The sequence below is a fragment of the Prionailurus viverrinus genome, chromosome C1 (assembly GCF_022837055.1).
Source record: "Prionailurus viverrinus isolate Anna chromosome C1, UM_Priviv_1.0, whole genome shotgun sequence".
Classification (NCBI taxonomy): Eukaryota; Metazoa; Chordata; class Mammalia; order Carnivora; family Felidae; genus Prionailurus; species Prionailurus viverrinus.
In genome coordinates, this window is record NC_062568.1 from 39,305,252 (window position 1) to 39,542,367 (window position 237,116).

The 237,116-nt window shown below is 40.0% G+C and overlaps 2 protein-coding genes and 1 pseudogene across 19 annotated transcripts; 2 read left to right on the forward strand and 1 right to left on the reverse strand.

Annotated features, from left to right (window-relative positions):
* Positions 1 to 30,514: 30,514 nt before the first annotated feature.
* LOC125174306 (uncharacterized) lies at positions 30,515 to 30,624 on the forward strand (annotated as a pseudogene).
* Positions 30,625 to 89,228: 58,604 nt separating this feature from the next.
* NEMP2 (nuclear envelope integral membrane protein 2) lies at positions 89,229 to 236,476 on the forward strand. Of its 16 annotated transcripts, none has more exons than XR_007154469.1 (16): positions 89,229 to 89,589; positions 98,964 to 99,079; positions 104,188 to 104,419; positions 104,556 to 104,628; positions 106,309 to 106,402; positions 107,491 to 107,605; positions 109,441 to 109,666; positions 113,244 to 113,420; positions 154,320 to 154,455; positions 161,057 to 161,289; positions 162,469 to 162,583; positions 191,926 to 192,104; positions 201,749 to 201,978; positions 202,616 to 202,809; positions 203,856 to 204,019; positions 211,600 to 212,137. XR_007154469.1 is itself a non-coding variant. In XM_047869091.1 (10 exons), exons 1-9 carry the CDS (start codon positions 89,481 to 89,483, stop codon positions 139,773 to 139,775), a joined length of 1,179 nt encoding a protein of 392 aa, XP_047725047.1. In that variant the 5' UTR covers positions 89,229 to 89,480; the 3' UTR covers positions 139,776 to 139,784; positions 144,854 to 146,459. The 16 variants fall into 16 exon arrangements, 2 of the variants coding, with proteins under 2 accessions (XP_047725047.1, XP_047725046.1); XR_007154468.1 differs by having other exon boundaries at positions 201,749 to 201,969; XR_007154465.1 differs by lacking the exons at positions 202,616 to 202,809; positions 203,856 to 204,019 and adding an exon at positions 236,405 to 236,476 and having other exon boundaries at positions 201,749 to 201,969; positions 211,600 to 211,774.
* On the reverse strand, positions 121,502 to 199,633 carry MFSD6 (major facilitator superfamily domain containing 6). Of its 3 annotated transcripts, none has more exons than XM_047869088.1 (7): positions 199,513 to 199,633; positions 171,586 to 173,194; positions 147,606 to 147,703; positions 128,254 to 128,415; positions 127,245 to 127,343; positions 125,581 to 125,861; positions 121,502 to 123,425 (listed from the first exon to the last, which is right to left on the reverse strand). In XM_047869088.1, the coding sequence occupies exons 2-7, from the start codon at positions 173,130 to 173,132 to the stop codon at positions 123,225 to 123,227; spliced, it is 2,388 nt and encodes a 795-aa protein (XP_047725044.1). In that variant the 5' UTR covers positions 173,133 to 173,194; positions 199,513 to 199,633; the 3' UTR covers positions 121,502 to 123,224. The 3 variants fall into 3 exon arrangements, with proteins under 3 accessions (XP_047725044.1, XP_047725043.1, XP_047725045.1); XM_047869087.1 differs by lacking the exon at positions 199,513 to 199,633 and adding an exon at positions 198,923 to 199,046; XM_047869089.1 differs by lacking the exon at positions 199,513 to 199,633 and adding an exon at positions 179,262 to 179,303.
* Positions 236,477 to 237,116: the final 640 nt, after the last annotated feature.

Genomic DNA, 237,116 nt, shown 5'->3' on the forward strand with positions numbered 1-237,116 from the left:
CAAGTATGTGTCTGCTTGTGTCTTTTTCTCGTGGCTTCCCCCTACTCCAGAGACTTCTGCAGCCCCAGGCTTTTGTACAGTGATTCAAAGAGTGGTGTTCCTTTCTTTCATATTGGTTTCCACATCTCAAGAGTGACACACTTGGTGTCTGAGCTGCCTCTGTTGTCACTGTTTCTCACTGTCCCTGTTTTGCTGCAGAAAGCTGGCCAGAAAGGGGACCAGGTCCAGTGCTGGTCCCCTGCTGCCTGAGACCCTTCTGTAGGTCACTGTGGTTGTTTAGGGGAGGACGGAGGAGCCCACTCTCTCCAAGACTTCAGTTTGCAGGTCTCTGGTCTTACTTCCTTTCACAGATGCAGCCGTGTCCCAAGAATGCCAGTTCTGTGCTGGCCCTTGCTCACCTCCAAACCTAAAGCCACCCCTTCCCCCCATCCCAGGGATCAAACCATGGCAATGACTCTTTCTCAGATGACTTTTTGATAGATTTAAATTTTATTTTACTGTATCTTTTCTGGATTATATCAGTTTTGAGTCATTCTTCTCATTCCTGTTCTTCGGACCTCTTAGTGTGCCTAACAGTGGAGGTTCATTTGTGTAAGGACTATTTACATTGCTGCGAAGGTTCCTGTGGCAGGCTGCCCAGATGCTTAGGATCCAGATCCTCGGAGCACCAGGGCAGTTACACAAGGCCCTTCTGTGTGTCCCGTTTTCGCCCTGCACTCCCACTCACACATACTATGGATGGGTAGGAGTTTTGAAGAACTGAACGCTCTACCTTCCTTGTATGCCAAGGTCAAGAAAAAGGCAGGTTACTTACGAGGTGGCACTTGGCAAGCAAGAACAGACACTCAGAAACAGGTAGATAGTCTGGGGACAATTAGAGGCAGGAAAAGGTATTGTAAAGAAGTCTGGGCAGTCTGGACTTCCCACACGGCACAAGGGCACAACGCTCTAACAACCAGAAGTCCTGCCTGAGAAAAAAGGGGGGACTCAGGCCAGGTGGGATCACGCCCTGCCCCCACCCCAGCTGCCTGGAGTGGTGGGACTACTCCTCTCTCCCCAGGGCTCCACAGAGATCTAGGCAAAGTCTGGCTCCCCACCTCTCCCTTTGCATTTCACCCTACTGCTTCCATTTGCTTTCCCCTGCCTCTCTGGCACCCAGTACTCTCCTGACATCTGAGTTTGTTTCCTGACAAGGAAGGACATGATCTAATTCAGATATACCTGGAGGTGTTAGTGTGTAGAGGCACAGATGTTCATGCCTGGAAATTATTTATTTGTTCAACAATTAAGCACCTACCAAAGCACACACACGAAGCCTACATGCTCAAGAGAATTAAAAAAGAAAATTCTCAGGGCGCCTGGGTGGCTCAGTCGGTTGAGCATCCGACTTCAGCTTAGGTCATGACCTCACGGCTTGTGAGTTCAAGCCCCTTGTTGGGCTCTGTGCTGACAGCTCAGAGCCTGGAGCCTGTTTCATACTCTGGGTCTCCCTCTCTCTCTGCCCCTCCCCCGCTCATGCTGTCTCTCTGTCTCTCAAAAATAAAAAAACATCAAAAAATTTAAAAAAGAGGGCGTCTGGGTGGCTCAGTCGGTTAAGCGACCAACTTCAGCTCAGGTCATGATCTCACGGTCCATGAGTTCGAGCCCACGTCAGGCTCTGTGCTGACAGCTCAGAGCCTGGAGCCTGCTTCGGATTCTGTGTCTCCCTCTCTCTCTGCCCCTCCCACATTCATGCTCTACCAAAAATTAATAAACGTTAAAAAATTTTTTTTCTAATTTTTTAAAAAGAAAAAAAAAGAAAATTCTTGGGGCGCCTAGGTGGCTCAGTCAGTTGAGCATCTGACCTCCTCTTGGGTCATGATCCCAGGGTCTCTGAGTTTGAGCCCCGCATCAGGCTCTGCACTGACAGAACAGAGCCTGCTTGGGATTCTCTCTCTCCCTCTCTCTCTCTGCCCCTCCCCTGCTCTCTCTCTCTCTCTCTCTCTCTCTCCCTCTCTCAAAATAAATACACATTTAAAAAAAATCCTTTGCCCTAATTCCTGGTCTAGGAAGGGGAACAGACATGCAAAAGAATAGTTAATCCACATATAAGATGTTCCTAGTCACACAATGGAAAATATGATGGTTCTGCTCTGGATGGGGCAGAGGGACAAACATCAGGAGGCTTATAAGAAAGTGACAATTGGACAGGTCTTGAAGGATCGATTTAATAGTAGGACTTGGGAAATACAGGCACTCCCCAGCAAGTACAGAGGCGGTGAAACAACATGAAGCAGAAGCAGTGAATTAGGGCAGTAATTGTAAAATGAAACATAACTGGCTCGAAAGGACTTGAGAATGACTTGTGAAGAGGGCAGAGGCAGAAGTCACAGTTGCAAGACCAAACCAGTGTGGATTTTAGTCTGTCACTGTAGTTCTAGGCTTCAGAGAGTACCGGAGTCAAGTAGTGCTAGACATTAGGTGAGTAGTTGGAACTGGGAAGAGGGAGGTGATTGGAAGGGGAACAAGGGGGGGTGGGGGGATGGGAGGATGATTCTGAAGCACTGGCAGGGCACTTCCATGGGTGTTTACTTTGTAATGATTTATTGGGGTGCCTGGGTGGCTCAGTTGGTTGAGCTTCTGACTTCAGCTCAGGTCATGATCTCAGTTTGTGGGTTCGGGCCCCGCGTTGGGCTCTGTGCTGACAACTTGGAGCCTGAAGCCTGCTTCGGATTCTGTGTCTCCCTCTCTCTCTGCCCTTCCCCTGCTCATGCTCTGTCTCTCTCTCTCTCTCTCTCTCATAAATAAATAAACATTAAAAAATTAAAAAAAATAATTTGTTGAGCTGCATATTTCTGTTTTTGGTTCTTAATGTGTGTTCTATTTCTCAGTTGCAAAAAAGAAAAAAAAAATCAAGCTGGGTAGTTTGTAGAAAATGAAATTCCAGGGCTCAGACATTCTGATTGAGTAGGCCTGGGCTGGGATTTAGGAATCTGCATTTTTAAAACAATTATGTTAGAGGATCTAAAGCCAAAAGGGACCCCTAAACCACATTTGAGAATGCTAGGGCTGTCAGGGAGTGATCCAAAAGTTTAAGCAAGAAATGAAGAACAAAGATTTGCCTGTCTGAATGTGCTAGATTAGGAAAAGAAAGATGCTGAGGATGACTTTCATCTTAGACCCAATAGAACTTATAAGTCCTATGTCTCATCCATCTGTGCTATTGAAAGATATGTGACAAATAAGGCATAGCGATTTCTAAGTACTGAATGTATTTTTTTGAGATGTCGTTTCTTTGGGAGGTTTCTTAAATATGAAATTTTTTGACCCCCAGGACATTAATTTATAATAGTCTAATTTAAGGCATGGAAGAAGCCCCTGCAATAGATATTGTGGGACAAGGAGGAGCTTTCAAGAATTTTTTGAATGAATGCATTCCCAGCCTGTGAGTAATAGTTGTTGAGTTACTGACCCACCATCATTGTGGCATGTGCTTAGGGATAGCCGATTTGCAGGGATACAGCTAAATTCTTTTTCTTGTGCTCTTTATAACCAGAGGGATATTTTTGTGACATAAAGCAACCAACATAGTATTCCTCCAAACCCTAATCCCTACAGAGAAAAAAAAAATGGCAACTTTTGTTTGAAAGCTGTTTTTTTCTTTGGTGTTCACAGAGTTGGAAAGAGGAAGGGGAAACTTTACTTGGGACAGTTCAAAAAGCTGAGACAAAATTTGCACATATTTTTCCCTCATAATTGAAGTACTGAGGAAATACCGTAAAGGTTTTTAATTGCCACAGTTATTATTTCTTTGTAACCAAAGTGCACCCATTCATCAGATTAGCAAAAATGTCAAAGTCTGACAACACAAAATGTTGGCTAGGATTAAGAACATAGGAACTCATATATTTCTGGTAAGAGTATAAATTGAAACAATCACTTTACAGAGCCATTTAGCAATATTTAGTCTAGTTAAAGATATGTATGCTCTTTGACCCAGAAATTTGTACTCTTGGGTATATTCTGAGATCAACCTCAGGAGTTACGTGCCTAAGCAGATATGTACAAGAATATTCACAGCAGCCTTGGTCTCCATAGTAAAAAGTTGTAAACAATCTACATTAGATGAACAGAAGAATTCATGAACAGATCATGATGTATTTATATAGTGGATATAGTGTGAAAATAAATGAAATAGATCTACATATCTCTCTGGAAGATTCTCACAAATATGATATTGAGTAAAAAATCTAGTTGCAGATGAATATGTACATTGTGATGCCATTTATATCCAGGTTAAAATTTGTAAATACAAATGTGTGGGAAATTACCTTTGCACTACGGAAGTCTTTAAGTACAGTAACAGGCAAGCTATCCAAGACATCGCCGAACAGAAAGGCTTCCAGACCAAAAGGAGATGATTAAATCTCATGGTTTATTAAATCAATTGAAAACATACAGCAAGATGCAAGGTGAAAGAGATAGGTTAGGTCAACACATTTAAAACATGATGTAGGCAGGGTGGAAAAATGGCACTCCCCGGTCTTCAGTCCTTTCTGTCTTCCTTGTTAAGGGTATGCTTGCAAGGACCAGAACTGAGATTTGAACCAAGTGGACACTACACTCAGAAGGTGTTTGGAGTCAAAACACACACTTCCTCTATAGGTTTGGAATCAAGTGCATCTGCTTGATGGCTGTAGCTCACATGTAAGCCTGATGAGCAGCTATGGATTTTATTTTGCATTCCTTGTGCAGCGGATGTGAGGAGCTAGTGGTTGCCTGAATTAAGACCTTGTTAATAGCAAGTGCCTCATATTCCTCATGTTATCTTCAGTGTGTCATGAATATTTGATGATTCACGATCTCATATATGTTTACTGTGTCATGACTACTAGGAATCTCTTCCTCTTTCCATCCCTTTGTAATTATGTTCGTTACACAAATGCTCTACTTACTTTACCTAACGTATCTAATAGGTTACTAACTTACTTATTGAACATATATCAATATTTTGCTCGCCCCTTTAGCTATTTGCTTCAATTTTTAGTTTCATTCTTCTTCCTATGTATTCACTTCTCTTATTTTCTATATCAGAATCCGATACTTTTTTTTTTTTAATATTTATTTTTGACTGAGAGCACAAGTGGGAGAGGGGCAGAGAGAGAGGGGAACAGAGGATCCAAAGCAGGCTCTGTGCTGACAGCAGTGAGTCCAATGTGGGGCTCAAATTCACAAACCATGAGGTCATGACCTGAGCCGAAATCGTTCACTCAACCAACTGAGCCACCCAGGTGCCCCTATCAGAATCTAGTATTCTTAAATAATTCAGCAAACACAGATTATAAATACATGTGTAATATGGTTAAAACAAATGACTGGAAAGAATAACCCCAGTGTTCTTTCTTAATATGGGTGGTGGGTATATGAGTATTATGTTATTCTTCATAATTTTTCACATCTACGCTTTTTCCAAGTAAATTTAAGAGAAGTTTGAAATAATAAATACCTGGTGTCTTACACGTAGTAGGCACTTGATACTTATCATTTTGATTTTAATGAAGTTAAAGAATTTGGGCTAACTAAATTGGTATGTCATCTTTCTATAGCTTGTGCATACATATATTTTCCAATAAATGTCAAGTATGCAGTATTTGCAAGGAAGACATTGCCACAATTGACATGGAGGATGAAAATTTGAGTAAAACAAAATTCTTACTTGAGAGCAAAAATAAGAATACAAGGGCATAAAATAAGTGCCTCCAGAGAGGTACAGATTGGGGGGTTAGAATATTCAGAGCCTCCACCAGAGGATGAGATCAGAGTGAAGTGACATTCAATCTGGGCCTTGAAAGAAGTATGTATCAATGGGGGAAACAGTAAGGAAAGCATTCCAGGAAAAGGAAATACAGTGGACAGAGAAAGTAGAGAGCATTCAAAGAGCCAGCGACCTGTCCAAATTGTGTCAAGGATAGATATGGAAGAGCAGTACAATAGGGAGTTGGGAAGGTAAGTTAGGACAAGAATCTTTTTACACAACAGTGGTTATCTATGGTTGGAATTATGGATAATTTTGATGTTTTTCGTTGTAATATTCTATATAGTCAACTTATTTTATGGTGGCCACCTATTGGCACACATTACGGTGACCTTAATAAAACTGATTTCTGATGAAATAGCAGGACAGTTTGAGTATGGAGCTTTGACCATCTGGGAAGGCAGGGACAAATGCTTATTCCTGCTCTTTTTGAGATTTACCAAATCTGGTTAAAGCTCATTATCATATAAGAATAATGAAGCCCTGAAATAAAATTATCTCTAGAAATTATCAGACCTAAGTTGGTCTTCTGGCTTAAACATAAGGGCCTATGCCTTACTGGAGGAAGCTTAGCACACAGCTGAGCTGGAAGTTCCTTAGGACACAGCCACCCTGGCCCAATGTGTGAGTATGTGACTCTAAGAAAGCTCTAAGTATGGGACTCTAAGAAAGCTGTAACTGCAGAGCCCCAGGTCAGGTCCCACCACGTCTGGACAATGGCCAGAACCATCATGGGCATTGCCACAGCATGGACTGTGCAACAGTGAAAGGGTCTAGACCAATTCCCTCTAGGCCTGGCATTGGAACTATAACTCAGCCTTATCTACATTTGGACTAAGCCCCTGGAGTCTTTAGACAATTTGGGGAGAGTCTGTATTAGATTTTGTGCTGATAGAGCAAGTAAAGATCTAAACAACATAAAGATAAAAATTATGACTATAGCAATAAAATGGTTTTGTGGATTAAGTCGTACAATATTAGTCTATTTAAATATTCTGCAATAAATATTTGTTAATTCATAATCAGGTAAAAGTTACTTTTATAAGTCCTACTCTGAATACCACTGATCTTTGGTGTATAATTAGTATAAAAATAGTAAAATATTAATATGAAGAGTTACATTACATTGATCTAATAAAATCAGTTGATGTTATAAGTGATCTTTGACAGTGTCTAAGTAAGGTTTGTTTCCTTCACATTAAGGACTTTGCTATACTGTAATCATAGAGAACCTGATAAAATATCCAACATGATCCTATCAAAGTTGGAAGTGTACCATATGCCCCATTCCTTACAACCAGCAGAGGGAAGTTAAATTGTGTGTAATCTGCTTCATCAGGTTGGATACATAAGCATCTTGAAAGATACTGTTTCTTCCTTGTCTAGAACCCTGCAGCATCCGTCCAAAATCTTCTAAAGAATTTAAGCTAGTCATACCTTCAAAATTCTTGAGATTTTTGTAGCTAATGCTCATGCTTGTCCTCTTGAAATATGAAAATAAAATCTGCAAAGTATTATTATTATTTCTTAATCAACACTGAAGTTTTCATTGAGAGCGACGTTAGAGAAGACTGAATTCTCTCACCAGTGTGCATTGGGGAAATATGGCGCACTCTGCTTATCCAACTTCTTCATTAGATTGAAAGCTCCTAGGAGACAGGGGCTGTGCCGTGATGGCTTTCAGACCTTCAGCATTTGACCTGATATAGAACATGTAGCAGCTGCCCGATAGATATTTGGTGAATTACTGTGTTTTGAGGAGGGGATAGCTGGAAGTGTTGGGCACAGCTAGGAGTGATACTCTTCACCATTCTGGACCGAAAGCACAGCTTTCTGCTATTTGGATATGTGTTGTGATTACTTTTGGGTTCTTGTAGTTCAAATTCTTGCGAGTTTGGATAATTGAACTTGGTAAAAGGATTATGATTGTGCTTTGTTGTCAAAACACTTGCAAAGTCAATGTTTTAGGAAAGACTTTTTGTTGCATATTAGAGAGGTGAACTTCAGGCCAAATGTTGGAGGCAGCCCAGTATCCTGAGGGACTAGCCCCAAGAGCCAGCAAGCCCGTAGGAAGCCAGGAAGCATGTTCTCTCTCTTGTTCTCCTCTCTGTTTTTCTCTCTGTAGATTTGTTTTTCTTTTCCTCTCTCCCCTGCAGATGTTTTCACTGCCTTCGGGTGCATAGCCCCAAACACTGCTAATCCACACCTCCCCAGTGCACAGGCAGATGAGCATTTCTGTCTCGATTCCAAACTCCAGTGAGAGTGACTGATCTGCCCAGCTCAGGCCAGGGGACACTCTTTACTCAGTGTTTTGTGTGATAACAGTCTGGGGCAAAAATCATTACAAACCTGATTTTACATTTTCTAAGGAAAAATGTGTACTGCTTACATTGCTACTTAAAACCATGTTACACTGTTGGGCTCTATACTCTCAGGAGTCTCCAGGATTTCCTTCCTTGCAGGGTGAAGAGTAGTAACAGACAGGCCTTCTCCATCAACTCCATCTCTCCAGGCACCTAGAACCTTCTCTTGACCTCTGCTTTAAGAAGAGGAGGCTAACTGCAAGATATTGCAGCAGTTTGCTGATCCCAGTACCTTCTCTGAGCCCTTTTGGATGATGAAATGTGAAGTCTAAAATAAAGGCAATAATCAGCAAATGTTCAGTGGTGTAAAAGAAGCCAGTCCGAAGTCACTGAGCTCTGACACGCTGTGATGCTGTGATTTCCAGGACACCCAGCAACACCAAGCGGCATGACAGGACAGCCGGAGAGGCTGGAGTGCAGCCGGCAGGGGAGCAGCTGGTGGGGCTGCGGGCAGCTGGGGGGTGGGGGCCCAGGGAGTAGGACAAGCATGAGGGGGGTGGGAGCCTCCTCCCTGCAGTCTGTTTCCCTCCGCTTACTAGGTTGGCACACGGATTGAAAAATGTACGTCTAAATCTATTTCTGGCTTCTAAATGTGTGAAGGAAACACAGAACTTTATTATTTTATTTCTGTCAAGTTAGAGACAGATGCCCCTAAAGCGTATGCATTCTGTAAGAAGTTCTTATTCTTTAGGGGCACATCTTTGGAAGCAAAAATCTCTAAGTTTTCTGCATGAATACTGGCAGTCAAAAGAATAGAGTCAGCACTGGTAACTAATGGAGAGGAGGGGAATAAAACCAGGGCAGATTGTTAAAAAAAGTTTTTTAAAGAACTTTTAAAGGAAAAACAATGAAGTGTTGATGGAATGTAAATATGTTATTATTTGTTAAATACCAAAAATACTGCAGGTATAAATAAACTTCAAGGTTAGTGAGAAACACTTGGACACTCGTAGAAATTCCCTCACCAGAGGTATTTGGAAACCTTCAAAGCTTAATATATCCTTTTGTGAATGGCCAGTCAGTAACTTAGGAATGGAAGAAATCTGGAAAAATAAAAACACATTGCCAATACAACAGATATATTCCTGGGAAGGGTTTTCATGTTAATTTTAACTTCAACTGTAGTGCCTCACAGCCAAAGAAAATCTTTTAAAACAGAATACGGTAGATATTTATTCAAAAAATATTTTTGGATAAAAATACTATGTGCCAGATCCTGTGCTAAGCATGGGGAACATACTGGTTAATAAGATGGAGACTGTCCCTACATGCATGTCCCTGCCCACCCTTTGAGATGACCCAGGGAAATATAATCACCAAAACAAATCGCTGCATAGAATCTAAGAGCTCAGTTAGTCCAAAGTTTTATTTTACAGTTGAGGAAACTGAGGCCCAAAATGTTAAGTAAAACTGTCCATGCTCTTGGCTTCTCAATTTTTGCTTTCCAAAAAGCATTTCTTGTTTTATAGATCCTTCTAAAATTCTCAGATTGTATGACATATAACAAATGTAGATGCTAATCCATTTCAAAATACTATTTATAGGTTTTGAATACTCTTGTGCTTTTCTGGAAATAAAACAGGAAATCAACACCCCCCCCCCCCGCCAAAAAAACCCTAGAAAACCCTGAGGTCCATTTTTCAATATCTAGTCCCGTTTTTTTTAAGGAAGTGTTAGCCATGTGATTCTTATTAACATCAAAAACACTCATATTGTGACTTCACTCATTTGAGGACTTTAAGATACAAAACAGATGAACATAAGGGAAGGGAAGCAAAAATAATATATAAAAACAGGGAGGGGGACAAAACATAAGAGACTCTTAAATATGGAGAACAAACAGAGGGTTATTGGAGGGATTGTGGGAGGGGGAATGGGCTAAATGGGTAAGGGGCACTAAGGAATCTAATCCTGAAATCATTGTTGTACCATATGCTAACTAATTTGGATGTAAATATTAAAAAATAAAAAATAAAATTAAAAAAAAATAGAACTACCCTGCAACCCAGCAATTGCACTACTAGGTATTTAACCAAGGGTACAGGTGTGCTGTTTTGAAGGGGCACATGCACCTGATGTTTATAACAGTGGTATCGACAATAGCCAAAGTATGGAAAGAGCCCAGATGTCCATCAATGGATGAATGGATAAAGAAGATGTGGTATGTATACACAATGGAGTATTACTCAGCAATCAAAAAGAATGAAATCTTGCCATTTGCAACTACGTGGATGAAACGATGCTAAACGAAATTAGAGAAAGACAAACATACGACATCACTCATATGAGGAATTTAAGATACAAAGCCGATGAACATAAGGGAAGGGAAGCAAAAATAATATAAAAACAGGGAGGGAGACAAAACATAAGAGACTCTTAATTATAGAGAACAAACAGAGTTGCTCGAGGGGTTTGGGAGGGGAGTTGGGCTAAATGGGTAAGGGGCATTAAGGAATCTACTCCTGAAATCATTGTTGCACTATATGCTAACTAACTTGGATGTAAATTTAAAAAAGAAAGTAAAAAAAAAAAAGAAAAGAAAGGAAAACAAAAAAAACCCCACAAAAAAACAGTCATATTGTGTGATAGTGACCATCTGTTTAGGATATGACTGACACATTTGGAATATCCAGAGTAATGGGAACTCAAAGTCATCATTGGTTAGAAAGGTTATCAGTCCAAGGAGATACCACTTTGGTCAGATGTACAAGAGGCATTATTAGATGCACCTCCTGGATTTCATGCCTACTTGTACTCTAGACCTCATGCGATAACTCTGTGTCCTTTGGCTATCTGACCTGCAGTTGTATTGCACTGGTTAGCACAGCACTTGCCACCCACAAGGGTGTTGTGACAATTGTCAAAGTAAACGCTATAAAGCATTCTGAGCACTTGAAAAGAAGGGTGCTGCATAACTACCTAAAATCATTATACACCCACAAGTACAGCTCTTTTTTAATATACTCTTAATATGATAATATAAAAGGGCATTCCTCAGGGTACATTTGAATGTGTGTTTCATTCCATTTGTTATTCATTCTAACTTTTAAATTGATTGTTATTTTCAGATATTAACCTGGCACTAAAAGGAACCTATCATTAATTTAATAATTCTATATCACCATATTTGGAAAAGAAACATTTCGGTCTCTAGAGTCCCCCTGTCAATCTGTGACTAAAATGAATTTGGTCAGGGGCTCTTGGGTGGCTCAGTCAGTTGAGTATCTGACCCTTGATTTGGGCTCAGGTCATGATCCCAGGGTCATCAGATTGAGTTCCATATTGGGCTCCACACTGAGCATGGAGCTTTCTTGGGATTCTCTCTCTCCTTCTCTCTCTGCCCCTCCCCCACTCATGCTCTCTCACTCTTTAAAAAATAAATGAATGAATGAATGAATTTGGTCATACTTTTCTCCCTGAATCTGGATTACTTGGCCATGGACTCAGATATGTTACAAACACATGTTTGAGAATACATTTGGCTGGATGACTTGGATTGAAGCCTCAAAATGTAAAAAGAAAAGAAAAGGAAAAAAAGAAGGAAGGAAGGCAGGCACAACTAAACACAAGCTAACAAATGCAAATACTTGACAGCATTGAAGTTGTTAGGGCTGATGGTGACCTAAATAGACTATCACAGATTACTTTATGTACGGCTCACTTTTTCTTCCTTCCTTCCTTCCTTTCCTCCCTCCCTCTTTTTCTTTCTTTCTTTTTTTCTTTCTTTTTTTCTTTCACAACAGGTTTAATGAGATGTAATTCACATGCCAAAAAATCTACCCTTTCAAGTGTGCAATTCAGTGTTTTTGGTGTATTCACAAAGTTGCCCCATGATCAGCACAGATTCCACAACATTTTCATCACCCCAAAAAGAAACCCTGATTCCATTAGCAATTACTCCCCAATCCCCTCCCCCAAACCCTGGCAACTACCAATCTACTTTCTGTGTGTCTCTGTGGATTCTGGACATTTTATAAAAAAGAAATCATACGGGGTGCCTGGGTGGCGCAGTCGGTTAAGCGTCCGACTTCAGCCAGGTTACGATCTCGCGGTCCGTGAGTTCGAGCCCCGCGTCGGGCTCTGGGCTGATGGCTCAGAGCCTGGAGCCTGTTTCCGATTCTGTGTCTCCCTCTCTCTCTGTCCCTCGCCTGTTCATGTTCTGTCTCTCTCTGTCCCAAAAAAAAAAAAAAATTAAAAAAGAAATCATACAATATGTGGCCTTTAGTTTCTGCCTTCTTGCATTCAGAATGATGTTTCAAGTTTCATCCATGTTTATTCCTTTTTATGGCCAAATAATATTTCATCGTATGAATACTGCATTTTGTTTACTTATTCATCAGCTGATGGACATTTGAGTTGTTGCCACTTTTTACCTACTATGAATAATGCTGTTACGAATCTTAGTGTACAAGTTTTTGTGTGGACATATGTTTTCAGTTCTCTTGGACGTATACCTAGAACTAGAATTGCTAGGTCAATGGTAGCTCTGTATTTAACTTTTTGAGGAACAGAAACTGTCTTTCAAATTGACTGTGCCATCTTACATTCCCACCAACAAAGGATAAAGGTTCAAATTTCTCCTTATACTTGCCAACACTTGTTATCGTCCAATTTGTTTATGATGGCCATCCTAGTAGGTGTGAAGCAGTATCTCATTATGGTTTTGATTTGCATTTCCCTAATGACTAATGATGTTGAGCATTTCTTCCATGTGATTGTTGCTCATTTGTATATCTACTTTGAAGGAATATCTATTCAAATCTGTTGCCTATTTTTAATATGGGTTATTTCCCTTTTTATTGTTGAATTTTAAGAATTCTTTATATATTCTGGTACAAGTCCCTTATCAGATGTTTGATTTTCAAGTATTTTGTGCCATTCTATGGGTTGTCTTTTTATTTTCTTAAAGTGCAGCACAAAAGTTTTTAATTTTGATGATGTCCAATTTATCTTCTCTTGTTGCTTGTGCTTTTGGTGTCATATCTGAGAAACCTAAGTCAAGGTCACAAAAATTTATTCCTATGTTTCTTCTAAGACTTTTGTAATTCTATTGATTCATTTTGAGGTATCATTCTAAATGGTGCAAGGTCAACATCCAACTTCATTCTTTTGCATGCAGATACCTAGTTGTCCCCTTGAATTGTCTGGCTGGCTTCCTTGTAGAAAATCAATGGTCATATATATGAGAGTTTATTTCTGGACTTTCAATTCTACTTCATTGATCTATAGGTTTACCTGTATGCCACTACTACATTGTCTCGTTTGCTGAAGATTTGTAGTAAATTTTGAAATAGGGAAGTGTCAGGCAATTTCTGCAAAAAGAGCCAGCCAGAATTCTAATATGTATTATATTGAATATGCAGACCAATTTGCAGAGTATCACCATTTTAACAATATTAAGTCTTCCAATGTATGAACCTGAAGTGTCTTCCCATTTAGTTAGGCCTTTATTTCTTTCAGTATTGTTTTAGAGTTTTCAGTGTACAAATGTTACACTTATTTTGTTAAACTTATTCCTATTTTATTCTTTTAGATGCTACTTTAAGTGAAATTGTTTTCTTAGTTTCACATTGTTAATTGCTAGTATACTGAAATATATTGAGATTTGTATATTGATCTTGTATCCTGCAACTTTTAATATTGTTTATTAGTTCTAATATTGTTTTTAATAGAGTCCTTAGGATTTTCTATATACATGATCATGTCATCTACAAATAGAGATAGTTTTACTTTTTTCTTTCCAATATTATGACTTCTGTTTTTTTTTTTTTCCCCTGCCTAATTGCCTTGTCTAGGTTCTCCAGCACAGTGTTGAACAGAAGTAGCAAGAGTGGATATCCTTTTCTTTGTCCTAATCCGAGGGCGAAAGTATCCAGTCTTTCACCATCATGTATGTATCGGAGTTTTTTGTAGATGACCTTTATCGGGTTCATGAAGTTCCCAGTATAGCTCTCTTTAAATTCCATTGATGGGCACGGCTGAATTGCTAACACTAATGAGATCTACAAGTTCTTTTGGGACTTCTTGTCCTTTTCAATATTGTAATAAGATGTGGAAACAATGCCCACTACAGGTTACATATTTTCTCTGGAAAAGGCTGAGTATTGCAAAAGGAAATTTTCTGTGTCTCTCTTTTCCTGTCTTCCAAGCATTCTTTTTTATCTCCCACCACCTGAGAGCAAACAACTGGTTGTGGTAAGTAACTACAATAGCTTCTTTCCATACTCTTCTGATGCTTGTAAGGATACAGTACCTTTGTGCACAAATTTTAATAGCACATATGCCACAGATGTTTATAAAATAAGCTGCAGGAAGTCAGTAAAGGTGTCAACTTCGGAAAACCTTCTCAAAAACCTTCTGAGAAGAAAAGATGCTATCATATCCGACTAAGAGTTTAGTTCTCAGGGGATCTGGCAAATCAACACTTGCTCTGCATCCTGGGAAAATAAGCACTGATTTGATGATGATAGTGATGCCAGGTGCCAGGTAGTACCTTTAAGAAGCTGAGGCCCAAGAGCCAATGCAGGACTGGCCACCCAGGCAAAAGCAGTCCCAACCAGGGAAGATACAGAATGACAGAATTAATTGAATGGCTTTGGTTCTATTTTCTAACTTTTAATCTCTGTTTTCCAACTGCCTATTGCCTAATAGCTTGCCCTTTTTCCCAGTGGCCATTATTCATCTCTCACTGTCAGCTTTTAGTACTTTGCTCTTAGTTCTATGCCATGCCTAGGGAACAGTAAGTATTGCCCTTGGCTGTCTCCTGAACCTCTCCCTTAGATTGTAGAAACCTGTCTTTTGTTTCTGGAACTGACCCTGCACACACCCCAGGTTTGATTCTGCTCAGCCATGCATTATTTGTGTATGACAATTACGATCTGAAAAGCAAACCATTAAAAAAAAATTTTTTTAAGTCCACCTCTTGTGCTTTAAGAGCCAAGCAACAAATGGGTTACTATTAGTCTTAATAGCAAAACCAGTCCTGCTCTTTGAATTGAGAATCAGCTTTGCTACATCTGATAGAAGAGAGATTATTCTTTGCTAACTTTCATTCTACCAACTCCCAACATTTTAGACATTGTGGGGATAATAAGAACTTTAAAAGAATAAAGAATCTTCTATTTTCAGATAACACTATAACCCAGTCATAGATTAAGTTAGAAGTTAATAACTGGGAAGGGTTGGGGGTTGGGTGGCTTAGTCGGTTAGGCTTCTGACTCTTGATTTCAGCTGAGGTCATGATCTCCTGCTTCATGGGATTGAGACCCACATTGGACTCTGCCTGACAGTACAGAGCCTGCTTGGGATTCTCTCTCTCCTTCTCTCTCAGCTCCTCCCCGTTCAGGCTCACTTTCTCTCTTGCTCTCTCTCTCTCTCTCTCTCTCTCTCTCTCTCAAAGTAATAAATAAACTTAAAAAAAAAAAGAAGTTAGTAATTGGGAATTATCTCCTTTGTTGAAGATGACATCATTTATTCCTATCTAATAACTTCTGCTTGGTGGAAGGGACGAAAGGAATGATGGTGGGAGAAGGAATTAAGATACATAAAATCTCACAGCAGTACTATACCTTTGAAGGGTCTCAATGGGAGAAGGTTGGGTGTTTCTCATGAACTGCTAATGATCTCTAAGAGATATACTTGTAGTGCTCCATCCTGGCCTGGAGAGTCTAAGAACTACTTGCTAGAAACTGATGATAAGGACAAAGGAACTGCCTGGAACACTTGGGAAAAGGTGAAGAACTGGTAGACAAAAGGAGAGAAGACTAAAAAGAGATTTGTAGTTTGGCCACACTAAGCCAACAGTGGGGCAAAGCCACGGAAAGGCAGGATGATAGTGCTTAAGCCTTGATGAGTTATGCTGATAAAGTTGTTAGCAGAGTGGAGAACCTGCTCAGATTTTGGGCTTCTGATCTAGTTCTATGATCTTGAGCTTGTAACCTATGATGAGATAGCGTATCCTTGGAGGCTTCTCATGTGACCTTCCTAAGAATCCCAGGAGAGGGATTTTCCATTTAGCTACTGGATACTAAAATTTAAATCCTGATTTTTGGGCAGTTTAAAAAAAGGACAATAGCTAATGTCATTGTAAAAGCCTGAAAAATGGAAACGAGGAAATGATCACAAAACTCTAAAAACCATTTCCAAGATTGAATCATAAAAATGTAGGCTAAAAACTTAATAGCGTTAATCATGGTGATGAGGATACAGAAAACTAATGCAAGTGAAGAAATCCTTCAATTCCCCCATGGCTGTCCTAAGAGAAATGAGGCTCTAGTATGAAGGAAATATCAAAACTTGTTTTTAAAGAGTGTATAATCTCGTTATTTTCCAGAGAATTTGCATTTGGAGGTCTATTCAGAGTAAATTTCCTCAGAGAAATGTTATTTTTTCTTAGTCTGAAGATATAGACTACAGTAGAAATAGGGTCAGAGAAGGTATTGGAAATGACACTCAAAAATGAAACAGAGGTCAAATAGAAATTCTGTGCAGGTGAAATGTTTTCAATCAGTATATATATTACTTGCCTCTCTTATAGGGATAATTTAGTTTGGGGCGAGAGTGGGGGTGGGATGCAGTAGGGTGAGAGTGGGGGGAAATTCTGGTATCTTGGAGCCATACAACTAGGAAAGGAAGAGAAGAATATAAAATCTACATTTTTTTTCTCCATCTAGATTGCCCTAAACCATTTCCAAATAGATAATACTTTTTCAAGAATACTTCTTAGAAAAAAAGATTACTGAACTTCCAAATGAAGTCTGACTTTAGATGACATAAAGGCCTTGGGTAGTGGACTTTCATTAAAACCAAAGAGGAGTAGGTTACCTAAGGTCTAGGAATTGAAATGTTCATAAATCCAATTATTCAAATATTCTAAAACTTATTTTTAGGGAAAAGTCACAAAACATAGTTACACTACACAGATAAGATGACCAAGGGGAAATTTGTATGAGAAGCAAATCTTAGAGTTTAGGATTAGGAACTCAGTACAATAGGTTCTGTATCTGTGAGAGCCAAGGGGCCATGGGAAGGATCCAAAAGTACCCTTTTCTTCAATCTAAAAGAGGATGCACTGTAGTGAACATTCCCTCTGGTGTTTTGGGTTTGTGAGCAGATCTCCATGCTATGTGAACCACAATTTATGAAGCCCCATATTTGTATGTAAGAGTTTACAGTTCTAATCAAATACAACTAGAAATAAAGTATTAACACATTTAAGTTTGAACACATTTTATTATATACTGAATTATTGTGCTGGATAGCGATTAGACATAAATATTAACTTTGCATTTTTTTCTCATTTTGCCATTTTTTCAACATCTAAAACTAAGGTGAATGTTTATTATGTCCCTAACGTCAAGTACTATTTAACTGTCATCGTTTTTCTTCTTAATGTTCTCATCATGTACTTGCTTATTTGATTCAATATCCTCTCCCTCAGTACCTCAGCTCCTGGTATGGGATACTCTGTGCATAAGTACTTTATCCCAACATTTCTCTGCTGTTCTCTCATGCCGTCCACCCATACTCCAGGATTTAAGCAACCACATTCTGCTCCCGTTCCTGCTCATCATGTCTTGAGCAATAAAAGGCTTGAGGTGGAAGAATGCTGGGCCATGACCAACAGGAGGGCAACAGTAATGTTACTATGTTGTAGGTGGGGAAGAGAGAGACCAGGGATTGAAAAATGAAGAGTGAAGAAGAGAAGGGAGAGAGTGGGCCAGCAATAGGCTGGGGATTCCTGATGACCTTAGATACTTCCCTAAATTATAGTAAAGTTCCAGTGGGCCAGGAGCATCAAAGCAAGCAAGAGGACACCTCTTTGGGACTGTAGTGGATGGTGATTTGTCACCCAGCTCCCCTTCACCAAGAGGGGACCAGAACAAGCACCAGGAGACTAAAGCAAGCAAGAGGAGACTTCTTTGGGAATGTAGTGGATGATATGATATGTCACCCAGATTTCCTTCCAATAATGAAGACCAGATGCAAGGAGTGCACGTGGCCAACAGTTTTCAGCTGTCAGCCTTCTTTGGCATTGCCTGGCCTGAAAAGAGCTGCTTTACTCTTGGTCATAGCCCCTTCTGGTAGTACCCCCTATCCAATGACGGGTCAAATATAAAGGCTGTCCCTTTCACCCAAATGAAGGACATCTCTGAAGGTTCTTCTCAGCTTCAGAATTCATTGTGATGATCAGTTGAGTCTTTCCTTGAGCCTTCATCACAGCCCAATTTCTCCTGCTGCCCATGCTCCTTTCCCTTCCCTTCCACAGGTGGTGATACCAAGAGCACTGCCTAAAATACCGTATATACCAGCCTCCATCTCAGTCTTCTCTATGGGGAGCCCAACCTGTGGTACTTTGTGCACACATTTGCAAAACACAGGGGTGATGACATTAAAAGTACAGGCAGCAAAAGAAAAAAATAGATGAAATGAACTTCATCAAAATTAAATACTTTTGTGCATCAAAGGATACTATCGACAGAGTGAAAAGACAATGAAATGGAAGTCAGCTATGCTCACCACTATACCACTAATGCACACGACAACTAGTGAAATGGGAGAAAATATTTGCAAATCACATATCTGACAAAGGATTAATAACCATAATATATCAAGAACTTATATAAAAAACCAACAACCCAATTTTAAAAATGGAAAAATTACTTAGACATTTTTCCAGAGAAGAAATACAGGTGGCTAATAAGTACATAAAAAATGTTCATCATCACTGATCATTAGAGAATGCAAATCAAAACCACAATGAGATACTATTTCACACCCATTGGGATAGCTATTATAAACACACACACACACACACACACACACACTAAACAGAAAATAACAAGTATTAGTAAAGAAGTGGAATAATTGTGGGGGGGTGCCTGAGTGGCTCAGTCAGTTGAACATTTGACTTCGGTTCAGGTCATGATCTCACAGTTCCTGGGTTCAAGCCCCATGTTGGGCTTTGTGCTGACGGTGTAGAGACTGCTTCATATTCTCTGTTTCCCTCTCTCTGCCCCTCCCCTGCTCGCATTTGCTCTCTGTCTCAAAATTAAATAGACATTAAAACAAAACAAAACAAAACAAAAAACTTGTGCACTGCTGGCGGGAATGGAAAATAGTGCAGCTGCTGTAGAAAACAGTATTAAAGTTCCTCAAAAAAATTAAAATAGAATTACCATATAACCTAGGAATTCCACTTCTGGAACAGGGACTTAAATCAATATTAGTACACCCATTTATACACCCTTATATGGGTGTAAGTTTCTGCTGGTGGATGAATGGATCAGATGTGGTATATACATGCAGTGGAATATTATTCAACCTTAAAAAGAAAGGAAATTATGACACAAGCTACCATATGGGTAAATCTTGAGGATATTATGCTAAATGAAATAAGCTAGTCACAGAAGGACATGTACTATATGGTGTCACTTACATGAGGTACCTAGAGTAGTCAAATTTAGAGACAGAAAGTAGAATGGCTGAGGGAGGGAGGAATGGGGAATTAGTGTTTAGTGGGCACAGAGTTTCATTTTGGAATAATGAAAAATAATGAAAAGTGATGGTTGGGCAACAATGTGAGTGTACTTAATGCCACTGAACAACATACTTGAAAATGGTGAAAATGATCAATTTCATGCTATGTATATTTTTCCACAATAAGAAATTAATTAATTTGAAAAACACAGCTCCCACTTCCCCCATTCTGAAGGTCAATGATTATCACATCGTTACCTTCATAGCTGAATTTGGATTGATATGATTTTGAGGACTAGATTATATAGGAGCTCTCAAATTCAGCTACATATTAGAATCATTTGGGGAGCTTTAAAAAAAAATGAAGCTTCAGTTCCACCCATAGTGGTTTATATGTAATTGTCTAGGGGCCTAGGCTTTGGTATTTTTAAAAGCTCCCAGTTATTCCAGCATGCAAACATAGCCGTGATTTCCCCCAGGCTAGAAGAACCCCAGCCCACATCTTTCCCACCTACTTGCTATTGCCCCTGAGGATTTGGCCACCCGCTTACCTTTTCTAGCCTCATCTTTCTGACTCCCCTGCCCCAGCCTGCATGCACCCAAGCTACAGCTGAACCAAATGACTTGTCATTCGTCCTCTCCTGTCAAACCCTGTCTGACTTCTGTCCCCTTTGTTCATGTTTCCTCTAACAGGACTGCCCTCCTCTGACTGATTTCAGCCCTCTTGGAACCCTTCTTTGGGAAACTTGCCCTCAGCACACCTCACTATATCACAAAGGTGGGAAATTCCACTCCCCAGTGCTAGGATCCAGTCTTTTTCCTGTGTTCTCAGGTGTGAAGCAAGACACCAGGGAAGCTTCAATAGATACTAGTTGAACAAATAGGTTTCTTTAATAAGAGATCATGCATTCCATAATTAAATAGCAATTTTTAAAGTAAATACATTGGAAAGAATTAGCATATTGGTATTAATAAGGCAGTCTTCTTTTAACATTAATTGGGCCATTTTTTGTAATGTTAATTTATTTTTGAGAGAGAGAGAGAGAGAGAGAGAGAGAGAGAGAGAGTGGGGGAGGGGCAGAGAGAGAGGGAGACAGAATCCGAAGCAGGCTCCGGGCTCTGAGCTGTCAGCACAGAGCCTGACATGGGGCTCGACCCCAAGAGCTGTGAGATCATGACCTGAGCTGAAGTTGGATGCACAACCGGCAGAGCCACCCAGGTGCCCCTTAATCGGGCCATTATTATGTGCTTAGGATAGTGCTAATGCTTTATGCACAGTTGTTTGTTTGTTTTTTTAAACTGAATCTTCATGGCAACTCTAGGAGGCAGGTATTTTCATATCTGTATTATAAATGAAGAAACAATTTCAGACAGGTTAAGAACTTGCCCACAATCCCAGCTAGTGTGCAATAGAGCTGAGAGTTTCAGTTGTGATACAAGTGATGATTCTAGATTCTTCCTGATTTGGGGAAAGGGACAGAGGAAATGTAGATGGTCACTGGGGATCTAAAAGGAGAGGGGCTGTTACTGATATGAAAAAGGGACTAAAACAGAAGAGGTCACACACATAAAAGACAAACTTTGAAAATCACCTATTTTGCTCAGGCCTCAGCTTAATCATAAGGAGGTATCTAAATCTCAAATATAAGCACTATGAGACCGTTCTTCCTCTGATGCACTCCAATTAAAACCAGCCCAGCGGTATTGATGGAGGATCTACCATGTGCTAGAAACAATGCAAGATGCCTTGAGTTCCAAGCACAGACAATATAAGACCTTTGCCCCTATATAGAGTTCTGTCTCCGGTGGGGGCGAGATGCACTCTATCAACAGACACTCCAAGAACAGTGGTGTATGTTCTTATAATCACGGCATGTATCGACAGTGGTGGAAGGTGCAGAGGGACCGAGTTTTCCAGAGAAGTCAAGGAGGGTTTTATAGCACCACATGTGTATTTGTATGTATATGTGGGAGAAAGAATCTATAGGACTTAGTGGCCAATTTTTTAAAAAGAGAATGACAGAAAGGGGAAAATCAGGAGTCCCAGGTTTCTAGTGTAAGTAGCTGACTTGATTGAATTAAAGGCTAGGAACATAGGAACAGTGTTGCATTCGGTTTTGATCACGTGGAATGTGAAGTTCCCAAGAGACATTTAGGTGGAGGCAGAAATAATATAGGGGGCATGAGGCTATAATCCAAGATTTCAGGTTAGGGAAGCAGCACAATTAAATTGTCAATTTTTAAACAAATAAATGCCAGACTGCCAGACAACATTAAAAATCCATCTGGGAGTAGACATGGGCTTTATTGCTGAAGACACCCAAGCTTCCTGACTTGGCCACTTAATGTTATGAGCTTGAGGATGTCCCTAGCCTCCCTGAATCACACAGGTGAAATGGAAACAATGTTAGCCTGTCTTGCTGGGATGTTGATGCCTTCTCCACATCTCTTCCTTAACACAACAACCTCTGCCCCCATTCTCGGCCCCAGCCAGGGAATTGCATTCCCTTAGCCACAGTTTGTTCACTGGGGCATGGACTAGAAGAAGATGGGTCAATGAAAGCCTTCACCAAGGAAGCTGGAGAGGGGCGATTTTAGATTTCTGATGATTTGGGGGCACTCTCTGGATTCCGCACTGCTTGTGGTGGTTAATACAGTCTTCCAGGACTGTTTTCAGATTAGCAATATTTGCAGACTCCTAGCAATGCACAGAGTTGGCACATGGTAATTTAAAAAAAAAATTTTTTTTTAATGCTTATTCATTTTTGAGAGAGAGAGAGAGAGAGAGAGAGGGAGAGAGAGAGACACAGAATCTCAAGTAGGTTCCAGGCCTGGAGCTGTCAGCACAGAGCCTGACGCAGGGCTCAAACTCACAAGCCATGAAATCAGATGCTTAACCAACTGAGCCACCCAGGCCCTTCCGGCATGTGGTAGTTTTTGTTAAAGCCCGTGGATGACAAGAGTTGAGTTAAAGTTGGGGGAGGGGACTGGCCTGTGTTCAAAAGAAAGAAAGGAGATTATTTGCCTAAAGTGGTTGGGGTAGGGCAAAGTGGACTTACGATCCATAGAGAAATGGATCTCCAAGATCCATAGCTCTATTCAGGTCCTGGAAATAGATGTTTGGTATATGAAAAAGTGCATGACCATCTTTTTTATTGGACGCCTTCTAGTCACCCTCAATGGCTTAAAGTCATTGTACTGTAAGGGGTGCTCTTTAGGGTGCCCCTGTCTATGCCTCTTTCCCACGTACTCCCCAAGAAGGAAGCAGAAATGGAAGAAAGGAGGCACCCACAGATGAGCAGAAAGACCATCCCCATCTGCTTATTCATACCTGGCTTTCCTTTTAGAGTGTAACACATTTTTTCATTTTATAATCAAGAAAAGTCAAATGAGGGGCGCCTGGGTGGCGCAGTCGGTTAAGCGTCCGACTTCAGCCAGGTCACGATCTCGCGGTCCGTGAGTTCGAGCCCCGCGTCAGGCTCTGGGCTGATGGCTCAGAGCCTGGAGCCTGTTTCCGATTCTGTGTCTCCCTCTCTCTCTGCCCCTCCCCCGTTCATGCTCTGTCTCTCTCTGTCCCAAAAATAAATAAACGTTGAAAAAAAAAATTTTTTTTTTTAAAAAAAGTCAAATGAAATTCATTAATTCCAAATTATAATCAGTTGACTAACTTACAAGTAAAAATGATTAAAATGAGGTTCTTTCCTATTTTGATAAAAGGAAGGAATGGAAAGGGTAGGGGAGATCTGAACATGAAAAAGAGAAATATTAAAAAAGGGAAATTTAAAAGAGGTGAATAGTGGGTGGGGGGAGCTGGGCGGCTCAGTCGGTTAAGTGTCCAACTCTTGATTTTGGCTCAGGTCATGATCTCATGGCTTGTGAGTTCGAGCCCCGCATCCCTGCTTGGGATCCTCTCTCTCCTTTTCTCTCTGCCCCTCCCCTGCTTTCTCTCTCTCTCTCGAAATAAATAGATTTTTTTTTTAAGGTGAATAGTGGGGATATAGGAAACATACTTCAGATTTTGCCTAGAGTTGGTTTCCAATATTTGGCAGACATTAGCGCACGTAAGATTTTTGGTGTAAGCAGCTGCCAGTAATGACAGCTGTGCATTTAGAAATCTGTAAGGCTGTTGTTATAACATTGTTGACTTTGTTCTAAAGGAACTTTGTTTGCTGAGAAGTTACAGAACTATCATAGCATTCTCTATCTTCCTAAATGGCCAGGATCCCCAGATATCAATGTTCAGTTCAGCTCAACACACACGGGTGCACTGTGCTACATGTCAGAGACCACACCGGGGAGTAAGATAAATCAAAGGTAGTCTCTATCCTTATGGAGTGTGTGAGACAAGTGGGGGTAGCACCCTTGGGGATGGAAGCAGGAGATGAGAGTAGGTGAGGCAGATGAACAATGGCCATATAAACAAATACATTTCTTCATTCCCTGATATGACTGGGGCCTTGACCCATTCGTAGCCATTATGTAATCATTGAAATAAATCCAGCTAAATTATTCAAAAAAATCTCCAAATGCCAATTCCATTTAATTTTAAATAACAAGCATCCCTGAGAGGGATGATTTTTGTAACGATGACTAAGGGAAAATATTTTTCTAGCAGGGTTTCTGCACAGGAAAGAATTCATTGCTTCCATCCCCACATCCCACACCCCACATTCCACACCCGTTGGTGTAAAAATATTTGTATTTAAATAATTTTAAATGTCATGCATTTATAATTAAAAGCAATTCTGTGTTCAGAGGAACAGAAATTACTGACTTCAAATCAATGAGAAAAAGTAAATTTTCCTCAAAGAAAAATTTCATGAGATTCAAAGGTAGTTTAACTCAAGCTAATGTGATACATGCCCATCAGTTGCATTTGATATCTGATGTGACCACTGGAAAAACTGCCCACCTCTAGCTGCAGGAGCATATAGGACATTCCAGCAAGAGCCCTTCTTTTCTCCCAAAGGGTCTCTCCTCTCTCCCTTCTGTTTCCCACCTTTTAAGTACTCAAGGTCTAGATATGCACAAAATGTTTTCTTTTCCTTCCCAAAATGACACTCCCCTGTCCCTTACTTCTGGTGGGTGGGATCCCTCTAATTGAACAGCTCCTGATACCCTCTCAACATCCCTTCTGTAACACAGCAACCTCTCCCCCCATTCTCAGCCCTAGCCAGGGAACTGCATTCCCTTAGCCACAGTGTTTGTTCATGGGGCATGACTGGAAGATGGGTCAGTGGAGGCCTTCACCAAGGAAGCTGGGGAGGGGTGGATTTTGATGATTTGGGGGCACTCTCTGGATTCCACACTGCTTGTGGTGTTTAACTTTATGTGTCAGTTTGCCTAGGCTGTGGTGCCCAGTCTTTTGGTCAAACACTAATCTAGATGTTTATGTACAGGTTTTGTTTTTTGTTTTTTGTTTTTTGTTTTTTTTTGTTTGTTTTGCTTTTAATGTGATTAACTTTTAAATCAGAGTTTGGGTAAAGCAGTTATCCTCCATAATGTGGGTGGCCTCATGGAATCATTTGAAGACCTTAAGAGCAAAGACAGATTTCCCAAGAAGGAATACTTCTCAAGACTACAATATAGAGACACTGCCCGAGTTTCCAGCCCTCTGCCCTGCAGAATTCAGACTCAAGACTGCAACATCAACTTGTGCCCAAATTTCTAGCCTGCCAGTCTGCCCTACAAATTGCCTCACAATTATGTGAGCAAATTCCTTAAAATAAGTACATCTCTTTTCTCTCTTGTCTGTCTCCCTTTCTCTCTGTATCTTTGGTTTTTTTCTCCTCCCTTCCTCCCTCTGTCCCCTACCTTCTGTCCTTCCTTCTGTCTCTCCTATGGATTCTGTTTCCCTGGAGAACCTTGACTAATACACTACCTAAGTCCTGCTTGCACCCTTGAATTGCCCAGGGTTTTATTTGTGTGTTTGTGGCGGGAGGGCAGGAATGCTGGCTGCGTTGCAGAGCTAGGGACACGTTGCTATGGTCCCTACCACTTGGGTCCATGACTGCTGCCATACAATCCTACAGTAAGCAAGTAATTTCTATTCCAGCAGCCCCAGTCTTGCTCTAAAATGAGTGCTGATAACCCTCCCCGTGAGCCCTCCACTAGCAAGTCTCTTTCCCTTCTCCAGTATCTTCTGGTTGCTTTTTAACCTCTCTCTTCTCCCTCTGTGAAAAGAATAACCAAGAAACAAGAATTCGAAACAACATAAAAAGAAAAGAATGAGCAGAAGAACAAGAGAAAGTGTTTTTAAAAGAACAGCTTTTGGGGTGCCTGAGCAGCTCAGTCAGTTAACCTTCTGACTTCCGCTCAGGTCATGATCTCCCAGCTCGTGGGTTCGAGCCCTGCATTGGGTTCCATGCTGATGGCTCAGAGCCTGGAGCCTGCTTCGGATTCTGTGTCTCCCTCTCTCTCTCTTCCCCTCCCCCACTCAGTCTCTGTCTCTCAAAAATGAATAAATGTTAAAATAATCGTTTTTGTTAAAGATAGCGAATGTATTGTTTTCTGTGCTATCTGCAGCTGGGGTTAGAGCCTCCGAAAAGTAACTTTCTGAGGCTCTAGTTGCTTTGTACCATTCAGACCAGCTAGGGGTGTAGGATGTAGAGGTGTGAAGATGACACTCAGCCATGGGAGAGGGCGGGGGCCGCTGTGCTGCTGCAAACTCTCCATGTTGGTCAGGAAGGCACCATAGAGCTGACTGTTGCCAAAGACATTTCTCCCAAGTGATTGGGGAGTGGGTCTGGGATTCGGGAGGCAGGAGACCTTGGAGGAGGTCAGTGAGCTTGAGGGGACGGCTTGCCTAAGGGACACTGCAAATAGGCCCATGTGCCATCTTTGTCATACTTGCTATATAGGTCACAGACACCTACTCTTGGAAAGCTTCCAGTGTAGTCCCTGATGCATAAAGAGCTGTGAACACCTGGCTTATATCAGTTGGATAATTTTACATAACTCCCACACAGCCAAGTAAATCAACACAAAATTGGAGACCAGGCACCTAACATAAAAGATGCAGAATCTAAAAGCAAGTAAGAATTAAAGTTAAAATCCTTAAATGTAATAGTAATATTCACACTGTTCCTATTTACTGGTATTTAACATATTATAATAAAACAGTAGCAAATATGGAAAAACATGATGGACAACTTATAGGCCAGAAAGTGTATATTTTTACCAGAACTCACTCATCTGAAATTATAGGCATTTCAAGAGTTTAACCTGTGATATTCTGGGCCTGCCATCTATCCAGAAGAAAATAAAAAGTTAGCCTGAGAGTGTCTGCTTTTTTGTCCACTTAATGCCAAATAGCGAAGTGATAAGAAACAGAATTCTCACCACCTATTTTAATCTTATAATATTATATGTCTGGCTTTTTAAAAACCCAGTCTCCCTTTCGTAGATTCCCTCTCTTCTAGTCTTTTTTAGTCCTGCATTTATAGATGGAGAAAACATTACTTTTGTGGTAGTTAATCTTCACTAATATCAAAATAATAGAGAAAAGATTCATCACAGCACAATTTTAAAAGAAATACATCTGATTTTACTGCAAAAACAAAATCTGCTAAAAACTGGCATAAATCCTTGCTCACAGTCAGTGTTCAATAAATGATGTTGAAATAAATTCTGGAAGGAAAGTCCTGGAGTGCTACCACCAGGAAACAAACACACACACAAAACCCCTCATCCTTTGTACTGTTTTCCTCTCCTTTGGAAGTAAAATACAAGTCAAGATAAGATATAAACACTGAATAAGGGCGTATTCCTTAAGCTTCAGATTAAGGTATATTAATTCTGGTCACATTTACTTAAGATATTAGGTTCGGTCATAAGGTTACTTGGTAAGGTCAGTGTTGTATCAAAATATAATTTTGCTACTTGCAAAATATTTTAAGACTGTGTGGCAAAATGTCAAAGTGGATCTAGGTAACTATGCCTCAATTACATTCATATTAAAAATAATTTCTCTCCTAGCAAGTAGACAAAGTGGGTTCTTTGAGAAGTGCAGTTAAAAAAAAAAAGTTAGTTTGCTAAAATGTATCTTCAGCAATGTATCAAAGTGGTTGCAAAGTTTGGGGGAAAAACCAGAACACTACTTGATGTTATTACAAGGGGAAGGCCAGCGGTGACACAAGTTGTGAAAACAACAAATGAATCAACAGCATTCTTCAAGGCAAATGCTTGAATCCATGAAGACATGTTGTAGAAAGCAGTTATGAGTTACAGTTTAAAATAATATTTGCAATATTTGGCTTGTTTGGAATGACAGCAGCTTCCTAAAAACACTAATAAGCATCTTCGAATAATTTCCATAAATAGAGTAACCCTGAGAGTAAGTATCTGAATCCTAGAGAAAAGCCTCATGTTACTCACTCTCTGTCTTCCTTTGCTCTCTCTAAAGATCCTTATCTCAGCCCGGAGTTTTCAACCAAGGGAGATTTTTGTCCCCCAGGAGACATTTGGCAACGTTCAGAAATAGTTTTGGATGTCAGGGGAGATGGGGGTGCAGGTAAAGAGAAGGGGGAGATAGCACTGGCTGCTGGTAGGTGAACCGAGGCATGCTCACAAACATCCTACAATACGCAGGACAGCCCCAGAATAAACAATTAACTGACCAGGGGCACCCGGGTGCCTCAATTGGTTAAGCTTCCGACTTCGGCTCATGTCATGATCTCGAAGTTCCTGATTTCCAGCCCTCCGTTGGGCTGCCTGTTGTCAGCACAGAGCTTCTGTCTCCCTCTCTTTCTGCTCCTCCTCCTCCCCTCTCTCTCTCTGTCTCTCAAAAATAAACACTAAAAAAAAAAAAAAAAAGACTTAACTGACCCCAAATATCAGTAGTTCAGAGATTGAGAAACACTGGCCTGGAGATATAAACGGGGCGGGTGTGTGTGTGTATGTGCACAGTACTGGCACACAAACAGAACACATCCATACTTGAACTCTAAGAGCCCTTTGAAACCCACATAAACTGGTGGCCTTACAGATCAGCAGTTCCAGTAAAGAAATTCTACTTTCAAACTAGATGTAAGGCAAGCTCAGAAAGGATTTTCTTATTCTTCGCTCCACCCCAACTCCTCAAGTAAAATGTCTAAAGAAAGCATTGTGATAAACAATTAGAGGGATTGTTGATTTTATTCTAAGGTTTTAGAACTGTGGCTGAGCCTTAGCCTGGGATTCTCGACCGCTGTATGGGGCACCTCTACGAGGGTTTTCCTTCTGTCATAAAGTTTTAACTGTCTATTTCAGCAGTGACTGACACATGAGCATTCTTTGTGTTATTCCTTTCGGTTGATGTCCATTTTTCCTTCTTACCCTCCAAGCCCTTATTCAAGGCAGCAGGAAATTTTCAGGCAGTGTGTTTCCTTTCTCAAGAGTTGTTCTGTGGATGATGATGAAGTCTTTAGTATTCACAAGATTTACAGGACTTCAGCATCATTTTATTTTCACAAACCACTGATCACTTATGGCAAGTCCTTTTTCTCTCTTGAAAACCATACTGCACACTGCCATTTCCTCATCCAGTCCCCTGTCTCTCTGGCCAAAGCTCTGAAGTGACTGTATTCTTCAGTATGGTCTCCCTGAGACAAGTCACCAACCACCCCTTTTATGAACAGTACCATCCACAGTAAACCCACTTGAGAAGGGTTTTGGCCTAAGTCAAACTTCAACCAGCATCAGAGGCTTGCACACGCAACTGACAGATAACTGGAAACGTCAGTCATGTTGGTAGATACCACACAAGAAATTTCAAGCAGGTAAAGAAAGCCCCATTTAGCAAAACCACCTACCAGCATCCTTCAAACAAACAAAACGACAAAAGAAAAAAATTAGCAGTAACCCATATAATTAATCTGTGCAAAATAACATGATTAATGTATTCATAGTAACAATCATAGAATGCTAGGCTGGAGGGGACATTCTGTACTGCTTAGGGGAGCTACGTGATGTACTAATGCCAACATCTCTCTCTCTCTCTCTCTCTCTCTCTCTCTCTCTCTCTCTCTCTCTCTCGTTTTATTTTGGTGATGAAGAAACAAAGGCTTAAGGAAGGAAAGTGACTTGACCAAACTCATACCAGTTGCTGGGCAAAGTCAGAACCGGAAACACAAGGTACGTCGTCTTCTGTGTATGTAAAAGGCTGAAAACACAAAAGACTGTGGTATTTATATGCATTTGTGTCCAATTTGTTTCTAGTACTTTTCTTCCCCCACTCTTATCTTTTCACCCAAATTTCCCAACTCCTCACATAGACTATTGTGGAAATTAGAAAACATTTTTAATGCAAATAATGCCTTTTTTAAAAAAGTTGTAAACACCCACAACATCTTTATGCTTAGTGACTTGATGCCAACTATATATACTTATGGGTGGATGGGTATATCTGGATCTATAAATGGCATTTGTATATTCATATACATTTGTATACCAGATTTCCAAATCTAGTTGTTTTCCCCCACCTTCCGGAAAGAAAGCATCCCTGACATTTTGATAGCATAGCCATATCTGTACAGTTCCATCATGGCAGTTTGCATTACATACTTGTTTGTGGTAAAGGCAAAAATAAATCTTGATAGTTTTCTTCCGTTGATATTTTACCATCTTTTGCTAGGGAAGATGAAAGCACAAGCAATCAGTGCTCTTCTGTGGAAGGGAAGAAGAGTTAGTTAGATCTAAATAAAAATAAGCAGCATCTCAGGCTTGACAAACTTTTCTAGAGAATTCTTTTTTCCCATACTCTGCAGAGAGCCCCTAGCATGGAGCATGTGTCTGCCAGCTAATAAATGTGTCATGCAAAACTTATTCTGTGCTTTCTCTAATCACCACCTGAAACACAGAACTAAAGCACACAATCTAATTTATTTTAATGTTTGCCCTCATACTTTAAAATAAGCATTATTTTGGAACTTTGATTGGGTCGTCATGCTCTTGTGTGACATGAGGCTCTCTTAAACTTTGGTACTACCTCAGCATATTACTCGTCTGACATAAAATTAATTAATCAATCAAGCAATTAATCAAACATTCCTTGTGACTATACTTGGCAAGTTTTCTATTTAAACTGCACATAGAGACAAAACAAAACAAAAAACCTAGATTATTAAATGCAAAGAACAAATTAGTGGTTACCAGAGGGGAGGTGGGTAAGGGGATGGGTGAAATAGATAAAGGGGATTAAGAGTACACTTACCTTGATGAGCACATGATGAGAAATGTGTAGACTTGTTGAATCATTACATTGTACACCTGACACTAATATAACACTGTATGTTAATTATACTGGAATAAAAAAATAAAAATAAATACATCTCATACCTAAAAAATAAATAAGTAAATAAGCTGCATATAGGCATACATGTGAGTTTGGTTCCAGATCACTTCAATGAAGCAAATATTGCAATAAAGCAAGTCAAATGAATTTTTTGGTTTCCCAGCGTATATACAAGTTACGTTTACACTATACTGTGGTCTCTGTGCAATAGCAGCATCTCTTAAAAAACATTGTATACAAAGCTATCTACACATTCAATGCAATCCCAATCAAAATTGCACCAGCATTCTTCTCGAAACTAGAACAAGCAATCCTAAAATTCATATGGAACCACAAAAGGCCCCGAATAGCCAAAGGAATTTTGAAGAAGAAGACCAAAGCAGGAGGCATCACAATCCCAGACTTTAGCCTCTACTACAAAGCTGTCATCATCAAGACAGCATGGTATTGGCACAAAAACAGACACATAGACCAATGGAATAGAATAGAAAGCCCAGAACTAGACCCACACACGTATGGCCAACTAATCTTTGACGAAGCAGGAAAGAACATCCAATGGAAAAAAGACAGTCTCTTTAACAAATGGTGCTGGGAGAACTGGACAGCAACATGCAGAGGTTGAAACTAGACCACTTTCTCACACCATTCACAAAAATAAACTCAAAATGGATAAAGGACCTGAATGTGAGACAGGAAACCATCAAAACCCTAGAGAAGAAAGCAGGAAAAGACCTCTCTGACCTCAGCCGTAGCAATCTCTTACTCGACACATCCCCAAAGGCAAGGGAATTAAAAGCAAAAATGAATTACTGGGACCTTATGAAGATAAAAAGTTTCTGCACAGCCAAGGAAACAACCAACAAAACTAAAAGGCAACCAACGGAACGGGAAAAGATATTTGCAAATGACATATCGGACAAAGGGCTAGTATCCAAAATCTATAAAGAGCTCACCCAACTCCACACCCGAAAAACAAATAACCCAGTGAAGAAATGGGCAGAAAACATGAATAGACACTTCTCTAAAGAAGACATCCGGATGGCCAACAGGCACATGAAAAGATGCTCAACGTCGCTCCTTATCAGGGAAATACAAATCAAAACCACACTCAGATATCACCTCACGCCAGTCAGAGTGGCCAAAATGAACAAATCAGGAGACTATAGATGCTGGAGAGGATGTGGAGAAATGGGAACCCTCTTGCACTGTTGGTGGGAATGCAAATTGGTGCAGCTGCTCTGGAAAACAGTGTGGAGGTTCCTCAGAAAATTAAAAATAGACCTACCCTATGACCCAGCAATAGCACTGCAAGGAATTTATCCAAGGGATACAGGAGTACTGATGCATAGGGGCACTTGTACCCCCATGTTTATAGCAGCACTCTCAACAATAGCCAAATTATGGAAAGAGCCTAAATGTCCATCAACTGATGAATGGATAAAGAAATTGTGGTTTATATACACAATGGAATACTACGTGGCAATGAGAAAAAATGAAATATGGCCTTTTGTAGCAACGTGAATGGAACTGGAGAGTGTGATGCTAAGTGAAATAAGCCATACAGAGAAAGACAGATACCATATGGTTTCACTCTTATGTGGATCCTGAGAAACTTAACAGAAACCCATGGGGGAGGGGAAGGGAAAAAAAAAAAAGAGGTTAGAGTGGGAGAGAGCCAAAGCATAAGAGACTGTTAAAAACTGAGAACAAACTGAGGGTTGATGGGGGGTGGGAGGGAGGGGAGGGTGGGTGATGGGTATTGAGGAGGGCACCTTTTGGGATGAGCACTGGGTGTTGTATGGAAACCAATTTGACAATAAATTTCATATATTAAAAAAAAAACAAGATAGTGGTTGCTGAAGGTTGGGGTAACTGTGGAAATCTTTTAAAGTAAGACAACAGTGAAGTTTGATGCATTGATTGACTCTTCCTTTCATGAACAATTTCTCTGTAGCATGTGATGCCATAGCATTTTACCCACAGAACTTCCTTCCAGATTGGAGTTATTCCTCTCAAACTCTACTACTGCTTTATCAAGTAAGTTTATGGAGTATTCTAAATCTTTTATTGCCATTTCAACTATCTTTATAGCATCCTCATCAGGAGTCTATTTCATCTCAAGAAACTACTTTCTTTGCTCATCCATAAGAAGCAATTCCTCATCCATTAAAGTTTCATCATGAGATTGGTAGCAATTCAGTAACGTCTTCAGGCTCCACTTCTAATTGTAGTTCTCTTGCTATTTCCACCACATCTGCAGTTACTTCCTCAACTGATGTCTTGAATCCTTCAAGGTCATCCATGTGGGTTGGAATCAACTTCTTCCAAACTCCTGTGAATGTTGATATTTTGACTTCTCCCATGAATCATGAATGTTCTTACTGGCATCTAGAATGGTGAATCCTTTCCAGAAAGTTTTCAATTTACTCTGCCCAGATCCATCAGAGGAATTACTATCTAAGGCACCTATAACCTTATGAAACGTATTTCTTAAATAATAAGACTTGAAAGTCAAAATTACTCCTTGACCCATGGGCTGCAGAATGGATGTTGTGTTTTAGTGGGCATGAAAACATTAATCTCACTGTACATCTCCATCAGGGCTCTTGGCTTAGCAGGTACATTGTCAATGAGCAGAATTATTTGGAAAGGAATCTTTTTTTCTGAACTGTATGTCTCAGTAGTAGGCTTAAAATATTCAGTATATTATGTTGTAAATAAATGTGCTGTCCAGGCTCTGTTGTTCCATTTATAGAGTACAGATAGAGTAGATTTAGCATAATTCTTAAGGGCCCTAGGATCTTCAGAATGGTCAATGAGGATTGACTTCAACTTAAAGTCACCAGCTGCATTAGCCCCTAAAAGAGAGTCAGCCTATCTTCTGAAGCTTTGAACACAGACATTGACTTCTCCTCTCTAGCTGTTAAAGTCCTAGATGGCATCTTCTTCCAGTATAAGGCTGTTTCATTTACACAGAAAATCTATCACTTAGTGTAACCACCTTCACCAATTTCCTCAGCAAGATCTTCTGGAGAACTTGCTGCAGCTTCTAAAATCAGTGCTTACTGCTTCACCCTGCACTTTTATGTTATGGAGGCAGCTTCTTTCCTTAAACCACATGAACCAATCTCTGCTAGTTTCAAACTTTTCTTCTGTAACCTCCTCACCTCTCTCAACCTTCACAGAATTGAAAAGAGTTAGGGTCTTATTCTGGATTAGGTTTTGATTAAGGGAATGTTGTGGCTGGTTTGATCTTCTTTCTATCCAGACCGCTAAAACTTTCTCCATACGAACAATAAAACTGTTTCACTTTCTTATCATCTGTGTGCTCACTGGAGTAGCACTTTTAATTTCCTTCTAGATCTTTTCCTTTGCATTCACAACTTGGGGAGCTGACAGAAGAGGCCTGGCTCTCAGCCTGTCTCAGCTTTTGCTGTGACTTCCTCACTAAGGTTAATCATTTCTAGATTTTGATTTAAAGTGAAAGACTTACAACTCTTCTTTTCAACTGAACATTTAGAGGCCATTGTAGGGTTATTCATTGGTCTAATTTCAATATTGTTGTGTCTCAGGGAGTGGGGGTGGGGCGCCTGAGGAGAAGGAGAGAGACAGGGGAACAGCAGGTCATTGGAACAGTCAAATACACACAGCAGTCATCAATCAAGTTCATCATTATATGGGCACGGTTTGTGGTGCCCAAAAACAACTATAATAGTAACATCAAAGATCACTGATCACAGATCACCATATTTGTTATATTTAATGAAAAAGTGTGAAATATTGCAAGAGTTACCAAGATGTGACACAGACACGAAGTGAACAAATGCTATTGGAAAAGTGGTACCAATAGATTTGCCCAGTGCAGGGTTGCCTCAAACCTTCAATTTGTGAAAAATGTAATATCTGTGGAGGGGAGTCTGGGTGGCTCAGTCGGTTAAGCGTCCGACTTCAGCTCAGGTCATGATCTCACAGCTTGTGAGTTTGAGCTCCGCGCCGGGCCCTGTGCTGGCAGCTCAGAGCCTGGAGCCTGCTTCGGATTCTGTGTCTCCCTCTCCGTCTGCTCCTCCCCCACTTGTGCTGTGTGTGTGTGTCTCTCTCTCTCAAAAATGAATAAACATTTAAAAAAAAATTTTTTTAAACACAAAAATGTAGTATCTGAGAAGTGCAGTAGAGCAAAAAACAAGGTATGCCTGTATATGGTATAATACCAATTTTTACAATTGTATGAGTGTGAGCATATAGGAAGAAAGTCTAGGTGAGTATTTACCAAAATGTTAGCAATGATTTGCTTTCAGTGGTAAGACTTTTCTTTATACTTGCCTATATATTTTACAACGCTTATTGAATTCTTTAATGTTTAGGAAAGTATTAACTAAAAACAAAATACTTATGTAAAAGCCTTTTCAAACGGCACTCCTTATCTCTCTGAAGCACTGGATTTGTAGCCAGTTCTATTCATTTAATAAAAATTTACTGAATACCTACACTGTTCAAGGACCTGTACTAATAGCTATGAGATAAATCGTTTTACTGTTTTACAAAGGTCAAGCCTGTCAGCTAACAGATAATTACAGACCGCCTGCTATATGTTCATAGGGCCATGGTGCCTGCTAAGAGCTGTTCACGGTGGTGAACAGTATCCTATCTCCAAAAGCTTATATACTATAAACATGTAATTAAATAATAAAATGATAGTGGTGGTGATGCAGGTGATGAAGGAAATATTTTGGGTTATGTCACTGATGGTGACTGAGAGGTGAGGGAGCTTTGGCTGGAATGTTCGTGGAAGACCTCACTAAAGTGGTCACCTTGGGGTTGAAGCCCGAATATTAGAAAGAGACAACTTTGTAAAGATCTGGTCTCTTGAGCAGAAGGAATAGCATAAGGGAAAGAACCAAGATGAGGACAAGTTTAGTATATTCAAGGAAGAACAACAACCAAAAGACAGTGGCAGAGTACAGAGAAGGAAAAGGAACAAGCAGAAGACAGGAGGGCAACATTCCAGGCCACAGTCCAGAACTTAGATTTGATTGTCATTGTGAGGAGAGGTTTGTGGTGAGTTCTAAGTAGAGAAGTGATGTTGTCTAGTTTGCAGCTGTTAGAGATTCTGCTGACTTGAGTTAATGGTGGATTTGCAGGCGAGGGGAGAGACAGGGAGGCCAATCAGGGTGCTTACTGTAGAGGATGCAGCTAGGAGATGCCACAGAGGGATGATAGTGGGAGAGACATACTAAACACTTTAAAATGGATGAATGCTTCCTGACTGGGGACTTCCCCCGAAAAAGGGGGGACGGGGGGAGGTTCTGCTCTTCTATTACCTATCTACTCATCTCTTCCAACTTTTCTCTTATGGAGTGTGCATGAGATGGTTTCTCAGTATCCTTTCTCCTCTGTTTTGTAATAGAGCTCCTTGATTTCTAGCTAGGCTCATGGCCATTAGTTTATAAACTACATTTCTCAGCTTTCCTTGGTATTAGGGGTGACCTTGTGATTAAATTCAGGCCATTGAGAAATGAACTAATGTATGCCCTGTCTAAATTATCTCCTTAAGGACACAGCCACTTGGTAAGACTTTCTTACTCTTCTCTCTGGCTGAAACTCAGACATGAATCAACCAGCTTTAAGCCCAGGGCATGAGAATATAACCCCAGGGCATGGTAGAGCAACAAGATGGAGAGACAGACTTCCCTGAATGACCTCATGGAACAGCCCTCTGGCTGGTCCCAGTGGTCTGCTTTAGTCTATATCACATGAGAAAAATAAACTTTCTTTTTAGAACTATGCTGTATTTTAGAGTCTTTGGTTAGAACTACTTATTTCATACCCTCAGTAATATGAGGAGCTTTGGGAAAGCCAACAGAAGCATTGATAACAGAGAAGCTAGGGCAAGGCACATGTCTTGGGGCTGATCAGAAGTTTTAAAAAGATAAGCTAATGTCTTCTCTTCAGTGCCCTCTTGTCTGATGTAGGAAGAAAGCATAGCTGACTGGGAGAAAAATTATTTTGATATGGTAAATCTACACCAAAGCCCTAGAGCCATACCCAACCCTTGGGGAGAGCTCTGACTTCCAGCTAAGATTCAGGGTGAGAGATAAAGGAACATTCCAATCATGAACTCTGTATAACTTTAAGGCTGTAGTATGTTGATAAAAAAGAAACCAAAAAATAATATAAATTTGTTTTCTTTACCCATTGTTTAAAAGAACCTTTAGAGGCACCTGGGTGGCTCAGCCAGTTAAGCATCTGACTCCTGATTTTGGCCCAGGTCATGATTTCACGGTTCGTGAGTTCAAGCCCTGTGTCTGACTCCACGGTGACAGTGCAGAGCTTCCTTGGGATTCTCTCTCTCCCTCTCTCTCTGTCCCATCCCACTCTCAAAATAAATAAATAAACTTAAAAAAAACATAAAGAAACTTTACATTTACTCTTAATGAGGAATTATGTGTATACTATATGTATATGGAAAATATACCAAGCTCTCAGTTAATTGAGCACATGTATACACGAGGCCTTCTTCCATCAGTACTGGATGGCAGTAGCCAACTATTCTCATCTGTTTGAAGTGTACCTGAATTTGGGACCCTTACTAATTAAAAATAACAACAACAACAACAAAAAACCACACCTATCTCAAGGTTATGAAGGGTAATACACACACAAAACAAAATGAATTAAGTAATACTAAATATTATACTAGGTAATAAAATTGTCTCCAATATGGGGAAAACACGACCTCCCTTACAGGGTTTTTTGAAGATTAAAAAAGAGAATTATGTAAAATAACCAGCAAAAAGCATTTTTGTTGTTTCCCCTCTTCTTATACTCAATTATTTGGCTTTCAAACTGCAAAATACTCTGGACTCTGCCACAAATCCCTGAAAGAATGACCAAATGATGACTCCCAGTAAGCTGGTAATTTAGCTTTTCTACATCACTTAGTACAGGAATAGGAGGTGAATGGTAAGAGGGAAGAGGGACTAACATGTATGGAGCGCTTACTATGTGTACGCATTAGATTGGTCATTTCCTTTCTTTAAAGAACATTTGTTTATTTTTGAGACAGAGAAAGACACGGAGTGTGAGCAGGTGAGGGGCAGAGAGAGAGGGAGACCCAGAATCCAAAGCAGGCTCCAGGCTCTGAACTGTCAGCACAGAGCCCGGCGCGGGGCTCAAACCTACGGACTGTGGAGATCATGACCTGAGCCAAAGTCGGACGCTTAACTGACTGAGCCACCCAGACACATTCCTGAGATCTCATGATCCTGAGATCAAGACCTGAGCTGAGATCAAGAGTTAGACACTTAACCCGACTGAGCCACCCAGATGTTCCTAGATTGGTTATTTCCTCCGATCCTCATAATTCAGTATAGTGATATAAGCATTCCTACTTTAACAATAAAGATACCAGATTTGACAGAAGTTAATTTCCTAGTCACAGAACTAATAAGTGGTTGTTAATAGTTGAGCTGAAATTCAAACCCAGGGTTGTGTGACTCCAGAGCTCACCTTCCTGCCTGCACCTCTGAGGAGGTCTAAGCCTCATGGTGCACAGAATACAAAGTTAAATGTAACACTCCCGAACACAGTACTGGACCTCAAAACCACTTTACACTCTCAATTTTCTCGCTTAATCCCAGGCAGAGTTAATCATTTCCACCTCTTTATTCCCATTTAGTATCTTGTATGCACATTCACATGTAAGAATGGTTATTGGTTTACAGGCCATTTAATGGTGCCTCCACTAGATGGACAGCCTTTCATGGGCAAATGTTTTAGCATCTGTGTTTTCTTAGTGTCTCCTACAATACCTGCAGATAGTAGGGTTCAAGAATTCAAACATTCAGTAAGTGTTTATTGAATCATCCACAAACTCCCCAACAGCACTAATGTACCCTTGTCCAGTTGCCCATGACCATTTCCAGGGATATCGCTGAGCCATCTTCAGTCTCCAGGGCCCTCAAGCTTCATGAGGTTTCCATGAGCGTCAGCAATCACACACACGTGTGAAAACATGTGAAGCACTGTGTGTCAGAACTGTTACGCACTGACTGATATAAACAAAGGCCTTCTGAGGTTGTGCTTTATGATAACCGCAGAAGCCTTTCTTAGCAAGTGAGAAAAAAGCTCCTTCACTTCTCCTGGGTTTGAGGAATTAATATGTTCTGAAGGGCAGCCTATGGGCACATGCACGCACGCGCACACACACGCTCACACGGTGCGAGCTAGCATTATCCCTACTGTATCAGGAACCTCCTGAACTGTAATCTCACAGCATGGAGGCTGAATCATACTAGTAAACATACGAGGAGCTTTCACAACAAGTTCTTTAAACATATTCATGGCTATCAGCAGTGATATTAAAATTTCAGTTAGGCAACCCTGATTTGAGCTGCATACCATCTTTACTGTAATGAGAGTCTTTGTTGTACACACTGTCACCGCGGAGGAAAGGTCATTAAGAAGCACACTCTCATGTAGATAATCACACCCTGGACCCTGTAAGTGTGATGGCAACTGGCAAAGAAAATCCACAGGTTCTTGTTCTGCATGGTAATACAAAGGAAACAAATAGTGCCTGGATCCTACTCATTTCCAGTTTTTTGTCAAAACGTTCTTAGCATAATCTTGCTGAGTCCGTAAGAACATGTAACAGAGTCATCACCCTCAGTTTGACAACACTAGGCAGAAAGGCAAAAAGCAAGCATCATTTCTTTAGAACTGTTTGCTGTGAGTGTTTTACAATCCAGACTGCTGTTCAGTGTAGGATAGTGTCAAGGACTATGAAAAGTCTGATGTTGTACCCTACTTGCAAGCTAACAAGTTAGCCTCGTATAATTTCGTTTATTCTAGCAGAAGAAATAAGAAAATAAGAAATCAGAGACAGAAGACGGTTTATTATTTACAGCAATAGTAGGTGAACCAACCAGGCTAGCCTGAGGTTGCCATGAGGAGAAAAGTAAAAGTATCTTAACTGGGAACGGCAAGAGTAGAGTCTTGAGTTTTCTAGTTAGGACTATATAACTTCCTACCCCTTTCATGCTAATCATTACCCAGGAAGCAGCTGAGAAAAATGATCCCCTTCTGGGGAGATTGCATTCAGTGATCAGATTGTCTTACTAATGTGTGTGGACCAGGAGGAGATGAGGGAGATAGAGATGGAGGTAATATTGAGCCAGTTACTGAGGAGGCCATTCCAGTGCTCAGGATGCAGGATGGCTTTCAGATGCAGAAAGGCAGGGAGCATGGAAGGTCCATCAAATGCCTTGACTGTCAGCTCATTGTTGAATGGCTTGTGATAGAAGACACACCATTGTCAGACTGCAAATGGTCCAGACAGCCAAAAACTTGACATGGATTAGTTTCAAGGGTAACAGCAGTGTGGCTAGAATTGGTTGACCGGACTAGAACAAAAACACCATCACCTGAAAAAGTATCAATAGAAGTGAGGTCCTGTGGGTAATGCTGAGAGGGAATGAAAGGCCAAAAGCAGTCAGTCTACTAGGAGTGGGTGGAGTCGATGCCCCGGGTGATGTGTCCTCCCTCATTACAAGACAAATGAGTCAACTTTGGCAGGAGCTCCAAGTCTGGCATGCAGCTGTAGCCTCTGCATCAGAAACATAGAGGCCTTTACTTTATGCCCAGTCTGTGATGGTAGATGTGTTTCCATGTCTACTATGGGGATGGATCCAGGCATGGATGGTAGAAATCTGGGCAGTGCAGGCTTAGCTTAGTCAGTGACTTGAGTCCAGTCAGTCTCAGCAGAGAACAGATTCTTAGCCTGGGCTTAATCCAGACAGTTCTATCAGCAGCCACAGTTTATTCACACAGTTTATAGCCCCAAAGAGGGGTGTCTTTAATCTGTCAGTCTTTAGTTTCTAAGAGGCAGATCAAATAGCTAGACCATTGACAATGGCCCAAGAGTCAGTAAAAAAATATGTATATCAAAGTTCTTCAAGGACAGTATTGTCCATTGCTATGAGAACAGCCTTGATTTCAGCCCAATGACTAGAGCAACTTCCTTTATTTTGGGCTTGCATCATTGGCACTGAACTTGAACAACCATAGCAGCCCTATGAATTACACCAAGTTTCAGCCTATTGGAATAGTCAGGCCCAGGCTTTAGGGAAACTGCTGTGAATTAAGGGCCCTAGAGAGCCAGTGACTTTGCCTTAGTTGGCATAGTGGGGAACAGTTTTCCCCCAAAGAATAGGTACCATTGTTATATGTAAAGTCTAGAAGCTGCTGAGGCCAAGCTGGCTATGTTCTTGAATATACCATTTTCACTTGACAAGTGAAGCTTGTTGGGCCTGAATCTGAGGTGACTCACCCAAAAATAGGAATATCACATCAGAGAGTTGTAAGGCTTCCGTGGGTCAGGCGTTCAGTTTTAGCAAGCTAATAGGTATTTGTCAAAGGAATTTTCCTGATCGTTGTATCATGAAGGTAATGAATCTAAAATCCCAAAGGGGCATCTCTGGGTGGAGGCTGCCTCCCTGTGCTAGAGGTTCTAATCAACAAAATCATCAGGCACAGAGACTTCTAGCTCAGAGGTGTCTTTAAAGTTATGGGTTAAAGTTATAACACTTTATGTTGTAACTTTCTGGATAGCTTCCAATGCAGTCTAGTCATTTGGGCTCCACTCAAAGGATGTTGATTTGCAAGTGAACCCATATGAAGAACCAAACAGAATCCCCAAATGAGGCATTCACTGTCTCCAGTACTCGAAGTATCCAACATGGGCATCCTTTTGGTGGCAGGTTGTCAAAGAGATGGCAGTTTTTCCTTGACTGACAGAAAAATTGAATGTTGTGAATCCACCCACATAGCTTCAAGAAACTACTTGGTCAGCAGGCCCCTGAATTTTTTCAGGGTTTATCAGCCACCTCTAAGAGACATATGATAATACTGTAGTCACAGCGGTTGAACTGAGGCTTCTGATTTGCCAATTGACGGGACATCACGTAAGGAAAGCTTTGGATGTTAGAGGGTAGAGGTGCTCACTAAATACATACATCCTGGCAACTGAATTCAGTTGTTGCCCCCATTACACCACCTGTGCCAAACATTGTGACTGCCACTGGATCCATTTTACAGACTAATGGCACATCTTACCACTGGCACTTGTAGGTCAGTCTCATTTGCACAGCAAGACCTCCAATATGTTTTTAGTGCCCCTCTGGGAGTACCTAAATCCCCTAGGCATCACTATAAAGGCTTGTGTGTCATCTTAACATTCTCTACATGCACCTCTTCTCAACTGAGGAGAATCCTCTCTGATACTTATGGAACAGAGAAGTATAAGCATCAATTCTCATTGACATTAAGATGTAGAAGCAGTGGGGCGCCTGGGTGGCTCAGTCGGCTGAGCGTCCAACTTCGGCTCAGGTCATGATCTCACACTCCATGAGTTCGAGCCCCGTGTCGGGCTCTGTGCTGACAGCTCAGAGCCTGGAGCCTGCTTCGGATTCTGTGTCTCCCTCTCTCTCTGCCCCTCCCCTACTCATGCCATGTCTCTCTCTCTCAAAAAGAAATAAACATTAACAACAACAACAACAAAAAGATGTAGAAGCAGCAACAACAGTACATTGAATTGGCTAAAAAGGCAGCACCCACAAAGTCAGGCTAGCTTCCTTTCCCCACTATAAACCCTGCCCAACTCCATTAGGTGAATCTGCATGCCTTTTCCTTCCACTCATGCAGGTAGGATAGTGAATTGGGCTTCTGTACCAATAGAGTCATAAAAGTTTTACTTCACTCCAGGACTCCCCAGCTTACCGAAATGGATGTGTATGGCCTTTAATCCTCCTTGGGGATAGGAAGGGAAACGTCAGCCCCTACCTCTAATGGTTTCTCCTTAATGTGGTTGAGGTCAGAGAGGGTAGAGAGAGATCATGTTCTCTTTCTCATTTATTAACATTATAAACCCAATCCAGAGAAGTGAGAGCCTGGACCCTATTCAGTGCCTCATAAATGGTTTTTCAAACCATTTCAAAACAAGAGTTTTTCTGTCTCAGAAAAAATCTCCCAAAGAAGGCCAGTATTCCCTTATAGTAGCCAGGATTCACTGCAAAAAAAAATTCTGAGACCTTTTACTGTCATCTCCAAATGGATCTAAAATTAGCATTATAGATTACAGGAGGCTTTGGGGTATCAGAAAGCACAGTTGTTGCATTCTTCCTTGATAACTGTTATAAACCCCACCCCCTCATCCCCATGTGACCAGTGGAAGCTCTAATGACCCATCTGGTTTTTGCCCGTGGTGGTAGCAAATATCCTTCCTTTCATGCTCTTTGTGGATACGTGTCTGTGTAACTTGTCTGGATGGGGGTGGAAACTTCTGCCCACCCAGGATAAATCTTAGCACTGGCTGTTACACATTCAGTGTTGACCCCTCGGTTGGTAAGGAAGTTCCCCCATCCAGGGGAAAGGTAGCAACAATCAAGGCACTTAGGCAACTGTCTCTGAAACTACTTCCTGATATTCAGCCTGCAACCACCTTTCTAATTCCTTGTCATTATCAGGCAACAAAGTAAAACAAACAAACATCTATTTCCTAGTTGGCCACAGAATTTAGTCCATTCACTAGTGATTCCCCTGGACTTCCCTCAAATCCTGTTAATTGGCCTGTGAGGCACTCATCCGTTCCCTTCCAGAAGGCCGTGTCTTTTATATCAGCACCCACTGTCATTGCCAAAACTGTCAAGAACTGTGAAGGGTCTGACATTTACCCGACTTGCAGACCAGTAAGTTAACATGCCATAGTTTCATGGATGCTAGGAAAAACAACAACAACAACAACAAGATTCCTAGGTCAGAGATGAAGGAGTTTATTACAGCAATAGCGACGGCCAGAGCATTGGCATTTTAACATCAGCTCCTCAGTCCCAGTTCCCACAGGGTGAGGGGAATATGCCAGATGACATCACCCTGTGCAGTGCTGAGTTACAGGAGATGAACCCTGAGCCCAGAATCTTTCTGTAATGGTCAATGAGTATTCCTGCTACCTCTCACTTTGAAGGCTTTTTGCCACATAAACATCCTTTAAAACAACAAAGGGCAAATCAGTGCTTTGCTCACAGAAATACGATTGACAAGTATCCAGTAACAAACAATATGAGAATGGCACTCAAACAGCCTGTGATTAGGAAGTCCATAGCCTATGTCATTCTGTGGATAATACAGGTGGATATGTTGGGAACTTATGATTACTTAAATAAATTTTCAACCTGCCACAAGAGGTTAAAATAAAAATCCCCACAAGAGGAAGAAGAACATGATAATTTCAGGAGTAGAAGGGACAATAGATGTCAAGGCATGTTAAAAACAAACTAACAAACCACGGTTAAGTTCAAGAGCAGCTAAAAACTGTTGAAGCAGGAACATGTGTATATGTTGGGGTTCCTTTTACTAGTGACTCTATGTGTTTAAATTTTTTTACATTAATCTTTAAATTTTTTAATTAAATAATTTGAAAATAGCAGAATTCTCCATTGAAAAGTGCTTATGATAAAAACCTTTATTAGTTGAGGTTTGTATAGAACTTTTCTCCCCCAGAAAACCCCTTCTATGGTAGAATTAGGGAAAATATGTAAGCGTTTTATCTAAAGGTAAAATTGAAATGGAACTGTTAGTTTTAGAAATACTTGATATATTTTTTTAGTGTTTATTTACTTTTGAGAGAGAGAGAGAGGAGAATGTGAATGGGGGATGGGCAGAGAGAGAGGGAGAGAAAATCCCAAGTAGACTCTGCACTGTCAGCACAGAGCCTGATGCAGGTCTCGAACTCACAAACTGTGAGATCATGACCTGAGCCGAAATTAAGATTCGGATGCTTAACCAACCGAGCCACCCAGGCGCCCCAATATATTTTAAATATGGGAACAAAGACCTGGATGAAAAGAAAGCTGAACAATTAAATTTCACTGGATGACTGGGTGCAGTATCCAACCTTCTAGAAGGATCTAATTACATAACCCATGCATCACTACAGTCCCAATGTTCACTGAGCAGAACAAGGAGAATGAGGGCCTTGCAAATGTGTACAACAGAGGCTGCTTGTATACAACAACAAATGAAACCAAAACAAAACTGACTTTAAGGGGAATCTAGTCATTTATTCTCTCACTGAGTAACAACCAAGTGTCAGGCCCTGGGGTAGATGAGCGGAGGACAGGCTTAAAGCCTTTTTTTTTTTTTTTAAAGGAAAGGGGAAATAAACTCATGATCTTCAGTATTTGTTTGTAAGTGGTGTTATCCTTATTGCTAGTCCCTGTATTACTTAGGATTCGAATATGTTTTTGGAAAGGAAATAGAGAATGAAATCTGAAGAGTGACAGGTACAGGTGGTACAGTTCTGCACTGATGAAGATAAAATGAAGAGAGACCTCATCAAGCTCGGGAAATGGATAGAAAAGTATCCGGGAGTTCTCGGTGTGGGCAACAAGCAGACGGTAAGTCTGGGACAAATGAATCTAAACTATGACTATAAGATGATCATCTCTGAATTATCCACTTGAAACCCTGGAAATAGAATTTATTATTGACTTGTTGCTCTGGCCTCTGTTTTGTGGCTGCTCTAAAGCCCAGCAGCCTGCTGACGGTCACTGGATCCTGAGGGTCCCAGGAAGAAGGCAGAAAGTGTCTGGGGCTGCTCCTCAGCCTGAACCCCACATCCCAAGAAAGGCAGAGAAGGCTCAATAGCTCTAAATTGGGAACAAACGGGAAGACTAAGATATCTCAGGAAGGCAAAACCGGAGAGAGTTTATTATCAAAATCTGTAAAGTCTTTAAAGGAACTATGCGGTAAGGTTCAAGGCTGCTGCATGCCATTGTACCAGTTGGATGCTGCAAGGGCACCTGGCCAAGGGCATAGTGAGGAATGGGGGACGGAGCGGGGGCCACACTGGGTCTGAAATCTAGCCGTGTTCTGCTCACTGAACCATGCCCCTGGAACAAGGCACGTCGGCCTGGAAGGCGGAGCACCCATTCCTAAACTGAATGCCAGAGGGTGCTTTTTCCTCCTCTGCATAAAGCCCTGTCTGTGCTAGCTGGGGCCCCAGAGTGAGAACATCCTCAAATCCTGGAATGCTAAAACTCAAGGGCACCCATTGAAATTCTATGAAAGTAGTTTAAAGATAAATAAAAGATGGCATTACTTTATACAGTGGGTAGTAAACATATGGAACTCATTATCCTCAAGATGTTGCGTAGTCCACAAATATAAATAGGATAAAGAAAGATTTAGATAAATTCATGCTTGTTAGATTCATATGAGCTGTTAGAGCATTGTTAGAAACACACAGGGAACGTCTCCAAATGCTTTCAGGGAAAATACCGAGATGTCCTATAATGCCAGTGCCGTGAATTGGATGAGCAAAATAACTGTCCAGGTTTTTCAGGGAAAAATAGCCAAGGTTTCCAGATATCTGAGAGTGAAGCTATTATGTCGTAAGTACATTCTTTATACTAACAAATTGCGTAAAAATCTGTCTCAATGGCAGTATGTACTTTGATGTGATCTTAAACTGAGTTTGTCCAACTCAACTTTTTCTTAAGAACTTGGAGTTTTCATGACAAATGCACAATATTGTACTGGGCTGTAAAAGAGTGCATGTCACTGTTTGACTATAACCTGGTCCCATGGAACTATTGCATTAATTTTTTTTTCATTGCTTTGAGTATTTCTGCTTACTTTAGATAAAAGTTTTGATCTTCTTCCCTGTACTTCAAGCTTCTGTTCTCAGATTGTGATTGGCTTCCAGGAAGAAACCTTTCCTTCCTAATATGCTGCCCTCACCTCTTTGACTCCAGAGGAAAGCGCTCACTCTGTTCTGTGTCATTTCATCTCAGCTGTGAAACAGATCTTCCCTTCATTCACTAGAGCCCCCGGAGACCAGGCTGCGCTACTAACAAGCTTAACTGAAGGTTGGGGAATAACAGAAGAGGAGCACATTGTCTAACTGCTGCTAGGTTTGGCTGCCAGATGTGCTTACCCCTGAACTCAGGGAGGCTCAGACCCATTCTGAGTTTATGCCTATTTGGTTCCCACCCCAGTGCAGCTCACTCCAACCGCAGAAGCAGATCTAACAACCGCACAACTCCAAACACAAGCCCAAGCCAAGCTCCAGAGATGGAAAGGAGATGTTTCCTCCTTCCAGTTCAAGGCCAACCTTTCCAATCATCACTCATTGGTACCAGTATCTTACTTGTCCCATGGTTCCCAGTAGGATAATGCATCAAAACACAACAGCCCAACATCAACACACTCTAGACAACTCAACCTTATATTGCCTACAGGCGCTGATAGTCCTGGCCTGGTTGAGTCCTTTCTGCTCCTTTGTGTGGTCTGTCCACTCATAGGAGGCCCTGCCTGCTCATTATTCATGCAGTCTCCAGATTTTGCTTCTGGACAACAATGCGCACAAATCTCTAAGTAAATAAGTGATACTTTTCAGGCACAATATAGTCTAAGTTCATATGCTAAAGAAAATAAATATTTGTCTAAGGGAGATACAATGCTCAGAGATGCAACTCTGCAGATTGCAAAACGGGCATTTGTTGTTGAGTTATAACACAGGGATGTTTAGCAACACAGAGTCACCAATGTAAGACAAGGCCTTTGCTTACGTATGAACACCTAAATGACTCATTCTGATTATTTTTCCAAAATACGAAAACATTCTGTCCTGCAGGTGAATTCCAGCTTCCATCTCTTGAGAGGAAAACAACGTATAGCTTTGAAATCACTGTGCTTTTCTTCTTCTTTCTGCTCATCATGTTTTTAAAAAATCTTTAAGGCTAAGGTTTAGTCATCGCTCTTAATTAAGTATGATATTTAATAGGGTCTAAAATACATTTGATCTTGGGGCGCCTGGGTGGCGCAGTCGGTTAAGCGTCCGACTTCAGCCAGGTCACGATCTCGTGGTCCCTGAGTTCGAGCCCCGCGTCAGGCTCTGGGCTGATGGCTCAGAGCCTGGAGCCTGCTTCCGATTCTGTGTCTCCCTCTCTCTCTGCCCCTCCCCCATTCATGCTCTGTCTCTCTCTGTCCCCAAAATAAATAAACATTGAAAAAAAATTTTTAAATACATTTAATCTATTTATTTTGTATATTCAACATCTCTATAATCAACGTATCTTACAACCTATGGCTTCTCAAATCACACTCAGCCAAGCAGGATTCGTGACACAGTTGCCTCTATCTGTGAGATATTAGTCCATTATAAAACCGAGCTCACTGAAAGGATAGTGACTTGGTTTTTCCTGTCAGGGTCTAACTGGACAACTGCAAAGCTCCAGACAATGTCATTTGAGGATACTTGAGGTGGGAGTATAAACGTGTGGTCTGAAAAACTTCCATGAATAGCTTCCAGTAGGACCTATAAAGCTCCAGAATTAAAACTTTTATAATGGGTGCCAGTGGTTTGGAAAAAAGTATTAGAGACAGTAATGGAGCCCTCTTAGGAAATGCCACCTCGCTCATGTTCTTGGTGGCACAGTGTCTGATACGCTGTAGAGATACCAGTTAACTCTGCATCCAAAAGTGATTCAGAGGAACCAGCTTCTACACGTGAAGAAATTTTAGGGAATAGTTAAACCAATTTGTTTTGACTAATTTACCCTTTGGTATGCATGATAAATGATTTTCTTAAATCTTTGTCCAGGGGCACATTGGTGGCTCAGTTGAGAGTCCTGCTTTTGATTTCGGCTCAGGTCATGATCCCAGGGTTGTGGGATGGAGCCCTGTGTCAGGCTCAGTGCTGAGCGTGGAGGCTGCTTCAGATTCTCCCTCTCTCTCCCTCTCCCTCTGTCTCCTGTGTGTGTGCTCTTTTTCTCAAACAAACAAATAAACAAACAAAAACCCCAAAAAACTATATATCCAAATAACTCATTCTATGTTATAATAAAAGCCTTAAGTCATAGTTTAATTGGTATTTTTTTTTCCCTCAGAGACACATAATGTAATGGTGTGTGTGACTGGACCAGTGGTGCTTACCTAATCTGTTCCCTATGCTTCCCAGGGCTCTTTTAAGTAGGTTGTGCCACATGACTAGTTCTGGCCAGAGGGATATGGGTAGAAAGTGACTTGTGTTATTTCTGGATCAAAGTGTATAAAAACTAGGTCTTGACTTTCAAATGACTTTTCTGTCAGCACAGTAAACCCTGAAGCCTCTTATAGAGGTGATGGAGACTTTATCAGCATATGGCTCCTGAGTGACCCAGTAGAGGAGAAGCCCCAAGTGACCTCATTGTAGCATGAAATAAGCTTTCATTGTGTAAACCAATGATGTTTGGGGATTATTTTTACTATGACATACTATAATCCGCCCAACAACCAATGGTATCTTACATCTGGTGAAATACTGTATAGGCATACTCAGTGGTAACTCAACTGGTAAATGCTTAGCAACCAGCTCTCATGGGGGTGGGAGGAGTCCCTGATTTGTATCATTTGCCTACTTTTGTGGTATAAATACTCCCACCATGGCCAATTTCAAATTACCAATGTGATATCAGCCAGCTTGCTAAATTACTGAAAATTTAGCCATTGGTTCTTGCAAACTACTATAAGTAGGCTCCAGCATACCACTAGACATATGCCACAAACGTCTCCCCAGTGAACATTTTTCTCATAGAATTTCCTCTTGGTTTTGACACCCAACTTCATATATATATATATATATATATATATATATATATATATATTCTATGTTCTATTGAGTTTTCAGTATGTAAATACACGTTTTTCCCATAAATCTTCGGATAAGTGTATATTTACATACTCAACACTCAATAGAACACTTTTAAAAAGCAGTAAGTGGGAAAAGAAACACAACTGATAGAAAGTCAGAATCTTTAAAATGTGTACACATTTTAAAAAGTATATATTGTCAACAAAGGTAATTTTCTCTGTCACGGGTACTAAGAGAGACATCACAGCATACAAAGCAGCTGTTAAAAACCGTCTCAGTTCTTGGATGATCAACAAGCATTGTTTAGTCATTTTACATCATAACATGTACTATACACATTTTACCATGTTTTCATTCCCTTTTAAGTAATTTGCTGGTGGTTTAGGGCTGATGTGCAACACATTATAATTTTTCCCATTTGAAATAATGAGAAATAGGCTTCCAGTCAGCTTTGTTTACATGGAACATGTTATTGTCACTAATGGATTACTGACATTAAGTGGGAGATACTGATTATATGAATACCAACACCTTTAGCTCTCATGAGCTTTCACATAGGAATTTAATGGCATCCGTTTTGCTGGTTCAGGGAACTTTTTGCATAATTCTTCATTTGTATTGTGTCCTGGATGGACAATATTACTGGAGAGCTAAGCTGTGAATGGATGAAGCCAGTAATTTTTACATTTCTGGTATAGTTAAAAGTATACGGTATGACATTAGTTGCTCTCTATTCTGAGGTGAGAAACAGGGTCGAATCTAATTATTTCCGATTCATTGATGCAAAATAAATAAGTAACCATTCAGAGAATGGTTAACAATGACTCTTCCCAATACCTACTGCTCCCCACTCCTTTTATCCTGAGTCAGGTCAGCCTGTGGAAGAAGTAAAAGGCTATTTAAGTAAGCCCTCCTATCAAAATATACTTTTATACCTGTCATAGTTCTGACATATGCTGATAGAGCTTTATCGTTTTGTGTCTAGAGTTCCCTGGGAAGGGTCACACCTTAAATTATTTACCATCTGAGTCCTTAGAGGAAATGAAGAAAATTAGTTGAGGTCAAAGTCCTCAGGGAAAAGTTCAATGTTCCCTCTTATAGAAAGGTGTGTTCTAAGAAGGAAGAGACAAAGGGTAAGAAGGGACTAAAAAAAAACAAAGTTTATCTACTTGACAGAGTAGTCTGGAATTCCCCAAGAAATCCCTGACATTTATCCTAATAGATCATATTATCACCACCGTAAGGAGACCCCTGTCTAGCCCACACAGATCTGATACTCCCTCACATAATAAATTTTTGGCCAGTGAAAATAACCAAATTATGTTTTTTAGATGGCTTTGCAAGGCTTTTCTCCTTTTGTACTACTAATTTTGTGATTCTATGGATGGGGTAGAATTGAATTTTACCCTTCTGATGCACTGTGTGCGCTTGCCCAGGAAAATATGGGAGTACTTGTAATTTCCTGACAGCCTTCATCCATAGCCTTGCTTCTTTGATGAACATCATCAGCATCTCTTAGAAATAGGATCTTGGGGCACCTGGGTGGCTAAGTGGGTTAAGTGTCTGACTTTGGCTTAGGTCATGACATCGCGGTTCATGAGTTCAAGCCCTGCATCAAGTCCCGTATCAGGCTTCACACTGTCAGTGTGAATCCCTGCTTGGGATTCTCTCTCCCTACCCATCCCCCCCCCCCCCCGTGCCTCCCCCACTTGCTCTCTCTCTCAAAAAAAAAAAATTAAAAATTTTGAAGAAGAAAGAAACAGAATCTTAGGCCTTACCTCATACCTGCTGATTTAGAGTCTACATTTTAGTAGGTCCCCATGATTAAAATGCACATTAATGTTTGAGAAAACTTATCAACAGTTTTTGGAAGCTAAGGAAGTTCTAAAGACTTCTGTACCAGCTCTCAAGCAAGCACCTAGTACGTGTCTGAACTGGGTGGTCAGCAAACATCTGAAAGTTTTAATCACTGAAGAGGAAACTTCTAGCATTCTTTCAGTACTACATAAAGTTGGACTGGATCGCTCTTAGAAACAAACTATTCAGGAATGACTGACGAGAGTTCTAGCCTGTTTTTATTGAATACTTCTCCTTGGTGTATAGCATAGCCTTCTTCTCTGTGTTTAGTTTGTTTAAGGGCTACAGTGAAAAACTTGGACCTCAGGTTCTCTCTACCTTTATGCTGTACATAGAGCCTATCCAATAACCGTGCTAAACACAGAGACAGTCTTTGTTAGTTGATCATTTAATGCTTTGGTTATTCCATATCCAGGGCATCTTAATATTTGAAATAATTCTGTATTGCTTAAAGTACTGTGTAATTCTAGAATTATGGGGCACCTGGGTGGCTCAGTCAGTTAAGCACCCGACTCTTGATTTCGGCTCAGGTCATGATCTCATGGCTTGTGAGATAGAGCCCCATGTCGGGCTCTGTCCTCACAGCACAAAGTCTGCTTGGGATTCTCTCTCTTCCTTTCTCTCTATCTCTCTCTGTCTCTCCTTCGAAATAAATAAATAACCAAACAAACAAATAAACTTTAAAAATAATAATAATAATTCTAGCATTATAACATCTCAGAGTTTTTGCATAACTCTTTGGGTACCTTAAGTATCTTAAGTACATCTTTTATTTGCTTCGGGAATTCCCCCTAAATACCTAACAGCTGCTCATCTTCTGTCCGGATACTTCTAATGACATGATGCATACTTTCTCCTACATCAATTTCTCCTAGGTTTGAACACTTCTAGGTGTACAAGTTCTCTCTCATACTGGATTAAAATTTGTCACCCATCGGTCCTTATAATTATTTCGTCATTGCAGTTATTAATTCTACACCACACTTTCCTCAGCTGGTTGATATACTCTTCCTTGTTACTAGGAAAATTTAGAATCAAGCACAGAAATATTATGGTAGGGTTCCAAAGGCCATCAAAAAGCACACAATGAAATCAAGACTAGAAAGTATTTCTTTCTGATTTACTGTTCTATTCACTAGACTGTCTGCCAAGAAAGGCTGCTCTGTGACCAACGCTGTGATAATACCCAAGCAAAAACATCAGTCCCTGGGAAAGATCATGGATCAGGGTGTGGTAAAAACCCAGAAACTGTGTTCCTCCCTTCATGGGTCAAACATCTGGCAAGATTCCTGGGGTAGGATCTGTGGCCAAAATCCACTGTGGGGAGCTGATCCGTTCCCATAAAGGAGATTTGACTCTCTGGCAGCTGGCAGTTTTCCTCTGTGGAATGGGTGTTCCTGGTACTCCATACAAGTCCTCCCTTGCTCCTCACTCTTTTCTCTCCACCCCCACACTCCACACCCTACTGCACACACCCTCCCACTCCTACCTCAATGAAACCCCTCCCTACCGTGCACTGTGCACACACACACATGCCCCCACAGCTTCCTCTGCAAACACACCCACATCTCTCTCAGACACACGCCCAGGCAACACAAGACTTTGTCTGGGGCCCTTGTCCTGTCTTCCACACAGCCTTTTCCCACACCCGAGCACCATATCTACCAGCCTACTTCCTCTTCATCTCATGATCTCCTCTGCTTTCCTTTCTTTTAGGATTTTCCTTCACCTCATCCCAGCTCACCCCACTTTGCTGCCGTGGCCTGGGAATGCTGGTGTTGTAATCTGGTTCTGCACATTTGTAATCTGGAGCTGTCACAAGCAGGAAAGTCAGCCTGCGTGTGCCTGCCTGTTCTTCTCCCACAGCCAGGCTAAGACAGAGTACGGAAAGAAGCTGGCAATACGTCCTATTTCTGGAAACTACAAACACTCTTGGTTTCCCTCTTCAGATCCCCAGAGGAGCCAGTGCAGACTCTACAGGGGTCATCACCTTTCGTTCCACCCTCCCTCTAACTGCTGCATGGTTTTCCAGTCCTTTCTTGAATTGCTCTCGTACAGCACAGTGCCTGTGGTGGTGTCCCTCACATCCTGTTCATTACAGCAAGTTGCCTGGGGCTAGGGGACCCTACAAACCCACAGATGATATAGGGGACAAGAAAAGAGGGGAATTAAGGTTGATTCTGTTTAACCAGAATCTTAGATAATTTAAATATATGTTAATCACCTAGAATCTACCTACAGACAAGACACTGAAAAAAATGCTGAATCAATGGAATACAAAACATTCGAATTTATACTGTTTCCATGCTGGGTAGTACTTGATAGCTTCACTAGGATTTAAAAGTGCTCTTCCTGGGCAAATGATTTGCCATGTTGCCTAGGTTTCTTATTTTTCCTTGGTGAGGTGAATTTTCCTCTAGTTTAACTGAATGAATGTTAAGAACAATGGGGGTCCTTTATTCCTTCCATTCTAAGAACACATGAATTTTTCATAACAGCTGCTGTTTACATGGCGTGAGTATTAAGCATAGCCTATCACACTGCATTGAACATTAAACAAGCAAGTAAGATAGATACTGTTTTTGTCCACTGAAAATTTACCATCTAAGGAAAGATTGTTTCAACAGGACAAAAAATATGTGACTAAATAGCCAGAAACAGCTCTGATTGCTTTTTTTCCACATTAAAAACAAAACAAAAAACTCGGTGAGTCCCTTCTTTCCAAAGAATAAAGTCCTAACGTATAACTTTGGTGTTCAGGAAGCGACCAATTTGAGTCCTCCTTTCCAGCTCTGTCTTCCATTCTCCCCACCAGTGTAGTAGTCTATAGGCTGAACTCGCTGACTCCCAGGCGCAGTGTGCTTTCCCTCGCCATCTCGAGGCCAGGACTCCGGTCATTTCTATATTGTATCCCTCACAGTTCCTAGCCCAGTGAGTTATGCATAATTTTGTGGTTGCTGAATAAACATTTGCTGAGGGTAAGCTTCATGAGAACAAGGCAGTTATAATTAGGGCAGAATTAGAATTTGCAAAGCTCATTGAAAAACATGAAAAGGTATACCATATCCTCTTTACCAATAAAGTGTGTGCTTTCTCTTTAGATGAAGCCATGACCCCTCAAGCGTTCTTGTTCATCAACACTGTTTTTTGCGTTACCATACCTTCCCTCCCAACATTGTTACTATATTTCATGTCTCTGGGATATGCTTGTTCAGCCTCGCGTGTCCAGGCTTCACATGTCTTTGGACTGGGTTTTACCACAGACTAAGAGGTTGCTATCACCAGACGTTTCCAAAACACAAAAGACAAGTCAGCACAGCACAAGTAGAGACTAGAACCAGACCCTCCCCCCATAAACTAGTTAATTCACCCTCATTTCAGTATGTTGAGGAAATACTGTCTTCAAGGGTGTATAAGCATTCACGCTTCATTAATTTCTTCCTTCGTAGGGAATAACTCCCACCTCCCCTGCTCTTAATGTTTAGCTTTATTTTGTTGCTTCCTGCTTTATTTAACACCAGTAAAATGTATTAGCATCAGTTCTGCCTTCCATTAACAAACTTTGGAAGTTGGTACTAGTTCTAGAAATTATTGTTTCCAGCCATATGATTCAAATAGTTTAAGAGTCTCAGGGTAACAAATAGAACCCAATTCAACAAGTTGTCAATAATTTTCCATGGCAATGAGCATTATAAAAGGTAAATCAGGGGCGCCTGGGTGGCTCAGTCGGTTGAGCGTCGGACTTCGGCTCAGGTCACGATCTCAGGGTCCGAGAGTTAGAGCCCCGCGTCGGACTCTGGGCTGATGGCTCAGAGCCTGGAGCCTGCTTCCGATTTTGTGTCTCCTTCTCTCTCTGCCCCTCCCCCATTCATGCTCTGTCTCTCTCTGTCTCAAAAATAAATAAAAACATTAAAAAAAAATTTTAAAGGTAAATCAGATATTCCCCATAGTAATTGTGAATACAAGTCACTAAAATTCATAAATGATCCTTAGTACTCTTTGTAACCATTAATTTCAAGTTTTGCCTTTCTCCTAACCAACACTTTTTAAAAACCAGGGTCATATAAGAGAGCAACTTTAATTTAATCTTAGTTATTTGACCATTATATATAAAGAATTAGTGGTACTAACAAGCTTTGAAAAGGCTCATAAGAGAATAGTGAAAGAGAAAAAAAGATTTTGTGGGTTTTTGGGGGGTTTGTTTTTAAAGTTTTTTATTTATTTTAAAGTTTTTATTTATTTTGAGAGTGGGCAGAGAGAGAGAGAGAGAGAGAGAGAGAGAGAGAATCTCAAGCAGGCCCTGCACTGCCAGCAAGGAGCCCAACATGGGGCTGGAACTCACAAACCGTGAGATCATGACCTGAGCCAAAATCAAGAGTCAGACACTTAACTGAATGAACCACCCAGGTGCCCCTGCAATGAAATTCTAAGTTTAGTGAAGCAAGCAAAAAAGTTTTTAGAAAAAATTAGTTTTTGTACTAGCTACTTCAGAATTTGAGCTTTGAATTAAAAATAATTGAGCAAAGCTTTGCAGAGTTGGGAGTGGGGCTGGGGGTAGGTGGGAAGAAAGATCATTTGTTGGGAGTGGCTGGAAACTGACATTTAGAGAGCCATGTAAAAAGAAGCAGAGCCCAGAAAGTAAATTAGTAAGTGCCTAGGGCTGGAGGGTGGGGTGAGGAGTGGATGGGAGGATGGGCGACAGCTAAGGGGTGTGGGATTTCTTTTTGAGGTAATGAAAATATTCCAAAATCGATTTGTACAATGGATACACATCTCTGTGAATATACTAAAATCCATTAAATTGTAACTTTACATTGTTGAATTGTATGGTATGTGAATCATATCTTCATCAAGCTATTGAAAGAAAGAGTCCATAGATGTTGGATTTTAGAATTTACTTCATCTAATCTAACTCATTCTAATCTGACTCATTGCATTCCAATTTTAAAACTATTTTTTTTCCTTTCATAAGCATATAAATCTTAACTGCTCTCAGGTATATTCTCAGGCCAAGAAAAATATAAAGGGTACTGGGGTTCATGAGGTTTCTTCTGGGGAACAAGCAGGGGCTTGAAGAGCAAGCTACTGAACCTTTGTCTCAATTTTTGTTTATCTTGCAACAAGTTTAAGAAAATAGAAGTTTTGTTGCAGGAATACATGCAAAGTTCATAACCAAAGACTGTCGAGAAATTTACACAGTGCTGTAAATAATAATAATAATAATAATAATAATGCCAAAAAAATCCAAACACAAAGAAAATAGATTAAAATGGGAAGAAATACACCAGGATTGAATTGCAGCCCTGCAGCTTTCTAGCTGGATGATGTCAGGTAAAACACTAACCGTTCTGAGCTTTGTTTTTCTCCTTTATAAAATGGGGACCTTTATAATATGCAACATTGTTTTGAAGATACGTGATAGTGTATACAAACGTCTGGTATATAGAAAGCGCGGAATGAATGGTAGTAATTATTATTGCAAAGGACATATATTGAGGCTCTTCCTTTGGTTCAACATCTTGGACCAAATAATAACATGCTTACTATTTTATTAATCCTGAGTAAATCTGCAGTAGTCAGGATAGGCTACATTATGTGGCAATAACAGACAATCCCAAAGTCTCAGTGGCTTAAGAAAAACAACAAAGATTTCTTTTTTACTCAATTTACATATCCATCACAGCTTGGGGCTCCTCTCTGTGCCATGCTTATTCTAGGGCTCATTTAAGGAGCTAGTATGATCCAAAATACTTCTGACCACATGGCAAAGGGGAAAAAAGAATGTGGCAAATCACAAACAAGTCTTAGAATGTATGCCTGGAGATGACACGTGACTTTTGCTTCCATATCACTGGCTAAAGAAAGTCACATAGCCATATCTATCTTCAAGGGAGCAGGGAATTAATTATATTTTTAACATGTGCATAGAAGATGATAAGACAGAAGATTTGTTAATAGCCTTAATGATTACCAGACAATCTTATAAGGGGAATATTTTTATCCTCGATTTTAACGTAAGGAATCTGAGGCACAGGGAGAGTAAGTACTGACCTACAGCTAAATAGCTAGGAAATGGCAGAATAAGAGATTGAAACCCAAGTCTTGGGTATCCTGACCGTTCCAGCCAGACTCTGAAAACTGAAAATATTCTACCTATAAGGATATGTGACCGTGTCTCCCTTGCCACATTCATAGGAAAAAAAAAAATGTGCATATTTCCTTTGGGAACAAATTGGTACTGCCTTCTCAGAAGCCAATTTGGAACAAAAACATTAAGAATCATAAACTGTTCACACACTCTTTTGACCTAGTAATCCCCAGTTCCTGGAATTTGTCCTAAGGGAGTCATCTCAAGAAGATGAAAAAATTATAGTCACAGAAAGATCTATTGTGACCTTGTTTTAGAACAGTGAAGAACTAGAAAGAATCTACATTTTCAATAATAGGAAGAGTTAAAGAACTTATTGATTATCACTCAACAAATTATTATAAAGCTATTTGTTGCTTATAATTATGAAAATCATGCAGTAATTTGGGGGAAAAAAGCTTTTGATATAATGCTAAGTAAAAAACAACATAAAATTGTTTTTACAGTATTGCAACTGTGTGATACAATTGTGTGGCAAAGATTGCTAACACACTGCAACTTTGTCCTCTCCTTCCTCCTTTTAGTAATAGAACCCCCACCTCTAATTTTAGCCATTCAGAGGGACACCCAGCTATGGACCACATTTCCCAGCCTCTCTTGAATCCAGGTATTGCCATATGACTAGGTTCTTGCCGATAGAGTAGAAGTAGGAGGAATGTATGCAGTTTCCCGGTTTTGCCCAGAAAAGTGACAGGGCACATGTTCCCTGTGCCTTATTTATCCCCTCCCACTAGAAAGGAAACGGCAACCACTGAAGCAGTCGTCCCAGGTCCAAAGATGAAAGCCATACGTTAATGGAAATATGAACTTTTTATTTTTCTGAAACTTCTTTAATTATTAAAAGAAGATGATTGTGTGTTAGCATAGTTTTAATGCAACAAATCCTCAAAATTTCACTTGAATATTGTTTTTTCCAAAAGGAAAATACATCCTCTCACATTTGTGGAAATGTTTGAGGAAAATCTGGGGAAAGAAAACAAAAATAATAGAGATACACACATGTAAGTGACCTTTTTTTTTAAATGTTTTTGTTTATTTATTTGTTTGTTTTTGATAGAGAGACAGAGCATGAGCAGGGGAGGGGCAGAGAGAGAGGGAGACAAGGAATCCGAAGCAGGCTCCAGGCTCTGAGCTATCAGCACAGAGCCTGATGTCGGGCTCAAACTCATGAACTGTGAGATCATGACCTGAGCCAAAGTCAGATGCTTAATGGACTGAGCCACCCAGGTGCCCCTGGAGGTTACATTTTTGTCCTGATCTAGGACATTTATAATTTTTTTTCAATTTTATTATTTTTTTAAATTTACATCCAAATTAGTTAGCATATAGTGCAACAATGATTTCAGGAGTAGATTCCTTAATGCCCCTTACCCATTTAGCCCATCTCCCCTCCCACACCCCCTCCAGTAACCCTCTGTTTGTTCTCCATATTTATGAGTCTCTTCTGTTTTGTCCCCCTCCCTGTTTTTATATTATTTTTGTTTCCCTTCCCTTATGTTCATCTGCTTTGTCTCTTAAAGTCCTCATATGAGTGAAGTCATATGATTTTTGTCTTTCTCTGAGTAATTTCACTTAGCATAATACCCTCCAGTTCCATCCACGTAGTTGCAAATGGCAAGATTTCATTCTTTTTGATTGCCAAGTAATACTCCATTGTATATATATACCACATCGTCTTTATCTATTCATCCATCGATGGCCATTTGGACTCTTTCCATACTTTGGCTATTGTCGATAGCGCTGCTATAAACGTTGAGGTGCATGAGTCCCTTCGAAACAGCACACCTGTATCCCTTGGATAAATGCCTAGTAGTGCAATTGCTGGGTTGTAGGGTAGTTCTATTTTTAGTTTTTTGAGGAAACTCCATACTGTTTTCCAGAGTGGCTGCACCAGCTTGCATTCCCCTGGGAAATTTATAATTTTAAACAGCCCTGAGGCAGTAGGAGACCTCAGACTGCAGGGTTGGTGGGGTGGACTGTCATCAGTACAGTCCACTCAAAGGCAGAAGTGGGAGACAGGGGAGGAGAAAGGAGACAAACCAGTCACGGTTCAGTTTGACCAATACCTAATTCCTCTTTCTTTCTCGCCCTTTCTGTGTGTGTGTGTGTGTGTGTGTGTGTGTGTGTCTGTCTGTCTCTCTCTCTCTCTCTCTGTTTTTTAAGTTTATTTATTTTGGGAGAGACAGAGTCAGGGAAGGGGCAGAAAGTGAGAGGAGAGAGAGAATCCCAAGCAGGCTGTGCATCGTCAGTGTGGAGACCCATGCAGGGCTCAGTGTGGAGACCCATGCAGGGCCTAAATTGAGATTCAATCACTTAACCAACTAAGCCACCCAGGTGCTCCTCCTTTCTCTCTCTTTCTTTTTCTTTCTTTCTTTCTTTCTTTCTTTCTTTCTTTCTTTCTCTCTCTCTTCCTTTCTTTCTTCCTTTCTTTCTTCTTCCTTTCTTGCTTTCTTGCTTTCTTTTTAATGTTTATTTTTGAGAGAGCACGTGGGCAGGGGAGGAGCATAGAGAGAAGGAAGCAGAGGATCTGAAGCAGCCCGCACAGACAGCAGCAAGCCTGATGCACTGCTGGAACCCAGGAAATGCCAGATGAACCAAAGAAGACACCCTGATGCTCAACCTACTGAGCTACCCAGGCGCCCCCCATCTTTTCTTTTTCTTAATGTTACTATGAAACATAACACTTATTAGCTCAAGTAAAGCCCTATGGTTTTACTCCAGGGATCACCATTTTCAAGCATCTACAAATGTGAAACCAGGAAAGCATTTCATACCTGGAAATTCTTAATGGAGAACCAGATTGTCATAGCTACATATGATTTTAAAGAAAAAGATTTCAATTTAAGTAAAAGATTTATTAATAGCTAAGATTTGTTGAGTACTTAGTATATGCCAGATACTACTCTGAGTACATTACATGTATTAACTCATTTAATCCTTCAAATTTCTATCAGATAGGTACTACTATTTTACCTTGACCTTACAAAAAAAGAAAACTAAGGCATAGAGCACTTAAGCAATTTTCTCAAGCTCACACAACTAATAAATGGAAGTCAAACAGTCTACTTTGGAATCTGAGTTTTTATCCCCTAGCTACACTGTCTTCATCATGAATGATTAAATCCAGCAATAATATGTAATCAGGATGTCAAATAATGAATTTCCTAATTCATCTTCCTTAATGCTTATTTCAGCCTTTCTAGCAGTATATATTAAATAATTACTTGACAGATGGTTTTTGTTTGAAATGAATTACATGGCAGTTACTAAAACATGTGAAGACTGCTGTTTGCCTACAAAATAATCATTCTTCTCTCTCTAATAAAACTCCCATTTTAAGCTAGACACACTGCCAACAAGTTAAAAGACCACAGTTTGCGACCATTCTTATAGCTGTGTGGTCATGTGACTAAGTTCCACACAATGAGACCTAAATGTAAATAGGGCGGTAACTTCTGGAAAGTCTTCATAAAAGGAAGAGGGCACACCCTTCTTCTCCCCCTCCATCCTAATTTTGGGGGTGTGGATGTGCTGGTTTGTGCTCCCTGAGCTGAGATTCATGCCTTAACGATGTAAGACCAAAAGCTAAAAGCAGCCAGATCTTTGATGATGATGATGAACCACCGTGCTAGCCTTGGGCTAGCTTTCTCCAGAATTCTTTTTACTGGACAGAGTAATGATCTAATTGCTTAAATGACTGTCTTGGGGTCTCTGTTAAGTTAATTGTAGCTAACCTTGATAATCCCAACTCATACATAAACGTAATGTTACATAATTTCCACTCAGATTTTGGGGACATCAAAAACTCATTTAAAGACACGTAAATTTAACTACTTCTCTTATAAATTTAATAAGGAAGCAACTGAAAAAGACCTTACCTAAATGGCTCTCCATCCTTACAATGGATTTTTATGGCACCTCTTTAAGGCAGTACTTCCCAACCTTTTTCATGACATGGCACTCAAAGGAAAATAGTAACAATTATACAGTGCTGTATGAAACAGTTAGGCTGATCCTGGCCAGGGGCTACTGATCCAGGAAGCCTGCCTGCCCCAAAAAATGTAGGGTTCAATTTCTCAATCCCTCACTTCTATATTCGCCACAGCCCAGCTTTAATGTCATTCTACAATGGACAGATTGGTTCTGTTTACTATTAGATAAAATTTGAATCTGGAACTCATTCAAAAATCATTAAGGCTTGAGAAAAGTCAAACTATGTATTGCATAGTTTATTGTTGAAAAAATGGATAGATTGCAAGGTTAGTCAGATTACACAAAGGACATTTATTATTTCACTTAGGATTTTTTTTAAATGACTTCATTATGAACGTGTACACTATTTCTTTTTTTTTTTATTTTTTTTATTAAAAAAAAATTTTTTTTCAACGTTTTATTTATTTTGGGGACAGAGAGAGACAGAGCATGAACGGGGGAGGGGCAGACAGAGAGGGAGACACAGAATCGGAAGCAGGCTCCAGGCTCCGAGCCATCAGCCCAGAGCCTGACGCGGGGCTCGAACTCACGGACCGTGAGATCGTGACCTGGCTGAAGTCGGACGCTTAACCGACTGCGCCACCCAGGCGCCCCGGGAAGGGTTTCAAAGAATGAGTTTATACTACAGAAAACTAGTGCCCTGGTTTTAGCTGTAAGAGGGAAAAGGGGAACATTTATTGATCATTTTCAATCTACCTGGAGGTTCCTAATGTATTTTCTCATGAATTCCTTACCCTTTGTAAGGCAGACATTAAAGATTTTAAAAATTAGGAACCTAATCAACTAAGTAGGCAGAGCTAAAATTCAAAACTCTACCTAAGTGTTTACATGCCTGGATTCATTCTTGCAATTATTTTTATTTAACATTTTCCTTTAGGGGCACCTGGGTGGCTCAGTTGGTTGAACGTCCAAATTCAACTCAGGTCATGATCTCACAGTTGCATGAGTTCCAGCCCCACATCAGGCTCACTGCTGTCAGTACAGAGCCTGCTTCAGCTCCTCTGTCTCCCTCTGTCTCTCCGTCCCTCCCCTCCCTCCTCATCTCTCTCTGTCTCTCAAAAATAAATGAACATTAAAAAATAATAATAAAATAAAAATTTTCTTCAATGCAACCTCGTCACAAATCCACAGAATCAGATCGGGCTTACAGTGAAAATCAAACCCAGTCCCACTCCTCCAAAGGAAACCACTTTCAAGCTTTCCCTTTAGCTTTTAAGATGGTTGCCTCCATATCTCAAAAATAATATGCCTGTGTTGTCATTTTTCTTTCTCCAAATGTTTATATTTTCATCTAGGTTAGAAATGTGCAAAGTTTTTTTTTTGTTTTTTTTTTTTTTAATTTGTGACTCTCCTCTAGGGAAGATATGGATTTAGTCTCTTCTCTCCTCTAATTTTCCTAATATGGTTATACACAATGGCTTTATCAGATCACTGATCAGTTTTTACATGATTAAGATGATGTAAATATTATTTAAAGCTGAGGCATATAATATACTATGATTATATTGCTTCTCTGGGCACAAATTTGTTTTCCTGAGAATTGATGACTATCTCATTTTATTCGTGTGCTTACTTTTCTATGTACCTGTCAAAAATTAATTCCTTAAGAAAATAAAAACACTAATTTGAAAGGATAATGCACACGCCCTGTGGGGTTTTTTATTGCAACATTGTTTACAATAGCCAAATTATGAAGTAGCCCAAGTGTCCATCAAGATGTGAATGTATAAAGAAGATGTGGCATACACTTTTATTTAACATAGTACTGGAAGTTGTAGTCCAATTAAACCACAAAAAGAAATAAAAGGCATTCAAATTGGTAAAGAAGTAGGATTTTCACATTCTGCAAATGATGTGATATTGTATGTAGAAAACCATAAAGATTCCACCAAATAAACTACTAGAAGTAATAAATGAATTCACTAAAGTCACAGCATACAAAATCAATGTATAGAAATCTGTTGCGTTCCTATACACTAATAATAAAGCAGCAGGAAGAGAAGTTAAGAAAACAATCCCATTTACAATTTCACCAAAAATAATAAAATTCCCAGAAATAAACTTAACCAAGGTGAAAGAACTGTACTCTGAAAACTATAAAACATTGATGAAAGAATTTGAAGAAGACACAAGGAAATAGAAAGACATTCCACGTCCGTGGATTGGAAGAATAAATATTGTTAAAATGCCTATACTACCCAAAGCAATCACACATTTAATGCAATCCCTATCAAAATGCTAATAGCATTTTTCACAAAACTAGAACAAACAATCCTAAAATTTATTTAAAACTACAAAAGACCCAGAATAGCCAAATCAATCTTGAAAAAGAAAACAAAATAAGAAGTTTCACAATTCCAGATTTCAAATTATATTTTATAAAGCTGTAGTAATCAAAAGAGTATGGTGCTGGCACAAAAATAAACACGTAGATCAACAGAACAGAATAGAAAACCCAGAAATAAAACCACAATTATATGGTCAATTAGTCTTTAACAAAGGAGAAAAGAATATGCAATGGGAAAAAGACAGCCTTTCAACAAACAATATTGGGAAAACTGAGCAGCTACCTGCAAATGAATGAAACTGGACCACTTTCTTACACCATACACCAAAATAAATCCAAAATGTATTAAAGACCTAACTGTAATGCCTGAAGCCATAGAAATCCTAGAAGAGAACATAAGCAGTATGTCTCTGATGTCGGACATAGCAGCGCTTTTCTAGATATGTCTCCTAAGGCAAGGGAAATAAAAACAAAAATAAACTATTGGGACTACATCAAAATAAAAATCTTCTGCACAATGAAGGAAACAACAAAACTAAAAGTCAAACTACTGAATGGGAGAAGATATTTACAAATGGCATATCTATTAAAAGGTTAGTGTCCAAAATATATAAAGAACTTCTAAAACTCAACACCCAAAAAACAAATAATCCAGTTTAGAAATGAGCAGAAAATGTGAACAGACAGTTCTACAAAGAAGACATAAGAGATGACTGACAGACACATTAAATGATGCTCAGCATCACTCATTATCAAGGAAATGCAAATGAAAACTACAATGAGATATCACCTCACACCTGTCACAATGGCTAAAATAAACAACACAAGAAAAAATAAGTATTGGTGAGGATGTGGAAGAAAAGGAACCCTCCTGCACAGTTAGTAGGAATGCAAACAGTGGTGCAGCCACTGTGGAAAACAGTATGGAGTTTCCTCAGAAAGTTAAAAATAGAACTACTCTAAATTCCAGCAACTACACTACTGGGTATTTACCCAAAAAGTACAAAAACACTAATTTAGAGATACTTACATCCCTATGTTTATAGCAGCATTATTTACAATAACAAAATTAGGGAAGCAGCCCAAGTATCCATCAGTAGATCAATAGAGAAGAAATGGTATATATACATAATGGAATATTATTCAGCCATAAAAAAGAATGAAATCTTGCTATTTACAACAACATGGATGGATGTAGAGAGTATTACGCTAAGCAAAATAAGTCAGAGAAAGACAAATACCATATGATTTCATTCATATGTGGAATTTAAGAAACAAAACAAATGAACATATGGGAAGGAAAAAAAGAGAGAGAAAGAGAAACCAAGAAACAGACTCTTAATTATAGAGAACAAACTGATGGTTACCAGAGGGAGGTGGGGGATGGGTAGGTGAAATAGGTGATGGGGATTAAAGAGTACACTTATCGTGGTGAGAGCTGAATAATGTATAGAACTATTGAATCACTATATTGTATACCTGAAACTAATATAACACTGTATGTATGGAATTAAAGAACTTAAAAAAACGAATTCCCTATTATCTTCCAGAAATGTAAATCTTAAGAGATACATTGATATTTATGAAAGATTCTATAAATTTCTTTATTTTCTTGGAGATATCCTTCCAGAAGCCCTTTATCCTCTTGCATCAATCTGAACTTGTTGCTCTTTAGGCTTCTTGAAGAGCTGCTGTACCCAAATCACCTTCACCATGACCATGTGGGTTCCCTTTTCATGTCAAATGTAATGGATATCCTATTTCTTAGATCTAATGTCTTTCTCTTTCTTGTTTTCTTCCCCTTATTTTTCTAGATAATCTGCTGTAGTAGCTTGCTACAAAAGATACATGGGAGATAAATTTTCTGAATTTTTCTGATACATTGATATTTATGAAAGATTCTATAAATTTCTTTATTTTCTTGGAGATATCCTTCCAGAAGCCCTTTATCCTCTTGCATCAATCTGAACTTGTTGCTCTTTAGGCTTCTTGAAGAGCTGCTGTACCCAAATCACCTTCACCATGACCATGTGGGTTCCCTTTTCATGTCAAATGTAATGGATCTCCTATTTCTTAGATCTAATGTCTTTCTCTTTCTTGTTTTCTTCCCCTTATTTTTCTAGATAATCTGCTGTAGTAGCTTGCTACAAAAGATACATGGGAGATAAATTTTCTGAATTTTTCTGTATCTGAAAAGTTTTTATTCTGCTGTCACACTTTGATAGTTTGGCTGGGTATTATATTCTAGGTTTAAAAAATTTATCCTGCATGATTCTTAAAGCACTGTTTGATTGCTTTTTCTAGTCCAACATTGTGGTTGAGAAGTCTGCTAATTCCTACTTTGTAGTGTAAGAGTCATTTGCTTTTCTATTCCTGGAAGCTTTTGAGGTTCTTTCTATATTCCCAGTGGTCTGACACTTCTCAATGAGGTGCCTGTTTTCATTTGTTGTGCTGTACTTGGTAGGCACTTTCAATTTGGAAACTTATGCCTTGCAGTTCTGGGAACTTTTCTTGTGTAATTTTTTCTCCATTTCTTCTTTTTTGGGAACTACTTCTAGTCAGATATTGTACTTACTAGACTGAATCTCTAAATCTCGTATCTTTTTTCTCATTGTTCATCTATGCATGTTTTGGTTCTGTTTTCATCAGATTTCCTTGACTTTGTCTTCTGATTCTTCTACTGAAAATTTTTCTTTTTTAATTTTTTTTTTCAACGTTTATTTATTTTTGGGACAGAGAGAGACAGAGCATGAACAGGGGAGGGGCAGAGAGAGAGGGAGACACAGAATCGGAAACAGGCTCCAGGCTCTGAGCCATCAGCCCAGAGCCCGACGCGGGGCTCGAACTCACGGACCGCGAGATCGTGACCTGGCTGAAGTCGGACGCTTAACCGACTGCGCCACCCAGGCGCCCCTGAAAATTTTTTATTATAATATTTTTCATTTCCAAGAGCCCTCTCCTGTTTTCTCCTTAATTGTTCTTTTATCATAGCGTTCTGCTTTTATTTTAATGAGTTTTATTGTTTTTAATATTTTATTTATTTTTGAGAGAGAGGGAGAGAGAGCGTTAGTGGGGTGAGGGGTAGAGAGAGAGGGAGACACAGAATCTGAAGCAGGCTCCAGGCTCTGGGCTGTCAGCACAGAGGCTGATGCGGGGCTCAAACTCATGAACTGTGAGATCATGACCTGATGAAGTCAGACACTTAACGGACTGAGGCACCCAGGCGCCCCTGCTTTTATTTTATATATAAAATCTTTTCATGATTTTTGAGGTTATAAGTTAGGATATGAAGAATGCTGTTTCTATTCTCTACAGTTTCCTCTTTTATTCTTTGTGTTTTTCAAACTGAGTTCTCTCTTTAAAGTTAGAGGTTGCCTTACATGCCCAGTGGTCTTTTTGTTGTTCCTTTAAATTTAAGAATAGGTGCTAAAAAGCTGATGAGGGACTCTGTATGGGCAGATGGGGTTAGAGAGTGACGGGCTTCACTTGTGGATTGTGGAGAAAACATGTTGTTTCTTCTCTGGGTCAGTTTAGCTTTTCAGAAAACATTCCACTAATTTCTTGCCAAGGAAAGTGACTTACAAACATTTTTGACAGTAAGAAGTGATTTTCCATCACACCCCAGTCCACACACACATACATATACATAAAGGCAAAAAGCTTTCATGCAAAAATATTTACTTTGTCTACATGTAATGCACTCTGATATTTTCTACCCAGTCTACTAAACTTTATTTTCTTTAATGTTTCTGAGAGACCTTGTGATGTATCATTCAGATCCCTCTGCAATGAAAGGCTGGTTCCCCAGCTGATGAGAGTGTTGCTGGTGGGCAGTCTGCAGCTGTCAGCCCTTTAAGGGATTGCCTCAGTGCAGAGAGCTGCCATGCCCAAGGTCACATTCCCTGGGATGGCCACATCCAATGTGGGGGCTGTAGTAATTTGTTCTGTTTTCTTCTACAGGTATTGATCCCAGGGGCATGCCCTAATAAATATTCTGAACTCATAACTGAATCCTTGAGTCTGTTTCCTGGGGAACTCAACCCATGACAATGTTGGTTATGATCCATTAAACTGATTTCATAATCCAGTAATCATAACTGATTTCATAACCCACCGTTTGAAAAACACTGGCCTAGAGGTTAGTTGCTTGATTAACAGTTCTTTGATTGTGTGGCAGGGGAGAGAACACAGATAATCCAACCATTCCCAATGTAGACTTCTTTCTTTTTTTTTTTTTTTTTTTGTATTTTTTAATGTTTTTATTTATTTTTGACAGAGAGAGAGAGAGAGAGAGCCAGTGAGGGAGGGGCAGAGAGAGAGCAAGACACAGAATCCGAGGCAGGCTCCAGGCTCTGAGCTGTCAGAACAGAACCCGACGCGGGGCACGAACCCACGAACCATGAGATCATGACCTGAGCCGAAGTCAGACACTTAGCAGACTGAACCACCCAGGTGCCCCCTCAGTGTAGACTTGTAATTTGTTTCACTGTTTAATCGCCATGCCATATCCATGTCATCTGCCAGGCCTGGTTTCTCTGATGCTCAGGCCTTTGCTACTGAGTATCTCCAGGAAATAAACCTTCTATCTCCTCCTTAGGTGAGGGGGTAGCATGGCTGCTGATTTTCTGTGCCGAAGGGTACAAAAGCAGTTGTCTGTTCTTTTCAACTTTTTTTTTTTTATTTATTTTTGGGACAGAGAGAAACAGAGCATGAATGGGGGAGGGGCAGAAAGAGAGGGAGACACAGCATCGGAAACAGGCTCCAGGCTCCAAGCCATCAGCCCAGAGCCTGACGCGGGGCTCGAACTCACGGACCGGACCGCAAGATCATGACCTGGCTGAAGTCGGACGCTTAACCGACTGCGCCACCCAGGCGCCCCAGTTGTCTGTTCTTTTCAAGCTTTCAACTTATCTCATGCTTTACACCACACATCTCACTCCCACTCTGCCAAATCTGGTGATTCCAAGTCCTGAGCCTCTTTTAGGTTTTTCAAGGCAAAATATCTTGCTTATCTTCAGTATGCCCCACTTTACACACTTTAGACTTAGAGGCTTCCTCCCTAATTGGGCCGTTAACCCTTCCTAATTCTCTTTCCTTCAAATATTTGTTGAAATCTCTCACCTATTCCTATCCCCTCTTCTGGCCTCTACTGAAAGGACATATATGCCTGTGTTCATTTACCATCTTTTCTTTTTTTTTTTTTAATGTTTATTTTTGAGAGACAGAGAAAGAGACAGAGCACAAACAGGGAGATGGGCAGAGGGAGAGAGGGAGACACAGAATTCAAAGCAGGCTCCAGGCTCTGAGCTGTCAGCACAGAGCCCTACGTGGGTCTTAAGCTCACGGACTGTGAGATACTGACCTGAACCGAAGTCAGACACTTAACCGACTGAGCTACCCAGGCTCCCCCATCTTTAGCTGGAAGCCAGCAAGTAGAAATTTACTGGTAGTCATATCACCACTGTGGCTGCAGGAGGTGCAGTGAGGTATTTGCACCTGGCTCACATCTTTTTATGCAAGAAGCTTTTTATGTAAGAAGCCTTGCTTTATGTGAGCATATAAAGTTAAATCATATAGCACTCTATCTTAAATGTCCTTATGAGCCATGAAGAGCTCTAAGATTAAAAATGATACAAGAGAGAAAATGATGACTACTTAAGAAAACAGGTGCAGTGTTGTGAAAAAAACAAAGAGTAAATTAGTTGTGTATATAAAGTAGAATAAAATTGCCCCCAGGTCTTAGTGATGACAAGAGAAATTACCAGGGACAGGAAGCAATTTTCCAATCATGGACTGAGTGCTACTATATGTCAGGTATGGTGCCACACCTCGGAGAGATTAATGAAGAGGAGAAATGGTCCCAGCCTTCTTTCAAGGAGTTCATATCAATTATAACATTGGAAAAGCTAAACAATAAAACAAAACAAACCATACCAACACAAATTCAATTGTGCGCTCCTTATTAAAACCCACTATTATGCTCATATTTCCTATTAAAGAGTAGATTTGTAGCATTGCAGAATAGATTCTGTTTATGCCACGTAGTATATAATGTGAACTCTACGAAAAGATAAAAACAGTTGTCATGAATGGAAGAAAATCCAGCATCTTTCTAATTCGTCATACTATAAATGCTGAGAAGGTTCAGGAATGACTCTTTAATGCTGGAATTTTAGGCATAGCAACATAAAGGTGAGGATGATTTAGGGAAAGCCTCTCGGGTAACCTTAAAAACATACATAAGTAGCAGAGACGGGCCTTTCTGGCTCCCCCAGGGCTAGCCCCACAGGGTGGGGAGTTCTTGGCAGGTTTTTGATGAGTGGGCTGGCCCTTATTTCTGGTACGGGCTCAGGCATAATTTGCAGCTAATTAATCTTGTCAGGCTGCCTATTGATTTCAGCTATAGCTCAAACACTGTCCGTTGCAAATAACCATCCCAATGAGCCATTGTCCCATTGGTACACCCATTCACTCGAAAATGTGAGTAAAACATTTTACTTTGGATAAAAAATAAGAGCATCTGTTTTTGCTGAAAAAAAGTTACAACACTCAATGTGTCTACATTTTGGTAGAGTTCTCAAAAATAGAAAATCCAATTATTGTGTATGAAGGAGTTTTAAAAAAATAACCTAAGAATAAAAGAATTGTTTATCAACTAATTTGTGGATAGAGCTTATTAATTAAAAAAACAAACCATAATGGTCATTGGGAAAAAGTATTCTTCTTCCTCCCCACCCCCAGGCCATTATTTGGCTTTGGCTGCTGAGCAGTGGGAGTATGAAAATGTCTACCTGTATGGAGGAGAGAAGGTGAGGGGGTGGATTTGTGGGAGAACAAAAGAGAGGGTGGGTAGCGGGCACCAGGTCACTGAGCACTTGTGTGGGAAGAGGCTGGGCCCCTGAGTCAGCAAAGAGTAGGAGGCCAGGTTTGTGTGGGTGATGAGAGAGCCAAGCAGAGAAAACAAAGCCATTTTACAAATGTGAATGTCTTAAGAAAATATCCATAGGATGGTAAAAAGAGCATTAGAAAACAATTCATTAGCAATTCTAATTTTAAAAAGCAAAACTTGCTGATGATGCCATCTTACAGATAGTAATTTTGAATTTTAAAAATTACCTCTTCGAAGAATGTTTCAGTTCATATGCAGTTTTACGAGTGATCTGGGAGTTGCCTTCATAAACAAGAGTGGCCCAAAGCAGAGCAGAGGAACATGTTGAAGGTTCATGGTTAGGTGAACTTAAATTTTCCATCTAAAACAAGCATGAAAACTCTAGGAAGAAAGGGATACCTTTCTTTCCTTATTTGTTAGCCCCAGGCATTTATATTAAGTTTCTTTTAAAAACTGTACTTGGGATTATTTAAACATCTGCATTAAAGTCTGAAACTGAAGCACAGACTCCTATAACATGAGGGTAAAGACAGATCATAGAGGTCATCTTAATGCACAGCCAAGCCACATTTACTGCATGAGCCACACAGACTCCACTGCAAAGGACTTGGCCAAGGGACAGGGTGGGAAGTCTGTAACATTTGATGAATCAATCAATCAATCAACAAACAAGGTGGGATGAAAGGGCACTGGCCTCCACCCATAGCAGCCTCCAGAAATAAGTGTGGAGTGTTCATGACTCCCTTGAGAGGCACATGAACTTGGACAGTGGGATGCAGAGTAGAAAGTGCCCACTCTGATGCTACAGTGCATTTCTTGGGCAACTGGGAGGGGACTGGAGACACCTAGTCCTCTATTTAACAATGGGAGCTTCCTGGCCAGGAAGTAGTCTTCTCAGACCAGAGCTAGTGAAGGAGTTTGTGTCCCATTTCTCCTGGTCTTCGCCTGTGCTTTCCCTTTGAGCTAATTCAGGTCTGCTGGGCTTGGTCCCTGGTGGACTTTCCAAAGAGGGAAAGGACTGTTTGAATTTTCTCTTTTAGGTCAGCCCAGTGAATCCCAATTCAAAGATTTGTCTTTCTCTTCCCTTTTACTGACATCTCTTAATTACCCTTTAAAAACTAGGTTTTCATACAAAGTTTTTCTATGTGTTGAGGACATCCAGTCAAAGGCAAGATGAAACAGTTGGGCAGCAGTGGCTGCACAGTAAAATAAAAAGTAAGACCCTCTTAGTTTTTAAAAAATGAAGTTAATAGCCTCTAAGACTATTCTAGAGGTCACTAAAATAGAAAGTCTATCTATAATATACTTAAGTAACTGACCTCATTATATTATGAAGAAAGCTGTGATGTTATTTGTAATACTGGTATTTTGACATTTATTTTGTAGAATACTAAAATGCCTGTATTTTATTTTTAAGAAATAAACCTATTTGGTGCTATGGACTGAATTGTGTCTCTGCCCCCCAAATTCATTTGTTGAAGTCCTAACCCTTAGTACCTCAAAATGTGACTGTATTTGGAGATAGGACCTTTAAAGGGTCAATTAAGTTAAAATGAGGTTTTATGGGTGGGCCCTAGTTCAACTCTATTAGTCTCCTTAAAAGAAGAGATTAGGACCCAGACACACACAGAAGAAAGACCTTGTGAAGACACGGGGAGAATTCAGCCATCTAGAAGTCAAGGAGAGATGACTCAGAAGAAACCAACCCTGTTGACATTTTGATCTTGGACTTCTAGCCTCTATAACTGTGAGAAAATAAATTTATGTCGTGTAAGCCACCCGGTCTGTGGTATTTTGTTATGGCGGCTCTAGCTGTCTAATACATACAGTCTTCATTCTGTGCCACACTTTGCTCTCAAGTGTTCTCTGAGAGAAGACTGCTGTTTAAGGCAGGGATGACCCTTTCCCACTTCTTGAGTCCTCTCACATAGGGTGATTGGAGAAGGGGACAGGATGTAAGAAGATGAACACTACTGAGGGAAGCAGAGAGAATCCAGCCCCTGAGGAAATGGTGGTATGGAGTCTGGGAACATCCCCTCATCTTCCTGCCCAGTAGCAACTTCTAATCCTCCTGGAAGAAGCATTAAAATGTTCTTAATGAGTACAGTTCTGTTCCATTTGCAATAGCATTGCAGTGTATAAATTCTCTGGATACCTGTTGCATAAATTATCCAGATTTGTCATTTTTTTAAAATACTACTGATATTGTAACAAACACAGTATTTCAGTACTTAAAAATTGCTTGGAATACAAACACTGACAATTGGATCCTTAACTTTACCCCGGTCCATTCAGGTTACGATTGACAGGAATAAGTCAATTTAATGGCTGTACCTCCTATGTATGTTAACTAACGATCAGCTATGTGAATGAACTGAATTCACAATACAGTAGAACCTTGGATTGCGAGTAACTTGTTCTGTGAGTGTTCCTCAAGACGAGTGAACATTTCCAATAAATTTTAACTTAATAAACGAGTGATGTCTTGCAATACAGGTAGTATGTGACACTGAACAACACATGATCACAACTGAGCCAACGGTTCTTGAAATTTGCTTTGATATACAAGTGCTTTGGTTTACAAGCATGTTTCCAGACAAATTATGCTTGCAAACCAAGGTTTTACTGTAAATCCATGGCACTTATAAATAAGAGCCAAATTTAACAGTTTTTGGGGTGTGAGTTAATAAATATAAACTCCTTGCCCAGAGCAGGCTCTCCATAAATAGGTATTGAATTAAATATAAGTTATCACCTAAAATCACAATAACACCAACACGTGGCATATTTGTCCTGAAGTTCAAAGACTTAATCCATATGTCCAATTTGTTTTTAAAAGAAGGTGATCAGTAATGGAGAACAAATGTCCTATTTTTTTAAATTTTGGGATATGTATACCGTTAAAGTATAATTTTCAAAAAGATAAAATGACCAACATGCAAATAGCATATGAGTAGGTAGAAAGATTTGATTCAACATGTTAAAAATGAGTGAGCAGGACGATGCTCAAACCAGTTCAATAGTACTGGAGGAGCAAGTGTCTATAGGCAGTTGAGTAAAGGAGGGAGAAGTGTGATCCGAAGGTGCCCCCAGCCCGCCCGAGCCGAGCTGCAGCCACTGCATTCTTCACCTGCCTCCTGCTCCCAACCCCCTACAGTATGCCTGTGTCAGCGGTAGGAACTGCTGGACTACGACCTGCAGGCTCCTACCTTAATTCAGAGTTCCTTCCAGGCTGAAAAAATGCAGTTCTTGTCTGAACACTTGCAGGACTCAGCATTTAAGTCACCTGACTTCCCGCTTTGCTCTGAAACTTCTGCCCCATGTCCTGAGTCTGGCCCACCCAATGTACACTAGAGTGGGTGGCTGCCTTAATCTCTGTGCCTCAACCACAGTCGAACCTGGCTGCAACTGTCACCTGCTTAGGATTCAGGTCCTGCCTCATTCTGACCACCCTCCTTTTCAGAAACCGGTGACTTACCCCTGAGACACAGAGCAAGTAAGTCTGCAACTTGCTGTCCGCTTTCCTGGGTACCAGCCAGTTATCTCCCTGAAGCGGCCAAACCTTGCTTGCTCCCAGACCCTCTCAGGGATCAGGGTACCCTTCTCCACCCACTTCCCAGGACTACCTATAATTTTTTGTGAAGTGTCTTTGCTAGGCATTTATGACTGCTTGCCTAAACCACTACCCCCTTTTGTTGCTATCTCTCAAGATAGAATGCCCTTCTGGTTGCTAAATTGTATCTTATTAGACCTTCCTCCTGCCTTGGACTCTGCTGACTACTCCTTCCTTGAAAATTCTTTCTTTGGCGCAAGTGACCCTCTGCTCTCCTGTCTGTTATCAGTTTCTGTTGCAGGCTCTTCTTTTCTGCCCTCCTTTTATTTATTTTTATTTATTAAAAAAATTTTTAATGATTATTTGTTTTTGAGAGAGAGAGAGACAGAGAGAGAGAGAAAGCATGAGCAGAGGAGGGGCAGAGACAGAGAGAGGGAGACACAGAATCCAAAGCAGGTTCCAGGCTCTGAACTGTCAGCACAGAGCCTGACACAGGGCTCAAACTCACGAACCACAAGATCATGACCTAAGCTGAAGTCTGGCGCTCAACCTTCTGAGCCACTCAGGTGCCCTTCTGCTCTCCTTTCAAATGAAGGTGTTCAGGTTCTGTCCTTGGCCCTCCTCTCATTTGACTCTTTCCACTCATCCTGGCAGTCTTGTCCCCATTCCTCGCCTTGAATTAAGACACCTATGCTCAAGAGTCCCAGATCTTTCTCTCCTGCTCGCACCTCCTTCCTGAGCTCCAAATCTCCTACCCAGCTACTTACTAGTCTTGCATGTACTTCAAACTCACTTCCAACTGGAATTTATTATTTTTCTTTCTGAACTTGTATCTTTTGTTTTCCTAGTCTCAGTAAATAGGATGGACATTCACTCAAAGCAGAAACCCCAAATCACTTTCGTGGGCAATTAGTAACCAATTTCTGTGGATTCTAAATGCATCCCCACTGCCACTGCCTTGCTTTATATCCTGATTATCCTGACCTATTTGCACTTTAAGTGGTCCTACTATCTCCCTTCCTCCATACTGCCACCAAAACGATTTTTTTTAAAAAATTGCAGGGGCGCCTCGGTGGCTCAGTCAGTTAAGCGTCTGACTTCAGCTCAGGTCAGGATCTCACAGCTTGTGAGTTCCAGCCCCACGTCGGTCTCTGTGCTGACAGGGCAGAGCCTGGAGCCTGCTTCGGATTCTGTGTCTCCCTCTCTCTCTCTGCCCCTCCCCAACTCACACTCTGTCTCTCAAAAAATAAACATTTAAAAAAAAAGTTTTTTTAAATAAAAAAATAAAAAATTGCAACCAGTTTAATGAATTGCATTAACTTTTTCTAGATGAAATAGACTAGAATGGGAAGTATTAGGATAATGTTTCATCAAATTTTTGTTTCATATATGTGTCTATATACACATTCATATATGTGTATATGCACATACAGTCTGCATATGAATCGCCATGTAAAATGTATTTCTTACTATAAGTGATGATCATAGAGGTTCAAAGCCATTCCTCTAAAACACAAAATTGACCAGGTCAGTTTCTTTCTTAAAATACGTCATTGGTTTCTCAGTGTCTACAGAATAAAGTTCAAACATGTAGCAAAACCTTCAAACTCCCATGGTAGAACTGCATGCAGCCTTCTTCTTCCACTTCCTATGAAGCTTTCAAACTTCAGGAGTATGTGGTTATATGCCAGGGGGTACCAAGGAGCCACCGGACAAACAGTCTAGGTCCTCCTTATAGCAACAATTTTACTTGCTGGCAAGTATGGCAAATGCTCTTTTTGTATTCAAATAGCACAGATATATTGCAAAGTAAAATTTTAAAGTTGCACAAATTTTGGGGCGCCTGGGTGGCGCAGTCGGTTAAGCGTCCGACTTCAGCCAGGTCACGATCTCGCGGTCCGTGAGTTCGAGCCCCGCGTTGGGCTCTGGGCTGATGGCTCGGAGCCTGGAGCCTGTTTCCGATTCTGTCTCCCTCTCTCTCTGCCCCTCCCCCGTTCATGCTCTGTCTCTCTCTGTCCCAAAAATAAATAAACGTTGGAAAAAAAAAGTTAAATAAAGTTGCACAAATTTTAAGGTGAAATACTAGGATGTAATGAAAGACTTCCTGAAGGTTTGGGACAGGATTCTCTTGTGAACATTGGAGAAGTGCTGCCAGAAGCACCAGCCTGTCCGTTCACATCTACCTTGAATCAAAGTTACTCGTATCCAACAACATGCAGGTACAGCGAGGCCACACGGAGCTACTCAATGTGCTGCGGGTCGCACAAAACATGCGGCTGAAACTGATGTCAGCTGGCAGAAAAAAGCAAACCTTTCAAGGGGTCTAGAGTCCTAAGTTCAGGTGCCACTCTGTCACTTACAGGCTGTAGACAGGCTCCTAACAGGACTGTGGGAGAGAACCAGACTGTGAGAGACATCCACCTGCATCACCTGCTACCCTCTGGGTCCTCAGGAAATATGTGATCCCTAGAGCTGGCTAGGCAGGTTCCTCTTCCTTTCACGTGCCCCACAGGGATCTCTCTGAGGCTGAGGCCTTGGTGGAAGAGTAAACCCTTTATATGTAGATCCTGTCTGCGAAAAATCTTAAGTCAAATCACCGGAGTCCTCTAAGTTCAATTTCTTCTTCTGAAGAGTGGGACTCATAATAACATTACCTCCCTAAGGTTATTTTGAGGCTGAGATGAGATACTTTTTTGCAAAAACACTGTAAACACACCTCCTCCTATACAAGAGTAAGAATTATTACTTTTATTATATTCAGCTTATAACCTGCTTTGCGCTGAAGTTTTATACGAAGTTGGATTTTCCATTAATACCTGGAGCACTTAATTTCTTAAACTGGGTTGAGGATATGGAAATTTTCTCTCTTTAATTGTGTGAGGAAGTAGACACAAATACATGCCTCTGAAGCTCTCAGAGGATTTTCTAACATTGAGAAAACATTCCCTAAACCCTACTAAAATTATAATAAAATTATCAGAGCTTAGGAAGTTATTAGCACTTAACATTTCCAATTCGTGTCAAAAGGTAGATTCTACTTAAAGAAGAGAATATTTTAAATCTGTTTGGTGGGTTCTAGGAAGATGACTACAGAGGCAAAATAATTTTGAATCCAAGTCTCAACATAAAAATACACAGAACAACTCAATAAAATCAAAAGCCCATGGACAACATTTACACTGATGCTAGGTTACAAGGCATCCACAAAGACTTCAAAATACATGTGAGTAAGGACAAACCACCAGGAGCCACAAGACCTGAATCATATCAACCTCTGAGCAGGAAAAGCAGAGAGAAGCAGGGAAGCTTGGCAGACTTTGACAGACTTGAGACTGGGAGAAGTCCAAAGTAGCAACTATTTCTGGAAAGTGTGGGTAGGTTTTGCCCAATCCAGTAGATGGTGAGTGCACCAGGTCTGTTACAAAGACTGAAGGTATTTAAGCAGTGTAGGCCCTACGAGCTCTCTCTAGACACCTTCCAGAGCTCCCATCAAAGGACTGGGCATCACACAGAAGAGAAATGAGAACGGAATCACAATTGAGCTGGACAGAGACAACAGAACAGAGATAGAAGGAGGCCCAAATAAAAATGTCTTGGGAGGGAGGCAACAGGACCAGGAAATGTCATAAAGCAAGCCGATCCTTCTTAACTTCATGAAAACAGCAGACGACGGAGTTTGTGAAGTTAGAGAAGCTACTCAAAAACCACATCTCCTACTAAAAGTTCTAGAAAAACATTTTCACATAAAAATGAGAAACAAAAAAAGTATTGAGGCCAAATCCTTTGCAAAGTCATATCTGAGAAAAATAATTAGTGGAATAGTATCCCTATGCCAGAAAGAGACCCACAGAACAAATCAAAACTATAGCCTTCTATCACAAAAGAAGCTAAAATACATTAAGAAAATGATAAAAGACATGAAATAAAAACAATCAAAATTTTTTAAACTCAGAAAAATTTAAAAACACTGCCACTGAGGTGGCAGAACTCAGGAGACAATTAGAAATTGAAAAAAAAAAATTTCAGGGGCGCCTGGGTGGCTCAGTCAGTTAAGCGTCCAACTTTGGCTCAGTTCATGATCTCACCGTTAGTGGGTTCAAGCCTGATGTCAGGCTTTGTGCTGACAGCTCAGAGCCTGGAGCCTGCTTCCCATTCTGTCTCCCACTCTCTGCTCCTCCTCTCCCCCGTGCTCTCTCTCAAAGATAAATAAACATTAAAAATAATTTCAGAAGTGACAGTAAACTAGAAGGAACACAAAAGCAAATATAATTAAACAGATTATGCCTAAGAGAAATAAAATATAAAAAGGAGAAAATTTTTAACAAATAAAAAATAAAAAAATTTTGAGAGAAAGTGACAAAATAGTGAAGATTGACAAAAGGATTCAAAAACAAGTGACCAGAATCTTTGAAGAAGAGACACAAAACAAGGTGACAAAACAAATACTAAACACAATAAAGAGAACTTTTCATTAAATAAAAAACAATTTGAAACTATGTGTTGAAAAAGCACACCAGGTAGCTGAGGATATTGACCCAGAATAATCAACACCAGGACATAGTTCCAGTAAATTGAATGAACTTTAAAGAAAATGAAAATATTCCATTGAGTATGCAGTCAAAACCACCAAGTAACTTACAGGATAAGAAAATTAGATTATCATCAGGGTTTTGTTTTATTTTGTTTTGACAGCTATACTTTATGCCAAAATGAAAACAAAAGAACATGTTTAAGAGATGCAAGAAATAAAATGTGAACTGAGGATTTTATATCGTGCAAAACTGACTTTTTGCTGTAAAAAGCATAGACCGGCAGTTACCAATATGCAGGAACTCAGAGAATATTGTTTTCATTAGCCCTTCCTGAAGAATCTAGTAGAGGATGAGTTTTAGACAAAATGATTAGGGTGACATCCATATAAGGATGGGTCGTATATAGTAAAACATAGTTATCTGAAGAAATATTATTAAATGGGAGCTAAAAGAGAGTATATATGTAAGAGCTATATTCTTGCAGAATATAGAAATAATATAAGTATAAAAAATTGAGTGAGAGTGGGGAGAGCATATAAAGAATATTTTAAGCTGTTCCTTGTAATTGTATTGGTGGCAGTAATATGTATGTTGTTATTCTGGGCCTGTCATGTGTACAATGTGGATGAGTAATTATTAAATATTCTAATTCCATCATCTCCTATATCCTTGGGAACCAGAAATCTTGTTATGGAGTATTAGTAAAAAACCCCACAGTTCTGAATTTTAATTGGAAATATCAGTATACTAGGTATTTTTATATGTAAAATCATATCTGTATGCATACTTATCAATAAATAGATTTCCTAGCTCTGCCACTGGAAAGGCCCAGAAACAATAACTACCCCTGGAACGATAAGTATTAGCACATAGATTATGATCTTGAAATTGTATAAGAAATCAGAACTTTTGGAAACATGACTGTGATTCCATGTCTGGGACAAGTACAGGATGAACCTGGACCACTGATATAAAATATCAGAGAAGGGGCACCTGGGTGGCTCAATCAGTTAAGCATCTAGCTCTTGGTTTCGGCTCAGGTCATGATCTCATGGTTTGAGTGTTTGAGCCCCACGTCAGCGCAGAGCCTGCTTCGGAGTCTCTTTCTCCCTCTCTCACTGCCCCTCTCTCCACACTTCTCCAAACAAATTAATAAACCTTAAAATAAAATTAAAAATCAAAGAAGTTATCCAAAATTAGTATGGTGTGTGGAAAGGGCTCAGAAGCCAAACTGAAGAGAATCCTCTTAGCCAAAGGACAATTTGAGCTTCAAAAAAGAATTGCCATTGATTGAAACCTATCCAATACGTTGAAATCATGAGTTCATGATATTTTTTAAAACATAGAGTCACCTTCAGAGGAAGGTAAGAAACCAACTTATTCTCTTAAAACCTAGTAAATAGGGGGCACCTGGATGGCTCAGTCAGTTAAGTGTCAGACTCTTGATTTCAGCTCAGGTCATGATCTTACAGTTTGTGAGTTCGAACACTTTGTCGGGTTCTGCATTGACAGTATAGAGCCTGCTTGGGATACTCTCTCATCCTCTCTCTCTACCCCTCCCCCACTCTCTTTCTTTCAAAATAAATAAATAAACATTTTTAAAAGACAACAAAAAAACCTAGTAAATAGGAAGAAAGAACCAAGTACTTGTCCTACCTTTTCTTAATGAACTGTACCACAGAGTAACCACATAATACATAAGGAAATATATTTCCTTATTAAAGTATCCCAAACAATAAGTGACAAAGAATTAATGGAATTTGAATATCACCATTTGCAACCCCCCAGTGAATTAATGGATCCAGATATCAACAGTTAGTAATATCACAAAAAGAGAATCAACCAAACATCATATGTCTCGTGATGAAAGAACACAATACAACCTATCATCTTGCTGAAAGAAATAAAACCCGAGTCCAGTGAAGCTTCTTAAGCCAGCTGCCAGTTTTCAGGAAATACTGAGGACAGAGGAACATGCTGTACTGCACCATGAGTATGAAAATAACAAATTTCCAAATGGTGGAAGGATGAACCTGTAGAATGAGATTTTAAAGATATATTAAAAATATTTAATGGGCATGGGTGGGTGGGTGACTCAGTAAAGCATTAGACTTGATTTTGGCTCAGGTCATGATCTCATGGTTCATGAAATCGAGCCCCATGTTGGGCTATGCTCCTATGCTCTGACAGAGGGGAGCCTGCTTGGAATTCTCCCTCTCTCCTCTTCTGTCTGCCTGTCCACCACTCATGTTCTCTCTCTCTCAAGATAAATAAACTTAAAAGAATATTTAATGGGGGGTGCCTGGGTGGCTCAGTTGGTTAAGCATCCAGCTTCAGCTCAGGTCATGATCTCGAAGTTCATGAGTTCGACCCCTCACGTTGGGCTCCGTGCTGATAGCTTAGAGCCTGGAGCCTGGGATTGGGATTGCTTGGGATTCTGTGTCTCCCTCTCTCTCTGCCCCTTCCATGCTCATGCTCTATCTCTTTCTCTCTCAAAAATAAGTTAAAAAAAAATTAAAAGTTTTTTTAATTTAACGGGCAGAAACATAATGTCTATGGATATGCACTTCCGCTATATAACGATAAAGAAACACATGGAAATAATTACTACAAAGATTAGGATGGGGGGTCCTTTGGGGAGAGGTAGGTGGTTTGAAATTGATGAGGCACATGGAAAGCTTCTGGAATAGCTGGAAAATTCTATATCTTGATTTGGGTGTTGGCTACAAAAATGTCTGCCTTGTAATAAGTAACTCGTAAAGGTATACATTCATTTTGTGTTGCTTTATATAGTTTTATTTTATAATAGATATAAGGATTAAAACAACTAAAACCTATCTAACATAAAGAATACCTATCACAACAAAGGGAGAGTTTCAACAAAATTCTTTCTTGTCTATTATTCAAGATCGATAAAGTGTTAAAAAGAAGCTATAATATTTCTGATGATTATAATATCTGGTAAGGAGTAGAAAGGGGGAAAACTAGGAAAAAGCAAAAAAGAACCAGGTGAAATGGTAAAATGGAAGGCAGGAGGAGTAACCTCTCAATCCTAAAACAAATTCAAGAAATATTAATGGGTTTATCTTTAATTATTGCAGAAACAAGTTAAAAGCCTTAAATATTTAGATGGATTATCTTTTTTTTTTTTTTAATTTTTTTTTTCAATGTTTATTTATTTTTGGGACAGAGAGAGACAGAGCATGAACGGGGGAGGGGCAGAGAGAGAGGGAGACACAGAATCGGAAACAGGCTCCAGGCTCCGAGCCATCAGCCCAGAGCCCGACGCGGGGCTCGAACTCACGGACCGCGAGATCGTGACCTGGCTGAAGTCGGACGCTTAACCGACTGCGCCACCCAGGCGCCCCTAGATGGATTATCTTAAGCATTGTTGTTGGGCAAAATATCTGTAAGTGAAAAAAAGAAAAAAAAAAAAAGGAGTGCCAACCTATATGAACATGCATTTCCAGGGACACACCTGTGGTTGGGACAGACAAATTCTAACCTGCAGAATGCATGCCTGAAAAAGGAATTAACTCCCTCCTCCTTTCTCTCTATTTCCTACAGAGTCTTAATGGCTCATCCTGCCCTTCATTCCAAGTGGCAAGTGACCTAGTTAACTGAACTCTCTCACATTAGACCATCCAGAATAGTCACTGCTCAGTACTCTACCCTTCCTTGTTTTCCTTTATCTACCATTCTTATTACTGTCCCCTTACTCTCCCTATAATAACCCATACTCCTTTGTTTAATTTTCTTCTCTTTCATTATTAGAATAGGAAATATTTGCTATTTAGGAAATTCAATGTTTTAGAATAAAGATGTTATGTAAATCTACAAAAGAGCAACAGAAAGAAAAATACTTGCTGTAGAAGCAATTCCCATTTTGAGTCCATGTGTAAATTTCAAAAAGAAAATACATTTATCAAAGTTTGTGATAATGAATAAAACTTGTTTATTAAGTCAGCGTAAATCTCAATTACCATCTTCAGAAAACTCTGAAAGCATTTGGAAACTGTCAGAACTATCACCATAGTGATTTTATTCCCTGTCTATTGCTGTTCCAGTTTTTGTCTTCTGTGAAACCACTTCCCACCATGGAGGCTGAAAATGCCAGATACTCACTCCACCCCATTTAGCAAGGGCATGGGCTAGTCACTTCTAATAGGACCAGCAAGGGACGCTGCAGGGAGGGTAAAGGTGAGGGTTTCTAAGAATGGCTTTACTCCCCTATTCAAGAGATGGAAGGGGAGTTAGTGACCCTGCCTTTGGTCATGGTTGTGTCAGGACCCAGCAGCAGGGGCATTGGCAGGCTTTTTCAGTTATGAGGAGAAAAGCTTAAAGACAAGCTAAGAGTGGTGAGTGAAGTAGAGAGCTGAAAACAGTCTGAGACCTTGATAGCACACTTAAGCTGCTGAATTAACTTGCCTTGGGACTTACTTCCATGTGACATAATAAATGTCTTCATGGTTTAAAGCACTTTTAGTCGGAAATCCTGTTACTGGTAGTTGGGAACATCCTAATTAATACATACTCTGATAATATAGGTGGAGTTTTTGACCCTGTCAATAAGGACAGAGCCCATAAATCACAGCGAAGAAATATAATTGAGTGAGGGGGAAAGTTCCTGAAATGTATTGAATAATAATTTTTTTCATCTAGCTTTATAGACTTTGCTTAATGTAAGTAAAATTTCAGGCACATAGGCTTTATGGGCAAAATGTGATCAATAACATTAGCAAAAACTAGAAGCAATTAATTGAATTATTTCCACTTTCCATAATCTCCACTGAAACATGACTAATCTAGAAATTATGATTGTGTTATAGAAACAGTTCAGAACAGACTCTCTTGTGTCAGTTTTCCTCATAAATAAGATACTGTTTTTATTATAAATAAAACATTATAAATATCTTCCCAATAGTTGCTTACACTTTGTTTCCACTCCCATGATCAACAATAGCATTCTGGAAAAATAAAGGAAGTCAAATATCTTTACAACAATTCCATAATATACTTGGATCTAGCCCGATATAGATACAAGGAGACAGCAATATTGGAAATAGAAGTTATTTATATCTGATTTGGAGAGCAAGAGGGGGTGGGGAGAGAGAACATACACGCAGAAGAACAAAATCTGAGACTCTGTTATATTTATCTTCATCTCCCAGCCCCCACATGCCCTTTTTAAAAAATATTTGAGTTCTTTCCAAAAACACATGAAAATAGATTGAGGAATTTTCTGGATAGACTGTGACCACTGGGGGCATTCTGAAGTAAGTACATGATCAAGAACTGAAAGCAAGAAGAGAAAATCCCTGTTTTAACTGAATGGAAGGGCTCCTAAATCCTACACAAATTTTTTTCATTGTCAATAAATAACCAATAGAGTCAGTTAAGGAATTTAAATGAAAAGGACATCTGCAGTTTACAGCTTTCCTGGAAAGAAAAATTGATTTTGAAATATAATGATCTCACTATAATCGTTTTATTTCTTTTTTAATTTTTTTTTAACGTTTATTTATTTTTGAGACAGAGAGAGACAAAGCATGAACGGGGGAGGGTCAGAGAGAGGGAGACACAGAATCTGAAACAGGCTCCAGGCTCTGAGCTGTCGCACAGAGCCCGATGCGGGGCTCAAACTCACGGACCACGAGATCATGACCTGAGCTGAAGTTGGCCGCTCAACCGACTGAGCCACCCAGGCGACCCTCACTGTAATCGTTTTAATAGAAATTACTCCAGTGGAGCGGGGGGAAGATCTAGATTATAGAGAATGGTCAAATTAAAAATGCTTCCTAAGGGTGTTTTGGCAGCAAAGAAAATTTTGGTAGAATTTCCTTGGGACTCAGGTGATGTGGAGTGGTAGGATTGGATGGTGTCCAGGTGAGAGATTGCTCTTTTCTTTGAAAACATAATAACTGGTTTCCAGTTTTCTGTATCTTGGTTCTTTAAGTCTTAGAAAGTTCTAACTCTTCCATCTTCTTTGTTTTCAGATTAACCAAATACATTAATTTTTTTTCTCCCACAGATACTGTTTTCTAACCATCATTTAGTCATCAATCACTTTTTAGTATTTTTTCTTTTTTTCTTTTTAAAGAACAGAACTTTAATATAGTATAGACAAAAGACTATTTGACTCAGAATTATCAAGATTCCCAGGCCATACACTGGACCTACTGAATAGCAATGTTTGGAGATGGATGGGGCCTTATCCACACCACAACTTGAGAACTACTGTCTTTAAAAAATTTTTTTTGTAATGTTTATTCACTATTGAGAGAGAGAGAGAGAGAGAGAGAGCAAGGGGCAGAGAGAGGGAGACACAGAATCTGAAGCAGGCTCCAGGCTCTGAGCTGTCAGCACAGAGCCAGACATAGGGCCCCAACTCACAAACCATGAGATCATGACCTGAGCCAAAGTCAGGCGCCCAACCAACTGAGCCACCGAGGTGCCCCAAGAACTATGATTTTAAAGAATTCCACATCTCTCTATTTGAATTGAAACATTTGAATTGAATTTGACAATTATTTTTTACCATGAGGTTTACTAATTTAGTATAGAAGACATATTATCTTTCTTATAAATTATATTTATTCTCATACTTCCTAATATCACTTAGTCATACTGAAAAGCTATCTCCCTTTGAGTTTTGACATGAGTTATTCCTAAAATTACTGAACTAGTATATGGCAAGTCAATTTCAAAATATCTCACAAATGAAATCTGCTAAGAAAAACATGATCCAACAAGTCAACTTCTTTCTTTGTTTCTTTTATGGAGAGGTCTTGAACAGCCTGTTGGTGGTGGTGGCTTCTTTTTTTCTCTCTTATATGTAGAATTCTAAAACTGGGAACTTCTAAAAAGAAGTTATGGGGGCACCTGGGTGGCTTAGTCATTTGAACATCTGACTCTTGATTTTGGCTCAAACCATGATTCCAGGGTCATGGGATTGATACCTGTGTTGGGCTCCATGCTGATGGCAGAACCTGCTCAAGATTCTCTGTCTTTCTCTCTGGGGTTCTGAGCGTCTGACTTCTGGTTTCGGCTCAAGTCATGATCTTAGGGTTCATCGCATCAAGCCCCAGAGTGGCTCTGTGCTGACAGCGCAGAGCCTGCTTGGGATTCTCTCTCCCTCTCTCTCTGCCCCTCCCCCAACTTGTGCTATCTTTGTACCTCTCAAAATAAATAATAAGCATTAAAAAAAAAATTCTCGGGGGCGCCTGGGTGGCGCAGTCGGTTAAGCGTCCGACTTCAGCCAGGTCACGATCTCGCGGTCCGTGAGTTCGAGCCCCGCGTCAGGCTCTGGGCTGATGGCTCGGAGCCTGGAGCCTGTTTCCGATTCTGTGTCTCCCTCTCTCTCTGCCCCTCTCCCATTCATGCTCTGTCTCTCTCTGTCCCAAAAATAAATAAACGTTGAAAAAAAAAAAATTAAAAAAAAAAATTCTCTCTCTCTCTCCCTCTGCTCCTCTCCCCTACTCATGCACTTGCGCTCTCTCTCAAAAATAAATAAATGAAAAAAAAGAAGTTACGACATATAGCCTATGTAATCTTTATGACATTGGCAGGTATCATTGCAGTAATACACCAAATCTTTCTTTATGAAAGAGCCCAAAATAGTAGAACTTTATTTTATTCTAATTCGTTTAATTAAATGTTCTACCTACCTAGAAACCAAGTGAAAGTTCCTAAATAATTTCTGACATGAGCTAAATTTTACTTCTGATTCATAATGACTGATTATAACACCATGACAGTTACAGAAAATTAATTAGTTATGAAGAACAAGAACTCTAGAAATAAAAATGCAGAGGCTGAAAATTGAATTATAATCTTTTTTATACCGTGTGGAAATAGTCATATGGAATTTAAAAACTCAGGTCATGGGGCGCCTAGATGGCTCAGTTGGTTAAGCATCCAACTTGGTTTGGGCTCAGGCCATGATTTCACAGTTCGAGAGTTTGAGCCCTGCATTGGGTTCCACACCGACATCTCAGGGCCTGCTTGGGATTCTCTTTCCTTCTCTTTCTGCCCCTCCCTTGCTCTCTCTCTCTCTCTCTCTCTCTCTCTCTCAAAATGAGTTAATAAAATTTAAAAATAAAATAAAATGAAAATAAAAATTCAGGTCACTAAAATAATACTAAGGAAGCTCTTTGTTACACATTTTCCCCCAAAATATGTCATGTTAAACCAATATGAATTACATAAAGTACACACACACAATATTTTAGCTGTGATTACAAACTTGCTGAAAAAGCCACTTCCTGTCAAGCATGAAACTTATAAAACTCAAATTTTAATTCTAAAGATTTTGAATCATTTGGGGTACAGATTAAGAAGGCATATTTTGGGCTCTCCCCAGATGAACTGAATCAGTCTCTAGAGGGTATGTCTTGGGAATCTGCATTTTCATTGCTAAACATTTACTTATTACCCACACCAATAATAGCATTCTGGAGAAAGTGCCAACTTCTTCATTATCTATGAGATCCAGACCCCCAAGCCGTAGTGCTTCATCCCATCTTAGAGGTGGACATGGGCTGTTTGCCAGAAGTCCACAGCTAAAATCTGTGCCACTATTGGGCAACTGCCTTAGGAGGCAATGATTTTTTTTTTTCCTTTTTTTAATCATCTCTTTTGGTGTAGAAATTTATGAGCTGGTGCTATTATCCGGTTACAATTGTTTTACATCCTCTTGGCAAGTTTAATGGTGATTTCAACTACAACTTTCTCACTTCACTGACCTACTGATGGACAAACTTTTTCTCTATTTTCTGACAGATGGAAAGATAGAGCGCAAAAACTTTTGTGTATGATGCGAACTTGTAAGATCTACTCATAGCAACTTTCGGATATACAGTACAGTATTGTTAACTTTAGCCATCACACTGTACATTTCATCACCAGAACTTATTCCTAATTTAAATATTAATTTATTATACTGCTGCCTGCTCCTTTCTCTACCAGATGCTGCTGCAGGAAAACACATGTATCTACCTGCTTCTTTTAGCCACTTTTTATAGTGCCATCCAAAATTAAATCAAAATGAATGTGGTTAGGAAAAAAAGTCATTGTGCAAGAGGCGAATGCACACCTCACACTTGGACCAGGAGCTCTGCCGTTTCTCTGGAGACAGTCTGCAGGGTCAGACAAGGTGGCAGTTTCATTAATAACAGTTTATTTGTAAAACTCATCCCCTTGAAGAATTCCTTATAAGGAGATTTCTGAACTTCCCAAACCATCTATGGCTGCACACACGGTGCCAGGGGGTTGAGGACAGTTGGTTAAACCTTACTTTGAAGCCAGGGTAAGTCTAGTCAGTCCTACTCATACCTTTAGGGAAAATGAAGCTAAGTTATTTTTAGAGGATGATTTCTGTCACAATTGGCTTCCCTGAGGTACATAACCAGAAGACCAGAATTAGAAAAGAGGAAATGAATTTTTGTTCTAATAAATGTTTGGTATGAAATATTGAATCACCTTCATGGGTTTCTAGGGCCTGAGAAAGTTCCGTTCTTTAAAAAGAAAAAAAGCTACAGTATATATATTACTTAACTGCAAGTTCTCTACTAATTATCAATATTAGGGCCACTCAAGATATTTTTCCCAGTTTTATTGAGATAATTGACATATAATATTGTGTTAGTTTTAGGTGTACAACATGATTGATATATATATATATATATATATATATATATATATATATATTGCAAAATGATCATCATAGTAAGATACATCACCTCACATAATTACAAAGACTTTTGTGTATGGTGAGAACTTTTAAGATCTACTCTTAGCGAATTTCAAATAGACATTACAGTATTAACTTTAGTCATCATACTGTACATTTCGTCACCAGAACTTATTTATAATTGTAAGTTTGTATTTTTTTGAACTGTTTGCGCATTTTGCCCGCCTTTCCCCACCCCCTCCCTGTGGCATCCATCAATCAGTTTTCTTTTTCTTTTTTTAAATGCAAGCTATTTTAAGACGTGCCGTATTGGTGAGGGACCATTTTACACCCTCTTTATACTGAAGTGTGGTGTGTTGATAAGCTTGGACATATAAGTGTTACTTAAGCAACCATATTGCCAGTTTGTTATTGTTACATACACAAAGGAAAATGGGAGAAAAAAAAGGAAAAATAAAGAAACTTTGATTTGTTAAAAAAAAAAAAAGTGTGGGGGGGCGGGGGAGTTGTTCCTGAAGGGCCCTTCAAGAGGCATCGCTCAGGGGACCTCTGAGAACTGAGACCTAAAACTCCGCAGGTCACCGGTCAGGGAAGTTTTAGGCAAAATTCACAGAGGAGCTCCCACCCCTCCCCCCGCCGCCGTTTCCACCCTGGCGCAGGGACCGACGGGACTGGGCCACGGCCCAACCGCCTCAGGGGAAGACGAGGCCCGGAAGCCCCGAGGCCGGTAGGGGCCAGAAGAGGGCTACAGGGAGCCCCCCAGGCCTCGACCAGCCGTCGCCCGCAGCCCAGAGCTAACTCCTCAGCCCCGGAAAGGCGGGGCCTCCGCCTTTCCCGCGTACGGGTCTCGCCGCCCGGCTCAGCCTCCTCGTAGGCCTTGCGCCATTGCTGCTACTATCGGCCGAACGGGGGCGCGGAGCTGGCCCCGGGGCGGGATGCGGCCGCCCCTGGGGCGGTGGTGGCTGCTAATCTGGCTGCAGCCCTTGTCCGCGCCGCCCGCTGGCGCGGTGCGCGGAGAGGAGGAGGCGGCGGCGGCGTTGGCAGGTAACCGCGGGCACTGGCGGCCGGCGCGCACGCGCGCTCCCGGACTCCTCGGTTCGTAGGCCTTGGCGGCTCGAGGGCGCTCTCCCTGCCCTCGGCGGCGGCGGTAAGGCTCAGGCAGCCCGGTGGGCGCTTTCTCGTCCCCTAAGGCTCGCCGGGCGTGGCCGGCGGCAGGCCCAACATCCCTTATCGCCTGCTTGGGTTTCCCTGGTCTTCTTGCTGTCACTTGGACACTTTTATGATTTTAGGAGTAGAAGCAACCGCCAAGCTCAGTCTAGCCCAGTTTCCTCGTTTACGAAGCAGCAACCAAAGCTCCGAGATGTTTTGATTTATCTGAGGTCACACAGCTTGTCACTGGCACAGCTGACCCTAGCTAGTCTCCCGACTTTCAACACAAGACTTTTGTATAGTACATGGATTTGTGTTGAAAACCTCAGTATTTCTCTATATAGCTATTACTTTGGACTCCATAGAAGAGCTTTAGCTTTAGAATTAGACCGAAATTCCCCTGCCTCTGACTAGCTCTGCGACCTTGAGCAAGGCACGCTACTGGTCACATGTAAAGCAGATCCTATCTGACGGGATTGTTGTGATGTTTAAAGTGTGCACGATGTTACATAGGAAACAAGAGATGGTAGCTCCTCATATTGTTGTTGAGGGCTATCTGTGGAGTGCTCTCAAGATCCTGGCACGGAAGGGAGGTCGCGAGTTCCGACTCCAGAACTTCTAGTAATATGCTATGAGCTTAACATTTCTAGCTCATCCCCACTCCTCGCGTAAAATCCTTTAAACGATTTCCTGGAATTTCTGTCCACCAGCTTCTCCTCCTCTCATTGGTAACCGCTGTTTGCAAGGGAGGCACCCAAGTGTGATCCTTTAGCCCCTCCAACGAGATCAAGGTTCTTTGTCTAAGGATGAAGACAGTTTTCCGATTCTGCCAGAGCTGCCAACTCATGGGAATCTTGCAGTGCGTTAAACACTTGGGGAACTGTTCGGTACCAGTTTTCATTGAATGGACATTCTTTGAGTGCTTCCTATGTGTTAAAAGTGCTTTAAATGCATAATCTTTTTTAATACCCACAGTAACCCTATGGGCTAAGTACCATTTACATACCCATTTTACAGATGAGGAAAGTCAGGCTTTAGGAGTAAGAAATGTAACCAGTCTATATACTGATGAAAAAATAAATGACAGATGTGTCTAAGAGGGAGGGTTTCTGAGCATAGCAGCAGCCAGAAAATTGTAAGTAGCCTTGGACCAACACCCAGAACCTTGAGTTCTAGTTATTCATTACATTTCCCCACTCACTTGCAGAATTTACTTTGGTCCAGGCACATAATCTTTATGGACAATGGTTTTCTCATGAGTAAAATAAAGTTCTTCTGTTGCTGAATGGCTTCCAATATTTTCCTCACTTTTTTATTTGCTTCAGTCAACCCAATATTTCTCATATTTCTATTACATTTAGTATTAACTATTCTTCCTTCTATTTTGTTAGCCAAAGACCCACGTAAATGCTTATCAGAGCTACTGTTCTGCCCAAGACATGCAGGATGCCCACTGAGTTGATAGAATTCTAGCCCACAGCTAAGAAAAATGGCAATTTACATAGCCTTATAGTAACACTTGCCATTCCAGATATACTATACAGCAGAGGCTATGGAGCATCCTGGATCCTGTGAAGGTTCTAAAGACACCACATTGGAACCTCTGGACTAGACTAGGTCTAAGGAACATTGTTGCTCCAAAAGTGGTTTTATGAGTATCCCTGCGATCAAACAGCTGGTACTTCGTTTCATGAAATAGTGCCCATCTATAACATGAGAAGCTTGGATTAGATGATACTTACTGTTGTAAAATTCTGTCTTGAATGTACACACCCTTCTGTACAATAGAGAACATTTAGAGCGAGGCCAGCTTTCTGTCACCCTATTTGGATGAAAGTCAGAGGCAAATGACACAGGAGAAGCAGATAGTTGTCTGGCTGAAAGGAAGAGTTATTCATAGTTTGCAGCGAGTGGGAGAGGGCCCTAGAGACCACATGTCCTATGATAAAGTTCAGGCCACTGGGTTGAATTCCCAGGCTTGAACTATATAGCAATAGGCCACTTGAAACTACAGCTTTCAAGGTTCTTCTCTATGGAGAAGAAAAATCAGTACTCGAAGTTAAAATTAGCCTGAATGTACATCAGCATGTGCTAATTTCAGATTCATTCTCTATGCACATTCTTGGAGAAATGAAAATCCAGATTGATATTCAAGTCCGGTTAAAAAAAACTAGGGTTACTAGAATAGGAAAGTTAACTTTGTAACTTTGGTGCTCCATGGTAACTCCTTTGAAACTAGGTATTTATAAAATAATACCCAGAAAAGTCCTTCTTCCTTTGACCTTTCAGGAGCTAAGTTTTGTTGGTTTTCCTTTTTGTTTTTCCTATTCTTCTACCTCCCCTTCTTTGTCCCAAAAGAAAAGCAGTGATAGGCCAGATGGAGAAAATGGCAGTCTAGTTTAATAAGTGATTTTATATTATAGTTTCATCTGAAGATATTTATTTCCCATATGAGGGCCATGTAAGGTTAAATTTTTAGGAAGCACGTTGCTGAAATATTTTTATGTTGGAGGTTGTTTAAGATCTGCTAGGATTTGAGGAGTGTTTGTGCTTTTTATTTTTAGCACATGCTATAAGTAGGTTTAAGTACTACCTGCCCTTTTCTGAAGTTTTGACTGAATATTTTTACCTTACATATGACTAAATTCTTTAACTTAAATATATCCTTTTACATTAGGAAAACTAAAAAATGACAAAAGTAGTACAAAGGAGTAATTTTAAATGCAATTTATTAGTTAAAGCAGGTGATACCCATCTGTCCCTTTTTTATATAAGCTATGTAATGTTAAAATTAGATTCATTGAATATTTATAAATTGGCACTTTTTAAAACATTTTTTTAATATTTATTTATTTTGAGAGAGCAAGCGAGCACACATGTATGAGCACCCACACTGGCAGGAGTGGGGCAGAGAGAGAGAGGGAGCTGTCATGACATAGAACCTCCATCTCAGGAACTGTGAGATCATGACCTGAGCCGAAACCAAGAGTCTGACACTTAACGGACTGAATGACCCAGGCGCCCCTAAATTGAGTGGTATTTAAAATGAACTAAGGGGGCACCTGGGTGGCTCAGTCTGTTGAGCCTCCAACTTCGGCTCAGGTCATGATCTTGTGGTCTGTGAGTTCGAGCCCTGCGTCGGGCTCTGTGCTGACAGCTCAGAGCCTGGAGCTGCTTCGGATTCTGTGTCTCCCTCTCTCTCTGCCCTCCCCAGCTCGTGCTCTGTCTCTCTCCCTTTCTCTCTCATAAACATCAAAAAAATTTTTTTAAATAAAAAATAAAATGAACTAAGGAATCTCATTGGGTAAGCTAACCCTGACTCAGATCCTTTGGTAATGTAAATAACTGCACTTTGTCTTAGCCGTTTGGGCACAATTGTCCAGAAATATATTCTACGGAAGTCAGGTTTATTGCAGAATCAAGAGAACCTGCTGAGGACTGCATAGAGTTACAGAAGGCAATGGTCATTTTGCGACTTAGAGTTGCAGACTTGCTGGGGTAGGCATTGTGATGATGGCATGCTGGGCTGGCCCTGTAGATACTCCCTAAGTGCTTAGGAGATGAGGGAGAGCTGGGATAGCCCACACTTCCAGAACTTTCTCTGCATCTGGAATCAGGTGTGAGGATGTGAATACCCAGGTTATGGGGCACCTTCTAGGGTGGAAGCATATTTCAGCCTCAGGTGGAAGCAGTAGCTGTCCCTAGGCAGGTATTGTTCTCTTCTGATCAGATGAATGATTATTATTAAGTTTTTATGAAGCCCCAGAAATTCCCTTTTGTTTTCTTGATTATATTGTGAAGGGATTTTGTTGGTATCATTGTGATATTTTTGGGTTTCCCTACATCTGCCTCCAGGAAGTTCCATCCTAGAAGAATGAACCAGCATGACTGAGGCCACATAAATAAATGATACCTATAGACATCTGGCAGCTTCACAGAGTTCAGGTCTTGAAGTTCAGGGCTTGAACAGCCAATAGAGTTCAGATTAGCTGGCTATGTTTTCTATTTCCACCCTTAGGTGGAGATGGAGGAGGAAGAAACTGAATAATGAAATGTCTCTAGAAGATTATTTAAGGGAGGAGAGACCTAGGAAAGATAACCTTTATAAACAATCTAAGATTAGAAGATCATGTTATCTCTAGGAAGGCAGTAGTCCAGCCTACTTAACAATCTCTATTTATTTTATTTATTTATTTATTTATTTGCTTATTTTTTATTTTAGAAAGAATGTGCACACTTGGGCAATAGATAACAATCTTGATTGCTACAGTATCTTACGCTTAGCCCAGCTAGCCCATGGCTTATGGTTTACATGAACTCACTTGAAGTTAGGCATGTTCTTCCTTAGGTATTTCGGAGTTCTTGTGTAGATTGAATGAAATTCATCTCAGAAGAGAGTTAATAACAATGAGGGCAGCCAGTGGACACCATGAAATACAAACACCTTATCTATCATATCTCATGTATTGTGTAAATTCGACATCAACTTTACCTCAAGAGCCAGAGGCCACTCTGGAGGAACACTTTGTTCCAGGGGGAACACTTTGCAACATGCTTTTAGTAGTGTTTCTATTGAAATCAACAGCCAGAGCAACCTACCTCCTTCTGTACTTTACTTAATCCTGTTGAGGACCAAGGAGAAACTCAGAGCAAGTTATTCTCTTCTAACTGGGAGGCCTCCTATGTAGAATACACTGATGTACCATATATGAGTAAAACAAAAACTTATTGCCTCTTGCATCTCTCTGCCCTTCTCTAACCAGTGAGGACAAAGAAGAGAGTCCCTAGTCCAAGGGATCTTAAGGATTACAGCTCTCAACCCTCTAGTTAAGGTATATTGATGATGGAGTAGGGTAGGTTCTGTAGGTCCTGTGGGTTCTGTAGGCGTGATGGCAATGACACAGACTGGATAGGATGTTTGTTTACATCATGTTGCTTCAAAGGTAGGGACAAAGTGTACCTCCTTTTATTGTGCTGACTGGTGCTGGCCAGACTTTTACAAAGATTGGTCAGGCTTTCACTGTCTGGGCTATGCATGCCCAAATAACTCACTAACCCTCTGGAATTACAACACACACACAGAAGACTGATATTTAAAGGCTGGAGATACGGTAATGAACTTGCTGTCCCTAACTTCATGGAGAGACAAAGTATAAACGAATAATAACATGAAGACAAAATAAAGCAGAGTGAGGAGAAAGTAGATAAAAGTGGCTGGAGTGTGCCATTTTAGACAGTGGGGTCAGAGAAGGTCTTCCTGAGAAGGTGACATTTGGGCAAACATATATTATCAGAAGGAGCAAGCTCTGCCAAAATCTGGGGAAGGCAGATTGCAGGTGAAGGAATTGGCAAGTAGGAAAACTTGAGGCAGAAATGGTTCGGCATCTTGAGGATGGGAGGATTGGTGTGGCCTGAGTAGCTGAGAGGGGGAGGGGTGGAGGAGAGAAGGTCAGAGTACTAGGTCCTTGGAAGGGATGGTGGATTTTATCATGAATTCAATGAGAAGTCATTGGTTTTGAGCAGGTAAATAATCTGCTCTGATGGATGTTTTTGAAAGATCTATATGCTGATTGGAGAATCGGTAGTAGGGAAATGTCATAGGGGCAATTCTGGAAGCAGGGAAACCAGCTAAATGGCTATTACAGTAATCCAAGTGCAAGAAGACTGGTTTGGACAGCAGAGAAGCATTTACTTCTAAATTCAGATCATTGCACTATATTTAAATTGCACCATCTTGCTCTTAAAAGTTACAGATACCAAATGATTTAAGGAGACAGTCTTAGGACCAAGGGGGAGCAAACTCATTTGAAGGCAGTATTTGTTTGCAAAGCTCAGGTCCCAGAAACAGGATATTCCCTCAAACTACTAACAAGAGTAGTTCACTGTTCTTACAGGAATTGATTCCTTGAAGTAGTGGAGCCCACTAGGAGAGGCGATGCAGAGAGAAGCTCCTGGCATTGAGCACAAGTGTCGTATTAGGAGTAGCCCTGAAGAAACAACTGGCTAGAAGTTAACATTCTTACAGTGGTCTGGGGCTGCTGGGGTCTGTGGACCTTAAGCCTCACCCCCTTTACCTGCCTGGTTGGAATGCACTCCCATTTCAACAATAGGTAGGGATTCCCCTCTTTTACTGAGGAATATAGTTGTCAGTATAAAGTTGTCAACTCTAGCCACCCGGTAGAGACCTGTTCCTGCTCAGAGACCCAACAGGAGGGCTGCGTAGAGGCAGAACATAGGATACCAGAAGGTCAGTCGACAGCCCTCTTAATGCTTGTTCTCACTAGCTGAGGGCTTTTATGTGTTTCAGTTGCTTAGGTGCTCCCAGGTTCTACACTGCCTTTGACATTGTCTCTTCTACAGCTAGCTGCCAGCTCTTCGATGTCCAGGAGTGCTTTCTCCCCTGTGTAGCCCTTGGCCAGGAGTCATTTGCATCTCAGATATATCCAAGAATTCGCCTCAGCAGTTGGTTGCTTTGTGTGTTGGTAGCACTGGTTCTGCATTCCCCTTTTGGTCCTGTATATAAACAGGCTGTGCCGAGGGATGCATGTTTTAAAAATGTTTAAAAAATGTTTATTTATTTTTGAGAGAGAGGGAGAGACAGAGCGTGAGCGGGGGGAGGGCAGAGAGAGGGAGACAGAATCTGAAGCAGGCTCCAGGCTCTGAGCTGTCAGCACCGAGCCTGACATGGGGCTTGAACTCAGAGACAGTGAAATCGTGACCTGAGCTGAAGTCAGCTGCTCAACGGACTGAGCCAGCCAGTGGCCCCCTCACCCCCAGGGCATGCAGTTTTAATTTTTAGTAGTTTGTATTTAGCAGAGAGCTTCTAGAGCTTCCTTTACGTGCCATTTTGAGACCTGCCTCTTCACCTGGATTCTTGTATTTCCATCTCAGACTCTCAAACTCTGCAAATTTGTTGGTATATTTAAAAAACTGTGCATTTCCTCACAACGTTAAGAGTATAGATTTGGGGCGCCTGGGTGGCTCAGTCGGTTAAGCGTCCGACTTCAGCTCAGGTCACGATCTCGCGGTCTGTGAGTTCAAGCCCCACGTCGGGCTCTGGGCTGATGGCTCAGAGCCTGGAGCCTGCTTCCGATTCTGTGTCTCCCTCTCTCTCTGCCCCTCCCCCATTCATGCTCTGTCTCTCTCTGTCTCAAAAATAAATAAAGGTTAAAAAAAATTTTTTTTTAAAGAGTATAGATTAAATGATTTGACAGTGTCACACTGGAAGATACTGGGTTCTCATGTGACTTTCCTGCTTTGTGTAGCTTTGTGACTTCCATGCAGTTGCATTGGTGGGTATTCTCTGCATCTTCTCCCCAAGTCTGTCTTCACTTCCTTTAAGCTTAATGCGTAGGATGCTTCTAGCTAGGACACAAACCTATGTGGGCTTATTCGATATCATTCCCTGAATGGATGTAATTGTAGACTAGTTTCTAGTTACTCAGTCCTTCCCCAACTGTGGTGCAGCAGATTATTCTAACTTCACTTGATGTTTTTATGGAGCAGCTGACCACACTCTCCTTAGAGGAGTTGGGGGATGGGCATGAGGCCCATTTCTCTGTGTGCCCATAACATTCTCTGTGCCTGTTTCCTATTGACACGTGTAGTGGTGACACACACCCTGTCCTGGATCCAGAAGAATTTATGACTTTCATCTCACTTCACTTTAAATTCAGATACAGAGGCAGCCACAGAATAAAATGAATCCCATTACTTTACAGTTTTCATATGACATTTACCTCTCATAAAGCACCTGTCTCTCTTCCTCTGTATATTAGATTGTGTTGTGTTGTATTAAATGTTATTTATATGTTGTATATAACATACAGATGCACGTATGTTTATATATGCAGACACATATGTATCTACTTCTGTCCCCACATTTCTCCTGTGTTGTAGATCTATCCGTCTTCACTTAGTCCCACCAACCAAAACCCAGCTATCTCCCAAATTGAACTCATCCCCCTTTCCCTGCCCAGGCTTGCATCTTCTCCAGTGTTCCTTTTCTGGGTGAGGGACCTCACCATCTTTCCACTCACCAGAACTTTCAGGTCGTCTTCTTGCTCTCCCTCATCTAATGAATCTCCAAAGTCTGTTGATTTCAGTCCTAAGTGGTCTTTTATCTGTTCTTTCTCCCTCCTACCTAGTTCGTTTCTTGCTTGGACTCCTTTAGTAGCCTCCTTAGTGGTTCTTCTACTTTTAGTCTTCCTCACCTCTCAAATTGCACATTGCTTTAGAATTCTTTTTCTAAAACACAACTGTGTACCTGTTATTTCCCTATTAAACTGGTGATTCTCTGTTCTCACAGATCCGTTCTGTGCCCCTCTCTTCCCTGCTCGGTGTCTGGAAGTGGACATCTGTGGACTGCATCACCTGGGCTTCTTTGCCCTCCTACTTCCCATTGCATTTGGCCAGTGAGAGGCACTGATGGGAGGGCAGGAGAGAGAGGTTGAAGTAGTCATACCTTCATCCCACCGTTCCACATTTTGGCAGGGATTGCATCCCATGACACTACTGTCCTCTGGGCTTCAGCAGCTCTGGTAACGCTGGGCCCTCCCTTTGCCATTTCAGGCAAGGATGTTAAAGGCTTCCTGCTGTTGTTGATGTCTGGGAAGTTCACAGCGCCTTATTGTTAATGCCTTAACTCTGCCCACATCCTCACTGAACTCTTCTGTTAAACCCTTTTGAGGTCATCAGTTTCCTGCTGAGACTTTGATGCTTACCTAAAATCCTTCAATGCTCTGCTTTCAGCATGAAGTCCATACTCCTTAGAGTAAGTAGTAACTACTGCTTACCTCTCTAGCTGCAGGTGTTGAAGCTGCCACCAATTCTTGCCCTCTACTTCAAGACTGAAGTACCCATTCTGAGTTTTTTTTTTTTTTACTTTCACTTTTTATTTGAACTCCAGTTAGTTAACATAACAGTGTAATATTAGTTTCAGGTGTAGAATGTAGTGATTCATCACTCACATACAACACCTAGTGCTCATCACAAGTGCCCTCCTTAATACCGATCACCCATTTAACCCATCCTCCTGCCCGCCTTCTGTGTTCTTATAGTACCTTCCATATATCACAAGAGTACTGACCCTAGACTAATTTTTTGTCTGTCTCCTGTAGGTTGGAAAGATGGAGGGACTATACTTACTATGTAGGAGAATTCATTTAGAGAATGTAAAATGCATTATTATTGTGAATAAAAGGGAAAAAAAAGATAAGATTGCGGGAAATTAAATATTTAGGAAATATAATCGCTTTTCGATCTCTCAGTTCCAAGGTGTAAAGCTCTGAAGGAAATGGATTTAATTAAAACTTCTGAGTCAGACTGTTACTGCTACAATCGAAATTCCCGAATGGAGTGGAAATACATGTGGTCAACTCTGCAGGTAAGAGCCTATGTTTAAATTATGTCTGAGGAGCTGGGAATTAAAATGTACTTCTTCAAGAATACAAAATAGCTTTTATATGACATAGAGCTGTGTATCAGTATGAAAGCTAGCCTGGGAATCACATCCAGTGGCCCAAGGGAAAGGGATATGTGGAAGGGTACATTAACTCTTCATACGCTTCATCAGCCCTTCCCCAAACTACTCCAAATAAATATGGTTTCTAAGTGAGCACAGTGTGCTTGCTATTCAGATACATACTTTCCAAAATCATTGCTATCCCAAGCCTCTCTCTGATTCTAGGTATGGCCAAGATAATAGTTAATCTCAATAGCCCAGTACTTTTCCTTCATTAATAATACTTATTAAGCACTAGTTAAGTGCCAGGAACTATTATAGGCTCTTAGGATACATCAGTGAACAAAATAGATCCCTGCTCCTGTGATGTTTATACTCCTAAGGATAGGAGATAGGCCATAAATGTAATAGAGAAGAAAATTATAAAACTAGTAAGTGCTATGAAAAAAGAAAATGTAGAGTAAGGTAAGCAGAATGAGGGAGGTGGGGGGGGCAGTATAAAAAGAGTGATCAGGGTAGTTCTTGTAGAGAAGGTGATATTTAAGAAAGACTGTAATTTTTTTTAAATGTTTATTCGTTTTTGAGAGAGAGACACACAGAGAGAGAGACAGTGCAAGTGGAGGAGTAGGGGCAGAGAGAGAGAGAGACACAGGATCCAAAACAGGCTCTAGGCTCTGAGCTGTCAGCACAGAGCCCAAACTGGTTCAGAGCTCAAACTCATGAACCAGGAGATCATGATCTGATCCAAAGTCAGACACTTAACTGACTGAGCTACCCAGGTGCCCTGAGAAAGATTTTAATGAAGTTAGTGAGTTACCAAGATAATATGCCAAGAAAGAGTGTTCTAGGCTGAGGGAAAAAGATGGGACAGCATATCAGAAGGCATATGATGTTAATTTGTACTATTACTGATAATATACACCATTTTGATCACCTGCTTAAGGTGGTATTGTCAATTTACAATTTTACCACTGGAAAGTGACCATTTTCCCCTTTGTAATAAATGAGTATTTTGAGGAGATACTTTGAAACTATGTAGGTACTCTTTTCCTTACCTTTCACCCTACAGTTTTATCGTCCATTGATGATGCTTGCATGAACCAGTTATCATCAATGCTGTTTCATCAAATGGTGATTTTCTAATTCCATTACTCTTTCCTCATTCATCAGTATTCTTCAACAAGGAAGACTTTTTCCTTCTCCAGTTTATTTATATTCATGTAATATTACAGATTGCCAATTCATTCCGTGGATTAGAATCCATTACCTCATAATTTATTTTGATATTCAAATTATCCTAGATTTGGCCAGTAGGAGTTCCTTCAAAGTATCTCATGTGAGAGCACCTGGGTGGCTCAGTCGGTTAAGCGTCTGACTTCGGCTCAGGTCATGATCTCACAGTTTGTCAGTTTGGGCCCTGTGTCAGACTCTGTGCTGACAGCTCAGAGCCTGGATCCTGCTTCGGATTCTGTGTCTCCCTCTCTCTCTGCCCCTCCTCCACTCACGCTCTCTCTCTAAAAATTAAATAAAAACATTAAAAACAATTTTTTTTTAAAGTATCTCACGTGTCCTTTTAATTTGTGCCTATCATTTGAGCATCTCTGGCAAACAGGATGCTCCAGGCTTATCTTGTAATTTCCTAAACCCAGCTCTGGAATCCTACATTTTTTCAAGGAGCATTCAGAGTTAGGTGTGTTTATTAGTGCTGGGATACCATTGTCATATGCATACACACAGAGACACAGAGACATATACACCCCTACACCTGCACATGTATCTATTTCTGTCACTTTTTTTTTTTTTTAATATGTGTTTTTGCAAGAGAGAGAGAGAATCCAAAGCAGGCTCCACACTATCAGCACGAAGCCCACTATGGGGCTTGAACTCATGAACCATGAGATCATGACCTGAGCCAAAGTTGGATGCTCAACCAACTGAGCCAACCAGGGGCCCCCTGTCACTCTATCTGTTAAAAAACATGCAGGGGCACCTGGGTGGCGCAGTCGGTTAAGCGTCCGACTTCAGCCAGGTCACGATCTCGCGGTCCGTGAGTTTGAGCCCCGCGTCGGACTCTGGGCTGATGGCTCAGAGCCTGGAGCCTGTTTCCAATTCTGTGTCTCCCTCTCTCTCTGCCCCTCCCCCGTTCATGCTCTGTCTCTCTCTGTCCCAAAAATAAATAAACGTTGAAAAAAAAAATTTTTAAAAAAAACATGCATTCTGGGGCACCTGGGTGGCTCAGTTTGTTGAGCTTCCAACTCTTGATTTCAGCCCAGGTCATGATCCCAGGGTTTTGGACCCGAGCCCTGTATCAGGTTCTGTGCTAAGCATGGAGCCTACTTGGGATTCTCTCTCCCTCTCCCTGTGCCCCTCTCCCCCACTCTCCCCCCCCACACACACTCTCTCTCTCTCTGAAATTAAAAACAAAAACAAAAAAACATGCTTTTTGATATCTCCCATACTACTGGGTTCATTCTAATCTCTCTCCTTGTCGTATTTGTAACTTTCTTCTCTGATAATGGGGAACCTGGTTTTCATTATCCTCAGTATATTAATTTATTTGCTTAATGCTAGGGTAGTAATTTGTTTATTCAGTATTTATTTGTCAACGTTTGTTTAGAGTGTGTTTTATCTGTAGCTTAAGAGTACATAGTCTAATACTATGCTCCAAAATTACTTAGGTTAATTCATTCCCACCCATCCTCCTTCAATATGATTATATTATTCATTTGAAATATATTTGGTTTCATTCATTTCCATTTTCATTTGAAATATATTTGTTTTTATTTTTAAGGGTTTTCCCTCATCCTAGTTGATTTTATTATAATTATTTTTTAGTATATGCAATATTACTATGGTTTAAAATCACAGGTCTACACAGAAGTATCCTCAGAGAAGTGTCACTCCCCCTCATTTCTCTATCATTCCTATCCAACCCTTGTGGGTAGTCAATATTACTAGCTTCTGTCTTTCCTGTGTTTCTTTTTTCAAAACTAAGCAGTGATGCATGTTTATAGACAGTGCTAAGGAGTGGGTTTAGGTGAAGGACCAATGGCTGAGCCTGGGTCAGTCTTATATGAAGAGGTCAGGGAGGAGGAAGAGGCCAACAGAGGAGAGAGAAGGAGCAACAGGTGAAGATGTCCAGGACGCTGTGGGAAGAAGTGTTACAAGCAGGGCCAAAATGCTGTTGGTGGATCAAATATGATGACAGAGAATGCATTGGCCATTTGATTTAGCAACATGGAGGTCCCTGGTGACTTTGTCAGAGACAGCATGTTGGAAACGACACATTAGAAGAGGGTTAAAGAGAGAATGGAGAGGAGAAGAACTGAAGACTGCAGGTATGGGCAACTTTTTAAAAGAATCTGAGTGCACTGGGAAGCAAGGGGATAGCTGGAGGGGAAAGTGGCCTTTTTGTTTTTAAATGGAAAAGCTTCAACATGTTTGTGTCCTGATAGGAATGGTCTAACAGAGAGGGATGAAGTGCTGGTAGGCTGTCCTTGAGTGGACAGAGGTGGATCTGATTCTGTGCCTTGAGAATCTTCTTTAAGTCTCCTCTGTGGCAGAAAGTTCCTCCCCACAGGCAGGAAGCAGAGCACGTGCCTGCAGGTGCTGCTGGGTGGGTGGAGGTGGGGATAGGAACTTGTTGATGTTCTCTTCTGGCTTCTTTCATTTTCAGTGGAGAGTGAGGAAGGGGAGGAGGTATTGGTGTTGAGGAAAGAAAAGTTGTGAAATCTTTGTTGAAGAGAGTGGAGAGTAGATAGGAATGTGATCGCCTATAGCTGCAGGTCCCACTTCAGGTTCCCACTCAGGGGCTTGAAGTCAAGCTACTATGTGTTTATCTAGCACCATTGGGTGGTACAAATGCCAAGAGTAGAATGGGTGGAGAGTTGGATTTTGCAGGTGGATGTGACAAAGCAAGAGCAGTGCAAATGAGTCGGGTACCTGCAAGAGAATGATTTGTAATGATCGATTGTGGAATTTAGCTGGATTAAGAAGGGGCTAAGGACATCAAAGGGGTGAGGAGCAGGGGAAAAATGGCTTGATCTATGGTGGGGTCAAAGGCTTACTGGGGTCGAGGTACTATACAGGGCCTGCTAGAAAGGTAGGAGTTGGTGGTCAGCCAGTGGGATGCATGAAACAACCTGTAGAGGGGCTGTAGTTTGGTATGAACAAGGTCCTGGGTGTGGCCCTGGGAGTAGTTAGCTGAGGTGGGGCAGAGAACAAGCATAAGAGGGTAGGAGCTCAAGATGCTGAAAATCAGAGCATTGGAAGGAGTTTGGTGTACATAATAAACACATTGAACCCTGAGAAATATGACAGGAAATAGTATTAGAGAGAGAGCATCAGTGAGCCAGGAACTAAAGTCCAGGAGAAATGAGTGTCGGTAATGGGTTATATCACCTGATGCCCTGTCTTCAGAGTTGGTGATCTCACTATCCTTTTCAGGCTTGCCTTACTCTTGGACAGAGAAGAGGAATAGAGAGGGAGAAAGGCAGCAGCAGAATTGTTCTTTAATGAACATTGGATTGTCACTGTTTGCTTGGTACTGTAGCCTTTGTTGTGCGACTGGAATAGGACCTGTGGTTGGATTCTGGTCCTTCTTCAGGAGGCATGGGGAGAGAAGCCTGAATTACATATGCTCAGCTGATCCAGAAGGAAGTGCTTTTTCTCACAACGCAGTAGAAAATGGTAGAGACATAATTCCTGTTCTCATGTTTATAACCAAATAGTTTGCCACCTATTACTTTTGTCATCCTTTTTCACATGTCCCTTGACCACAACAACTTGCTACAGGAGGGAGTTAAGTCACCTACAACTCAGGGGAAGACTTTCAAAAGTCTCTGTGCTCAGTGCGTTTGAACTAAACACAGATCTGTAGGTCCATCCCTGGGATCCCTGGGATCGTGTATATCTGAGTGTTCTTTATCCAGTTATCTTGGGCTCTCTTTACTCCTCTGCTTATGATTTGAAGGAGCTTATGAGAAGTTTTAACTTCTGTGTTTATGGATTTCTTTGTTCTTATTTTATAGGTGAAAATTACCAGTTCAGGCCTGCTCAATATTGCATATATCACAGGAAGACATAATTGTCAGTATCCAGAAACAATTCTATCTTTTATCAAATGTGTGATTCATAATTTTTGGACACCAAAGGAGTCTAATGAAGTTACCATAATCATCAATCCATATGGAGAGACCATGTGCTTCTCTGTGAAGCCTGTCAGGAAGATATTTATCTATACAATTAGAGTGAATCGAAACAGTAAGTCTGTTTTCATTATACTTGATTTTATGGATTTAGTTTTTCTGGAGTGACATTTCAATAAAGTGACTTTTCTTTTACCAACTACATTGACACAAAGTCTTTGTTGTGTGTGTGTGTGTCTTTTTTATTCCAGTTGTGGATTTCAAACTCTTCCTTGTGTTTGTAGCAGGTATTTTACTCTTCTTTTATGCAAAGACCTTGAGTAGGTAAGTATCCCTTTTTATTTTGTTAATCTTGTAAATTAAATAGAGTATAGGACAATTTTGACCTATGCTAAGTATTTCCACACTAGTTTGCAGTTCTTGCTTTAGGTTTTACAAATAGTAGTTCTGAAGATAGTGCTTGAAAGGCCTTTTAAAACCAGAAACAGTACACATGATATGTACGTATATATTACAGCATGCTTTTACATGCATCATTTTGTGTTACGTATTAATGTACGTTTTTTATTTGATCCTCTTAATTATGTGAACTTTGCATTATTGTTCTCATTTTATCAATGAGAAAACCAACATTCATCATCACTGACTAGTTCTTGCTAGGGCCGAGATTTATATTCAGGTTTTCTGATGCCAGATGCTTGCTCTCTCTATTAGATTCAAGCTGCCTCCAACATTTGTGGCTCTGATACAGAAGGTTGAGTTTAACAAATATTTGACTCTTGGATAAACATAGCATCCTGATATTTTGTTTATTACAACTTCTTTCATGAAAAAGGAGTCCTTTTCCAATAATATTTTACTTCCTATTTTTTTTTCAATTTATTTTATTTTATTTTTTTTTTCAATATATGAAATTTATTGTCAAATTGGTTTCCATACAACACCCAGTGCTCATTCCAAAAGGTGCCCTCCTCAATACCCATCACCCACCCTCCCCTCCCTCCCACCTCTCATCAACCCTCAGTTTGTTCTCAGTTTTTAACAGTCTCTTATGCTTTGGCTCTCTCCCATTCTAACCTCTTTTTTTTTTTTTTTTCCTTCCCCTCCCCCATGGGTTCCTGTTAAGTTTCTCGGGATCCACATAAGAGTGAAACCATATGGTATCTGTCTTTCTCTGTATGGCGTATTTCACTTAGCATCACACTCTCCAGTTCCATCCACGTTGCTACAAAAGGCCATATTTCATTCTTTCTCATCGCCACGTAGTATTCCATTGTGTATATAAACCACAATTTCTTTATCCATTCATCAGTTGATGGACATTTAGGCTCTTTCCATAATTTGGCTATTGTTGAGAGTGTTGCTATAAACATTGGGGTACAAGTGCCCCTATGCATCAGTACTCCTGTATCCCTTGGGTAAATTCCTAGCAGTGCTATTAATATTTTACTTCTTAGCTTGCTATTCTTAATATTGTTCATCTTTCTTGTAGGGCAATTAAGTATGTTTAATGTAATCCATGGCCTTTATAAAACCAATGTTAGTTACATAGCCTGAAGAGTAAAGCTTGGACTCAGAGGAGCTGGACTATAAGCCTGAATCCTCCAATTGGCAGATACTGACTTATGGAAGGTCTTTAACTTCTTGGTGTCTTAGCTTCCTCCTCTGTAAAATTTTGACATGGATAACTATTTCACAGGGCTGTTGTGAATGCATGCAGAGCTCTCAGACAAGTGCCTGCTACATGGTAGGCACTCAGTAATTATTCTTGGATCAGATTCTAAACATAGATAACTCAGACATTTTGTTTTGAGTTAGTGGCAAGCTATTGACTATAAATTTCAAGTATAGAAATTTCATTTTTTGAGTATAGGATCTAATTAAAACTAACATCTGAGTTTTTCTTCTTAGTATTCTTTATAGTTGCTATCGTCAGGTTAAACAGTTTTAATACTGAAAGTGCTGCTTGGCATTTAAATGGCTTTTATTTGCTTGTTTTGACAGAAGTCCTATTTTCTTTTACTCTTCTGGGACCGTGCTAGGTGTTCTAATGACGTTAGTCTTTGTCCTGCTTCTGGTGAAAAGGTTTATTCCTAAGGTAGGCCTACTGTGTATAAATGAATAAAAGAGGGAAACCATGATCTCATAGACATGAAAAATGGATCAAAGTTAATCACATTGATTATGACAGTTCCAAATTCAAACTGTATTTCTATACTGTATTACAAAACTGGCTTTAAAATGTATCTTTTTCTAGAGATTCCATTTTTATTTGTTATTATGTATACCCTTAAGTAAATATAACTTTTGGTGATACTTTTTTGAGACCCTATTATTTAAAAAAAATTTTTTTAATGTTTACTTATTTTTGAGAGACCGAGAGAGACACAGAGTGTGAGTGCGAGGAGGGGAGGGACAGAAGGAGAGGGAGACACATAATCTGAAGCAGGCTTCAGGCTCTGAGCTGTCAGCACAGAGCCCGATGCGGGGCTCGAACTCAGGAGCTGTGAGATCATGACCTGAGCCAAAGTCAGACGCTCAACCGACTGAGCCACCTAGGTGCCCCAAGACCCTTTTACTTTCAGGTAGTAGATCTTTCTTAAGAATGGTGGGGGCTGATTCTATGCTGAGTAGAAATTTCTCTTATCTTGACAGAGCTGAGGAATGTTGTGATGCTGAACCATCAAGGCCTTGAGTAACAGCATTGCTACAACTGGGGATTTCTTCATTATTATTAGTTCCCCGAAACACCTTTAATGAAAGAATGCCCTGCACTTAGTTGAGGATAAATATTAGTTAATGTTGATAATGTTGCAGATACTCTGATTAAAGCTTGCAACACTGGCATTATTTTGAGATAAATTTATTCTTTAAAACAGTGCCTCTCTACCTCCACCTTTAGTATACATGCAAGTTACCTGAGTATTATCCTGCTGAAATGCAGGTTGTGATTTGGGAGTCTGCCATGGGGCCCAAGAGTCTGCATTCCAGCAAGTTCTCGGGTAATGCCAATGCTGCTGGTTCATGGGCCATAACTTTAACAAGACACCAGAGAGCACCTTGAATTGACCTCAGGGCAGTGTGATGTAGAAGTTTCTAATAATATAAAGGGTTTATTTGTTTCCTCCTATTTTTGTGAGAGTGAATGAACCAAAACCTGTGTCATTTATTCTCTTTCACACACAGTATAGCACCTTTTGGGCTCTAATGGTTGGTTGTTGGTTTGCTTCAGTTTATGTTGTATGCCATTTGATGGAAGATCTGAAGTGGCTATGGCATGAAAACAGAATATATATATTAGGTAGGTAATTAAAAAAAATATATATATATATGTATTGCTGACAAAGCTGAAAGTATAACTAAGAGGACTTCCTTTGGAAGTATGTTTCTCTCTAGCATCTAAATTTTCCTTTTGAACTAAGGAGAAGTGCTGTTAAAAACATTTTATTTTATTCCCACAGTTGATGATTTCAGTTCATTAGATCTCTCTTTTTCTTTAAGTTTGTTTATTTATTTATTTGGAGAGAGCATAAGTGGGGGAGGGACAGAGAGAGAGAGAGAGAGAGAGAGAGAGAGAGAGGAAGGAAGGGAGGGAGGGAGGGAGGGAGAGAGGAGAGGAGAGGAGAGAGACAGAGGGAATCCCAAGCAGGCTTCTCCCTGTCAGCATAGAGCCTGATGGGGGGGGGGGGGGGGGCTTGAACTCACAAATGGTGAGATCACAATCCGAGCCGAAATCAAGAGTCGGACACCCAACTGACTGAACCACCCAGGCAACCCTTTTAGATCTCATTTTAGTCTATTTCCCAATGACATCTTTCTTAGTTTTCTGTACTAATGATGAAAAGAGCAAAAAAGTATTTGTCCCTTTTGACTGCTTTTATGCTTTGAATCATGACTCTTTCTTAATGTATTCAGCATGAAAGGTGAAAAATCCTAAATATAAATTACTAATGAAAACTTGAATTTTCAGAAACAGAGAAGCTATTAAGAAACCACTTGTTCTTATTTCCTGAAAGCAAAAACAAATGAACAAGTTTTAAAAATTATTTATTTGTTTTAATTGGGGAATAATGGAGAATGGGAGGGTCAACTTTCTCCTAAGCCCTTAGTGCCAAACTTCTCATATAAGTTTACCCACCCAAAACAGAAGCAATCAATTTTTGTTTTAACTGAAGATTTTTATGTCTTTAGCTCATTTTTCTTTTTATGCTTAAGTATTTTTAAAGTAAATTACAGATATCATGGTATGTTCTTCTAAATATTTCAGTAAACATCTCTAAAAAAAAGAGCATTTTCTTCTATAGTTAAATACCTATTAAATCTTAAAAAAATCAATAATTACATAAATTACTCAGGCCATGTTCAGATTTCCCCAGCGTCCTTGATGGTTGGTCTGTATAAGGTGGGATATAGTCCAGTACCATATTTTGCATTTATTATGTCTTGTAGGTCTTTTTTAATCCATAACAATTGCTTTTTTCATCATAGTGCTCTGGTGAAGAGACTAGTTGTCCTGTAGAGTGTCCCAACTGTCTGGATTTTTCTGATTATTCCTTTGTGGTATAATTTAACTTGCTCCTCTCTCCCCTGTATTTCCTAAACTGGAAATTAGATCTTGAGGCTTTCTTAGACACAAGTGAACCATTTTTCATAGTATACATCAGAGGAGATGTGTATTTCACATCAGATCAGAGGGAGGATGCAGAATATCTCATCATCCTGCCATTATTAATGTAGAAACTGAGCACTGTATTAGGGGGATATAGACTGATCCCTCCACTATATTTTCCTTTTTTGACTAGAAAGTAAAAATGAAAAATAGGGTTTGTAGCCAACTGTGACATATGCTGAGGCTTATTCCTGACCAAAGGAACTATGGTAACATTTGTCCATCTAGGACTCTGAACTAAAAAATATACATATCATAATAATTTATTATTAGACAACCTTAATTATCACAAAATGTCAGCACAGTATCTCACATTGAAGGAATAACTACCCCTCTACGTGTTTTTCAGCCTTACTTCTTTGGAAAAAGAAAACACAAATGAAGGTTTTCTGCTTAAGTCAAGGCTCTACCAGGATCTTTCACATAACTTTTCAGGTTCAGATTTTCAAGTTCTTCTGCTTTTACAGGCTATGTTTTGGTAGCTGGATTTCTCAGCTTTGCTGTTTGTTATAAGCATGGGCCCCTGGTTGATGAAAGGAGCGTGACTCTTTTGACGTGGACCCTGCGGCTCCTCGCCCTGGTTCTGATCTATTGTGGAGTCACCGTGCCCCAGGGCTCCTATGCAGCTCTGATCCTCATCCTGGCCTCCAGGAGTCTACGCTACCCACTGAAGGCGTTCACTTATATGAGGTGGTGCGTATCTTTTTTCTCCTTGTAAATGTGACATTTTGAGTTCTGGTTTTCTTTATTGTTTGGGGAAGTTTCTTGGATGTGTCCTATTTAGTCTCACAATTAACTACATTTCATCTGGGGATTTGGGAGAGAAAGAGGATAGAGAATTTAAGCATCTAATCCCATCTCCATTTCTAGTCTTCATTAATCTTTCAGAGGTCTCCCCCCAAATACTAGGTAATTACAGCTCACCTAGAACTTACTAAGATCAGGGGCAAAATTACTTGGATTCTGGGTTGCCTACAATTTCTACTTTTATTCTACATTTCCTTTCATTAGAACCCAAGATTGCTTTAAAGGTATTTGTTGTGCTTATGAAATAGAGCTAAATGAATGTATTGTTTATGCTTAGGACTTTTTGGGTTTTTTTAGGTTTAAAGTTAAGGCTTAAGGGGCGCCTGGGTGGCTTAGTCGGTTAAGTGTCCAACTTCGGCTCAGGTCATGATCTCACGGTCCATGAGTTCGAGCCCCGCGTCGGGCTCTGTGCTGACAGCTCAGAGCCTGGAGCCTGTTTCAGATTCTGTGTCTCCCTCTCTCTGTGACCCTCCCCCATTCATGTTCTGTCTCTCTCTGTCTCAAAAATAAATAAACGTTAAAAAAAATTTTTTTTTAAATAAAGTTAAGGCTTAAGCCCTTGAAAAATACAGAAAGAGAGATGAGGTAGCTTCTGTTGTCACAACTGTATTATGTCTCTCCTTAGTCACTGAGCCGGAACACCTGTTTTTGTGTCAGGTGCACGGATGAAGGAGATAGTCCCTACCCTTGAGGTGTACTTGCTGAGCCATCAGCATGCGTTTCTGTATCTTTGGAGTGTTAAAAATATGCCTGTTCAGGGACTATGGCACATAGAGTTCAGGAGAGTTCCTGAAAGAGATATTACTGGGCTGAACCTTAATGAATTAAAACAGCCGGGTGAATAAATGTGGGAAGGACCTCCCTGACAGGGAGAAAGCCCAGTTTGGTAGCATCATGAGGCAGGCAAGGGAGGTGGCCGTCGGCCAGGTTGTGGAGGCATCACAGGCTGTGTTAAGGAATCTAGTCTGATCCTGTGCATAGTGGAGGCAAGAAGCCATTCTGCAATGCAGTCAGCATTCTCTGCCTGCTGCCTAGACCAGAATTACAAATCCAAATGCTTGGGGCTGGTCCTGACTGGGTGATGCTGAGCAGGGGTGAGTCAGTGGGGCCATCATGAGGACTGTGAGAAATTCTACAATGCAACCTCATCAGTAAGGGGGCAATTACTACTCAGCTTGAGCTGATTATTACCACATAGGAATATGGGCCCTGCCTTGCCAGATCTTTTGTTTTTTTTTAGAAAAGCTGGAAATACGGATTTGAATGTGAATTCTTATTATTTTTAAATGTTGGCAACTAATCTAAAAATAAAAATACAGTTAACACAATCAAAGCAGAGACCATGAACCTCATTGGGTGGCAGAATGTGGCCCATCTGCCTTCTGGCACAGAGGGTGGATGTAAGCGGGAGGCCCTGGGACAGTGACATCATAGCGGTCCAGGCAAGAGGTGATGAGGGCCCAGAGTCGGGCAGAGAGACAGTGAGGGAGTGAGGGTGTTAATAAATATTTATGAGGTAAACCTGGCTGAGAGGAAGGAGACTCTGGTAATTGTAGTCTATGGATCTGCTACTACACATATAGCCAGTGACAGGACAGGGCCCTTGTGCAGAGAATGTTGGCAAGACTGCAAGGTAGCGAGGCTGGGACAGAGGGGCTGCTGCTAGCTGCTCTCTGCACTGCCTCAGAGGCCAAAGGTGACTGGGACTACCAGAGGTCCCTCTGCTAGGAGGAGGCTAGCCATCCACATTCCCCAGGCCTGGGTCCTTTGCCAGGCTTGTGGCTTGAGGAACGCGGGTTAGCATTTGGGCCCCTTTTGTTTTAAACCTCCAGCTGCCTCACCAAGTGTAAGGTGTGTTCTGTTACCTGTGTGATGGTCCTTTTATACATTTGCTGTGCGTTCTGTTAACACAAACCTAATAAAATGTTTTGTAACTTCTTTAGCTTTTCATTTTGCTAATGAATAATTATGTGAACAAGTACAAGACAAAACAACAACAAAACAGGAACATAAATAACAAACCAGAGAAATAATACCTTGATTTGTACAGTATTTTAGTTTTACAAAGAGCTGTTTGAATATATCCTAATATATGGTAGCTACTCTCTTGATTATCCTTATTGAACACTTACTATAGGCCACTCACTTTACACAAAATATCTCATCTAACCTGTATAGTGACCTAATGAGGTTTAGATGTTATATTTAAAAAAAAATGTTTTTTAAGTTTATTTATTTATGACAGAGATGGCAAAAGTGCACAAGGGGCAAAGAGCAAGGGAGACACAGAATCTGAAGCAGGCTCTGGGCTAAGCTGTCAGCACAGAGCCCAACACGGGGCTCGAACTCACAAACCACGAGATCATGACCGGAGCCAAAGTTGGACACTTAACCCACTGAGCCACCCAGGTGTCCTGTGAGGTAGATGTTATTGCTTTCACTTTGTTCATATGAGCAAAGTGAGGGTCAGAGCTGTTAATAGTTGCCTCAGTTGATACAGTGGGTAAAACTCAAAGCCAGGACTGTGTCCCAGTCTTCTGCTCAGAGACCAGAGGTTTTCCTCTAGGGAGACCAGGCTAGGTGTTCAGACAAGGAAAAGGAAACAATATTGGTGGTTCCTCAATCTGACTCATCATCCACCACACAATCTTTAAAAGACTTTTCAGGTCCCAACACTCAAAAAAATATATGTTTAACCACCTCCTGGTAATTCTTGTACTCATCCAGATTTGGGAATCTCTGGTTAAATTTTAAACCACCCAAGAACATTTTTAAAAACTCATTGATAAATGTAACCGATGTGTTAAAACCTTATCATCATTACCATCTTTATGAGATTCTCCCCTTTAGGACTTTCCTGATTCAAAAAGAAAATTCCAATAATGAGCCCCTTAGCATGTAAGCAAAGGAGGAATTATAAATTATTGTACACAAACGACCTTTGTATGGTATTTACTCCCTGTCTCTGGGATTAGTCAGAATTACCACCACTAGGTGGAGGTGATATCCCACAAATCTTCCTTTTTTTTTTTCCTTTAGGTCTAGCAAGTAAGTGGCCATGAATTCTACCAGGTCTCTGTAAAACGGTATCTCAAAAGATTTGCTTCTGTTAGTGCCCAAGATAATGAGCAGGCCAAGCATAAGGAAACCAGACTTTTAATGATCTGATTGTGCGATTAAAAATTACTGAGAATACAATTAACATGTCTATCAGAAATTGAGTCTCAAATTCCTAAGAACATTATTTAGGATGGTCCAGGAAGAGAAGAAATGTACTATTAGCCCGAACTGCATGTTCTGTATTCCATAGTCACAGTAAGAACCATAAAAAAGTATAGTGTGGTGTCAAGGAAGTTAAGTATTACTGTTACTTTCTAAGAAATGTAGTTTTATAAATCTTAAGGGTTGAATTGAGCAGTCAAATATGACCAGGAATCTAGCAACCAAATGCCACATGTTTTAGGAAAATGAAGAAATGGTGGACATCCAAGAAGCCAGTGTTTAAGTATCTGACTGAAGATGAATACCGGGAACAGGCTGATGCTGAGACAAGCAGCGCCCTGGAGGAGCTGCGTGGAGCCTGCCGCAGGCCCGACTTCCCCACGTGGCTGGTAGTCTCCAGACTCCAGGCTCCTAACAAGTAAGCCCTGCTCAGCGGCCGGGACCACACTGGGGTTGGGATGATTGTGAAAACACTGTGACGGTTTGCTACAGGTACTTCACATTAGGAACAGACTGCTGCCCAGGAGAACCCATGATGCGGAAACTGTCAGTGGCCCTGCTCTTTCTTCAGTGCTCTGACTTGCACAGAGCTGCTAATGTCAGGACAAATAGTGACCTGATGTTTGATACGGAAGGTCGTAAACATAACTTCCACATGAGAAGTGACCGGTGTCGAAAGTAATTGTCAAAGCTTACCAGGAAAGACATCTTTGTCCCAAAATCTTTTTCCTTACTGCTTCCCTTCCTTCATAGTTTTATCTAAATAACAGTGCCCTCAAATTAAACATTGAAGGGGGAAAGTATTGATGTACTAAAATAATGAATGAATAATGACTCTAATAAGAGAAAAGGAATTAGAAAACAGGACTCGTTAGGATAGGCAGCAGTCAGTGCTCGTAAGTCAGCCTCCTTCTCTGCTCTTTCTCTGAATATCTCCAGAGGGATCACCTAAGCCATTCCCATTTTTACACCCAATGTATAAATGCCATTCTCTATTGATGTAAAGTCAAATTTAATTAAAAAGAGGATAAATAGCAAGAGAGCATGTTATCTTCCATATAAACCTTTCTGTGATAACATTAACTTTATTTAAAACAAAAAAACTACTTATTAGATTTGCAGACTTTGTTCTTGGAGGAAGCCACTTGTCGCCTGAAGAAATTAGTCTGCATGAAGAGCAATATGGTTTTGGGGGCGCCTTCTTGGAAGAACAGCTTTTTAACCTGAGGACTGCCTGATGACCATTGACTTCATTCTGGACAAGAAATGGGCTAAGGGCAAGGATCCTATTAACATTGGGCAGAACGGTTCTAGGGAACAGTGGCAAAAGCATTTGCTATGGAGAAGAGTCATACTGGAAAGGAAAACTAAACATTATTGAAGATAACTTCTCGTTCTTGGTGAGTTCTGCTACTTATTGTAGTCATCAAGATTTTGTGAGAGTCATTGCCACTTTCCTTGAATGAAGACTTCCATTAGGAGCAAGAGAATCATGTTGATCTTCAAAGAGCAAGTTAACGTGAACATCTGCCTTGTCAACACCAGGCATTAAATCTTAACCTCAGAACCTGTGTCTGAAGACTGCATATAAGTGTTGGAAGAGACCTGAGATATGCTGGACCAGTGTTTTCCAAAGTATAATCCACAGGGTGCTAATAAGTGCTAGTCAGTAAAGGGATTGTGAGGTCAACTAAGATAGTAACAAAGTTAAACAAATGTACCACAGGACTTCTCAGAGCCTTTAATACTGACGATGCACGTTGTCAATCTCCTGGATAGAAACTGTGTGCTGCCATTTCTGACTTAATTTGACCACAGAACCCTTTTCCGTGAGATTGATATTCCTTGGAGCAGTTTGGAAAATGCTAATGATGGCAGAATTGAGATTTGGGGAGGTTCAATAACTTGTCCAAAACTACAAAGCTATTTAGAGGCAGCACTGGGACTAGACATCAGCCCTAATGTTACCTACAACTCAGGGTTAAGAAGAGACCTTCAGAGGTGAGCCTAGGGGCCATCTCCCTACAGCCTTGGATCTCACAGTATTGGTGACTTTTTTATTTTTTAATAATGGACAACTATCTATTTGATAACTATGATAGAGAACATTTCCTAAGATTATATTTTAAAGTTTGGTAAGATTTTTATAGACATATAAATTTTAGAAAGAATTATTTTCTATAATTTTTTGTATATTGCAATTGAAGACACTTAACCTCTTGTGACATTTTGAGTTGACTGGTCCATTTTTAAAATTTAGTTATATATATTTGTAACAGTTTCCTACACAACAGACTTGTGATCTTTCTTCAGAGAACAAATATTTTTTTCTTGATTCTCCGGAGTGAAATGACCCTGAGCTTTGACCCTGGGGAAAGAAGGCCAAAAGTAAGAGCTGAGAAAAGATCTGAACATGGCAAAACAATCTAAGGGTTAGGATGTGCTAAATTGATTCACTTAAAGAAGGTTTTGCTGTGTTGAGTTCTTAAAGAGGCATACAGAATGAGGAATCTCTTTTTACTAGGAGGGATGTGGATACGGAGGAAGGACATTACAGAAAATTTAGGAGCTGCTTGCCTGAGCCAAGATCAGTAGAGTGTTTCTAATTGTTAAAACGAGAGCAGGGCTACCCATTTGGAACTTTCTAGGTTGATTTTCAAATATTTTCTCTTTGAAGCAGTGTGTCAGTATTTTACAAGTTCCTCTTTTTACAAGACACCTTTCAGTATTAAGAGCTCTGCAGTCTTTGTGAAATGCACTAAATTCAATCTGTGCTTTCACATAGATTGATTTCAAATATCAAAGAATCTTCCATTCAAATTTATGATGATTATGATGATGACTGTTTTATAAGTGTAAACAGGTCTGACACTTTTGTTATAGTTTTATCTGAATTTTTTATAATTAAATTTATTGCCGGTATATTATGAATGTGTCAGATGCATCAGTGCTGTGCTCACCATGTTCACCTCCCAGGAGGCAGTTTTTGGTAGAATGTGTGTCTGAATGATGTGTGCACAGTCAGCTGCAGTCTGGGCCTTACCTATGCCATGTTGAAGAGGGGCTGGCTGCAGAAGGAGGCCCTAGTGGGTCAAGCTGGGTGGGACCATCACAATAAAAACAGCTAAAGAGAGGAAGAGTACAAGAGTCTTCTGGGATGCTGTTTTTCAGGTTTATTTTAGAGGAAATCATGGATTTGTCAGTTTCTGTTATGTGAGTACTGTGAAAAGCAAAACAGTTACAAGCGTGAGTTGTGATACATTTGGTGTATTTCTGTTGTGTTCATTTGATTTGGGGTTTATTATAGTGCTGATCACAGTTCTAATCCCCGTGAAGCAATACACCGATGACTCCCATAGGAGAGCTTTTTTCTCTTCTTTCCTTTCTCCCTTCCCTCCTCTCTCTGTCTTCCCCCTCCCACCGCCCTCTCCCTCCTTTATTTAAAGTCCTTTAAACTGTTTAAATGACCATTCAGTAAAATGGCTCTGCCCTTCACGGTTAAAAGTTGGCTTCGTGCTTCATATCGCCATAGGTGTGCAATTATGGAACAGAACAGATGCTTTGTGTTAGTGCTTAGGCAAGGTGCCTCATAAAAGCTTACTGTTGTTAGCAAGTTGGGGCTATTTGACACCAAAATGTGTGGGTGAGATTTAGCATAAGGGGGCCATGCTTAAACAATTATATCATTCAAATGTTATTTTTAAAATGTTTTAAAACACATTTTACATATCACAAAAATTGCTTTGTGAATTGGTTGTACACTTTGCCAATAATACTAAGGGCTGAAATCAGAGGGGAATGTCCATCTGATGTTTAGGACAGTATTTCAATTTATGACCTTTTTAAAAAAATCTAGAAATTTAAGAGATTTCAGTTTTTAAGAGGCTTGGAATAGATGATGGATTATATCAATATATCGAAACAAGTTCATAAATTAAGACCCCTGCAGTTGTGTTAAGAAAAGAAAAAGGATTATTGTGTATGAGGGTATTTCCTAGAGAAGTACAGTTTTTTAAATCAGCCTTTTTTGTCCAGCTGTTGCATAAATAACATAATGGATGCAGAATTTCGAAGATGCCTGCATTAAGATAGAGAGGTGTTTGTAGGTGACCCCACTGCTGCCTTCTGAGACCCCCCACCAGGAGGTATGACACTGATGCGTTTACCACATGAGTTAGCCAATTCATATAGTGTATTTAGTGACTCACAGCCAAAAATAAAACTAGCATAAGGATAAAAACACTTGAATTCATAAGACCAGCAGATTCTCTCCCAGAAGACAGATCTATGAGGGGTCAAATAGTAGGAATAAGGTTGCTTGAGCAGCAAGAGAACAAAGGGAGTTTGTTACATAATTCAAGTGTTTGATGTCACCAGGCCAAAAAGTCTGATTTAATCCCTCAGTGGGACTACCCTAACGTGATGAGGTACTAAATCTTTTGGCACAGGCCTCCTTTATGCAGGCCCTGCCAGCTTTTCCTCTCTGTGCCTGTTGTCACTGACCAGCATCTCCACCCCCTTCTACTGGGCATGTTCTTCATTCAGATACGTTCTTAAAATCTTCAGTCTTTCTCTGGCTTAGGAATCTAGTTACCATTTTAAGGTAACTGCCTATTTTTGCTATGGTCTCTGAATGTGATTCCTTCACAGGTCACAGGAGATTTGGGCTGAGTGTATATTTAGTAGGATACATCTTGGAAGACACATTCAATGGGATAGCTGCTCTTTATTGTTTCTTTTTTTTTTTTTAATTTTTTTAATGTTTATTTATTTTTGAGAGCAAGAGAGACAAGAGCGCAAGCAGGGGAGGGGCAGAAAAAGAGAGGGAGACACAGAATCTGAAACAGGCTCCAGACTCTGAGCTGTCAGCACAGAGCCCGATGCGGGGCTCAAACTCCGAAACAGCGAGATCAGGACCTGAGCCAAAGTCACTCAACCTACTGAGCCACAGAGACACCCCTTGTTTAAATTTTTTTTTTTGAGAGAGAGTGCGAGCACACACACATGTGAGCACAAGCGGGGGAGGGACAGAGGGAGAGAATCTTAAACCGGCTTCATACCCAGCAAGGAGCCCCACAGGGGCCCTACACACAACTGTGAGATCATGACCTGAGCCGAAATCAAGAGCCGGGTGCTTAACCAACTGAGCCACCCACTATTTTAACCACTATTATTTAAATAATTTGGGAGAATCTATTTTTTACATTTGGTCCATTTTCCAGAAAGGCAATAATCAAAAGGAGAAAGGGGAGGAGAACCAGCATTTATTGGTGATCTGTCAAGTACTATACTGGGCACTTTCTATGCCTCTTCATTTTGACTTACAATCACTGTAATATACTTTAGCATTATTTCCATTTTTCAACTGAGGAAAGACTCGGAGAAGGTTGCTAAAGGACATATGTAGCTAAAGTGGTATAATCAGAATGTAAGGCTCAGTGTGTCAGGGCCCGTGCCCTTGCTATTTCCTTTCCTGCCATCTTTAAAAAAACAAAGTCAAGTGGCTGATCAGTTGAAGAGATGACTACATCTCCTGAATTTATGTGTGTGCCAACTCTGGGGCAATGGACCAATTCCCCCACTTCCAAACTACTGCAAATCTGTACTTTTGTACACTAAAAGTAAATTAGAATTGAGTAGCACTGGTCTACATGTTATTTTTTTGAGACCCTTCCCCCCTACCCCCATTGAGATTTTCAGGGAACAAAAAGTTCCTGACCTTTTTAAAATACAAGTTTACAGGTGAAGAGAATAATAGCTGACAATTGGGAAAGAGGGTATGTAACTTGTTAAATGATTATAAAACTCTTGCTTACATCTTTTTGACACCTCTTAGACAAAAAAGAAATATTGAAACTGTGGAACAGATATCCTATAACCTCTCCTGTCTATGGCTTTTGCACACTATAGATTTGGCCCTTGTTACTTGTCATTCTTCCCCAGCTCCTCAACTTATATTTTGCTTAATTTTGTCCCTTAACGAACTCATATCTGCAACCAACTTAATGATTATAATTCACGTTGGAACCAAATGCTTGACTGTACAACTTACTAGGTGTCGGCAAACATCGTAACATAGCACTGTAGTCCGGGGGAATGCGATCTTATTATAGATGTCAGTGTTAACAAACTATGAAGAGAACGGGGTGCTGGTCGGGGAAATGAGACCGCACTCCTCTTGCCATGGGCTCTTGGCCACACAACGATGGCAGTATTTGTAGTGCACACTGTGTGTCAGGTACCTCTGTGTTTCAACATCAAAACAACCTGAAGGCAGATATTACAATCACCGTCATTTTACAGTGCCTCTGAGGCACAGAGAGGTTGTGAATATATGTAAATTTCCTCTGGCAGAGCTGAGACTCAAGTCCAGACAGTGGCACTCCAGAACCCACAATTTACCCCCAGTGTTGTCAGGTTCCTGGGTTGCCATCTAAAATCTTCCTGGAGCCACAGTGGTGCAGATGGTCTTGCATTAGCCACTTGAAGCAGATGAGAGCTGAGTGAGAGTTAGCCACCTGGACTGGGCTCATTTCTCCCCCAGTCTAGACATCAACATATTTCCAGTTACTCTCTTAAGCCACGGTTTGTCTGGCATAAGGTAAATTACTTTCTGACTTGAGAAACCAGTCTCCCTTTCTCTCACCCCTTTATTTGGTCCCGCTGTCTCCCCATCTGCTTGATGGTTTGGAATTCTTGAGTCAGGTAATCTTAGAGCTTTGCGGAAATGGCACAGGAGCGTTTTGGGGCTTCCGAAGTAGCTTTGTCTTATCCCCACGCACCAAAGGACAGAACTTCTAAAGGGAAAATCACTTTTCACTTCCCTGTAGTCAGCTCTGACACAGCATGCCTCATCTTCACAGAATAACATAATTTTAGGGTCCAGCCTCTCATACTGAAGAGAGAACTGAGGCCCAGAGATCACCCCAAAATGATCTCTTCCTCTAGAACTACAGTGTCCAGGTATGGTAGCCATGAACCTCATGTGACTGTTTAAATGAGAAATCTAATTCCTCAGATGCACTAGCCACATTGCAAGTGCTTAATAGCCACCTGTGGCTAATGGCTACCATACCAGACGGTGCTGCTTTACCAAAGCTGTTGCTCCTGGGTACTGGCTTGTCTTTCCTGACTCCTGTGACATGGGCCTTCAGGGTCCCGGCCAGCCTCCCAAGTTTTGTCTACAGGGTTGCCAGACTATCCAAGTCACCTCCAGAGTATAAGGGGTCTGACACTCACAACTAACAAAACACCAGGGGTTTGAAGTTACTGGATTTCTAGGTATCTTGGAATATCTAGAAATCCTAATGGAAATAGAACCACATACCCGAATCAGGCACAGGTGCAGGCCAGGGCTGCTCTGTAGCTTGTTCTACCACAGCAGAAGCATGGAGTGGCCTCCCCACCTTCTGGGGGAAGGTGCTGGGTGGACCTGAGCTTTGGCATCAGGCAGGTTTCAGTTTGAATCCTGGCTCTGTGATCTCGGTTCCATGAGGGAAGCTCTATTAGCTGCAGACTCTTCCTATTATGGGAGTTCCTATTCTAGGAGCTACACTGGGTTGTTTTAAGGACAAAAAGATAAATCTCGGCACACAACCAAACCCAGTAACTGTAGATGTGGTTCTCCTTTTCCAAGATTCACTGCTTAACTCCAGATTGGCTTGAAGGAATACTGCTTAGGTAATGGTCCCAGTACCACCAGCAGCCCCCACCCCACTTTACTGGAGGAATTGCAAATCCGGGAAGTGCTGAGGCAATCACTTCCTGTGGCCCATGGCGAGAGTAGTAAGCCAGTAAAGTAGTGTTGTTCTTCCTATGAATAACTTAGGCTATTCCTGAGGTTTACTGGCTAGTGGATCTATGTGTGTTATAATCATCTAATATTCTACTTAAGGCTTTGAATAAATAGTTTGATAATTAGCAACTAGCCTTTTTGGATCCACACAAGCTCAGGACTCCAGTAATTTACTCTTTCTACACTCATAAGAGAAAGAGTATGAAATAAGACTTAAGACAGTGATTATATTAGCCCAGGTTTTGTGACAACTCTGGGGATTCCCAAGGAATCTCAACTGGGGTTATAAAAGTATCAGAATTTAATTTGAATACACTTAATATTTTTTAAAATGCCACATGGCACTTTGAGGACAGCAAGAAAAAGTTACAGAGTGCAGAACCCCATGAAGGTATCTTCCCTAAAAAGGCTAGAAATGACTGCATCAATGCATCAACGTTCATAGTAAATGTTCCATAACAAAGGCCTGTTGAATTTGGTCTCAATTATTCCAGAGTAAAGGGCTTTTATTTGTTTGGTCACATCTTTATCATTTAAGAAATATTTAAAAATGATATTTATTTTTATTTCAACATGTCAACTGTGCATTTCCAAAACAGCAGGCTTTTCAAAGGAATAAATCAGAACTGTAAACACAAGACACAGTATAAGTTTTTGACTTCCTAAAGTCAGTGTCACAAATCCACATACTGTACATTCATAGGTGAGGTTCAGCCTGTCAGCCACTTCTTTATTTCTATAGTTACATAAGCATAATAAATACATCTGATTTTAAAGGTCACTTAAAATGAGTCATGATAATTTACAGTACAGTACGTTTCAGTTCAAGTGCAAAAATAACTATTTGCTTAATTCTATTTCTTTCCATTATTTTATTTTTAAGCTGTGTTTTGTGGCAAAGCTAAACATCCAAGTATAGACTTTCTTCTCCCAGATGCAGTATTGGGCAGAAGTATGGTGTCGTGGAGAGGCCCTCACTTTACAACTGATCTTGTCTAATCAGGGTCAGGAGGTAAGGTGAGTTGCTCATTTTTAACTCTGTTCTTTTCTTTCCTCTCTCCTGTGCTCACTCACAGTTATTACACATACCATTGACCTTCATTCAGGTAAAGCAGTGCTTTTTCCACAGCCCTCCCCCAAGGCTTCTTAGTATCCTTAGCTTTTCATTTTTAGCAGCAAGCTTTATGCGTGAGTCACCTAGCCACTGTTCTGACTGTAGGTATAATATTTACAGTAGCACACCCCTGTCTCATCTGTCCAGTGTCTGACTGTATCTTCATGAAAAGGAATACACTGAGATTATTTCTTTAGTCATTGGAAAATATAGTTACTTCTTAATCCTTTCCATTCCTGGCTTCCTGTTCACCACCTTTTCCCTTCACCAAAAACAAAACAAAAACTTACCCATTGTGTAATTTTTAAAAATTATAATCCCTCTCCCAGGCACTTAAATCTTATACTGTTATTTGTAAATAGTACTGCTTAATTAAAGAAACCCTTAGGAATTCAGTGATTTTTTAAAAAATTCCATCAGCTATTTAGAGCCCAAATCACTATAAAATTGTGAAATAGTGATAGAGGCTATTTACAGTATCAATATATTTGGTAAACCCTTGTCTGTCAAGCCATAGGATACTGAGTTGGTTGGTTTATTTGAAATATTCTGTCCTCTTGTCTTAAAGCCCATTTAAAAACAAAAGGCATTTAAAGCTCAGCTTAGTTTGTGGTAGTCAGTACGGCTTTTGCTGCTCAAAGAATGGACTATTTTCATTATATACCATATACATATAAAAATATATTTGCTAGAGATATGCCAAGTTTCTGATGAAACTTTTTCCTGTTTCTCTGTTTTGTTTTTTAAACAAAAGCATATAAGCTAGTAACTTTTATCTGGCTACTTCTTAAATATGTCTTGTAATTTTTTAAATAGTTCTCTTCAAGAGAAACAAAATTATAGATATATTTTATTTCTTCCCAGTTTGCATTAAGAACCAAATAATTAGAATAAATAATCAAAAGAGGGAAACTGTATCAGCATTCACCTTGAAACACTTTCTTTCCCTCCACTTACTTAGTGTAACTGCTGCTTTCAACCCTAACTGCCCTGGCAAAGAAGTCCTACAGTTCTTAACCTAACCAACCAAAGAACTGAAGTCCTTACCGAACTCTTATTTCCCTTCTGTGATTCCAGTGGGATTATAGAAATTTACCTGTTTCTGCCAATATGTACTGTAGCTTCTGTGTGTGTGTGTGTGTGTGTGTGTGTGTGTGTGTGTGTGTGTTTCCATGTTGATGAGTTCAGGTATTTAGAAGAGTATATAGTGCTATGCTTCTCAAGGTGAGGCATGTCTTGGGTTCAGGGAGCCTCTCCCTCTGTCCTGGCAGAGGGGCCCAGTTCCATGCAGGGTGGGAGATGAGTGGGAGCCCTCAGTGTCCCCCAGCGGCAGGCTGAGCCTGCTGGTCCTCCTTCTCCACACGCTGGTCCACACTGGGGTGAGTGGGGCTGCTCTGTGTCCGAGATGCTGCTGCTTGAGGGGATGGCTGGTTTCTGGATGGGTCAGAATGAGTCTCACATGGGACAGGCCGGACTCCACCAGCTAGAGAATTTTCCCGATTCTCACTGGTCCCCTGGAAGGAAAAAAGAAAAGATGTTTTGTAGTCAGTGCTAACAAATAAATCCAAGACTTTTTATATGCTTTCAAGTAAGATATAGGAAACATGGGAAGATCATCCTGAAGTAACTTCAAGGAACAAGTAAGAGGAATAAAGATAGAATGTCTTACCTTTCATCTCTTTTCCTATGTGCAACTGCCAAAGCCGCATGAAAAACACAAACACTGTAAGTAGACGTATCTTGTGGATAACGGAACATCACTACCAAAATGCCTGTTACTACTAGGAAAATAATTTACATCGACAAATGTTTACTGAGCCTCCACCACTGTGATAAGTCACTGAGCAAGCAGCATAGAATTGAAACTCAGGTCATTTGCTGAGACTGCAGAATTCAAGAGCTGGAGGCACTTGTCTGACAGAAAGTAAGGCTTCTCAGCCTCAGACACAAAGCCAGGAAAGAATGTCCTGAAATTAAGAGTCCTGATGTATATTTGGGGATTTGAAGTGCACGCTAAAAGTCAAATAACACAGAACATCTGCGTGAAAAAAGAGAATGGCAACAACCACTTAGGTCATACACTATAAGAAACTAGGAGTACACGCATACCCCAGCGCATCACCCACAGCATGTCTGTAAGATGCCATGTTGCCACATTCCGTGATACATTCTGACTTATACAAATCAGGAAACATGTTTTTCTAAAAACAGATTTTCCGGGGCACCTGGGTGGCTCAGTCGGTTAAGCGTCTCTTGATTTCGGCTCAGGTCGTGATCTCACGGTTCCTGGGATTGAGCCCCGCATTGGGCTCTGCACTCATAGTGCAGAGCCTGCTGGGGATTCTCTCTCTGTGCCCCTCACCTGTGCGTGTGTGCTCTCTCTCTCTCAAGATAAATAAAGAACCAAAATGGGTTTTTCTCTCAATTAGTATATATCATTTCAAATAACTGAGCACCAAAAAAAGTTTTATTTCTGTGATTGATTCTAAAATGTAAAGAAATCTTAATATAATGACTTCTTATTCATAAGAATAACCAAGCCATACCAGCCAGTTTTTATTGATCCTAACATGCCAGAAAAAAAAAAAAGTGCAATGATATATAAGCCTAACAGGCTTCCATAAAAATAAGGTTGAGTACCCAAAGTAATGAAAACATTGCTATTCAACCAGAAGATCTCATCCTTTCTCCTGCTTCACATCCTTTATATGCTCCTCCCACCCTGATACTCTCCATTTTGACTGGGCAGGGGATTCATGTGAGTTTATAATCTTGATAAATGAATAGGATCATGCATACACCAGGATGCATTATGATTATGGGTGAAGAAATCAGATTTGGTTTAAATTATAGAAATATTACATGTTAGTTTGCAAAGTCATGAGAAATTGAACTAACATATTTCAAACTATTTTTTAAAAAGGAGATTATCCAAATTACTCTTTATTTTTGTCTTTCTTATGTGTCCTCGGAAGCTACTCTAATATATATAGCTGACCATGACTCATCAAGTAAAAGGACATGATTAAACACAAGGAAGTAGACTCATTACTTTAGCCAGACTATTCATAGAAGTCACACTTAATCATTTCCAAAGGCAGTATATAGCTTTAGTTACAATTACCCCCAGTTTTATCAACATGATTTGACTTTACTCAGGAGAGACCACATCTCCAGGGATAAGAAAAATCATACTTTTTATTTTTCACATGAGGCCACCAGCAAAACAACAGTTCCACTAAGTTGCGTATCCCATTAGACTCATACAGAATTCATTAATTCATCAGATTATTTATTGAAATCCTATTATATATAATGTCCCCACTAGAATTTTAGAATTACAGAAATTAATAGTTAACGGTCTCCCATGGCAAGACCCATACATGCTCACTGGAACTGGTACCTGTCAACACTGAAATTTTAAAGAAATATACAATTTATTGGATTTTTAAAATTTTCTTTCTTTCAAGAAATGTCTTCTCTGTGAAGCCTTCCTGTGCTCCATAAGGTGGAATTTTCCCTCTGCACAACCTTGTATACACCTCTATAATGCACTTGTCATAGAATACTAAAATTATTTGTGTGTCTTATTTTGCCCACTAGACCTACCATAAATCTTGGTGAGTGAATAATTAACACAACTGAGCCCACTTAAGGTAGGGACTTTACCTGCAAAGGCTGTATCTCAGGAGCACGGCTGTCTCTTGTTAGCTGCATCATCTCTTTAATTTGGTAGAGTGCGTAGACAAAGGTCACCCAGGGGGAGGAGCTGACGCCCCAGGCTGGCTTGTTCACGTCCTCCTGTTCTTCCTGGTGCTTGGTTTTCTTGGGAGGAAGTCTGGGCTCAATGCGCGGCATGACGTCTTCGGTCTGTTGCTGTACCAAGTCAATGGTGGCTATGGGAACAGGACTAGAGGGCACAGGAATCCTTTCTGCCAACATTGTCTTGTCTGGAGAGAAAATCATGTTTAAATCATTTTTTGGAGTTTTCGTCATATTTAAACAAACAAAATAAGCAGACAATCCCATGAGCCCATGCTAGTGTACTTGGCAACATTAATAAATTGCTATGTATCAGGGGCCTCTTGGTGCAGGTACTGAGCAACAGATGTGATGTTCATCTTGCAGGATCTCTTTATAGGGATTAATAGACATTAACTTATATTTGTTTATGAAATATATTTTTCATTAAACTTAGATATAACTTAATCTGTGGGCATGGGTTATAATGAATGTGGCCTTAGGCCCACTTACAGGACTGAGTTTTTAAAGATAAGCATCAAAACAGGAAATGCCAGAAATAGCTGTTTCTGTTGGCCTTTTACTGAAGGCATAGACCATTTAGGATCATGAGGAAAAAAGATGTGAGAAACACCAGTATTGGTCCTCTTTTCTGTATAGCTCGTTAGCATTAAAACCGGCCTTGGAGTTTTCTGTAATAAGCTAGTTTTTCCCTTTACAGAAGCATTTTAGGTACTTGAGGCAAACAAATGCCCCTCAAAGGATAGGACAAAGAAGATGAGCCTTGTTCTGGGACCCATGAGTTAAGCAAGAATATTTCCATTCTACTAGTTGGCTTTCTTCATTAAAAAAAAAAAGTTGATTCAACTTGTACATTATATTTATTATAACCTCCTTTGTATGTAACAATTTTAATGAAGGCCATGCCTGGTTAAGGGAAAACTTCAAATTTAAATTTTAAGACACTTTTTTCAAATGAAGGCAAAAACATAGTAAGTAATACCACTCCCTATCCCTAGTAGTAAAATTACTGCATAGCTTTATGTGTGCAAAATCCCTTTAGAATACCAGAGAAATTGGGGCGCCTGGGTGGCGCAGTCGGTTAAGCGTCCGACTTCAGCCAGGTCACGATCTCGCGGTCCATGAGTTCGAGCCCCGCGTCAGGCTCTGGGCTGATGGCTCAGAGCCTGGAGCCTGTTTCCGATTCTGTGTCTCCCTCTCTCTCTGCCCCTCCCCTGCTCATGCTCTGTCTCTCTCTGTCCCAAAAATAAATAAACGTTGAAAAAAAAAAAATTTAAAAAAAAAAAAAAAAAGAATACCAGAGAAATTTAAAACCAGTACTTCCTATACTACTTTGTACTATAAAACAAAACAAAACAAAAACAAGAAAACCCCCAAGCTACTTAAAATGGCCAGTATTCTTTTCAACATAGGACACAGCTTCTCTCTAACAATGGTACACATCAATTCATTTTCTCATACACCACTGAGAAAATCCAGCCAGGCAGGTCTGCTATGTATTCTGTGACCACCTCTGGGTTTCTCCATGGCTTCAACCTTTAGAACCATTCAGAAAGAATAGACAGGTTTACCTTCTTCCTCACCGGGCACTGCCAGCCACTGGATCAGGGCAAAAAGCAGGAGGATCACCAGGCAGGCCATGCCGATTCCTCGAAAGGTTGCGGCAGCCCCTGTGAAAACAGAGCACTGCATAGAGTAATTCCAGGAGATGCAGAGAGCCCTCATCTACAGCTGTCAATATGCTGAAGTTCAGGGCAAAGGCAGCAGATCTTAGGACAAACCAGAGAATGATGAATAGCCAGTGGCTTCATAGAGTGGAAAAACACAGGCCTGGTAGGTCCCAGGAGACCCAGATGCTGGTATTGGATTGGTCATTCATCAACTTTTAAAACTGTATTTATAAAGGATTATCTCTGAGTGCCTCTTACCATAAAACTCAGTGGTGCTCTCTTTGAGCACCATTTACCTAACTATTAAACAGCCCTACTAATCTGTAGTTGGGACAGCAGAGCTCAAGTAGTGCTATAAATTCAGATACCCTGGGCCCACCTTCCATAGATGACTGATCAGTCCAGATCCCTTGAGCAGGAAATAATCTTATTTCCACCCCACCCCCTGTATTTCCGATAAGGGAGACCTGACAGGGCAGACAGATTGTGTTATCAAGAGATGTAGTGACATTACCAAAGCCAGCAAATAGCTAGATTTTTCTGGAATAACAATGATGAATTTTCTTTCTTCTAGCATTAATATCAGCAAGATTAGGGTACTTTGCTTCAATCCAAAAGCACATGCTGTCCATTCATTTGTTTGGCTCCTTTGAGGTATCTGTAGCATCTCATTAGGCTGTTTGTCACAGATGTGTGCACGGTTACAGGCTGGCTCTAATCATCTTAATGACTTAAGAACTCAGCTTTACAATTATGACTACCATGAAAGTGAGGAAGATAATATGAATACTGACTGGAGTTTTAACTTCTGGCAACCTTCAGTAATAATTTAAGTGTTTACTGAGGTGTTGCTAAAAAAAAGTCATGTTTTCAACAACAAAGGAAAGGAAAAGGAGAAAGTCATTCTTACCAAAATAATTGACTAATACGCCTCCGATCATGGCACCACAACCTCTCCCCAAACCTAGGTGAAGGCCCTGCAGGATGCCCTGAGCAGACGTCCTCAGCTCAGGGGGAACTGCTGCACTGAGATAAGAAATGCACGCTGCCCAGATGGCCGCGTGTGTCACTCCTGGAGAGGAAGAAGAGTGGGATTGTCTGATCAGCATTGCCTAGGTTACTCTTTTGTGGAGAGTGAATTATTTATTTAATTACTTACACACACACACACACACACACACACACACACACACACACACACACACACACCCCTACCTAATAAAGACATATATCTGATTTATGGTAAAATATACATAACGTAAAATTTACCATCTTTAACCACTTTTAAGCATTAAAGTACATTCAAAGTGGCATGCAACCATCCATCTCCGGATTTTAACACTGCAAACTGAAGCTCTGCACCCATTGAACAATAACTGCCTCTAGGCCCTGGAGACCACTATTCTACTTTCTGTCTCTGAATCTGACTACTCTGGGTACCTCATATAAGTGGAATCATTTATCAGTGGAATCGCTATTTGTCTTTCTGTGTCTGGCTTATCACTTAGCATAATATCTTCAGAGTTCATCCACGTTTGTAGTAGGTGTCAGAATTCCCCTCCTTTTTAATATTCCATTGCAGGTATATAACACACTTTGTTTACTCATCTGTTGATGGACATTTCAGTTGTTTCCACCTTTTGGCTACTGTGAATACTGCTGCAATGTTTATGGGTGTTCGATATCTGTTTGAGTCCCTGCTGTCAGTTCTTTGGTGTGTTATACCTAGAAGTGGAATTACTAAGCCATACAGTAATAATATGTTCAACACTTGGAGGAACTACCTGTTTTCCACAGTAGCTGTACCATTTTACATTCCCGTCAGAAATGCGCAAGAGTTCGTTCCAATTTCTCCACATCCTCACTGGCACTTGTTATTTTCTGTGTTTTTTTTATAATAGCATTCCTAATGGGTATGAAGTGGTATCTCATTGTGGTTTTGATCTGCATTCCCTACTGGCTAGTGAAGATAAACATTTTTTTTGTTGTTGTTAATGTGTTTACTGGCCATTTGTATATCTCCTTTGGAGAAATGTCTATTCAAGTCTTTTGCCCATTTTTTAAAATAACTTACTAAAAATTATTTATTTATTGATTTGAGAGAGAGAGATAGAGCATGAGTGGGAGAGGGCCAGAGAGAGGGAGGGAGGGAAAATTCCAAGCAGGCTCCACACTGTTAGAGCAGAGCCTGACGCAGGCTGGAACTCACAAGCCATGAAATCATGACTTGAGCCAGAACCAAGAGTTGGACGCTTAACTGATTGAGCCACCCAGGCACCCTAGCTTTTTTTTAAATGTTTGTTTATTTACTTATGAGAGAGAGAGAGAGAGAGAGAGAGAGAGAGAGAGAGAGAATGAACAAGTAGGGGAGGGGCAGAGAGAGAGAGAGGAAAACAAAGAATCCCAAGCAGGCTCCACGAGATCATGACATGAGCCGAAATCAAGAGTTGGATACTTAACCAACTCAGCCACCCAGGCGCCCTGGCCAATTTTTGAACTAGGTTGTGTGGGGAGTTTTGTTGTTGAGTTATCGAAGTTCTTGATATATTTGGGTTTTAACTCCTTACCGGACACATGTTTTTACCTAAAATTATTTCCATTATGATTAGCACCAAGAATAACATTCTTAGTCGGGCGCCTGGGTGGCTCAGTCAGTTAAGCGGCCGACTTCGGCTCAGGTCGTGATCTCGCGGTCCGTGAGTTCGAGCCCCACATCGGGCTCTGTGCTGACAGCTCAGAGCCTGGAGCCTGTTTCAGATTCTGTGTCTCCCTCTCTCTGATCCTCCCCCATTCATGCTCTGTCTCTCTCTGTCTCAAAAATAAATAAACATTAAAAAAAATTTTTTTTAAGAATAACATTCTTAGAGATACAGCTTTTTACATAATCTGAGATTATTTGGCTATAGTTCTATAAATAAGGCTAATGATTCAAAGGATATAACAATTTTTATACCTTTTAATATATAGTTCCAATTGGTTTTCTGAAAAAGCACAGAGACCATTTACAATGCCTCAATACCAGTTTCATTATATTTTCACCATTTGTCGGAGGGAGTAAAGGATAAAGATAACAGGTGAAAAATAATTTGGGTCATTATTTTAAATGTACAGCAACTGTGCATTGTCTAAATTTAAATCTCTATTAGAACACTGTTTTAAATTTAATAAAAAATAATAAATAAGTAAATACATGTAATAAAAAGATACTGTCACAACAAGTTTTACTGAGAAGGGGTTAAGAAATCATCTGATTCTGCCTAGATTAAGTAATGAGCTTGCTCCCTGAAAAATAATCCTAGTTGGAGATACTGTCATCAGAAACTCATAACCTAGGTTTTGAAAAATGAAACTAGAAGATTAATATTCACTTTTTAATCTGACATTAGTCCACTTCTGACAAAAACGGAATAATGGACTGGATTTGCCCTCCTTCTGAAACAACCAAAATTGGACACAATATATGAAATATAGTTCCCAAGACACTGGATATCAACAATAATGACTGATCTCTGATTGATGGGAAACAAATGAGGAGCCCCAGCTTACTGTCTGGTTACAGTTTAAAAGCCTCAAGGCAGGGGTGCCTGGGTGGCTCACTCAGTGAAGCGTCAGGCTTTTGGTTTTGGCTCAGGTCATGGTCTCATGGTCATGAGTTAGAGCCCCACTTTGGGCTCCGTGCTGGGCATGGAGCCTGCTGAGGATTCTCTCTCTCCCTCTCTCCCTGTCTTTGTGCCCCCCTCCTTCCCTGCAACAAATAAATAAACTTAAAAAAAAAAATAGCTTCAAGGCATAGAGGGGGAGCCACTGAGTTGAGATGAAGCTAACAGTCTGGAGAGACCAAGGCAGCTAGAGTTCTAGGGCAGAGTACCAGAGAGGAGAGAGCTTTACAGAAACTAGAGGGATTGGCAGGTACTCTCAAGGTACTTGAATACCCTCAAGTAATTCAGCAGAGTGGTGCAGCAAAAACATAGGTACAAACTATCCACAGCCAGGGAAGAACCATCCAAAAGCACCACAGACAACAGTACTCAGAACCCATACAGGGCCAGGAATAGTACCTATTTCAACCACACAGGGAAGTTCATGATTGGTAGAGTATTCAGAAGGGTCTTGTGTTAGTATTATGAAAGAATTAGAATTACTGGGAACAGTGCTCTGGTCCCACCTAAGTAATCTTCAAAAGCAAAGCCCAAAAAGATCATACTATTTCCAAGTAATTTATCTGTGTCCCAGAATAAAGCTAAAGAATATTTATAAGAAATACAAAAATATCTAGCACCCCAAAAAGTAAAATTCGCAATGTCTAGCATACAATTAAATTACCAGGGATGATCTGCACTTAAGTGGATTCTACTATTCAATAATGGAATAAACACTATTTTTGCTGGATATGTTAGATTATATGCCCTATAGTTAACTGAAACAATAGAAATAATTTTTATGAGGTTTATATATGTTTCAGTAATCATTTCAACCAGGTTACTTAGATGACTAGAAATAGTATGCATACTTAATTTCCACAGAAGTCAAATGAAATATTTGCTTTATCTGACTAAACAACTGCAGTACCTTAGATAATGCCAGCTTTCTCAGAACTGAGTAATTCCTGGATAGTCTTAATTATAAATGTTGACACAGTAGTACACAATGGAAATACTTTTAAATACTTCCCTTTATATTATTAAAGATCCTGCTAAACTCCATTTCTTCTCAGATACACGTTTTTCTTCATTAACAACACTAAGGAAAAACTCCTATATTCCAAGAAATAAAATGAATGTATTCAAAAAAATTTTTTTTAATGTTTATTTTTGAGAGAGCGAGTGAGCACATGAGCAGGGAGGGGCAGAGAGTGAGGGAGACAAAGAATCCCAAATAGACTCCATGCCGTCAGCACAAAGCCCGATGTGGGCTCAAACTCATGAACCACAAAACCACAAGATCATGACCTGAGCTGAAACCAAGAGTTGGACACCTAACCAACTGAGCCTTCCAGGCACCCCAGATATATTCAAAATTAATTAGATTCAATGGTAAAATCCAACATAGAGGTGGAAATCATTTCTTAAAAATGAATCATCAAAGATCTGAAACCACATCAAATGACTGTAAATTAACTTTAATAGTGAAGCCAAATCTATCGTTTTGTCTGTGTCTGAGCAATCAACTGCAGGATTTACAAGTAGACAGAGATGGGCCTATGTATTTATGTGACCAAAACAATAGCAAATATATATTTGCTGTAATTCTAGATGAACTATAAGTCTAGCAGTAAATAGGGTTTCTTTCTTTTTCTTCAAAATTCTAAGTGTTTTCTAAAACACTGAGTCTTCTAAGATAATTAAAGCATCTTCCAGCAGGATGACTTAAGTCAGGATTCTTAAAGGTTCTAAACTATTAGAATTTAGGCGGTGGTATTAAGTGGCAGTTGTAAAAGATTCTCTATAGTTAGATTTCTAGAGTTTCTTTACTGCTTTTGAGGACTAATAAGATAATTGGGAACCACATTCCGTAAAGCAACTCAGGGCATTAACTGAAGGAAAATTTAGTAAACCATACAGTAGAAATTTTTTCTTTGGAACCAAATGCAAAAGAATGAAAGCCATTCTGCCTGTATGCTCCAGCATTTTCCAGGGAAGATATAAAACTAAAATTGGTTTCTCTGAGATACCTTATTTCAAAATATCATGTAAACAGAAGAATCCATACCACTTCCTAGAGAAGAAACTAGCAAAACTAAAAAATCCACAAGAGGGGACTGGGTTGGTAATAACACCTTTGTATATAAAAGACAATTATGGAGTTGTGATTCTTATTCTTAAATATGCAAACTTCTAGTAATCATATTAATTATCTGAAACTCTTGACAGTGTTTTTAACCACAGTTGTATTCTGGCCCTCTAATTTTAAAACAAGGAAAAAGCAATCTAGAAACTTAAAAACCCTCTGCCATTTTTCTTATTTGTAAGACAAAGAAAATCGTAGCAATTGTGCTACCTGAAACTTTCCTGTAAGATTTAGGAGGTAAAAGATATAAGCCGAGAAAAGAAAATGCTTCCATCCACTTAACCTTTTATTAGAGAACTATGAAAAAAGTAGTAGCTGATTATTCTCTATATGATGAAATAAATTATTCAGTGGCATGGGTAAAAGTGTTTTCACACTAGAGCTTTTATAAGTTTTTAAACCTTTTAGTATGAGATAACTAGGTTGATGGATTAGTCGAAGAATAAAAAGATGTTGCCCCCTGACTGGTAATAGTAACAAAGGTACTTGAAGTGATTCTCCTTGCAATTGACTCTCCTTCCTTGGCTACTTGTCAGAAAACTACTGATATTTGTGAATGGCAATTCAAACACCCAACTCACATAAGAGGTGCTTAATATATATGTTTGAGTGGCAATTCAATACCATATGTTAATTGGCAGTGAATAACTCTCAAAGACCACACAAGTCACTCAGTCTCTCAGTCTGAGTCTTAGTCTCTCAGTCAATTCCTTACCTTTACTAGCATCCCACATGATTACTTACAAGGCCTAACAGAAACACAGACATAGCTTCACAGGACCTACATCCAAGACCTTAACTGTTTGGGAATACACTACATTTGAATAACCAAGAACCACTGGAAATAAGTATGACTCACATTAAATTTTTTTCATTAATGATATAGTAGTCTACCAGGAATTGTGCTGTGTTTTTTTTTTAAGTTTATTTATTTTGAGAGAGAGAGAGAGAGAGCGAGAGCAAGAGCATGCATGGGCAGAGAAAGAGGGAAAGAGAGAATCCCAAGTAGGCTCTGCACCATCAGCACAGAGCCCAGTATGGGGCTCAAACCTACAAACCGTGAGTGAGATCATGACCTGAGCCAAAATCAAGAGTTGGACACCCAACAGGTGCTCCTGTGCTAAGTGTTTCATATAGATTATCTCATTTATTCTTCCCAGTAGTACTATTTTTATTCTCCCTTTTCTAAAAAAGGAAAGTAGGCACAGAGAGATTAAAGTGCCTTGTCCAAAGTCACATAGACAACAGGGTAGTAGAACAGGATTTGAACCGAAGGTATAGAAGTATTGTGCTTAAGTACTATACTATATACCCTCCTAACAACTATTGTAAGTATTATATAGTAAACATAACTATCTATTTTGAGAAGTTTTTTGATAATATCAAACATGCCCCCCAAAATCTACTAATTAAAAAAAATGTATAATCTTACCACCTACTTCCCCTCCTTTTCCAAAGACCTCAGATCATTGATATTATCAAGTTTTTTATATGTCTCAAATAACTCTTTACCTTATAATATTCAAGATTGGTATCTGATCCTGTAACATGAATTTCAAGATTGTTCAGTCTTGTCCCAGAAAAATGCTCTACTGCAATAAATGTATGCAGGTATTAGCAAGAAAAAAAATCCTTTCTTCACCAGTAGACAGCTGCTCTTTGTAAAATGCTGCCTGGCTTTTACAAAGCCATCGTAATGGCTGGGAGGGGTGAGAACTGACAATCAAAATACTGGAGAATTGGGATTTTTTCTTTTGTTTTTCTTGCTCTGCCACTGACTTATGCTCACTAAACAAAACATAAGTATCCCCAAAGCACTGGCACACTGAATCAGTTGTGACAGACCCTTTCCATTGATGGACCAAAGCATACATGTCAGTTACTTCAAGGTACTTCTCAAATGCTGGGCTTAAAAAAAAAAAAAAAGTTAAAAAAAGCTTCTGAAAGATCCATATAGTGAAAAGTAAGAGACTGCTCTTTCTAAAAACAACAACAACAACAAAACAAAAACCAAAACCCAAAATCTCCACTGGGCTGGCAATAAAAGGAGTCTATATTGGTTAAGGTAATGATAGCTGTTGTAATGGATAAACCTTGGAATCTTAGTGGTTTCATACATTAGATGTTTTATTTTCTTGCTCATCTAAAGCCCAGTGGGCATGGGTCAGGAAGAGTAACAGTTGTGCTCCATGTAGTTGTTAGGGATGCGGGCTACAGAGCCTCAGCCATCTTCAACACCTGGTTACCCTGGGTACATATATCCAGCTGGCAGAGTAGGGAGTGGAGGAAGGCACATCGAAAATTTTATGGTCTGGGTTTAGAAGTGAAACACATCATTCCTGCTCACAGCCACTGAACAGAATTAGCCAAATGGTCATACCTAACTGCAAGGGAGGCTGGGAAATAGAGTCCAACTAAGTGTCCATGAAGAAAAGGATACATTTCATATCAGGTGAAAAGGATACATTTCACATCAGGTAAAAAGCAAGCCCAGTGTCTCTTCCAAAGTAAGGGCCACCAACAGCAATGGACCTTTTAAAAAGAGCACAGAACCCTACAGAGAGCAGTTGACCTATCAGCAGCAGCTGCATGAACCATACATGTGTTGCACAAAAGACACTTTAAATAAGACATACAATATTGTTAAAGATCAGTGCTCCCATATCCACCAACATATAGCACTACAAGAATCACCTTCATGCTATTCATTCAAATAGCACTTACTGAGCACCCAGACTATGAGCCAGAACCCCTGCTCTGCTTTGAAAATCTGATAATGTACACATTAAAACACCTCTTTAACCACCTCTTAAACCACCCATTTATAGTCTAATGGGTGAAAAGTGCCTGGATTTACCTGAAAGAAAAAGACATTGAATTCCTTGAGGAGAATAAACATATCCAGCACCTAGCACAGGGCTTGACACACAATGGCAGCTGAGCAAAAGAATGGTGAAATGAAATGAAGCAGGCAGTGGTCACATGCTGCGGTATAAGGAAAAAGCATTTGGAGATAAAAGGTGCCCTGGGTAAGGTTGGAGAAAGATTCCAAATCCCACGTATGAGTAAAAATGAACAGAGGAGGGGCGCCTGGGTGGCCCAGTTGGTTGAGCGTCCAACTTTGGGTCAGGTCATGATCTCATGGTTCGTGAGTTTGAGCCCCGCGTCAGGCTCTCTGCTGTCACTGTGGAGCCCACTTTGGATCCTCCATCTCCGTCTCTCTCTGCCCCTCCCCTGCACATGTGTCCTCTCTTTCTCTCTCTCAAAAATAAATATTTTAAAAAAGAAATGAAGCTTCTGTAAGTCTCTATAAGCTTCACTTTACAAGTTAAAAAAAAAAAGACATGTAAGTTGCTTTTGTTTAAAAAAAAAAAAAGGTCTATAACTGATAAAACAATATTTTATGTGCCCTTATGAATTTCACATGGAGGCACCATTGCCTCAGCATACCTTTAAAAAGGTTTTAGGAGGTTACCACCAAAACTGACTGTGTTTAATGTCAAAACTTGCCAACCAGTGTATGCTTCATGCTCAGTGATTCCCCATATCAAGCCACACATGAGAACTGGTGTTATATCAAAGACAGTAAAAATTTCACTTCCCAAGGAAAGGTTTAAGAACAGTGTGCAGTGACTAATCATTTATGGCCAGGCTTTAATGCATAATTGCAATTTAACCTCTTCAAGGAGAATCTTCTAAATTATATTTCCTTTGGTCCTGATTTTTATTTATTTATAACTTTTCATTTTACTTTTGTTATGTTATCTAACATCTATTGAAGGTAACTGTATGCCGTGTAATATGCCAAATACTTCACATGCATCAGTTTATTTAATACTCATACCAGTTTGTTCCACAGCACAAGAGTCTAAGGCTTAGCATCTTGCCTCAAAACACATAGTTTATAGGTGAGAGCTGGAATACAAGACAGTCTAATTCAAGCCTAAGCACTTTATAGTTTCTATATATTATTGCATATTTTGGTAAGTTGTCTTAAATAATTTATAGAATGAGGTGGGAACATAAGTAAATGATTAAAAACATACTGATGTTTTTATAGATATGCAATGGAGACAGGATGGTATTCTAGGAAAAAAGTTATCATATTGAAGATTCAGCTTTTAAATTTAGTTTTCAATTTTTCTTTACATATTTATAAATTTTTGACATAGAACTTACTGTATTATTCAAGAACTTTAAAAATTAGAAAATACAATTACAGTACATTTTGCAGATTATAACATCAAGTGTTTCTTTGGAGAATTCAAAAAGTGTCAGCATGGTCTTTGAATTTAAGATGTAAACAATATATTTGAACAAGAATTTAGAACAACAGTCATAAGACTACTAGCTGGGCTTGAAAAAAGCATAGAAGACACCAAAGAAGCCCTTGCTGCAGAGATCAAAGACCTAAAAAGTAGTCAAGATGAATTAAAAAATCAATAGCTGAGATGAAAATAAACTAGATACAGTGACAGCAAGGACTGAAGACAGAGGAGAGAATAGGTGAAATAGAAGATAAAACTGTGGCAAATAATGAAGCTGAAAAAAAGAGGGAAAGGAAATTACTAGATCACTAGGGGGCGAATGAGAGAACTAAGTGATTCCATGAAACAAAGCAATATCCGTATCATAGGAGCCCCAGAAGCAGAAGAGCAAGAAAAAGGGGCTGAAGGTTTATTTGGATATAACTGAAAACTTCCCTAACCAAGCATCCAACTCCAAGAGGCATAAAGAACCCCCTTCAAAATCAATAAAAACATGTCAACACCATGACGTATCATAGTGAAATTGGCAAAATACAAAGATAAAGACAGAATTCTGAAAGCAGCCAGGGACAAAAGGTCCTTAACCTACAAGTGTAGACACATAAGGTTGGTAGCAGACCTGTCCACTGAAACTTGGCAGGCCAGAAGGGAGTGGCAGGAAATATTCAATGTGCTGAATAGGAAAAATATGAAGCCAAGAATCCTTTACCCAGCAAAGCTGTCATTCAGAATAGAAGAGATAAAGACTTTCCCAAACAAAACCTAAAGGAGTTTATAACCACTAAGCCAGACCTGCAAGAAATTCTAAGGGGGACTCTCTGAGTGGAAACCAGCAAAGACTACAAAGGACGAGAGAACATCACCAGAAACACGAAATCTAAAGATAGCATAATGGCACTAAATTCATATCTTTCAATAATCACTCTGAATGTAAATGTACTAAATGCCCCAATCAAAAGACACAGGGTATCAGAAGGGATAAAAAAACAAGATTCATCTATATGCTGCCTAAAAGAGGCTCATTTTAGTCCTGAGGACACCTGCAGATTGAAAGTGAGGGGATGGGGAAAAAAAAAAAAAGTGGGATGGAGAACCATCCATCGTGCCAATGGATGTCAAAAGAAAGCTGGAGTAGCCATGCTTATATCAGACAAACTAGATTTTAAAACAAAGACAGTAACAAGATATGAAGAAGGGCATTAAATCATAATTAAGGGGTCTATCCACAAGAAGATCTAACAATTGTAAATATTTATTCTCCCAACTTGAAACACCCAGATATGTCAATTAATCACAAACATAAACTCATTAATAATAATAACATTATTGTAGGAGACTTTTAATACTCCACTTACAACAATAGACAGATTCATCTAAGCAGAAAATCCAACAAGGAAACAACAGCTCTGAATGACACACCAGACCAGATGGACTTAGCAGATATATTCAGAATATTTCATCCTAAAGCAGCAGAATACACATTATTCTAAAGTGCACATAGAACATTCTCCAGAATAGATCATATATTGGGTCGCAAATCAGCCCCCAACAGATACAAAAAGACAGAGATCATACCATGCATATTTTCAGATCACAATGCTACAAAACTTGAAATCAACCACAAGAAAAAATCTGAAAAGCCTTCAAATACCTGGAGGTTAAAGAACATCCTACTAAAGAATGAATGGGTTAACCAGAAAATTAAAGAAGAAATTAAAAAATACATGGAAGCAAATGAAAATGAAAACATGATAGTCCAAAGCCTTCAGGGTGCAGCAAAGGCAGTCCCGTAAGGAAAGTACATTGCAATTCAGGCCTATCTTAAGAAGCAAAAAAAGTCCCAAATACACACTCTAGCCTTACATCTAAAGGAGCTAGAAAAGGAGCAGCAAATAAAGCCCAAAGCCAGCAGAAGAAGGGAAATAATAAAGATTAGAGCAGAAATAAATAATAGAGAATCCAAAAGAGCAGAACAGACCAATGAAACTAAAAGCTGGTATTTTGAAAGAATAAACAAAATTGATAAGCCCCTAGCCAGACTTCTCAAAAAGAAAAGAGAGAGGACTCAAATGGATAAAATCATGAATAAAAGAAGAAAGATCACAACCAACACCACTGAAATACAAATTATAAGAGAATACTATGAAAAACTATATGCCAACAAATTGGACAATCTGGAAGAAATGGACAAATTCCTAGATACTCACACACTACCAAAACTCAAAAGGAAGAAACAGAAAATTTGGACAGGCCCAAAACCAGCAAAGAAATTAAATCGGTTATCAAAAATCTCCCAACATCCCTCTCTAACCTTTTTTTTTTTCTTCCCCTCTCCCATAGACTTGCGTTAAGTTTCTCAGGATCCACAGAAGAATGAAAACATATGGTATCTGTCTTTCTCTGTATGATGGGGGGGTGGGAGGGAGGGGAGGGTGGGTAATGGGTATTGAGGAGGGCACCTTTTGGGATGAGCACTGGATGTTGTACGGAAACCAATTTGACAATAAATTTCATATTTTAAAAAAATGCAAAAAATAAAGAAATAAAAATAAAAATAAAAATCTCCCAACAAATAAGAGTCCTGAGCCAGATGGCTTCACAGGGTAATTCTACCAGACTTTTTTTCTTTTAAAGTTTATTTATTTTGAGAAAGAGAGAGAGAGACAGCCAGTAGAGGAGGACCAGAGAGAGAAGGGGATAGAGGATCCACAGAGGTTCGGTGCTGACAGCAGAGAGCCTGATGTGGGGTTTGAACTCATGATGAGATCATGACCTAAGCCAAAGCTGGACACTTAACCAGCTGAGCCATCCAGTTACCCCTCCACCAGACATTTAAAGAAGAGTTAACACCTATTCTCCTTAAACTATTCCAAAAAAATAGGACTGGAAGAAAAGCTTCCAAACTCATTCTATGAAGCCAGCATTACCTTGATTCCAAAATAGACAAAGACCCCACTAAAAAGGAGAATTACAGTCAATACCCCTGATGAATCTGGCTGCAAAAATTCTCAACAAGATACTAGCAAATGGAATTGAACAGTATATTAAAAGAATTATTCACCATGATCAAGTGGGATTTATTCCTGGGCTTCAGGACTGGTTTAATATTCACAAATTAGGAGCGCCTGGGTGGCTTGGTCGGTTAAGCGTCTGACTTCAGCTCAGGTCATGATCTCATGGTCCGTGAGTTCGAGCCCCGTGTCGGGCTCTGTGCTGACAGCTCAGAGCCTGGAGACTGTTTCAGATTCTGTGTCTCCCTCTCTCTCTGCCCCTCCCCTGTTCATGCTCTGTCTCTCTCTGTCTCAAAAATAAATAAACATTAAAAAAAATTTTTTTTAATATTCACAAATTAATCAACATGATACATCACATTAATAAAAGAAAGGATAAGAACCATATGATCCTTTCAATAGATATAGAAAAAGCATTTGACAAAATACTGCATCCATTCTTGATAAAAATCCTCAAGAGGATAGAAGGAACATACCTCAACATCATAAAAGCCATATATGAAAGGCCCACAGCTAATATCATCCTCAATGGAGAAAACCTGAGGGCTTTCCCCCTAAGATCAGGAACATGACACAGTTGTCCACTCTCACCACTGTTCAACATAGTACTGGAAGTCCTAGCCTCAACAATCAGACAACAAAAAGAAAGAAAAGGCATCCAAATTGGCAAGGAAGAAGTCAAACTTTACAGATGAAATGATACTCTACATGGAAAACCCAAAAGACTCCACCAAAAAACGGCTAGAGCTGATCCATGAATTCAGCAAAGTCGCAGGATATAGAATCAAGGTACAGAAATTGGTTGCATTTCTATACATCAATAATGAAGGAGCAGAAAGAGAAATCAAGGAATCAATGCTATTTACAATTGTACCAAAAACCACAAGATACCTAGGAATAAACCTAACCAAAGAGGTAAAAGATCTATATGCTGAAAAGTACAGAAAGCTTATGAAAGAAACTGAAGACAACACAAAGAAATGCAGAAACATTCCATGCTCATGGATTGGAAGAACAAATATTGTTAAATGTCTATAGTACCCAAAGCAATCTATACATTCAATGTAGTCTTTATGAAAATAGCACCAGCATTCTTCACAGAGCTAGAACAAACAATCCTAAAATTTGTATGGAACCACAAAGGACCTCAAATAGCCAAAGTATTGTTGAAAAAGAAAACCAAAGCTAGAGGCATCACAATTTCAGACTTTAAACTGTATTACAGCTGTATTACAAAGCTGTAATCATTAAGACAGTATGGTACTGGCATATAAACAGACCCACAGATCAATGGAATAGAAGAGAGAACCCAGAAATGGACCCACAGATACATGGCCAACTAATCTTCGACAAAGCAGGAAAGAGTATCCAATGAAAAAAAGACAGTCTCTTCAGCTGGGAAAACTGGACGACAACATGCAGAAGAGTGAAACCGGACCACTTTCTTACACCATACACAAAAATAAATTCAAAATGGATGAAAGACCTAAATGTGAGACAGGAAACCATCAAAATCCCACAGAAGAAAACAAGCAACAACCTCTTTGACCTAGGCCACAGCAACTTCTACTTGACATGTCTCCGAAGGGGGGTAAGGGAAATAAAAGTAAAAATGAACTGTTGAGACCTCATCAAGATAAAAAGCTTCTGCACAGTGAAGGAAACAATCAACAAATCAACAAAACTAAAAGGTAACTGACGTAATGGGAGAAGATGTTTCCAAATGACGTATCAGATAAAGGGTTAGTATCCAAAAACTATAGAGAACTTACCAAACTCAACACCCAAAAATCAAATAATCCAATTAAAAAATGGGCAAAAGACATGAATAGACACTTTTCCAAAGAAGACATCCAGATGGCTAACAGACACATGAGAAAATGCTCAACATCACTCACTGTCAGGGAAATACAAATCAAAACCACAATGAGATACCACCTCACACCTGTCAGAATAGCTAAAATCAACAACTCATCAAACAACAGATGTTGGCAAGGATGTAGGAAAAGGGGAACCCTTTTGCACTGCTGGTAGGAATGCAAACCTTTGCAGCCACTCTGGAAAACAGTGTGGAGATTCCTTAAACAAAAATAGAACTACCCTATGACCCAGCAATTGCAGTACTAAGTATTTATCCAAAGGATACAGGTGTACTGCTTCAAAGGGGCACATGCACCCTAATGTTTATAGCAGCACTATCAACAATAGCCAAATTATGGAAAGAGTCAAATGTCCATGGACTAATGAATGGATAGAGAAGATGTGGTATATCTATATCAATATCAATATAGATATACACGTACATACATACAGTGGACTATTACTCAGTGATTAAAAAGAATGAAATCTTGCCATTTGCAACAATGTGGATGGAACTAGAATGTATCATGCTAACCGAAGTAAGTCAGAGAAAGACAAATATGATTTCACTCATATGTGGAATTTAAGAAACAAGACCGATGAAGATAGAGGAAGGGAAGGAAAAACAAGATAAAAACAGAGAGGGAGGCAAACCACAAGAGACTCTTAAATACAGAGAACAAACAGTTTCTGGAGAGGAGGTGGGTGGCGGTGGGCTGAGTGGGTGATGGGCACTAAGGAGGGCACTTTTAGGGATTAGCACTGGGTGTCATACGTAAGAGATAAATCACTGGGTCCTACTTCTGAAACCAAGACTACACTGTATGTTAACTAATGAATTTAAATAAAAAAAATAAAGAATTAAAACTAAATCATGAGGTTAAACTAGTATTTGTAAAATTGGATAGCAATTAAGTACTAAACTATATAACACAGTCCATAAATCTAAGAACAATTCAGAAAAGGAAGAGCCAAGTATGGGATAAAATGCCCAGAACAGGATTCTTGAAGCAGAAGACATTTAAAGTGAATTTTAGGTAGACAAAATAATGCCTATTTCAAAGAAAAAGTTATATAAGAGTTTTAGTAACTAAATAAACCATGGGAGTGACACAGAATAAAATTTCTCTACTGCAATTTATAAGACAATTCTGATTTAAAAAATGATTTTAACAGTTAACACCAGTGACTTTTATATGTTAGTTTATCAACTGAAAAGCTAAACCCAGAGCATTTTTTCTATCCTGCATATTCATGTGGCAAGCGACTTGTGTTTCAAGGGTTAAGCCAGACAGACAATTTCCAATATTGATGCTAACAGACTAGAGTCATGTCTAGAATTGCTGCTGTCAGATAAGGACTGCACTATCCTTTCATAATGTCTCCATGATCTTCCAGAACATAAGAGGAAGGAAAACACAGTTCTTATTTGGCTGAATTGGCATACTAAATAGGAGCAAAACTTCATAAATATCAGTTCAAGCCCTCCTACTGGTAAAAATGAAGAACATCTTTCATCAAAATCTTAACCCAGCTCCCACTGATAGAGCATCCTGCAGAGAAGGACCTGACACAGACCTCATTTGCACCTGTCAGTGCTTAAACCATTCAAGTACCTCGAAGGACCTCTTTTGTTACAGCAGCCCTACTACACTGGCCTTACTCGCCTTAAATGCATTTTATAGCAAGAATAATTTTGATCACATTCATCTCAAAGTTAGTAAGGATTCACAACCAGTACCTGCATAGGAAGGAGCATAAAATATCTGTTTTTGATCTTTATAACAAATAGATATGCTTGATCACACCCATGAATGTTTAAAAGTTTCTTGTACAAAAGTAACAGAGAAAATTCCTATAGGTCTTTAAAAATGAGATCTTGAGAAATATACATAAACTCTCCTACTCCTTCCACCGTACCCACCAATACTTTTAGGGACTTAGACCCACTGTCTCTTTTTAAAATAAATGGCAGGCTCCTTATGGGCAGGAAATATGTCTTCTGCTTCTCTATATGGTGCTGCCAATTGCTTACAGAACAACATGTTTGCTGCAGATGGTAGCTGAACTGCTAAAAGGATAAGCCTGCAAGAGAATACAAGAATACTGGCCACTAAATATAAAAGATCTTGGGAAAAGAAACATCCTCACAATTCCCACCATTATCCAACAGTCTTACCTGTTACATTCAGTCCCAAAGAGGGAGAGACGGGCAGTGGAAGATAGGGAATAAAGCACATCCCTTGTCTCCTCCTATTCTGGTGTCCACTAGGTGATACTAGTTCTCATGGTGTTCTGGGGATGAGGCAAGGGGTAACAGGATGAAGAGATAGACCTCACCTCTATTTTTTTTAAAGAAGATTGTCTTATATGGCACTGGCTGGGAATGGAAGTGCTGACTATTCACTGTCAAGATGCTCTACACCCCCACCCCCCACCCCTGGCCAAGACTAGGTCTCTGGTAATCATCAGTAACAATTCCAGTCAAGGAATGAAGGAGCATCTATTATGATAGTGGGCTTGTCCTATAATTAACTCAGTGTTTTTTCATCATTTTTTCTTGTCTCTCCTACATCCTAAGTAGAGCTGCCTTAAGCACAAAGACTTGAAAGCACTTGGACGACACCTGTAAAGGTGGAAGAATCCAGACTGGCAAAACAAACCTCTTCAGTCAGAAGTGCATTTCTGTGATGCCGGATTTATTCCACGTGGGTGATCCACTATTTTCTGTGGGGAGCGCATGGGTCTAACAAAGGCAAGGGATTTTGTTTCCATTGTACAACCAAAACACACTCAGCACTCACTTCTGCTAGGGTATCAAACGGTCTCCTCCAGTCTTAGACACAAAGAACTCTTAGAAGTGGTCACAGAGCCCTCTGTGAGACAAAGTGACTCTAGGTATTTACAGATCCCCCTTTCACTTGCTTCAGATCAGGAACTAGATTTCTAAGAGCACAGGGGAAAATAAAATGAACGACAGAGGTATAAACTATAGCCTGCCATGGGAAGCAGAATTCCTGTTTGGATTCAAACATGGCCAGCTCCCTAAATCCTGGGATAACCACTCTGAGGTATCCATAGTATTATGTAAATATGTCCTGGGTTGGCAGCTTGGGATGATGATGACAAACCCATCAAGCTCTAGCCATGGCATACACTTAGTTTCCCTGAAGTTGCCATTCTGCTTTCCATGTCTTAGCTCTGGCACATGGCTCTGTGGCATTTTCTCTATGCCAGAGTGGATTCCTATGCACCCTTCAAACTCCAGCTCATAAGTGATTTCCTTGGGAAATCTTTAAATAATATCTTTATCATTCCACTCCCTGCTCCTTCCAAGGAGCTTCTCTGTTACCTGGTACATTTTTCTGATTCCATCTGACATGCTGTAGTAATTATGTGTTTACATATCCAGCTTCCAGAACAGATGGGGAGACCTTGGGGCCCTAGTTAATATATTATTTTTTATTACATTTTATTACCTTTATTACATTCCCAGCATGCTACCTGACTCTTGTAGTTATTTAATATACCTTTGATAAATTAATAGGAAAAAAGTTTTTTTGATTCATAACAACATTTATTTTTTCCCTTTTATAAAATTCCTCTTTTGTTCCTTTAACCAGTTAATTAAAAAGCTTCTCTTCTGCTCTCTTTTCTTGAGTCACTTATGTCATTTAATTCATATCAAATTAAAAGGAGAAAGAAAGATATATGCATATATTATTACAATATGCTTTGTTTTCTACGGGCATACCAGTTAGCTTTTTAATGTAGAGTCTGCACACTGTGGCATACCAATTAATAAAGAGGCAAGAATCCTGCCTCATACAATAGGACTAAAAATGGGATATCAAAGAACTGTGTTGCATTTGCCATGTTATTACACAAGTCTTTCCTGCAGTCCATATTTAGTGCTTTGTTATTCTTAAATGACACAATGCTGAGGTATGTGCTCTGCCTCAAGACTTTCAGAGGAGCACCTGTGTGGCTAAGTTGGTTAAGCATCTGACTTCGGCTTAGCTCATGATCTCATGGTTCGTGAGTTCGAGCCCCTTGTTGGGCTCTGTGCTGATAGCTCAGAGCCTGGAGCCTGCTTTGGATTCTGTGTCTCCCTCTCTCTCTGCACCCACTCCCCCCCCCTCAAAAATAAACATTAAAAAAAAAAGACTCTTTCAGAGTTCTAATTATTATGAACAATAATTTCTTATAAGACCAAATTTCCATTTCCTGTTACAAATAAAATCCCCTTTCATCAATTATACTATTGCGCCAGACCTGAGAAAAGCACCTTTAGATTATGTATATATTTTAATTTTATTATAATGTGAATATAAATTATGTTTCCTTTCAATAAGGATAGTTTTTTTTTTCAATGCCACAATGGGATTTGGTGTTTGCATTTTATACATTTTGTTTCATCTTACAGATCATGATGAGAAATTATGTTGATTGTGCTATATTTGTATCCTCAGTGTTGGAAAATAATAATGGCGGTCTCTAAAGCTAATGAAATTGTGTATAATCACATACTATTTAGTACAATTAATGATTTAGGAGCCTGGGATGTCCCAGAAGACCTCAATTCCAATCATCTTGTCCTGAACCTTTATTTTAATCATAATGCCAACCACCAAATGGCTCAGCCAAGCAGCTAACAAGGGTTTTCAATACACAGTCTAGATTATATGAGCGAATATGGCAATGAACTTTGTATAGAAATCCAAGTTTTCATTGCTCCTAAGGCATATGGCCAGAGCCTCCTAAAAATTTTTTTTCGAAGTTATATGTTGAAGGGAAACAGTCCAATGAAGCAAAGAGAAGAACTCACATCAGGATATTTGAGCAAAGCTTTTAAAAGTTCATGGGAAAATAATAGCTTGACTGTAAAGCTTTAGTTGTAAATCACTAGATGTGATCAAAGTAACTGAAGAAATAAAATAATTATGACAACCTTTTCCAGTATCTATAGTTAACCTACAAACACCAAAATACCAAAGCCTTTAAAAGATAAATCCTTTAATACTTAAAACTACCTTTGGATGTGCATGCCTAACAATTGTACATAACAGTTTATTCCAGAGTTCCTTTTTCTTTGTTTAATCACAAGGGTGTGGGACAAATCCAGCTTTGTTTGGCTCAACAAACACAGAACGCTCAGAGTAACTGAAGAGCCAACTCCCCTGATGTCACCTCTTCCTTAACAACCATTTCAAAATCCTATAAAACAGTAGGACTGCCCTTCCTTCACAGAGTCACATGCTGAAGGCCACTCAACTTTTACACAGTCATAGCTCAGTCAGGTAGAAAAATAATTCTAATTCCAGCTGTTAACTTACCTTGAAGAACTTCCATGGGGAGAACAGTCCAGGCATTTTCCAGGTAGGAAATATAAATATAGCGAGCCGTATTGCAAGCCAGGCCAATGTACAGAACCCTAAAAAAAAGGGGGGTTGGGGAGAAGAAGATGAGGCCCTGGAATGAGGCATAAAGCATGCAAATATTACCTATGTCTTCCCCTGCCCAAACCATCCATCATCCAGCAGTGTTCAAACTTAGGAGTGGGCAAGCTAAAAGACAATTCAAGTTAACCAGGAACTCTTAGGAGAAAGAAGGCTGCTTCTAACGTATCTGCTGTCAGCCTTTTCAAAAAACACTTGTTAATATAAAAGTGACCATCACCCTTCCTGAAACTTAATTAGGAGCAGAGCTGATGCTTTTTTAAGATAGCCTGGGCACACTGCCATGTCTAATGACATTACTGGCTTCCTTCCAGGTGGCTGTAGGGTAAACATGCTGGGATTATAGCTACTTCACTCTGATGGGGGAAGGACAGGATAAAAATGAGAACATGAATATGAACTTGGTCTCACATGCAATATCGAAGACACCAAGTTTTATAAGGAGACTCTCAAGGTCATCGAAAACTATCATCCGATGATGAATAATAAACAATTTGGAGATCAAATACTTTTTCCTGTCAGTTCAATTGACACATCTTCATTATTTACAAATAAATCCATGATATCATATGCTTACCAAACTAATAAATATATATCAACATCACTTTCCCCCCTCATACGTACCACCACCAAAATTGTGAGAAAAACAAAATAAATAAAGGCCTTAAGTGGTACGGTACATTCTCTGTCTTTCTGAACTGGATGAGCTGGTTTGGAAGTAAACGGTGGTTGTTTCTTTGTATAAAACACAGCCTGATGGTAGAGATTTCTCTTTTTTTTTAATTTAATCTTTTTTTTTTTTTTGAAGTTTAGTTATTGATTTTGAGAGAGAGAGAGAACAAGTGAGCACACACAAGTGGAGGAGGGGCAGAGACAGAGGGAGAGCGACAGAATCCCAAGCAGACTCTGTGCTGTTAGTACAGAGCACCATGTGGGGCTTGATCTCACAAACCACGAGATCATGACCTGAGCTGAAATCAAGAGTCAGATGCTTAACTGACTGAGCCACCCAGGCACCCCTAGGGATTTCTCTTTCTAACTTGTTTTCCATTTTCTTTAATTTTCTAATCTTAATGCTTTTTTTTTCTTAATTCAAGTGAATGAAAATTCAAAGGTAAAAGAAATAAGCCGATATAACAGTCAGTGGTATTTTCCTCATCTTGCTCAACTATATTTTTATATTAAAATCATCAAATAAACATTGTTCTCTTTTCCCAACACTGGATCAAGGAAAGGAAATGCTTTGAGGCATCCAGCTGATATTAACCACAAATAGGGAACAGAAGGATGGGAAGAAAGACAAAAGTGGTTGAGGGGCAGGGATGGGATGGAAATAGATATTAAAAGAGATTTAGGAGATCTTCAGTGTTGAAAAGGTCTGGGTTATCATATTCTGTGGACATTATGTTCTTTGTACTTGAATGTTTTGAGGAAAAAAGCATATGTTTAGATCCTGTTTGATAAAAATTTCCTGAAGAAACTTGCTATACAGATCCATCAACAAGGGTCCTTCTGCTGGGAAACAACAACAAAAAGCCCACAGGAAATTAAAATGCAAAATACATCACACAAACATACAAATGACACAACCCATGTCTCCTTTTTAAGTTCTAATCTAACTCTGTTGATGACCCTGACATAGCGTCAGGGGTCAGTGAACATTTTCTGTAAAGGGCCATACATAAAATAGTTTAGGCTTCGTAGGTCTGTTGCCACTACTCAACCTGGCCACTGTAGTGTGAAAGCAGCATAGACGATATGTACATGAGGGAGCATGGATGGCTGTATTCCAGTAAGATTTGAATTATAAACAGTGAAATTTAAATTTCATAGACAGCTGACCTCTAAACAATGCAGGGATTAGAGGTGCCAACCCCCTGCATAGTAGGAAATGCACATATAACTTTTGATTCCCCTAAAACTTAACTACCAATAGCCTACTATTGACTGGAAGCCTTACCAATAACATAAACAGTCAATTAATGTATTTTATATGTTATATGTATTATATACTATATTCTAATAATAAGATAAAGGAAATGTTACTAAGGAAAACATAAGGAAAATACATTTGCAGTACCATACTATATTTATTGAAAAATTCTGTGTATAAGAGGACCTGTACAGTTCAAACCCATGTTGTTCAAAGGTCAACTGTAGTTTTTATGCATCACAAAATATTATTCTTCTTTGACTTTTTTCAACCACTTAAAAATACAGAAACCACCTTTAGTTCTGGGCCATACAGAAACAGGCAGCAGGCCAGATTTGGCCCAAGGGCTGAAGCCTGCTAAGCCCTGATCTAGCTCATTAGTTCTTGGCTATACATCAGATTTACTCAGGTAACTATTAAAAACGACAGATGTCAAGGCCCATGCTAGTCTCAATAAAGATCTCTCTGGCTGGAACCCACGCACTGTGCTTTAGAAACCTCCCCCGTTTATTCAGATACTAAGCCAGGGTAAAGAACCACTGGTCTAGGTCATGCCACACAGCTTCCCAGTGATATGTCAGTTTAAATATCCCTTTCACGTATTAAAGAGATTCTTAGGTTGCTGAAATACTTTTCAGTGACTATTCAATAAATACATATCTAATTCTTTTCCCTTTTCATGGGTCAAAATGCTGCCTTTCTGCTCACAATTCACAATTTTACTCTTGCTGATTTCTTGAAGCACTGGCTACCCCAGAATGGTTGATGAGGACGAAATGATAGTGTTTCTCTCTCTTTTGGAATTCTGGAATAAAAGTACTGTCAGAAAACAAGAGGGTACTTGGATGCTTTTCTTTAAAATAATTACTACTACTACTACTAATAACAACAATAATAATAATGCTACAATTTATTGAGTGCTTATTTTGGGTGATTCACTGTGTTCTAATTATAACAAGCCTGCAGAGTAGATGTTATTATCCCTGCTGAAGTCAGACGCTCAACTTTATTAATAACAGGCAGGGGCACCTGGGTGGCTCAGTCGGTTACATGTCCAACTTTGGCTCAGGTCGTGATCCCACGGTTCGTGGGTTCGAGCCCCGCATCGGGCTCTGTGCTGACAGCTTGGAGCCTGGAGCCTGCTTTGGATTCTGTAGCTCCCTCTCTCTCTGCCCCTCCCCTGCTTCTCAAAAATAAATAAACATTAAAAAAATTTTTAAACTGACATTTCATTCACTGTTATGGGCTGAATTGTGTCCCCTGAATTTCATATGTTGAAGTCCCAGGTCCTAACCCTCAGTACCTTGGAGTGTGACTATATAAGGAGATAGGGCCTTTAAATACGTATACGTATCATTAAATACATATCATTAAATACGACATTTAAATGATGTCGCATGGGTGGGTCCTAATCCAGTATGACTGGTGTCCTGATAAGAAGAGAACAGAACAGGTCAGAGACAGGCACAGAGAGAAGGCTGGGATGAAGACAGTGGAGAGGTCCTCGGAAGAAATAAAACCTGCTGACATCTTGATCTTGGACTTTTAGCTTCCAGAACTGTTCAGGAAATAAATTTCTAGTTGTTTAAGCCATCCAATCTGTGGTGCTTTATTGTGGCAGCCCTAGCAAATGAATTCATGCACACCTATGAAATTAAGGATTTGGAATAAAAAGAAATTAAAAATGTTTTACTAGATCATCTTCTGGACAGTCAAATTCTTTATACTGAATATAAAGCACATGTTCAGAGTCCTAGAATATTCCTGAGCACTATGAGGTCTGGAAGTACAGAAGAATAGGGTGAAAAATGCTTCTCACTGAGATACAGATACCTAATGAGCATCTATAATGAAGAAGCTCAGAGACAACCTCATCGCTTTCCTATTTCACAACAGGAAGTCAGTAAGCATAAAATTAGGCAAGAAATAAAGGCAATTTTAGAATAGGTGGTTGATATAAGTGAACTTCTCTATAAAGAGGATGAACACGATTGGTAGGAAGCAAATGCTTTAGCAGAAAACAACTACACCATGGAAAACCCAAATCACTTGTCAAACGTGTGACAAGTGTCACCTTGACAAAGTGCCCCTGCACCTTGATTCTGTATTTGAGCAAAATATAACAGGAGAAAAAAAGTGTTTATGACATAATTTCTTATACAACCACAATTCACAGTATTGGAAGGACAAATTGGTGGTTATTTTATAATAAAACTAGTATTTTGGGGGGCTCCTGGGTGTCTCAGTTGGTTAAGCATTCAACTCGAATTCAGCTAGGATCATGATTTCACAGTTTGTGGGTTCGAGTCCCACATTGGGCTCTGCACTGACAGTGTGGAGTCTGCTTGGGATTCTCTCTCTCTCTCTGCCCCTCCCGTTCTCTGTCTCTCAAAGTAATTAAAATAAACTTTTAAAAAATTATGAAAACAATATGATATCCTAGCTACTATTCAATATTATTGCTATATTTTGAATTTGTTGTGAGATTGAATGTAAGTAAACCATATAGACACAAATAGTTAAGAAAAGGACATAAAATAATCAGCATCACCATTATTGTATTCTTCCTGGACAAAGGAAATGGCAGTCTCTCTCTAGAGACTTCAGGAAAGTGCTTATTTACTTCAAGGACCACTTGGATCATCAGAAAATGTATGTGACACAATGGGAACCTTTGAAACAAAGCAGCTGATAGAAACAAGATTCTATTATAAAACATGTTTCTCTGCAGCCTATCTGGTACAATGTTCTGCTTAGCTCTCTGTCCTCCAGCCACACAAATGCCAAATGGACCCACTGGGCTACTGTCCCAACCTATCCCTCAGTATGACCTGATGTCCTACCCTTCCTTCCGATCTCACTCAATTCCTTTATATGTGATCACAGCTGTTATCATGTGCCTCTCCTCATAATCCTTATCTCAGTTGTACCTGTGTGTCAACAACCTGGCTGTATGCTTCATGCGGGGTGAGATCAGTTTCATGTAATATTGGCTAGGTTTTATCCCCAGTGCTTGGCACACAGTAGGCACTCAATAAATATTCAATAACTAGAGGGAAAATATAAATACTTTAAATAGAACATCACTCAACAAATATTTACTGAACACACTGTGCTAAGTGCCAGGGATACGGTGATGAACAAGATATGAACTATGAAATATATTATGCTTATAATTTTATGTGTGTGTGTATACAAGAGACAGGTATGTGAAAGAATTATTTGATTTATAAAAAAAACCTGGAACTAGGATGATTAAAAAAATGGATGTCCATATTTGTCACCATTTGTGATTAATGTTAACAGGCTATGGTTGAAGATAATATTAAGTCATTTCTGTGAACAAGCAATAGTTCAATGAACAGCTGTCTGTTGTTTGCTTATCTGAGGGCCTCCTGAAGCATCATGCAGTGAATCTTCAACACATGTGCACTAGCAGATAACAGGGTTCTTGGGTACCCACAGGCCCATCTCACTAGAGGACTAAGAGTTAGCATACATGCCACAAAGCTCAAAGAATCAGTGGCGCTCCCGTACAAAACACAGCACAGCCAAGGGGATCATCAATAGAGACACCAAGTCACCAAGCTCCTTTCATTAAACAGGCATAGCTGGCTACGGACCCATCCTTGTAGAACAGAGCATAAGAACAATATTGTATGTCTGAAGAGTGATTGAAGGAAAAAGACTATTCATTTACCTATGGTTTGTACAGCTACCAATACTTCCTTTTTTTTTCTGCTAGAAAAAGTGAAGTCTGAGCCTCTGTTGGTGTTAAGTCATTCTTTATTTAGCTGCCTTCAAATATTTCCTCTCTCAGTGATTGATAAGCTAAGAGTATAATTATGGCAATCATCAGCTGGCTCACTGTGCTGGTTCCTGGCCATATTTACTCCTCTCTATTGTCCCTTTAGTTTATCTGTCTACTTTTTCTTAAGGTTGTGTGTATCTTAGGTAGAAAAATAAGGATGTTCAAAACAAAACAGAACCTTAATTAATGGAACCCAAATACTTGGAAGACACAATATGCTGTTTTGTTCTAGTTTCCATTTGGGTAAAAGTTAGATGACCAAACACACACACACACACACACACACACACACACACACACACACACACCCCATATAAGTTATTGTTTAAAAATTTTCCATGAGATGACCTGAGGTATATATAAAATACAAATTCTATCATTTCCAAACAAGAATCATTGACATTTAGTATAGCAATTAATTTGAAAAAGGCCTCAAGAGTTTTAGTTGACCCTAAGCTAAATTTGAGGGAGTTAAACAAGTTCATCAAAATTCAGGCTGAAGGAGTATCATGACCAAACCAAAAGGAGATAATAGTCTCACTGTTCTTGACTTTGGCCAAACCACAGGAGGAAGTGGGAACAATTAAAGAGATCACTGGCAAAAAAGAAAGGAGCCACAATAAGGAGGGGAAAGAATAGTGGGGAGTCTGGGATAAGATGCCCTGTGGAAAATCCATGAGAGAACTGGAGAGACAAAGCTGTATGAGGGACATTCATAAAGGCCTTTTCTGCTGAGGAGGGAAGGGGCTATGTTAACCCTAAGTCAGACCTGTGAGCAGTCAGTACAATAGAAATTGTTTTAGTTGCTAAGCAGAAACTAAGAAAATAAAGCATTCTCTCTTTTCAGCTGGATCTGATCCTGGACCGGCCTGGGACTTCAGCATAGGCATAGGAAGCCTACCCAGTAGAAGGCAGAGCTGGTAGACGAAGAAACCCAGGTTCTGACTGCATCATATGAGCTCCGATTAAAGCTACCCCTACAGGTATCTGCTAGACTTTGCAGTTGGACAATACATTCCTTGTTTTCCTTAAGCCCCTTTGAGTAAGGTTTTCTGCTTCCTCAAGTGAAAGAGTCCTAAGTGAGACAAGATCTTAGCTACCTTGTGAGGTAGCAAGTTCCACATCACTAGAAGCGGCCAAAGACTAAATAACCATCTGCCGAGGATTAGGGGGAAAGAAATCTAAACTGGGTCCCAGCTAAGCCTATGTGATGGTATTAGTTTGCTAGCTCTATCATAACGAATACCTCAGACTGGGTGACTTAAACAGCAGAATTTATTTTCTCACAATTCTGGAGGCTAGAAATGTAAGATTGAGGTATCAGCAGTATTAGTTTCTTCTAAGGCCTCTCTCCTTGGCTTGTAGATGGCTGTCTTCTCCTTGTGTCCTCACACGGTCTTTCTTCAATGTGTGCCTGTGTCCCAATCTCCTTTTCTCATAAGGACACCCATTATATTAGACACTGGTCTACGCTAATGACTTCATTTCAACTACCCTTTAAATTTTTTTAAATGTTTATTTTTGAGAAAGAGAGAGATAGCCCAAGTGTGGGAAGGCAGAGAGCGAGGGGGACAGAGGATCCGAAGCAGGCCCCACGCTGACAGCAGAGAGCCCAACATGGGGCTCAAACCCACAAACCACATGATCATAACCCAAGTCAAAGTCAGACGCTTAACTGACTGAGCCACCCAGGTGCCCCTCAACTACCTCTTTAAAGACCCTGTCTCCAAATGCAGTCACATTCTGAGGTATTAGAGGTTAGGAGTTCAGTATATGAATTTGGGGGAGGGGACACAATTCAGGCCACAAAAATGATCTCCAAGGTTACTTAGAATTCCAACAAAATTTAGTAAAGAATGCCATGTTTTACTCAAGAGCTATTTATTCCGTGGATCAGAAATAAAATGTATGATGCCAGCGGTAGCTGCCCTGGGCTTCTGAAGTCAGCATGAGGCTGCACCCTTAGAAAAGAATTGTTAGCAGTTTGTACAACCCAATCCAACTATATTTATTCATTTATGTTATCTAGGGGACTGCTATTTACTTTTCCAGTGGTTGATGTAGAGTGAAAGGCTTTGACAAACAGTGCTAATTAATACGTTTTTACAACAGGCAGCATGGTGGGGCCTAGGCTGCACCTTGTCTGAAGAAATGTCATCCAGGGCACAGACATACTGGGAGTAGACTTTTCTCAGGAATGGTCATAACTGCCTTCACTAGCATTAAATAAAATGCAAATAAAATAAAAATGCAAACATCTCAGCAAGGGCAGCCAAGTCTTTTACAAATTCTGAGCCAGTACATGGAAAAATGTCCAAGTTATAATTTATAGTTCTAACTTCCATTCAAATCTACTGGCCTTCCAGAAAGAAAATCCTCTATACAGATCCACTATCATAAATCACATTGCCCATCTCTGACTAGACAGTCTGTTGTCATGGCATCGCCTGGATGAATTTGCATGAATGGCTGTGTGCACATTTCTGATTTCTCAGCAAAACCCATTCAGAGTCTGAGTCTTTGCAGGGGTGGGCAGGGAGCAGTGAGGTCTGATGTGTGGTTTTTCACATACTAAAACCAACCACAGTAGAAAGTTAGATCATTAGAGTCAGAACTCAAAGAAGCCACAGCCATTAAATCCAACCGTCTTATAAAGACAAGGAAATAGAGGCCCAGACAGGCAGAATGGGGGCCTCAAAATCCATTAGCCAGTGAAAGTCAAGGTCCCTGCTCCCTTGCCCTTTGGCTCTTTTGGTAGATAACAACAATGTGCTGTGTTCCTACTCCAGGGTTCCTACATGAAGTCAGACCTAGACAAGGGCCTGAAGAAACGCCTGTGGATCGGACCAGTAGCGACAGGGCCTGGTGACGCTAGTGTGGTTATGCCTGTGGTAACAGCTATGCCTTTGGATCAAGGAAGTTGGATATATGTTTGAGTTGACTTTAGAAGACAGTTAACATTTTAAACTTTGATGAATCATTAAGAGGAATGGCATAAGAGGAAAGTAGTAAAGCAAATGCCAGTCAACAGCTGCCCAACATCCTGGATCAAAAAAGAAAAGTTAAGAGGAAAATTTTGTTATGAGATAAAATGGGTCAAAAACCTATTTCTCCTGAGGTAGCCCCAGAAAGTTCAGGTGTCAATGCTAAGGCAGGACACAAGGTGAGCCAGGATTTCTGTCCCCAAGCAGACAGACTTTGAAACCAAATAATCAGAAATTGACTATCTGGCTTGGGCTGGGTAAGGAACAGAAATTAGGGAGGGGCACCCCCCCCCCCCACACACACACACCCCTAACAGGATTGTAAGGGGACAGCAAAGACAGGGGCTAAGAGTCTCCATCTTGTGTAGGTCCAACCACCGACTCAGGCTGTGTTCATCAACACTTCAGGTCTCTAGACCCGCCTGGGAGGTCTCTGAGATGGGCTTAGCCCACCAGGGGGCTGAAAGTTGCCCAGATCTTTTCCTTTCCTTGATCCCTAAAGTAGCTCCACAGAACCCACTGTGAAGAGTCAACTACTCTACCTACCAACACTGAATTTGAACTACCTCCCTCTCTTTCTCTCTTTCTTGAACTTTCACTAGCTTTCAGACTTAATTCAATGTAATCCCAACTCACAATGCTAAACACTTTCCCTGAAGTGAAAATTAGGTTATGGGTTTTTCAAGAAAGAACAAAAAAATACAATTTCAGTAAACTCCTGCCCCAAACTTGTCAATTAATACATTTTTATGACTAGAAATTTTGTTCCATTCTTTTTCAAAATAGGAAACTGTAACTGAATATTAGATTCTGTCCAAACCCACTCCTCTTCCCCCTTTTTTGTGACATTAAGGAAAAAAGACCATCAACCTCAGTGGCCTTGAGACCTCTGCTTACTGCAGGCCCCTCACCATGCCTAACCCTTCATACTAGTATTTCTATAATGTTCTCCAATTCTTTAGCATTTTTCCCACTTACTATCTCATTTGTTCCTGCCAATAATCTTCTGAAATAGGAAGGGCAAGAGTTCTCATGAATCCTATTTTGCAGCTGAAGAAATCAAGGCCCTGAAAGGTGAACCAAGTTGCCAGAGTCACAAAACTAAACAAATCGCAGAACCAAGACTCAACTTGAGGTCTTCTGCTGTCAAATCCTACACCCTTCCCATAGTCAGCAGACCTCCTCCACCCTGACCATAAGGATTGGAGGCAAACAAAGAAATTGAAAGGGTACTCTTTTACACACACACACACACACACACACACACACACACCAATGACCATTCTACCTTAAAAATCTTATTTCACAAAAATTTGCTGTGATATTCTACTTGCATTTGAAACATACTAGATTTCTTTTTTTTTTTTTTTTTTTTAATTTTTTTTTCAACGTTTATTTATTTTTGGGACAGAGAGAGACAGAGCATGAACAGGGGAGGGGCAGAGAGAGAGGGAGACACAGAATCAGAAACAGGCTCCAGGCTCTGAGCCATCAGCCCAGAGCCTGACGCGGGGCTCGAACTCACGGACCGCGAGATCGTGACCTGGCTGAAGTCGGACGCTTAACCAACTGCGCCACCCAGGCGCCCCTGAAACATACTAGATTTCTAACAAAATCTTGTTGATAGAACTAAGAATAACTTAATAGTAATAACTTAGTAGTAACAAAAGAGTATTCATAATTAAGAGTAACTTGGTTAAGAGTAATCAAATAATAATGAAACTAGTCTTCATCTACTTTGATGGATGCCAACATTATTTTCTGATTCACTGAAAAGAGTATGGGATCTACCAGCCAGAGACCTGGGCTGAGTCCCCACCCCACCATTCAGAAGGGCAGACCTTGGGCAATCATAGCAAATCTGTTCCTTCTTAGTCATGCATGGTGGATCTGCCCATCCAACCACTGTAAATGCCACCAGGAATGGAGTACACATGCAGAAAAAGAAGTTTACCACTGCTTGACTCACTCTCACAGTCATCCCAATGTTAAGCCACACATCACTCCTACTCCAGTATCCTCTCTTAGAATCTTTGGGAATCCCAGCCCTCTCTATCCTTCTCAGGCTCTCCTTGCCCTGTTAGGACATAGGTCTTAGTCACCTCAGGCTATCATAACAAAATACTACAGAATGGGTGGCTTAAACAAGAGAAATCTATTTTCTAACAGTTCTGGAACATGGAAATCTGAGAACAGGGTGCCAGCACTGTTGGATTCTGCTGAAAACCCTCTTCCTGACTTGCAGATGGCCACCTTCTCACTGTGTCCTGCCATGGTGGAGAGAAAGAGCCAGAGCAAACTCTCTAGTGTCTCTTCTTATAAGGGTACTAATCCCATCATGAAGGCCCCACCCTCATGATTTCATAAAACCTCAGTCACCTCCCAAAGGCCCCATCTCCAGATACCATCACGCTCAGGGTTAGGGCTTCAACACATGGATTTCAGGGTGGACACAATTCAGTCCATAGCAACAGGCTTCTCTGTTCTTAATACCCATGTTCTCTGACACAATTAGGAACCTACCCTGGGGCTCCATGAACCCTGGCTGCAGGTTCTCAGGTGCTCCACCCCAGGCCCCCAGGGAGTCAACATGTCTTTTCCACCAATGGAGGTTATCCGGCTCTCATCAAGCCACTGTAAAATGAATATAACAAAACTTAACTGTTTTGTCAAGTGGCTATAACAATAAAAATATTTATGAAAACTGTATAAATTATAAAGCCTACAATATTATTTCCATTTATTTTTATTGGTGATCTAGAAATTAGAAATGGAAATAATGATTTTCTAATGTAGTCTACTTAGGAAAATGAGAATAAAATGGTTCCCTCTAAAAGATACAAGAATCTGTGGAATAAAGTATATTCCAGTTATCAGTGGCATTCCTCAGTCAAGGCAATAAAAAATAATTTTACCTTCAGGCATGTGTATTAAAAAATAGTAATTGATTTGTTTGCTGGTCTTGGTTTGCTTTCTTAGTTTAAATTGCACTTATCAAGTAAGCCCTAAGCACAGAAAATCACACCTAAGCCATTAGGCTATTTGGGGCATCATATTCCCTCCAGTACTATGTTTCTCCAGTCCCATGGAAATGCAGGGGCCACCATTCCTAAGGGTGAATAGTGGCTCACTCTAGGATGACGGCCTTGAGTTATGAGTGAATAACATCAAGAGAACATTAGAGAAATAATCATCAAGACTTCAGGTTCTGACTTTAGGATATAATTTTCATCCCCATCTTAGAAGCACTGAGTTTGCCTCTTTTCAATAGTCCTGCTCTATGGTTGGCACTGCTTCCAGAAGTAACACTGATAGTAACACGTTCCTAATTTGGGGTAAATGGTTTCCCAAAATGGATCTACTAGCTGAAGGGAAGTAGAGAAGGAAGATGGTTACAGAAAACTGAAATCATGGGATGGAGCTAGTTGTCCTACTTACATGCCAGTCAGTGTTCCCCCAAAGACCTCTCTCCAGCCTCCTCCTCTCTTCCAAGATCTAGACTTACAAATACAACAGTGGGCATCTCCACTGTCTCAGAGGCTTCACACAACGTCCATACTCCAGTATCCTCTCCCCGCCTCCATGGGTTCCCTTCCTTGGCGGGTGGCACCACCACCTATGTGGTATCTAGCTCACAAAATAACTTCTCCCTTGCTCAAGCTACAGTAAATCCTGCCCAAAAGAACTTTCAGTTTTATTTGCTTTATTCTTTTCCCATTCCCAATGTCTTAGGTGCCTAAGTTAACATTTCTGTAGCACCCAACACTTTTGTTTATTACATGGTCTTCCACACTGTGTGAACCCCCATGATAGAGGTGCTATGTCTATCTTGTTCAACATTGTATCCTAGAACAGGATCTGGTCTTTAATAAAGCTTTCTTTTAAAAAAACATTGAGTGAACATAATATTTAATTGTGAATTAACTCTATATGATACACAGCCATCATGAGAAACATTAGTTTTTTCCACTTATATTCAGTGTGAGTTTTATATTACTGTCATCCTCACACTACTGAAAGGCAGCTAATCTGGAGAAATGTGAATTTCATCGGGGGTAAAAGGAATAATTTGAGAGAATGGGGCATTTTAGAGGAATGGAGGTCTTACCAGGAAGATAAAGGAAGGTACTTGAAACAGGTGAAAAAATTGTACTGACACTGGTCATCCACAACAGAAAAGAAGAAGACTGAGAGGTAAGACTGGGTTGCATAAAGGGGCAATACTTGCCACTCTAAGTCTGTGCCCATGAATCTATAAAGTAGCTGAGATCATGAGCTTTGGGATCTGAATGGCTTGGGTTTGAATCTTACCTCTGCTGTTTACTAACTGTGTCACCACGGGCAACTTATTTAACTACTCTGAACCTTTCTTCTTTGAAATAGACATACCAATGCTTAACTCACAAGGCCACTAGAAGAGTTAAATGAGGGTGTGGCATAGAGTATTTAGCACATGCCTTTGTAAGCACTTTTCCATAATAAGCACTCAAATGGTAGCATACCAGCTATTATTATTTTTGTAGTATCATCCTATAATTATATTTTTGTTAAAGTTGGAGATTTTTAAATGTTTAATGTTTATTTTTTGTTTATCCTCTAGATTGCATGGCTATTCTGAATTGTGAAGTTGCTAAAAAAAATAAGAAAGAAAAAAAAGAGAAGAAAAAGAAAACCCCACAAAAACTCAAAACCTTCATCTGGATTGGTGGAAGGCATTAAATCAACAAAGGTAGTGCATGGATTACCAGTTTATGACTTAAGAAGAAAACAACCTATAATTTCTCTGTAACTCAGAGAATGAAGTAAATTGGGACCCTTCTAAAGTAGAACAAGGTAAATAATGATAAATTTACCACTCATATAGATATTTTTAAAAAACACAAAAGCAGAAATCTGTTCATATCACCACTTGCTCAAACTCGCCAATGGCTCCCACTTCTCTTAGATGTGTCACGTGCTATCCTTTAATGTGGTCCTCAAGACCCTGCAGGATCCCTGTCCACCTTGCTGACTTCCCGTTAGTCCTCACTCTAACATTAGGCCATTCACACTTGTGGCTTCCTTGGTGCCCCAAATCTTCACTGGGTGGCTTCTATTCAGGACTCTAGTCAAATGTCACTTCTTCAGAGAAAGTCACTTCTCCTAGCCCACCCAAGCTAAAACAGTCTCCTCTACTCAGTCATTCTGTGAACCCTCATCCTGTGTTATTTTTGCCATATATTACTCATTTTCCTCAGAAATAAAATAATCTGTTTACTGCTTATTGTCTACCCCAACCGTATGTTAGTTCCTTCCATGAGGAGCCTGTGTTTATCTTACTACACACTTGATATAGCTCCAGGGTCTAGGAAAGTCTCTGTCATCTAGTATGTGCTTAATAAATACTTGTTGAAGGAGTCAATTAATAATAACAGTAACAATACGACCTACTGTTTATAGTTGAGCACTTAGCATTGCTATCCATTATGTCATTTAATCTTAATCACAATGCTATGAAGCTAAGTACAATTATTAACCCCATTTTATAAATGAGGAACCTAAAAGGCTTAACAAAGCTAAATCACTGCTTAACCAAGGTCAGACATACAATAAGTGTGAGATCTGAACCTAGGTCATGCACACACACACACTCCCTATAGGTAGACTGGCAAAAAGAAGAACAAAAGGAAACAGGATAGCTACCAGACTACCCCACAATTCTACCAGGGCTTGAAAAGGTGACTGAAGCCAAGGCTAGACCAATTTGCTCCCTTCTCTTTCTCATTCTTCTAAATGGAATGAAATGTCTGGCCAACATTCCACCAGTCACAGCCAAGGACTATGCCCAACACTTCATCCATGAGGATTCCTCACGGTACCCAGTGGTCAACTTCAAAACACTGCAGCATGGTTCAAAGATACAGTACCTAGACAAATGTAGTAACATTTACTCTTTTTGAAAATGTCTGAGCTTCAATCTGTGGATTACCTTTTTCAGGAAAAGTTAACAAATTACTGTTTGTCTGCTTATAGATTACTATTCAGAGATGCTATTTTCAGCAGAGAAAAGGTGAAGAAAAGATGCTTACTACTTCAGCAATAAGAACGGAGCAGTATTCTTCCTTCCAGTTGGAAAGGCTTTGGAGAGGTATGCTTCGTAGTAAACTTCTAAGAAAATTTCTTATCTACTCTTGAAAGTATCCTACACAATTATATAATTGCAGTCTGGTAAATATTTCCATGGAAAAGTAGAAATATAATTAGTCAGATTACTTAGATTTTTGACTGCACACAAAAAAAGGCAGTAAATGGGCACTGTATGACTCAAAATAATTAAACCACTGGTACAAACACTCATACTTGGGCTTACTGCCTGTAATAAACTTTATGGTCTTTGGGATTTCACTTGTCTTTTTGGTACCTTAATTTCTTTTTGTATATAAAGAAATGTACTTGCTACCCAAAACATGGTTGTTGGGCAGTTTGATATTAATTCCCAATAAGATAGTATAAATTTGCCTCTGATCTCATTTGAAAGACCTGAGGCCATGATACTTATATAAAATACACTTTTAGTCATTTATATATATGCTACTTAGGAGTAAACACATGGGCAATGTACATATCAGGGGCACAAATTCTCAATGTTTGACATATTGGTATATAATACATGTCTATAAAATATATACAGTTACACTAACACACAATTCTATATAAGTATAATTATAATGATTCACTATAAGTAGACAAGCTTTCAGCTATTTTCCAACAGAAAATCCAAAAAAACCTGCAAGGTATATATCTAGCACCAAGAATGGAAAATTATGAGTATTTTTCCATATTTTCTTTAAAAATTAAATATTATGGATAAAGTGGAGGTTCTTCTTGTCCTCTTTGTTCCCCATCCCAGTCACCACCTTTCTACATCCTGTCCAGGGCTGATAGGAATTTGAAATATATTTTTCCTCTCCAAATTTAAATGTCTTTTGATACAGATACACCCATAAAAATGTGTGTAGCTTTTATTTTTTTTTAATTTTTTTAATGTTTATTCATTTTTGAAAGAGAGAGAGAGAGACAGCATGCCAGTGGAGGAGGGGCAGAGAGACATGCGCGCGCGCGCGCACACACACACACACACACACACACACACACACACACACAGAATCTGAAGCAAGCTGCAGGCTCTGAGCTGTTAGCATAGAGCCCGAATCTGGGTTGAACTCATGAATGGTGAGATCCTGACCTGAGCTTCATGAAGTCAGATGCTTAACCGACTGAGACACCAAGGTGGCCTTAAAATATGTGTAGCTTTTAAAATGCATTGTGAAGGGGTGCCTGGGTGGCTCAGTCTGTTAAGCGTCCGACTTCGGCTCAGGTCATGATCTCACGATCTGTGAGTTCGAGCCCCACGTCGGGCTCTGTGCTGACAGCTCAGAGCCTGGAGCCTGCTTTGGATTCTGTGTCTCCCTCTCTCTCTGCCCCTCCCCCACTCATGCTCTGTCTCAGAAATAAGTAGACATTAAAAAAAAATTAAAAAATAAATAAAATAAAATGCATTGTGAAGATATGCATAAATGTACCAAACTATGTATCATTCTGAAACTTGCTTTTTCCCCATTCAATATATTTCTTAAAGATTTTATTTAATGTTTATTTATTTTTTAGAGAGACGGAGAGAAAAAGAGAGAGCCGGGGAGGGGCTGAGAGAGAGGAAGACACAGAATCTGAAGCAGGCTCCAGGCTCTGAGCTGTCAGCATAGAGCCCTATGTGGGGGTTCACAAACTGTGAAATCTTGAACTGAGCCGAAGTTGGACGCTTAACCAACTGAGCCACCCAGGCGCAACCCCCCCCATTCAACATATTTTTGAGAGCTTTCCATGTTGGCATATTGATCTAGTCCATTCCTTTTACCTTTTGCATAGGCTTCTATCTTACGACTATACCATATTGAACATATTTATTTTCCAGTTGATAGATATTTAGACTCTCTTTTCCACTGTTAGAAAGCTGCATAAGCAAGTAAGTGTCCATGCACATGTCTTTCTGCATGTAAGTTTTTCCAGATAAGGCTATACCTTAAAATGCAATTTTCATTCCACAGAAAATGTCTCACTTGAGCACCCCAGGGGCTACAGAACTGGTCCCACAGTGTGGTCTAGGTAATGAATTTGCAGGAGCAGTGTTTACTCTTGCTGGTGCACACCCTGACAGACATCACCTCAGCCTGTGAGATTGCAGGGCACAACCACAAGTTACAGCTCATACAGAGTGAGCTCTGTTCTCTTTAACTCAGTGAGCACCTGGGTCAACCCAGCCACCAGAGGTAGAAGAGAAAATAAACCAAATATGACACCAATAAATAAAAGTCCTGGATTCACTTACACTACCTTGCCATAATGGCCTTTGTTCTGAACTATGAATGGCTCAATTATCAGTAATGCTGTTATTAACAAGTCAGCCTGGTAGCTATAACATGGTAATGTATTTCTTTGCAGAGTTGCTCTTTTCAAGGGACTATAAAAAGCAAATTACTCCCTTTCAACTCTTGATTGTAAGTTCTACTTTTGAGATTCTATAGCTCACAGCTTTTTAATAATGAGAATCTATACTTGTAATAGCTTTAAAAGGCTTTTCCTATAAAAATAGATATCAATGTCTTTGAAGGTAAAGTGGGAGAGAAATAGAAAAAATAGTAATCTATCACATATAAATAATGACAGTTACAATTATAATCACTCTGTATGTCAGCTATTACAGAAATGGTAGCTTATACTTACCAAACCCTAAAAAATGTCACCAGAGAGTATATAAACAATCTATAGTCATAAAATGGGGAGGGGGGGGTGGAGAAAAACTCAGTTTGATCAAAATGTTTTTGAAAAGAGTGTTAGTTTTGAAAATTTTGAAAACCACAAACATTTGGACTTTGCAGGCTTAATGACCTGTACACTTGTGATACTGTGCTAAGCCCCTGCGTTTTTGTCAGTCAATGGCTCTTGTATAAGCAACATGATATAGCCGAGGGTTGACCAAATAATAATTTTAAAAAATCAACTGAACTCCTAATATATGCCAGCCACTGTGCTAAGCACTTGCCCTACTTTATCTCATTAGTCTTCATTAAAAGAAATAAAAACAACAATTAAGATGTAGGTACTAAAAGTATCCCTATTTACAGTTGACAAAACAGAGATGCAAAAACTTACATAACTTGTCCACAGCCACACAGTTCCAAAAGGCGAAGCCAGGCTCTGAAACCAGGCAATGGGACTCTAAGCCTGTGTCTGGAACCACTATGTGGCAGTGCCTTTCATGAATAAGGACAAGAAGAAACCATCCCCTCCCCTCAAGAGAACAGCATTTCCTTTCTCTACTTTTCTTTCTTTCTGTTTCTGCTCCTTACATTCCTTGTCCCTTTATTTTTCTCTCTTGTTTATGTTTTAAGTCCACTTATAAACACTCATAGAGGGTGCCTGGCTCAAGAGATGGGATTGGAGAAGAGCTCAGAAGGTCATTTCCTCCTAAAGCAAGATGGAAAAAGGTTACAGTGAATACCATACCGCACACTCCCCCAACACAAAATATTCTTAAGCATGAGAATACACACTTTAAGCTATACAGCACAGACCAACATTTCAGTAAGAATAAATCTTGGAGACCACCGTAATTGACTTTCCTCAGCCCATTTCTCTTCTTTGACCACAAAATTTCCTTGCTCATCTTATCTGTGTTCACAGTTTCAACTGTCCCAAATCGATATCCCCAATCTGAGACTTGGAGATACAGCTTAAGCTTCAGGCTTGGAATAATCAACTCTCTGTTAGACATTCCCAAATAGATGTTCCAATTTCAAGCCCAATTATGATTCAGATTGCATTGCCCCGAATCTGCATCTCCTTCCTGAATTTCCTGTTGGATTTAGAGGAACCACTAAACTGGACACTGGATACCCAAACTGGAAACATGGGGAACTCTACTTTATTTCCCACATACAAACCATTCTGTTAATTTTACCTCCTAAATCCATCCCTTCCCTCAATTTCTGTTGGTGCTGCTGTAGTTCAGGTCTGTATCATTTCTCCCTGTTTCAGCTCTCCCTTGGACTATTTTAAGAACCCTCTCAGTGGGTTCCCTGCTTCAAAGTTACCTACTGCTTTGCAAGTAAATAAAAATCTATGATGCTCCCCTGCTCTGAACCTTGCAGTGATTCCCTACTGCCTCCAGGATAAAGTTTGCATTCCTAATCCCAGCACCCACCTGGCCTTGAATCTCCCAGTCCTTTTAGTGGTAGGCCCTACATCCCATGAACTTACAGTTCTCTAAGCCTAAATAGCCGTTCCGCTAAACTGAACAAATATGCAGGGTTTTGATCTTTAAATAAGAGAAATACTTGCTCCTGTAGAGAATGAATTACTTAACTACAAATTTACTGTGAAAATTAAGTCTCCTTTAAAAAATGAGAAGACAGGGGCACCTGGGTGGCTGCGTTTGCGCCCCACGTCAGACACTGCACTGACATTCGGGAACCTGCTTCGAATTCTCAGTCTCCCTCTCTCTGCCCCTCCCTCGTGGCGTTGGTCGGTCGGTCTCTCTCTCTCTCTCTCTCTCAAAAACATACGGACATTAAAAAAAAATGAGAAGAGAAAAAAGTTGCTTAAGGTCCACACTCTTTTTTGCATTTTCACCAAGAACTGCAAGGAAGTGTTGAGAAGCCCAGTCTGGTGAGGGAACTCAGGCAGCCTCTGGCAGGCCCATGGTGGAAGGCTGACAGGAATGGGCATGTTAGCAGGGGTCAGGGCCACCCATGGTGGCGGGCCACAGGGAGGTACAGCAGCTCTGAGAGACGCTGCCTGACAGGGCACAGGGTCTTCAGAGCTGAGGAGAAAGACTGAGAGTCTGGGGGGCAGGGTAGAGACTGAAGAGGGCTGTGCGGAGAGCCACAGTGGCTGAGCACTGATCTGCCTCTGAGGAAAGTCCCCAAAGCTGGGAAAGATCCACCTGAAAGGACTGAAGAAAACAGTTGCCAAAACTCACAGAAGACACTGTAGGAGCTAAAAAGAAGGAAATGCCCTGGATTTTTTTTCCCTTCCTCCCTCCTTCCCTCTAGTCCTCCACTTGTGCCTCTCACCAGCTTGGTGGCTAGGAATCTTGGTCACAGGATGAAATCAACCGAAACCAACCAGGGAACTTGAAGAAGTGTGAATGCCTGGGTTCACCCTAGGGAGCCGTAAGTAACAGGTCTGAGTGCAGCCTGAGCACCAGGAGTCCTGAAAGCATTCCTCCTATGTCTGCTGGTTGAGAACTACTGGATGGGCTGAACCCACACAGAAGCCAGGAGACCAGGTCCTGGGAGAAGCAGCCTGCAGAAATGAGCACCCTGCCACGGAGGGTGAGAATAGGATCTGACAGCCAGCAGATCTAGACTTAGCTAATATAATGGTAGAACAAGGGAGAGCAGAAGCAGTGAAACTTAAGTAAATAAACACGATCTTCTCTAAATCCTTCAATGGCAGGCTCGAATTCTACCTCCTCTGTGAAGCCTTCCCTGAGCACCCCGACAGTAGTGTTTCCTCCTTCTTATAATGCTGATTGCTGTTCCTCCAATGACAAAACTTCACGTCCTATGTCTCATGTGTCCTCAGCCCAGGACAGGTCTGGTCCTCAGCCCAGCGTCTTGTTCTCTGTTCTTGGTCTTCTTGCACCAGGAAAACCTGTGCTTTCTTCCTCTTGCTGTTTGCTTCTTTCCCAAGTGACTGGCTAGCTCGTTGGGATACTTAGCTACTATTAAGTAGTAATTAATGGCTAAGCATGGTTAATCTATAACCCCTTCCAAATGACATTTGAATGGCAAAACTGACCTTGAGTGCAAGAATTTTAGGGCAAAGTCAGAGCTGATTGAGTAGATTTTTGTATCCCTTAAAATTTAAACAAATTTAAATCAAATAACATAGGTGATGGCCTAATACTGGATAGCAATGATTTACAAATTTACAAATGATTAATTGCAATGTATTTTGATCTCAGCTCTACTCACAGCTGTTAAAACATTCAGCAGCATAAACGTATCCTTAAGATACATTTATATTTCTAGTTAAAGAAGTCTAGTTATCACCTTTACATAAATTAGCCTAGAAATATACTTGCTGTAAATTCCAAAGTCATGTGATTTCACATCAAAAGAAATTTACCTCTTTTAGTGGAAATAGTCAGCATTATCCTATTTGCCTGAGAAAGCTACTTTCCAGAGAAGAACAAAATCCAAGATCAAAACCAGAAATCACTTCTGTGTGTGTGTGTGTGTGTGTGTGTGTGTGTGTGTGTGGTTAGACTGTTAGTTTATCCCTTGAAAAACTGGACCCAAACTGTGTAACTGTTAAAATGCTAAGTACTTCAAAAGTGGACATGTTATTTTATTATTTTTTACAATATTTTTCTTCTAATGTTTATTTATTTTTGAAAAAGAGAGAGACAGAGTGAGAGTGGAGAAGGGACAGAAAGAGAGGGAGACACAGAATCTGAAGCAGGCTCCAGGCTCTGAGCTGTCAGTACAGAACCTGAAGCACCGCTTGAACTCACAAACTGTGAGATCATGACCTGAGCTGAAGTTGGGCACTTAACAGACTGAGCCACTCAGGTGCCCCTGGACATGCTATTTTAAAAAACTGTTTTCTGGTATATTTTTCTTCATTATGAATCTATATTAAAAAGTTGTGGAAAATCCACTTTGGGCTACATTAGGGTATTTACCATCTTTATGGTGGTTCAGACTCCTAAAAACAAACAATAAGACAGAGTATTGAAATAAAAAACATATGTGCATACATAAGAGCCACAGGCAGATCCCTCCTTATGATCCTATAAGGAATACATAAAAGACTATCAATTCATAGAAACATAATCTCTTTGTCAACTATTGACTGTATGACAGAATTCCAGTGAAATGTTTACAACTGTCATCATCATACTTTCAAGCCCCCAAATCTCAATCACCACCACCTGACTGGGCTCCCCAAATTCTCATCAAAAGAAACATATCTGTTCTACTTGAACAGTGAGCATAATCTCACTACAGCTATTAGGATCTTACAAAAGTAGTGAAGATAATACATTTAATGGACAGAATCAAAACCCAAAAGAGGTAAATGACCACAAATTAATGAATGGAATCCCTGTAGACTCTTGGGGGCAGCAAAGTGACCACAAGAGCCTTTTTCTTCCATCACATCATTAAATAAGAAAAGGAAGATGTTTTCTGTACATAAACGCCAGAAAATTACAGTCAACTGAGCTGTAGGTTTTTAAGTAGTAAGTAACTAGTAATGCTCAGGAAAAAAGGAAACACAACTAAAAATGCTCAGGAAATACAAGGGTAAGTTTCATGTAATTACCAAAATTAGTAGTAAATCTTCCAGGATTTTATCATGAAAATATACACCTCAGACAAAAGGCAGAGACAGAGAAGAAACTTCTTTTCTTAGCATGTGAGAAGAGCCTAACAATTTTTTTGAAAACAGAATGCACACTCATACTCTGTACTGAGTCAATATTCAATTATTCAAATTAATATTCAATATTCAAATTAATTGATTAAACCATGACATCTAGGAACACCACTCACTCATAAGACCTGAGTACTTCTCTGGGAATAAATGCCTGTTTTTTTTTTTTAATATTTCACCCACCCCCCACCACCACCCCAGGGGGCCAGAAGGGAGGAAGGGAGGCCTGGGTGGCCTCGCCTCCTGCCCACACGTGCCCAGTCCAAATGACTGTGATTTTAAAGATGCTATTAGTTGAGGAGAGAAGTCACTCATACACTCCTGCTGAAGACAAGTATCCCATGCATCATGGTGAATCCACACAGCTCAGAGAATGTAAACACACCTGGACAAAGTTAAAGGACCTTCCAAGTCCTTAATATTCTAAGACTCTTTTCAAATTGGACCCACTGAATATGCCTTGGGGACCCTGTGGGTCTGGGAACCATCTATACAATGCTTGGCTTTGTTTAGTGACAACAAAGGGGTCAAAGATTTGAGAAACAAAAGCAGTAGGACACAGCCTCCCAAAGCAAAAGCAACCAAACAAGAAAAAAATATTCACAATTGTTTGGGGGAAAAGAATGATTCTAGGTTGAAACTTTAAACTAAATCAAATTACTAAAGTTATTAACTAATTAAAATCTTCAGTTAATAGAAGATAAAGGAAAGGAAAAAAGGTCACGGTTTCTCAAATCTTGTCGGTGCCTATTTCTCCTTTTTAATTTCTCACAGAAATAGATTTAATGATTACCACACAGACATACACAAACACGCGTGGTTGCTCTCTTTCAGTCATAGCAACTTCAAATTTTAGGGTCAGACATGCCATACTTTTCTACTTAAGAAGGCTTAAGTGTAGCTAGCTGTACATTTTAGACCAACAACAGAGAAGAAAGACTTATAAAGAGCAAGGTACTGTTCGATCAACTTCAGATAAACATTAATGGTGAGGAAAATTACACAAGAAACAGCAGGCATTTATAGATTTTTTTTTTGACTAAAAAGATCATACGGGAAATTTAGGTGAAAGAAAGATTTTTAAATGTCCCATCTCTTCAGGGCAGACAAAAATGCAGAGGCTGATGTAATAATCAGGGGAAAAAATCATGTAAGAACCTTCTCTAGGTAGTATCATGGATTAGATTATGATGGGTCATATCACAGCCTAATTAAATAATTTGGACATCTTCATAAAACACCATATATAACAAGGGCTGAGAATAACTGAAGGCTGAAAAAACCTAATCCACTTTATCCACGTAAACCCTCCTTCACAAATGCCTGGGACAAGTGGACCCTTCGAGGTCCACAGCATAATCTAGTTCACTACATTGGTGCTCCTATACCTGAAAACATTTATTCCAAGAGCCTCCTGGCATACAAAGAGGAAGCAGCATTTTTTGTTTGTTTTAGATAATCCAAGTAGGTTCATTACTTCCTTCCTTTTGTTTGTATTTTGAGGAGGAAGAGCAACAGGAAGTCTCATTCCCGTTCCAGCCTTACCCCAACACAAATTATAGTTTCTTTCTATGTGCTAAAAAGAGCTGTGAACTAAAAAGTTGAGGTTCAGTTGCTGAGGGGCAGCAATAATAAGCATGTTCTTACCTGATATGGCCAATCAATTCAATAAGCTTGTGACTAAAAAAATAAGCTGTCAGCTCAGACACATGACTCAGGACTGAACAGACCCCAAAGAGAGTTGTAGTTCCATTCAAGTCTTCCAAATGCCAGTAGAGAAAGGTGAACACAAAGCCATATCCAAAACCCATAAACCATGCCACGAACAACACTGAGCCATACTGCACACTGCAAAGCAGTCTGATTAAGTCCCAAAAGTTGAAGGCTTGTGAGTGGCTTGTGGTGGTTGGTGTCTCCTCAGAGGACTCTGTAGAGCTGTTTCTCTCCACTTGAGGGATCTCCACCTCTTTTCCTTTATTTTCATTGTTTTTGAAATGGTTGTAGCGGAACCGGAACTGAGTGGCAACAATCAAAGCCATGGTCATGAGAACCCCAAAGACAATAAAGACGATCTGGTAGTTCCGATATTCAGGGGGTTTACACCCCTTTCCATCAATGATCACTTCTATGTGCGTGTAGTCAATCCCAATGCCCACAGACAGCATCGCCAGGCCCCAGCCCAGGGAGCCCCACATACGCTGCAATCCATAGCGATCTCTGTGTTTTCCCAGATACTGAAGTGTTACAGTGTCCACAATGGTGACAGAAGAGGCACTGAAAAATTCTCCTATTATGACAACCACCAAGATCACCAAGAATATAGCCTCAACTTCTTGTTGATCATAAACAAGAGTGACTTGATCAGAAGGTAAAGATTTGGTGGTAGTGACAATAGCGGTGGTCGTCTCTCTGGTTACATTTCCCAGGAAGGCAGGGGTTGCTGTGCTCGGATTCAAGGTCAAGTCCATAATATGGTCAGTAATTTCATCTGTCTGAGGTTGTGGGGTGGGTGCACTGGTCTTGTTTGGAGCTGTCGAAAAGATGACAGTTTCGGTGACATTGGGCTCTGTTTCTAATATCACTGGCCAAGTGGAAGGGAGCAGGCTCCTTTTCTCACGCATTCTTGGTGATGTGGTAATGGAAGAATTGGTTGGCGGGATAGTTAACAGATGACTTGAGTTGGTGGGACGAGACGTTGGGGGAATCTTTGGTACACATCTCAAGGTAGCAGGTTTGACAAATCCAATGCCCAAGTTGAATAAAACCCAACACAAAAGAGAAAAGAGGAGGACAATTTTGCCTTTTCTAAAGCGATCTGCAACTACACCCCAAAATGGGGCACTGCAGAATTCAATGAAGTATCGGATACCTACTAGCAATCCACTCTGGCTTGGTGACATTCCCAGCTGTTTATAATACACAGGCAGAAGTGGGTAAAGAGAGCCATATGCAGAGTAAAAGAAAAAATAGAAGACCTTGGATATCAGAAGATCATTGTTTATTTTAACACAATGTTTCTCTATCCAGTCTACTTCCTCCTCAGGAAGAGCAGATGTTTCTGTGGAGGTGGGTGTTTCATTTGAAGGTGGTTCGGGTTCCCTGGAAATACCATTAAAGGGATCAGCAAGCACGTATTTTCTCTTCTGTTCCTCTTCGTCATCGGTTAAGATGGCAACTTTATCATCTGCCGCCATGGCTTCTCACCACCATCAGAAAATTTTAAAGTTTTGTGACTTTCAAAATTTTTATTGTTGATCTGTAAAGTAAAATTTAAAAGATGGCTTAGTATGAAAATAACATTTAAGCACTGAGCTTCATCTTGCAAGAAACTGAGGAGTTTCAAACTACTAAAAATAATAATTATGAGAGAGAATTCTCCCATTTGTCACTTGCAGTCATACAATACTAAAAAAGAAAAATAGCTTTCAAAACATCAAATACTCTTTGTGGCCACTGACTGACAAATTACATGTTCTAATGGCAAGTTTATGGCTCCGGTTCAATCTCAAATCTTTTTCATCGATGTCTAGTGAAAATGTACAAATGACAGGGATTATGTCTAAACCAAATACAGAGAATTGAAAATAAATAGTCCTTATAGTTTATTGGTTTTACTTTTCAAACAAATCCAATGCACTATGAGGTACAGAATTTTTAGGAAATAAAGGGAGCTACAACCATTAAGTTTCTATAGAAAAGTAGAAATAAGCTTTTAACCACAACCACAAATGTAATGAGAATGAGGGAGCAAAATGCACATTTGCAATTGGAGTTGGTCACTACAGCCATGACAGATACCCTGGTAAGGAGACAGTCCTCACACTGTTTATACTGCATATGTTTCTCCAGCTGTGCTTTTATGGATTATAGTTTTAAAAAATGTCAGGAAAAAAATGGCAGATACCATTTATTGAGTGAGCACTTACTCTATGCCAGGCAACACATAAAGATCTTTAAATGTATTAATTCATACTGATCACAAAATCCCTACTATCTTCTCCATGTTGCAGATGAGAAAAACGAGGCATGGTGAGCTTAAACAACTTGTGTAAGTGGTAGAGTGAGGATTTGAACCCTAATATTATGGCTTTAAGCTGTGTGCTCTAAAAACCACAATAAACTGCCAAATGTTACATTCTGGGCAATAAAATGTTGCCTTTTTATTAAACCTTTTTATAAGACAGGGTGTTTCATACAAAAGATAAGTAATATATCAATAGTATAAATTTATAGGAACTGTGCCACATTCCACCAGAATTTCCCTTTCTTCCATTATACAGAGAATTAAAGAGCCAAAAGGTCCTGCTTGCATCAAGATCTGTCATGCTGCAATGAATATGTTCTGAGGTAGGAGGCATATACATTAAATACGTATTACTTCCTTTCACCTTCTAAGCCAGAGAGAAATAACTTCATTTTGCTACCCCTTGGAATAGATCTTGCTTTCCCTTTTCCCAAAACGAAGACTAACTTTCTGAAAATCTTCCAGAATCATGCCTGTAAACATTTTAAAAATAGCTCCTAGGCAGACAATAGAAACACAACTTAATGAGACCTGTGTAGTAAGTCAACTTATCTTTTACCCCCAAAAGCCAGGTGACAAAATAGCTGTTAAGTTTTGAAAATGTTTGTGTGTTTCTTATTTTTAGATTTAAGAAAATTTTTTGAGGTAAAATTCACATAACATAAAATTAACCATTTTATGTAAATGATTCAGTGGAATTTAGTGCATTCACAATGTGGTGTCGCCCCCACTAGTTCCTAACTCATGTTTTTCCTGGAGTGAAAGGGACCTTTTCTCCCCACAAAACCTGAAGGAAAAGCAAAATCCAATCTTTTGCTGTCCAGCTGAAAGACTTTCCTCAATGTTCTATATTTATTTATTTTTTCATCATTAGTGCTTTCACCCATCCCAGTCGGTTCCAATTCCATCTCATCACCTGAAAATAACAATAATTCTCCTTTGGACTTATTTTCTAAATTATTTTCATTTCTGAGCTCAAACTTTAAAGAAATATTTGTTCTTTTTCAAGTGTATAAAATTTCATGGCACTTCGGGGTGAAGATGGCAGGTTGTGTACATCTGGCCTCCAACCCTAAACCCCACTAAAATGACCACACACACACACACACACACACACACATATTTTTAAAGTCAAAATCCAATAGTCCAAGCTAGGAGAATTAAAGTGCCTGTAAATGGAAAAATAAAATAAGATTCTGGAAGCCAGAATATAGTTAGACAATTGGTAAATAACCTAAAAAAACAGAAACCTTGGCTGACAGTGGAATAATTTATTACTCAGAATCCTTCAAAAGCTCATAGGTTGGCCATATCAGGTTGAAGTGCAAGGAAGTGTGTGTGTGTGTGTGTGTGTGTGTGTGTGTGTGTGTGTGTGTGTGTATAGAGGCAGGGAGTGGAGGCTGCTGTCAATGGAGTTGACTGAAAATCTGAACACCAACTCAGGACACCCAATCCCCTTCTCCACTCCACGTGGCTCACCAAACAAGTAGAGGTTTTTTCCTCTGGAGAGGATAAAACAAGTTCTGTTGTCATACAGAAATAGCTGGAGTTGAGAATAGGGGTACCATACTGAAAACAGGGCAGGAAGTGAACATATACATGCTGATTCCAAGCCTTAGACCTGTCCCAAATCTCCATCCCATTTCTCTCACAAGGTTCCCAGAAGCTGGCAAAGCTTTCATCCTCCAGGCAGGAAACTGGAAGGTTCTTCTCTGGAGATGCTGATACTGAAGCCTCCCTAACTAAACATCCCACCAAATCCCTCTACATGGAAGCCCAGCATCATCAAGCCCTGTCACTAGATATGATCAGTCACCAGAATTATAAGACATTTGAGGAAAGTATCTTACATGAAAGATATAACCATGGGGATGCCTGGTGGCTTAGTTGGTTGGGCATCCGACTTTGGCTCAGGTTATGACCTCACAGCTTGTGAATTCAAGCCCCACATTGGGTTCTCTGGTGTCAATGGAGAGCCTGCTTGGGATTCTCTGTTCCCCTTTTTCTGCCCGTCTCCCACTCATGCTCTTTCTTAAAATAAACTTAAATAAAAAAAAAAAAGAACCAAAACAAACAGCAAAAAACAAAAAAAACAAACAAAAAAAAACACATGGGGAAAATAGGAGCTATGTGGGGAGGAAAATACTTCTAAATGTGTTATCTTCAGCAATAGGAAAAGAAATGCAACTATGAAACAAAAATAATACATATTTTTAAAGAAGGAAGAGGAGGGGAATGAAAGGAATGCCTGAATGAAAAAGTTATGGAAATATTTTTGTGGAAAAAAGAGCATAAATGTCAAAGTAAGGGATGATATAAAAGAAAAATTTGAGGCAACTTCTTAGAGAAAAGAAAAAGAACAACAACAAACAGATCTTCCACTTCACTTCATATACAAAAATCAATTCCATATGGACTGTGTATCTAAAAATAAAAGACAGGGGCGCCTGCCTGGCTCAGTTAGTAGAGCATGTGACTCTTGATCTCAGAGTTGTGAGTTTGAGCCTCATGTTCGAGTAGAGTTTACTTTAAAAATTTTTTTAAATACAACATAAATAAAAGTAAAAGATAAAGTAACATAATTTTAGAATAAAACAGAAAAATATCTTAAAGATTTCAGGATAGAAAAAGACTTATTAATAAATGCAACAATACAACATATTCCCAAAATGGCTAAAATAAATAGGAAAGATAATACCAAGTGTTGGTGAGGATGCAAAGCAACCGGAATGCTCATAGATTGCTGGTAGGAATGTAAATGGATACGCTACTTTGGTAACAGTTTGGGAATAGCTATCAAACCTGAATGTATACCTGACGACAAGTCCTAGATATGTATTGAGTAGTAATCTATTCACCAAATGACATCTACAAAAAATGTTCACGGCAGAACAATTTTAATGGCTCAAAACTGGGAACAACCTGTCTACAGCAGAATACACAAAGTATGTTATATTCACATAACGAAATACTGGATAGCAGTAAAAATGAACAAACTACAACTTCATGCAATGACCAGGATGAATGTCACAAACATAATATGGACTGAGAAAAGAAAGAAGCAAAAGAGCACATACTGTATGATTCCATTTATACAGAGTTACAAAAGCAGGCAAACTAATTGATGGTATTAAAGTCAGGATACGTTTTTGCTTCCAAAGAGATGAAGTAGACACACTTTTCCATACTGCTCCTGCTGAGTACAACTGGGACATTATTTATAAACCAAATACAGAAGACTCTGAAAGACAGACAGAAGGCAGACCTGCTAGGGACCTTGGTACCCAAAGAACATGGGGATAAGTGGGGCTACAGAACTTGGAAATACCAATGAATGCAAACCAAAACCAACCAACCAACCAACCAAACAACAAAAAAACAAAGTCCTCTCTGGCTTAAGGATGAGGGAAAATGCAGCCTAGAAAAAATAGAAAGCTTTAGGTAATAACTGCTCTACTCCAGCCAAATACCACAGAAGGAGACCAGGGTAATGTGGCCTTACTCCCACCTCCACCAACAAAGGCTGCACAGGAGCCCAGACTTCCACCCTCACCAGGCTACAAGAGGGCACCCCAACCCCTAAGCTGAGGTGTCATCAGAGAACACCAAGTAGGGGGCTGGGACTTTCATCACTGCTAGGTGGTGATGAGATCATATCCCCACAACAGCATCAGTGGAGAACACAGGGGGATCCTGGACTTCCACTCCCACCTGTTAGTAACAAGATACCCCTACCTTTCCCACCTGAGGTGGTGTCAGAAGAGGTCTAATAGAGACTCATGACTTTTGCCACCACCCAGCACTACGGTGTCAGTGGAAGCCACATGGGGAGCAGTAACGAGGCATTCCTATTCCTTCCAGCCAGGAAGGTATCGGTGGACACCTAATGGGGTGTCAGAACACCCATCTCTACATCACAGTAACAAGGAGCTCCTTCACCCTCAGGTGTCATGAGGGGCTGAGTGGGGAACCTGGACTTCTACTTCCATCTGGCAGTGCTGAGGCAACATCTCCAATTCCCTTGCTAGAGCATGTCAGAAAAATCCAGCTGGAACAGAAGGCTTAAATACAACCCACAGTTTCATAACATAATACCCAAAGTGTCAAAATTTCAATAAAAAATAATGCATACCAAGAACCCGCGAGACTTCAAAAAATGCTTCAACAAGTGATTACAAACACACTTAAAAAAATGAAAAGAAGAAAGCTGAAGCACAGAAATAGAAAGTCCCAGCAAAAAATGTAACATATAAAGAGAGACAAAATGGAAATTTTAGAACTGGAAAAGACAATAACCAAACTACAAAAAACTCAATGGATGGACTCTACAGCAGAATGGAGGAGAGAGGGAAAATGAGCGAACTGAAAGACAGAACATAGAAATTACATAATCTGAACAACAGAGAGAATAGACTGGAAAAAAAAATTAACAGAGCCTCAAGGACCTGTGGGATCATGAAGATTGAACATTCATGTCATCAAAGTCCTGGAAAGAGAAGAAAAGGGCACAGATGAACTACTCAAAGAAATAAAAGATGAAAATTTTCAAGCTGGCAAAAGACCTACAGATTCAAGATACTGAATGTGCTCCAAACAAGAGAAACCCACACCAAAACACATCATAGTCAAACTGGAAATCAAAGACAAAGAAAAAATCTTGAAAGCAATGACACAGGACTCACAACTTACCAATATTGGAAAAACAAATGATAGCAGATTTTTCATTAGAAACTATATACACCAGAAGGAAGTGGCATGATATATTTTGTGAAAGAAAAGAATTATCAGGGTGCCTCGGTAGCTCAGTCGGTTAAACATCCAACTTCAGCTCAGGTCATGATCACACAGTTTGTGAGTTTGAGCCCCACGTCAGGCTCTGTGCTGACAACTCAGAGCCTGGAAGCTGCTTCAGATTCTGTCTCCCTCTTTCTCTGCCCCTCCCCCACTGGCACTTTGTCTCTCTCCCTCTCAAAAATAAACAAAACATTAAAAATATTTAAAAGAATTATCAACCCAGAATCTTATATTAAGAAAAACAGTGCAAACACCAGAAAACTACAGACCAATATTCCTTATAAACATAGACACAAAAATCGTTAGCAAAATATTAGAAAAGAAAATTTAGCAATATATAAAAAAGAATTGTACACTTTGACCAAGTGAGATCTATTCCAAGGATACAAGGCTAGTGCAATATTTGAAAATCAATCAATGTAAATCCACATTAAGCTGAAGAAAAAGAGTATCATAATGCTGTTAATCAATGCAGAAAAAGATTCTGATAAAATTAAATACTCACTCATGAAAAGTCTCAGAAAAACAGGAAGACAGGGAAACTTCCTCAATTGGATAAAGATCATCTACAAAAACGTACAGGTAACATTACACTTAATGGTGAAAGACTTTTTTCTCTAGAGGAGCAAAGCAAGATCATCTGGTCTTACCACTCTTATGCAACATAGTGTTGCAGATTTCATTCTTTTTTGATCTGTCAAAAATCAAATGGCATTTCAATAAGGACAAAAAAGAAAACAAAAGGTATACAGATCAAAAAGAAAGAAAGAAACTGTCTCTATTTGCAGCTGACATGAGACTGTAGAAAATATCAAGAAATCTACAAAATCTCCTACAAAGAAGAAATATTTAAATGTAAATTGATGCATAGGACTATATGTTAAAAACTACAAAATGCTGATGAAAGAAATAAAAATCTAAATAAATAGTGGGGGCCTGCGTGGCCCAGTCATTAAGCATCTGACTTCAGCTCAGGGCATGATCTCACAGTCCGTGAGTTCGAGTCCCACAATGGGTAAGCTCGAGCCCCACTTTGGGTGAGCATGAGCCCCGCTTCATGTGAGCCCCGCTTCTCTCTCTCTGCTCCTCATTCACTTGTGCCCCCTCTCATAAATAAATAGGTTAATTAATTAATTAATTGGAGAGACAGACCACATTCATGAATTGGAACATTCAACACAGCAAAGATTTCAATTCTCTTAAAACTTATAACAGGTTTAACACAAACCCTACCAAAATCTGAGCAAGGTTTTTTGTTTTGGGGTTTTTTTTGAAATAGACATGATTATTCTAAAATTTACATGAAAAGGGAACAAGAGGGGCGCCTGGGTGGCTCAGGCTGTTAAGCCTCCAACTTCCGCTCAGGTCATGATCTCGCAGTCCGTGAGTTCGAGCCCCGCGTCGGGCTCTGCGCTGACAGCTCAGAACCTGGAGCCTGCTTCTGATTCTGTGTCTCCCTCTCTCTCTGACCCTCCCCCCATTCATGCTCTGTCTCTCTCTCTGTCTCAAAAATAAATAAACGTTAAAAAAAATTTTTTTAATAATAAAAAAAAAAGAAAAGAGAACAAGAATAACTAAAGCAATTTTGAAAAAGAAGATTTATTATGGCTACACAGTAACCAAGTCTATGTGGCATTGGCAGAAGAACAGACACACTGATCAATGGAACAGAACAGAGAGCCCAGGAATAAATCCACCCAAATATGCCCAACCGATATTTCACAAAGATGCAAAAACAATTTAATGAGAGAAATATAACTTTTCAATAAATGGTGCTGGAGCAATTAGACATCAATAGGCAAAAAATGAACATCAACCTAAGTTTCATGGCTTTTATGAATATTATTAACTCAAAATGGATCATGGATTTAAATGTAAGATGTAAAACTACATAACTTTTAGGGAAAAAACCTGGGAGAAAATCTTCAGGTTCTAAAGCTAGCCAAAGAGTTCTTAGACCTAACACCAAAAGCATGATTTATAAAAGGGAAAATTGATAAATTAGATTTCATCAAAATTTTAAAAATTTGTTCTGTAGAAGTCTCTACTAAAAGGAGGAAAAGACAAATTATAGACTAGGAGAAAATATTTGCAAGACACACTCAACAAATGGCTACCTAGAATATATAAAGAATTGTCAAAACTCAACAGTAAAAAACAAAAAACAAACCCCAAATAATCCAATTAGAAAATGCACACAAGACATGAAGAGACATTTCGTCAAAGTGGAGATACAGGATATACAGATGCATATAGATAGAGGAAAAGATGTTCATGGTCATTAACCATCAGGGAAGTGTAAATTTAATTAAAAGGTATCATGACATGTGTAACAGTGGCTAAAATACAAATAGTGACAACATCAAATTCTGACAAGGATAAAAAAGAAACTAGATTACTCCTACATTGCTGGTGGGGATGTACAGCCACTCTGGAAAGAAGTTTGGCAATTTCTTAACAATTTAAACATGTGACTACCACATGACCCAGCAACTGCACTTTTGGGCACTTATCTCAGAGAAATGAAAAAATTTCACACAAAATACTAATACACAAATATTGATAGCAGGGGGTGCTTGGGTGGCTCAGTCGGTTGGGCGTCCAACTTTGGCTTGGGTCATGATCTCACAGTCTGTGAGTTCGAGTCCTACATCAGGCTCTGTGCTGACAGCTCAAAGCCTGGAGCCTGTTTCAGCTTCTGTGTCTCCCTCTCTACCCCTCCCCTGCTCACACTCTCTGTCTCTCTAAAAAATAAATAAACATTAAAAAAAACCCAAATATTTATAGCAGCTTTATTTGTAATACCCCCAAACTGGAAATAACCAGATGCCCTTCAATGGACTAGTTCAACAAACTATGGTACATCCATACCATGGAATATTATGCAGCAATAAAAGGGGAACAAACTATTGGTTCATATAATAACCTGAACAGATCTCAGAGAACTGTAAAGAGTGAAAAAAGTCAATCTTAAAAGATTACATAATGTATGATTCCATTCCTGTATCATCCTTGGAATGATGAAATTACTGAAATGGAGAACACATAAGAGACTTCCAGGAGTTAAGTAGGGAATAGAGGCAAGAGGAAAGTGGCAGAGTGGCTACAGAAGGGAAGCATGAGAAATCCTGGTGGTGATACAGCGTTCTGTATCTCGACCATATAGATGTATCCTGGCTGTGCTACTGTACTAAAGTTGTGCAAGATGTTACCATTGGGGAAAAGTGAGCACAGGATACATAGGCCATCTCTGTATTATTTTTTACAACTGTATGTGAATCTACAGTTATCTCAAAACAAAACCCTTAGTTTTAATAAAAGTTTTATTTTTAAAATAGTAGTTACCCTTGGGGGAGGTAGTGACTAGAAGGTGCTCTAGGGTGCTGATAATTTTATCGTTTTTGATCTGGCTCTTTATTATATGGATGGGTTCAATGTGTAAAAGGTCACTGATTTGTATGATTTTTTTTCAACAAAAAATGAACTTAACCTAAAATCTGAAGAAGAAAAAAAGAAAACAGATGAAAGTAGGACAGAAATGACATGACAAATATAGGATCATCCAGAAAGTCAAGTATCTACAAACATTAGAACTCCAAGAAGAGAAAACAGAGAAAATTAAAGAGAAGGAAATTTTTTTAATATGAGAAAATTTCTCAGAACTGAAAGCTATGAATTGTCTGACTGAGGCAACCCACTGAGCACCAGGCACAGAGAATAAAACAGACCTGAGCCAAGGCACATCATTAAAATTTCAGAACACTAGGACAAACAGATGACCCCACAAAGTTTCAGAGAATAAAATGTGTCACATACTAAGGATCAAGAACCAGAGATGGCTTCAGATTTCTCAACAGGAACACTGGAAGCTATAGCCAGCTAAATTATGATTCAAGTTTCTAGGTGAAATAAAGAAAGACATTTTACATATGCAGTTTCTCAAAAAAATGTACCTCTCATGTTTCTCAGATTGTGTGTGCCCCCCCCCAAAAGGGGGGTGGACTAAATGAAGAAAAAGACAGGGGATATAGGACATTAAAGACCTGATGTGAGGTTGGCACCCTGCATTGGGCTCTGTGCTGACAGGCCTGGAGCCTGTTTCAGATTCTGTTGTCTCCCTCTCTCTCTACCCCTCCCCCGCTCATGCTCTGTCTCTCTCTGTCTCAAAAATAAATAAACATTTTTAAAAAATTAAAAAAAAAAAAAAAAAGACTTGATGTGGGAGACAGGCAAAGGGACACAAGCACACTGGTGACCACAGATCCCGGCGTGACAGCTGTGCACCAGATGGAGAGGGCAGCAGGTCTAGCAGTGGCAGGTCTGAAGGCTCCCCGAGAGCTCTGACAGCAAAAGGACACTGACAGAATAACAAGACATCTGAATGTGTTAAGAGGAACTCTAATGGTGAAGAGACTGGGGATGAATTAGTGGTAAGCAGAGAGAAAGTTAGGTAAGCAAAACATCACAAGAAAACAAAAAGTGGCACAGGAAAAAAAAAATAACCATAGTTTACTACATGTCTCAGCTATGATTATACAGTCCTACTAATGTACAGTCCAACAACAGTGGGAAGATAGGAACTGAGAAGATTGAACAGGTATAGAGAGCTGGGGCAGGAAACAAGAGTTAGTCCCATACCTTCCAAGGTGGGAAGACAGTAGATAATGCCGACATTTAAAAATCAAGAGGGGCGCCTAGGTGGCTCAGTCGGTTGGGCGTCCGACTTCAGCTCAGGTCACGATCTCACGGTCTGTGAGTTCGAGCCCTGAGTCAGGCTCTGGGCTGATGGCTCAGAGCCTGGAGCCTGCTTCCGATTCTATGTCTCCCTCTCTCTCTGCCCCTCCCCCATTCATGCTCTGTCTCTCTCTGTCCCCAAGATAAATAAACGTTAAAAAAAAAAAAAATTAAAAAAAAAATCAAGAGCTAAGAATGCAAGCATTTTATTTAAAAATACACAGATAAATATCAAAATAGTGGCCTAAAAGGCAAGAAAGTAGTTGCCTCTGGGATGGGAAATGAGGAAAGGTATAGAATCTGGTGTTTTACTTTATAAACTTGTTCATTTTTTTTAAAAAATGTTCATCTTAAAAAAAAAAAAAACACTTTGTATTCTGCTTTAAAAATAAAAATTAAGGTGTGCCTGGGTGGGTGGCTCAGTCGGTTAAGTGTCTGGCTCATGGTTTCAGCTCAGGTCATGATCTCACAGTTCATGAAACTGAGCCCTGCATTGGGCACTCTGTCTCTCCCTCTCTCTCTGCCCCTCCCCCACTCACACTTACTTGTGTGCACGCTCTCTCTCTCTCTCTCTCTCTCTCAAAATAAATAAATAAATAAATAAATAAACATAAAGAAAAAAGAAATACACAGTCATATGAGCTTTACCTTTACAAAAGAAAGTAATTTAAAGCAGCTACTTGTACCCTTCTATGACAAACTAAAGACAGTTTTCAGAATTGTACAAAATGCATTCTGACTATGAATTTTAATCAGGTGGCCTTTAATTAATTATCTTCCATAAATCAACCACTGAGTCTTTAACAAGGAGGTCACAGAAGGACACAAAGTCCTTTTAAAAGGGTACAAGACTCTGAATTGTCCACGTGATGATGAGAACTGATGCCCAAATGCTAATTCCACGCTGCAAAATATCTTACGTTAGTGTGTTGATTTAAACCTTGATGAGGGACTTTCTTCCAAAGCATTCTTTCCTCTCTATCTTATTCGAATGATTTTTTATTATCATAAGGTTATGCAAGGTGTCTCCTGTTACAGGAGTCCAGATGTTAAGTAGTCCTCAAAGTATAAACAAATGCAAAGTAGGTAAGGGAATGTTCCTGTATTATAACACTCTGTACCTTTATATGAATGTCACATTCAGTAACTTTTATAAGAATTTGAAATCTAAAAATATACACAAACAAAAACTTTCACTTTCAATTCATGACATTAATGTTTAGCCAATATTTTCAGGTTATACTTAGATTTTGAGGAAAAGGAACCAAAATAATCACAGTTATTTTTTTTAAACTTTTTATTTTTATTTACGTATTTTTTTTAAATTTTTTTTTTCAACGTTTATTTATTTTTGGGACAGAGAGAGACAGAGCATGAACGGGGGAGGGGCAGAGAGAGAGGGAGACACAGAATCGGAAACAGGCTCCAGGCTCTGAGCCATCAGCCCAGAGCCTGATGCGGGGCTTGAACTCCGGGACCGCGAGATCGTGACCTGGCTGAAGTCGGACGCCCAACCGACTGCGCCACCCAGGCGCCCCAATTTACGTATTATTTTAAGTAGGTTCCGTGCCCAATGTGGGGCTCAAACACTTTGCCCTGAGATCAAAAGTCACATGTTCTACTGACTGACCCAGCCAGGCACCCCCAAAATAATCACATTTAAAACACAGTGACAAAATACAGTTTAAATATATTCATCTGTGCGATCATAGGATCAGGGACAAAAAGAAGCAAGTAAACGAAAACAACCTCTGTATTTTAGTAAAATTAAAATATGTCCCAAAGTAGGCCATGCTTGGGCTGCATTAGATTACATTTAATTTGCTATAAGGATTGATAGAGCAAGTATAAAGAGCAGTAAAAATATTTATATGTTGGATGAAGTACTTAATCTCTTTACAAACCAAGGAGGGATTTTGTTTATTAAGTAGTTTAACAACATGAACCCATTAAACTAACATTTTGTTTAAACCTCTGAGTCTTAAAGATTTGTTTAAAAGAGGGGCGCTCAGGTGGTTCAGTTGACTGAGCAGCCAACTTCAGCTCAGGTCATGATCTCTCAGTTCGTGGGTTTGAGCCCCACGTGGGCCGGGCCCTCTGCTGTCAGCACAGACACTGCTTTGGATCCTCTGTCCCCTTCTCTCTGCCCTTCCCCTGCTTGTGCGCTGGCTCTCTCAAAAACTAAATGAACATTAAAAAAAAAAAAAAAAAAAAAAAGCTCATTTGTTTAAAAAAAATGATTTGTTTAAAAGAAACTTTTTAATGTTTATTTATTTTTTAGAGAGAGAGAAACAAAGTGTTAGTGGTGGTGGGGCAGAGAGAAGGACACAGAATCCAAAGCAGGCTCCAGGCTCTGAGCTGTCAGCACAGAGCCTGATGCGGGGCTTGAACTCAAGACCGTGAGATCATGACCTGAGCTGAACTCAGATGCTTAACCAACTGAGCCACCCAGGTGTCCCTAAAAGAAACTTTTAAAAAGGAGAGAAGACATTTCAAATAGTACACAGAATTAAAATTTATTAAATTCTCTGGGAAATCTCTATTGTAGGATTGCTGTTAAGCCAGCTTGGATAAGAAGGGCTTTTATTTATTAGGAAAGCAGAAAAGTTTTCTCATTTAGCACTCTCTAATGCTGGTAAGAACACAGCCTTTTAAAACCTGGAAAGACATTCTACCAGTACCTACCCTGAGTCATTCAAATAGCAGGTATTTCTGAATTATTGATGACAGGTGATGAAATAATCCTTGTTAAAATTGATAGCTTTCTTCATTATGTATGTAAATTGAAACTGCTTAAACGTATATTGAGTTATCCACAAATATATGAGTATGGAAATGGATTCAACTTTGAGGGGGGGAAAAAAACCCTTAAACTTGAATATGTTCTTTGGAATAATAATTATCAAAGGTCAGGGGCACCTGGGTGGCTCAGTCGGTTAAGCATCGGACTTCAGCTCAGGCCATGATCTCGCTCTTTGTACGTTTGAGCCCCGTGTCGAGCTCTGTGCTAACAGCTCAGAACTTGGAGCCCGCTTTGGATTCTGGGTCTCCGTCTCTCTGCCCCCTCCCACTCATGCTCTGTTTCTGTTTCTCTCTCGCAAAAATGAACATTAACAAAAAAAAAAATTTAAAACAAATTGCCAAAGGTCAGACTTGCAGGCATTATAACGTAGCAACATAACCACAAGCGATGGAGAGGAAATAATCCCTGGATGACACAGAAAGGACATTTCCCTGGCACCATTGCCATCATAACTCAGTATTGCCCAGAGACCAGTACTGAAGCTGCAAAACAGGAAAATCCACTTTCTGGACCCTCAGAGCTACCTCTACACTGTCAACTGTTATTGACCATTCTCTCTAGCATTGATCAATGTGAGTCCCAGGGCAGGTCTCTAACTACTGCTGCAATCTATTATGAGCACAGACATAGAGAAACCACTCTAAACAAGTCTTAGAGTCCTGGTATTCAGGCACTACATTCTTGAACATTCAGTTCAACCCCCAGAATTTTCCAGAAAGCGCTCTCCTCAGAGGACAGCATTCAGTGTCAATTCCAGCAGATCTTTTCCAATAAGGATTGTTTTAGCATCTGCTAGACCTTTTGCCAATGTCATGAAAAAGAAACATAAGGTTGGTTTTATAACAGTTATATAAGCTACAAGGGCATTAAGATGTACAGAGGTGAATGACTGTTTTAGAATCTTCCTCTCCCTTTTGGAGCATTTTGACATGGCTCCTTAATGGCTCAGCCAAACTGTAAGATCAAAACTGGTTCTAGTCCTTCCAGCCCAGCTTGATTCCCCAAAATCCAGCTTGAACCCTCCAGATACTCAGTGGTCCCCACAGTTGCTGCCAACAGTATTCCACTTGGACTGAAACTCCTTCCAGAATCCAGAACCTGCCATCCCTGTTATTCCTGGTGGACCTTTCCCAGGCTCATAGCAAAACCTGTCTGCTGGGTGACAAGCAAACTGATCCATACAGTGGCTAATGCATACCTTGTGGCTGGCCATCCTGACAACATATTTTTACTTTAATAAGGGCTCAGCGGGCTATGTTATCACAATTATTACTAACTACAACACAACAGCACTTAAGTAATATCTGCTATGGGTTTAAAATGTATTAACTCATTTAATCCCAATAGTTCTCTGGGGTGAGTATGATTACTCTCCCAACTTGACGATGAGGAAAATGGGCCACAGGGAAACTATATGATTAGCCCAAGGTTAACAGGGAGTAAGAAGGAGAGCTGGCATTCAAATCCAGACAGTCTGTGCTCTTAGCATGCTGTCTCACTAGACAGGGATGTCAAAAACATGGTCTTGGGCCTCAAAGACTTGCTTTATAGTTGACAAGTTGAGCCCAAAACACAAGGAAGATTTAAATGATAAGTCACAAGAATAACAGACGAGAAGCCACAGAGCACCCCATAATTAACAGAAAATGTTAACAGACAATGGGATGCTTCTGGGGCTCAGAGCAGAGAGCCCAAACTTCAGACAGAGGTTGTCAAGAGAATGAGGGACTTAACTTGAACCCTGAAAGATATGTAGGATTTGCCTTGGGCAAAGATGAAAGGGAAAACTATTCCAGGATGGGGGAAGAGAAGAGATAACAGAAGATCCTTAAAATGGTAATACTGGGGCTGAAGGGCATCTGAGGCTAGCGGATAGCAACAGATCACAGATGGCCCTACAAATCATGCTGAGGGATGACAGGAGAGAACACAAAATACCATATTAGACACTTACAATGAAAATTAAGATGTTCTTTTTTTTTAATCCAACAAATACAAACTTAGCACCAACAATTGGATGGGATGCGTGTTTGGTGATCAGTAATTCAAATGGTGAAGACCCAGTCCCTGCTACCAAGTCCAGTGGTAAGAAAGAGAGAGGGGTAAGCACAGCCAAATACACGATGCTGTATGTTAAAACAGGAGCAAGCAGAGTTGACACAGAAGTCTCTGGGTGGGGCCTTAAGGAAGTCTTCAAGGATGAGAGAGTAATCCACAAGAGGAGCAGGGGAGGGCCTAATCAAGAAGGGCCTTCTACACACTACTAAGAGGTCACTGAGCAGGGGATTAGGGACTGTCAGAGATTAGAATCCTAGCTCTGCCACTGACTAGATCAATGGCCTTGGAGAAGCTACTTCTCAAAGTCTCCCCATCTACAAAAGGAGGAACGTAATAATATTTTTCCATTAGGGTAGCCAGGGGGGGATGAAAAAGCATAATGCAGTTCAATCTTAGCCTAGTGCCCAATATAATATATAGAACTTGTTGGTATTATTTATTTCGAGCACAACAGGGAGCCACTGAAGAGAATGAAACAGAATAGAATACAACGGTCACATTTGTATTGTACAAAGATTATTATAGCTTCAGTGCAGAAAACAGAATGGCAGGATTTTGCTACTGCCACCCTACTAAGGTTTTCCTAACATTTGACCTTTTAATGTACTGGTCTTAACCAGTACATATTTATAAGTACTAATATTCTGTGATAGAATTTACTTTGGATAGTACTCTATGAATTGTACCTAATGCAATATTTTATAACATCTGGAAATAGAATAAACTTAACGATATTTTCCTGACTCCTTTCTCTGCTTCTGGAGACTGGTCTCACACCTGAGCTGTGGTAAGACTTGTGGATAATTTTATTGCTCTTTTTATAAGTACTTCCTGTCTTCCTAACTAGATTATAATCTCCTTGAATGAGGAATCTAGTGCTCAGCATATTGCCCTTTACTCTTGTAGGCTCCAATAAAGATTATTTTTGATTATTACCTGATGATAATATATTGTATATATAATATTTTACTAAAGTTTAATGTGACAGATTAATTTTAGGAAGTACAGAGAGAAGTCCCAATTGCTCTCCTGGCTTTGACAAATCAGTGCCTCTTTGAGCCTCCCTTTACTCGTTATAAAATGGGGATCAAAACACACACCCAAGTCAACTAACTCACAGAGGGATTTTAGGGCATAAATGAAATAATGTATTGAAAAAGTATTCTTCTAACTCAAAACCACATATGTTGCTGGTGATGATTGTGATCATGTTCCTCAAGCTGTACTATTTCATTGAAATGCTAGGCCATATTTTACAATTACTCCAGAAACATCCTTCCCAAGTGAGTATTCTAGAACTTTTTGGCACCACCCATGAACTAGGCTAGAATTTTACCCATCAGTGCTTATGGATTTAAGTTTATATCCACTTCCATGTCCTCAGCCTAGTTTTTGCAGGCGATCAGGTGGGAGAGGATGCACACTGACTCACCAGAGAACACACTGTTGGAGGGGTGTCTGGGTGGTTCAGTTGGTTAAGCTTAAGCGTCTAACTTCGGCTCAGGTCAGATCTCGTGGTTTGTGAGTTTGAGCCCCGCGTTGGGCTCTGTGCTGACAGCCCTGAGCCTGGAGCCTGCTTCGGATTCTGGGTCTCCCTCTCTCTCTGCCCCTCCACTGCTTGTGCTCTCTCTGTCTCTCAAAAATGAATAAAGTAACAAACAAACAAACAAAAACACACTGTTGGATTAGGGACTGGAATGATAATTAGGTATCTCCAGACCAGAAATACCTTTTCATTTAAAATATAGTCAGGGGCGCCTGGGTGGCGCAGTCGGTTAAGCGTCCGACTTCAGCCAGGTCACGATCTCGAGGTCTGGGAGTTGGAGCCCTGCGTCAGGCTCTGGGCTGATGGCTCAGAGCCTGGAGCCTGTTTCCGATTCTGTGTCTCCCTCTCTCTCTGCCCCTCCCCCGTTCATGCTCTGTCTCTCTCTGTCCCAAAAATAAATAAATGTTGAAAAAAAAAAAATAAATAAATAAATAAAATAAAATAAAATATAGTCACCTGGGGGCACCTGGGTGGCTCAGTCGGTTGAGCATCTGACTTCGGCTCAGGTCATGATCTCATGGTTTGTGGGTTCCAGCCCCCATCGGGCTCTGCACTGAAAGCTCAGAGCCTGGAGCCTGTTTCGGATTCTGTGTCTCCCTCTCTCTCTGCTCCTCCCTTGCTCACACTCTGTCTCTCTCCCTCTCTCAAAAATAAATAAACATTTAAAAATTAAAAAAAAAATAAAATAAAATATTATCACCTGTAGGAATATTTTAATTATATTTGTAACACAATAAACATGAAAGATAGGAGCCGAAATCCTAACATATTTCCCTTCATACTGCTAAGAGGGTGAAAGGAACAAGTTATTCTCACCTCTTCTGGGTGTGGATGTGGAGGAGGAAATAGTCTTTAATCCTAAATGTGGCTTTAGTAATAAAAAATGCCAAGGGGATTTTCACTTTCACTTTGCGTAAGACCCAACTAAATGTCATTTAAAAATTGGTAATTTAGGTCCTTAGACTTCATCAACCATCATGGAAGCAGATTCTTGTTTTTGGCTTCTGATTAAATACTGTGCCAGTAGCTTCTAGTATAAATTTGAAGCAGGCCCCAGAACCTCATTTCCTTCTACATTTCAAATAAACTTCCTGCCTTAAAACAAGCCTAGTGTGAAGAACAAGTAACAGTTCAAATCACAACATGAACAGAATGTTTTTTAAAAGATATTTCGATCTTGTGAGTTTCTCCAACAACAACAAAATCCAGTGGATGTTTCAAAATAGGGAGTGAAAGTAACTGAATATGCTGCTGCTGATACTCAAGAAGGAAAATAAAGACGGGTGCCCGGGTGGCTCAGTCAGTTAAGCATCGGACTTCAGGTCATGATCTCTCAGTTCAGGAGTTTGAGCCCTGCGCTGGGCTCTGTGCTGACAGTTCAGAGCCTGGAGGCTTTTAGATTCTGTCTCTTCTCTTTCTGCCTCTCCTCCATTCACACTATCTGTCTCTCTCTCAAAAGTGCATAAACATTTTAAAAAATTTTTTAAAAAGGAAGGAAAATGAAGAGATTTAAGGGGGGGCAGGGTCACAGAAGGTTTGTAAAAATAGAACCGAAGTACAGTCATCTCTCCCTAAACAAAGATCAACAGCCAGAAAGGGCAAGGAAATTGCTTGTGTAGGATAACCATACTAATGAATAGGCTGGGTTTCCAATATTCGTTGCACTTCAATTGCTGACACTTAGAAACCGTCTCCCCACTGAACTAATATTCCAAACAGTGGCAGTACCCAGATTACTGAAGCACGAGTGCTAAAAGAACCTGGGCGTTACAGAGTTCAGAACTTTTATTTACTTTTAAAGATTTTATTTTTTAAGTAATCTCTACACCCACCGTGAGGCCCAAGCTCACGGTCCTGAGATCAAGAGTCACACGCTCCACCGACTGAGCCAGCCAGGCACCCCCAGAGTGCATCACGTTTAAGTTAGAGGAAATTCTTTCTATTTTTCAATTCTGGAATGCCAGCAACATGTTTCCCAAGACAGGCCCGTCCAGAGCCTCCCTACTCACCACTCCCCTCTACCCACAGCAGTGGGCATGGATGGAATCCCAGCCACTCGCTTCCTCCAGAGTGACAGTTCCAACCTGTGGGAGCCATGGAGTCCTTGCCAGAAGTCTTTGAAAGCATTAAAACGAATGTGTCACGCCTATGCCTTCTACTCATTTTTGGATGTACACTGATGCTACCATCATGCACTTATTTCTCTGGTAAGTGTTCGTGTGATTCTTCTAGCTTTCTATGCATTTTCTCAGACAAGGGACCCTCCAAGCGTAACTACTTTCATGTAACCGGGTCAGCACCAGAGCCGGCCACGGTGAACCTGGCCACCACCACAAGTCAACACTTAATCTTACAGAATTATTTACTAGTTTAGTGGCTGTAAGTGCAATCTTTGTTTCTTTGCCAAGAAGCCAACACGAAAAATCTTAGACTTATCTTTTCAAAGCCTGAAACAAAAGATTTCTAAAAGGTTGATACTGAAAGAAGTTATTTGCTTAAGGTTTTAGAGAAAGATTTTCCTCAATAAATTTTTGCTTGCTATACTTGAGGAGCAACTTAGATGGAAGATACAATAGTTTAAAAAAAGATGAATTACAATACTATTAAAATGCTTCTTGGTTTATTTTTCAATCTAGTTATGTGAATGCCTATTTTATACACAGAGACAGATACAATTTTTTTCAAATCTTTTCAGAAAAGGACTCACTCAGGTAAATATATTGGTATAGGACTATAGGTTCAAGATCTAAAAATACTAGGAACACTGAAAAAGCAGACTGTGTAAAAATAAGAATTATAAGGAGAAATAAAAACACAACTCCAAGTATTAGTAATATAACATTAGGTTAGAGCACTAACATGCACACACACACACACACAACACGTAAAATAATGTTATAATTGCAATGGGTATTTGATGAAAGCTTATTCAATAAAAGACTGGTGTCATTATTGACCATTCTGACACCATTAAGACACCAAGGAAGTTAAGAGGGTTACAGAAAGTATGATCTACCCATAAGATAAGGCATTTTAGGAATTTCTAGGTGCTCAGACACATATTTTATGAGTTTATACTTTGGATCAAAATATAGACTGCAAGATTTAAAATACAATTTTCTACAGACATATAGTTATTATCTATGATTTTTATTTATATCCCCTAAATGCCATTATCTAAAACAACAATTTATATCCTAACACATTCTAGTGTATATAATCTAAAATTGTTTCTTATGCTGTTAGAACTCTTGAGAGTTAGCATGAGCTATAAATTTCTTTCAGAAAATGACTTATTACCTAGCTCATTAAAGTAAAAATACACACATGCCCTACCAATACTTTTGAAAATGAAAATATTCAGTGCTGGTAAGGATGAAGATTGACAGGCACCCTCATTGTAATTCTCTCATGAGAATGCAAGGATTTAAGTGTAAGGATGTTCATTTCTGTACTTTTCATAATAATCAAAGCTGAAGCACAGGAAGCAATCAGTAACAGGAGCAGTTAAATAAACGTGGCATATCCATGTCAGAGAAAAATACAAACTTATATCCATAGGATAAAAAAATAGAACTGAATAGAACTGAATAGAATATGGAGAAATGCTTATGATATATGCATCACATTAAGTGAAAAAAAAAGCAGGATAAAAACCCCTCTGTATTGCAAGAGTTTATACTTGTAAGTCTATGTGCTTCATATGAAATATGTTTTAGAAAAAAACTTGAAGAAAATAACATATTACTAGGGCTATTTCTGTGAAGTGAGGAGTACTTTAATTTTTTTTCTTACACTTTGCTGGATTTTCCTCCGATGAGCCTTTATCACTTTTAAATATGTTTTATTTTATTTTGAGAGAGGGAGTGTGAGTGGGGAGAGAGGCAGAGGGAGAAGGAGAGAGAGAGGGGGAGAGAGGCAGAGGGAGAAGGAGGGGGAGGGAGAGAGAGAGAGAGAGAGAGAGAGAGAGAGAGAGAGAATTCCAAGCAGGCTGCATGCTCAGTGAGGAGCCGACACGGGGCTCGAGCCCACTACCCCAGGATCATGACCTGAGCCAAAAATCAAGAGCTGGACACTTAACTGACTGAGCCACCCAGGTGCCCTGAGCATTTATCACTTTTAAAATACATATAAAAGAGGCATTATTTTAAGTACAAGGTAGCTGACTGACAATCAGGGCACCCTTGATTCTGTAGTTTGTAAAAAGTCACAGCAAGTTGCTAAATTGAAGTCGGCTTCTCCTTGGGCTGCTCCTGCTCACTTGAAGAGACAACTGAAAAGGCCTGTTTTAAGGGCTTTGAGACATTCTTTTTTTTTTCTTAATGTTTATGTATTTTTGAGAGAGAGAATGAGCAGGGGAGGGGCAGAGAGAGAAGGGGACAGAGGATCCGAAGTAGGCTCTGTGCTGACAGCAGAAAGCCCCATGTGGGGCTCAAGCTCACAAACCATGAGATTATGACCTAAGCTGAAGTCGGATGCTCAACCGACTGAGCCCCCCAGGCACCCTGGCTTTGAGACATTTCTTAAAAGATTTTATATCTTTGTGATGGAAAAAGGGGAACTCCTATGCACTGTTAATGGAATGTAAATTGGTGCAGCCACTATGAAAAACACTATGGAGATTCCACAAAAAACTGAAAATAGAATTACCACAGGTTCCAGTAATTCTATTGCTGGATGTTTACCCAAAGAAAATGAAAACACAAATTGGAAAAGATATATGCATGTCTGTGTTTACTGCAGCATTATTTACAATAGCCAAGATATGTAGCCCAAGTGTCCACTAATGAATGGTTAAAGAATATATATAAGTGAAATATACAATATATACAATGAACTATTACTCAGCCGTAAAAAGGAATGAGATCTTGCCAGTCCCAACAAGGATGGACCTAGAGGGTCTTATCCCAAGTGAAATAAGTCAGACAGGAAGACAAATACCATATGATTTCACTTACATGTAGAGTTTAAAAAACAAAACAAATGAACAAACAAAAAATAGAATCATACTCATAAATACAGAGAACTGGTGGTTGCCAGAGGGGAGGGATGTTGAAAGGATGGACAATAGGTAAAGGGGATTAAGAGATACAAATTTCCACTTATAAAATAAATAAGTCATGGCAATGAAAAATACAGCATAGGGAATATAGTCAATAATACTGCCACAACTTTGTAAGGAGGCACATGGTAACTAATTGTGGTAACCACTGCTTAAGGTACAGACTTGTTGAATCACTATGCTATACACCTGAAACTAATGTAACACTGTATGTCTGCTATACTTCAACAAAAAATAATTTTAAAAAAGATATCATACCTTCAAAATATAGGGAACCTGATTATGTAGTAAATAAAATTAAAATGTGTGTTATCTTTACCCTATGGAAGCATAACAATAAAATCTTTTATTTTTTAATTTTTAAAAAAATTTTAATGTTTATTTTTGAGAGAGAGAGAGAGACAGAGCGTGTCTCAGAGAGAGACAGGGGAGGGGCAGACAGAGAGGGAGATGCAGAATCTGAAGCAGGCTCCAGGCTCCGAGCTGTTAGCACAGAGCCTGATGCGGGGCTGGAATTCACGAGCTGTGACATCATGACCTGAGTCAAAGTTGGACGCTTAACCAATTGAGCCACCCAGGCACCCCAACAATAAAATCTTTTATTCAAACTCCCTCACAAAGGTGAGTTTGGGTTCCATTTGTCCAATAAACACAACTCCACATAAATTATCTTAAAACAGAATTAAGAAGGCACTCATAATAGCTGCAGAAGCTTAACTATGCTGGAGACAGGCCTTGTTTACCTTGGGGCCAATTCTACCTTAACCTTGTCCCTAAAGTACCCAGTGCAGTTACAAGAGAAGAATTTGCCACATGGCTCATAGGGCCCCACTCCTCCACTGTTCCGGGGTTCCAGGGTTCCAGAGTTCCTCTGCTGGCCACATCCCTACTCTGCACCCCATGGGCAGAAGGGCCCACGGGGAGGCAGCTTGTGGAAAGCAGAGGGCACCGAGCTGTGCAGTGGATGTCTGTCTACAGAGTCACACAGGCAGCTAACTACCACCTCAGGCTCCTTACTCACTTTCCCTTGGCACAGTTAACCCACAAATCAGGCTTGTTGAGACAACACCAGTTCCTCTTTCTAGTTCTCCTTTTATCCTCCACAAAGCCACGCCAGAGCTCCCTCTGGCCTCTGCTGACTCATGAGGGCCAGTCTCCCACTCTACCCCAATCCCACTCTTGGCCTCAGATCAAAGTGTACCCTCGGAGTTATTCAAGTTGGACTTTCCGGTTTTCTATTTGCAAAATGTTCTCTGAATTTGTCTTCTCAAACACACACTGCAACAAATGTCAAAAAAGGTGTCTTAGCCCTCCTTTATTCAATCCTCTCTCCATACCTCTGGAATATGGTTTTTCTCAGAGCCTCAATTTCACTCCATCTGGCCCACCCTCTCCCATTCCACCCCTCCCCCGCTGCCTAAGTGCAGCAGCACCACCAGAACCTAAGGTAATACAGGGTTCTCCTTCACGTCTCTGAGCCTCAAACCTCCCTTCCACACAATCATCAGCACATCCCCTGCTTAGCTGCATTTACATGACATTAGACCAAGGCGGAGGGAGGCTACTTTTAATACAACACTCTGGGTAGCTTTTGTGGGTACTGAGGTAGGGGTAGGGGTGTGGGTGTGCTGGGAGCTATTTAGAGCCACAGACTAGCAAGACAAGTTTCAATATCTATAGCAAATACATATTAATATATAGGCTCAAGGTTTAGTTGTTTAACATTTCAGTTATTTGTTTTGGTTTGGTTTTCTGCTTTGGGCTCTGCACCAATAAATCATTGTCGTAACAAATGACTCTGAGAGTTTCCAAAAGCTTCCTGGCCAACTAAATTAAGACAGTGCCACTTCGCAAAGTGATAAATAAGTGTCTTCTAAATACGGAGAATGAAAACCAACTACAAAGCAAATATTAACTGAAATCATCGCTAGGGCCAAGTACTACACACAGTGTGTCCTTCGGGATTTAGGGCAAAAAAATTCAGGCTATACAGGCCCTTTTAAAAAACCCAAACAAAAAATAAATAAATAAATAAAAATAAATAAAAAACCCAAACATAACCTCATAAGGAAAAAAGAAAAGCACCCTCTTTCCATCACCCCATCCCACTTCCTTCAAGTAGTCAATGTCAACGGTTTGCAGACAATGAGGCGTATGTGTGCCTGTATGCACCGTTAAGTATCTGCATATAAATCTTTTTCAAATGCCTTTTTCACTTAACTGTATCTTAATTCTCCCCAAGACAATGTATCAAAGTGGCTAACAGACACATTTACATTTATTCCATCTCTCCCTTTCCCTACAATGCAATTGCTAAGTCAAGACTTATTGAGTATCAAAAGAAGTAAAAAAATCCTGTCTGCCTAAAACTAAATTTATCTTTGGTCATTTTCATGTACTTACACTTGCCTTCAACCTAAAAATGGTGAGAAGTGGGTAAATATATTTGCATTAATATGCCTGCAATATAAATATTGATCTTACATAGAAAACTGTTACCATATGTAATACACGTACATTGAAATGTAGCTAATTTTCAAAGGCAGAAAGCAAAAGAGGGCACCCGCTTAGATGGTGAGGCCCAATGGGTCCTGAATAAGGAGGCACACGTTGTGGAAACTTCCCAGGCTTTGGAGCCAGAAACATGGAGTCAAACCTAATTCCACCTCTCACCGATTATGTGGTTTGTGTACATTCTTTAACTCTTCTCAGCTTCCTTTTCGTCACTCACAATGCTGGGGAAAAGACTCATCTCTCAGAGATCTAGAAATTAAGTGTGTAAGATTGTGTTTTGAACATAGTTAAGTGCTCAAAAAATGCCTTATTACTGTCAACAATCCAGATAGACTTGGTGATCCAATACCTTGTACCACCGAACACATGCAAACCTTGCTGTTTTATCTTTGTGTTTTAGTTTGCCTTATTTGTATAGAAACAGAGCCTAAATTACTGTAAACATGCCTAGTAGCTTTAATGCCTTATTGAAACAGGATCCTCTGTCCTACTCCCCCAGTGTCATGCACTGGGCTAAACAGCAATGCCTCCTCCTAAGCAATCCTAAATTTCACTTCCAACCTGTGATAAACACAAGCCATCTGACTATCACTAAATAACTGAAAATATCTTGCATGTCTGCTAATGACCAGCAGCTTAACGTGTCAAAAGTCAATCTTCCCAATGACTAAGGTTCCTATCCTCTCCTTTTAGTTAACAAACCATCGATGATGCATACACCTTTAGCTGGCTAGCTCCCAGTGTCTTAGGGAAGGGATGCCCTGCAGACAGCAGGAATCTACTAAATACACATATGTTGTTGGTTAACTGTCCACCCACCCCTTATATCCATCTATATTGAAAAGGCTGGATTTCCACAAAATCCTGAACTTCTAGAACAATTAAAGGCAAACCTGGCCACCATACCATCCAACCATCTCCTTCTACATGTGAAAAAACTGAGGCTGGGGAAGATGTGATGTGCCCAAGGACATACAACTATGTAGACACCAATAGGAATTAGAAACTCAACGCCTTAATTTAAGGTTTTTTCTTACAACAATTAGGCAGGGTTTTTTCTGCTCCAGGAGCTCTGTAAGATGTTTACTAAATATTTTTGGATGAAAAGGAAATGTCTGTGGCTGTGAATGTGTATGGGAGAGGCAAAATGCACCATGTACCTGCCTTAAGGGTAATTAACCCACCGGTCTCTACGTGGGGAAGAGGTAGATGAAGGGGTAAGTCGCGTTTGAAATTTTTCAGTATCCTACTTAAATTTAACAGCGAGCTATGTAGGGAATAAATAGGACCCAGAAAGGCTAGTAACCCCCATTAGCACCTACAAGAGCTCTAGGGACATGTTACACCATGTTAGACTTTAGTTAAGTAAAGAAGCAGGACGTGGTAGCAGGCCTGGGGTGGGGTGCGGGGGGGGGGGGGCGGAGGAGGTATATTTTTGTATTTTTTCACCTGGGGAATCAGACGCTGTCAATTTCCTCCCCGCACACGGGCGGCCACGTTCTTTCACTGGGGCCGTCTGGAGGTTCTCGCCTCCTCCTTTCCCCCAAGGATGTTTATGGCTAGGGCTCCGGAGGGAGCGGGCGGAGAATGGCCTGGCCTTCGGGGCCCAGCCCTCTGCCTGCACCCCCACCCCCACCCCCTGCTGCTGCCTGCGCCCGGCTAGGGCTCCCTCCGGCAGCGCCTTTGTTTTCCCTACTCCAGTTACGTTTGCGGAAGTGCTGCCCGCGCCGGGCGCCGGGGGTGCCGGCTGCTGCCTCCCCAGCGCCCTATAAAGATGACAGCCGACACAGAAGCCGAGGGGAGGGAGGCTAGGAGGGAGGGAGGGAGCGACGGGCGAGCGGGACTGGGAACCGAGACACCCACACCTGCCCGCCCCGGGAGCAGCGCCTCCGAGGCCCCCTTCCCCCGACAGCAGGTGTGCGCGCGCCGGAGGGGGGCTCTCCGCCCTCAGGCCCGGCCCCCGCAGGGGAAAGCTTGGGTGGGGCTGCTGGGCCGCCCCCGCCGAGCGCCCCCTCCCCGCGCACCGGGCCCCGACTCACCTGCTGCGGGCGGCGCTGGCGTTCAGCTGCGCGGGGCGCGGGGAGCCATCTCCCCCCGGCGCGGGGCGGCGGCTCGGGGCGCCGGGGCGGCGGCTGTCGGGGCGTCGCGCACCATCTCGGGCGGGTCGCTGGCTCCTCGGGGGCTGCGGCGGGCGGGGCGCGGCCGAGGGATGCGGGCCGATTGGGGCGACCCGCAGCGGCGAACCGAGAGCACCCTCCGGGGCGACCTTTCCTCCTGCTCCTCCACGACCGGGTGCCTCCGCCGCTGGCTATCAGCTGGACCCGCTTCAGGGCTGAGCGCCTAGCACCCGCCGCCAGGTGCAGCGCTCCGCCTCCTGCGGCGGCGGCGGATGCGTCGGCGGCCGCTCCTCCCGGCCTCCCGCCCGCCCCGCCGGCCCTGGGGGACCCCCGGAACCAGCCTTGCCGGGGAAGCGCGCAGGGCTGGGGAAAGCAGACGCAGGTTCTATCCCGGCACCCCAGCCGACCCCACCCCGCCCCGGCTCCCTCCCCAGGCTAGTGATGCAGGCCTCGCTCCCGCGGGCGGGTGCGGGGAGGAGATGGCGGCCTGCTTGGGAATCTACATCCTTGGCGTTTATTGAGCGCTTATTAAGCGCAGACACAGTGCTGACGCTCTTAGGGAGCTATCTCAGAGCCTCTGGTCCCGAGCGTGGCAGACTGTCCTCAGTTGACCAGGGAGAGAGGAAGGGGGTAGGGGACTGGAGGCAAACGGCGTGGGTTCCTGGACTCGCGGGGGTAGGATACACCGGAGCTACATCAGCGTTTCAAATTGGGAAGGTGTTACCGAGTATCTGGCGCGTTGCTGAAGGAGGTAACCGCGCGTGTCGCACTAAGAACGTAATGCAAGTTGTATTTCTGGTTAGACCCGCTGGGAAGGTGGGGAGAATGGAGTGGTTGTAAAAGGTAGCATTCCCTCTGTAAGTATTTTTGTGAGCCCGTGATGGGCTCTGGGGGTGCCACGTAGCGTTCGCAGGGAGCTTCTGGTCTTGTCCTGGCAATAAACAGCAACGATAATGGCAACTTACATTTATGAACATTTCTAACATATGAAACACTGTTTAAGGGCCATTTAACCTTACCATAGTCCTAAAGGTACAGATAGTACTATTACTTAGAACTGATAAAACCGAGGCTGAAATTTAATGTGACCTATCCAAAAATCACTAAATAAAAGGGAGAGAAGTCGTCTTTCATTTCCAGGATTTAACCACGAAATCCTATTGATGAGAAATGATGAGAAACTTTGGGATTTGAGGTCCCTATTTAGACATAAATTAATGAAACAAAATTACGAATGCAAAGTCACTGTAGCCCCTGCTGGACCCCAGGAAGGGTTCTGAAGCCTAAGCGACATTAGCCTCATGATAAATCTAGTTGCAGTACTTCTGCAGAAAAGCAAAACAATTAAAGGCAGTGAATGCTGAAATTTCAAATGAGAGAGATTAGGTGGTGGTTAGAGAATGAGATATTTGGGTCTAGCATGGCCTTTAGACAGCTTCCTACTGCATTATTGGAACGGACAGCTCACAAAGTATCCAGTTGGTAGCTATCGTGATAGAATTACCATCCTCTTCTGTCTAGCTATTAAAGAAGCAACCTTAAAAGGTGGGGAGAGGAAAGTGAACAGATTCCACATCTAACACCGTTCACGTTCTCTGTTACATATGGAAGGAGGGGGAAAGGAGAACAGGAACAAATTGTAGGAAAATAGGGTAGTTCTTAAACCAAAGATGCTCAAAGGCAGGTCCATGTTGAAAAGTGAAGCCAAATCATCCTAGAGATGTAAGCTGGTGTTTCTATTTCAAATAGGACGGGATAGCCTCAAGGGTCAGCATAGCAGAAAATCTTGTTTTCATTGGCCCTGTTTGGGCAGGATTTTTTTTTCCTGGCAGCCCCTTCCCTTTTCAGTATAAGATGCACACATGCACCAAAGAAAAGTGATCTGCTACCCTTCATCTCCCTACCCCCGTGGGGTACCGAATGGGTGTGGTGGTTAGCTTCCAAGTGCACTGCCGGGTGGGCTATCCCAGAGGTCCCCGCACAGAAAGGTTCCCCAAATTAAGATGTTGATGTCACATGCTCTTTGAATCAATTTACAATACAGGGTAAGAAACCAGGGGGAAAAGAGAGGGTAGATTAACACACTTAGGATAGGGTACACGTGAGGTGGTATGTTTTATGAAATGTGCCTCTCTCTCCCCTTCTCTCCTTGATTCAGCCTTCCTTGTGTTGTTGGTGGGGTTACAAGGACCATCACTGAGGTGCAACAAGGGGACTTGACAGATAGGAGATGCCTGGTGCCAGAGCCAACATATGCTTTCTGTACTGAGGCACAGGAACCAGGTGCCTGGCCACCGTTCCTGCTCACCATTTACCCTGACCAGTAGCTGTGGCTTTTAACTGCATTTGTCAGGCAAAGAACAAGTGGAAGCCATGCAGGTATTACCAGTGAGTGGTGATTTTAGCCTTTATAACCATTTTAATGTATTATTCCTAATATTGAGTGTCTCATGTGCTTCCTGAAGGTTTACTGCATCAAGAGTATTTGGTGCGTACTTGGACCTTCTATCCTTTCCTCTACATTCAGTTCACATACATACTATGTACTTTCTCTCACAAACTATTTGTTTCTACTTCAGTTTTATATTTCCCCCTTATAATGTTTGTGTCTCCTATTTCCTTTGGCAGAATTTATTATTATTAAATAACAAAGCAAACACATCACTATATGTGATAATAATAATAATAGCTAATACAGGACTTACCCTGATGCCAGGCACTTTCCATATATTCATTCATTTAATTCTTAACAAGAGTCACATACAAGTAGCTACTGTTATTATCCCATTTTACAAATGAGAAAACCGGTGCCTGTAAAAGTTAAGTGACTTGACCAAGGTCACACCACTAAGTGGTGGAATCCACATGCAAACCAAGGTCATCCAGCTTCAGGGCCCCGGCTCTTAACCAGACCTTCTTCTTCACTCTTAGAAATATTTAGAAATACCTATATTCACATGTGGAGGGTTGGGGGTTTTACATACATGCAAATGGTATCATCTGCTTTTCTCTGTCCACCTGTTAGCATCATTGGACACAACAGTAGTCCCCCTTATCAGCGGTTTTGCTTTCCTGAGTTTCCATTACTGGAGGTCTAACCAAGGTCTGGAAGCACATGATCCTTAATAGTAGCCTATGGTACATTGCAACGTCTACATCGTCCACCTCACTCTGTCTCCTCACTTAGGCATTTTATCATCTCTCATCATCACAAGAAGGGTGAGTACCATCCAATATTTTGAAAGAGACACCACATTCACATAACTTTTATTACAGTATACTGCTCTAATTGTTCTATTTTAGTATTGGTTAATGTTGTTTATCTCTTACTGTGCTTAATTTATGAATTAAACTTTATCATAAATTTGTATGCATAGGAAAAAACAGAGTCTAGAGTTTGGTACTATCTGCGCTTTTTTTTTTTTTCACCACTTTTTTTTAAAGTTTATTTATTTTGAGAGAGAGGGAGAGTAAGGGAGAGAGAGAATCCTAAGCAGGCTGTGTGCTGTTAGCACAGAGCCAGATATGGGGCTCTGTCCCATGAACCGGGAGATCATGACCTGACCCTAAATCAAGAGTCAGATGCTTAGTTGACTGAGCCACCCAGGGCCCCCATCTGTTTTTCAAGCATCCTTTCAGGGTCTCAAAGTTTATCCCCTGTTTAAGAGAGGACCTACTGCATTGACTATTCCCTCCTTGAAACTCTCCTTTCCTCTGATTTTTGTGACCCACATCCCCTGGGTTTTTCTTTTCCTCTTTAGCCACTCCCCTTTGTATACAATACCTGTCTTTTGTTCTGGGCCTTTCTTTCTTCTGTTTTATTGTTTTTGTTTTTGTTTTTTCCCTGTGCTTGCTCTTCCCTATTCTTCTCTGGGGCAGCTTTTCTCCTGAGTGCCAGATCCATGTGGCCAGTTGTCCAGTAGGTTGTTTCACAGGCCCTGAGTCCCACATCAGCCCTTCGTTGGCTTCTGCCCCTCCCCACTCACTCTTACTTCTGGATTCCCAAATGGTCATCCACCCAGTTGTACAGGTGCCTCATACTTGACGCCCCTTTCACCCTTACCCTCATACTCACTGTATTCATTTCTTATTGCTGCGATACTAAATTACCACACACTTAGCAGATCAAAGCAACACAAATTTACTGTCTTATAGTCTAGAAGTCTGAAGTCCAAAATGGGTGTTAACTGAGCTAAAATCAAGGAGTCTTCAAGTGTCTTCCATCTGTAGACTTTACAGAAGAACCCTCTGTTTTACCTTTGCAGATTCTCAAGGTTGCTCACATTCCTTGGCTTGTGGAGGGAGCCTTCCTTCCATCTTCAGAGTCCCCCACTCTAACTTCTGCTTCAGTTGTGACATTGCTTCCTGGCTCTGACCTTCCATGCCTCCTTCCTTTAAGGACCCTTGTGATGACACTGGGTTCATCCTGGTAAGCAGGATAGTCTTCTCCTATCAGGAGCCTTAACTTTTTTGTTTTTTGAGTTTTTCTTTAAATTCCAGTTAGTTAACATACAGAGTAATATTAGCTTCAGATGTAGGATTTAGTGATTTATCACTGGCATATAGCACCCAGTACAAGTGCCCTCCTTATTACTTATCACCCATTTGGCCCATCCCCCACCCACCTCCCTTCTGGTAACCATCAGTTTCTTCTCTACAGTTAAGAGTCTATTTTTAAGAGCCTTAACTTAATCACATCTGCAAATTCCTTTTGGCCTTGTAAGGTGACATATTCACAGGTTCCTGGGATGAGGATGTTGGCATCCCTAGGGGGCAATGACTTTGCCTGCCACACCCAGTCAACACCAAGCCCTCTGGAGACCATCTTTCAGACTATCTCAGGAATTTGTCTTCTGTTTTCTGTCCCTGTTTTAAGCTCATCCATGAGGTTCTCTCCTCTACCTTATAATCACCATTTATTGGGCCTCTTTGCTTTAATGTGTGCTCTCATCCAATCAGTTTTCCTATTGCAACCCAAATAATGTTTAAAAACATCTGACTTATGTCACTTCTTTGCAGTCCCACGGTGCTGTGTAATACCATGGGAGACCACTCATATTGTGTCAGGCCTCCTGGATGTGCTACCAGCAGACCTTACTCCTCTACTTAAATCCCATCCAAAGTCCCTTGACTATAACAAAGAGATTCAAAATTCTAGTAGTTAAATATGATTAAAATTTTTTTTTCTCATGTAACCATCTATAAGTAGGCAGGCCAAGGTTATTAGTGTGTCCCCACCATCCATACAACACATGGATTCCATCTCTCCAAGGTGACTCCTTTAGGTCCCACCATTCCCAGTACATGGGATGGGGAAGCATAAGCCCAGTCACTTAAAGGGAAGCCCCAGTGTTTGTACACATCGTATCCATGCATTTCCCCTTGGCGGAAATGGTCACATATCTACATCTATGTGCAAAGGAGGGAAGTCTAGCTTAGCTGAGCAGCCATATGCACAGCTAAATTCTATTACTACAAAAGAAACGGTGAGTAGATTTGGGAAGTCAACGAGCAGTCTTGCACAGGCAGGAAAACAAGGTACTATGCAAAAGAAAAATGGAGGGGTGTAATTTAGATTGGAGAATATGAAAGTCCTCTGAGGAAGTAGTAAACTAAGAGCTGAGGAGAGGGCCGGGAAGAGTTCTGGGCAGACCTTGCCCCACAGAATGGGCAGCTCTGAGGCAGCAAAGAGTTCAGCTTTGGTGTTTATAGCAGCACTTTCAACGATAGCCGAATTATGGAAAGAGCCTAAATGTCCATCAACTGATGAATGAATAAAGAAATTGTGATGTATATACACAATGGAATACTACTTGGCAATGAGAAAGAATGAAATATGGCCTTTTGTAGCAACGTAGATGGAACTGGAGAGTGTTATGCTAAATGAAATAAGTCATACAGAGACAGACAGATACCATATGTTTTCACTCTTATGTGGATCCTGAGAAACTTAACAGAAGACCATGGGGGAGGGGAAGGAAAAAAAAAGTTAGGGAGAGAGCCAAACCATAAGAGACTCTTAAAAACTGAGAATAAACTGAAGGTTGATGGGGAGTGGGAGGGAGGGGAGGATGGGTGATGGGCATTGAGGAGGGCACCTGTTGGGATGAGCACTGGGTGTTGTATGGAAACCAATTTGACAATAAATTTCATATTAAAAAAAAGAGTGGGGAGCTAAAGGTAAATGTCAAGAGATTAGGTTGGAGAAGTTGGCCCAGGCAGTTTAGGCAGAAACCTGTGCCTCCTGTTAAGCATTTTGGATTTCAATTTACATTCAATGGGATCCATTGAGGGACATTTAAGAGGTCTGATTTGTACCTTTAAAAGATCCGGAAGTGGCTATTATGTGAAGAATGGCACTGAGAGGACAGAAGGAAGTGAGACTCATTTAGAAAACAGCCATTGGTGAGAAGAGAGATTAACAGTAGCTTAGAGCAGAGTGGTAGCGATGGGGCTGGAGAAAGTGGATGGATTTGAGACAGAGTGTTTGGAAATGTATCAGCACACTTGGTGATGTTTTGGGTGTGGGAGGCAAGGGAAAGGAGGCGGCAAGAATGACTCACAAGTTTCTGGCTCACGCAAACTGGGTGGATGGTGATAACCTTTACTGAGAGGGAGAAGACTGTGGGAGGAGCGGGTTGGAGGGAAGAAAAGAAGAGTTCACATTTTGGCATACTGCATTGAGATGCTTGTAAGACATGCAGGTGGAACTGTGAAGTAGGCAATTAAATATATGAGTCTAAAGCTCAAAAGAGAGGGCTGGACTCAGCAGGTATCAGCACTGAGGTGCTGTGTATAATCATGGGAATGAAGGGGATCACCTGGAGAGAGAATATATGAGAGAATCTTTGGAAAAGTCAGTTGGTGTGGGAGGAGGGACAAAGAAGGATCAGCCATAGAAGGAGGAGGAAATTCAGAAGGGTATTGTCACTGAAGCCTAGAGAAGTTTTTTTTTTTTAGCCGGATTGAGTAGATACCACTTCAGCTTCCTTCCTTCAGATGCCATATAAAAAACATTATATCCCTGTAGACTAGGCTTTTTGCCCTTTAAGGGCTTCATGTACCTGGTGCCTTCTCTAATATGGCACTTACAAAATAGCATTTTAATGACTTGTTTGTCTTCCATGGTGGACCATGAGCTCCTTAAAAACCGGGAACAACATGTCTTGTTCGAGAGTTGTATTATTTGTGTTAGCATAGTAACAGTCAACATATGGTGGTTCAAACACGATGAAAGTGTTTCCCTCCCTTATAAAAGTTTACATAAATAGGTGGCTCAGTGGTGTTGGGGACCAGGAGGTTTATGTTCCTTTGATCTTATTGTTCTGTCACTTTCAACATAAAGCTCTCATCTCAAACTCCAACATGCCTTCTCCAACTCTTCCCATCGTATTCACATTCCAGTCATTGGGAAAGAGAAACAAGAAGGGGAAGGCATGTTCCTTTCTTTTAAGAACATGGCTAGAAGGTACATATTACACTTAAATCCCAGGGGCAGAACTCAGTGTTCAGCCATATCTAGCTGCAAGGAAGCCTGAGAAATATAGTCTTTAGTGGCATATGCACAGATTAAAATTCTATTACCATGACCAGTGGACAGAATAGATACTAGATGCAACTAGCAGCCCTCCCATACCCCTGTTACTGCATCACAGAAGCTGACTAATAGAATTGGCTTGTATGAGCATAGAGAAAGGTGGGAGGATAAACACCAAGCTTTGGAGATTGGTGGTCTCATGTGGGAGGAAACGGAAGGGCCATGGAGGGAGAGGTGATAAATATTTGTCAGATAAATGGATGATAATAAATGTATAAATTATAGGTGACAAGTGTGATGAGGTTGGTTCCTTTTTGCTCCCGTTGCCACCATCGCTTCTTTCCTTGGCTTTGGCTTCATGGAGAAAGTGCTATTTATACTAGACTCAAAAGATGGCTGAGGTGCCTGGGTGGCTCGTTTGGTTGAGAGTCCAGCTCTTGGTTCTGGATCAGGTCATGATCTCATCGTTTCATAGTTTCAAGCCTTGTGTCGGGCTCTGTGCTGGCAGTGCCTGCTTGGGATTCTCTCTTTCTCCATCTCTCTCTGCCTCTCCCCCACTCTCACTGTCTCTCTCAAAAGGTAAATAATTTAACCCACTTATCTATATGTATCTGTATTTATTTTTTTTTAAGTGGCCTAAAATATAAATAGGAAAGATGGCTAACTTCTAGAAATCCTTTATTCTGGTATCTTTTTGCTTAATTCTCAGAATTTTCCAGGTGGGTAAGCATATCAACCTACAAATAATGATGCTGTAGTCTCTTTTCCAATATTTATATCTGTTTTTGAAAATATCATTACATTGATGAAACAATCATAAATACTCATGATGATCAATAGTTGTCCCCTTGTGTTATTACTTTTTTTTTTACTATGAGGGCCCCTCTTGCTTCACTATTGAGAATAAGACTAGCTAGTGCTTTGAGGTATATAATTTTTCATTAGGTTACTAAAATATCCCTCTGTATATTTATCAAGTTTAAATAAGAGTTTATGACATAGTAAGAGTTTTTTAAATTGTAATAGGTGTTTGAATGTAGTTTTCTTCATGTATTTTCAAAGATGTTTTCTTGTCTGTTCACAATCCAGTAGCACATCATCATCATATGTGTTTGTTAGACAATAATAAATTCACTGTAGTGTAGCATAAAGTTAAGCCCCAGATATACAAGGAAACATAAAATTCAGGTCTTTTCCATGAAGAGGCTTGTGATTTACTTACTAACAGAGACATGGCTTAAAAAAGATTGATTATAGGGGCGCTTGGGTGGCTCAGTCAGTTGAGCGACCAACTTCGGCTCAGGTCATGATCTCATGGTTTGTGAGTTCAAGCCCCGCATCAGGCTCCGTGCTGACAGCTCAGAGCCTGGAGCCTGTTTCTGATTCTGTGTCTCTCTCCCTCTCTCTGCCCCTCCCTCACTCATGCTCTGTCTCTCTCTGTCTCAGAAATAAATAAACATTAAAAAAAATCTAAAAATAAAGGATTATTATAGGAGGTAGCATATCCTATGAGTGGCACACAGATTAACATTTCAAAAATATCACTTCCATCTTGTTCCTTTCCAATTAAGAAAAATTCATTAGATTTTTATGGCTTAATGCATAAAGTTCCAAATTTTTCACCACCTTCAGTCAAACACTAAGTCTCCAATTTTATTTCCTTGTCATTTCTGTAACATGCTTCATCTTGCCCATCCCTACCTATACTACTCTAAGGTCTTCATGAAAAAGTGTCCAAAATGGCTTCCCTGTCTTGAGCCTTGAAAATCTGTCCAACACAAATCAAGGCACTAAATGTGGATCACAGTTACATAATTTTTTAAAGTATACTTATTTCTTTTTTTTTTTTTTTTTAATTTTTTTTTCAACGTTTATTTATTTTTGGGACAGAGAGAGACAGAGCATGAATGGGGGAGGGGCAGAGAGAGAGGGAGACACAGAATCGGAAACAGGCTCCAGGCTCTGAGCCATCAGCCCAGAGCCCGACGCGGGGCTCGAACTCAGGGACCGCGAGATCGTGACCTGGCTGAAGTCAGACGCTTAACCGACTGCGCCACCCAGGCGCCCCAAAAGTATACTTATTTCTTAATCTTTTTAAAAAAATCATTATTTTTATTTATTTTTTGAGAGACTGTGCATGCACACAAGCAGGGGGGGGCAGAGGTAGAGAGAGAGAGAGAGGGAGGGAGGGAGGGAGGGAGAGAACGAGAGAATCTTAGGCAGGCTCCACGCCCAGTGCAGAGCCTGATGCAGGGCTCAGTTTCATGACCTCGAGATCATAACCTGAGCTGAAATCAAGAGTTGGTTGTTTAACCACTTGAGCCACCCAGGTGCCCTTTATTTCTTAATATTTAAATCTTTTTCTTAGAGTATATGACCTGTAGAAGGTCATAAGGGTACAAATTCAATAAACCATAAGAATAAAATTCAGTAATTTATAATAAATGTAATAAAAACTCTGTGTTATCACTACCACTAGCAGGAAATTGAATATTACCAACACCTCAAAAGGTCCCCCTGTAACCCTTACAAATTACTACCCCACCCTTCTCCCCAAAGGTAACCATCATTCTCATTTGTAATCCCACAGATTTGTTTTGCCTGTTTTAGAACTTTATATAAAAGGAATCAACGTATGTAGTCTTTTATATTTGATTTCTTTTGCTCAAAATTACATTGCTGTCTGTAGTTACTTCATTTCCAGTATACAAAGATGCCACATTATTTTTTTTATTCTTCAGTTGCTGGACATTTGGATTATTTACATTCCTTCACAATTATAAATAATGCTGCTATGAACATTGCTGTACTTGTTTTTTGGTTCACATATATATGAATTTCTATCCTATATACCTAGAAGTGTAATTGCTAAGTTATAGAATATGTAGGTTTTCACCTTTATTAGTTAGTACCAAAAAGATTCCCAAGGGGGTTGCAAGAATGTATACTCCTTGCCCTGACTTGGTATTTTCAGTCTTCTTTTTTTTTTTTTTAATCTTTTATTTTGAGATAAATTTTGAAGTAAATTTATACTTACAGGGAAATTATAAAAATAGAACAGAGAGCTCAACCAGCTTCCTCCAATGCTAGCATCTTACATAATGATAGTACAATGATCAAAACAAAGACACTGACATTGCTGAACCCTGATACAGATGCTATTTGTATCTCACTGGTCTTTCCACCAACATCCTTTTTTCTGTTCCAGGATCGAATCCCGGATTGTACATAACACTTGTGTCTCCCTAGTCTCCTTCAATCTGTGATTGCTCCTCAATTTTCCCTGTTCCTTCCTTTACCTTGTTATTAGTACTAGGATACTAGTCAGGTAGTTTATAGAATGATTCTCAATTTAGTTTTACTGATACTTTCTCATGGTTAGAGTGAGGCCATATCTTTGGAGGAAGAATGTCACTGAGGTATGTGCCCTTCTCAGATCATATCAGGAAGCACACACATCCTATGATGTTAATCTTGATCCCTTGAGAAGGGTGATGTCTACTAGATTTCTCTCTTTCACTTTCTAATCAACAGTATTTGGAAGGAGACACTTTGATGCTTAATGCAAATATGCCATTTCCTCTTAAACCTTTGTTCATTCATTTTAGCTTCCACTGGTTGTTCCTACTGGCAGCTTTTATTACTGTGATGTTCTAATGGAGATTTCCCATTTTCCTTATTACCTATACACTTATTAATTGGAATTCTCTTGCAGAAAAAAGTTTTCCCTTCTTCTCCACTTATTTACTTATTTATTTATATCAGTATTGACTCATGGATATTTATTCTATTCTTTGACTTAAAATTCAATTTTTTCATTATTTTCATTCTCAAATTGTTCTGTATTTAGCCATTGGGTATTCTTTTCAGGTTGACTTCTGTGATTTTTTTCAGGGTGGAATTTGAGTATAATTTATTATTTACAGCAGAATTTTAAACATAAATAACCATGAACTTTGGCAAAATATTTTCTAAAATCAGTCCTCACGTTAGTTGCTTCATAAACTTATTTTTTTAATTGTGGTAAAAAATGCATAACATAGAATTTGCCATTGTAACTATTTTAAGCACATAGTTTGGTAGCATTAAGTGTGTTCACATTGTTGTGCGACCATCACCATCATCCATCTTTATAACTGTTTCATCTTCTGAAACTGAAACTACAAACATATTAAGCAATAACTTCCATCTTCTCCTCCTTTCAGACTCTGGAACCCATCATTCTACTTTATGAATTTGACTACTCTAGGTACTTTATATAAGGGAAATCATACAGTGTTTGTCCTTTTGTGTCTGGCTGGGTTCACTTAGCATGATTTTCTCAGGGTTCATCCATGTTGTAGTGTGGTTGAAATGTCTTTCCTTTATAAGGTTAACTAATATTCCATTTTAGTATATACCACATTGTATTTATTTCTGTGCCTATTTATTTATTTATTTATTTATTTATTTATTTATTTATTTATTTTTAGGAGCTTTGGCATCACAAGATGCTCTAGACCCATCTCACGTATTCCAGCACTAGAACCAACTTCTCCAAAGAGCTGTCTTTTTGTTGAAGGATGGTGTTTAGAAACCAACTGATTGTGGCCATTATAACTGGGATATCACTGCTTCTAGGCCCTATCAGTGGACGGAGTAGGAAATGTATGTATGTTTACTAATCCATTTATCCATACATGTCTGCATTTATTTCTGTACCTGTCTAACTGTATATATAATTAAAAACAAAACAGCACATGAGTTCATACTGATACTTTCAATTCCAATCCAGCTTATTTATAACTATTTGTGCTTATTTATAACTTTCTTTGCCAGCGAGAAACCTGGCTTGCTTTATCTACAAGAGACTTACTTATTTATCCCAAATCAGTATGCGTGATTCAAATAGTTTAAGTAGTTTCACTAATACCCCAGAAAAGTAAGTTTACCAACTAGAGTACAGTGTGTGTGTGTGTGTGTGTGTTTTAATGTTTATTTATTTTTGAGAGAGAGAGAGACAGACAAAGAGACAGAGCACGAGGGTGGGGAGGGGTAAAGAGAGAAGGAGACACAGAATCCAAAGCAGTCTCCAGGCTTTGAGCTACCGCACAGAGCCTGATGCAGGGCTCAAGCTCACAGACCGTGAGATCATGACATAAGTCGAAGTTGGACACTTAAACAGCTGAGCCCCCAGGCGCCCTGAGCACAGTGTTTTGGAAATTTTTTGATTAGCCTTACAATATCCAGTTAAAACACTGTTTTCCAAAGCTCCTTAGGTCAGTTCCTTTCTTACTCAACCTTTCAACGTGGTTACTCGTGTATAACGCAATTAGATTAATTTGTAATGCAATTAGAATCACTTGCCAAAATGTTGCATTTTATCTTGAATTGCCCTCCCACATTCTATTTTTTATTTACATACAATAGGATTCATTAATTTTGGTGGATTGTTCTGTAGGTTTTTAAAAAGTGCAAAGAGTCATGTACCTATCAGCTCAGCAACGGAAAGAACAGTTCCATCACCTTAAAAATGCCCTTGTGCTATGTCACTTTGTACTTAACCCCCCTAACTCCTGGCAACCACTTATCCTAACAGTGCCTATAGATTGCCTTTTCTAGAATGTCATGTAAATGGAATCATACAAAATGTAACCTTTTAGGTCTGACTTCTTTCAGTTAGCAAATTCTGTTTAGGATCCACTGAATCAATCATTTATTCCTTTTATTGTTGAGTAGTGTTCCATTTCATCCACTCACTGATTGAAGGATATCTGGGCTGTTTCCAGTTATTGGTTATTATTAATAAGACTTCTGTAAATGTATGTATACACATTTTGTGTAAAGAAAGCCTTTCGGTTCACTCGAGTAAATACGTAAGAGTGGAGTTGCTGGGGCATGTGGGGCACATAGTTAAGTTTATAAGAAATAGCCAAACCGTTTTCAGTGCAGCTGTAACATTGGCATTTTTTGCCAGCAATATGTGGCAAGACTTTGCCAGCACTTGTCATTTACAATGTGTTTAACCCTTCTAATAGGTGTGCAGGGCATATCATTACGGTTTTCATTTGCCTTTCCCTACAACTAAAAATATTGTGCATCTTTACATATACTTATATTTCTCTTCTTTGGTAAAGTGTCAAATCTTTCACCCATTTTTTAAAAATTGAATACATTTAGGCAACTTTTTATTTTATTTTATTTTATTTTATTTTATTTTATTTTAGAGAGAGCGAGCGAGCATGCAAGTAGAGAAGAGGGGCAAAGGGGAGAGACAGAGAGAGAGAGAGAGAGAGAGAGAGAGAGAGAGAGAGAGAAGAGAAGAATCCCAAGCAGGCTCCATGCTCAGTGCAGAGCCCCCATTGTGGGGCTTGATTCCAGGACCCTAGAATCATAACCTGAGCCAAAATCAAGAGTGGATGCTCAACTGACTGAGCCACTCAGGTACCCCTAGGCTACTTTTATTAAAATGAAAACAAACAAACAAAAAAGGCTTTCTAAGTACCAGGCACTTTGCAATGCATTAGTAAATTCGGAATGGGGATAGGATACAGAAATGAATTCAGAGGCATGGTATCTACCTTCAAGGAACCAATTGTCTAATGAGGGAGGCACTATATAAAGAAATCACTGTAATTATAAGCACAAGAAGGTTTTGATTGCTACCACCTAGTTCCCAGGAACTAGGACCTATGACAGGGACTTAATATATACAGATGCTGATATATATGCACAAAGTCTAATTTTTACAACATTTTAAGGTAGTTACTACTATTCCCATTTTGCAGAAGGAAAAAGTGAGGTCGCCGATTTTAAACTCTCTAAGGTCACATAGCTAGATTGATGAGAACATGCTATCCGTTATATCTTGTTAGGTTTCTTTTGAGGCTTAGGAACATTTCTGTTGGAAAGTTTATTTAAAAGAAATAAATATTTCTTTTTTTAAAGTGAAGTATAATCGACCTACAATATCCTATTAGTTTCAGGTGTAGATCATACTCATTCAATATTTTTCTGCATTATGAAATGATCCCCATGATAAATTTAGTTACTATCTGTTACCTTACAAAGCTATTACAATATTATAACTATATTCTTTACGGTGTAGATTATATCCCATGACTTATTTATTTTGTAAGTGGAAGTTTGTACCTCTTAATCCCCTGCACATATATTACTGGCCCGTCCAATCCCCTTCCCTTCTGGTAACCAGTGGTATCCATGTTTGTGTATCTACGAGTCTATTTCTGTTTTGTTTTGTTTGTTCCTTAGTTTTTTAGATTCCACATATAAATGATGTCATATAGTATTTCTCTTTCTCTGACTTATTTCACTTAGCATAATACCTTCTAGGTCCATCCTTGTTATCACAAATGGCAAGATTTCATTCTTTTTTATGGCTAATATTTCATTATCTATATATTCACATTTTCTTTATCCATTTGTCTATTAGTGGACACTTTCTCTTGCCCATTTTTATTGGGTTGTTTATATTCTTATTATTGAATTTTGAGAGTTCCTTATATATTCTGGATATAAGTCCTCTACCAGATATGTGATTTGCAAATGTTACTACAAGTCCGTAGGTTGTCTTCTCATTCTTTTAACAGTGCCTTTTGCAGGGCAGAGTTTTTGATTTTTATAAAATCCAATTTATCAACTTTTTAATTTTATGGATTATACTTTTGGTGTCCTATCCAAAAAATCTTTGCCAAATCAGTAAAATTAATGGTTGGTTCTTTGAAAAGATCAATAAAATTGATAATCTTCTAACCAAATAGAACAGGAGATAAAAAGAGAAGATACAAGTTACCAGTATAAAAAAAAAATGAGAGGGTATCATTACCAATCCTATTGAAAGGATAATAATATTATGAACAATTGCATACTAATAAATTTGTCAACTTAAATGAAATACACAAATTTTTTCAAAGATATAAACTATCAAAGCTACTTGAACAAGAAATAGAGAACACAATTAGACATATATCTATTAAAGAAATTAAATTTGTACTTTAATACTTTCTCACAAAGAGAATTCTAGGCCTAGATGGTAAGTTTTACCAAAGGTTTAACTAAGAAATAATACTACTTCTATACAATTACTTCCAAAATTCGAAGAGGAGGGAACTCTTCCCAACTCAATTTATGAGGCTAAAATTACCGTGATCCTAAAACCAGACAAAAATATTATAAGAAAGTAAAACTACAGGCCAATATCCCTAACACAGATGCAAAAATTCTTAATGAAATTTTAACAAATTGCATCCAGCAATATATTAAAAATCACAACACACTCTGACCACTGGGGTTTATTCCAAGAATGCAAGGTTGGATCAATATTTAAAATCCAATCAATGTAATTCATTATGTGAGCAGAATAAAAAAGAAATGTGATTATCTCAACAGAACAAGCTGACAGACTCCAACAATTATTCAATTTAATAGTTCTATTTAATATAACACTAGAAAAATAAAAAGCATGACAGTTGGAAAGAGAAAAAAGTAAAACGGTCTTTATTCATAGGTGACATGTTTGTCTATATAGAAAATTCTAAACAATCTATAATGAAAGAACTGAAAGAACTAATTAGTGAGAATATCCAGTTTGCAAGATAAAAAAATCAACTTAAAAATGAATCATATTTTCCTGTATGAGCAGTGAATGACAAGTAATTTACATTTATGAGATAATACCATTTATATGACATCAAAAATATAAAATACTTATTTTTGACCTGTTAAAAACTTTTTGTTAAAAAACTTTTTAGTGTTAAAGATTACAACACACTGCTGAGAGAAATGAAAGAAAATCTAAATGAATGGAAGTAATCAACCATAATACTGGATTAGAGTCAGTATTCTTAAGATGTCAGTTCCCCCTCATCTACAGATTAAACACAACTCCAGTCAAAATCTCCACAAGCTTTTTTGTAGGAATTGACAAACTGATTCTAAATTTACACAGATGTGAAGGATCTAGTATGCAGAACAACTGTGAAAAAGAACAAAGTTGGAGACTTATACTATCTAATTTCCAAACTTATTATAAACCTACAGTAATCAAGACAGTGTGGTATTGGTATAAAGATAATGAAGAGACAAATGGGACAGAATGGAGAGTCCAGAAAGAGACACACACATATACAACTGATTTTCAATGAAGCTACCAAGGTGATTCTATAGAGAAAGGAAAATGTTTCCAACGCAGGTGCTGGAACAATTGATTATCCACATTTAAAAAGTGCTCCTGGCTTGCTCAGTCAGCAGAGCACGTGACTTTTGATCTTTGAGTTGTGAGTTCAAGCCCCACGTTGGGCATGGAACCTACTTAAAAAAAACAAAAGTAAAAATAAAAAAAATAAAAAGTGGGCCTCAACTTTACCTCATACCCCCTGTAAAATTAACTCAAAATCAATTATATACCTAAATATAATAGATAAAACCATAAAACTTCCAGAGGAAAACTTCATTTACATTTAATTTGGCAACTTTTCTTAAGTATAATATTAAAAATACAAACTAAAAAATAATAAATTGGACTTTATCAAAATTAAGAACTTTTGCTCTCCAAAACACAATGTTCTAAAAATGAAAAGGGAAGGCATAGGATAGGGGAAATATTTTCAAACATATATCCAACACATGACTTGCACCTAGAATATGTAAGAACTCTCACAACTCAACAATATCAAGGCAAACAATCCAATTTAAAAATGAGCAAAAGATTTCAAATATACTTTACCATGGAAAATATGTCAGTGGCAAATAAGCACATGAAAAGGTGCTCAATATCGTTAGCTGCTAATCTTTTTTTTTTTAATGTTTATTTTTGTATTTTGAGAGACAGCGTGCACACAGATGGGGCAGAAAGAGAGGGAGAGAGAGAATCCCAAGCAGGTTTTGTGCTGTCAGCACAGAGCCCATTGTGGGGCTCCATCTCAAGAACTGCAAGATCATGACCTGAATAGAAATAAAAAGTCAGACACTTAACCAACTGGGCCACCCAGGTGCCCACTTAGCGCAGTCTTTGAACTGGGTACAATTTTGCCTCTACACCCAGAGACATTTGGCAACATCTGGAGACATTTTTGATGGTTTCAACTGGGTTCAAGGGTACTACCGGCATGTAGTGAGTAGAGGCCAGGGATGCACAGGACAGGCCCCCACACAAAGAATTATTTGGTCTAAGATGTCAATAGTAGTAAGGTTGAGAAACTCTGCATTAGAGAAATGCAAATCAAAAACTCAGTGATATACCAGTATGCGTGTAATAGAATAAGTAAACAAATAAATAAATGGTGAATTAAAAGACTGGACATACCAAGTATTGAAGGGAATGTGGAGTAAGCAGAACCTCACACAGAGCTGGTAGGAATACAAAATAGTTAAACCACTTTGAAAAATCATTTGGGGGCACCTGGGTGGCTCAGTCAGTTGAGTGACAGTTGAGTGATCATGACCCTCAGGTCATGATCTGAGGGTTTGTGAGTTCGAGCCCCACGTCCGGCTGTGTGCTGACAGCCCGGAGCCTGGAGCCTGCTTTGGATTCTGTGTCTCCCTCTCTTTCTGGCCCTCCTCTGCTCATGCTCTGTCACTGTCTCTGTCTCTCAAAAATAAACATTAAAAAATTAAAAAAAAAAGAAAAAAGATAATTTGGCAGTTTCTTTAAAAGTTAATCATAAACCTACTCCAGCTATTCTATTCCTAGGTATTTCTCCAAGAGAAATGAAGACATATGTTCACATAATGACTTATACATGAATGTACATAGCAGCTTTATTTGTAACAGCCAAGAACTGGAAACAACCTAAATGTTCATCAGTACGAGAACAGATAAACAAATTGTGGTTTACTCATACAATGGAATACTACTCAGCAGTAAAAAGAAACAACTACTGATATATGCATTAATAAATATATAAACATATATGGATGAATATCAAAAATAATTATCTTGAGTGAAAGAAGCCAGACACTCCCCTCCAAAAAAGGAGAGTCCAGTAGAGCTCCATTTATAAAAACTAAAAAATGCCAACTGACCTATAGGAACAGAAAGCAGATCCGTGGTTGCCTGGGAATGGAAATGAGAGGGGAAGGAAGGGAAGAATTATAAAGGGGCATGAAGAAAAGTTGGAGGATGATGGATATGTTCATTATCTTAATTGTGGTGACAGCTTTAGGAGTGGTTTACAAAAACTTATCAAATTGTACACTTTAAATATATGCAGTTTATTGCATATCAATTATACCTTTGCAAAGCTGTGGAGGCAGGGAGGCTGTGACTCATGTTCTGTGTGAACGAGTAAAATCACCTCTTTCCTCCTGGCCACTACAGACTGGACCACAGTCCAGTCTTATTTTATAAGCCCAGTGCAACTCTGCAATACTGGACTGAAAGGGAGTCGATGCCTCAGGGTATTCATGGCTTAAAACTCTGTCCAAGAGGAGTGCCCCAGATTGGTTGCTTCCAAAGGACTCGAGATATTATACAAGAAATTAGGAAACTTCCCTTCCTTGCTATATAAAGTTACCATTTATTTTTAGAATAAACTCTCATTACTAAGGCTAATCTGTGCATGTTAAGGAGCCAGAAAAGTACACCTACTCATAATCATCCTCCATATGCTTGCTAAAGTGTTCTTCCAGAACTTCTAGCCAATGCAGTAAGAAAATAAAAGATGAGCTATACATATTGGAAAGGAAGAAATGAAATTGTTTTATGTATACTATTTGATTATATATCTAGAAAATTCAGGGGAATCAAACTGAAGAATTATTAGAACTAAAAAATAGGTTGTTATGTAATATGGCAAGGTATAAAATTGATATACAGAATTCACTATTTCCTAAATACCATTTAAAGAATAAACACCATAGTATGGGGGGGAGGGGGGGAAATGACACCATTCAGAACAACAAGAAAATTCTCAGTATCTTGGTCACTTTCTCTGAACATTTTCTAGTTCTGTATCCTTCACAAAGTGTTACCTTGGGTATCAACTGGAATGTATTTATAATCCTAAAGCCTTTCTAGAGAAGCTGTTGCTGTGATATCCAAAGTGTCATCATTTCCTCTTGATTCATTGTAATGCCTCCATTTGTATTTCACTCAGCAGATCAGTTGAAAACAATGTTCTGCATGCCACAGACCATAGCCCAAACCATCATACCATTTGGTTGTCTAGGAGTTTACTAATGAGTTAATTTATATAAAATGATCCTTCTTCATATTGAATATTTTTCTATATGATGGTGGACTTACTATAATTCAGGAGAGCTGTGTAGGTAAAACAGTACGTTTGTAATTATAGACTTAAATTAAAAAGACAACAACAGAAGTGCCTGGATGGCTCAATCGGTTAAGTGTCCAACTTTGACTCAGGTCATGATCTCATGGTTCGTGAGTTAGAGCCCCACATTGGCCTCTGCACTGACAGGAGCCTGCTTGGGGTTCTCTCCCTCTCCCTCTCTCACTGTCCCTCTGCACGCCAAATAAATAGATGAACTTAAAAAAAATAAAAAGACAACAACAAAGAAACACATATTTGTATACTCACCAACTTGCAGTAAAATAGAATTTAAAACTTTTGCTATATGGTATTTTAGAACATATGTCAAAACAAAAGTGTGAAATAATTGAACTATTCTGAATGATTTAAAGTCAAATAGTATTTTTGTTTCTGTTGATTTTTGCTTTTATTTTTTAAGTTTTTTTTTTTTAATTCCAGTTAGGGGCATCTGGGTGGCTCAGTCAGTTGAGTGTCTGAGTGTCTGACTTCAGCTCAGGTCATGATCTAGCGGTTTGTGAGTTCGAGCCCCGCGTCGGGCTCTGTGCTGACAGCTCAGAGCCTGGAGCCTGCTTCAGATTCTGTGTCTCCCTCTCTTTCTGCCCCTCCCCCCCTCATGCTCTGTCTCTCTCTGTCTCAGAAATAAATAAACCTTAAAAAATTAAAACAAAAATTCCAGTTAGTTAATATACAGTGTAATATTAGTTTCAGATGTGTAATATAGTGATTCAGTACTTCATACAACACCTGGTGCTCATCACAAGTGTACTCTTTTTTTTTTTTTTGAAGTTTATTCATTTTTGAGAGGGAGAGAATAAGTGTGAGCAGGAGAGGGGCATAGAGAGAGGGAGACACAGAGTCCGAAGCAGTCTCCAGGCTCTGAGCTGTCAGCACAGAGCCTGACACAGGGCTTGAACTCATGAACTGTGAGATCATTACCTGAGCCGAAGTCAGATGCTTAACCGCTTAACTGACTGAGCCCACCCAGTGCCCCACAAAAAGTGTACTCCTTAATCCCCTCACCTATTTCACCCAGATATCTCCCCACCAACCTCCCTTCTGGTAACCCTCAGTTTGTTCTCTATAGTTGAGTCTGTTTCTTGGTTTGCCTCTTTCTTTTTATTTTCTCTTTGCTTGTTTGTTTTGTTTCTTAAATTCCACATATGAGTGAAATCGTATGGTATTTGTTTTTCTCTGACTGGCTTATTTCGCTTAGCATAATACTCTCTAGCTCCATCCATGCAATTGCAAATGGCAATACTTTTTTATGGCAATATATATATATATATATATATATATATATATATATGCCACATCTTCTTTATCCATTCATCTATCGATAGGCACTTGGGCTGTTTCCATAGTGGACACTTGAACTTGAGCTCTTTTCCATACCTTGGCTGTTGTGGATAATGCTGCTATAAACATAGGGGTGCATGATCCCTTTGAGTAGCGTTTTTGTATTCTTTGGGTAAATACCGAGTAGTGCAATTGCTGCGTTGTAGGGTAGTTCTATTTTTAACTTTTTGAGGAACCTCCATACTGTTTTCCAAAGTGGCTGCACCGGTTTGCATTTCCACCAACAGTGCAAGAGAGTTCCTTTTCCTCCACATCCTTGCCAACAGCTGTTGTTTCTTGTTTTGAGGTTTTGTTTTGTTTTGTTTTTGGATAGGCTTCATGCCTGGTGCAGAGCCCAACACAGGGCTTGAACTCACAACCCTGAGATCAACACCTAAGCTGAGATCAAGAGTTGGACACTTAACTGACTGAGCCACCCAGGCACCTCTCTTGTGTTTTTTATTTTAGCCATTCTGACAGGTGTGAGGTGATATCTCATTGTAGTTTTGAATTGTGTTCCCCTGATGATCAGTGATATGGAGCATCTTCTTTTAATGTTTATTTATTTATTTATTTTAAGAGAGAGAGAGAGAAAGAGAGACAGAGTGTGAGCGGGAGAGGGGCAGAGAGAGAGGAAGACACAGAATCAGAAGCAGACTCCAGGCTCTGAACTGTCAGACACAGGCCTCAAACTCACAAACTGTGAGATCATGACCTGAGCCAAAGTCAGACACCCAACTGACTGAGCCACCCAGGTGCCCCTTGAGCATCTTTTAATGTGTCTGTTGGCCATCTGGATGTCTTTTTGGAAAAATGTGTATTCATGTCTTCTGCCCATTTTTAATTGGATTATTTTTTTTTTTTTGGCTGTGAAGTTTTATAAGTTCTTTATATATTATGGATACTAACCCTTTATCAGGTATGTCATTTGCAAATATCTTCTCCCTTTCCGTAGGTTGCCTTTTAGTTCTGTTGTATTTATTATTAAAAATGTCCCAACTGTTCACTCTGGGACCCTAAGGCCTGAGGACACTGAATTCCCTCACTGTATGTAGATAACTGAACCTCTATTGTTATAAGAGTCTCTTATATAAAATGAATGAACTTGGAATTGGTCATCTTTAAGGTCTCTTTATATACACATTGTTGTGATTCCCTGTAGTCTGTACATATCAAGTGTTTTCATCTCTGCTTTAAAAAAAAATATGCAGTAAACAATGTTTCTCTTTAAAACAAAAGGCCTGGGAGGGTAAACAAGTTTTTTGTCGCTGTTGTTGAAAATTTTATTGGAGGGGCGCCTGGGTGGCGCAGTCGGTTAAGCGTCCGACTTCAGCCAGGTCACGATCTCGCGGTCCGTGAGTTCGAGCCCCGCGTCGGGCTCTGGGCCGATGGCTCAGAGCCTGGAGCCTGTTTCCGATTCTGTGTCTCCCTCTCTCTGCCCCTCCCCCGTTCATGCTCTGTCTCTCTCTGTCCCAAAAATAAATAAACGTTGAAAAAAAAAATTAAAAAAAAAAAAAATTTTATTGGAATAAATATTGTTAAAATGTCAATACTACCCAAAGCTATCTACACATTCAATGCAATCCCAATCAAAATTGCACCAGCATTCTTCTCGAAGCTAGAACAAGCAATCCTAAAATTCATATGGAACCACAAAAGGCTCCGAATAGCCAAAGTAATTTTGAAGAAGACCAAAGCAGGAGGCATCACAATCCCAGACTTTAGCCTCTACTAGAAAGCTGTAATCATCAAGACAGCATGGTATTGGCACAAAAACAGACACATAGACCAATGGAATAGAATAGAAACCCCAGAACTAGACCCACAAACGTATGGCCAACTAATCTTTGACAAAGCAGGAAAGAATATCCAATGGAAAAAAGACAGTCTCTTTAACAAATGGTGCTGGGAGAACTGGACAGCAATATACAGAAGGTTGAAACTAGACCACTTTCTCACACCATTCACAAAAATAAATTCAAAATGGATAAAGGACCTGAATGTAAGACAGGAAACCATCAAAACCTTAGAGGAGAAAGCAGGAAAAGACCTCTCTGACCTCAGCCGTAGCAATCTCTTACTCGACACGTCCCCAAAGGCAAGGGAATTAAAAGCAAAAGTGAATTACTGGGATCTTATGAAGATAAAAAGCTTCTGCACAGCAAAGGAAACAACCCACAAAACTAAAAGGCAACCAACGGAATGGGAAAAGATATTTGCAAATGACATATCGGACAAAGGGCTAGCATCCAAAATCTATAAAGAGCTCACCGAACTCCACACCCAGAAAACAAATAACCCAGTGAAGAAATGGGCAGAAAACATGAATAGACACTTCTCTAAAGAAGACATCCAGATGGCCAACAGGCACATGAAAAGATTCTCAACGTTGCTCCTCATCAGGGAAATACAAATCAAAACCACACTCAGATATATCACCTCACGCCAGTCAGAGTGGTTAAAATTAACAAATCAGGAGGCTATAGATGCTGGCGAGGATGTGGAGAAACGGGAACCCTCTTGCACTGTTGGTGGGAATGCAAATTGGTGCAGCCACTCTTGAAAACAGTGTGGAGGTTCCTCAGAAAATTAAAAATAGACCTACCCTATGACCCAGCAATAGCACTGCTAGGAATTTACCCAAGGGATACAGGAGTACTGATGCATAGGGGCACTTGTACCCCAATGTTTATAGCAACACTCTCAACAATAGCCAAATTTTGGGAAGAGCCTAAATGTCCATCAACTGATGAATGGATAAAGAAACTGTGGTTTATATACACAATGGAGTACTACATGGCAATGAGGAAGAATGAAATATGGCCCTTTGTAGCAACGTGGATGGAACTGGAGAGTGTGATGCTAAGTGAAATAAGCCATACAGAGAAAGACAGATACCATATGTTTTCACTCTTATGTGGATCCTGAGAAACTTAACAGAAACCCATGGGAGAGGGGAAGGAAAAAAAAAAGAGGTTAGAGTGGGAGAGAGCCAAAGCATAAGAGACTCTTAAAAACTGAGAACAAACTGAGGGTTGATGGGGGGTGGGAGGGAGGGGAGGGGAGGTGATGGGTATTGAAGAGGGCATCTTTTGGGATGAGCACTGGGTGTTGTATGGAAACCAATTTGACAATAAATTTCATATATTAAAAAAATAAATAACCCCCTCCCCAGAAAATACATTGAAAATTTTATTGTAATATCACTAGTCTTCTGTGTATCCTATATTGAAAATATTATGACATGGCACACAGAGAATGTAAAAGAAATCATAAGTCCATCTATTGTCACTTAACTAGATTGGAATTTGACTCTCTACTAAATTTAATATTGCTTAGGGGTGCCTGGGTGGCTCAGTTGGTTAAGCAGCCGACTCCGGCTCAGGTCATGATCTCACGGTTCGTGGGTTCGAGCCCGGCGTTGGGCTCTGTGCTGACAGCTCAGAGCCTGGAGCCTGCTTCAGATTCTGTCTCTGTCTTTCTCTGCCTCTCCCCACTCATGCTCTGTCTCTGTCTGTCAAAAATAAATAAAGTGTTTAAAAAGAAATAAAAAAACTTTAAATTTAATATTGCTAAAATAAAATAGGAGTAAAGTTTACATCCTTAAATACCAGGTCATCATTTTTATCACTGACAATAAGTAATGAAATACCAATTGTTAAAAGTTTTCTTTTTAAGTTTTTATTTTTACTTATTTTGAGAGACAGAGAGAGACAGAGTGCATGTGAGTGAGGATGGGGAAGAGAGAAAGGGCAAGAGAGAGAATCCCAAGCAGAATCCCATGCCATCTGCCATGGCAGCATGGAGCCTGATGTGGGGCTCGATCTCACAAACCTTGAGATCATGACCTGAACAGAAATCAAGGGTCAGACACTCAACCAACTGAGCCACCCAGGCACCCCTGAAATATCAATTACTGAACAATTATTTAGTTAATATTTATTGGGTGCTCAAAGTTATGGTACAGTCCTTATTGAAATGTAATAATACAGAGCACACATACACACACACAGAAACAAAACAGGCCATGATATTAAAATTTTTTTATGTTTATTTGTTTTTGAAAGAGAAAGAGAGAGAGAGAGAGAGAGAGAGAGAGAGAGAGAGAGAAAATGAGTGGGGCAAGGGCAGAGAGAGAAGGAGACAGAATCCAAAGCAGATTCCAGGCTCCAAGCTCCAGGCTCCAAGCTCCAGGCTCTGAGCTGTCAGCACAGAGCCCAATGTGGGGCTTGAACCCATGAACCGTGAGATCATGACTTGAGCTGAAGTTGGACACTTAACTGACTGACCCCCTTAAAATATTTTCCCATAATATCACATGTATTGCTCTTTTGGAGATTACTAGATATAGGAAGATAGCTCCAGTGTCTTAACATTCACGTCAAATACTTCTGGACATACTCATTCATTTGACCAATATTTACTAAGTGCCCATTTTGAAACTCACACTGTTCTAGGTGCTGGGAATCCAGCCACATATGTTTAAAAAGTCCCTACTTTCATCAAGCTTACATTCCAGAGGGTATATATGACTTGTAGTCCAAATGTTACTTTTTTCTTAAAGAAATGTATCAACTTTATTTCACTGTTTATCCTAATTATAAAATATATAATTCTTGTATATTGGAAACAAAATGATACAGAAAATGAAGATTATTTTATAATCCTATCCACCGGCATAATTACTATGAATAGTTTGGTGTATTTATTTACAGACTTTTAGAATAATTTTTTTTTTAATTTTCAAACGGAATCACTTTTATAAACTGTTTTCTTCACTTAGCAACACTGTGCACCATTACCCTATACCATGAGTATGTTTGCATAACAAGGCATCTAGACATAACTCTTTCTTTTTTTGGTTGCATAATATACTGTGCAATATACGTAGACTGCAAGTTATTTTAGCCATTCTTTTATTAATAATCATTGAGGTTATTTCCAGTTTGCCCACTATGATTAGTGTTTTGCCCCAAAATCTTTGCTTACCCCAAGGTATTCTCAAATTCACCATGTGGGACCTAGAGACAGAGGGAGCTCCAGCTTATGGCTGTCTCACTGGACTTAGGGAGACAGAAATTGGAGTTTAAGGATTGGGCAGCCAATATCTGAGGGCTTAAGAGCCCAGAGAGAAGAATAGAGAACAGTGAGTCTGGTGCTTTGCATGCAATTTCCCTTCAAGGCTTTCTTTTGCGATGCCCATACATGCTATGGGCAAAATGATGAGACACCCAGCAAAAAGCAGCTACGTGCTAGGAGTCTCAAAATCTAAGAAAAGATTGTGACAGCCTCTCCTGTTTTTCTTCATTTCCTTTGCAGGGGGTAGGGGGGAAGCAGGAAGAAAGTCTTGTAGACAAGCTAAAGCCTAGGAGCTAACAGAAAGTCACCAGAGGGTTTTGAGGGAAATGAGAGCCTGACTTGGAATCAATTGTACAATACTGGCATCAAAAGGGCTCCTTGTGGGGGTGCCTTGGTGGCTAAGTCAGTTAAGCATCTGACTTTGGCTGTAGTCATGATGTCACAGCTCATGAGTTCGAGCCCCACCTCTGTGCTGACAGCTTGGAGCCTGGAGCCTGCTTTGGATTCCGTGTGTCCCTCTCTCTCTCTGCCCCTCCCCCACTCACGCTCAGTCTCTCTATCTCTCAAGAATAAATAAAACGTCAAAAAAAATTAAAAAAAAAAAGGGTCCCTTGTGACTGTCCTGCCAATGAAGAGACTGCAGCACAGGGAGTTGTCCCGCCCACAGTCACGTATCACCCACAGCTGCAGATTTAACTCTGACCCACAGTGTAGCTTTTCTTGAACTATGCAGGTTCCTCAAAGCCATGTTGCAGTATGTGTGTAAGAGTGAGTCAGAGGCAAGGAGAGGTCTGGCCCAAAGTGGTGACCTGGAGATTTGAAGGATAAAAGGGTGCTAGAGGCCAGGAGATGGGGAGAGACTGGGAAGAAAGAGCTCAAGGGTGAAAATGGGACTCCAGAGTTTGTAAGGGCAGGATCTGGAAGAGGAGGCCTGGGCTCAGGAAATTAGAATGCTAGAGGAAGAGGGGGAGGGCAGACTGGGAAAGAGGATCGCTTTGGAAGCTGCTGAGTTCCAAGGCCTGACCAGGCATGGAGGTGGATATGGCCAGCAGGCACTGAGAAATATAGGTCCAGGGTTTGAAGGAGAGATTAGGATTTTTCCCTATTCCAATCCATGCCCTTTCTTTATTCCCTCCTCTTTTCCATCTTTCTTTTTAGAAATTTGGGAATCAAATACATAGTTGAAGTTGCAGAAATGAATGAGATCTTTAAGTGAAAACTACATAAAGAAAAGAATTTTTTTAAGCATGGTATGTTAGAATTTTATAATTAAAAAAACCCAATATAGGGGCACCTGGCTGGCTTAGTCAGAGGAGCATAACTCTTGATCTTGGGGTCATGAATTTGAGCCCCATGTTGGGTATAGAGATTACTTAAATGAATAAATTTTTAGAAAATTTTATAAAGGAAAAGAATTACAAAATTGTGAAAACTAAATTACTAAAAAGCCCACAAACCATAAAACAAAACAACAACAGATATAGATGATCGGATTCATCATGAAAACTAGGGATCATGCCTCAAATCCTAGGAAAAGGGTCATCTAGATTTTACTAGCCCCTGCCCAAGGCCTGTAGGATAAATGGTAGTTAGAGTGCAGTTCATTCACAGCGCCCGGGTTGCTCCGTCGGGGAGCATGACACTTTGGCTCAGGTCGTGATCTCACGGTTCATGGGGTTCTCTTGGGTTCAAGCCCCACATTGGGCTTCGCATTGACAGCACGGAGCTGGCTTTGGATCTCCTGTCTCCCCCTCGCTCTCTCTGCCCCTCCACTGCTCTCTCTCTCTCTCTCTCTCTCTCTCTCTGTCTCTCAAAAATAAACATTAAAAAAAAAAGAATGTAGTCCATTCCATGGTTGGACATTTCAAATCTTTCAAAATGCTTTTTGTATTGAGTTCAAACTTGCTTCTCTGTAATGTGTGTTTGCCGGTTCTTTAATACAAATAGTTAAACTTTTTTTTTACTTTGCATAATAAAATGGTATAATTCAAAGAATACAGTAGACTTCACTAATTACTTACAATTGGCCAACTAATCATCAGCATGTAGTTAGTTCTAAAGAAGAGCAGTAGAATATTAAAACAACCTGATTTACTTTTTTCACATATTAGATTGGAAAATTGATGTTATCTAGTGTTGGCAAGGATGTGGGAAATGAACATTCTCATCCTCTGCTGATAAGGTATCATTTGGTATACCTTTTCTGGAGGACCCTTTTTCAATAGGCAGCCAAATTTAGACTGTCCATTTTTGATCTAGTAATTTCGCTTCTAGGAATTTATCTTAATGGAATAATTAGAAAAATGTTCAAATATACACATTCTTCAATTATATTCATTGGCTTTTTGTATTGCAGATGTTTTAATTGAAGTATAACATACATGTTGTAAAATATACAAAATTTATACAGCTCCATGAACTTTTACAAAATAAACACTCCTGTGTACCTGCCATCAAGGCACAAAACATTACTGGCACCCCAACAAGCTCTCTCCTGCCCTTCTCTAGTCATGGAGTCCCCAAAGGTAACTACTACTCTCATTTAGATTAGGTTCCCAAGGAGGCAGCCTCAGATATACTGTGTAGCAGGGACCAATGATTGTGGGAGGAGGGAAGAGACGAGGAGGGGAGGGAGGGGAAGGAAAGAAACAGGACTGAGCGGAAGTAGAAGTTAGGTTGAATTGCAATGTCAGCAAAGTCTTAACTAACTCTACAGGAGCTCTGAAGCTCAGAGCCCCCAGGACTGGCAATGTGATCTTCAGTCAGTTGAGGCATTTCCTCCTGAGGAGGGATCTTGATGGTGCTTTCCCTTAGTTTTGCTTGGTTTTGAACATCATAAGAATGGTATCATATAGTACATGCTTTTTCTCTGTTGCTTCTTTCATTCAGCATAATGTATGTGAGATTAGTCCATACTGTTTCATTCTATTTCAGTATACAGTGACATATTTACTTATTCTACTGTAGTTGAGCATTTGCTTAGTTTTCAGGGTTTGGCTATTTTGAATACTGTTGCTATGGATATTCTTGTAAATGTCGCTTGATGTATATTTACATGCATTTCTGTTGGGCATATACCTAGAAAAGGGTCATAGAACACACATATGTTCAGCTTTATTAAATATTTTTCCAAAGTGGCTGTTCAGATATGTGTTAAATATTTTTCTAAAGTAGCTGTACAAATTTATGCTCCCACCAGCAATGTAAGAGACTTTTAGTTGTTCCAAGTTCTAATACATATTATTCTGGTGGGTGTAGTGGCATGTCTATGTGGATTTTATTCTAAGTTTATTTATTTTATATAGTTTATTTATTTTGAGAGAGAGAAACAGAGACAGAGACCGGGGGAGGGGCAGAGAAAGAGGGAGAGAGAGAATCCCAAGCAGTGGAAGCCCCTTAGGGCTCTAACTTACAAACCCGCAAACTCAAGAACCCCGAGACCATGACCTGAGCTGAAATCAAGAGTCAGAGGCTTGGCTAACTGACTGAGCCACCCAGGCGCCCCGTGTCTATGTGGTTTTAATGCATTTTCTTGGTGACTAGTGATGTTGAACACTTTTCATATATTTATTGGCCATTTAAACACTCTCTTTTGTAAAGGGTCTTGTGGCCATTTTAAAATTGGGCTTTATTTTTCTGGTTGACTCTGTAGGAGTCCTTTATATCTTCAGGATACAGGCCCTTTGCCATATATATATTACAGCTATCTTCTCCCCCCTCTGTAGCTCATGTTTTCCCTCTTCTCTGTACAGAAGGAAAACCACTCTAGGAAAATTGACTAAAATGTCAGCAGTAATTGTGTCTGGGTGTTGGATTTTCCTCCTTGTTTTTACTTCTTCGTATATTCCAGTTCTTTAAGAAGCATGTAATGAAAAGAATACTTAAGACACAATAAAAGGAATGAGTTGTTTTAAGAAAGCAGCATATTTAAAACATAATGATGTAATTTAAAGGCAACCCTTTGGAAAAAGTTAGCCAAGACAAGAACTTTGCTATAATTTGCCTTTGATATTATGTTAACTGCCTGCACAAATCTGCTGGAGACACCTGGTGGAGAGTGTCAGTAAGCTTATGGCAAAAGTGCTTGAAATGTCACAGCACAAAGGGCCAGCTTACTTCCCAGGTGAGAAATGTACACAAAACATAGTTTGGTTCCCTTATCATCTCAGTTTGGGGATAAACTAAAAAGACCCTTCAACTCTCAGTTAGGGTAGACCTAGCTCACTGGTGGGCTGGCTCCGGGACTGGCCAGCAGATATGACAAAAATTCAGATAGAGAAAAAGACAGTGAGGTTAGAAGTGCAAATGAGACCAATTTGGGGCCGGCTACATAGTTTGTGGCACCTGGTGCAAAATGAAAATGGGGGGCTTTTTTTCAGACAGCAGGAGAAAAGGTAATAAAACACAGTACTAAAGTACTTAAGTACATACAGGTCTAAAATAAAAAGACTTTTCCTTTCTTCCACGGTCTCTCAGCCCATCGTGATATTGTTTATTTGCTCTTTAATGTCATTCTAGGTAAAGAAAATTTTAAAACTTCACTTACTGGCATGAATTTTATTCATCTTTATATTATGCCATGCCAGTTTTAAATGCATAGAAGTGTATTTAATTTTTATATGGAATCACAAGAATTACATGATCCATTTTCCATAGCTCTACATGAATATATATTTTATTCTTACCACAGTAGTGGAAACAGTCCATGACACTAGCTCAACTGTTTTTATTTCTTTTCTTTTCTTGGTACTCACACATTCTGCCAGCCCTCACTACCTTCAGCTTACCGGCAAGGAAGGACTAGAAAGAGAAGGCACTGTAGGTGGCCCTCTCGTTCCCTTTCCTTCCATGCCATGATCTTCAGCCTATGCAATTTGCTAATTGCATAAATACACAGATAAGAATATACAGAATAAATAATAAATAAATACACAGATAAAAATACACAGATAAGAAAGGGGTGATAGGCTTTCTTGGTTGTTCATTCAGGTTCCTCAGAACACCATTGCCTTCCTTTTTCATTGGAAGCAAGTTCTGGCTCTCCGGGGCTGTCAGTGCCCCCACTTAGCCATAAGTGTAACACACTTGTATTCAGTTTGAGTCTCATTGAAGTCCTGTACATCATGGGCCCATGAGAATTCTGTCCTCACCGGGCACTGTGAGCATTAGGTGAATGGAATGGGGGCAACAGGAAGAGGGACAGACACACATTGTACATCATGCCCCTGTTCATGCACGTGCTTCACTGTCCTTTCCACTTAACTTACAAGTTCAAAGATAATTTTTTTGTTGTTGTAAGAAGAGGATTTTATTTTTTTCCCTCCAAGTTTTTCTTTAAATTCCAGTTAACGTGCAGTGTAATATTGGTTTCTGGTGTAGAATTTAATCCCTCACTTACATATAATACCTGGTACTCATCACAAGTGGCCTCCTTAATCCCTGTCACCTATATAACCCATCTCCCTGCTGGTCTACTCTCAAAGAAAAAGTTTTTAAGAATTTCAAGATGACAATAGCAGAACCAGGTTCAGTGCCTTTCTGATGTGGAGCCTGCTACAGTTGCACAAGTCACAAGGCCACGAAGCCAGCCCAGGAATGGTTCTGCCTTTTTTCTTTTCCTTTCTTTCCTTTTTCTTTTCCTTTCTTTCTTTCTTTCTCTTTCTTTCTTTCTTTCTTTCTTTCTTTCTTTCTTTCTTTCTTTCTAATGGGTAAATAAAGAAAACTCTAAATCCTGCATAGTCATGGCTCAGGATCAGGAATATTGAATATTCCTGAGAGCCAGAATTTTGGCTAGGCTGGTTATCAGAAATAATAAACAAATAAAACCTTTTAAGAAAGTTCAGCTCAAAACAGCTACTTCCCCTGGATCAGTTTCAAAGATTTACTTGTGCACAAACCAGACTTTAATGGAGTTCCCTGCCATTCTAAGGGGACACGTGCTGTTACTTAGGCTTGCTTTATGAACATGTGTTTCAACCAGTCTGTACCAAGCCAGATACAATTAGAGGTGTTCACTATGGATGTGAAGGTTACAACTTAGTGTTTTTACTGTCTTTGTATTTAGCACTTGGAGGAAAAAATGGAAACAAAACTGGGGGACAAGAAGGAAACTGTAACCTCTGCTTGCTTTTTTCCCCTTGGAGGAATGCAGCAAATGTGTGCATGTGTGGTTTGACTTTCTGCCATGGAATGGGCAGTGCTGTTTTTGCGTGGTAGCTGTGTAAGGCTGGTTGCAGCAACACACTCTGGGCTGTGAATGCAGGACAGGGAGTTATATCCAGCTTCTGTGGACTGGGCCAAGCTGACTCCTAAGGTGAATGGCTAAGCAGAGTATAGACTGGACACAAGCTTGTCTGCATGCTGTGCACTCAACAGACAGAGGCAGGGGGTCTGGTTTGATAGGAGGAGGTGATAGGAAAGTTGCTCAGAGATTTATCCCAGATTTTGGGAGAGGAATCACTGCTTATGTTTGTCTTGTATTTTCATCTGTGCTTTTATTGGCAGGAGGTTCACTTTCTTCATCATTTTGATAAATGCATACATTTATGGCACTTTTAATTCCTTGGGGATGAAATAGATAAGTACATTATAACTAGATAAGTGACCGTGGCTAAAGGTTGGAATAATCTGACTATAAAGGTCATGAGACATTAGTGATAAGAACAAGTGATGTGTGATCAGCAGTCAGACCAAGGCCAAAGCCTGGACAGCTCAGTTGGACTGAGTGATAGAGACTACTGGTTGTTCTCCATTGCCTGTTTCCTATCTTCCAGGGTGATAAACTGCCTGGTTTTGGGCTGGGTACATGGCTGGGTGCATTCTCCAGCTTCCCATATAAGTATAGTCACGTGACTAGGTTCTGGTCAATGAGCTGAGAAATCACCTACTCTTTCCTATCTTTTCCTCTCTCTTGCTACCTGCAATGCAGATCCTGTTGTCTTAGACCATGAGAAGAAGGGCCGTAGTCGAAGGATGGAAGGAGTCCGAGTCCCTGAGGACACTGGGGTAGAGCCACCATTCAGCTTACCAAACCGCTTTCATCTTAATTGAAGCCACCGTTATTTTGTCATTTTGCCACTCATAGTTAAGGTTAATGCTTACTGATATAAAGTATTGCTGCAGGCTTAGCTTGGCTGGACTTCTTCCGGTCAGAAGGGCCATCTTAAAGACTTTATACATAGGTGCAAAAGTCCGTTTTTATACTCCTATCATTATAACATAGCAAAAAGCCCTTTACAATATATATGTCTCTTGGCATTTTAAAATCTCATGCAGGGAACCAGGGCAGAAGATTGGCAACATACAAAGTGTATTAAAAGGCAATGATCTTTAGGACCCTGCTCAATGCGGGAGTCAGTCCTTAGGAACAGTTGGGCTGAGTTAGGGGTGACGGTAGGAGGAAGCAAGTGGCTGGTAGAGGGTAACAGGTGAGAGGCATCTGTGGAAAATGTTCTAAAAAGAAAATCTTGAAAAATAATTAGCTTAACTAATTTAGTTTTTTAAATGTAAGCAAAATATCTAGTTAGGAGGAAAAGACCGTGTTATGCCATGGCATCTAGGGATACACAAATTTGCTTATTATCTTAAATAAAAGAATGCAAGTAAATATCTAACACAGCACTTGGAATCTGGCGATCAATGTGTTAACTGCTAATATAGTATTGTTACTATATTAAAACAAAAGAATTAAGCTGCCCAGAGACTGCTTTTACTGCGGTGCAGTAGAGGAAGCCCTCTTGTTATCACCATCCATCTAAGTGACCTGGCCCATTAGTCTCTATTCATTAATCAACTGAATTGCTGACTGAATAAAGTGAGGTCTCTCCTTTAACTTACTGTTTAACTTTTAACTTATGTCTTGTTTCCTGGTAATTTTTAGGTTGACTGCATCATATAGGAATAATAAAAGTATTAGTAGCTTGTTTTATTGAGCATCAGTCTACTGTGTTAGAGATGTACATATGTTATTTCATTTCCTTCTCACAATATTCCTGAGAGATGGCGTAAATCATTTTACCAGATGAAGAAACTGGGATTCAAAGAGGTTACATGGCTTAGTATTTTAGCTTAAGATCACATCGTAAGTGATCCCAGTGAACCCAGCCTTGTTTACTCTAAAACCCATGTCCTTCCCCTTGTACCAGTTTTTACTCTTCCTTTGGTGGCAAGATATATGTCACGTTTCATCTCTGGTTCACTTTGGCCTATTGAAACAAAGTGGTGGACAATAATTTCCCCATAGTCATGTTATTTTTTCTTCTATTAAAAAATGTTTAAGTTTATTTATTTTGAGAGAGAGAGCCTGGAAGAGAGAGAGGGAGAGAGAAAGAATCCTAAGCAGGCTCTGCACCATCAGCACAGAGCCCAATCGGGGCTCGAACCCACACACTGTGAGATCATGACCTGAGCCAAAATCAAGAGCTGGATGCTTGATCAACTGAACCACCAAGGCACCCACCCCAGTCATGTTATTTTTAATAGAAATTAAATCAGCTAGTGAAGATACAGTAACATATGATTGCATGAAAGAAGGAATAAACCAGTAGTTACAATAGGAAATGTGAGAACTAAAACAACAAAATGTAAATGACTACCTTACTGATAGGACCTAGAAAATAAAACCAGTAAGTAAATACTTACTAATTGCTTTTAATAGTGAACTTAATGCCTTACTGAACTATTGCTTTGTTATAATATTCATTAAGTTGCAAGTTAAGGTATTTTGTTCTAAAATTTAAAACTATTGTCCTGGGGTGCCTGGGTAGGTCAGTTGGTTAAGGGTCCAACTCTTGCTTTCAGCTCAGGTCATGATCTCACAGTCATAGGATCGAGCCCTGCACCAGGCCCTGTGCTGGGTATGGAGCCTGCTTAAGATTCTCTCCTTCTCCCTTTTCCCCTTCTCTCTTTCTCTCTCTCTCTCTCTTGCAAAAATAAAAAATAAAACTATTGTCCCTTTGCAAAAAAAATTGTGTTATAGACATATCTATAATGAATTATGAATATTTTACTTTTTTTCATAAAATCCAGTATGTATTTCCATTTATAGCACATCTCAATTCAGAGTAGATGCATTTCAAGTGCTCAACAGCCACCTGAGGCTGTGGATATCATTTGGGAAGCACAAGTCTGGATTACTGATAGATTGGATTATGATTCTCAGAATAATCTGGATAATGAAATTATAATCCCTAGAATTTATTTCTAAAAAAACAATGTCTCACATATATCATTTTGATTAGGATATATTAATATGATAAATTGATAGAAATATCTATCCTGGGGGAAAAGTAATATCAAAGCTACCAATTTCCCACTGTAATGGCACTCCTTCCTGTATTCTCTTTAAAAAAATTTTTTTTTAATGTTTATTAATTTTGAGAGAGAGAGAGAGACAGAGAGCAAGCAGGAAAGGGGCAGAGAGAGGAAGACACAGAATCAGAAGTAGGCTCCAGGCTCTGAGCTCACAACACATAGCCCGACATGGGGTTCGAACCCATAGACTGCAAGATCGTGACCTGAGCCGTAGTTGGCTGCCCAACCGACTGAGCCACCCAGGCGCCCCTCTCCTTCCTGTATTCTAAGGATAAAAATATATGAACTCTCTCTCTGACTTTTCATTATTTTGTCTGCTTCTATACTCGAAAGCCTTGATATATCAATTTAACTGTATGATGAGTTTGCCCCTGCTGCAAGCTGTCCGAATACACCATGGGCACAGCTGGGCTTGTTTGAAAGTGTGAGGTTGGTTAGCTCTCCTGGCGTGGAACTCTGTGCTTTTAAAAATACTTGGCCTAACATAGAAGCATTTACATAGCATCGTATCTCAAGTTACTGATTTCCAAACCCACTTGAAAGGGCTTAGCTTTTACTGTAGAGAAAGGTGGCCAGTTTTCCTCAAATTCCAGTTACTGCAAACTCTCTTGTTCCTGCCTTACCATCAAAAGGATATTAGAGTGAAAAAAAAAGGACATTAGAGTGGAGGAAGTGACTTGGGTTCCCAGAACTGCTCTTCCCATTATGCGGTGGAAGCTGTCTTTTCATCACCGTCTATCTAAGTGACTGGCAGATTAGTCTCTCTCTCCAGTCTCCTGTAAAACACATTGGCCAATGCACCAGACCCCTGACCTTCATGGCCAACACGCTACCTGTCACATTCCCTCTGCCCACTACCCCCATTTCCCATTCCTGTCAGTTGAGTTCTGTGTTTGCCAAGAGTTGTTGACTACTTTCCAAATTGTATATTCTTTTTAAAAAAATTTTTAATGTCTATTTGTTTTTTAGAGAGAGACAGAGTGCGAGTGGGAGAGGGGCAGAGAGAGAGGAAGACACAGAATCCAAAGCAGGCTCCAGGTTCTGTGCTGTCAGCACAGAGCCCAACGTAGGGCTCGAACTCATGAACTGTGAGATCGTGACTTGAGCCAAAGTCAGAACTAAACTGACTGAGCCACTCAGCTGCTCCCCAAATTATATATTCTGATTGTACTTTTAATAGATTGATTAAATATAAAGTAAAAATGATAGAGCATGATTTTGAAAAGAAATAATTAAAGGCATTGGAAAGGGTTGATAAAAGTCTTTTTTTTTTTTGAAGATTTTATTTTTAAGTAATCTCCACACCCAATGTGGGACTCGAACTCACAACCCCAAGATCAAGAATCACATCCTTCACTGATCAAGCCAGCCAAGTGCCCTAATAAAGGTGAGTCTTAAAAAAAATTAGAGTATGAAACTATTGTAAAAATAGAGGGAAAAATTTTAAATTCAGAATATGTCCTATGATCACTTTGCAAGTATTTTTAAGTTTTTCTTCTAAGGAAATCAACACTAGAGGTCATATTCCCATGGATGTAGTTTATGCAAGAAAAAATACAGACGTAACCTACTGATGCATGCTTGAGGAAGGGCCTTGGCTTTCCTGCAGATTGACAAGGAATGTGCATAATGGACATTAACAGAATAGATCTGATTTCCTGTCTTGTCTAGATTTTCTTCTCCAATAAATTAGCAAACTGCTTGTTCAGATCACACTGAAGAGGACTGTTTTCACTGCATTTTATTGATAATTTACATATCCTAAAAATGTTCATAGGGACAATAAATGCTATTCCTTTTTGAGAGAGAGAGAGAGGTAAAGAGAGGGAGACAGAGGATCCCAAGTGGGCTCTGCGCTGATAGTGAACCATGAGATCATGACCTGAGCCATGACCTGACCTGAAGTCAGACACTTAACTGACTGAGCCACCCAAGTGCCCCAATAAATGCTTTTTCTTGAACCATATTCTGTTTCTCCATTCAGGGAAAAG

Coding starts and splice junctions, on each gene's coding strand:
- MFSD6 (XM_047869088.1), bottom strand. CDS start 173,132: ATGGCGGCAGATGATAAAGTTGCCATCTTAACCGATGACGAAGAGGAA. Junction 147,704..171,585: donor GAATTGATTGGCCATATCAG/GTAAGAACATGC, acceptor CCTTTTTTTTAG/GGTTCTGTACATTGGCCTGG. Junction 123,426..125,580: donor CTGAGATACAGCCTTTGCAG/GTAAAGTCCCTA, acceptor TTTTCCTTCCAG/GGGACCAGTGAGAATCGGGA.
- NEMP2 (XM_047869090.1), top strand. CDS start 89,481: ATGCGGCCGCCCCTGGGGCGGTGGTGGCTGCTAATCTGGCTGCAGCCC. Junction 109,667..113,243: donor GCGTTCACTTATATGAGGTG/GTGCGTATCTTT, acceptor CACATGTTTTAG/GAAAATGAAGAAATGGTGGA. Junction 113,421..114,116: donor AGACTCCAGGCTCCTAACAA/GTAAGCCCTGCT, acceptor ACTACTTATTAG/ATTTGCAGACTTTGTTCTTG.